This window comes from Sparus aurata, chromosome 6 (assembly GCF_900880675.1).
Source record: "Sparus aurata chromosome 6, fSpaAur1.1, whole genome shotgun sequence".
Taxonomy (NCBI): domain Eukaryota; kingdom Metazoa; phylum Chordata; class Actinopteri; order Spariformes; family Sparidae; genus Sparus; species Sparus aurata.
The window spans coordinates 33,372,402-33,660,759 of record NC_044192.1 but is presented as its reverse complement, the minus strand read 5'-3'; the positions used below and the strand labels follow the sequence as shown (position 1 = coordinate 33,660,759).

General features: G+C 40.7%; 5 protein-coding genes and 13 non-coding genes across 20 annotated transcripts; 9 read left to right on the top strand and 9 right to left on the bottom strand.

The window, feature by feature from the left end:
• Positions 1-43,811: 43,811 nt before the first annotated feature.
• Positions 43,812-64,142, top strand: nucks1a (nuclear casein kinase and cyclin-dependent kinase substrate 1a). Of its 2 annotated transcripts, none has more exons than XM_030420364.1 (8): positions 43,812-44,123; positions 52,566-52,615; positions 52,970-53,060; positions 56,943-56,989; positions 57,082-57,231; positions 59,994-60,143; positions 60,790-60,942; positions 61,216-64,142. In XM_030420364.1, exons 1-8 carry the CDS (start codon positions 44,107-44,109, stop codon positions 61,464-61,466), a joined length of 909 nt encoding a protein of 302 aa, XP_030276224.1. In that variant the 5' UTR covers positions 43,812-44,106; the 3' UTR covers positions 61,467-64,142. The 2 variants fall into 2 exon arrangements, with proteins under 2 accessions (XP_030276224.1, XP_030276223.1); XM_030420363.1 differs by having other exon boundaries at positions 43,813-44,123; positions 57,079-57,231.
• Positions 64,143-78,564: 14,422 nt separating this feature from the next.
• Positions 78,565-85,846, top strand: LOC115582544 (Krueppel-like factor 15). Its single transcript, XM_030418544.1, has 3 exons — positions 78,565-78,747; positions 81,058-82,226; positions 83,468-85,846. The coding sequence occupies exons 2-3, from the start codon at positions 81,124-81,126 to the stop codon at positions 83,634-83,636; spliced, it is 1,272 nt and encodes a 423-aa protein (XP_030274404.1). The 5' UTR covers positions 78,565-78,747; positions 81,058-81,123; the 3' UTR covers positions 83,637-85,846.
• Positions 85,847-92,893: 7,047 nt separating this feature from the next.
• On the top strand, positions 92,894-117,156 carry elk4 (ETS transcription factor ELK4). The gene is made up of 6 exons (XM_030420294.1): positions 92,894-93,104; positions 101,154-101,368; positions 106,749-107,513; positions 108,685-108,924; positions 113,811-113,930; positions 114,016-117,156. The coding sequence occupies exons 2-6, from the start codon at positions 101,162-101,164 to the stop codon at positions 114,112-114,114; spliced, it is 1,431 nt and encodes a 476-aa protein (XP_030276154.1). The 5' UTR covers positions 92,894-93,104; positions 101,154-101,161; the 3' UTR covers positions 114,115-117,156.
• A 1,335-nt stretch (positions 117,157-118,491) lies between these two features.
• mfsd4aa (major facilitator superfamily domain containing 4Aa) lies at positions 118,492-147,825 on the bottom strand. Its single transcript, XM_030420293.1, has 10 exons — positions 147,479-147,825; positions 144,056-144,254; positions 142,775-143,026; positions 140,132-140,261; positions 139,941-140,056; positions 139,666-139,839; positions 127,141-127,288; positions 126,826-126,896; positions 126,162-126,282; positions 118,492-119,221 (listed from the first exon to the last, which is right to left on the bottom strand). The coding sequence occupies exons 1-10, from the start codon at positions 147,709-147,711 to the stop codon at positions 119,169-119,171; spliced, it is 1,497 nt and encodes a 498-aa protein (XP_030276153.1). The 5' UTR covers positions 147,712-147,825; the 3' UTR covers positions 118,492-119,168.
• On the bottom strand, positions 127,575-127,647 carry trnaf-gaa (transfer RNA phenylalanine (anticodon GAA)). Its single transcript has one exon. It is a non-coding gene; the product is annotated as a tRNA-Phe (tRNA).
• Positions 128,730-128,801, top strand: trnag-ucc (transfer RNA glycine (anticodon UCC)). The gene has a single exon. It is a non-coding gene; the product is annotated as a tRNA-Gly (tRNA).
• On the bottom strand, positions 128,993-129,065 carry trnaf-gaa (transfer RNA phenylalanine (anticodon GAA)). Its single transcript has one exon. It is a non-coding gene; the product is annotated as a tRNA-Phe (tRNA).
• trnag-ucc (transfer RNA glycine (anticodon UCC)) lies at positions 130,148-130,219 on the top strand. Its single transcript has one exon. It is a non-coding gene; the product is annotated as a tRNA-Gly (tRNA).
• trnaf-gaa (transfer RNA phenylalanine (anticodon GAA)) lies at positions 130,411-130,483 on the bottom strand. Its single transcript has one exon. It is a non-coding gene; the product is annotated as a tRNA-Phe (tRNA).
• Positions 131,566-131,637, top strand: trnag-ucc (transfer RNA glycine (anticodon UCC)). Its single transcript has one exon. It is a non-coding gene; the product is annotated as a tRNA-Gly (tRNA).
• On the bottom strand, positions 131,829-131,901 carry trnaf-gaa (transfer RNA phenylalanine (anticodon GAA)). The gene has a single exon. It is a non-coding gene; the product is annotated as a tRNA-Phe (tRNA).
• On the top strand, positions 133,372-133,443 carry trnag-ucc (transfer RNA glycine (anticodon UCC)). The gene has a single exon. It is a non-coding gene; the product is annotated as a tRNA-Gly (tRNA).
• Positions 133,635-133,707, bottom strand: trnaf-gaa (transfer RNA phenylalanine (anticodon GAA)). Its single transcript has one exon. It is a non-coding gene; the product is annotated as a tRNA-Phe (tRNA).
• On the top strand, positions 134,790-134,861 carry trnag-ucc (transfer RNA glycine (anticodon UCC)). The gene has a single exon. It is a non-coding gene; the product is annotated as a tRNA-Gly (tRNA).
• Positions 135,053-135,125, bottom strand: trnaf-gaa (transfer RNA phenylalanine (anticodon GAA)). Its single transcript has one exon. It is a non-coding gene; the product is annotated as a tRNA-Phe (tRNA).
• Positions 136,209-136,280, top strand: trnag-ucc (transfer RNA glycine (anticodon UCC)). Its single transcript has one exon. It is a non-coding gene; the product is annotated as a tRNA-Gly (tRNA).
• trnaf-gaa (transfer RNA phenylalanine (anticodon GAA)) lies at positions 136,472-136,544 on the bottom strand. The gene has a single exon. It is a non-coding gene; the product is annotated as a tRNA-Phe (tRNA).
• A 3,207-nt stretch (positions 147,826-151,032) lies between the features above and the next one.
• On the bottom strand, positions 151,033-209,956 carry cdk18 (cyclin dependent kinase 18). 2 transcript variants are annotated; one of them, XM_030420619.1, is made up of 16 exons: positions 209,609-209,956; positions 187,317-187,452; positions 177,736-177,872; positions 173,743-173,874; positions 172,700-172,756; positions 171,311-171,425; positions 170,146-170,240; positions 169,971-170,033; positions 167,724-167,847; positions 167,120-167,240; positions 162,370-162,467; positions 162,131-162,236; positions 159,245-159,287; positions 159,059-159,149; positions 157,024-157,101; positions 151,033-156,374 (listed from the first exon to the last, which is right to left on the bottom strand). In XM_030420619.1, the coding sequence occupies exons 2-16, from the start codon at positions 187,432-187,434 to the stop codon at positions 156,340-156,342; spliced, it is 1,413 nt and encodes a 470-aa protein (XP_030276479.1). In that variant the 5' UTR covers positions 187,435-187,452; positions 209,609-209,956; the 3' UTR covers positions 151,033-156,339. The 2 variants fall into 2 exon arrangements, with proteins under 2 accessions (XP_030276479.1, XP_030276480.1); XM_030420620.1 differs by having other exon boundaries at positions 151,033-153,888.
• Between the last annotated feature and the right edge of the window lie 78,402 nt (positions 209,957-288,358).

Sequence of the window (288,358 nt, the reverse complement as noted above, 5' to 3'; positions counted from 1 at the left end):
CATTAAATGAGCAGACGTCACTTCTGCAACTGTTGTAAGCGTAGTCCTACTAATCGTGAATTTTCAGTCTTACATTGTCGTTTTTTGGCAAACTACGACTTCCTCAATTTGAAAAGATATTTTTTAATTGTGCCTTGAATTAAACATATGATGTTTGTTGATTTTAAATGGGTTAAAGAAATGATTTGTCCCTTACCATTCACTACCAGAAATATTTTTATCGTAGTAAGTTTCCATGATGGTCTGTTGGAAGGGGAGGGACTTTGCCTCGTCATAATGGAAGCAGAAGCACCTATTGTTATTTGTTACATTTACATTCACGACATTGAGCAGATGCTGAATGTCCAAAGCAACTTACAGTAATTCACAAGTGCATTCATACACTGATGGTGGTGGCTGCCATGCAAGGTGCTGACCAGCACATATTTGTTGCTTTAATGAACCTCATCCTTTTTTTTTTTTTTTTTCATTTTATTCAACTAGAAATTATTTTGGTCTCGTCTTATAGAGAATTGTTACAGTTTTGTGTAGTTGAAGTCATGAGTCATCGAAAGATTAGTTGACAGAAATTATTTTAAAGTCAAAATCAAGAATGACAATTTCAATCATGCTTCAGATTTCAAAGCTCACATTTTCTCTTTGCAGCATTAAATTTTTCCATTCCCACCATTTTCTCTCACAAACCCTGCTGTTAACATTGTGTACTCTCACCATCACTGTCTCACATTGGCTAGATTCAGCTTTCAGCACAGACAAAATGAAGATTAAGTGATACAATTGTTTGCTTGTCTCCTCTTCTTATTACTGTATAAACATAAGGACAACATTTTTTTTATTCACCTCTTCTGTCATGAATGATATATTCACAGTTTAATGAAATCAGCTTTGTCTAGTCAGAATTGTTTTTATCATGTAAAACAGGTTATTGACACATTTATTTAATCACAATGTTTCATGAACTAAAAGTTGCACCAATACACGAAGTATCTCTACAAGATTTCTGACATGTTGAGGATGCTCCAAAACACTTCAGTCGCTTTAGTGATCTAAAAATTTGACTTCACAAGCTCTACAAATCTCGTCCTCTCACTTCCTCCAGCCATTAGCGGTGCAGTCAACAGAATTTCATGCTCAGTGACTGGATGTCTCTTAGCACAATGCTCCCTAAGACTAGTAGTTGACCTCTCTCCTGTACACAGTCTTGTATTTTAGACATCCCATAAATTTTTTACAACATTGTTTGCCTCAGGCAGTAGAATTCATCCAAGCCTGAATTCCTCCTGCTTACAGTTCAGCTGAGGAGGATGCCATAAATGTTTCCAGTGTTCAATGTTAAGTTTCTGCCTGATTATATGGTCTAGTTCATTAAAAAAGAAGCCCACAGCAAGGTCTGTTGATGATCTCGAAAGCCCAGGTCAGGACTTCTGGTAAGAGACATTGCTGTTGAGCCTTTCCAATGTTTGTATTTTTTCTGTCTCTCTGAGCAAACCAGGCTGACTGCCATTTGGCTAAATCATAATTGAGAAATGTCTAAGAAAGCAGACATATTTACAGCCAGTGTAAATCTACACAATCTATTCCTCTTATTGATGCCACTGTTCACATTGATGGTAAGCCAGACACTTGAGGTCATGACGATCCCCTAAACTGCAGCAGGAGGGCATGAAGAGTGACTCTAGACTGATAAGCTATGGGCAAGTTACTTTCAAAATGTAATATATGACATATCACTAGTTACCTTCATTTCAAAGTAATATATTATGTTACAATATTACTGTCTGGGTAGAGTATTTTATTACTTATTACACTTCTTTTTAGTCACTTTCAATAAACTGTCCAAATAACCTATACAGAACAGTTAAATAGGCTAGATCTTTATACATAAAGCTGCCAGTCACCTTGGATTCAGGGATGAGCAGGCAGAGTTAATTGTAGGCTTAGTCATATGAAACACAATAGACCTATAACTTCTATGATGTAGCCTATAAAGACATGACACGATAAAAAATCTCTTCTTCTATGCTTTTTTTTATTTTAGTCCACAGAACAAGGACTGCATCGATGTATGTGATTCAAGAATGTAAATTAAAGTGCACTCAGAGGATTAGGCTTCATCATTAGGCTCATTCCAGTCACACTTAAGGGTTCGGCTGTACCAAACACACAGAGCCTATGTTGATATGGTCATGTTGGTGTGGATGGGTTCTTCAAAAAAAAAAAAAAACAATAAACCCTTCACTCTGGTCGTTGACACGGTTTGTAACGTGTTACGTGACATAGCTGTAGTAATAGATTACTGAAATATTGTTAGTAACGCGTTATATTACTCTGTTACAACTAAAATAAACATATTACTGTAACTGATGCTTTTGTAATGTGTTACCCCCAACACAGTAGCGGGCTATCATGTACGAGGCATGACTGGTAAGTTCATGGCATCAGGGGCATTGCCAGGCATTCAGGCTAAAAACAGCACTGATTCAAAACAATACAAGAGGTTGTGTTTGTGTGGGCGTGTTGCCTCAGGTACTGGTGCGATGAAATGCTATCCAAAGGTCTGCTTCACAAAAGCTTCTGTCACTATCACACATAGTTTGCAAGTGTTTGATTGGTGCATCATGTCAAATCCAGCTAAAGGAAAAGATCTTACGCTGCAGATCACTGTAAATTGCAAACGGGCCCCAGGAAGGACTTTTTTTTTTTGGCGGGGGGGAGTTGCAAGTGGTAGTAGTTATAATCCTAGCAGCATTAGGATTCATTTGTCTGTGTCGCCACAACCCAAGTTTTCTTCCAGAAAAGCATTTCTTGTTTGAAATCCTCTCTAAACACAACAGCACAGTTTCTCTGAGCTCCGTGGCTTTCACAAAAGTGAGCTCTATGCAATGATTGTTTCGCTTACTTCCACAGTAAGCACCCAACAGTGCAATGGCTGCTTTTGTACTGATCCGTCCTTCTGTCATGGATCAAATCAAAATAAAAGAGGACTGAACCCGAGGGACATCCCAGAGGCATTGTGCACTAAACAACATCTTATGTCTCCGTTGTCTTTTGTTTCTCTTTTTTATTTTATCGTTTTTACAGTTTTTCCTCTATTGTTGTTCTTCTTATTTCCCCACCCTCTTGACCTCTCCTAACCCTCCTTTCCACTACTCTCTCAACACATTTCTCTTTTCTCTCACCTCTTTCCTCTCAAAGGGAAAACTCCACAGAAACCAGATATTCTTTTTCACAGCCCCTGGCAAAGGTTTGGCACTTTCTAAGACTAACTATTGAAAATAGTTAACTATTACGATTAGCCTTGTTTTTTGTTGTTTTCTCTATTTTCTCTATTTTCCCTGCCCTTTTTGATGGTTTTTACTTTGAGGACAGATGGAATAAAATGTTATCACACATTTAATACCAACCAGATAAAGAACTGCACACTGCCTTGATCTACTTTCTGGATTAGTTGGCAGATTCTCTCTCATCACCTTTAGTCTCCTGTGCTGGGAGTAGTTTGACCAAATCACACACTGTAATGTTGTAATGCTTTAGATTTGCAGCAATGAAAACTCAGTCATGCACGAGTGTTCTCAGTGCCTGTTTACATCCACTGTGCTGTCTATCTCCAGTGAGGCTTGCCAGTTTGGCTCATTCAAGAGGGCGTTTCATGTGTACGTGCATGTGTTCATGTTGGCCAAGCACAAAAATCAAATGAAACCAACTGTGAAGAGATGACGAGGCATGCCAGGTAAGTGTGTTTGAGTTTGTGTGTGGTTGGATGGTGCTTTGACAAGATGCATGCTATCCTTAAGTGCAGCTGAGCAACTTTGTGTGTGTATGGCAAACTGTGTTTCTTGGTGCTGATTTGAGACAATCAGGTCTTGATAAGGTTGAACTGGCAGCTCTGCTGACACGCAGACCCACAAGGATTTCTATCATGATTTAAGACAGAAGTCACACGGGTTAGGCTTTTTAAAATCTATCTATTTGGCCACAGATGCTCTTTCCTTAAAGGGTAACTCCACCAATTTTACTACTACTTCTGGCCTTGGGGAGTACTTCTGCATGTTTGAAAAGAGCATTATAAAGCCTTTTGTGGCTCCAGAGGAAGCTGCATCTAATCTGATAAATATCCCACAGTGATGTCACTCAGTGGCTAAGTTGCATTGTGGTTAATGTAGGTGGCAGGTTTTGAATAGCCGTCCACTGGTCTTGCATTATACTCCTATAACACTGCTAGCCATATTAAGTCAAATCAAAAATATATACAGCAGAAACAGAGATAGCGCCTTTTATATTCCACACAATCTTCCTCCTTTTTAAAACCTGGTGCCTACATTGCCCGCAATGCAACATAGCCACTCTCTGACATCACTGGAGGAAATGTACCAGATTCCTCTGGTCCTACCATTGTCATGGCTAATAAACAATTTTAACATTGTCATACGGTGGCAGTTTGGTTATGTTTAGTCATCATACCTAATTGGTTAGGTTCAGGAGAAGGTCATGGCTTGGCTTTAAATAAGTTACCCATCTGACAACCCCAACCTCCACACACTTTCTCACTCTTTTTCTCACTCATCACCTGTATTTTCTCCCTCTATGACATTGGCATCTAAAAAGACACAGCAAGACACAAGCTTTATGCAGAAGACCTTTAATGACACGTGAAAAACAAAACAATGAGTTGTTATAACATACCAAATGACATCTGACATTGGCGTTTCATTCATACCGCATTAAGTGAGACCAGGCTGTCCTACTCCCTTGTTCCCTATAGTCTTTTTTACTTTCACTGCATCTACATTTCATTACTGGTTGGTCATTTTATTGGCGCTCGATTCATACAGTGAAATTAGTTAGTTGTATTCTGTATCGTCTAAAGTTTTTTTTTGTGTGTCAAAATGTATAATGGACTGGCATGAACTGTCAGCTCTCACTAACTGTGAATGTCTCGAGTTTACCTTCAAACTCCATACTGGTCACGTCCTTCAGCATTATGAAATCATCACATGATCCCACGTAAACATCGCATTATGAACTGTGTTAAAAGCACTGATGTATAAATGACTAAGAGGGTTTTATTTATTCAACATTTAAAAGAACACTGAGCTTTTGTGTTAATTAGAGCTCAGTGGGATCATGTACCAGAAAATGAACTCTCAGTGAGGCATTACTATTGAAAGATCTCGATCCCAAGCCAAGTTGTTTTGCATTGGCCTCCTTGGACGAAGCGAGTGGGGTTTCAGAGGAAGTCAAATCCAAACCAAACGGTGCAGCCAAAGACCCGATGAATGGCGAGCCAAGATAGATTTTGTTGGGATAAAAACAATTATCTGCGAGAAGATTAGAGGAGACAATTAGCGGTGAAATGGCGCTTTTATTCAACGACATTAGCAACAACAAAGAAGTCTTGTGGCTGTTTAGTTAGCATAATAAAGGCTGTGCAGAGTGAGCCAAATAATGTGGGCTGGCCAGACAAAGGCAGTCCATCAAAACTCATTAGAGCCAGGAATGAGACACATTAGGAATTTATAATGCCTGGTTATGATGTTGGGAGAGTAAGAATAAAGCCCTGGAAGCAAAGGACGTGTTTATTGTTGTCAAATTCAAATGTTTACTTTCAACAATATGGTGCACAAATAAAAGGTCCACTTTGTATTCTACTGGGAGAGGCATGGCAGCTGATCCCCGGCATTATTATTTATGGCTTTCACCTCAGCTAAGAATGGAAACAGTCTGCGTGGTGTTTTCTCAAAATGCCCCCCCCCCCCCCCCCCCACACACACACAAAAAAAAAGTAATGCCACCACCTGTAGTAGGTACAAGAGGTCAGGGGGCTAATGTCAGCCAGAGCTTGTATAGTTTGACACAGTAAATCTTGTCTCTCGGCGCACTGACAAGCCCTCTTTGTCTCTGAGAATGTGAAAGTCTCATGAAAACTTTATTATTTGTCTTCTCCTCCGCCGCTTGTGCCTAAAATGGAGAGCGGGAAAGATTGAGCAACACAGGAAAGAGAGAGGGTTAGGGCCAAACCGCTGCAATAAAAGTGATGTATGAGACGTCACTCAGTGATTGGCTCAATACATCACGCTGAAAGCACGAGCAGTGTGCACGCACGCAGACACTCGCTCGGAAGCGGGGAGAGGTACGTGGTGGAGTCCTGTCTGCCTGTAGGCTAATAGATGCGAGATAAAATAAGAACTTTGCAAATATAGGATGGAGCAATCCTTTATTGGACTGTATTAGCTTCACAAGAATATCCACACACATGCTCACATACACACACGAGCACAGAGGGGGGTTTTTTGTGTTAAATTGAACTTTTCTGAAGCTGGAAGCACGGGAGCATTAAGGTAAGGATAAGCAGGTGGTAACTAAGTGGGATAACAGAGATGGCAACTGCTCTGATTGATGTGTCAATTGGTGCTCACTGATGCTTGGTGCCTTCAGTGATGCTTATGAACCTCTCAGTGAACGCAGGTTTGAAATCTGGAGGTTTTGTGCGGCCTCACTGCTGTGGAATAATAGACGGATTCTTTATTCTTTTTCTGCCCTTTGTTCATGATGGAATCTCTCTTCAGATCAGAAATTCAAAAACAAAACAGCTGTCATTGCACGTGTTTGCAGATAAGCCACACGGCATTCTAAGTCTTTCTACTACCTGGTTATTTAAAGTGAAACTCTTGCCAAAAAGCAACCAAGGCTTTATTTGTGATTGAATATGAGTCAAACCTTCGTGTAAAAGCATAATTACGACAAAAGAGGCACTTTTAAGATTTACCGTAGTTTTGTTGAGAACACTGAAGCATTGAGAACATTGTTTGTGTACACAGAGTTTGATAAAAAGAAGGTTTTTGAACAGCTCATGTTAGTAGCTGTATCTCCGGCGCGCCGCTGTCATGGCAGACAAAAAGTGTCGATCCCCGAGTGCGACCTAACAGGAAGGCTTGAGGAGCGGTCCACCATTACTCTCCTGCCTGTTAGGTCACACTCAGGAATCAACACTTTTTGTCTGCCATGACGGCTATGTTCTCAATGCTCGTGTTCATGTGTAGAGACCCTGGTGATACTGCGAGTAAAGTTTCATGTTGTGTCGAGCCTTCTTAGTGTATTAAAAATAGTGTTTTTGATGCTAGCGTGCCAGTGCCCCATGCACTCCATTGAAAATTAGCTTGCACGAAAACGAAACTACGGTAAATCTTAAAAGTGCCTCTTTCGTCGTAATTATGCTTTTACATGAAGGTTTGACTCATATTCAATCACAAATAAAGCCTCGGTTGCTTTTTGGGGAGAGTTTCACTTCAAACGGAAGAGTAAACTTTTGTTCATCAGTTTGCTTTTAAGAAATGTGAAGTGACCTTGTCTTATAGGCTCTTCCCAGAGTGTGCTACGTGTTTTTTTGTGCAATAATCACATTCAACCTTTCAGATACAACTGATCAGATTTGCTCCGGCATTATAAGATCTCTCCGGGTCAGAAATGTGGCTGTGCAAATGTAAGGTCGCTTTCACTGAATTTGTGGATGCCTTCGGCGTGTATTCAGGGCTTGATTTAACTAGACAGTGTATTCAACTGTGGGATTTCTACGACATTACTAAAAGAAAAAAATATTTAAAAACATTTACTTTGGCCATGATGCAACTCCACTAAGAAGAACTGTAAAAATAAATGAATCGTTCTTTGAGGTTCTCATTTTGAACATATGTTATACAAGGCATTGAACACATTCATGGGAAACAAAAAGGAAAGGAAGTGATATACAGTAATAAGAAGACAGGCAGAGACATACTTCCAGCAGCTCAGAATGGAGCAGGTGGAGGTGCAGATGTTGATGTCAGAGGTGTAATTTTGTTTTAAACGACCAGGATTCACAGGTAGCTTTAAAATCAAAGCATACCACCGGCTATCCTTGGCTGTGTTACGCAGATAAGAATGAAGTGTAGCTCACTCTGGTGCAACAACATTCATTTCCTGTTGGAGATATTAAAGTGCAGCTTGAGTCAGAAGCTCTCTCTGCAGCATGGGCTATGCATTTGAACTCGCTCATCATGTACCTACTCCCCCTATTAGTGTCAGCCACTCTCTACTACGTCCTTTTGACAGCATAACTAAATACAGCAAATAATAATACACATTTCAATGCACGTGACTACTCATATGGTTGCTATAAACATTCCCTCAGTTCAGCATACCTCACACAGTTTACTCCCACACGTAGATCTGTAAAATATCAAACTTTGAGTAATCAGTTCACTCACTCACACACATAAAGTTACCCTTGGCTGTAGCTAGCAGGGTTGTCTTTATCGGAGCCTGTCATCCTGGTTACAGGTGTGAGCACACGTTTTCAACCACTGTAAAATTCCGTGTCTCATTATGTCACAGCTTCAAACTGAGGCTCTACTCAAATGTACTACTGTTGTGTATTAACAGGGATTTGTTTATGGTCAGCTTACCTGATTGAAAGTTCAGGTCGGATGCATTTCTGTAGCATACACACTTGATCCTCGCTCATAACATACCGATAACTACCTCTACTACTAAAGTCAGCCACTGATGCTCGGTCTAGTGGAATGTATAGAGAGCCCTCTGCTACATGATCAAGTAGTAATCTTATGATGATCAAGTAGTAAGTTTTGGCCTTCAAAAAGTTATTGAACTAGAAAATAAAAATAAGGGGGAGACTAAAATTTCTTAGTCCGGACCCAAAACGCAGCTGGTAGGGGTTGCCGGACAACGAATAACGTAACAAAACCGTACCAGAGCCGGAACGGAACCCACATGCATCAAGTGTAATCTAAGAGTTAGACACACATCCTCAAATACCCTCACATACCCTCTCTCCACCATGCTACCATTAGCTAATTAGCTAATTCGGCCATGAAGATAGTAGCCCTATGGGGCCACTGGCACTTTTGGCCACGCATTGTCAAACTGAGCCAAGCCAATTTGCTTCTCATTAGCAGTTTCACCAAGCCAAGTTGGGCCAAGTCGCGCACAGGATGGACCTTCTCTGAGGTAGATCTGAAAGTAAAAGTGAGTAAAACTTGACGTCCCCCCTAAACTTCTCTGCCTCAGTCATGTAGACAGATAGAGGTCAGCTCTTTCTTTACTGTTTTATCTAGAAATTTGGCTAACAAGCTGGCTTGCTTCTGGTCTGCCTGTTATTGAAAAGACATGCAAAATTTTCACTCTGCTGCTTTCTATGTGAACCAACACAAATTGGAAAACACATGTTGAATATTGCTCTTGCCATCCTTTTCCTCAAAAAGAAACGTTATGGCTAACTTAATCTAAATAATATAGATTGATCCAGTAAGAAACAGAATGGATCCAGCATGCTGAGAGCCAATGCTACTGTCTGCTGGGCGGACGAGGTGCTGAAGTGTGGGTGGGGTCTGCATGTGTGGTGGGGTGGGGTGGGGGGGGGGGGGGGGGGGGGGGGGTGGGGGGGGGGGGGGGGTGGAGTGGTGACTCAGGGAAGACACTTGAAGTCGCCCATCCTATTGGCCTTGCCCTTGACGCTGACAGTGCTGTTGCCCTTGCACTTGAAGATGTCAGATCGTTGTGTGTCGGTGTGTGTGCGTGAGCAGCATTGCTCGGATGGAGACACTGGAATGGCAGTCACCATGACAGGGTCAACAAGGAGGGAGAGCACTGACACTGACATCACTCGACCTCGGATGACCGCTCTATACACACACACACAAGCTCACACATGTCCGTGCGGCTTGTTCAAACACATTCAGACAAAGTAAAGCAGGAGCATCGTCAGCTGATTAGTGGAACAAAGTCTCTTTGGATGGATTTGAGATTTGGACACAAACATTTTAAAATCTCTGAATGACATCATAAGATGTAAATACAGCTACATGCGGAATGGGTTTGATATCAAATGGTAACTGATTCTTTTTCTCCTCCATGTTAACCTCGTGGAGTTGCAGCAACAAAGATGGGGCAAATAAAGTGGTACATTATGAAACTGCTTCATGCCCACATGAATAATAATGCTGTAACTATCTAAAGGTTTAAATCATTTCAACAGCTTTTCCCAGTTTTCATGTTTTGGTGATAAAAATCTAATAAAAAGGTGCAGTTTGGTCCCAGAACATATTTATTTGATGCATTTACAATAAAATATATTCAACTGGTTCAAGGTAAAGTTGAAGAGAAGAAAGATGCGGTTGGAAGAGTATATTTGAGGGCAAGTTACAACATGTAATGGGTCACATATTAGCTACTTTCAATTGAAAGTAATACGTTTCTTTACATTAGTATTGTCTATGTAGACTAATGCGTTATTGATACTTTTGCGTTACTTTCACCACCAAAACCTCAATACGAGGTACGACCAGGCATTATGAAGGCACAGAAACTGAAATGAATTCCAGTTCATCACATATCCAGTGGTGGGTGACAGTCTAATGAAGACTCTCCTCCGGAGAGCAGATATGCCCATTCAAGCATTAAGTTGCGTGTTTATCATTATTCAATAAAATTGCCCTCTTGTATTACAATAGTGTGATGATGTTTTGGAACAATTGAATAGTCTACATCCTTTTAAATAAAATAATAGCCTTGGACACAGGGATGAGCAGACAGACAATGTCTAATGTATTCTGCATACCTGACAACGTTTACTATTCCTTGCACTCGCATTGCATACAACTATAATGTTTCTGTGCATCTCTTCTATAAACTAAAGTAATGGGAGTATACCCATTTCATATCATGTCATATAGACTCCACAGCTATTTTAGCATTCCGACAATACAATTCTTCTTCGGGAGATATTTGTTGGCACCACGGTGGTGGAAGTGGTTTGTTGTGGGTAAATTACTATTATCATTTTTGTTTTTAAAACACTTAATTTTTGAAGGTAATCTTTTACCGAACATATTAACTATAATAACATGATCAAAATATCAGAAACATATTGAAAACCAAGTTCACATTACAGGATCTCAGCCTTGATCTTGCTATCACAGACAATGAGGCCCAGATCAAAGTGCAGATCAGCACACGCTCCCTTTAACGACGGTCAGTGTGTGTGAACTGTTCAAAAGGCAATGTTTCAATGTGAGTTATCAAAGCGCAGAAGCTCAAGTTTACTGCAGTTCATTACAAATCCAGTGATGGGTGATATCGTTTAACCTGGTAGCATGGTAAAATTCTCAGCAGAATAGAGTTACCTGTGGAGCACAATGCCGGTTTGTGTAGTGCATGACGGCTGCATTGCCGAACTGCTGCTGCTCGCTCTTTTGTGTACGTCCACACAGTTTGCTTTGCTGCTGCCGCGCGGCTACTGCCTGCCCTATCCCTTTACATGGAGTCTGCCTTTGATAATTATCAATAAAAAGGAGGACATGCTTTCTATTTACCCCCCTATGAATGAGTGAGAAAGTGGGAGGGAGACAGAGATGGAGAGAAAGAAAAAGAGTGCACAGATACAGACATCAAAACTCTAGTATGATGTCAATGGGAAAGCTTACATGGTCGTTTTAAGGTCTATTTCTTACCAGGAACCGGACGGACAGGAAAGATAGGCAAGAATCCAAATCTGTTGATGTCGTGCCACTGCAGCTCCTCATACCGGCATAGTGTCTGCTCCAACCTGTTTCCATGGAGGCTAAAATGAAAAGAAAGACATTCCGCCACGCACACGTACACCTGTAAGTGTCTAACTTGCAGCTTTCCAAAATGGCTTTAGTATGTTGTGTGTGACATATTTTAATGTGGTACATGGCATCATCAGTCCCAGCTGATGAGGTCAGACAGTAACACATTAGATGATATACGAAATGTAATAATATTGCCAAAACCCTAATAGTAACACACTATATTACTTTCTTACTGGTAAGATTAACATAATACTTGAACCCTTATCCTGAACACGGTGGCGATGACTGGGGGCTGGGACTGGATGGATGGGAGTAGACTTGGAGCAGCCAATTTAATAAAAAAAAAAGGGGGAGAAATGAATGTGAATGAGTTCATTTTAATCCATGTGAACTCAACTTTGAACTGGCTCGTGTGCATTGTGAACTGGTCAGTAGTTGATTTGCAAGAGGGTGGGTTTGGGTTAAGGGTCCGACTTACTTTACATAATTTAATTCCAGATATTTACATTCTATTAAAGGCTATTTGTTTTCAGCCTTCTGCTTGGTTGCACCTGAGACTCCTGGAGGCTAAAGAGGTTGTCGTGGGTCAGTGGGCTGCACCCAGTCGGCATACCTGAAAGGATGAAGGCAATTTAGAGACTTTTCTGCCACACTCGTCGGGATAGAGAGCCCAACAAAACCATGGATATAAACAGGGGAGGTAAGACATAATGAGGATTAATTTGATGTATGTAGGTTCATGTACAGCAAGTTATTTAACTCCTCTAAATTCTTTGACAGCAGGATTCATTTTTCTTCCGCAGACTGAATGGATGTGAGCACAGCAGCTGCAGGTTGCTTGCACAGGACCATCTTTTCAAAATAACATGGCCTGGAGTCAAGGTAAAAATTGTAGGCTGTGAAAATACTTTGCTTGCAAGAGGTTTCATTTCAACTGTCAGGGGACACACCTGGGATCAAACAGCAAATCACACAAACATGCTGTGGGCTGAAAGCATGTCTTTGACCGTTTCCTGCCTTATTTTATCATCAAGATGGAAAAACAGTATTCAAAATGATTGTATGAATGACAGGTATGCATCCTTGTAAAATACTGAACATTGAGATAATGGACAAATGACACATGTAGCGGGAACAACACATAATATAAATGTATATGTGAATATAAATATAAAAGAGCAGTGCTAATCAAATTCAGGTGATATTTTATTTTCAAAAAACCCAAAAGTCCCACTTTAATAACTTGACTTCAGAATCAGAATCAGAACTCCTTTATTAGTCTCACAAACAGGGAAATTTGTGTGTCACAGCAGCCAAAGGACGGTTCAATTTAACAATAAACAATAATAATAGTAACCAATAAACAATATAATATAAAGGTAAGAAATAGAAACAGACCAGTATATACATAACATATAATAACGATATAATGTGAACATTTTTGCTGAGTTGTGTACTTATGTATTTGTTTTTCAACTATGATCAAACCCAGAGAAATCCATAAGTTCACACAAAGTAACGGTGCTTTTCATTTGGTCACCGATTGCTACATCTGGAATAGGGAAATCGTCAGACGAGACTGAACTTAACATGAAAAAAAGGTTCAAATGCTACATCATCTGTAAACATTTGTGCTTGAGTGACCTCAGACAGGTTTGATCAGCACTCTTGGTTGTTTAATGGTTTATTTAGTACAAATATAGCGATCATTTGCATTTGTTTGGGTTACTTGCATGGTTTTTATCAGCTCCAAACAGACAGATTACTGTACATTAGCGGTAGGCTATGGTTAGCAAGCAACGGCAGAAAGCAATCCAGCACCACATGTCCAGACTCCAGTTCTCTCTCTTCGTTTTTTCCCTCTCCTCGAAGTACATTTCCTCTCCAGCTCCAGTCAACAGTTAACATTTCAGAACATAAATACCTGAAAGCAGAGTTCAACTCGATGGATTGCGTTGATAAACGAGCAACACCAAATCCACTTTTTAATCTCAAACGTTAAAATCTCTGAGCTCCTCTCTGATTGGTAAATTGCCCCAGAGAAGACTCCAGGGTGACTCTGGGTCAGGCTCTGCACCCAACACTCTTTTCAGCTCTCTTGAGCAGCTGAACAGTAATCATAATACTATTGTCGATAAATTCCATAAAAAAACTAAACCATCAGTAAGTTGGTCCGTCTCTCTTTCTGACTTCCCTGCCTGGTTTGCCCCAAGCACAAGGGTGAAAACCAGGAAGGCACTCCGCCTGGCAGGCAAAACAAAGTTACTGCGGATGCACACCGGACAATCTTGCAAAGTGTGGGTGGAAATTGGCTGGTATATATACTGTGAGACTAATTAGGGAGATGGGGAACAGGTGGGAAGGGAAGGTCAGGTGATGGAATGGGGGAGGGGAGGGTCACTTCGGAGCAGGAGGGAGTCGCTGGATGTGAGAGTCAGGTGACTGGGACAGCTGGAAAAGGGTGCTTTTCATTATGCAAACGTATGCTTCCTGGTGCCCTCTTTCCTCCCAAGACCCAGGAATTGGAGGGTGTTCCGATCTCTTAAATAAGACCTCCAGGACAAGAGGAGAGAGGACGTTTCTGGAGGAGCTTACTGTAAGGAAAGACGGGTGCCTCCTTTCATCCCTCACTCACTAACAAAAGGCCCTTTTCATTATGCTAAGGCCTGATCAACTGGTGGGCCGATAGAGAATGGCAATAAAGGGACCAAGGGAGGGAGGGACTGAGAGGCAGAATGGGAAAGAATAAACACAACCGGGGCAGACATTGTGACATTAATCTGTTATAATGATTACAGGCAGATAAAAACCAAGTATATAAAATGTGTAATATTAAATGTATCTGTAAGTTAGGAGAACATTTAAAAATACAGTATGTTTAGTTGAGTAGAGGCTAAAATAACGCAAGTCCATTGGTTCAAGTCTCAAGTCAAGTCACATGTTTTGTCAAGTCAAGTTCTTGGTTAAGACAAGACCCAGTAAAATAAATGTGATCAAACAATAAACAAATTGACAACTTGATGGAATCTTGTTTATGATCCAGATACAGTCAAATAGTGTAGTCAGGCAGGGTGGTCATCCAATCAAAACCAGGTAATATTACACAGACATTGAACAATTTTGATATCTTATATTTAATATTTAAACTGAAAACATAAAATGAGCAAAGACAAACATTCCGGTCACTGTGACTCAAGTCAAAGTCGATTCAAAAGTTTTTACCTTCCAAGTCCAAGGCTCAATCCCATTAAGAATTCTTACAGCGATCCCTCATTTCCGAGTGGTCCCTTGCCCCTCAGATCAGAGTTAGAAGGAGCAGTGGTTGAAATCTCCCCCTATCAAATGGAACAACCCTTCAAGACCCTCATACTTCATCAGTAGTCATTGGTGGCATTTACGGATAGGTAATTTCCCATATGCCATCTTCAGCTGTGGTGATTTCTCTTGCATTACTGTGACAGGTGGCCATTTATCTGATGGAGATAGAAAAGCGTGGATGCTCGGAATTACTCACAACTACACGCTATCAATCAAGTCGAGTAAAGAAGAACACTGCTTCATTACCTGCTACCAGCAACACTTTATAGGCTAACAGTAGAAACCTGTGCTCCTACCTTGCCAGTCTGCAGAAGGAGCGGTACCAAAGTGCAGCAATTTCACTGCAGGACCTGAGTTAAATTTCAGGCATTATGTGACATCAATGGGGGGAATGCAACATTGAAATATGTCAAAATGCAGGATTAGGATTGTTACAAAGAAAAGGACAAAGTTTAATTGAAACAGAGTTCTCATTGGTATGAAGTGCACCTCAAAAAAAGCCTATGTTTTGAGGGCCGTGAAGCCTTAACACTTCATGCTACCCCACTGCAGCAAGAGTCAGGTCACATTACCCAAGTGTGAATGTGCAAAATGAGGGGGTAGGGCTAACTGATTGGGGCAAGGTGTGTATTGGGATTGGGGCCCGAATTGAGTCTCAAGTCACTTTTTTTTTTAATCAATTTGTGACTTGAAGTCAATTCAAGTCCAAGTCACAATGAGTCAAATCCACATCTCTGGGCTGGTAGAGGATCTTTAATTACAGTACATGACCACCGTTGTGACCAAGGCATGTGGCAAAGGAAAGAAATGTTAGAGGTTAAAATTCCAGTGACATTGTCAGCACAGGAGAGAACACAGCCTGCACTTACAGCACCGGCAGTCATCGGAAAAATATTGTCACATGAGCGACACTGAGTTATTTGGTCAAATATATCATTATATTTGACTTTGTCAATATTGCCCAGCCTTAATGCTTCACATTTATTACAGTGTCCTTGCAGTCGCACTCTGACTGACTGAGCTCATGAAGAGCTTTTGAGTACACCCAGTGTAACATTAAGTCGAGGAATAAGAATTTAAAAGGTGATAGATTGCTCTCCGTAAGAAGTTTCACCCAACAGCCCTTGCTCGGGAGCAGGGACACACACCATTATGGGTTATAGAGTGAAGTTATCGCCGTGGTTATCATTCTAGATGTTAATGGGCATTATATGGAGAGGGAGACTGCAAAGACGCGCTAATGTCCTCCTCTTCATTTTTGACCTTGACCTACCTGTCGTGCTCCTGAGGTAACCACCTCCACAGTAATGAACACACACAGACACACAGACACACACAGACAGGGAGAGAGAGAGAGAGAGAGAGAGAGAGAGAGAGAGAGGGGAGATGAATTCTGCCGAGGAGGTCATTTATAATTAGTTACACAGCATGGCAGTTGTCCTGCTCCACCACGCACCATCAAAGACAACTCACAGCGTACAGCATCATCTGCATGTGCTATAGCAATCAGTGCTCAAGACAACCAAATAATCATATTTTTAATGTGCGTCTCCCACTGGGGCCGGTGTACAACAAATATCAGATGATGAGCGAAAAAACTGAAGAAAAAGCAGCCCGTATACTGCTGCACTGCACTTTTACCACCTTGTTTTTTCACCCGGCAGCAGCAGTGTGTGACTGTCAGAGAGTGTGACAGCTTTATACCTCGATGCCAGGAGTGAGACAGGTTGCCACAGACAGCCTGGAGAGAGCTGCAGGCTAATGCTCAACAGCAGTAGTCGACACTGGAGCTGTGGACATCTTTGGTCCTCTGAGAATGTCTTGGAAAACTTTGGTTACCCCCTCTGTGGATGAGTCTCAGCCCAGGTGTTCTGTTCCACCTCTGAATTTATCAGATTGACTTTATTGGATAAGTCTAGTGCTTTAAAGTGTTTTCTTTATCATATAAGCCTGTGTATTAGCTCTGTGGCAGACTGTCAGCCTGTTCATGGTGTTCTCTACTTCTGTGCATGCTAAGATGACCGCCAGCCAACTGGATAAGAAAAAAGGTCCTGAAAAGCTGGATGAGTGGTATTGGTAATGGATCACACATTATTTAGGAGGCACTGAATGTAGTATATACAGTATACATGCTAGGAGTGTAATACACCATGTGTATACACAGCTAATGAAAAAAACAACATAATAACCTGAAATCAGCAATAACAAAATATATAATAAACTGACAATGGGTTGTATAAAAGATAACCAAAGGGTGAAGCAATAATGACAAAAAAGGGGCAGTTCACCCCAAAATTATACAATACAAATTATAATAATAAATATTTTTCCTGTTCCCTGTACTGTCATTTATCTATCTAGATTGTTTTGGTGTGAGTTGTAGATATCAGCCATAGAGGTGTCTGCCTTCTTTCCAATGAAACAAGATGGCACTCAGTCGTGGTGATCAAAACAGCAACAAAAAAAAAATACATTTGACAAACTTAATTTCAAATTAGGAAGTAGTTACTCATGATAATCCACAGACCTTGTTGTGAGCCGATGAGCAACGGGCCATTAATCTCTAACCTATTGATTGACACCTTGTTTCATCAGATTTGAGATTCTATGCCGGCCCTGGACCCTACAACAGCCAATGAGTGATACGTTCCCTCCCTTCTCCCCTGAGCCACTGAACATCCCAGCCAGAGGATGCTTGATGCATCATGGTTTTATTAATTTAGCTCTTTGTTTAGGCTATTTTCCACCTCAGCACTTTGTCTATTTTACATGCATAAAGTTAGAGTAAATAAGGAAATAAGATAAACTATAATGAGTTTTTGCTACTGTTACTCCAAGCAGGGATATTTTAAGGTCACATAATGGCTTTTGACTCAGAAAAACATGGGTTAAGTGTAACCTTTCAAAAGAACCCCAAAACCATACTTGAACTCCAAATGGTTCAACAACACTTTGAATTTACTTTTGAATTGACTAAAACTGAGCTAGAATTTGTAGGATCATTTCACATTACTTTTGTTGTACTGTGGGAGGAGCCAAAGGGAAAGTTCCACTGAGGTGGACAATGAAGTGAATTTAATGTAATTTAATCTGATCTAAATTTCCATAAACGATAGCAGGTTCTGAGATATTGTACATTGGCATCTCTTAATTTTCTATACAGCTTTCATGGGCTGAAAAGGAGTGTAGGCTTAGCAGATCTGAACTAAACTTGAGATAAAACTATGCATCTGTTGAGTATTGCCTCAAACAAAGTGCTTGTTGGACTGTCTATCAGCAAGTGAAGCCCCTCCTTTCTCTTACGCTGGAAATGGGTGGGCGGTGTGTCACAATTTATGTGACTTTCCAACAAGCAACAATCCCATTACAAGCAGCAATTGGCAATGTGTAAAACACATGGTGAGCTTTTCTCTAAAGTTGATCGATCAGACAACTATTTCTGTCACTTTTTATGTGTAGAAACAAGTGCGGCAAAATGAACAGCTTTGAGGAGGGGCCATTCACAACAGCTATAAACACTTTTTACCTTAGGTGTGGTCAGACGACACATAGCTTAACAATTAAAGTGTCACTTGAGAGAAACACTAATAGAGGGACAACTCTTACCATGGGGTGAGACTGACTAACTTACTTATGCCTGAGACCCCTCCCAGGGTATAGGCCATCGACAAGGGACCGCCAGAGTTCTTGGTCATTTCATGGGGTTAGAGAACAATCAGACATGGCTGGAGTTTTTCTGTCGTCATGAGACTGGAAAAAAGTTTCAGGTAGTCAAATTTGGAGGAGACACAGCAAGTAATCCCTGAATGATGAGAGATTCAGGAAACATAATCTGCATTTGCTCTGTCCTGTCTGGTCATATTGACTTTAATGCAACCAGTGAAACATTTAGAGTGCCAAATTTAGCAATCACGGTTGAAAACCTCAGACACCATCAAGACAGGATTTTTAATATATAAGTGATCTAGGGCATGACCAGCACAAGTGTGTCAGACCTCCTGGGGCCAGAGAACATCCAAATGAAGAACTCACTGGTCTCTGGGTAAAATTGGGTCGATAAAGTTAGCAGAAGTGGACTTCCCGAACCCCTCCACAGCAGTTGTTCCTCATTTGTGGTCTTCTACTATGGGCATACTTCCCAGTGCGCCTTCCAAGGAGTTACTGTAGCCCCACTAACAAAACAAAGAATTTAATTTAAAAGTTAGTTAAAATTAGGAATGATTGGGTTCCTTGTTCATTATGTAGACAGCTTTACAATTCAGCAGCCACTGGTGGAAACATTTAGCAAGCCTGGAAATTAATCTTACCAGTCTGTACACAAAAATAACATTCAACACATGATATAAACAAACTAGAACTTTACAACACATGTGGATTACAGTGTGTCCAGACTTTTTAAAGCCCTTATAGCTGAGGGCACAAAACTCCTCCCAGGGCATGATTTTTTAGCAAATTGGTTGTGTTTCTGGAGCCAGAAAGTACGAGGGTGAAACATGGGTTGAGTGGCTGGTAGGGGTCATGTGCTATGGTCAGCACTCTGCAAGTGGTTGCAGTGTCAACGAGGGCTTGCAGGTTTGGAGTGGGAAGGCCAATTATTTTAGAAGATATTTAAGTGATTCTCTGGTAAAAAAAAAAAAAAAAAAAGCACCAGTAGAAAAAAAGGTTTATTGGTGACGATTAGCATAATGAAATAGCAGATATACATACAGACACACATGCATGCATACATACATACATACAGTACATACTTACTCACATACATATGTTTTCCATTTGCATGTATGTGAAGAAAGGGGAAAAAGGGAAGATATGTAAATATACATGCAAGTTATGCTGTTGATAATTATGGTTGTTATTTAATGTTTTAAACTTAAACTCTTACATATTGCGTCATGATTTTTGTTTTGTTTTGGCAGGCCAAATTGAGCAGAACGTGGCCCCACTTTAATGACTGAGAGGAGGAGGCGTGGTGTGCCATCAACATAGGTCTTGAGCTCTGTGCTGGATGCTCCCTCTGCACACTGAGTGTGAGACCATTAAATGTAGCTCTACTGCTCCCTCTGATTTACTGATAATGCACATACTCTGTCCAGATGCCTGCACAGCTCCTCCACAGGGAACAAAACTTTGAGTTTTTGAGGGGTCTCAAAGAACTAATAAGTAACCATTAACATTTACAGTATAATGCTGCAATAAATGATAGAAGAAGAAAAAACATGCTCTAACATTATTAAAATGTAATGTACTTACACCTGTCGTCTACCATAAATGTGGGTTCACGCGCTGGTGTCAGATCAGGGAGTCTCAGTGACTGGTCTGTGCACTGCTGGCCGCTGGAGCGCACCCCCTGCCAGTGCATTCTGATCGACAGCCGCCCTCTTATCGTTTCTGCCATGTATTAAAGCTGAGTATTCCCTCTGCCCAGTGGCATGTAGTAAAGATCTCACTGCCCTTCCCAATGATTTCCGAATTGAATTGACATCGTTAACACCCTCTAGTAGACATTTTTCCAGCCAATGATGAATTGATTTTTAACCAAAATTTTCACTCAGTGTTTATATATATATATGCACTTCTATATATTTATATTTGTAATATTTTCTGTTAACATCTCTTCGGTTTCTTCTGAAGCTGTCCATGGTTACGACATATCTCTTTTTACTGATGTATCGCCTCCTAACAGACAATGAAATATGATTACCTCTGATGTTTAAATGAATGCTGCTATACATGTTGTTGCTTTTGTTTGTATGTAGGCTATGCTTATATTTTTTTATATTGTTTTAGTTTCTGAGAAGAGAGAAAAAACATCTGTTTGCGTATTTCAGCCTGTTTTCATTTAAGGAAAGTCAGCTGAAGTTTTGTATTCCACATGCAAGAAAACATGCATGCAGAAAATGCAGTTTGAAAATATGTTATTTTACCTCTTTAAAGCTGAAATCTTCTCTGTAGCTGCTGATTGAAAAGTACTAGCGTGCACCCTGCTGAAGTGGCTGGACGTGCTTGACCACGTGTCATCGGTGTAAATTTACATCTCATCCCCTCAGCCTGATTGAACCTGACTCAAGTATTCGAGTAGTCTTTATTGTGAAACGAGTAAGAAAAAGCCACATTGCTGCACAAGCATTATCAAAAAATAAACTCAATCTTAGACCATAATTGTAACAAATCAATTCACGTTGATAACAGGCTGAAATATTCTTGCCGCAGGAGTCAGCGTTGAGACAAACACATCCTGAAATTTGTGGATGATTCTGTCATTGTGAGTTTACCCCAGGAGAGGGAGTGGAGCCCTGTTGTAAATGTCTTTGTTACATGGGGATAGTACTTGAAGCTGAATGTCACTCAAACAGAGAATATTAAATCCTTCCACGGGGAACACCACCAGAGGACAAAAAGTGGTGGTTGTACAAAGTTACCTGAGACAAATCATTGACGAGGACTTTAGTTTCCAAACAAATGCATAGAAAACAACTGCCCACACACTGTATGGTTTAGAAATTCATAAACAATAAATCTTATTTTACTTATCTTTTTCAGTTTGTTCAGTTGATAAAGGTAGCCAGTAGTCCTTGCTCTCACACATTTTTAGTAGAAGAGTTTGACAAAAGGAAGATATAACCACCACTGATAATGGCCACAACTTAAATAGTTGGCACTGCTTCCTTCAGGATGGAGATGTACATAGACTCCAGGATCAGCAGCTGTGTGTTCGAACATTTGTTATCTGCAATAAGATACAACAAGACAATAAGATACTTAATTTGCACTCAGGTAACTCATTTGTACCCTTAAGTCACCAAACTGTCTTATTCTTTTATTCTTTTATTTCTCAGTTTTGTCTGTTGTAATGTGTTTGTACGTATTGTTTCCTTTTATTAGTGTGTTACTCTTTTTAATCCGCGTTTATTTTTGTATTCTATTATTATTTGAATGAGTGTGGTGTGTTTGGCCTGCTGCCTTTCTTGACTGAAAACTAAACAGAACTGGACTATTTCATATTTTGAAAAACTAAGGACTAACATTTAGACATAAAGGACTTGATAATGGGGAGGCACTTTTCAATGAAAAAATGTGTTATATTTCAGATGGTGATCCTATTTTTTATTTAAAAACCTCCTCTGATATTGGACAAGCTACACTTTAATAATTTAAAATGTCAACATAAATGGGAAGAATACTGGAGTCCCTTGCTGCAACACTTCTATTTTGAGCTTAACCCTGTGTCCTTGATGATCTTTGCGTGTGTGTGTGTGTGTGTGAGTGAGTGAGGTGCAAGTGCATGTGAGTGTATGTTTAGGTTGGACTTTGGACATGTGCGGTTAATAAAAGTTAATTTTAAAATATGTCAAAAAATATGTTGTTTTTTTTATCTTATTTAGTAAAATAACTGGTAACTTCTGTTAAATCACTCAAACAAATGTAGTGTAGTAATGATCACATAATTCCCTCTTTCATGTACTGCAGGAGAAGTATAAAGTAAAACATAGAATAGAAATAAAAAGTTCTTGGCTCAAAAGACTCTTGGCTCTGCTCTGCAGCAGTTTGGACACAGACAAAAAAAATGATTTAACTTCAAACTTGAGTGGATTTGATTTTTTACGGCTTCATCCATGCATTTTACAGCAGAGCTACATGAATATTCCACTGCCTGAGACTATATTTTATAGTTATAGACTTGTCTGTTCCTAAAATGCTGTTATACAAATGTGTAATTAGCCGTTTATAATGCAGTAGGAGGTGATTTACTGGGTCACATATGTGAGATCCTGTCATTTACCTGTGTGTGGTCAGATCATCCAACGCTGTCACCTTGTGGCAGAAAGAGAAAGATGCACTCACTGTGCATGTTGGAACATAAAACAGTCATCATTACCGGCCTCCCCTATGTGTGTGTGCGTGTGTGTATGAGTTTGTGTGTGTGCGTGTGTCCGTGTGTATAATCCTAACACCTTCTGGAAGAACCCCAGTCCTGTTGATTTAACCTTTCTGACAGGGTCAGACTGGGTGGCAGAGGCTGTAATATATCATATTATTTCTTCATCGTTGTCATATATTGGTAACACTGTTCTCATTCCTGTCTGTATATGAGCAGCTGGGTTGCAGCAGCAGCTCAAACCTCAGCGCTTCGTATAGAAGCATATTTCGGCGGGGGTTTGTATGTATGTCACAGAGCCATCCTGTCCTCTCTTTCACCCCGAAAAACAGAAATACTCCCTCTTCATCCTGCTCTAACTCCCTCTCCCCCCTATCTCCCTCCGCCTCCACCCGGCTTTGATCCGCCCCTGCAGCCGCGCTGGAAAGATGACAGAGCGAGGAAAGAGTGAGTGGAGAGAGGAGAGAAAGAGATGACAGCCCCTCAACAAGTGTGGAGCATCAGGAAAGAGAGCGGGAGAAAAAGAGGAGAGTGCTATTCTGATGAGGAGCTTCTCACCATGGGAGGAGGAGGAGGAGGAGGAGGAGGAGGAGGAGGATGGGGGGGGGGAGATATGCAGCATGAAGAGGCGCTAGAGCTGGGTAAAACATGCACATGCTCACCGCTCTCTTTTTACACACATGCTCTGGGTTAACCGCCTCTGTTTACCCTCAATCTGGATCATCGCGAGTCTCTGTTGCCATCTGGCCTGGTTGACACAGATGCTGACTTGTAACACATCCAGTAATAATCAGTCATAAAGAGGCTGGTGCACGGAGGTTGTCAGCAGGCGTAGCCCTTACAATCACGCTCAACAATAGATCATAGATAGATAAGCAATGGATGGTCTAAAACCTTGGCAAAGTATTCATTTTTTTCCCATGAAAGGACTAAATCCACCTCTGAAGAGAATATATTCTACTAACGGGTGTTGTGTGTGTATCAAAGCCTGATGTATCCTCTTCCTCTGTGCCAAAGAGCTCCATTTTTGTCCAGAAACTATTAAAAACACATCAATGAGCCACGCTGTTGGAGTGGGTGTTCCTTTATTACCAAGAACAAACACACCGTGGTTTATTTCAAGTCAGTAAGACAGGCCTTCCACCGAGATGTGATCAAAAGTAGGTTTTTCGATGTGTAATGTGTACAGCATTCCTTGATTTCCAGTTTGTGGGGATAGTATCTGTGTGGTAAATGCGGAATAAGGAGTAATTTACTGGTTTCTTGTTTAAGTTGATGAATGAGATACGTCCTAAACTGCAGAGTGAGGAGGGCAGCCCAGCAGAAGTAGACAGCGATTTCTTTTCATAAAGTGTTTTTGGGTTTGCAGTGCAGGTCTGAAACATTCAGCGTGTCAGCAGTTTCTGAAGCGTGCTTGGCACCACTAACTACAGGACTTCATCGGTGTGGATGCTCACAATGTTATCATCATAGTTGATGTTATAGTGATCGTTCTTGGTTTGGATGGCTCTTAAGCCTTGTTCATGTTTTACTGTTAATGATATTGTTATGTCTGAAGGTCTATATATTCTATATATAAATATATTCATATTATTTTTTTAAAAAAGGGAAGTAATTGAATCTGATGCTGAGGTAGGGAAATTCATAATTATCGCCTTCCTGTTGGGAGAATGAGACCAAGGTGTTGTAATGGAAAATGTGCTTAAACTGTGTGCTGTCCATTTTGATCCGTGAGTGAGAGTTCTGTTTCTTTTGTCTTAATAGGAAAGACTGAGTTGGAAGACCAAATGGTAGTGTAGTTTGATGGTGTGATGAAGTGATTTTACTGAACTTCAAGCGAGCTGTCGGAGTAGTTGCTGTTGTTGATATTGTGAAGTGGTGTTTAATGGACTGGCTAAGAAATGATAGTTTGAAATATGAATCTCGTGACAATTTGTTTTTGCCATGTCCTTCCATGCGTTGTCTGATTTGGTTGTGATGGATCCAAATGGAAATGATGTGCCTGGAATTAATGGAGGAAGTGGGTTTCTTCAAAGCCTCCCTTTGTTTTTATAGGGTTCCCGATTTGAGCCTACAGCCAAAATTATTTTAGGGGTACTGTCATTTTAACAGCAATTATTCTGCCAATCACAGATGTTAGTTTATTCACCCAGCACTGGAGATCATCCTTTGTCTTGAGCAGTAGGGCAAAGTTGAGATTGACCAGCTCTGACAGCCTTGGGGAAATATGAGTCCCTATGTGATGTGACCAGTGCATTAGAGACGCTTTGGGTTGGTATACCTAATGTCAGTTTTGATGACCTGGGAATGAGACTCAATCAACTATGGTATTTTTCTCTAGAATCACAATCTAACCCTCATGGGACTGCTTATTGATGGGTTATAGATTGTGTAATCTGGCAAGTAACTCTCCCATGTGTACTGGTTTTGAGTTATCTGAGTGTTCTCAAGAATGCCAGAAAACAATGAAAGGCGCTTGGAGGTCAAAAATAGTTGTTTCGTTAACTTGTTTTCAATCATGACAAAGCTGAGCTTGAGATTTTTGTGCAGAATGTCACAGTGTTTTATTTTGTCTGGTGATTGATTCTGTTTGTTCTTGACTGAATTCCAGGCTGTCTGTAACGCCTGGAGTTCTCTGTACAGCACTTTGATCAGAGAAATTCTGGCAGTGAGTGAGGAAAATTACTTTTCAAAGGATATGAGGAAGTTACACCCATTGATGCAGTTATCCAGGTGGTCCATATTGCTCAGTTGAGATGGCCAAATTCAATTAAAATCACTTTTGCGGAAAAGTAAATGATGGTACACAATTAATACGCTATGATAGCTTCCTATATAATGGACTCTGCTGCTCTGTCCCCTCAAAGATTAGCGCTCTCCGCATGGTTTGCTGCTGGTCAACAGCGTAAGTCAAAGTTCACCAAAATGGACCTTAACACAAAGGGTTCCATGGACATAGGCCCAATCCAAATAAACCCCTTACCCTAACATTAGCCCTACCCCTCTGTTGTGCATGTTCGAGCTTCTGTGTCGTGTATCCCCAAGGGTTATCAGTACTGCTCCTTTAATATCAGTACAGACTGACAGGGTGGGAGCACAGATAACTGATGTAAAGCACTGCTAGTGGCCAGGTAATGAATCAGATTTTTTGTTTGTTTGTTTTTTCAAGTATGGGTAAGTCATGGGCATGGACCAAGTAAGGAAGTGAAGTCACTAGTAACGGCAATATCCCAGACTCCCTTACAAATCATGTGATTTTAAGAGCTGTTGCATCATGAAGAGCAACTTTAGAAACTTTGTAAAACCGCTAAGCCAAAGTTGAAATAATTGGGGCCTTCTTGTCAAATGAGCATTAAATACAAAACATTAAGATGTTTCTTTACTTGTAAAAATGGTCAGTTTGCCGCAGCAACGCTGTCAATCGTTTCAACTGATTTCAACATTAACACCAAATTCATAAAAGAGTATAACCTTTGATGGTAACCCTGAAATTTGACAAATCCAGTAGCTGATATTGGTTACTTACATTTTGAGACTTGTTGTTGTTAGGCGAACATTTATAAACGCTGTTTACAATAAATTCTTTGTATACAGCGTTTACATTTACATGTAGGCCCAGCACCAGGAAGTGAGGTCCGGTCACTCAAGACGCATTTATTGGGAGGTATAATTTGACGGGCTCGCTCTCTCCCTCTCTCTCAGACCACAGCTGTTTGGTTATTATCCCATTTGTTAATTTCCACCCTGATGTTAGTTAGGGGTAGGGTAAATTATTTGAGAGACCCGCACAAAGCTCAGGTTATAACTCGAACCCTGCTCATACATGAATACATATGAAGGTCCTGAAGTGTTGTCCCGTTTGACAGGTCGGAGTTTTCAACCATTACCTCGTGCAAATTTGTCCTGCGGTGCAAGGGGGCACTTGAAAATGAGGAGTGGGGGTAAAAACTTGAAATGGGATTGGGCCTTACTCACCTGCCATGAGCAAATCCACTGATTGTGGCAGGTCCACTGGAATTAATTCATTTTCCCACTGTATATTTAACCTTTCAAATGCTGATGTGATTGAGCTTTATCAAAATGTTCATTTTGGACTTTTCAAGAAATAAGTTGACCAATAGCAGCTTTTTCCTTTAACTGCCACATTTTGAGTGCTTCAGCTATCCCTATCCACAGCCCCATGTCCTCTACACCCCCCATGGAGTATAATCCCTGTATGTTAAATTGAATCTGCCCCAAATCAAAATAATACAGAACTGAGTGTATATTGGTCCCAAAAGGGCAATATGTACATGAATCTCGTCACAATTTTGAATAAGAGATATGGGTCCTAACTTTTTCGTTTGGTTAAGAATACATTTTTCATGAACTCCATAATGTTTTAGGAAACACTTCAAGCAATGTTTTATGAATTTTGCATTAGCATTTTGCTTCAGTTCTTACTTTTGTGAGTTTGATTTTAACTATTGCAAAAAATAAAACTCAGTCTTATATTGTATATTAATCCCTTTATTCTGAATGAGATATCCACCACCTAATGACATTCAGTGACTCAAAAAACTCATTATGCAAAGTTGCCCATAGGGAATCCTAATGCAGTATAAGCTCATTACTATACATCAGAGCACAGAAAAGTAAACACAGATTTTATATGGGGTAATTATTTTGAAGGGCAACTATATAGTTATACTTGTAGAGACTGAACGGACTTTGTAACTTTTGGATATATTATAATAATGTTAACTTAATTCAACCAAAAGTATTGTTAGATTTTTTCTGTACATGTGTTCCGGTGCCATAATGTGTTCACAATCGGGATTGATTCACAATACTTTTAAATGTATGTATGTATGTTCTTTGTTTAGACAAAACTTTTATACTTACATTTTTGAGATAGGTAACTTATATCTAAAAGGCAAGATTGATGTAATTTATTTGGTGTCCTGCGAGAAACACATGTAGCATTTTCATATTGGTGTGCCTGTACAGACTGATAGGCCTCGTGAATAAAGGATGAGGCAACATGCTGGAACCCTATTAACAGATAACAACAGTTAGAAACTGATACAGTACCAGGGTCTGATGGGTCTCTGCCAGCATGGAAGGCATTTTCTGGCACACAGTCAACATGACAAAAGACTATGGAAATTCAGAATCATCGTATTCAACAATGCATTTCTTAGGGGAGGGAAATATCTGATAACAGCTCTGACATTGCCCGAAGCCAAAATGTTGTCCGTGTGACTTGAATACTGCATTGGTCTATAATTAAGAATCACGTGTAATCTTAATAACACTGTTGGGACCCAAAGACGAAGTGGTGACAGACCCACCTCTGACCAGGTAGTCAAAACTCCAGCTCCTTTGTTCTCTCTTCTTCACCTCTGACTGCTCTCTTCACTCTCCAGAGCTCTTCTCCAGCCCTAGTCCTGCAGGGCCTTGCCCCTCAGCTCTTCTCCTGAGAGCTAGCAGTTCTATCCGGCACAAAGAACTTCTCCACACCTTGGCAACTCTAGTACTCTACTCTACTCTACTCAGTTAACACCAGCAGCTGCGACTCAAAGCTTGTCAGCTAACTCCACAATCTGAGGAACACAAAGAAAGTTAGCTATGAGCTGCTTACTTAGCAAGGAAAAAACAGGAGCGACCAGTTTCCTCCGTCCACTTTCTTCCATCGGACCTTACACAGCAAGAATAGCACTGTTCAACACTGGGATTACAACCTTCTCCTGCTGGGCCTATATAGCACACAGCATAGCATAGCACGGCTAAGCACAGGACTGTTTTAATCCGGTTGATGTAATGCACACATGTTCAATCAATGTGTTTCTTCACTGTTTGGGTGTTATCGTGATCTCAGGTCAGGTCTATACGTAGACTACGTAGGTAGTTTTCTTTGCTACACGGCTAATTCGACATTAGTTGAACAATGCTTTGCACAGACTCAGGGTCTTTGCATGCAACTAACCATTTTCTAACCTGTCATCATGGTTCAAATTACGGGGGAGCTAAGGGGAGCTTGGCTCCCCTGAAAAGGACCTGAGCTCCCCTGAAAGCCTACTTTGAGACATTTAGGGGGAGCTCTATACACTGTTCATTTTTGTGTCACATAGATTTTGATTTTCTGTACATAAGGTAAACCTATTGTTTTAAATGGCCGAACACACACCGAAAGCGTTATGACGCGAAGATAAAAGCCGTTAAAGTCCGGCGGGGAGGATCGGAGCCTCTGCCGCTCCTCAGCTGTTGATCCTCGGTGTGACTGCTGCTGCCGTCACCACCGTCACGGCCGGGCTCTGCTGCGCTCTGACCGACCGGGAGCTGCTCCGTGAGTCGATGTCCGACTCACGGAGCCTGCTATATAAACCTAACAACAGCGATTATTTAACATAGTGTAGAGTTATGATTAGCTGTGCTTTATGTGACTTTAACCCAGCTGGAAGAAAAAATAAAAGATGAAATGAGATGGCTGGTCCGCTGGGGCTTTACCGGTGTTCTACTGTGGAAAGTAACAGCACCCAACAAAATAAATGTATAGGCCAAGCAAATTAATGAGGGTATCTGTAATATCCAAAGATTTTGCATAAATAGCGACCTTTTTCTAAAATACTGCTTGTTCTGTGGTGTTGACACGTCAGATCTAATCACTGCAGGCATCAGATTTGCCTGCACTGAAAGCGATAATTGACTCGCATCTATTATCGCTTTCAGTGTGTTTGAGCCTGCTTTCTTTGCTTGGTTGTAAACAGAACTTTCAGCCCTAATTCAATTTACCCACCCATTGTACCAATCCACAGACAGAAAGGAAACGACAGTTCTGATCTCAGTTCTGAGTGAGAAATTGTGCTTCTGCATGTGTCCTGTTCGTGTTTTCCAAATACAACTGTTAAAGCTGCACTCATCCCTTTTTGATATCAGCAATTGAAATAATAATAATACACGCACAAGAAGTCTCTTTATTTCTAAAGTTTCTTAAGTTTGCTATACGATGTTTGGCAAATGTTCAGCTTTATTGTTTTACCACATGATTCTTGAAGGAGTGTGTATGAGAAGCAGAACAACTTTGACTGTGTCCCTGCTGATTTTGTGATTTTGTATTTATTTTTATTTTTTTTTGCTCTGATTATTAAATGTATTCTTTGATCTTGAAGCAGTAGCCTTATAATGTTGTTATTTAGCCTCTCTGAAATGCTATTAACAGTATTAAAGGAGAACTTCGGTCGATTTAAACATGCAGCTTCATTGCTCAAGCTACCCTCTACTTGCCAGTACCGAAGACGGGAACACATTTGGTCCAACCATTACAGAGCTCCGTGAACGGAGACTTAGCATTGACAGCTAACAGCATGGGGTCAGAACTTTGCACTGTGTTTTAAGCGTCTTAACATGCTCCACATCTCACACCGAATGTTATGCAACAACAGCAGATACCTTACAACACAGCACTGTAGCGTGTATGACTCAAAATGAATAAAAAAGTAGTTAAAACAGTGTGTTTGTGCAAGGAGCTACTTACCTGTTTGCTGACATCCATGTGTTCCGGTAGCTAGACCAAACTAGCATATCCATCGAGTGTGACACTTCCTCGGCATCGTTTCAAGAATATTTGCGTCCACACGGATCCACTGAAAACGACCGAAAACGCTGTAGTTCATATTCCAGGCCTATAGGTGGCACTTGACATTTACCAAAAACGGAGAAGAAGACACGGAGCATGCGCATTAAGCTTGCCCGCTGTAAACAAACTGACAGTAGACGGAGAAACCGAACACAACAAGAAGATGAAAATGGCTAGTGCAAGGAAAACAGAATTGTTTGTGTGGACCGTTAATGAGGTCGAACTGCTGCTGTGACACACACTCAACTACAAGGCATGTAAGTTGCAAGAAAGGCTCAATATCTTCTGCGGCACAAACACGAGCATGTAGTCTGCTATTGTTGTTGTTGTTGTTATGAGACGTCAAAAAAGTGCGTTTTCAGGCACTGCGTTTTCTCAAAAGAGTGTTGTCGTCTGGACGGGGCCTTTCTTTCTCTCTTATCAAAGAAACAAGTGGTGGTCCACCATCTTGGACCTGAGTCCAACCCTCATCCACCATTTTGTAGTCCCCTTTGATCAACCATTTTGTTTGTAGTCTTTCTTTGTCAATGCCATGCAGCATGGCACTTTGAACCTTTCTTGTCATTGTTGTATCATCCTGAAACGAATCAGAAACAAATCATCCTGCTTCTTTTCACATCTTTAGTACATATCATCACAGGACTGTCTCTATGTAATTTGACTGGATTACATTTAGTTAACTACAATCATCTCTGTCACACACATTTAGATTGGATCCCTGCTGAAAAAAACAGTATAGGCCAGCACCAAAACACAACAAATGCTGGTCTTGCTAGTGACTGGTCACCATCAAGACCAGCATATGTTGTGTTTTGGTGCTGGTTTCAGTGCTGGTCTATGCTGTTTTTTTCAGCAGGGATCTATTTTTACCGTACAAAAAATAATTGCTTCATGTCACTTCTTCTCAAAATATTGAAGTCTTTGAAAATTGACAGTCAGACAAAGGGACAGACTGTCTTCTGACTTCTTTTTACTTTATTTCATCAATCTTACATGTATGGCAGCACTTTATTGCCTATGCATACAAGTATGGAACTTTCAAGAGACACATTTTTACATCACTTTTTTTAAAGTTCAAGCAGAAATGTCTAAGATTTCCTGACTTTTAGTATTGATTGCATCATCAGGGTTGGATCTCATGCTTGACAAAGCTTTTCCAGTGGTGTGACGTTATGTTATGTAGCTGACATTATTGAAATACATAATGGAACTCAAAATTAATCAACCATTTCTTTTGGTTTCACACAGGTCAGAAACAGTAGTCTCCTGGGTGAAGTCTGGGTGTGTTTGGCCCATCCCAACTTTCTCAATATACAGACTTGGTTGCTCTTTGTAATACGTCACCTGACTTCTTACAGTGATCCTGTCACAATTAGGCTTATCACCATTAAACAAGGTAAATATGGGTTGTAATATGCCGCTTGCACAGTTCCACCAAAATGACCGTTTTCTAGGCGAAGATAGGCTAGTATCCACAGGCTGAGCTATAGTAGTGATCTTCTTTTTCATGACTACTAAACTGATTTTCTATTTGTATTTTCAGGACACAGTAATGCTGGTCTGGGGAAAGTATAATAGTGACCAATCACTACATGACCACTAACATCTGGTTGACCAAACCTACCACCAACACAGAGGGAAACATTTGACTTTGGTATCCTTCATTTGTTTCCTGACTATGCAAATCAACTGGATATCACAATATTAATTCAGAGCTAATAGATTTTTCTTTTTCTCTTTTTTATTCCATTGCATGCAAGCCTTTAAGTCCTATCAAAGATTCTCTGGCGCCACAGAAGAGTTTGGAGGTATGTTGGCCCTCTAAACTCTTCTGTGGCATCAGAGGAACTTTAGTAGGTCAGACAGGCCTTATGATGTCATCACTCATCAGGGTTATATTGGCTAAAAATGTACTTGCAAAAAAGGGATGTCGACATTCAGACAGGGAAGGTCTAAAGAAAACATGATGCCAAGTTGCAGTACAAGGAGCGTACTGTACATTTAAAACTCTATTTTAATAAAACTTGGGGTATTCTGGTAATCTGAATGTCTTTTGCACCCCTGCTCATACCACATCATCAAGATTTCCACACACCAACTGACCAAATCAGTGACATTGGCCAATAAAAGGTGCATTTCAAGCTGCTTGCACTGTAGATTAAATGTGTGTTTGGAAGTTTCCCTTAAGCCACACTTTTTAACCACAACACAAAATCTTCATGCATCCTTGAAAACTGAGCTCAAATGAGGTTGCATTGTAAAATGTATCAACATGTACTGGAAAACAAGTTAAGGCTCAATCAGGACAGAAACCTTTGCTGAGGTGTTAATGAATTGTTCGGTTTAAAGAATTCATAGAGCTGCCACACATCAGGTCTGGCCTTGAGTTTGAAAAAACCTCCTGCACCCCTCCTCCTCCTCCTCTTCCTCCTCGCTCCTCTTCAGTCCCTGCCAACTGGCATTAAAGGTGCCAGATTAACACACTGGCACACATACATTGGAAATGTTGGTGCTTATGAAGTATCTGCTTGGGTGTGTGTGTGTGTGTCAGGATAATTGCCTGGATTTATGGGTGGCAGGAGCAGTTTACTGTGTCATTTGGATTTTCAGGGACAAGGGTTCACTTACCGGTGAATGTGACAGACAAAGAGCCCGGAAAGACACAAACATATGAAAACACACACATACACACACACAAAGACACACACATGCAAGTTGACTTGGTTGCGTAGGAGTTTCACGGCTTAGTGTTTGCATGTCGCAGTGATAGCTTGTTTATTTAATTTTTTTTTTTATATATACTATTTATATATAAAAATGTGTAGGATGGAGGAGCGCTACATGTAAGGAGACAGATGCTGGAGCTTGCAGTGTTACACACACATACACACACACACACACACACACACACACACACAAACAAGCATGATGCCCAAAATCAGACAAATGCTGCAATGAAGCTGATGTGCTCAGCGCTACTGACTGACCTATGAATGAACTCCTGCTACTGAGATTCACACTAAACCGAGGGGAGTCTGATCAAATACTCCAATTCCCTACTGTTACCCCCCCTGCCTTAACACACACACATGCACAGACACGAAAACAGAGTATGGGATGACGCATGAATACTAATGTTGGACCTATTTACATTTCAAGCCGTATGACTGTCAGCACATCTCTGGTAGGGGAGAGAGTGGGGAATTGTCAAGAACACACAGTTCTCGTTGGCTCTTAGTTGTATTCCAACCTTTAAACCCACAACACAATGTTGGGATACTCCAATATCAAGGCTGATAATGAAACTTCAGTCAGACGGGGGGAGCCACTGTTTCATCTTTCATTTTGTTTACAAATCCCGTGTTTACAGTGCTTTTCCTCGGAGAAACCAGCACAAGGTTAGATGTGATGTGTCTGTCTTTTCATTCCATTTATGCTGCTTCTGCGTTGCTTCAGACTGACCCACTAAAAGTAGTCAGAGGCTGCCACATGAATGTGGCAGCTTTTTCAAAGTCTAGACCTATTCAGATATTGTCATTTGCCGTCCTTCGGACTGGAAGAAAGGCTCTGGGGCTGCTGAGGTTTAACTCAAGATGCCTCAAATGAAATCAAATCGGAAAGCATTTATTAGTGAACAGATGGCTGGCGGGAATCAGACCCAGCTCACAGGTGCCTATGAGACAGCGCACCATGACCAGACTCTTATTAAAAGTCTGATCCAGTGCATTGATGGGCTGGATTATTTATTAAAGGGTTGGTTCACCCCAATAACCAAAACATATTTTCTTTTCTTTTTTGTCACTACAATTTATTCAATAATTTGAATAGAGGAAAAGATGATAGCATTTTTTTATGGACACAATATAAGAAGGTACCTCACTTATTTTTTTAGATTATTCACTCACTCCAAACAAAACAACAACAACAAAAAACATCTAAAATGTTGTATTTTAAAATAATTTTTTAGTGTAAGTATTTCCATTGCATGTTAATTTTTCCATCTGTTATTACACAGGTTCATTGTAAAGGGTCATGTGTAATGTTAAGTCTTTATCATGTTGAGTTAATGTGAATAAACTACAAATGATGAAGTCTAGTTCAATTAAATGAATATAGACTTAAATAAACCTCATGTGTTAATTCAACCATTACATATAAAGTTAAGTGGAACTTCAAAATAAACACTTTTTCTAAGTGTTTTATTATTAAAATATCACAATATCTAATAATATATATGTAAAGCATTTGAACTTGGTTATATTGTCTCCTGTCATAAATCACACCAATAATTTAATTTATACACATTGACTCTACATGATGCTATGCATTAAATTTGACAATTTTTGTAATAAAATTAGGTATAGAATAACATAATTAAGATACTTACATTTTATTTACTTATTAATTGTTATTAGGGTTTTTTGTTTGGAGGGTTTTTTTTTGTGGAAGTGGGCCAGAATTTGCAGCAAAATGCTGGTCAGAGTACAGAGAGAACTACTGAGATCCTGTAAAGTACAATACTTCTCCCCTTATTATTATTATTACTATTATTATTATTATTATTATTATCATTATTATTATTATCATAATAATAATTATTATTATTATTGTTGTTATTATTATTATTATTATTATTATTATTATCATTATCATTATTATTATTATCATTATTATTATCATTATTATTATTTGTGTGTGTGTGTGTAGGTGTGTGTGTGTGTGTGTGTATGTGTGTGTAAAATGAAAATGATGTGTGAGTATCACCCTTGTCTAAATCAAGCATATATTCACTGGCTCATTTAGAAATGTTTAAGAGGTACTTGTACTTGAATATCTGAAGTAGAAAAATACAACTCTGGTGATCAATTTTCTTCTGATCTAGTCTGAGTCTGATCTCATTCTCTCCTTGGTTTATGACTTAAGGACTTAAGAACAGGAGGAAGAAAAAAGTACTTTTTCATGGTTGTTCTTTCATCCATGAAAAAAAGTGGCGAAAATAAGTTTTGCCAGATTTTGGATTGTATTTATTTATTCATTTATTTATTTCATTTTAAATTATTTCCTTTTTTTTGCTGGGATAATTTTCTCTAAATTATCATTTCTTTGGTTTTTTTTCATCTATGAAAACAGGTGAAATGAAGTTTTGGCAGGTGTTATTTTTTCCTTGTCAGGATCATGGTTCATCGTGTGTTGTTGAAATATTCATTTCAGCCACAAGAGGCTGAAGTGCAGCAGTCCCCTATGTTCTAAAGAGGATTTATGTTTTCTTTCAGGTGAGTAGTAATTTCTCCATGCGCTCTAAACACAAGGTACACATTTAGTTTGGCTTAGACAGAAATGTGATTTAGTATTGATGCACTTCAGCCTCTGGTAGCAGAAAGCTATATTACAACACTGTTGCTGTTTGTGTGTTTGTAAAAGACACAAACAAAAAAGATCATGACAAAAATAGAAATTATAATAATATTCTTCACATTTTTTTTACCCATTTTCATAGAGGAAAAAAAGTCTTACCAAAAATCATCATAAAACATGTTTATCTTGCCCATACTTTTAGAAAAAGATGAAAACAGGTGACAGGATTTTTGTATGTATATATATGTATGTATATATATATATATATATATATATATATATATATATATATATATATATATATATATATATATATATATATATATATATTTATTTATATATAATCTTCATGATGACAATACCTTTTTCTTTTCACCTGGCAGAACATGTTTTATCCCCACCTTTCACACATGGCAGAAAACAAAATAATATTTTTGTCACATGCTGCAGTCACTGTATAGTGCAGCTCCTAACCTCTAACCCAGGGAGGGATTTTGCCCCCTGTTTTTATGTTTATTCATTCTCGCTGTTTATGTGTCATGCTTCTTAGTTTATCCACAACAAATATCAATGAAAATAGATTATAGGTGTGTATACACAATATGTTATAAAAACTGTAATTTATCTCTATCAACACTAACTTAATCTATCTGCTCCGGATGGAGGTGAATAGAATTTTGTCTGTGTTGCTCGGTTATTTAGCAGCAGAAATGTCGAAGAAAAAAAACCCAGCTGATTTCATCACATATCAAACACTTCACATTTTTAGATTCACACAGGCAAAGTACAATATGTGGAAATGTGAAAATAAACAGTGTTGTGTTCAAAATCAGATGAGAAACATTTTCAAAAAAATAAATTCACATAAAGGCACATGTGGTCACAAACATGTACACCCAACTAGGATTGAATAAATATCTTTCACAATATTGGTGTTAATAATGCTGCAACTTGTAAATATTTTCATAAAAAAAAAAAATGCCCAACACAATTTCCTGCAGCCCAAGGGGTCTTATAAAATAGCTTGTTTTGTCAGCTATAGAGTTGTAAACTCAAAGATATGTCTTTCCCTGTGAAAAAAGAAGCAAATTCACACGACTGAGAAGACAGAGCACAACGATGGTGGCTTGGCATTTTTGCTTGTAAAATGACTGAAACAATGGATGTTCTGAAATATCTCAAAAAGTTCTGCATCAGGGTGCAACGATTGCTGGAGCGATGCCTCCACATACAGTGAGTGTTCCACCTGCACTCTTCCTGTGATGACAAGTCAAAATGTCTGCCGGCCGTAAAAAAAAAGGTCAGCTTTGGATTCACCAAAATTCTCACTCAGTTTTCTGAGGACAGGTTTCATTGTAACTTCTGTGCAACTACTAAGAAATAGGACCTATGAAAACAGCATGCTTGTGAATTAGACATGGTTGTTTGTTTTGTTTGTTGTAATTTGAGTGAATTTATAATTGAAGTCATGACAGAGACAAACTAATGTTAAGTTGGTAGACTATAGACCAGGCTTTTGGTTTGTTTGTTTGCATGTATGTATGCGGCACTATCTCCACACATGCACGTGTATACATAAATCACAGAGTTAAGAATTAAGTTAAGCAGCACAGCCCGCTCTCCATCCATCTTTCTCACACTCCCTGTATTTCTTGCTCCACTTATCGGTGGCGTTGCCTGCAGCTACTCATCTGAGAACAGAGCAGAGAAAATGAGGGAATCAACTCCAAAGTGGAGGAGGATGATGTGTAAGAACAATCATTGTGCCAGGAGGCATGATAAGCCTTTGAATAGGAGGTTCATTTATGGAAGTTCTTAACCCTGTTGCTTTTTTTTCTGTTTCTCTCTCAGAGCATCAGCGGGTTGTTTGCAGACTGTCAAACAATGAGTTTGCCGACGGAGGGTGTCACAGCCGGGTCAGGAGACATTTTAATCAAACGTTCACACACACGCAGACAGAGGTACTGAGTCAAACACTTGGCCAGCAGGCATCAACCACTAGTGGCTGACTAGAATTAGCAATGTGCTCTGTGCTGGCAAGCAGCGAGCCAGATCCACTCTGGGCTAAATGTGGTTCTGCATTGCCCTCTTCAGGGGGGACAGGAGAACTGGTTAACTACCATGGCTGGGATTTGTCGGTCCTAATCCATCTCGTCTGTTGTCTCAGACATAATAGTTCATAACGATCTAGTGAGTGAGTTAACAGTAATCACTTTAATAAGTCATTTTTATATGAGCAGAATTGTTTCATATTAACTGTATGTATGTTTATATATAGGGATATGATACAGAACCAGGGCAGGGCCAGATAAGCCTAGTGGACCCGAGCAAAATGTTGTTTTTACTCCACTACGTCTATCTGACAGTAGTAGGTACGTATTGTCTCACAAATTAAGATTTTACATAAAAATAGATATGATTAAAAAGCCACTCTAAACAAAAGGTTCATTTATTTTGTTCTAGCAAGTAGCATTTCAGTCATGTTTCTCTTTAGGGTTGAATAGAAACGTGTTTTAATGTTGATTTTAATATTCAGCCTCTGGTAGCTGAAGGGAGTATTACAACCCTGTCACTGTTTGTGTGTTTGTAAAAGACACAGACAAAAAGATCATGACACAAATAGTATATATTTATATATAAAAGGATATAAAATATATTTATATGTAAAAATCGTGATGACAATACCTTTTTCTTTTCACCTGATAAAAAAACGTGTTTTATCCCCACCTTTCACACATGGCTAAAAAAGAAAGAAGAAAACATTCAAAGAGCATGCAAAGACTATCCTGACAAACACCTTTTCACCTGCTCTTAAGTCACAAACACAGAAGAGAGAACAACTGAGACCAGACTAAGAAAAGTCAGACTACAACTTTTTGTCATGTAAAATGTAAATAATGATAATATTCTTCACATTCTTTTTTTTTTTTTTTTGACCCATTTTCACAGAGGAGAAAAATGTAATCAAAAATCATAATAGAAAATAGTAATATTATTAACTAATATTAATACACAAATTAAGATTTATTTATTTAGATAAATATATAAAAAGCCTTGGAAAGATTAAATCAGTGGCTCTTCACTTTCTGAGTGTCTGGTTGGGGCTCCTTGTTATGTTACAATTCTCTGTGAGTTGTAAGGATTTTCAGCAAAGACAAATCTCTCTAAACTTTTCAGATTGTGCATTGGAGACAGATATTTTGCCTGTGTTTATATGATTGTGGCATTTGATGGAGTTGTTAATTCAGACGGAGTAAATGTAGCAAACCAGCGCTATCACACATCTCCAGGCTGGCCGGTGGGAGCTACAGGGTCTGCTGGTGTAGCCAGGCAGTGTGCGTTCACGTGTGTTGGGGACCGGCTCCGGATGAAAACCTGAAGGGAGGGGGTTTGATTTTTTTGCTGCCGGATACTTTCAGGCATGCAGAGTCTAATAGTGTCAGCCACAGGGGACATTCTCCTGCAGAACCAGTACCTACTTTAAAACTTGAAGTACATTTTTGCTGGTAATACCTCTGTAGTTGTTATGGAGTATTTTTTTAAATCTTTTTCTGTTGATACTTTTGATCAAATTAAAGGAACAGTATTTCTTCTACCAAAACTCTGTCTAGCACGTCTCTCTAAAAACCTTCCATAGGTGTTCAGCAGTTGATTGTGAAGCTTATACTATAAATACACACACACACACACACACACACACACACACACACACACACACACACACACACAGGTTTTTCCTTTAAATTGACTCTTTACCCATAGGTAAAAAGATAAATGGATACACCTAGATACTAATTGTTCAGTCCAAAACAAGACAAGACCTTTGATTTTATTTGTTTTTATGATATTTTCATGTAGAATATAAATCCCAAAAGTAAATAGTAATCAAAGCTGTCAAATGATGTACTGGAGTAAAAAATACAATAAGAGGGTAGAAGTATGAGTTAGCATATAATGGAAATAGTAAAAAAAAAAAATAAAAAAAAAAAAAGTAGCTATTCAAGCGTGTATTGTATATAACAAAACAGGCTTGTACTGCAGGCGTTTCGCCTGGCTGCATTGCAGTTTAACATATGAGCCACAAGGTGGCAGTGCTACACAGGTAAGGAGATGAGGTGGCGCCCTGCCAATTGATCACACATGGCTGCAGCTCAACATTTGATGATAATCAATGTGAGTCCAAATCTTGGGAAAAAGATCATCTTTGAGTGTGATGCGTCAACACTGTAGAAGTCCAGTTCAGCTGGATACTGATGGTGCACATACTGATCAGGAGTTATCCAGACGTGTGAGATGAATATGTCTCTGAGGTTCAAGCACTTTTCTCTTGTTGCAGGCTGACGAATGCAGAGCTCGGACTGAAGAATGATCCAGAGGCAACTATGAAGCCACGAAGAGAAAGACGAGAGTCACTTCCCCGGTCGCCATGGCAACATACCTGCTCCTCACTACAGCATCATCCCTGAACACAGACACATAAGTCTGTCTGATATGAGAGAAACGAGAGAGAGACCAGCAGACACAGAGAGAGACAAGGCGTGCATTTCAACAGTTTCTCATCACATTACACACAACTCCCAATAATACTGAGATATATCTCACATTCTGATCAGGAGCCTCTTCCTCAATATTCAACTTAACATCATTCAGCACCAACACAATGAGACACATACACACACACAGGGAGAGAGAGAGACAGCCAGAGAGAAAGAGAGAGAGAGAGGGGGAGAGAGAGAGGGAGAGAGAGCACAGCCTTCAATTTGAGAGAACATATTTGAACTCACCACATGTGTGGGTGGACCTGAAATTCAATGAGACTAAAAAACAAAGGTTACTTCCACCCAGAGCCTCCAAAAATCAACAGCAATGTTCAAAGGAGGTTGTTGCAGTACAAGTAAATTTTTTAAAACAACTGCAATTGTATAACCCAGGGTGACTTATTATTGACCTTGAATGTTCAGCTTGTTTGGAGACCCAGACAAACAGTAAAAAGGTAAACAGTAAACGCCAATTGATTTTGTGGGACAGAAATGGCAAAAATAAAATGTATATATATAATATATAAATATGTATACATATATATATATCTATATATATATAGATATATATATAGATATATATATACATACATATATATATATATATATATATATATATATATATATATATATATATATATATATATATATATATACATATATATATATATATATATATATATATATATATATATATATATATACATACATATATATATATAGTCTGCACACTGATCATTTGATTTTGATCATACTGATCACACTGATCCTCCGTGGATAAGGTTTAATAACACTTTAACCACTTTGTACCGCCATGTTTCTACAGTAGCCCAGATCAACCAAATGCTGGCTCTAAAGAGGACCTTGCATTTTTTTTTTTTTTTTTTGCAGCAAACATAGGGGAGACTAAGGGTGGTTGAATCTGCAGTCTCTTAAAGCCATGAGGCTTATAAAAGGCAATTAATAAGAAATTAATTGAAATGAGCAACAGAAGTACCAGGGATCAATGTTTTGAAAATTATAGTTCATTGCATTATTACGTATTTTGAACTACAAACATACAAAGTCAACACAAAGACGTGAACAGATGTGAATCAGCGTGGCATGAATAACACAAATGAAGCAGCGCAAATGATGCAAACGCGCAAAATGTTTGAAAAAGGTCATCTTTGAGCTCTCCTACCATCAGTTTATAGCTGGAAATAAGAGAAGAATCTGATGTGATGGGTTATTCCTCCAGAAGGTCTGGCTCTACCCCAATTAATTTGCACCATGTCATTTGCACCACACCACTAGCGCCGCCCGGCCTCCACTGACTTTCTTTAGACCTTTCACATATGAATGCAAAAAATATTCAGAGATTAAGATCAGGATAATGTCCACATTTACATGTTCCCACATGCAGCACAGAGCAGTATTGTCTGCTGTCAACTGTCTGCTTCATTCACACATGTGGTTCACCCAGGTCTTAGGACTAGAGAGCTGGCAGGGTAAAGTCCGGGGAAATAATGCAGACATTTGTGTTCACACATACAGCTCCTTCAGGTAAACGGGTTTTACGTAATCTAGATGTGTAAAAAAAAATAGCTTTGCATTCTGTTGGAAACACAAGTATGAATAGTCTTTGCAGTGACGCAAATAGAGAAAGGAAGATTTTGGTTTGCAAAATAGTTGTGTCATGTTGCCAAGCAAGTTGGTTAAGATTTTAAGTCTACAGCCACGCTAATGGTCCTGCTGGACTATAACACTCATTAGTACACTAGACAACTTGCAACTTGCAAACATAAGGTTTGATGGTCTGATGGTGGAGGCAGAAGACAGGCCTTGTCCTCTAAATTAAAAGTGTTAACATGTATGGCTGCCATTTCAAGCAACTAATCAGGCTCAGCTCGTTATTGTTAAACTTAAATCAGTTCTCCACATATAATACATCAGTTGGTTAGTGTCAGGGTTAGAAGGTCTTGTAGCATGCAACTTCAGCACTTGCCAAATTGGCGTTGGATTAGCATCTCACTACCTTGATTAAGTCTTAACGCAGGCTGGGTTACACATGAACCAGAAACAGACTTGCTCCTAAAAATGGAAAATCGGGAATGCACATAGCCTTGTAAACTGCACAAGCCTGCTCCTGCTGGCATGTTGTATTTAGCATGCTTGATGCTAACAATAGCAAGTCGAAAAACCTTGTCATAAGAATTCTGTCAACGTAGTTTCTGACCAAAAACCTGTTGCATTAAAGAAGTCAACATTATATTAGCATGAGTCCCTAAAGCTACAAGACTGCAAGCTGTAGTACATTAAATGTCCTTACTTCTCAGCCTGTAATGTCCACATCGACACTGAATCTGCCCTAGACTGTGCAGCATAGTGACTACTCTGCATCACAAAAATCAATAAGTGGAAAAAAAACATCACTATGTGTAACTACATTTAAATGGTATATGGATGCAAGGCTATGTCATATTTTGAGCAGTCTGTACACCGATGGCTTTTTTGTTGCATGATTCTTTGTTCAGATGTATGATTTTCATAGACAGCTGTCGCAGAAGGAACACTTTGATAAATAATTTGTCATGTGGATGATGAAGTTGGTAGCCTAGTCATTAACCCTAAAAGTCATTCTGCTCTTGGGCTAGTTATAGAAATACTTTCATGCACAGTATAATAAACAAACCCTTTCTGCTCTCATAGCAAAAATCAGGTTGTCCAACCAGGATACTGTAAAGTGCCATCTATGAATCTAACAGTAATCATATTAACTTCTGTCTATCCATTCATCCCAACATGGAGCAACATCGCAACAGTGTTAAACACAAGCCAAGAACAGGGACATGTATATGTGTCAACTTATTTGGACCATATGAAAACACAGGGGTTATCCTGGGTCAGTGTAAAGGACTCAAAGTTATACAAGGGTAGGGGAGTGGCAAATTAGGTTGTTGTTTTTTTTATTTGACTTTGTGAAATTTGGTAATAGATTCTTATTATAGCTCTTAAAATGTAAAAGATGAAAGCCCAATTCTGTTAAATCTATCCCTGAAAGAAACTGTATAAACTAAAGACATTGCAGCAGTAATGCTATGGATGCTTGCAACCTGCATCTCATGCTGCAGCAGTCTGCCAGGTGAAACAGAAGAAGGTTAGTCTCAGGATCAGCCATTTAACAGTCAGTGTGAATCCTGAAATACATTAAATTCTATAATAACATATACATGATGTTTGTGCACGTTGTAACCTATAATTGCAATATTCCTTTATGGTCTTTTGGGACCCACACTGAATTCAATGTTTGCATCCGACCTGAGGGCCTCTTTTTGTTTTCTTAACAGTGCTAATTCAACCGAGCCTGCTTAAGAAGGCGGGGAGCTATTTGCTAAAAGTGTTCTGACGAGCAGCTAAAGTATCCAGTACAAAGGAAAGTCGTCGTTCAAATCAGCCAATGGGAGCAGCAGAGTGACGCGCTGCTCCTCTCAGGGCTTCGTAGGGGCGGTGCTTGTCGTTGAGATCCCACCCCTCAAGGCCGCGGGGTTTGGTTGCACACAGGCTGCAGTTTCAGTTTGTTTTATTCACCATTTTGAGTAGCTGAAGGTAAAAAAAATTAAGAATATTTGCGTGTGGAGGACAAGCCGCTGCCGTACTTTTATTTTCACGCGCTAGCTCGGACGGTGGAGTCGTGCGTCAACCTCGGTCCCCTCGGTGTTTTGCAGAGCGGGAATCTATATTTCTTTTTTTTCCCCTGTGCTTTTTCTTCTCCCCCCTTTCTTACATCCTTAACCTCTACAGTATTCCTGCAAAATGTCAAGACCAGTGAGGTAGGTGTGCTATATCCGTCCTCTGCTCTCCGTACGTTATTAACGACACCGTGCTGGCAGGGCATCGCAGATAACATGCACGTCTCGACCATGCTGTGTTTTATGAGCTGGAGATATGTTTATTTCATGAAAAAATAATGGGAGTGTGTGCGTGTGTTTCCTTCGCGTGTGTGCACCCTCGTTTTTTCTAACATGGATCCCAGCGGTGTGGACTGTTCGCCATGTCTTGTTGGAGATACGCGCAGCCCGCCGCCGTGTCGTGTCTAGCATGCTTTTAAACGGATCCATGATGTGCATTGTTGGCTGCTATGTAGGCCAGGCGGAAAATTAGGCGGTGTGATTTAACCAGCTACGTTTAACGGCTCACTTATGCCAGGTCTGATAACATTTTTCCCTCTGTGACTGAGAATGAGAATATGGCTACCCATTCATCCAGGGGAGGCTCTGAAACGCTAATACCCCCCCTCCCTCACCAAAGCTGAAAAAAGGAGGAGGTGGTGTTCGGCCTCGGGATTTGATCTTGTTACCGCGCAGACTAGGCATGTAGTCCCTTTTATATCGTGTTTCATGGCTCGGTCTTTATTTCTGTTGCTACTGAACGGAGACATGTGTGTGCAGTTCAACAAAAATGTCGTCGTTGGAAAAAAAAAAATAGGGAGAGCGGCTCTACATTCAGCGCTGGCAGTAAATTAACACTGCTGGCTGATGTCAGAGGAAGGCGGAGAACTACAAAAAGTCACCACACCCCCACAATGCAAGATCCTCAATGTGATTAGAACGCATGAGGTGACTCCGATCCCCTCTCATACAAAGTTAAACTTTCCTTATCTCAACTACAAGTCGTTTTTTTTTTGCCATCAAAACCAATATGGCTGAGTCTTGTCGTGAAATCTCGTGCTTTTCCAGCGTTTGAATGCACTATATGAGGCTTCTAAATGGATGTGTTTTACGCAGCCATCTGCTCTTTCTCGAGGGGAGAATTGAGGTTATATTATTTGGGATCAGACAAGTTTTTAGAGGCCGTATTCAAACTAATGAGGGTGGAATGAGATGTGAATAACAAATACGTGAAAATTCAGAAATGACTTATGAATATTTGAAGGATTACGAACATAAACCATAACCCTCTCCTCTGATATAAGATAATATTTATGACATTGTTTGTACACAGTGTATATAGTAATAATAATAGATATTACTGTTACAATCATTATTATGGCATTGAAGGCCTACTGTTCTACACACACAAAGAAACACAGATTTTAATTTGTATTATTACATGTTATTCCGGTTATTAAATTGTTGCCTATTAATTATATTGATAAATAGAGCCTATAATGCAAAGCAAAATTGTATTCGACTGAATAAGCACCACATCTACACACTCCAATACAGTAGGTGGCGGTATGCAACTTTTGCTCACAGAAGAAGAATAACAAGCATGGCTGGCTGTTGTCGTGCTCATCAAACTGCTTCACTTCGGCAGAGCCATGCAGTGTGGGCTAGAAAGCCAAACATGTCACCCTCTTTATTTCCAGTTTCAGAGGAAGACATGTTCAATTTGTTTGTAATAGTGATGTCACTTACTTGTGGTTTGATCTGAGCTTATACATCAATATTACATCATTTTAGCTCACTTACATCTTGGCCCCTCTTACCTTCAGGTGTGCTCAAACTACAGGTTTGGAACCTTTTGAAATACAAAAATGGAAAATTATAGGGAAGCTTATTAGTGTCAGCCATGAGACACTGGTAATTATTAAATAAAATAAAAAATCTGTCTTGTACATTTCTATTTTTTATTATAGGTAACCTATGGGTGCAGCATGCATCATCAGGAAAACAACTACGCCTTCAAAAACTGAAAATTACACTTCTGGTCGCGCACCAACAGTCTTAGAATCATGTTATTATTTGATTTGATTTATTACTTGTTTTGTAAATTTTTTGCCAGTGATATCGATAGGGTTTTTTGTATAGTGAGTCCCCGGGACCCACATGTTAAACAAATGAAAACACAATTCTGAAAACAAAACACTGGTACATCTAGGGCTTTCCCCTGAAAGTTGATGAACCAGTAAGTAGGAGACTGATCTTATCAGAGTATATAAAAAAACAGGATAAAACATAGACTGCAAAATGGATCAGGGATAACGTCTCAATGGGGAATTATATATAAAGGTAACCATAAATATATATTTATATTGGCCGTCAGATTAATTAAAAGAAAATCTAACTGACACCATGTGATGATGGTTAGCTGATTAGAGAAGCTGCAATTTAAAGACTCCAAACCCTAATCTGGCCCAGGCCACCAAAATGTGTAGAACCAGCCCTGCAGGCGCTGTCAGGAGCCCGGCAGGAGATACACTCAGTCTGTCTGTTTCATAACTTAACTATGAGCAGGACTCACACTTTCTCTGACTGCAGAAATCTGATATTTTCACATCACAGGTGAATGACAGGTGTTAAAACACAAGTCTGTGGCTGCAGGTAAAATATAGTGATGAAGCCTGATGGAGAAGTTAATTGTTGCGCTAAACTGAAAAAAAGCTGAACAGTTCAGTGCTTCGATTGAACAGCCTAATCCGTTTCGACTGATAAAATCCTGAGTCGGGTACAGCCCTGTCACATCATCCTGATACAATTGTCTATGTAATTTGAAATAAACTAAACAGTGGTTTATTTCTATGGTTTCAACACAGCCCAGTTCCTGAGGCATAGGGATAAGGCGTTTCCTTTTATATTTATTTCGATATGGATTTGTTGTTCACAATGTAGATTTATCTATATTGTGCCAAAATATATTGAGTGCCCTGGACGTATGGACCGTGAATTCACTGCATCCTTTCAAATTTTAATATGTGAGAGATGCAGGAAATGCACCTGTCAATATCACTAGATGCCTAGTCACAATAAAACAGGCAGATATGTTCCATATGCAGTCTCTCATTTGAAAAATGCTGTGAAGTAGAGTGAGTTGGTGTGGTTGTTTTACCTTCAAAACTTAACTGATCTCTCTGATGTCGCAAAATAAAGACACAACTTGTCTTTTATTCACTGATTGTGCAAACCTTGACTTTATTACAGTTTTAGTAAGTTTGTGGTAATTGGATCAGTAGTGATGTGCACAAGAAGAAGAGAATGACTGTTCTCCACAAACATAAAATGAGCTTTAAAAAGACACACAACCTGCTGCCTAAAAGGCCCAATTCTTCAAGGGTCAGCAGTTCGCCAGTCCACAGAGTTGATTTTAAAGTGGTTCTATAGAACAATTAGTTAATTTGCTATTTATTTTTGCCTATACGTGAGCAATTATAACGGGACATGAAAAATGAGACATTTCCCTTCTCTCTCGGTTGCCTGTACAGGCCAGTGGACAATTTATGATGTTGTAACAATGTGAGGGACATAGGTCAGACTTTCCGTGACAGTCCAGAAGGTATGGCTATATGCACCCCCTCGAGTGCCTCACATCTGCCTCCCTCCACTGCACTAAGAGAGCAACAGTAGCTAGCATTAGTTATAGTGGACTCCGCTAACATAAACTAGCACCTAGCCTCCAGCACAGCACAGTTTAACCTACACTGTTGTCACTAGTCAGCCCTCAGAGTCAGTACGAGAAAGCACTTTGACTGTTCAGCTTAGTGAATCAGTGCAGGAGAAGAGAAATAAAATAAGAAAGAAAGAGCCCCATGTGCCTGTCGCTGTAACCATGATTTCACCCAATTAGTGTGATTTGTCTTTATTTTTCACCTGCACCATTTCACCATTGCCATTTCGAACTTTTTTTATACATATTCCTGATTGGAAGTGATTATATTTATATGTGAGAGTGGTGTGAAGATACTGCTTTGTTATAACTAGTGCAGTGCCCGTAAGAAAAATGTATTCCTATAGAAAAGTGGGAGGTTAAGTAGCTTTTTCATGGATGGCCAAATGAGGCTGTGTTTGAAGGTGGGACGTCAGGGATATTTAGGTTTGTTGTGAAATTTGATATTCCAGGGTGTAATTGGCCGTTTTTGACTATTTTTGATTTTGCCATTATATTTCACCCTAAAAACTATTTACTTGGTGTCATTATTTTCAGCACAACCTCACATGTGTGACTGTACAGTTATTTTTTTATTTTGACATACTCAATGGACCTAAAATCACAAAAAAAAACATAAAATCCGAGTAGAAAAATTATTTTTACTGTGAAAACCACAAATATGTTTAACAAACCATTTTTTTTACTTATAATGCAAATATAAATTGTTGTTTGCTAAATATGTGCATACATTTAAAACATTTACAAAGTTATATGTAACTATTTACATTTAAATGCAGGCAATGGTCATTCAGCAGTCTTCTCATTGTTTTGACTGACTCCACTACACACTAAACACACTACACCAAACACTACATAACACACTAACTATACACTCCAAACACACTAAATGTCACAAATCTCTCAACTCTCAATATCGCTGTCTCTACACCGACCGTCGTTGCCTGTCATTCATCCACCTCCGTCCCTCCCACAACTTCCTGTTCCTCAACAACCAAACTTGCTGCTTGGACACTTTCGTGACAAAAGCCCGTTTTTACTGTTTCTTCCTGCACCAGACACAAAGCAAACGTGATGGCAATGTCCGCGAAAAAGTGTGGCGGACATTATTTACCCTAAGTCCGCTTTTGGACGTACCGGTGCGTCTGGTCCGTCGACTGGGAGGTGGGCCGTGTGGGTGGGCTAGCGGCTAGCTACACACGAACATCTACAGATTCCGATTCCACTTTGTTGTCCGCGTGTCTCCGGATCTCCTCAGACCCGAACAGACTCTGTCCAGACTCTTTTAGTCTCATTAATCCACAACGGTCAGTTTAGATGCACAGAACAGAATGGGACCGAACCGCCGGCAAAATCCCGGTCCAGCTCGCGCCGCCGCAGGTATAAATCCGCTTGTTTCTTAAGGTGGGGGTGGCGGTGGGCTCTGCAGTGATTGGCTCTGGTGTGCACGTGGCTACGGTATGCAGTGATTGGCTCTGGTGCTCACGTGACTGTGGTGGCTCCGGTGGACAATGCTCGCTGAATTTGTAAAGCATTTATGAAATAATTTATTAACGGTATCATTGCAGTCCAAACAAATCAGACGTCGCACACCCTTGAACCAAGCAGCAGCCATGTTGAAACTCTCAGGTCAGTCTGATCCTGATCCGCAGAGATATTTGAGGAACATACACATACACAGACAGACAGACAGACAGACAGAGATTCCTTGCTTTTATAGAGATAACGGTGTGTATATCCACAGTCCCTCCTCTTCTGGTTACTCTTTATGTATGATGTATACAGACAACTGCTACATGCGGTTGCCAGATTACTTTCCTACCTGACGGCTGTTCTTTTCTTATTGGGCAGCCATTTTTGACATGTGCTATTGTGTTTGGAACAGCTGTTTAAAGTTTTAAAATAGTCATGTGACTAGCTGAGATGATGATGATTATTGCCACATGTGCTGTTTAATACTCCACTCTACACAACCCTTTTCTGTATATAACATTGCACAACTTATTTGGGCAAGCTGAACTAAAATAGAAATATAATGAAAAACAGGGTCTCCCCTGTCATGTCTTATAATTCTGCTTATTCTACTCTCACCACGAGGAAATAATTACTCCCCACACTATCCATATAATTCATAAACAATCCATTTGGCTTTAATTTTAGAAAGACACTTGCAGATACAAGTTCCAAGACTGCTTAGTGGTGTTTTAGAAAATACTGTCCAAACTCTTTGTTAATCACTTTTTTATGTCAAATGGAAAGTTCAGCGTTCACAATAAATTGCTTTTATGATGAATTAAAAAGACCAATAGCTGGTAGCAAAAACAGGCAAATATCCATTACAAGTTAGCAAAGCCCAAAATCATGTTCCATATTGCTTATTGACTAAGAATTGACTGAGATTAAAGCAAACCAATTGTCACATCTGCTTAGTCAGTACTAGAACATGTTCACTGTTTTTATTTTATTTACTAGTAGATGATCTCCCAGCCCAAATATCATACATGTCATGTGTAGACAATATTCAGGATCAGGGATAGAGAGTTGGGTACCGAACACTGTACTGACAGAATTATGTTGGTAATACAGAGTACAGATTCACTTTGAATCAACAGATGCCATATTGTGATACTTGAGATAGCGTTTTAGAGTGATGTTTGAGGGAACAGGTGAGAGCAAGTCGCCACCCCGCAACAAGCCACAGTGCACAGAGCAACACAATACAATATTAACTGCAATATTTGTAATGCAAAATATAAAGTGGACCGGGACAACATGTCTAGCCTGAAGAAACACCCGATCAAACATCAAACATATCTAAAAGCTGTAGAGTGAACTGTGTTTAATGGTCTGATAGCCAGGTCCCTTATGCTATAACTATTCAGTACTGATAAAAATTAGAGGTCGGCCGATAAATTGGCGCAAATAGGACCTTTTACAAACAATTAATCGGCCATCGACTTTTTCCTTCCCCCAACAATCATTATTATATCCAGGGTTTGTACGGGTGCTTGAAATCCTTGAAAGTGCTTGAATTTCAATGTTGTGTTTTCAAGGTCTGAAAAGTACTTGGATTTTAGTTAAAGTGCTTGAAAGTGCTTTACATTATAACTCTGTGTCTTTCACAAAATTGGGATCAGACTGGATAATTAATTTCTGAAGTTTTTGCTATTATAAAATATAATTTTAGATGTTTACAGCATGATACAATGTACATAACTGTGATAAAAAGTGAAGAAAAAAAATCACAAGTATATATATTCCCTTAGATACGTATTTCACCCCAGCAATAAGGTGCTGGAAAATCTTAAAAATGACCCTTAAAAGTGCTTGAAAAGTGCTTGAATTTGACCTTGAAAAAAGTGTACGAACCCTGTATATCGGCCTTTAGAATCGGTCAACTTCTAATTCATGGTCTCCATCAGAGATCATGTTGCACAATGGCATCTGGTACTTTTCTCTACTTTGAATGTAATGAGTCATTGAGCTTCAGCAAATGTTTTTTTCATGATCAGTCAGTTATTTTATGGATAAAAGGGGAGAAGCCAGTAAGAAGAGCAGCATACGCAAATATCTTGCTGTCCAAACACATTTAAAATCCAGACGGTTAAAGCACTTCAAATTATTCTGTTTAAGATCACATATGACAAAGAAAAACATGAAATCCTCACGCTTGAGCAGCTTGAACCATATAAATGTTTGGGAATTTTTGTTTGAGAAATTATTAAAGCCATTCTTAAATTATCAAAATAGTAGTCCCTTCATCTATTTCAAGTATCCGATTGACAGTGATGGTTGGGAAGAGGGTGGTGCTCATTGAGAAATGAGAATGTGAACCATAGCCCTATATGAAAACTCTCCAAGGATCGCACACTTCCTAGAAAGCTACCATAACACACTTTACTATGCAGCTTGTTACTGAGACTACATCTGTCATATATCAGTCCCCCTACATCATGAATGGTGTCAGATTCTCACACCATTCTTTCCAAAGTTTGGTGACTCACTATCATGGCGCTGGTAGGAAAAATAGTATCTTGTTCTCTGATATCCCTGAGATGTGAATGATAATGTGTGGCAAGCTCGCCTGCATGTCACTAGCTGCTGTTGCACATGTCTAAGGCTTTTACTGTGGTGAGGGTCGGTTTGTAGTTGTAATCTAAGTACTTGTAAAAGTTTATGAGGCCGTTACCCTTCCCCCACCTACACACACACACACACGCACTCAACCACACTACTCCAGCTTGGTATTTAACCTGGTTAGGATCTGCAGATGCGTAGGTTCCAGGCAATGCTTGCAGATGAGTTGTGGTGCCACCAGTTGTTCAGAGTGATCACTGCATCAAATGCCTGTGTGTCAAATGTTTGACTCGGTACTTTGTGTTTAGACAGAAAAACATTTTTGGTGTCAAAATATATCTTTACTCCATTTTGATTTATTTTACCTTTTTTGTTTTCTTTTAAATCGATTAACGTGTCATACTTGGTGTGTAAAATAACTCGAATAATACATAACAGTGAATGACGCATTGTCTTTCTGTAGTTTTAACTGTACCAACACGCCTTCTAGAATCGTGTGTTACCTGAAGTATAGTTGGCTACTGTTACCTGAGGCTTCCCTCAAACACTTTGCCAAATTAGCCCTGGAAACTGTAGAAGGCAGAACAGTGTCCAGTTCAGTGCCCCAGCTGGAGGTTGATTATGGCTTCTCAAAACAACTAATACCATCCACACATTCACACACAGCTGACTTGTTGGGGCCTGTAGAATTGCTGGACACGCCATGCAATAGCTGTGTTGCCCTCCAGCACCCATAGCTGTGTCTAATGTCAGGTGATGTAACTTTGTCCTGTGTAAATGTAATCTGATGCAGTGTGTGTACTTCTTCACAGGAACAGGAAAGTGGTGAACTACTCACAATTCAATGAGTCGGATGATGCAGGTAAGAGAATTGATTGAGAGTTGATTTTGGTAATACATATGATGGTAACAGTGGATATCATAACGTATCATATTTTGTATGATATATTATGATATGCATGTATAAAAAAATTATGTATTATATTACACTTTCAGGAAAGTCAATTACTTGTTCATTTGTTTATTTGATTCTTTATTTGATTAACAATCAAATAAACAAACGGTAATGTCTGCTTTTGGCTAATCTGACAGATGAAGGTACCTCATTCACCTGGTGTAAAAGTTAAAAATACAATATAATCATATGTAATATGGACATGTCCTTGTTTGCTGATGCATGAGAGTGAATGACTAAAGTCTTGTCCCTTCTTTGCAGATGAGGAGTATGGTGACAGTAAGCCTAAGAAGGTGCGCACAGCCCCTCGTGAGCCCAAGCACAAGCGCTCAAAGAACTCACAGGATGACAGGTGAGCCCTCAGGAGGGACTGGAAGAAAATTTTAGCACTTTGAATTTTTAAATCTATATCAATTTTATGCTTCTCCCCTTGAATGCATGACACATTTAAATGTTCAATTTAACCACTTCAACACATTGATGCAAAGAGGAGCAGGATAATTGTCCTTAAGAGACACAGCAGCATCTGTTTGAACAGGTTGGAAAGTAGAGGGATAGGGAACCAATACCACTTTTTTTTCCTCACACCAACCACAGGTTCTTTGATTGATTTGGTTACTTGCTGATACAGAGTACTAATATGAATAATCAAGAATGCCATTACAGTTCTAATAGTAACTTTGAAACCAGTTTTACTGTCATCAGATCCTCCTCATTTCCTTATAGTAACAAATATTATACATGTTAAGGAGAGGAGACAGCCAGGTGTGCTATAGCCATGTGTCAGGCAGAGCAGGACTTGTGGGTCAGCTGGAAGAGTATAGAGAGAAAGAAACTCAGGTGGAGGAAACTGTGGGGGAGGCAGGAGAGCTGCATTCAATTTATCATGGATGATACTTGTGATGTACGACTGCTCCAAAATTCGTATAGGTTTTTCTATGGGTCTGAGTCGGCCTGCTTTAGTCGTGTTCCTGCTTAGAGCAGCTGAGCTGTGCTGGCCTCCTCCTTTTTGCTGTCCCCAGAGTGTCTATGCTGGAGACAAAATGTATTTGTGTTTATATAAGATGTCATTTATAGTCAAATACAATATAGAAAAATCCCAGAAAGCCTTTTGTTACTGTGGGGGATAGATCGACCGGTACTGTGGAAGGGTTAGGCTTTAGGGTAATTCTCAAAATGTCAGTTCTCTCATTGAGATAAGAGAGCGATGTATCCATGATACGTGCATTTTCTGTCATCCCCGGTTTAGAGAGCAACAAAGTTTGTTTCAAACCATGCAGCATGAAAGATAACAGCTTACCTAGCCAACAGCTGACAGAGCTAGTAGCCTACAGCAGAGCAAATATTAAGGACAAATATAGTATAGTAGAAGAAATAGTTTAAATATTCTGAAGTACTTAAGTGGAGGTCTAGGTCTGATCAACCAGATATACACATGGCAAACCTGAACACAACAACAGATGGACTAGTTTGTACAACTTGTCTAACCACGTTTGATACATAATTATTCATAAGCTTTTAAATGCACACACTGATGTGTGCTGAGACTTATTGTGTGGTGCAAATGGGGATAATGGAGCACATGTTTTGACAGTCTCTCCTCAAAGGCCGTAAAGGTGCTGTATACGAATTGTTGGTGGAGAATGAAAAGAGTGCTTGAAAGAGTAGCTCTGACCCCACCCACTTTCACCCTCTAATTAGGCCAATCACTTAGATGGTAAATGGTAAATGGTCTGCATTTTTATAGCGCTTTTCCAGTCTAACGACAGCTCAAAGCGCTGTACAACACATGCCACATTCACCCATTCACACACAAACATAATTTTAGATGTTTACAGCGTAATACAATGTACATAATTGTGATAAAAAGTGGAGAAAAAAAATCGCATATATATATATATATATATATATATATATATATATCTATATCTATATCTATATCTATATATATATATCTATATCTATATCTATATCTATATCTATATATGCTATATATATAATATATGCTATATATATATATATATAGCTATATATATATATATATGCTAATATTATATCTATTATATGCTATATATATATAGATATATATATATATATATATATATATATATATATATATGGCTATATATATATATATATATATATATATATGCTATATATATATGATATATATATAGATATATGCCGATATATTATAGATATATATTATATATATATGCTATAATATAATATATATATATATGTCTATATATATATATATATATGCTAGATATATAGTATATATATATATATATATATATATATGCTATATATATAGTATATGATATATAATGCTATATAGATATATTAATATATATGCTATATATATATATATATAGATGCTATATATATATAATTATATATATATATGCTATATATATATATATGTATATGTATATATGTATATGTATATATATATGTGTGTGTGTGTGTATGTCTATAAATGCTTTAAATCTGGATTTAATTGTTTTGAAACATTTGAAATGACAAGTTTTAATGGATGCTTTGAAACTATTTGAAGGAAGCTTACTTTGGCGAAAGTGACATTAGACAGCTACATTCCTTCAGTTTGCAATGTATTTGTTCCATCTCTCAAAAATGTATGACATTTGTGGCTTAGTGTGAGGGGAAATTACCCTTTTTATATTGTCTGTTTGTCCTCGCCATAATAACAAGCACCGGTGTGATGATTATCTCATTAGCGTGTTGGTATGTTATACCTGCCAGATAGATATCAGATTAAATAAACACAGGCATGTAAACAAATGTATGTGTCAAATCTGAATTTACCATGTAGAGTGCATAGCAACAACATGTTTGTTTATTTAATTTCTTGAGAAATGAGAGCAAAAACAGAACTGTTCCTTACATATTTGCTCGGGAGGTTGCGGAGCGACTTTTTGGTCAGTTCTCAGTACCAGTTCTGTTAGGGATGTCCCGATCCGATCTGTAGGATCGGCATCGGAGCCGATCTGGGCATTTTTCCGCTGATCGGAATCGGCAGTTTTGAACGTGGACCCAAGCCCGATTTTTTATTTTTTTTTTTTCCTTTTTTTTTTAAAGTCAGAGCACAATTTGTGGCGGAACACAGACGCGCGCGTGGTGTTACTCTGTGAAAACCTGTGAATAAAGTGTCTGCCGTGTGGAAATAACGTCAATTAGAAAGCGAAAGCAGTCCAACGGCGACATGTAACATCTGCTATATGGCCGTTTCGCGGAGCTGCATTTTACTACTCATTTGATACAGCATATACAAAACAAAAACTCAAAGAATACAACGTGTTCACTCGAGAGTACAGGCAAGGAGACCAAAGCAGCAAACAGTCGCGGATACTTTCAGTTAGGAGAAATATCCTCAGCGACATGTCCACAAATAATACAGAGAGGGTCATCAAATTAATCTCTCTGGAAAACCAGCTCATCTCCGTGGTAGAGGATCAGGGTTTTCTTCGTCACCTGGAGTTTTTGAATCCCCGGTATGCCCTACCATCTCTGCATTACATTTATTCCACTTTCGAGTTACAACATGCCGGTATATGCGCACTAGTTTCGTGGGTCTCATACAGCATGTAACGCAGGCAATCCAGGAGATGCTGAACGCGTTAATAGACAAGCAACGTGTCCACGTCATTTTATGTGACAACGTAAAGTACATGAAATAAGCAAAGGATTATATGGAGGTACCAAGCGTGAGCTGCGTCTCACACACACTTCAGCTGGCTGTACACGAGGGTCTGCTGTCACAGTGCAGCGTCACACACTCACCTGCTAACACAAGGAAGGTGGAGGCCAATGTTGTAATAGCATATGCAGAATAATTAAGAGCTATATTAAAGTATATACTTTGTTTCAACAAAATAATAAAAAACCTATTAAGGAACAGCTTGGATGCAGGTACTTTTTTCCTTAATACAGCTGTATTATCTAGGAAAATATCAGTTAAGGCCAAGTATCGGATCGGGACTCGGTATCGGCAGATACTAAATATTAAAGGACTCGGATCGGGATCGGGGTAAAAAAAACCTGATCGGGACATCCCTAAGTTCTGTATTACTTACCCTGCCAAGTTTGTTTGTTTCAGGTTTTTTTGTTGGTAAATGAAATGCAGATTAAAATCTGTTCCTTGTTCATGATGCCCCTGGGTACCCTTACTCTAGTTGCTAAGACTTTTGTTTTGTCCTGATCTCTGTTCTAGTGAGGAGTCTGATGAAAAGCTCACCAAATCCAAAAATGATTCAGCAGGTAAGTCATTCTGTTGTCTGATTTAGATGAGAAGGTTCGCTCAAACAGATTGTTCCACTCCTTGACTTCCCTCTGTGTTGCTGCTACAGAAGACTTTGGCAGCGATGAAGAAGACAATGACTTTGGAGAGGAGGAAGATGAAGATGGAGGAAGTGACTATGAAGAAAAAAGAGGGAAAAAGGCAAAGAAAGCCAAGCCTGAGAAGCCCGCTAAGAGGGGGCCAAAGAGAAAACGGGCTGCAGGTAACAGACTAGTTTCTTTCCTTATCACGTTTCGATTGTAGATAGATTGAAGTCAAAGCAGTTGTTTTTATAGTAGTGGCAAGATTATTTATGGAATAACATTGATTCACAGTATGTCGGTGTTGTCCTGTAGGCATACAGATGTTTATAAGAATCCCTCAAAAGCAAATAGATGAAGAAAAGTTCACACTAGGGCTGAATTACTTGATTGAAATATCTTATTACTGGACGGCATTGCAGGTTAAAATGTTCTATCATATATTTTTGAAAATTCAAATCTAGGATTATTCTTGTGATCTACAAACCGTAGTTTCAGATGTTAATATCAAGCATAATTACAAATGAATCTTCTTAAATAGTAGGATCAGCTCATATTGTGGTGTTGCTTCTTTTGAGGCTGAGGTTGTTTTCTTTTTTTAACCCATCCAGTCTAAAACGGTAACTTTTGATTAAACTTGGCTGATTTTGCCCCTTTTCTAGTAATAGTAATGTGGTTGGTACTGAAGACTGCCATCTTAGGAATTAAAAAAATCGATGCATACAAAACTGCATATTTGAAATGGTTTAAATGCTCATTTCTTGCAGCATTGATTCTCCAATTCCAACAGTTTTTTCTTTGCTCTGCTCAACTCGACACATGCTACGCTGTAGTGCTTACATAGTCCTGCCTCCTCCAGAAGTAAATGACCTTAGATACCGTTGTGCTTAACAAACAGTACACAACCCTTGTTATATTTTCCATCTAATAAAAATCTGAATTTTATGCCTTCAGTGTTGTGATATTTTTTTTCAAGGTATTGTGTCAAAGTTGAGAAATTCCATTATTATAAAAACTCTACACTGTAGCTCCTCGGCTGTTTTAGGCTAGAGGCTTCAGGCAACATCAGCCACTAGTAGCACAACACAACCAAAACTCCATACAAGCTGTTGGTTGCCAATATGTACTGCGGGGACTCACAATGCATGGAATACGAAAATATGTCTAGTTCTGCTGCATCATGAATCAAGCAAGACAAATCAGTGCAACAGTTATGTAAATGATGATATTGTGTGCTTGAGAGTTTAACTTGTTTATAATCATTATTGCAACACTTCACTGTTTTTCATATGCACTCTTTCACATTGTGATTATGATTTAAAGACGACGAGCTGCATTCAGTCCTCCTCACACCTATCAGAGGTGTTCAGGCTAAAGACATCACTTGTTTAAGGCACTACTAGTTGAGATTTACATATAAACACAAAACAACTTGCCTTTCTTGCATTGTTTTCCAGTTTGTTTGTTTTTTTATTTGTTTTGAGCTCATTGAAAACTGTGAAGACATACTGTACCTAAATTAAATATAACTGAAAACAAAAAAGGTCAGTTTTCAGCTGACTTTATGCTGTGCTCTCATATATACTCTAGCCGTGGGATCCAGGATGTTTTGGAAGTCCAGGCAGCGAGGCCATGGTGGCCCTATGCTACTATCTAAAATAATGAGAGGAATTGGTACTTTGATACTCATGTTTTGGCATGTGAATATCTAAAATGCTTGGGGGTTGACAGGCAGCACTGCTCTCCCAGACAAGTTTATTCCTCCCACACTTCCAGCTGATGGTGACTGACTGAGTCAGTTTGCCTCTATCATTCCCCAACACTCTGATGCTCTGCTTTGATGGATGACTGTAGGTCAGAAGTGTGATTGATGAGCCCGATTGATCGATCAATCACTGTCATCATTTATGGCCAGCCAGCTGATAGTCTTAACGACATCCTCACTAAATATGTCTGCCCTTTTTCCTTGATAGTTCATAAGTTTAAATGCTGATATAAAACAGGCTTCACAAAATAACTTTTTATATTTCTGCGTCATCACAGGTTTAAATGAAGGATTAATGTTTACAGGCACAATGTTTGTGCAATCAGTAATTTCAGTGGACCTGGCAGTGTGGGGCTTCATTTGTCCTTCACAGGAAAAACCGCTCCCCTGCATCGTGGCTTTTCATTACACATCGTGACAGTATATGTTCCATTTAAATGTATTGTAATCCAGAATTGCTTTGCTTTGTTGCCCAGAATACACCCCAGGTGAACTGGATGGTTATTGCTCCAACAGGATCATTTTGCCCAGCTATAAGAGCTAAAGGAAAACGTTGTTTTTCCAAATCTAGATTTATGCTATATATCATATATTGTGCAAAACATGCTGTTCAAAACTTCACTATAGGTCTGGCTTTACTGAGCAGAGAGCAGGATGTTTGCAGTGTTTCGCGTGTAGTTTGGATTACATGAAAGCAGTGAAAATCCCTTCTAGAAAGTTTGATTTGGGAGGTAGCAAAAACAGAAAATTGATCTGCAACCAGTTTGACTATCGATCTGTTTTTAAAGACATTTCTCAAACAAAATATACAATAACATCAGCCAAATATATTTGCTGGTTCCAGCTTTATGATTACTGATTTGCTATCATGCAAATTTAGTATAAGTTTGCAGGTGTTGGCTAATTTTAACAGATTGATTACCAAGGAAATAATCATTTCAGGGGGTGTATTAACTTTCTTTTGTTCTGAAACAGCCAGACAAGCACACCTGACCAACTCTCACAAGCTTGAACTGATCCAGAAAGAATCCAGCTAGTTATGAATTATAACATTTTTCACTTAAGGTGGTATAGGAGGCTCCAAAGAAAGAACGTTGAGATGTCTCACTCTGTGGTAATTAGTTTTTTTTACCTGTTATATTGTGAATCATTGTGTACCTGTGTTTGTCCTTTGCGTAGATGACAGTGATGATGACAGGGAAGTGAGTCGAAAGCGTACAGTGCGCCAGGCGGCCTCCAAGGCCGTGTCCAAACAGAGGGAGATCCTGCTGGGCGACGGGGGAAGCGAGGATGAAGAGCACGAAGACCAAGAGGAACCCTATATGGACCGTATGTACAATGGCACTGTAAAACATGCCTTCACCAAATGCTACACACAAGCCATTAACAAGCTGATGCCCTTCAGACTCGCAGGAAATATCTTATGTGTTTGTGTATGAACCATGACAACACTGTTTACTACATGGAGCTGATGTTTGCAGATTGCTAAAGAAAATGAACTAAAGGCCTTGAGTGCTTGTCAGTTTAGAAGATGCTTTAGAGTACTGCTTCACAATATTCAGTTGAGTCTATTTTTCTTGTAAAATACTGCATATTTGACCTCTTTAGGGCCCTGAAAATCCTTCAAAGTAAACAATCTGAGGGAAAAGGAGGTTATTATCATCACAGGTCTTGATAAAATGTTCTGGTGAGCTGTTAGAAAGTTCCTACAGCCACAGCTTTGTGACATTGCTATTTACATTCAATTGGAAATACAGCTCTGTTTGCCGTGCCCTACGACCCTACAAAAGATGGGTGGTTATGATGGATGGATGGAAAGATGGACTGAAAAAATTCCTGTTTTTATTTGAAACTGCTCTTCATTCGACGTGGAGCTGGAATTCCAGTCTTCCTGTTTGTAAACTGTGTACATTTAAGTTATACTCGCAGTGCTGCAGTTCTTAGAGATTCTTATGTGGCTCATTTCTGTGTGCAGCTGATGAGTCTGGCAGCGATGAGGACTTCATGGTGGAGGATGATGATGACAGTGACTATGGTCACTCCAAGAAAAGAGGCAAGAAGGTGATTCGACGGGGAAGGCCAGACAAGAAGGAGAAGAAGAGCCCCAAACCTCGACTAAAGGCCACAGGTGAGAGATTCTATTTCTTAACATAATAAAATGGATGAAAAGGTGGAAACGGACTGAAAAAAGCGTTATGTAATCATACAATTCTCTTAGATATGAATTTGAAGTTAGAAATTGCAGTAAAACTATAAAATTATGCAGTTAGTTGTTAGACGTTAGAGTGAAATGGTTTTCTGGATATATGCTGGTGACACTGGGAGCCCCAAAATATTATCCATTGCCCTCTGAGATTGTATCATCATCATCATCACCAACTGATGTGCTTTTTTCCTTCAGTGACCCCCAGCCCAATGAAAGGAAAGGGGAAGGGGCGCCCGAGCACCAAGGCTGTTGAGAAAAGTTCACCCAAAGAGGAGGAAGAGGAGGACCCCGAGAGTCCCCTAGAGGAAGAGGAGGAGGAGGCTGAGAAGAAAGAGTCCTCCCCTGCTCCCAAGACGACAAAGGAGGCCGCAGGAGGAGATGAGGAAGAGGAAGATGAAGAGGAGGAAGACGGCTCGGAAGAGGAGGCACCCTCTGGAGAAGACTAGAAGATGGTACCTGCTGAAGTCCATCCTCCACGTCTCTGTCTCTTCTCAACGTTTTTTGTTTTCTTTGTTGCTCTGCGTTTAGAGTTGTTTTGTTCCTGTTACTTTTTATTTTCCTCCTGGTGGCCTGGCTCAATGGTTTGGACTCTGTGTGCTTTTTCTTGTTTTGCTTCATCCCCCTCCAACCAAGACATTGTGCTCATGTGACCATTTGGTGTATATAAAGAGTTTTTAATTTTTAACACCAGAGTCACAACATTCAGCCTTACACACCCTCCCCTCTTTATCATTTACACTCTGCATTTTAGTGAAAATCCAAACAAGAGTGCAGTGCTAGTGAGCATCCGTCCTCAGTGTGAACAGACTAGTTCACTTGTGTTTTTCTTTTTTTTTTTTTTTCCTCCCCGGGGATTATCAGTGGTCATACATGACTGGTCAATTTTTTTTCCTGTTTATTTGACCTCATCTGTGATTACAGGGAAAATAGCTCAGAGCCTCTCAGTATCAGTAACTAAAGCGCTGTATTTACAAAGCGACGTTGAGTCAACACGCGCCATGCTGAAGCCTTCACCCTCTCTTTGGTACTTTGTGCTTTTAAAACAGGAGCATGTTTTAACAGGGCAACATTAGTCAGCTCATTGATTAAACACCTTTCAAATTGTTCTCTTAGTTGAAGCAGCTTCTTTTAATTTTATTTTTTAACATCACCCTGCTTGTTTCAGATTACACTAGTGCCCTGACCTCTTGTTGTGGGCCTGTGTGGAGATAAAATAAAGCTTGTTATTTTGAAAAGTATTCCACATGTAGCGGCTGCTTCATATACCAGTTCAAACAGTTAAAGGTGTGTTCTTTAGACGGCGGAGTGGTGAGCTACGGCAGAGTGTTTGCTACATGCCAGACCACCGCTAACACACATTTCAAGCCAGCGCGTGTGTGTGTGTGTGTGTGTGTTTATGTACTTGTTTAAATTTGTATGCTTGTGAGAGTACTTCCTGTACTACTTCCTGTAAGAGGGTCTGGCTTTTTTTTCTCTCAGCCCATCAGCTGCCTATGTGAAACGGTTTTTGTTGTGTGTTGGGCGTTCTAATGATGCACCGTGCTACGTGAAGCGACTCCACCCCTTCCAACACACGATCCCCACCTCCCCGCATGGCTACAGCATCTTCTCAACATTCAACCCCTTGTGCCAGGCACCCCTAAATCTTTTTTGTTTTTTATTTTTAAGAAATGCAAGAAGAGATGTTTCTTTTTTTTTCTTTTGAGAGTTAAAAAAAATGAATGTCGTTTTTCTCCTGTTGGTTCATTGTTCTAATTCTCTATTCAGATTTTTTTTGTAATGTTTGTTTTTTAAGAAAAGAAATAAAATGTATCTTGATTTTAAAGAAAAAAAGTTGACCCTATCCAATCTGTTCTGCCTGATGGTTGGACCAGCCATCTCTCCCCGATTTACTCCTGTCCTCTCATTCACTCTCTTCTCTCCCTCTCCCAGTCCCATCAGCTTAATGGTTACTGTGGGTATCCTTGTCCATTTGTTTCTCAGCTTTTTGTTCACCCATTAGTGTTTCACAAGCAAATACTTTGTTCAATTGAGAATTCTACATTACTGAGGCTCAGACAAGACCATCAGCTCAGTTTATATCAGGCATTCATTTGTCTTTATATGCCTTAATTTTCATTGAGTTCAGTTCAGTAGCGGCTCTGATTACGTCGTTGGAGGCCTGAGAATGTAACCTGTCCTCGTGTTTTAGGTCTTTGCTACAAGCGGCAAATTAGGCTGAGAACAAGTCAACAATTTGTATGATCAGCAGACCATCCAAAGCCATAAACGATCTCAAAACTAGTGACTGGGCGATCAGGTGCAGCACTTGTGAGATTGTCCTTTTTTGCGATAAACAGTGTTTTGATGTTGAAGCAAAAAAAAATAAAAATAAGAAAAAGTTGCTATTGTGATCTTGGGAACCTAAATTCATATTAGGAGAACTTCTAATTGGTCCCAAGGCTGCAATAGAAATGAGTCCTGGATGTGTACAGGACGGACTCGAACCAAGTCGTCGGTTCAGAAGCACATTCAATAGTTTTACAACTGTCCTTATTAGCAGGTTAGTGTGTTTTTCTACATTCAGGTCCTGAATTGGCACCCAATCCTTAATGTCATTTTAAGGCAATTGGATACAAATAAGAAAATAAATGGGGGGAAAAAAAAAGTTTGTTTCTACCAATGTAAAGCTCAGAGAGCTGTTTGCAGTAGGATCAGATTCTGTCTGTAGATCACAGCGTTGAGGCCTTGAATGAGGGGTCCTCTTCATCATCCCACAGGGGGCACATGGCAAAAGGCTGTGAATTTCTCCTTACCCATCCATTCTACGATTTCTTCTGTTGTACTGTTTTTGATGTTTTTTTTCTATCTCCTTCAGTTGTACTGGCAATGTAAATGTAAGCCAAGTTGTGATTCCTACGGGAGATGAAGTGGAGAAGCTTTTGTCACTGATGTGGAAAAGGAACGCTGAACTCTTGAATCTTTTGCATGTTGTGGAAAAAGTGCGAAGAGATGACGATGATGATGATGATGATGCTGGTGATGGCAATATTGTGGTCTTACAAAAAAGTATTAACAACGACGATGTTGATAATGTTTTGGTTTCCCAGCTTCTAATAAAGGCAACCTACTTTTTATACGGATTTAACTACTTGTTTTGTGACGTTGAGCTCTGTGATTTGTGCGGGTGCTGGATTTAGATGTTGATGCACAGCAGTACTCGAAGTCCGCCTCTCTGTGGGGCTGTGCTTTTTTTTTATGAATTCATCTGATCTGGTGAGCAGTCTCATTTTAGATCCGCTTAATAACAGCAATACTGAGACACTGCAGGACCTGATCACTCGGGTTCCATCCAAACTGTAATACTCCCACAGACCCCTCCTCATGTCCGGACCCATTATCATCTGTTTGTATCATGTAAAAGTGTCTGTCCAGAGGTCAGAAACAAAAGAATCATCTCATGTCTTGATCATCTCGGTGAAATTTATTTTGCAACTAACTATGGACCGACAAATCAGCATTATGACATGAAGCTGACGGCATGACGGACTGCAAGCAACAAAAATGAAGATTTAATAAAACATAGGACACATAAAGCTAAATAGAAAGAGACAAAATTAAACGTACATGATTTCAAATACGTTTTAATTGTCTGACTGATATTTGTTATCCAGTAGCGGTGTGAAGGCAGGAATGTGTCTGCCCTCTGCACCTCTTTTTCTCCTGCTTCAGTTTGCTCCTCAGTACTGTTTACTGCTGCCGTGTTAACACCTCAATCTGAGTGTTACACACACAGAGCTAAGCGATGTGTCCGGTCACCCTAGGACAGATAAACTGTCCTGAAACCAGCTGGTTGCAATCATCATCACACTTGAAACAGTGAAGAGAGTAAATCTGATTGTATTTACCTTTTGCTGTTCAGTCCCAGTCAACCATCAGTATTGTTTACAACACTGCTCGCTTGGTTGCAGTGTTTCTCACAGTAGGTTTTTATTTGCAGGACATGATTGTTGGGTTTATGATGCTGATGATAACAACATCTTGCATCATGGGTAAAGTGATCCGGTCATATGATGGGAATCTACAGTACAAGATATGAAGGAGGTGAGGACATTCTTTAATATGATCTCCGGGCTGTATTTTGTACACAGCAACTTTGTCCAATGGGGGGTTCATGTAGAAAACAAAGTGTTGTATGAAATGACACAGTGTGTGATATTTGAAGATTATAATCTCATGTGTTCAAGATTCACGATTCAATCGACAAATCTCCCTCGGGACAAATGAGTTCAGATCCAGTCACTGCCCTCCGTTCTCATAAAGATTTTTAAAACATGCTTCATATTTGTGACTGACACTTGTTTGTCTGCTGAGGGACACCAGCTTTTTACCTTAAGTTGTATAAGCTTTATTTTAATAAGTTTACTCACCTCCATTTGTACAGTCATACACACAATTCTGCGTTCTTTGGCGCAAATATCACATAGACAGTGCAAACTGCTGATTGCTGCCCATGTTTCTCCCGGTACGAGAATACATGACAGTTTCTCGGGGATCAAAAACAAAGTGTGTAAGGTGGAAACAATCTTTATGTGTGGTTTGTCGCACCTTTGTCCCGTTTTGATACTACTGTCATAGTTGATTCAGTTTTTATTCGACATGTAAGCTGTCAGACTGCTGTCACCAGCTGTTACTATTATGGAGTTTTTTTAAATTTCTATCGATATTGAGATTTATTAATTGAATTCAAACGCTGTAGCTCAGTGGGTAGAGCTGGTTGACTGGTGATCAGAAGATCACTGGTTCAAATCCCGGCTCCCCAGGGCGGGACTGAGCTACATGTCGAAGTATCCTTGAGCAAGATACTCAACCCCAAAGTTGCTCCTGATGTGCAGTTGGCACCTTGTGTGAAGGCAGCCACTGCCATCAGTAAGGGTCCTGCGATGAGCTGGCGACTCATTCAGGGTGAACCCTGGCCTACGCCCATAGAATGAAACTGGATTTGGCCCCAGTAAGCCCCGCAACCCCTTAGGGGGGAAAAGCGGCAACATCCCGCGACCCTCACGGATAAGCGGAAAAGAAAACGGAACGGAATGGAATTCAATTTACAACCTTATAACCAAACAGAGACTGATGTTTTCATACCACGTGTATAAAACTGACAGGAGGATTCTAACCTTTATGATGAGAATATGTTAAATCTATGGGACCTTAGTGTGCACTTGATATGTATAGTAACCTCTGCCATTTTGGGGAAATGTCTAGTGCACTGACTGATTCTCAACGGGGGGTCAAGAACACCCCGCTGAGTTTTTTCAGGGGGTCGCGACTCGAAAACCTATAAACTGGTCAAACAGAGCGGTAAGGGCATGTGCTGTGATAGGGAGAGAAATAAAAGCACACACATTGTGAGACAGGAGGCCCGCCCACAGGACCCACAGAGAGTCTGCTGAGGAACCCAGTGATTTACTCTCCAGCCTCTTAATCCCAGCGAGCCACAAGCTCCTCACCCATTGGCAGGGCTGCGCGTCCCGTCATCATGGTTATCTGACTGGGATTGTCTGAAACAGACCTTCATGCTGACACACACCGCTGAGCTTTAGACTGAAGGTCTGAGTACACTGGATGAGCTGCTGCTGGCATTTCCAGCCACTTTTGTTCCTTGAGGAGACATCGGAGAGCTTTTGTGAGGCGAGAGAAGCAACTCGGCGGTTTATCACTTACCAGCTTAATAGTGCATCTGAGAATGAATGTTTAACAGAAACAGGATGCTCCTGTTTAATGAGTAATTGAAGTAAACATCACAGAGGGTGTCAGCTGAAAGATTAGCAACTGATGAGAGAGTTGTGATAAACTCATTTTCAATATAAGCTTTTATCTTTTGAAATCTGTTAGGGATGGCATCGGTTGTATGAACTGTACCACAAACAAAAGTGATGAAGCAGTCTTGTTAATGTGCCAGCCAAACATGAACAGCAAAACATGAACTGTTCAGAGCGTGTAATGAATTCAGAGAGGGACCATCTCACTTGAGGATAAGAAGAGAAACCCAGATCTCAGTGAGTCATCTAAAGTGCCTACAGGTGACCCCGTTTATAGCTGCAATTAGCAGGTGTTGATATAACAGAGAAAGTGCATGTTGATTAAAGGTTGTGCAGGTAAACCAAGTTATAATTGGAATGTGGCCATAGAAAGTCAAGAGGCTGCTGACAACCAGTGGAGACTTCAGGAACTGTTCCAGGCCAAGACACATTCTGGTACATGACCCCTCGTCAAACCACAGTTGGTGGTTTTTTACTCTCAGATTTTAGTTTAGATTAAACAAAGGAGATACAATGTGTTAAACACTGAATCCAAACATCAAAAACACATATTTGTCCTCTTACCTGTAATGCTACTTAGTTTTATCCATCCATCTAAATTGATTTGGTGTTGAGTGGCAAAGTTTTGGAGATATCGGCTGTAGAGATGCCTGCCTCTTCTCATATCTAATTGTACTAGGTGGAACTCGGCTTGTGGTGCTCAAAGAGACAAAAAAGTGCAAAGACTCAACAGTAATCCAAAGACCGTGTAACACCCTGCAGAGGGAAGCTTTCAATCTCATAGATGAGATCACTCTTGTGACAGAGCGGGATGTAAGAGTCCTGCTCGGCTGAGTTTTACCATTAGCTGGCTTGGTTAGCTCAAGTGGTCTGCAAAGAAACCCAACACTGAACGGAACTGCCACATTTAGGTATGGTTGTTAAGCAATGCGGACAGTCGCTGTTTGAGAAAAAGGTGTGGCAAATTGTCGATTGGTCTTACATGGTAACCTAGGTTGCCACATATTCAGGGAGCCTGCCGATGCATTCCTGGCTCCAGTCTCTGTGAATAGGAATAAGAGGCTAGATGGACATGTGGTATACACGTATTCTTTGTTCTCATCTTTGTGCCCATGATTGGTTCAGCTAGCGATTCCGGGCGAGGCGGTTTTGGTCGTCAGCAGTCGTTTATCTTGATAGTGGGAGTTTTGCGAGGCCTGCAAAATCCTACCACCGGCCTGACACCCGGCTGTGCTGATGTCTCCACAGGACCCTCAGGCTGGAGCTGTGAGTCTGATAGCCTTCTGTGTGACAGGTGAGTAACTGTCTGGCCCCAAAGACCTGGTTTGCATTTACAAACCATGTAATGTAATGAGTTTTGTGATGTCAGAATTCCATTTATACTCATTCTCGGCACCATGGTTGACAAAAAAAAAAAGAACAGAACAAGTGAGCTTAAAGAACAGATACGGACACAGCTGAACAACAGTACTAAACTGTCAATAAATTCAGTTTATGAGACATTTGTTATCCATTGAACCAGGTGTTGTGTATTTAACAATATGATGCAATCCAGTACTGTTACACCCAATAAATATACAAGGTACACATATTTTATTCATGTGTCGGTTGTAATGAAGGGATGAAACCTTCATTTGGTATTCTGATTTGGATCACTATGTTTTCTCAAAAAAGGAGAATCACTGCTTTAAAATCATTAGAACTCTGAGTTATATAGACTCTTCACTGGAAACGTTTGCAGTCTTTAAATGATCTGTGTGTGATTCAGGGGAATCTATTGGCAGAAATGTAATATAATACTCATTATTGTTTCACGTAGAATCATATGAAACCAAAAATCATGTTGTGGTCAACATATAATGAGTTTCATTATCTACAGAGGGAGAAGGTCCTTGCCCCACAGACTCCGCCATGTTGCATCGCCAGTAGCCCAGAACGGACAAACCAGACAGTAGCTCTAGAGATCGTCTTTAGCATTGTTAGCAGCCATCACCGGGGAGGGTGCAGTCTGCAACCTCACCACTAGATGCCACTAAATCCTACACAGTGGCCCTTTAATGCAACAGCTAAATGTTATTATCAAAGTTGCTATCAGTTAAGCCTTGGCCTGCTGGTGTTCCCCATGGAGCAGGAGAACAGCAGGCCAGTCTTAGTTAATTCCCTGATGGCTGACCTGAGAGGATGTCTGGGGCATTGCACTTTTTAAGCTCTCTTTCTCTCCTGACTGGTTCTGTCTCTCGCTTGCTGTCTTTCACTTTTATGAACGCATGCTTTGATGCTAGACTATTGTGAAGTATACGCCCTTCACTGTTTGTCTTTCCTCTCGTCTGTTAGGTGATGAGCCTCAGGAATACTGTTGCATGTCTGTCTGACGTGGAATATATTTGGCTTTTGGCTTACGTTCTCTTTCTGTAAACACAAGAAGAACATTTATTTCTGTCAAATATTGACAACAACTTTGCTCAGATCTGTGCCAAACGCTTTCCTCCACCTGACAGGTGTGACGTATCAAGATGCTGATCAGACAGCATAGTCATTGCACGGGTGTGCCTCGGAGGGTTTTAGCACACAACACAATGCCACAGATGTCGCAAGTTTTAAGGAAGTGTGCAGTCGGCATTCTGACTGCAGGAATACCCACCCAAGTTGTTGTGAGTGCCAGCTGAGAGGAAGAATACTCTGCGTCCTTCAGGTCTCTGTCTCTCAAATAGACGAGTAAGTTAATCACCCAACTGCACACTTCAGCCTTATACAAAAGAAACGCTGTTGTTGAATTGTATAAAAATCAGAGTGTCTCCATATAATAAGAGTTTACTAAGCCATATAATGAAATAAATATATAAAGTAGTGTTTAAATTATGAAAGTCACGTCAGACCATGTCCTGAAAACATGATGCACTTCTGCCACTGATGGGACCGCCGCAAGAAAAGCACCTGATCCACTGAGAACCTTACATTTAGTTCACTGAGAACCTTACAATTTAATCAGATGCTATTTAATTGAAAATATTACATTAGACTCTGTTGAAATTGGTGTAGTCTATGTGTTGCTTTAAGTCCGCTCATGCAAGTGTCCCTCAGCAGCGTGCTTTACACTCTGCCAGTGTCTTCTTCTTTTGACACAGACATAGTGGACGTCACCTACCTGCTCTCACAAGTAATGTGGGAAGACACTAATCTTTTTTTAAACTTTTATTATTATCATTTTTCATGGGAAACGTCACACCGCAAAGCTGATTCCAATATGTGGACAAACCACCCTAAACCTAAACATTTCAAATCCATACAAATGCATCAATCAGCCAGAGTACATTATCGCACAAAATATATCAAATATTCATATTCCATTGGAGGAGGGATTTGCTTTTATTGATCCATACTGCTGAGTATTTGCGTCCACGGGCTTGAAAGTTCAGGAGACATCTAACATGACAATGGAAAAGCCCAGCAGCTCTCTCACTGTTTAGCAAGTCTAAAACAGTTTGTGCTGGGAAACGTCTTTGTGCATCTTGCAAATCATCAGATCCACGGCTGCCAAAACGGCTTAAGCAGCTATCATCTCTGAACTCTTGCTCCGTAACTGCGGAACGTTCTGCGGAAGATTTCTGCCTGTATGCCTGAAGGTTTCTTTTCAGTATGTGAGAGAGTGTGTCAGTCACCTCTGCCCCACAGCTCTTAAAAACACAGCGTGGGTGAAGGGCACTGACACACGGCTGTGAGTATGTAGCTGCAGCTCTAAATCTATGTGGAATTTAAGGAAGACAGAATAAAACCTGAGAATGTCTGGGCAAACTTCATGGCTCTGACCTACACCACCAACTGGCAGCAACATGGAATCTACTACATGAACAGCATCTTGTGTATCATCAGCTTTTTTCACCCTCACCACCATATGCCATGTAACAAATAACAAAAAAATCATAAAGGTATTCTTATGTACACAATTTGTGATTTCAAGCACTACAAAAGAATGGCACATGCTTTTAAAATAGACACTCTAAAACTCGACCACTGCTGATGCAATATCACACTAATTTTTGCTAATACAGGTTACATCAGCAACTTTTTGCCAAGCTAGAGGCAAGGCTTCAGGGACGGCAATGTTGGTCTGTCAGTCACTTGTTCCCTCCACTAATTTGGTCCACACTGATATATCTCGACAACTATTGGATGGATTCTGTGTAATATGACATTTTGTACGGACATTCATGGTCATGATTCAAGTCCAAAACTAGTAACATTCCCAGCCTTGGTTAGCATGCTCACTAAGCTAAGAGGGCAAACATGGTAATCATTGTACTTGTTAAACTCCAACATGCTAGCATCATTAGCTGCAAAGCGTATCAGCATGCTGATGTTAGCAAAGCACCACTGTGTCTACTACAGCCTTTCAGAGTCGCTAGCATGGCTGCAGCTCTGTATTGTGTGTGTGAATGAACAGTGTGAATGAGACCCATGCACCAATACAAGTTGTAAGTCAGCTTATTCGTTTCTTCAGTCATTTCAAAAATGTTAAATGTTCCTAGCAACAGCTAGCACAGCTTCCAACTGACATAAACTTACATCAGCAATACAGATACATTGCACCTGATTAGTTATGGCAAAACTCTATAAAAGATTTTTTTAAATACACTTCAGTGTCAGACTGGATAAATAAAACACGATTGCAATTGAGTGTGATTATTGAGTTAGTGAAATGTGCCTATTCACTACTTGCACATTGTAGGCTAGTATGTATCCATTTTACCAACTGCATTTCTGTGTGCTGTCCATGTCAACGCTAACGTAATGATTCATCCAGCTGTAGCAATCAATGTTTTTTTATGTGCTTAAGTAAGTTGCTTCACCTGTCAGCTTTGTACATATTGTTCTAAGTATTTACCATTTGATGTTTTTAAGTGTTCGCTGAGTTTTTGATAATCACCTAGCTTGGAAAGCAACTTCAGTTGAGGTAAGCACCTTCAAGTTTATGAGCAGTGAGGTACTGCTCGCTTCTGCAAGACAGTTTGTACGTCAGTTACTTTAATTTTTGCCAGCTCTTGGCCTACGAAATATAAAAAAAGAGCCGTAGCGACCTAAAGATAGCTAAATTGAGTGACTAGTTAATAACAGTTGTCTGAGACGCTCGGGTAATGATCCAAAACATTACAGAAACGAACGGTAGCCTACTAGTAACAAAATGTACAAAGCTACCGTTGATGAAAAGCACTCGGCTGAAGGGGAAGGTCGCGTTACTAAGAGTCTACTCTAAGTAGCCTAGCAGTTAACTTTGTTAATTCACTCTTCACAGTGAACCTGTTAGATCATTTATAAAGCCCAGTGAGAACTGAGAGACTAAATCCTCTTTTCCACTAACATGTACAAGTGCTGGTTCTGAGTTACTTCAGCCTGCAAGCCTTCTAAGAACCGGTTTACCTTTCCACAAGGAGAGTCTTTACAAGTGTTGCTCCTGGCTTTACAGCAACATTGACATCCAAACATGACTGGTCATTTGCATTTGTGTGCTTAGCCATAGCCCTTAGCTGGTATCAACCACACTGCAGTTAAAGAAATCTAATACTGGTTCAGCTCATGTGTCCGCTGTGAACCTGCTCATTTTTGTGATTAAATAGAATGATGTTATATTTTATGCATTCATATTATTTTAAGAAATTACAGCAAATAGCCATTTAAACACATAGAATGTATCCATGTAAATGCAATTGCGTATATCCTGCAGGAGTTGCCGGCAATGTGCCTCGGCTCAGTAGTGCAGCTGCCTGACAGCCTGCTGGTTTTCCTCTGCACTGGGGTTGTCTAGAGGCACGCTGACCTTCAACACTGACCATCTCTCCATCACGAACATCAGCAGAGAATGCAGTATAACCTTTGATGCCACAGTGACTGTGTTACTGAAAGTTTACAGAGGTTCAGGGACCTGTCATATATAAAGAAGCTGTGTTGTGTTCTGATTAAGCTCAAGCCACATGCTGCGCATCACACACAGCCTCAGTTCAAGGCGATGCATTCTCAATGCCTGTAATGAGATGTGGATGAATGTGTCTCTTTCATCACAAACATCACAGAGCATAGTATTGTGGGTAAAATCCAACTGTGCACAAACTATGTTCACGTATAAATGAGTTTGTTTTTTCTATCCAGGCAATGATAGGGAGCGATATCCTGCTGTGTACTGTTGCTAAGAAACCACACTGGAGTCTTGACACTCCTCGTGTGCTGCATTATGCTGCAGTCTTCCTGTCCATATGCTCTGTTTGGCTTTTATGGAGCATTGCTTACAGCCGGCATGTCATGACTGAATGCAGCTAATTACCCAATGAGAAACATCAACATTTAAATAAAGCTACCTCTCCCACCAGGCGTGCCTGTGGTTTAGAGCTGTACTGGTTATTCATGAGCTATGTCAATGAGTGATCATTTCAGAATGATCTCTACAGCTTGCACTACTATTGTTTCACCTCTGGTACAAGATTATTTAAAAATCTCAGGGATAATACTGGCTTTTTAAAGTGTGCAATCTCCGATTTTCCCATCTAGAGTGAGTCTACAGGCACCTACAATAAGACAAAGGACATTCAGATATTCCAGACATTCCATGTCAGTCAGTCTCGATAAGGTTATTTGGAACTGTGATATTTTATTTACAATATTCTGTTCAAACATCTGTTGCTGCTGTACATCTCCCCCTGGGGTCTGCTATGTGTGTATAAAGCAGACAATTTGAGACAAATGATATCAATCTGCCATTCTAGTTTTGAAAGGGTTAACCTGGATCAGCGGACGTAAAACTTTATTGATCCATAGGAAATTATTATTAAGTTATATTGTGTGACATAGATCAACATACAATGTATGTATGATATCTGCTGTCATGTAATGAGTCATGAGTAACCATAGTAACACATGTATAATACAGCCTTTAATACATTCTCATACCCCTTTTTGGAACCATAACTATATACTTGTTTATCATAGAAAGGTGATGCAAACCAAGTGCTTTAATGAGGTGCTGATGACTGAATGTGGACTAGTGTCTCTCATTGCCAATTGATGAAAAAATTTACTATTTGGAGTCTGACCTTTTTCTGTCTCTGCTGAACCACCAGATGGCGCCTTTGCACAGCAGACCAGCAGCACATCATCATCAAGTCAAGACTGATGCAGATCCAAAAGTCCAAAAGAATCCGATATGTCAGGATATGATGTGCTCAAGGCAGTTACATTAATGTCCCCACTGTTCCATGTGAAAATGATTTATTGCTGCTGTTTCACAAAAGTGGACTTACTATAAAGATTTTCTGTATGAATTTCTCTTTTAACCTCTGATTTTGGTCAACTCAGAGACTCAAACAGACAAGAGACTAGAAAACAACTGGGGGCAGTCCCAGTTTCTTTTGCTCCATTTTTTAACTGAACAACCGTTGTCTACATGATCTTTCCATCATTTCCATAAATGTCCCTGTACTTCTCGCAGGTGTCCTGGATTGTTCACGCAATAGAGATTCCTGCAGTACTGATACTTGACATATTGAAATGTAGCACTCCCCTCTTCCACTGGGATACATCTCTCTTGAATAATAATCCCTGTTTCTTGAAAAAAGTTATCGAGAAAGATGACTGCATTGCTTGTACCTCGGTGGCTGAGGGCACAAAGTTCCCGACATAATTTGCCCCAACAAGAATGACCAATTCGCTATTTTTTCCATTGTCATTGAAATGTTCCATGTCCATGTCAGTGGACCAATGACACAGGACTGAGGGGAATCTTATTTGGCAAACTTCCCATACCAAATAAAAAGAAATCATAAATAAAATTATGAAAAATCTTATAGAATAACACAGGACCTCGGAAATAGACCTGTTCAATGGAAATGAATGCCCATCTCCAACTTTTCTTCTCTATATATGGTGGAAGACAAAGCATTGTTGTGTATGTTGCAGAAGCTGTTGGGAAACCAGTGTTATTAGTTAAAGCAGCAGAATATCACTCTTAGCACATCTAGGCGGACTTGAACAACAAATTTTATGCACTATTTTCTCATCAATTACAACACTTACATAGATGGACTCAACAACAGATACACACTGACCCATGGCTTGGCTTAGAGAAGAAACTATGTACCCCCATTTCAATTAGAGACCTCCCCTTTCTACCACAGTCAATCAAAAACATGGATTTTTATCATAACATCACAATATCCACAACTCTGGCAGTCTGGTGGAAAGCCAACAAAATCACCAAAGCAACCCCAGCACCGTGTAGACTCACCCCCATCTTGCACAATCCTGATATCCAACTGCACAATGCACCTATTCACTTCCCCAAATGGCAGCAAAAGGGCATCACCCACCTTCATCACATCTTCGAAAACCATGAATTTATGTCATTTACCTCAATTATCCGGAAATTCGAGATCGGGAGAGACCAATTTCTTCATAACCAACAACACTTTACAACTTTCTAAAACCAGTGAACTGCTTTTGGACTTTGCTAACCACCCTAAAGAAAACTTATATCAAAGCTTTACAAACTCATCCCTTCATCTAACCCCACAATAACACCTCCAAAAGCAAAAAAAAACCATCTTTTTTATGACCACCAATTTACAACTCATACAATACAAAACCATCCACCAAACTCACATCACTCAGAGTAAAATGTTTATAAGGGGACTAACTGACACAGACACTTGCTCACAATGGGCCTCATTCATGAACCGTTCTTACGAACAAATTTGTTCTTAAGTCCCACTTACGAAGATTTTACAAAGATTGTGGCATTCATGAATTTTTTCTTATATAGGATTTTTTCTTAGGCAAGAACAAATCCTACGAACACTCAGGAGTGCTCTTACGCACATTTCAGTGCCGAAATGTTGGCATGGTTGTGTTTTCTTCTCTTGTGTAGTTCAATAAAATGCAATATTACAGTGATCATTCTGTCATATTTATTCATTTATTTATTTATTTCATATTTTTGGTAATTTACAAAGAATTTAAATTTAAAAAAAAATTAAATGTGCCAATGATTTAAGATAAATCAAGTAAATTGGAAACATGCCATCAATTAGTAACCCCCCCCCCCACCCTATTTATACGTGGCATTTCTCCATCCAAGGCCCACAAAACTATGGCATATATATTGCTCCTGCGGCTTTCATCAATGTAAGAACACAGCTGCGAACAATTCTAAGGCTTACGAACGAGTTGGTGAATCTGACGTAGGGTTTTCTTAAGGAACCTCTTAAGAACAACTTAAGAAAGAATCTAAGAAGATTCTTAAGAAGATATTGGTGAATGAGGCCCAATGCACTTTGGGGAGCACTGACACCTATTTTCATGCAACCTGGCCCTGTTCATTCTCTCTGGACCACAGTAACTGAGACACTATCCACAGTCCTGGACTGCAGAGTCCCACTGTCTCCCGCACTCTGCCTTTTAGGCAACACTTCAGATACTCCCTTTCCCCCAAAATACACAATTCCAGTCCTTGCCTCTCTAGCTATCGCTAAGAAAATAGTCTTGGAAATTGGAATTGGAATTGGAAACCTAGATCATCTTGCCATTTCATCCATTGGACCAACCTAATCTCAGAATACATATCAACAGAAGAAACTGCAGCAAACAAAAAGAGCAATATCTCATAACTTTTCTACAAATTATACAGTAAATAAAATCCACGCACATTCCCCTCACCCTATCTTCTCCCCTCCCTACCACTTATCTCCCTTTCCCCTCTACCCCCCAGTCCTCCCAAACAACTCCTTTTATTTACACACTGAAATTCAGATACACCAACACTCACAATCATAGCACTACACTTTCTCTCATGTTCACACACCCACACAATCCACATCACAATTCTAAATGCAGGTCCATTGCAAAGCTTCCAAAATTCAAAACATTTTCACTCTAGCCCAACAGCTGGCTAAGACTCTGATTTCAATTGTTCTAAAATGTCTTGAATCTTCATCTGTCTGTCATTATCTTACTCTTCATTTCCCCGTTTTCGCTATGCAATTGCTTTTTCTTGTCCTTGTCTGTCTGTCTGTCTGTCCAACCTAGTTTGTTAAACTTTTTTGTTGTTTTTCTTGTTTTGTTTTGTTTGTTTGATTGTGTTAGGGTGATTTGGTTTGGGAGCTGCTTAAACCTTTTGTGTGTGTGTGTGTGTGAGTATAAAGTTGTCCTCAGAAGAGGGGGGTGGTGGTGGGCCAGAAAAAAAAAAGCAGCTTCAGCATCCTCACCAAGCTTAAACTTTAATGGTGAAGTTCACAGTGGACGCGTGAGGTGAGCCAGTATTAGACTTCTTTAAAAGAACAATAATAAAAAAAATCTTTACATAATTAATCAAATAAAAACCTTAATAATAAAAACGCATGATGAAGGACTTTTTTATTATTAGCATGAGCAAGACATTTTACTTCAAGCTGCTAAAACTGCTGCATGTGGTTTACTTTGAGTCCGTCTACTTATCATTTATAAGCAATTAATAAATGATCAAACTATATTGTAATTGTAAGCATTAACTAAGTACTTATTTGAGTGTTTATTAATAACTATAACTCCTCGTGAGTGGAGGTTGCTGTTTTAACTGATAATACAGGACAGTGTAGTAAAACATGCTGTCATGGGTGAATTTATGATTGTTGACACTTTACATGATTGAATTCTTACAATGCGTTTCCAGCTGCATGTCGCTCCATTGCAGTGTGCTATAAGCCGTCTATTAAATGTTGGTATTCTACTCATTGTATTTACCAGCACATTTAGCTCTGCAGCTCAATAGCTTCTTTCTCATTTTAACATTTTTTTTTTAAAAGTGATATTATGCGTACATTAATTGCTTCACATTATTTGTAATATAAAAAGAAAAAAAATGAACTAATTTCTTTAGTAGTATTAATAAAATGATTCTTACCAGAGTGGCGTGTGGCTGCATGAGCTAACTGTGATTTATATTATCTGAATGAGTTGGTTGGTTTGTGGGTTCGGACGAGAGGAAGACGTAGCGCCTTGTTTTCTGTGTTGGAATTCCTGATAACAGAAAAACCAAGTTGACTCATGTTTCTTCTCTTATAATTGCACCTGAAATTTAAAACTCTGGCACAAATGGTCAATATTGATAGTGTTGAATTGTTATCCATATTTTATTTGGTCAATGTAGAAAACGAAGAATAAACACAAAGATACACACTCTGGACTCTCAGTCATGCATCATTCATAGTTTCTGTTCATCGTTGGACACCTCTTGAATGACTCAGTCAGAAAGTAGGTCAGCAGGGCCTCATCCAGGTCTTGCCTTTCAGAGACCACGAGTACAGGAGGAGTAGGCCTAACTGAACAAAACAACAAGGGCTGATGAGTCATCTTTGGAGCTTCACAAACATTTACGTCGGGAGGAGTCAACGTCCTTAAGTCTGATTATTTCTCAGCATAACTGTTTGATGGCAAACGTCAGATATGAGAGTGCTCCTGTTCTGTGAGGACAGCTGCAGGTTGACAGGATGCAGGATAAGCAACCCTGTAGCTGTCCTGGTGGAGGGTGTTTCCCTTATTTTGTCCAGCCCCTGTGTACACCACCACAAGGCCACATTGTGTTTTCTTGAGTCGTGCTTCGGCGATCCCTCCATCAACACATGGCAGTCAGAATTTATCGAGCGGCGGCCAATGAGGTCGCTCCTTTTAGGGCGAGCCTCCGCCGCGCTCGGCCAATTGGAGACGCGGAACGGGACCCGTGCCTCCGAGTTGTGCAGCGATGTAGTCACGTGACGCTGGGAAAGAGGAATGCCAACATGGACCCGTGGCAAGGACGGGATGTGAGCGTGCTACGACAATAACACGACGAAGGAGAGGAGAAAACGGGAAAATCATCGAAGCCATCGACGGCGCTGGCTCTCCACACCGAGCCTCCCCCGATCCACACACGGTAGGTCGAGCCAAATTTCCGGGATTCCTCTTCTCGGATCGACCCGTACAGGCGGAGGAGTATAAATAGAACAATTTTTTGACCCAGCCGAACTTGAGACTCGTGGATTCCTATACAGACGCAGTTGTATTCAGGTGGATTGCCATGTTGCGGGGCGCTCCTCCCGCATTAACGCGCTCTCAGGGGTGTTTTTTCCGCTTTGACGGGCCGATGGTTGGATCAGGGTTAGTTCTCCTGCTGTACGCTTATGGGCGCGTCAGTGCGGGCCGTGTTTACCAGCGCCTCGTTCGTGCCCTGTGTGAAGTATGAGGCCCTGCTGCAACATGTGCCCGACGGTCTGACAGCGGCAACAAACATCCTTTACATAAGCGAATGGAGAGTTTGTTACCTCTTTCAACAGAGACGACCCTTTTTTCACCCTGGTCGCAAACATGAGGTCCAGCCCTAACCCAAAAGGCCCCCTCCCCCCACTGCTATTTAAAATGTTAACTTTTAATATACTTGAGATTGTTCATCAAGATAATTTTTCATCATATGTATTTTCTCTATATAATTTTTCTTTTATTATATACATATAGTTGTTATGCAAGCACTTGGCAGAAATAGTAAAAGAGGAGTGCTGGAAGTTGTTCCACAGATGAAGATGGACTTTTTAAAAGGACAGGTTATCATAGGAGGCTCAGGGGATTATTAAATCAAGGCGACCCTTTATTTGAAAGCATATATCAGATATCAAATGTCAAAATTAACTAGCTGGCTGAAACACCAGGTAATGTTGGGTCAAAGCTGGATTACCAGCAGGCAGAATGGGCACCTGCCCCGGGCCCCCAGCTTCTAAGGGCCATAACAGCGTGTGGGATTGATTTTGTTAATCTAATTAATTGCAAATATTTTTAAAGGTGCACATGCAAACTGACGTAAAGGACGACAGAATTTCATACTGTTTAACTTTGTTTATATTTGACGGGCCCTGCCACCTTTCTAGCTTCAAACAGTGTTATGGGACCTTATTTTCTTCTGAGAACAGCTTGTTTATTCAGCCATGGAAGCTTTCTGAATTTGTATTATTACCAGGTTAATATTGTAAATATAAAAAAAATCCACAAAACGACACATTTTCCGTGTAAAGTGCTTAAAGTTCAATAACAACTAAAGGTAGTTAATAGGTCATAGTGTTTACAATTTTTTAGTATTATTGAGAGGCCTGTTTGAAAAGTATTTCATTGCCGGAGAGGTCTTCTGGCCATGAGCTGATCGGCCAGTCGTAGGGTTGACGGTTTGATCCCCAGCTCTTACTGTCTGCTGGATTCTGGCTCTCTCATGATGTGCGCGCAATATCTTATCAACACAATCATTTATGGACTTTGGGTAGAATTGTGTCAATATTGAATGGACATACTGTGTTATCATTAATAGAGTTGTTCCGACATGCTTCCTACCAACCGTAAGTCCTGGAATAGGTATTAGCGAGTATTCAAGTCTTTACTGATCCGAAACTACGTGATTTATTTGAGCTGAACTGAGCACTAATATATACATTTATTAACTCACTGGTAATTTACTAGGTTTTAGCCATTTAGCCAAGTATTGTAACCGGGAAGAAAAATTACCATCGGCACATCTCTAATTATTTGTCAAGATTTTATTCTCCAAAAATATAAGCAATCTTTCTACCAATTTTTTTTTTTAATTTGTCATCTTGTTTTAAATGTGTGAAGAGCAGATTATAACAGCGGTACTCATTGAATTGCATTAAATCCACAATATGTAAGAATTTTAGTTTAATGAATTGAAATCAACAGAATGTGAAGAAATAACAGTTTTGTTTATTCTGTTGCAGAGATATCTGCTGAAGTTAGCATGCTAAGTAGCTAGCCCTGAGCCTCAAAAGTTCCTCTGCTGGCAGTGTAAATGCCCACACTCCCTTAGTAGCCCAGCTAGCTGCATGGCTAACCAAGCTAACAGTTGCTACAGTCTTGGATGTATACCCATAATACAGTTAAAAGCAGTTAGCAGTTACTCTGGTGATAAACTGACCCTGTTTGTCAGCAGTATGAATTCAACAGGTGAACCAATTCTTACGTATTGCAGCTGGAAGCATCACATGATTAAATCTGGGCCTCTAACAATTTAGCAAACCAGTTGCTGATGGAATAGATTACTTCTTAAGCCTCTTTTTGTAGCCACATTTATCCTGTAGCATCCATCCTTTTAAAGTTTAAAATCCATATCTGAGGTAAATATGTCACTCTTCATGCACTTTCACCTTCCACTAGGTAATAAAATCCAATCTCAATGTTGCCCTTGCAGGTTTTGTGATCACACCTCTGGATAGTGTTTCCTCAACATCCTCTCCTCTGTGCTTGGCCTGGATCAATGGTGTCTCTCAGCAGCAGAACGCTGAGTTTGGACAATGACCTGTTCAGGGACAGCAGCAGCAGCAGCCTGTTCTCCCTCGACCTGGGAGACGGAGCCCGCAGCGAGGGAGGCAGCTCAGCCTCCTGCGACAGCCCCGAGGCCGAGGAGCTGGGGGCTCTGCACAGCTCCAGCCCTGAAGAGGAGGAAGATGAGGAGGAGGAGGAAGATGAAGACGAGGGGGCACGTCTGCATATTTTCCTTGGAGCAGAAGCAGAAGATGAGTCTGCGAGTCAGGAGCCGAAGCTGCCAGAATTCCCTTTCCACCCCTCTTCCCCGTTCTCCCCGACCCTGGAGGACATAGAGGAGTTCTTGAGGGAAAAGATGGAACTTGTCAAAGAGGGGCTACTGACCCCCAAAGAGGAGGCCTCCCCTCTGCCTTGCAGTGAATCTCCATCTTCCACTAGCCCCCCAGCAGCTTCCTCAGAGACTTGCAGTGACCCCGGGACTAGTGCCTCCCAGTGCACTTCAAGCCCAAGCACCCCTAAGAATGAGCAAATGAGCCCCAGCCCAGCTGATGCTTCCCCTTCTGCCCAACTTAACCCGTCACCATCCACTTTAACCCCGCCAGTGCTACTGGGCGGGCCGCTGGTGCTTCAGCTCCAGCCCTTACCCCTGGCCCAGCCTCAGACCCCAGCAGGCTCTCCTCCTGGGGCCCAGAGTGGCATCTGGCTCACTCATCTGGTCATGGGGCTCCAGGGTGGAGCAGGACAAAATGTTACTCTGCTGGCCCCGTCAGTGTCCTCTACCCCCACCACCTTGTTATCACTTAACAGTGGAGATCCTAAGTCTCCTGACCAGAAGTACGTGAAGATCGCCCCTTTGCCCATCACTATGCGGACGCTAGAGATCACGGGGGTGACTGGGGTCGGGGGCCAGGCCAGCGGCCTGCTGAAGGCCGTGGCCCCCCGGCTGACCAGGGTGCCGCCTACAGAGAGGGTCCATAAGTGCTCACACCCAGGCTGTGGGAAGATGTACACCAAAAGCAGCCATCTGAAAGCCCACTTTCGCCGACATACTGGAGAGAAACCCTACACGTGCAGCTGGCCTGAGTGTGGCTGGAGGTACGTGAAGTAATGTGTACTGATAAGTAAAGAAAAGTGTTTGGGAGATTTTCCCACTGGTTGAAGTAAGGCAGGTTGCTTTAAGTACTAATGAGAGAATGAAACTCAGTCAGGAAGTCAAGTCGATGTCGATTTTGTGTGAGCAGCAGTCCAAAACCCTAGTATGTTCAGTTTATACTTAAATTAATCAGACAAAGCAAAGAAAACTCTGTTAGAAGATCTAAACGTTATCCAAATAGTTGCTGATTTATTTTCTCTCTGTCAGCTTATTGATTTTCACAATATTAACATAAAAATAAAGATATATTCCAGTGTTTTGGAAGATTTTTGAAATGCTAACGCACTGATCTGCTAACTTCATCCAATGTGCAAGTGCTGAGCGGTAAGAAGACTCAACAGAAATGAAAACGTGTCCTTAAAGCATGATTCGTACATTTCAAAACAATACTTTTTTAACAAAGTGTAGCAAGTATATAACATGCACTGAGAGTCATATTCAGGGTGAATGTTCATACAATTCTCCTGAGTTATAACCAATATATGTTGCATCTGAAATCTCTCCATTATTCACCTATTCTCAAAACACACATTACTTACTACAGTATAGTGAGTTCAGGCACATCACGGGTGAACTCACTGAATTTACTCACCCATCAAGGCATGCGTTACATTGTGGGACTTCGAAAACTGCTATTTCTATTTCATTGTGGTAAATATAGTTATCACTGTAGTAGTCTGGGCATGGTTTCGGACATAGCCACAGTCATATAGTGAACGTTCGACTAGTAGAGTCATCACTAGGACTAGGGCTGCATCTAACAATTACTTTCATTGTTAATTTATTCTGTCCATCATTTCCTCTATTGATCGATTCATTGTTTGGTCTATCAAATGTCAGAAAATGACGGAAAAATGTCCATCAGCATTTGCAGAAGCCTCAAATTTCTTGTTTTGTCCACAACCCAAAGATGGTCAGTTTACTGTCATAGAGGAGTAAAATATTCACTATGAAGAAGCTGGAATGAGAGAACTCAAACCAATTAATCAGTCATCAAAATAGTTGGCGATAAATGTAGTAGTAGGCAACTATTCGACTAGTCGTTGCACTCCGTGGGCTTACTACTTCTAGCTACACCGTGGATAGTTTTGACAGCCTGTGATCTCATCACTTGATAGTAGAATGAGCCAGTGGTCAATGTAAAAAAAAAACTGATTGTTTCGGCCTCCTCATGTGTCTCCAGGTTCTCCCGATCAGACGAACTGTCCCGTCACCGCCGCTCTCACTCTGGCATCAAGCCGTACGAGTGCTCACTGTGCGAGAAGAAGTTCGCCCGCAGCGATCACTTATCCAAACACACGAAGGTCCACCGCAGCTCCAGGCCCAGCAGGATTATCAGAGCCAACGTGTGACACCTTCAGCTGGCCTACAACCTGCCCTGTACCCACCCACCCAGCCCGACCTGGCTTCGAACCAGTAGGCTGCGGGATTCCCTCAGGACTTTTGGTGCTTCGCAAGCAGAACTTTCATAAGAATCTCGAGAGCCGCCTGCTGTTGTACCCTCACAGTCTCCTTCCTCCCTCTCCTCCCTGTGGGTTATCTTCCACTGTTCCTTGTGAGCAGCTCGTCTTAGACTGAACAGACAGCCACCTCAGGAAAAAGTCAGCTGAAAGCTGATTTCCTGGCCTTCACACTCACACAAGACAAAACACATAACAGGAGACAGTGTTACAGATGCCCTTCTTGCAACCACTGCGTGCACTGCTGTTCCTGTTCCCCAGCTACCAGGTGCTGTTGGAAGCAGGGTGGTAACCAGCAACAGGAGTGTCTTCTGTCATTTCCTTTCTGCTTTTGTGATCGCCCTTCTTCCTCAAAGCCAAAGGGTCCACATGAATTCAGCTTCCCAACGTTTTAGTGACGATTTAGTCCATGGAGCGTCACATGTATGCCATGTGTTCTAATCACAAGGCTTCATGGAGGGTGAAATGGTGATTAAAGCAGCAGAATCTCCTCTAATTACTTAGATTTTCACGGTATTAGAAGTAAAGTCTGAGATATTCTTTTAAACTAAACTCGTGGCTCTTCTCGCAATTTAACCGAGCAGAGGAAAAACTTCCGATGTGTTTCACATCCAACCCTGGCCTTTATTGCATTCGTCCAATCCTGATCCACCCTGTTTTGACCTGTATGCCTTTTTCTCAGCCCCAAAATGCCCTAATCTCTATCGATGCCTTTGTGTATATCACAAAACCTCACTTGATCCCACTGCAATCATGTGACTGCTCTTATTTAACTGTGATTCTAAACTGGGGGTTGCCAAACCAGAAATCCCTGTTCTGGCCCTGCGAGAGCCAGAAAGCGACATCCTCGCTGCGTGACAGTTGATAAGCTCTTTGTTCTCTGAAATTCTCTTGGAAATAATTTTGCAGCCGAACTCATGTGGCCTAGAAAACAACTCGGCCTATATGCTATGTTTTGGCTCCATGGTGCAAAAGTGATGTGAAACACTGCTCTCTCTTTTTTTTTTTTTTTTTACAGTAGCAGATGCTGTAAAGCATTTCTCTGTTGGTTATATAGCAGCAAGAAAAGCTAAAAGGTTAAACAGCTGGAAAGGCAGCTAACATCTATTCAATGATCTGTATTAGCATACTCAATATAATATGTACTGAACGTGTACAGCTTGTAGCCTTTATATAGATGTTTTTTATCGAAGAGGACTTTCAATCAGTGCATTAAGCTATTCAGTCGTGATTCTGGAGAGGTTTGATTGTAAGCGTGATCAATCTGTGGAATGTCAGAGTGATTACGGTCTGGGATTTGGGAGTCCCACTCCACCCATTCACAAACCATTAAGCTGAGTCTGCTGGTCTCAAGTGCACTTGTGTGGTTAGTGGAAAGTAAGAAAAACAGTCATTGTGCTCTTATGGCAGTTCCATAAAATGTATTGGAACCATAAAATGCCAAAAAAAAACAAACATGGGTGGTTAAACTGCACGGAGCAGTGCAGTCACTATTGTCATTTCCCCTCTGATCTCAACACTTTGGTGCTTGTTAACCAACCAGTGCTTCTTCACGTGAGAAACTGTATAACGCTTTACATAACTGGATCGTCTCTGTTGAACCAGCAGACACTTGCTTCTGAAAACCGCAGGCTACTGGCAATCTTGAGTTAGCCCGAGCAACAGTGGTGCTTTTGAATGAACTCTGAAGTTTGAGCACTCCTGCATGTAGCAATGCACAGTCATTTTACACAGTAATCATGCTCGTCTGCGTCTCTCTGCATCATGGACACATTCTGTCCCGCTCTTAACAAACAACCACGCTTAATAATGTAAAAAACCCATTCAAAGCAGACAGACGGGCAGACGTATTTATCTGTCTGAACCAGCGCTGTCTTTGTGTCTGAGCCTCCCCAGGCTGCTTCTACTGACCTACATCCAGACCTGTATCCCCTAATCATCATCATCCAATTCTCTCTCCCTCTTCTCTGTGTCTCTCTCAGTCCTGCCTGCGTATCTGGTTGAACACAGGCTGTATTTTTTTTTTTGTTTTTTTTGAATACCAGAAATGCTATTTTCCTATTTGCAAAAATAAAAGCAAATAAAAAAATGAAAATGTTGAATTCGTTGCTCTGTTGTTTTCTGAGGGATGAACTGTAGCAGGAGTTATAGTTATTGTAATATACGAATTTGACAATTTAAGATATTGAGTTGAAAGGGTTATTTTTAATCCTCGCTACCATTTGACACAATGATATTATCTTGTATATTATAGTCCTTTTCAGACATATGCAAGCAAACGATTGGCCAAAGCTAATTATTCAGGAACACTTAAAGTCAAGTGAAGTTTGGTACGCCACAGAACATTTCTGGAGCTTTGCAGAAAAACACGCAGCGTACTCCTACACCACTCAATTCAAGAGAATTCATGTGTTTATTGTCATATGCACAGCAAGGAAACATGTTTCTCTGTACAATGAAATTCTTCCTTTGCTGTCCACAGAATGCCAACAATGTAAAATAAATATATACAACATGAATTTACAAAATAAAGCAATTTTACAAGGCAGCATGTGATAAATAAAGAAGAAAGAAACAACAACAATAAAAATGATAAAACAATGCAAGTCTGAGACGTGCAATTATGCATGTGCAAAAATGTAAACAGTCGGAGCAGTTATGAGTCAGCATTTTTTAACATGATTGTAAACTCCCATCTGCTGTTTAGGAGTCTGGTGGCCGTGGAAAAGAAAGAGTTCTTTCAGCCTGAGGGTAGAAGTGTGCTGGGGGTGGGTTGGGTCTTTTAGGATGGAGGCAGCTCTCCTGTGGACTCTGCAGTGGTGGTGTTCTCTGCAGAGAGGGCAGTGGAGTCCTGGTGATCTTCTCAGCAGTCTTTACCACTCTCTGCAGGCGTTTGCGGTCCATAGCAGAAGCGCTGCCATACCAGATGGTGATAGAGCCGGTCAACAATGCAGCTGTAGAAGCTGCTGAGGATCTCAGGCGACATGCCAAACTCAAGTAGATGGAGACTCGTATTAAGACATTAAAAATCAACCCTGAAAAATCCCGAATATAAAAATTGCTCATCCAGCGTAATCACACAGATGAACTGAGGCAGCTGATCTTCACTGAGGCAGCTAAGCTAAAAGCATCAGCACGCACATTGCCTTGTCACACTGTATGGAACTACTTTATGTCCTTTTTAATTTTTTTATATTTTGTTGGAGGCGAGGTAGTTGAGCTCAGACAGCCAACAGTGAAGAAGTGGGACTTGCAACCAAAACGAGTTAAAAGAGTCTGATGGAAACTACAGAGTCGGGTGATAATTCTTGAACACATCGTCTCCATTTGATCTTTTGTTAAATAATAATTTCACCCAAAAATGTATGCCAATTGAAAATCGGGTGAAGTTTTGTAGTCCACAAAACATTTCTGGAGACTCACAGCAAAAAAGCTTTGCAGCATTCTCCTAAACAGCTGACATAGATGGGGACAGCCCCCAAACAAACTCATCAACTCAACAAATGACTCCGTACAGCTCATCTGACATAATCCAATTCCCCAGAAGCCCAGAGATCCCTATGATTAATAAAGTTGTCACTAACACCCTTTCCAAAGCCAAAATCTTCATCGATCAGTTCAATTATGAACACTTGGATCATGCTGGACGAGCTGTATGGAGAAATTTTTATGTTTTTTTTTTTTTGTTGTTGTTGTTGTTTTTTTGCGTTTTACATCATGTCCCCCTCTAATTCAGTTGTTCAGGAGAATGCTGCAACACTGTTTTGCTGATAAGTTTCCAGATTTTTTGGTGGACTATGAATCTTTCCATCTGCGTGCTGAATAGACATAACATGAGTTTTCATTTTTGGGTGAACTGTTCTTTTAAATGAATTGTATCATCCACAAATAAAGAAATACAGAATGATAGAAGTAATAAATAGAATATTCTGTATTTTACCCAACATGCTTTAATGAAGCAGAAATGTACCTCTAAATTTTATTTAGCATTGCTGTCTTGGTAGAAAAATGTACCGGCCTGCTCTCCTTTCAGCGTGTCTATAATCACCTCCTCTCTGCTAATTTACCCAGTGATTGTCTCAGTGAGATGACACCAATCTGAATCTCCTGCAGCACAGAATCACAGCAGGGATTACAGCACAGTGTGGGTGGCACGATAACCACATCAAGGCCACTTCGGTGAGTCTGAGTAAAAAAAAAAATGCTGCAGGCAGGTTTCAATCCTGTAATCACTTTCCAATACTGATCTGACTGCTGCAGTGTGGCGCAATATCTGTTTGTGCAAAACTCGCACAAGCAGAGAGGAAGCTGCTGCTCTGGCTGCACGCATATCAGGGTGGAATTTCTGGCTGCTGGTGCTTTCCAGTTGTGCTTGGCTAGGAAGGAGCACCCGGAGGAAACTGGGACCAGCTTCAAAGCAAAAATCTATGTTTCCTCCTTCCCTGCTATGCTCTCTTACTCTGCGGGACGCTCTCACTAATCTGGGATGATGTAGTCATGAAAACATCTGATTCCTGTTGTGCTGCTTTGATTCATAAACTATAGCTGAAACAGGCGTCTGAAGAGAAAGTCTGCTGGAGCAGGAGGACAAGGGGGAGGAAGGAGGCTGCCTTTAAGAAATGGAATGTGCCCACAGGCTGTAATGTAATGAGAGGCGCTGACAACAGTTGTGACCAGAGATTATTGTACAATAGAGTACTGTAGTGTCTTTAAAAAGAAACAGTTCTGCCTTTAAAGAGCTACAGAATTCCTCTTATCACCTCCCTCTAAAAGCCGTAGAACAGGGAGGAACATTGTTGTTCGGTTTTAATGGGCAGTTTGAGGCTGTTCCTTTGTCAATTACAAAGAAACTTATTTTGATAATTTATGGGAAATGTTTTTCCTCCCTATATTCCTTCTTTTCCTCTTCCTTCTTCACTCTGGCCAAGATGGAAACTAAACTGGATACTTATAGGAATCAAAGAAAGCCACCCGAGGAAAGCTTAAATCTGGTGATAAATATTTCACTAATTCACAATGGATATAATGATTATGTTCAACCTAAAAGACACTGCTTGCATTGATGAACCCACAGAGAACTTAAACCCAACTCTGCAGTTTCCATCAGCTCGACACATAGGCGTAAATCCCAGGGAGCACGTGCTTGCTAGTGCTTTGCTAAAACCTCCATGGATCAGATATAGTCACCATTTACCTTGTACACAGTTTGAATATGCCCTACGTGGGCTGCAGGGAGACTTTTCGCTGCCGTGAGTGGTCGCTGGGCTAAATTGAAGCATGACTGAGCAGCGTCATAGCATCCTTGTCTATAATGCTTAGTTTTCCTTAGCAGGCATGGTGACAGTGTCTCAGCTGAGCGTTCACACCTCTTTTGGTGTCCCTCAGGAATTGCTCTTGAGAAAATTTCCTAAATTTGTCGCCTCCAAAGTTGACGCTCAATGAAGCGCTTTAGTATATTCCAGCTCGTTGTTCTGTTTTTGTGACCCACACCTTCACTGTATTGGTTCAGTGGCACTGCTCTCATCGACCTGGTATCTTTCAACAGGAAGCTGTTTTCAGTGGGTGTAAGTGCTGATAAATTCACTGTGTTCTCTGTTCCCAGCACCAAATGGCAGACAAACAAAGTTATCCGGTGACCCTTGTGAAGAATATAGCGGCTAAACACTCCATCCATCAACTTTGGAGGGAGCAGCTGCATGAAATTTTCTCAAGAGCACTTCACATGAAAAGTCGTGCTGTAACTCTGCTATGGTTCACTCTGTCAGCTAAGGAAAACTACATTGCTACATTTGCGACTGCAAACGTCAGCTATCCACTGGCTAACACCAAAAGTGAGCTGTGAATAAAATTTAAAAAGTCCAACACATTCATTGTTTAGACCGTATCAACCTCCAATGGCAGACTCAGATTGCCTTATGTAGTATAACTGCATCGTGTGCCATTGCTGAGGGCTATAGGGACACAAGTGCCCAAACAAACATAGCTAAAAGGTGAATATTTGACCTTCATCAGGAGGCCAGAGACACCACTCCAGAAAATGTTAATGTCATGTACACAGCTTCTCTTACTGCCCCCAAGTGACCAAAAAAATCAGTGAAGGATGCTTTAAGAAAGCTTTATAGCTACTTTTATGTCAGCTCTTGTGTCTAAAACAAAATCATTACAACTGTATTCCACAGTCACAACATTATATAGAAATAAGCAATTTGTACAATTTTGGCATGCATACAAATCCCAGGACTTTAAAAATATATCAGACATAATGTAGGCGCTTACTACAAACTAAACTCATTACATCATAACAATGTCGCGTAAGGAAAACTTGTATGTTGAAGTAAAGATGTATGTAACCCTGTGATCCTACCCTCTCACTGAAGTAACATAGTGCAGAAACAAGAGAAAGAGCGGGTTGGCTGAGACAGAGGGCAACATAATGCTTTGACTATCATGACAGAGACTGAAAGTTTTACTCATATAGGTCACAATGGATCCAGTCATTTTTGCACAAACCTTACAGTCTCTTTGATTAACAAGACCTTCCTGTATATCTTAAGTCTGCAGCTAAAACACCGCTGGATTTCCACAAAAGACAGATGTAGAAGAAGAAGATGTTAATAGGGGGAATCCAAATACTGTAGATTTCTCCCACGGCTCTGATGAGTCACTCAGCCAGCAAGTCAATCCAGCACCCCCACTCTATAAATAATCACCCTCTGGTGCTTGAATGCATCACATGAGGGGCTCAATAGTCGCAGTGTTTTTGGCTGATTGTCAGAATCCTAGGACTGATACTATGCTCTGATTGGCTGCCATTAAATGCAGCCAAATGTGTTATGCAGCAAGGAGACATGATGGTGTTTATTCAGTGATAATGTAATTTAGCGTAAGGCAGCTTTTTGTCTCCAGTGTGCCTGTGATTCCTGCTAATTTGTTACTTAAAGGTGTTAATATTTTTGTCTTGTTTATCTTGAATGGACACCACATATTTAAAATATAACATCTGAATTGTATAAATGAATCATTTTTAATTCAGTCTCTGTTATCAACACATGTTTGACCTGAGATCAGCTATATGTTATCTCTGCATTTACACCAGATAAGAGCAAATTAAATTGTGTACAATAAGTAACTAAAAATGAAGGCAGAGGGGCTGCTTGAGAGTAACGTGACACTGCTGGGATGTGCTGCCACTTGGTGGTTAATTCAAAAACAGACTCATAGTTCCATTGTTTCTAATGTACATTTCTATGGACAAGAGTGACAGTCTGCCTTAATAAAAAAATCACTACAATGACGGTTTTACTGTTATATAATTTTCATTAACAAGGACTGCAATGCAAAAGAAATGTAACATTCCAAATTGGAAAGAAAAAAGGGGGGAAACAAATAATCATTGGTTTGAACTCTAATTTGTTTCAGATGATTTTATTAATAATGCAAATTTCATCAAACAGTAAACTCAATGCATTTTGCATTAAAATGCATGTTCAAGGACCCAGTCACTCAAAGATATTAACATCCACCTCACACACACGTAAAGCACAGACCCTCTGAGAAATGTGTTTGAATGTGAACACAGTTGTGACAGATCTTAGGTCACCAGGCAATTTGTTACAGACAGGTGGGCAAAACTAGCTCAGGGCAACCTCAGCAGATTCTATAAACTATTCAGTCCTAACAACTATTCAGCGAACGACTTATAGTAGAATGTGTAAGTTGTTTCTGTGTTGGTGGGAGCCAGTTTATAGTAAGACGTGTCAGCGAGTGGGTGCTCTGCTGCTACACCTTAATGAGCTGGAGCATCTCTGCTGCTTTGTCTGGGCAAACCTGCAAACAGTGTAAACAATTGTCTTGTTTGGATGAAAAAAAAAAAAGTTTTGCAGAATCATTTTGTGATAATAATGACTTTATTTTTAGTGATTAAAGCCTGTCTGTTTAGTGTATTACAGTGACGTCATTTAAATCCCACGCTCTAGACCTTACTATAGAAAGAAAAAGGCCACTAGATGGGAACAAAAATTCACACCTTATTCCTGCGGCAGGCTCAAATGTTACAACTGAGTTAAACTGCAGAAGCCATTATTCACTTGGCCTGAAGGAGTGGACATTTAATGTATCGTGTACATCAACAAGTATAACCCTCTGCAGCTATCACTCTCCTCCAGATGGTGGCCATTGTAGAGATGTGTGTTCAGACTGCAGAATGGGGACCCATCTCCTGCTCAAATGCATGCTGGGATAGACTGACAGTCATATTAGAGTGAGGAAGAAATACATGTAGTGTGGGAATACTCTGCACAGGCATTAGGAATGCTTCTACCACCTCTTTGTTTTCATTCCTTTCTCATCAACAGGTGCCAACTACATTTCCCCACAGTGGCGCTGCCTTTCTCCTTTATTGGCACTAAATCGAATTATTTGACAGTGCATCCATTCATTCACATTACAACCTGGCATAGCTGCTAAATGTGTTTGGCTGAATCGTTTTTAATTAAATTGACGCTGCGCTCACGCTTTTTAAAATCGTGCAAGATTTTTGAAGAAAAAAAATCTAATTGTGATTGGCCGCACAGATTTGAGCAACGCTTTGTAAACCAAAAGCCTACGGTAGAGAAATAAACAGTAGGTCATGTATGTTAGAGACATCAATCACTACTATTTATATGACGGGACTTTGTAGCTGTGCTCTTAAGCGTCAACAAAATAATAAACCTCGCCAGAGACACAGAGAGGAAGTGATCTCAGCGAGAGTTTAATGGCACATTTGCGTGCTGTTGGAGGCATCGGAATTTTGACCGCCGTAAACATCAAGCTAACAGGTGGTCATTTTCTCTTACAGGAAGAGCTGAGATGTACACTTTATAGAAGACAATAAACCGCATCTGCGAGGGAAACGGTACATGTTCAATTTTCTTTGAGTTGTCACTGCCTTTTTTTTTTTTTTAGATTTTGTGATTATAAAAAAAAAAAACACTAATAAAAAAACCTTGGCATCGCAAGTCAACTTCAGTGCAATAAATAGTGGTATTTAGTGGTATTTATTGCACAATTTCAACATTACAAAACAACAGCTACCAACACAATCTACTTAGTCTCCAACCAAATCCATTCAGAGACGCCACAGTTCTTCGTCTTGAGGTGTACGAGGAACGCTGAACGCATCATTTTTTCAGTTCAGAGGATATAGCGTCAGTACAAGCCAAAGGCAGTTTAATGTATTTTATCTCCAGTTATTTCCTTGACATTCTTGCTGAAACTTATTTCCGGGACTATGGCACGATAGAAAGCTTTCCAGAAATGTTTTGGGAATATTTCGACGCGGCTCGACGACTCGGAAATTCAGCGGGCTTTACGAGCGAGGTAATGTTAGCAGAGAAGCTAACACGAAGCTAGCAAAAGCTAACTTACAGTTAGCAAACTAACATTAATGCTTTGATTTGTCTGTCTCCTCGGCTGTTTGCACTCAAGACGACGGTGGCACTTGAGCTCGCCAATGACACTTGTCGGGAAATAATTGGCGGTCTGTGTTGACGATAACGAAACTGAGGTTATTCATCAACAAGTGGTCTTTTATTATGCACAGTGTGGGTGCTTGTCTGACTATCGGACAGTAGATACCAGTCACTTTAGCCCAAGCGTTATTAGCGCATGAATAACCCATGTTACATGACTGATTCGACCTATCTAAGGTTATCTCACTGCTCGGTTGATAACGTTTGCCGCTAATGTCAGGCGTTACATAACGTTCATCGGTAATCTTTTTCCCTGGCAGCAGTTTTGACACTGTCCTATTTTTGCCCCGATATCACCGGTTTTAACATGACAGTTAGGGACAGATTGTGTGTGTGGGGGGTGTGTCTCCAACCCAGCAGGTCTGGATGAGTCAGGGCAGATTTACCCGTCCGCATAAGAAGCTTATACACACACACACACACACACACACACACACACACACACACACTTGTTGACAGACATTGACAGGCAGAGCCCAAGTCACATTCAGCCTGTAATATGTAGTGGACAAAATGGCAGGAATACCACATGAAAATCCAGCGACACATACCAGTCATTATTAGGATTACTGTCACACAGCAGCTTGTGTCAACATATTGCCAATAACTTCTTGCCTGGCTTGTCAAAGCAATATGAATAAGCTTCAATAGTTGAGGTGTGAATCACAGGAATACTGTACACCAAACCTGCTCGGGGAGATATCTTAAAATTGACGACTATGATAGAAATCCTTTTCTAGGAGAAACAGTGTGCCCCTCCTGACACTTTCTCTGCGTAGTTGCATAAACTTGTGTGCATCTCTATGCCCACACTTTAATAGGATGTGACATTTTATTAAGAAGGTCCAGTCATGACCAAGACAAGTGAAGTTGCGGTTTGCAGCATTGGTTATGTTGGAGGCTTGGGCCATAACAAGTAATATACAAGTTGCAGTAAGCATCACAGTGCAATTCTGGGTTGCAAGCACCATTGTGCCACACTCTTAACTACATAGGGTCATAACAGCTGACACCCACAAAAGATGCCTTCTCCTAAATGGTCAAAAGGCAGAGTGGAATGATTGCGGAGAAAGATATTTGATTGGTCAAACATGTTATGGATTGTTGTATTCGTTGTGGCTTGGACTGAGCCATCAACCCAAAGTGTTGATGACCTGGAAATGGTACTCAATAATTCATAGTGGTGTCACAATTTTCAAAAGCTATTATTTGATTTGACTTTCAATTTTAGGGTCGTGATTCAATACGATTTTCAATAAAAAAAAAAAAAAATAGAGAAAGATCTGCATGATTAATGCTATTGTTAGACACATATCTGTATTTTATAGAGATCAACAGATTATTGGTTTGATGCCCGAACAACTGTTAGGCTATTTACATTTTCAAATTTTTTTTTTATTTTAAAAGACAGATACATTTTACCACAGCTTGACTTATCCTGGTTGCTTTTTGCAGATCAGATAAGACAAGTTTAAGTAATAGAGATTCCAATGTTCAACAAAAAATACAACCCTTCTGTGATTCAATAATAAACAGTCAAAGGTTGTTCAGTTTTTTTTTTTTAAATCTGCACTGATTAAGCCATCTTCCCAAGCAAATCAACAATGTTGTCCGTTCAATTCAGTTGCTCCCCCACAAGGAAACCTCCAAAAAAATAAGCTTCAGTGATACTGGTCAGTTGACTGTATTCATGCACACAGGATAAGTGTCAACAATGACTGAGGAGTTTCTGTGGCTTTTTGAAGTAACATGGTATTGCCAATGCTGCTTTTAATTTTGATCAATTTACAGTTGGAATGGGGACACCCTAATAATCAACTATCTTTCTTTAGAATCACCCTCAACCCATCTTCATGGTTACCTGGTCTGATGCAGCAACGTACTTACCATAATGGACAAATAGAGCAAACATGACATCTATTGTTTTTTAATATAATATGTTTGTGTGGGAGTGCATGCATCTGGCTTACACTATGTGCAATAGTATAATGCTTTTATCACGGTTTACCACCCCTGCCAACCAGTTTCTTGCAGCATGTCAACACTATGTCTCTGCTTTGATTGTCAACTGCTTTACTGATCTGTACTCACCATCTTGGGTATATGTCTTACATTGTGAATGTGAAGTTTTTTTGATGGTTCTGCCAAAACTAAAAGTAGTCATGTTATATTAAGTTTGAGTTATGTTTTAAGGCTTCATGACAGTAAAGTGATGTCATTTTATGAAGTCAGACCATTCTACTTGTCCTAGTACTTGTCTTTCCACTTAGTTAGTTGTGTTGATATTTTGTGAACATACGAATAGTCATCCTTATGATAATGTTAAAAATTATATCTTATTAGGGCCTATTTGGTCAAAAATGCTTTGAGATTTGATTGATTGATTGATTGGGACTTTTATGAAGTGCTTTTGATAAGATTTTAAAAAAATACGATATTATTTTAGGGCCATGCCTCCCAACCGTAGTGTGAGTTGTTGTGAACTTTAAAACCCAACTGTTTTGTAAATATGCAAAAAAAACAGCAGAAACGGATAGAGACTAGCCCCATTCACACTGGCTTTTGGGTGCGGCTTTAGTACGCCAATTCCCTGCCTCCGTCTCAGTGTGAATCTCTTGGAGGCGGCGAGGGGTTAAATTTCACTCCGGCCCTGATACGCCTCTGGAGGTAGTATCAGGGCCCTATTATTGGAGAACGGAACCAGTGTGAACGGATAAGCCGGCTTCACATATCGGGGGCGTGTCTATCGGACCGTCGTTAACTACACAGGTCCTTCACTCAACTTAATACAGAGAAATTTACCACAAAGCACGTTACATGACCAAACAAAAGTCACATTGTGACTGTAACTGTCTTTGGCAACTTATACGAGGAAAAAATTACCGCATACGTGGAGAAGCGTCCGTCCTCCCACCCGTCCTACCGACTCTTCCTCTGCCCGAAAAAGAGCATGTGTCATTGGCAAAAAACTTTAATTCACCAAGTGTTTGTGATGACAATAAATCACAGCGACGGTCAGCCCTCCCGACTGAGACTTCAGTGAAGCATTTAGCAGCTTAAGAGTAATTTGCTCAGGACTTGGTGGCAACCAAAACAAAAAGGCAAAAATTAGTTTTTGTATTTTTGAATATTTTCACAATCCTTCAAATAAAAAAACATAAAAAAAATCCCTTACTATTTACCATGAATTAGATTGAAGGCAACACATTTTCTTAGTACTGCCCATACAGCATAGGTTAACATTTTATTATCCTATAATTTTAAATGGTAAATAGCTAGTTAATTAAATATTCTGTTTAAGGTATTAGACTGTTAACAATAATGAAATTCTTTATAAATAATGTATTAACCAGTTTTAAGGTCAAATCGTCAAGGTCAAATTAAGTATTAAAAACATCAGTTGGCAACTTTTAAAAAATTGCTTAATAAAAGATTTATAAAGCATTTCGCTGTTTATTAACTTGGAATTAACTATTAATTAATGCAGTGTTTTCCACAGGATTTCATGAGACTATGGTGAGTATGGCATGTTCCCCCCTGAAGAAAATTTTCGCACATTTTAAAGTTAAATGTATCAATCTGGTGCACGTTGAGAGAACAATTAAGAAGCTGTCTCATGAATAACATGACCATTGATGAGAAATTGTTGAGAATATGAAATGTAGAAAATAATCAAATATAACACTGAGCTTTGTCTCTGCTACCCTCTGATTAGTGCAGTCCTAACTATTTACTTGACTACACAGCTCTGGCTACACAATGTTAACACAAGCATGTAAACTGTAGTCACTAGTCGTATTAATCTATTGCTTTTAGTCTTGTAGCCTATTAGTCCTGATTTATAACGAAATGTTGCCCAAGAGACCAGATAATCTGTCTTTATTTAAAATGGTAAGTGGCCGTAAGTGCCATCTATATATTGTCTGGTTTGTATGGTTGAGGTTGTTCCAGGAGAATGCAACGGTCAGTTCATAAACACCGCTGCCCATTGGCATTTATCAAATGTAATAAATAAGGTGAGATGTGTCAACACATTTTCTAGGCACAGAGTCGCAGAACTGCGCTGGAAGTGGCTGGTAAACGAAATACCGAAAGAGAGATATAGGTTAAGCACTGGCCAGCTAGGTTGATAACACAGACTCACAGACTGGCAAGAGATTGATCAACTTAATGTCACTGTTATAGACCACAAGTTTACCTGACAGCTGTTCCTGTAAGTCTTATGTTTTTCCTTCTTTCCATGACCAGAAGATATAGCTTCTTCCGCCTCCCTGAAGTTGTTATATTGACACAGCTTTGATACAAGGGGGTTGGTGGTGTAATTTGCAGGGCTTCGTATGTGTTTGTTTGTGTGTGCTCAAAATGTCGGAGATGTTCAGTGATATTATGCCAAGTGAAAAACATTTGTTGATCTTTTTTGGATTATGGTGCAGCAACTTAGACCATGGCAGGCCGCCAGAGTCTCATTAATTAAATGCAAATGCAGACTAACGTTCAATTAGCTATAAATATGACATTTAAAGCGTTACCCAGCAGAGTGGTTGTCATGCAAATATGAGAGACCATTGATGTATGAGGTTACTTAGATATGGTGTGAGATTCCAAGGTACTGTTTCCTTACACAGGTTTCATTAAAGTAGTATATTGTCAAACTCATTGTTCTTGGTCTACCCAACCAGCAGATCTAAACACCACTGAACCTTCAAGTAGGTTTCCTCTTCTTTAATCTCTCAAACCATTGCAGGCTGTAAGGATGCAGAGAGCACTGACTCTGTGCACAAGACAATGTGTTATCTTACTATCTATGAGTCACTTAATAGTTATGTAGTGTTTGATGTTTCTATAATATCCACCCACACTATATGTATACTCTGTCTTAAATTTTGGGCTCCCACTCTTGTCGCTCACAGAATGAGTCCTCCCATCTATCTTCTGTTTTTATCTGCCGAAAGTCCTTCCTCTGGTGAGAAGAGGAACCTGTCACTTTTCTCTGGACAGCTTGTAATTATATGACACTTCAGTAGTGCACCTACTTTAGATGAGCGGTAGAAAGGATTGTAATTAGTCCTGAGGTTTGCGTTGACTTGTCTGAGACACTCAAGTAGGATGCACCAGTTACACATGTAACTGTAACTGTAACATGTAATTCAGCCTACTCCAGGTGCAGATGGGACTGGCCTGAACGATTTTTAAGATTAAATCAGGAAAAAATGTAGATTTTTTTGTCTTGAAATGTTTAGGTTTTCAGATAGGGAATGTGCATTTGTCTCAGGTTGTCGGCACTAGTCAGTAGACCTACTGGATTAAATTGGAGTATTTTATCAGCTAATGTGTAAATCAGATGTTTTATTCTGTCTGAGTAGACCTCTTTTCAGAATGAGGCTTGGTGCAACAATACTAGCAGTCTGTTCAGGTCATGTACCTAAATGAGTCAACTGGTGTCCCACTCTGACAGGAGCTGAAGACCATGTCAATCAAGCATGTTTTGTAACACTTCCATACAGCAATGAGAGGTGGTCTCATCAGCCAAAGTGAAAACACCTGTGTGGTGTACCAGTGGTGTTAATGGCATTTGACCTAGGCATAGAAATTCACGTTGAAAAACATGCTGCAACAAACCCACTCAAAAAATCAGCGAAAAGGCCCGATGGGGGTTGCACCTTAGTTGAAGATAAAAATTAATTTAACACAATAAATTCATGACCAACATATGCTTTTCTGCGCATTGATCTACCAAAATAATCACAATATCACTTTTTGTGATATCACAAAAAGTGATATTGTGATTATTTTGGTAGATCATTGCGATCATAATTAATGATCATTGTGGATGTTACAATTTTACATCACGATTTTTATTGTCATTGAAAAACTGATAAAATCACAATGATGTGGCACCTCTTTTGGAGAACAAGCTTTGCGAGAATAGAGAATAGAATCTCTGCAGCACTACAAAATTTAATTAAAACACAAACACATTTTACCGGCTTTATTGACAGTACTGCTGAAGCTATGACAGGAAACAGGATGAGAGAGAGACACACGGCATATGGCACCCAGGCCGGGACTTGAACCCAGGGCCGCCACAGCGAGGACAAAGCCTCTGCACATGTGACGCCCACTCTACCAACTGAGCTAAACGTCGCCCTGACATTTTACCTTTTTATAGGATAATTGCAGTTCTTGCGATTTGGATATTGCACTTAGTCATATTGCGAATAACTGTGGCTGCCAAAGACTGGATAATTATTGTCAACTGACAGAGCGACCGATACTGCTGCTGGTTGCAGCTAAAAAGGGATGAATATGGCAAAGATATACCAAACAAAGTAGGACAAACAGTAGGACTGCATTATGAAAAATGTAGGTTATTATCAAAATGTCCATATATGCTTTGGGTTGGTGGCTCAGTTCCATTGCTTACCAAAGCATTGGTATTTGAAGATTTGGGAATGAGACTCAATCCAGAAACATAATGTTGCTTAAATTCGATAATAAAAAACGTAACACATTGGCAGGTCTGCAGTATCTACCTAGTAAAATGAATGGCTGCAGTAGTTGAACATAGTCAAGTGCAAAAAAAAGGTCCTAACAATTAAAAAAAATATTTTTCTTAGCTATAGTGACAACAATACAGCATTGAAAAAATAGTAATTATTATTTTCACTATACTGTGGATACCATTGGCCTCATGTCAGGATTACTGTCCTTGCAGGGTGCATTGTGAATGGTTTTCCTCTACTCCTGTTGTTAGAATATCATTCATTACTTCCGTGGCCGTGAAAATGAAATGTCCCTCACAGTGAGGGGGCATTTCATTTTCACGGCTATGGTGTTTTGCTGCTCTTTGAAAGCCAGATGTGAACAAGATGTTTGGCCTTGATGAGAACTAGTCAGTTGCCACTTCACAGTGCCACATCTTATACACCATGTGTTCTTACAAGGCAAAGAAAAGACGGAGAGGGGGGGGATTGTTAAATAGATATAATTTGTTTTCATTATTTCAGATCCATGGGTTTACTGGGACATCACTAGATGCATACAATTATTTCAGTGTCATCAATCATCAACAGTGCCACTCTTTACTTTATAAGCAGCCACAGTCCTTGGAGAGATCATATAGAAAGCAATCTTTAATGTCAACTCGAGGTCACCAAGAAACGAAGAACCTGAAAGTCTACTTTACACTCTTGGCTCCAGAACATCACATTAAGTGAATGGCATGGAAGGTGTTTGACTTCATCCAGCTGTTAATGAGACCACTCTTGAATATATTCAGCAGGGTGTATGGTGGCATTATCAACCTGGAATGTGAGAACCGCATAAGGGAACAGCATTTGCAGCAGATGGTGCACCTGGTCCTGCTTAACAGCCTGTTATCCTTGGATGTTAAATAACCTTTTACAGCAATTATGCCACATTTCTGCCCATACGTTGGGGTATCCAACGGACTTTGTAGTTTGAGTGGTTTCTTTGGCTTTTTAAAGAAACAGGTGAGGATCACTTGGATCAGTAGTTTTTTTTTTGTTTTTTTTTTACCATTTTCCTAATGCTCCATCTGGTATCAGATTTTGTGCTCAAAAAGGTCAAATATAGCACTGTCTTTTTTTTCCATATCCTGGTGTTGTTAAGACGGACACATGTACTGCTGACATGTAAGACTGACACTGTGTGTATTAATTAATCAATTCATTCATTAATTAATTAAAGGACACAAGCCAGAGCGACAGTAGATACAATAAGAACTTTGTTACAGCGCTTCATCACAATGTAAATATCAGAATAAACTGAACCCATTGAACTCCGGTAGTGTACCCTATTGATATTTTCCAAGTTTTTGGAAGCACATCATTTTTCAAACTCTAACTTCTATTACTTGTTGTTTATGTTTTTTCAGTGAGAGACATGGACAACTCTGTCACTCTGTGGCAGTTCCTTCTTCAGCTCTTATTGGATCCCAGCAATGAGCAGCTGATCTGCTGGACCAATGAGGAAGGGGAGTTTAAACTGTTGCAGGCAGAGGAGGTGGCCAGGCTGTGGGGAGCACGCAAAAACAAGCCAAACATGAACTATGACAAACTCAGCAGGGCTCTCAGATATTACTATGACAAGGTAAATGCATCACATCACTGCCTTGTCTTTTATGTCTTTGCTCAGTCTGTAAACGCTTAGGTTTGACATATAACAACAACAATGCTATCACCATAAGCCGGCTGTGCGCCTGCGCCCTAAACATTGTGGTTATCCCACATGTCCCAGACTTGTCATTCCCATTGTGAAGCCTGATTTGATGTGCTACTCAACTATGTTGCATATACACCCCATAAGCATGTGTTGTCCTTCAACTTTGTCAAATATCTGACCAGTTACAGCCTTTACAGTTGTTTTTGATGTTGACCTCTGTAGACAAGGGATGTCAGAATATGGTTGGCCAAAATGTTCCCCTGACCGGTAGATTACTTAATTTAAGACGGGTGTTTCTACTTCTTGATATTTCCTCCATTGATTATTTGCCATCCAAAGCCATAGGCACAAATAGATTTAAATGATTCTAAGTATCCAGTATGACAACAATTTGATTAAGTCTTCAAGCATTTTTTTGACATTGTGACATTTTCATTCAGTCAAACTGAAAATTCTGAGAAATTATGTGGGTATGGTGTTATGCAGTAAGCTCACTATACTCCTTATTTTGTTTGCTGAGAAACATCTTCACATATGTATTAATGCTGGTGTCTGCAAGATACTTATCTGAATTGGTTCCTGAGTAAAATTAAAGTGTATTTTCGAAATCAGCAGGGGTGCACACCAGCAAAAGTTATATTGCCCTCTTCATAGGATTGAAGTGGCAGTCACAGTAGCATATTGCTTAAACAGTATCAATTTGATTAATTTCCTCAACCACAAGTTGGAAACACAGCAGAAAAAACGCAATACTTCGGCTACAGTACTGATCAATACAATGCATTTCAGTATAATCTGTAAATTTGTTTGGTAAGAGGTTGATTTACCAACTGGCTCTTCCTCTGGTAGCTGTCTCCTACTGTTAATCTGATTGGTTGAAGTTTGCCCCATGATTAATTGTGATAGACAGATGGTCAGATGGTTCATCCAATCACCTGCCAAGTCCTTTACCGAACAGTTTCTAAGGGCCACTTGCCTTCTGTGTAACAAACCATCTTGCACGTCTGATTAACTAGAAGCGACAATGCATAAAGAAGCCATAATATATTACATTTTGACTCAGAGCACACCAACGAAGAATGAAATGTAACATCACTACAACCTTCCTGTGCCTTATTGTACCCCATTTTAGATTTCATAAGCTGTACCATTTATTTTGTGAGTCAGCCAAACCAAAAATCAACTTTTGGCAGCAAACATCAAATACAAACCAGTGTCTGTACCCTCGGCCAAAGATGATTTGAGAGAAAACCCCACTCTGTACCAATTAGATTTTTAAGCGGTTTCAAGTATTCTCAGAATATCTGTCAACAATGAATAGTAAACAATCTTGTGTTAGCTTATTGCACATGTCATAATATATACAAAACATTAATGTATTAAGTGAGCAAAAAATTCATACACAAGCTGTTTGCATTGTAGTTGGATAGCAGTCGAGTACTGACCATGAGCTGATGTTAGCAAATAGTAAATGGTATCTCTAAGTTATACCAGAGACGTTCTACTATTGTAGAAGTTTGTCCCGTCAGTCTGTGAAACTGTAGCTTTAGCTCACCTTAGCTCAGCAGCAACAGTATAGACTGAAAGCTGTCAACAGGGTCAGGTTAGAATGATATCTAATACCTTCAGATTTAATTGTTAGGGGTACTTTACCAGATGTGTGTTATTATACTATCTACTACATATCCGTAAACACAAACACACTTTTAAATACAATAATTACATTATGAAGAGTAGGGCAACACAATGGGTTAAAAGACAAAATCATTCTTACAATTTTGATATGATTCACAATAAGTGTAAATTATCATTTACATCACAGACTTCATTTTTGCCAATGATTAAATGATTAAGATCTTAATGATGTGTAGGCCTGTCACGATAACAAATTTTGCTGGACGATAAATTGTCCCAGAAATTATTGGATAAACGATAATATTGTCGTTTTGAGGCCATTTTTCAACTAATATAATGATACTGGCATAATAATGCAAGTACACCCTTTCAAAGATCAATAAAATTTTATTAATAAAGAATAATTAACGTTGGAAGAAGACATTTTAGATATCCAAAATAAATAAACAAAACAACCAGAAACAATAAATAAAAAGGACTCTCAGTCTCTGTAACTAAAAATTGCACTTGCACATCTGGTAAAACACAACTAAAAACAATAAGCTTAACCCTTTAGTACGTCGTCTCTCACGCTGTACAGTTGTGGAATTGCCATTTGTGACAGGCAAATTGTACTGGCTGTCAAATGTTTGCAGCATTTGTTGAAATGTCGGCTTTTTGCCATTATTAAAGGGCTGCATCTCTTTAGCGATGTAGCGCACTACACTGTCTGTGAGTGTGCACCATTTTGCACTGTCCTGTTTGTATTTTGTTTGTCGTCTAAACGCCCCAGTGATTGTGGACTGTCGGGGAGACGGTAGCTTTAGTTGTTTTTTTTTCCCAGCTGGAAAAAATGCATCGGATGATTATGCTTAAAGGCCCCCACACACCGCCCAGACTCAAACCGACAGCCAACTGTCTTTATCCGACCACTCCGTTGACTCTTGTCTGACCCGTTCAGCAGACAAGTTGCATTGAACACACCGCTTCAACGTGCTGCCAACTCCACAGTAGCGTGTATGTTCTGCGCTAGCGCGAAATGCAATGCAGTGGGTGGCGCTAGTTTTGTGTATAAAATGAGAGTGAGAGCTTTATGCACGCAACTGTCTTTACTTTCGATCAAAACGAAACTTAACTATTTCAGACAAAAACAGCTGCATACTGAACTGATGCAGCAAGGCATTACGGAACAAACACAGATTAATTCGTCCTGAACGGACATAGTCTCGTGCCAGTACTCCAAAACATGAAAACAGGGAATGACGGAACAGAGTGCATAGAAAAACAAAGCGCACACAGTATTCCGCCCCTCCCACACACCGCGCTGATTCGCTAGCACACTGCCAATCACAATTGTCATACAGCTGGCATACAACCAATCAGAGAATCCAATGGCTCAGACGGCCGACAGCCAACCTCCTCAGACTTCGCATGTTGAATTGGACCAGACAACATGCTCTGAAAGCTTCAAACGCAGCTGAACACACCGAACAGATTTGTTCCCGACCTCGTCCGAGTCTCCCCAAACGCTTCAGACGTCCAACGGTTGGGGCGGTGTCTTCCTGCCTTTTGGTGCAGATGTTTGTTGTATTGCCGCTTTTAGTTGCTACTGTTTTACAACAAATGCGACATACCGGCTCGTTCAGGTTAAGTTGTCAAGACTTTTGTTACTTAAATTATTTTATTATTAATTGTGGGTCTAAATAATTTCTGCAAGGGTTTCTGTACCTGTTCATTTTATTTTGAAAAGGTCCATTTTATTTTGAAAAGATGTTTGTAAGTCTGTGTTACGGCCGGTTTTGGTTGATCACGGCAGTAGCTTACATCCAGGCTGTAGATAGGAGCACACAGCCCATTGGTTTATGACCTGTGGTCATTTGGATATAAAATAAAAAGAAGACAAAAGACAATGGTTCACCACGGTCATTCGGTTTGAATACGAAGTGCTCCCACAATGCAGCTGTCGCGTTCGGCTCACAAGAGGCTTCACGTGAGAGACACGAGCAAAACAAACAAGCATGCAAATGGAATTTATCGAGGCCGGCAAAATTATCGAGCTCCTTTTTATTTATCATACGATTAATTGATTTATTGATTATCGTGACAGGTCTAATGATGTGACATTTGTTCTGGTCTGGTTGTTTTGGTCTGTACCAAACAAACATGCTTTCTTAAATCTGAAAAACAAGATTTGTAAGTCAGGGCATCTGTGCAGTACAACAGTACTTCATTCTAATGCCGTTAGACCTTTCAGCAAAAGATTGCAGGTTGAGCGTTTTTATTATTACACTTGACCATAGTGCAGTTTTATTAATATTTAGATTGTTTTAAACTGCTGAAAAAGTCATTTTAATTGCCAATGTATTGAAGTTACTATGAAAGCCATAGTAAATTTGTCTGGTTTCCAGGATCCAGGTGGGTTATAAGTTTATCTGAAGTTGACTTTAAGCAAGATACAGATTTAAATATTTGTGGCACAGTTAACCCTTAGTGAACTTAAAGCTGCTGCAAGCACTGTTGTTGTTTTAGCAAATTTCCTGTCCTCCTCTTCACGTCACCACACTTGTACAACTCCTTTCTATTTCAGAGGCAGCTCTCGTTGCCTGTTTCTTCTTCATCAGGAGTGCTGGAATTGGTTACTTTCCCTGTTCCGCCATTGCCAGTGTAGGTACCAGAACAGATCCCCGAGCAGACAGGAACATATCTTTACAAAGTTCTCTGTCCTGATTTAATAAAGTGAGCAGGGATACCAGAACATGTTACTGCATGAGTAGGGAGGGGAGGAGAGACATGGGACCAAACACTATAACAATGATTAGTGTTTGAATATAGAGCTATTGAACAGTCATTTTGATAAGAAAAAAAACATTTACAGCTGCTTTAAGCTTTCACAGTAAATTAATGAAAGAATCATTATTAACATGTGCACTTTAGAAAAAGTGGACTTTTTCTCTCTTCCTGCTCTCTTTTCAACCATTAATGATGATCCAGAATCCCTATTGAAACTGAATGAATAAACTTTGCACAGATGTACAGCTCTAAGTGTGTTAAGTGGACTGAGCACCCTAATATTTTTACTCACTCCCCAGTTCCAAAATGAATATGACTTTGATGAGAATGGGTAATATGCATATGGGATCAGATGCTTGTCAGTCATAATTACACCAATTACATGATGCCCAAGTTGCATAACAGCACTTGTTTTGAAGCAGCAGCTGGAGACTCAGAGGAGACTGCTTCTTCCAGACAGCTGCACCAAGCAGTGCACCAGTAAATGGCAAAACACAAGTTAATTGCTCCTCAGAATTGTTTAAAGTCCATTGCTAAGTGACATGCGGAAGAGGGGGAGAGTGCTGTCTGTCTCCCACTCTGCTTGTGGTTTGGCAGGAGCACAGTCTGACCCTGTGGGCGTTCTGGGCAGGGCTGCTATGGTATGTTTGGCTGCAGCGTTAGTGGCTGCTAGTTTGGTACAGACAGGAAGGACAGAGCTGTCCCACGCAAAAGGCTTTACTGTGGTCTCACTTTTCTATTTTTTACTGCTCGTGCCTCTTTGGGAGACAAATACTACATTTTTCTGCTCTCACTGTGTACTTTCTGCCTAGATGATAATGATGTACTTTTATTTTTACTTTTTATTATATCCACCAAGTGTATGAACATGTATTGTTCTCCCATTGGTTTTTATGTCTTACAGAACATCATAAAGAAGGTGAATGGCCAGAAGTTTGTCTATCGCTTTGTGTCCTATCCTGACATCCTGAAAGGAGATGTTGCTACCCGAACAGAGGGCGGGGATGTGGGTGCAGGGGGCATCCTTCCCCTGTCAAAGAGGGGAGACGGCACCCTTCAGGAGGGTGAGTCTGGTGACAGCAGCAAAGTAGGAGGTAGTACAGCTGCTCTGGGCCCTAGCACCAAGCAATCAAACCGCAATGACTATATCCACTCCGGCCTGTACACCTCCTTTACCCTCAACTCGCTACAAAATGGACGCCAGCTCTTCAAGTCCATCAAAATAGAGAACCCTGCAGAGAAGATGGCTGATAAGAGAGCTCTCTCTACCACCGCCCAGAGCCAGGAGCAGTTGACTCAGCCACAGCAGCCAACTGGTTTGCCATCTGTAATCAAGTTTGGAAACACCCCTCCAAAGCCAGCACCACCTCCTCAGGCTGATATAGAGACAACACTGATCTCCAACCACCTGGATCCTCTACAAGCACCACCACAGAGGGCCGAAGACATCAGCACACACTCCTTCCTGCCGTCCCAGTCTGTCTACTCATTTGAACACATCCGCCCTTCGGAATCGACGTTCAGCCTACAAGACATGACCTCTGCAAGCCCGTCCCCAAACTTAGTGCCTGATTCCTCCCAGGAGTTGGTGATTGACAGTGACATGGAGTCTCGATCATCTCAACCTATATGTGCATCGGAGCTCCCAGATGCTCAGGCACAGGAGAAGGCAAGTATACTGTACATACAAACACATCGCACACAGTGCTAATTATTAAATAATTTAAGAAATACCAGGAAAATACACGTTTCAAGGCTCAGCTTTTAGCTCTCATCAGTCTAGCCAGTTTCCGATTTTCTTTCTAAGAACTAGGTCCGGTGCGACGTGTTGATTGCATAAATATGGTCCATGGACAGTGTGTGTGTGACATGTTGAGACCCCCACTGATCAGTTTGCTAAAGGTCAAAGGACAAAAGCTGCTGTTATGCTACTGGCTTGCTGGTCCTACTAGTGATTGTTTGTCCTCATCAACGGATTAAAATAAAAGTAAACAACCAGTATGAGGCAGATCATTGCCGTGTGTTACACTGGGGAAGACCAAACCGATTAATCCAAAAATAATTTATAGATTTATCAATTAATCCCAATCTCAAAATGGGAAAAAACACATAGTCATTTCACCTCCAGCAGACATGGGACCAAATTATCTTTCCTTTAAGTCGAGCATTTAATCTGTTATTGTTCTGTTTGTGTTCTCTACCAACTACTGACAGAAGCTGCCCTATTTTCACCAGTTAGATTCTGGTTGGCTCCTGTTCGTCGCTTAGCAAGTAGTGAACAACCGGGTTTTGGAGCATTTTTTCCCTAGAAAAAGAAAATGTCTGCCTGCTGCAACTGAAAACCAAAAAATGTGTATATATATATATATATAAACAGGGATATATATATGTATACATGTATACAAAACAACTAAATATACATGTATACACTTGCAATGTCATGTGTGATGGTAATTTTTAGGATGTGGTACTGCATGACTACTGTATAAATTACATTTATATTGATAGTATATATGATATATATATATATATATATATATATATATGTATATATGTATATATATATATATGTCAATATAAATGTAATTTATACAGTAGTCATGCAGTACCACATCCTAAAAATTACCATCACACATGACATTGCAAGTGGTTAATTGATATGTTTGTACAATGATGCAGATTCATATAAAAATCACTGTGGAGTTCCTGAAACATGCAAACACACACCTGTAGTGACTCAGATTTTGTAGAGTATAGCAAATGTAAAACAGAAGTAATAAAATCAGAAAATGGTATCATAAAACACATGTAGAAATTACCGTCTGTCTCTTGCTGACCAGGTGGACAGTGGCATTGGTTGTTCAGGAGATGAGACGTGCTTTGGGGAAGCTGAAACCAGTTCGTCCTCAGTGAGCAGCAGCACCACAGTCTGCACTCAGAGCTCAGGAAAGACACGCAAGCCACCGAAAGTCCTGCAGATCAGCCCGCCAACACTGCTGGTCACCACCTCTGACTTCTCCCCCATGAACCTGTGCAGCCCCTCCCTGCCTACGGCCTCTCTCACACCAGCAATGCTACAGGTGAGAGCGTGGATTTATCCTCATTTCGTACTGAAATCAGTTTTATTGAGGTAAAGACATATTTAAACAAAACCTTTATACAAATACACAACAATACAAATCAGAAGTTTCAAACAGCCTTTGATTTTTAAATAATAAGTGAGTGAAATATGTTGTTTTAGTATATAAACAATATGAACCACTTAAATATGCCAACTGCATTCTTTCAGTCTTAGCCTCATCTTCATATATTTTAAAGGAAATTAAATAAGGACATATGTAGAAAAGGGAAGTGTAATTAGGAGTGGGACATCATCTCTTGTTCTAGTATCATTTTGGGAGCATTTACTTATTACACACAAATTGCAAATTTAGCCTGTCACAAATAATGTATTGTTGCATTGACTTGTATTTCTCTTTATTAACTTCTACAAGGCTAGATAAAACCAGGAGGTCCCTTGAAACTGATCTGTTTGACATTCAGTGTGCCAAAGATTGATTCATGACCCATAAATTGTTAATAAAAAGAACAAGATTAATAAAACACATATCTATAATGAATTTATAATGAGGTTAATCTCCCACTGTTCTCGAAACCAATCTAGAAAATTTCCGAGTAGGCTGGCGATTTGATTATAATTAAAACATATAAAGTGGTTTACAATAACAGGTTTCTAAAGATTTTTCATCATGGGACTTTGGTGCTGCTTGTTGAAGTTATACATTTAGTTGCATCTTTATTTGTTCAAACAATTTATGTCTACAGTATTTTTGTAAACCTTTTAATATGCGTAAGAATGGCCCAAAATGTGTGAAAATGATGTACTAACGCAGTTTAAACTGAAACTTTACTGATTTTGAACTGACTTTGTATCACTACAGTCTTGGTAGTATATGAAATTGAACGATGTAAACTTGCAGCCAGAGCCCGATACTCTTTTGCTGGCAAAAGTCATCCAGTTGACACAAAAAAGGCATCTAGAGGATTCTGTTCTTGAATCAACTACAGATTGTTTTCCTGCGTGTATGATTGCGTCCACGGACACACAAAGGCTGTTCAGACAGCAGGCAAAATCCCATTTGTTTCTCAAATCATATTTGAAAGACTGAGTGTCCACGCTAGTATTTGTAAGTGATCAGATCAGGCTTTTTGGTCCAGACATCACCAACATACTGTATGGGGTTGCTATGGTGACAATGTAGTAACGTGTCAGTAACGCCATACGCTGGTGACGGGGAGATCAATCATCTCAATCTCCAAACAATCACACTGTCAAATCGCAATCAGAAAGTCTATTTCAGCAAGACTCCACAGACTGTGGTTCTCTGTGTTGTCTTCCAAACCCCTCTGCTAGAAATATTCTGGATTATGCTCAGCCCCTCGATGCACATCTGTCTCTCTGGATTTTAAGTCGCAGTTGTGTGTGTGGTGCAGTGAGTGACGTAAAAGGTGTTGTTGATGGTGAAATTCAATTTGAGTGACCAGAGCGTCCAAACTACTGTCCATACTTACTCGCCATCTCTCTTAGGGGTCAACTGATCCTAACCGCAAACATCAAATTACTCACTGGAAATCCATAATACTTCCACACCAGTGAAAGAGGAGGGGGTTCAAGTTCTGTCTATGGGTCTCCTGCATCTGCAGTTGCCATTGTTGTAAGAGTGGTGTAGCTCCTTCTAGGAATAGGGCGGTGCGTGAGGTGTGTGTGCGTAAGGTGCGTAAGGTGTAAGTGGGCGAGCGAGAGTGAGGGAGCGTGTATGCTTGCGGACAGTGAATGAATGGGAGAGGAAGGAGAAGCGAAAGGAGTAGCAGGAGTAGTGACGGCAACAAAGTGTACGATATAGTCTGCAGTTTAGCTGTGAATAAAGGCAACGGCTAGATACAGCAAAGCTCCCTGGTATTATTTCCCGACCAGTTTAACACGTGAAAGGGGTTCAACCCGAGGGTAAGCATAAACTTCGGCCCTGGAGGAAATAATCTCCCCTGTGCTTCCTGACCACGGTCCGGGAGCCGAACAGGAATGGTGTAACACCATGCTATCGTTTGGCTGGCTGTAGTCAACAGCTACTGGCTTAGCTAGTAGCTAAATTAGAGGAGGTTTACTCGCAGCACTTCAACATGTGTGTGTTTTTTTACGCTTGGCAAGCCGACCGGACATGACATGGGGGCGTGGCAGCACTGACAATTCCATCTTTTAATTCGAAGTTTGAGATTGTGACTTAATTTCGGTCGATTTCGTTTTAAAATCGAAATCGTGACACCCTTAATAACCAGTGATGGTATGGAACTAACTATAATCTACTCAAGTACTGTGCGTAAGTACAATTTTGAGGAACTTTACATCAGTATTTTCATTTTCTGCTCACTTTATACTTAAACTCCATTCTTATTTGATAACTTTAATTATTTTGCAGTAAATTATTATAATTTGTGGCTTGTTACCAATCAGATATTGTTGTGGGTGGGACATTGAGTGAGAAAAATGCTGAATATCGGCCAGGCAAATAATCAGTCTAACCCTTGTTCTCTCTCTCTCTAATAAACTATAAACCTAGATAGTGTTATTTAACACTGCCTATTTAAGTCTAAATTGCTTTCAGGGACATTTTTAAGTTACTGGTTAGCTGCATTAGAGCAAGATTGTGAACCAGAAGTGGCTGTCATGTTGTTCCTGTGATGAGCAAATGGAGGCAGAAAAAACTCTGATCAAACTGTAAAACAAGGCAGTGCTAATCAAATATGAGCCTTGATCCTGTTCATTGTCTGTTTCTTTTCTCAAATGTTTTCAAAACATACATAAGTATTCTGTTAAGATGTAATACAATATTGTTTGCGACCAGCTGGCTGCTTTACTGCTTCCTGTTTCAAAACCAAGCATGCCTAACTAACACAGTACATCGCCCATCAGCGTAAGTCTTTATCTGTCCAGTGCAGCTCAGTGTGTTCTGGTTGTTGTAAGTTTTTTACTCTATGAGCAGAAGAGAATACCACAACCCTTACAAAAATATGTTTCTTTCTACTAGATAAAAGGCCCAAGGGTCATCCTAGTGGAGAGTTGCCTCTTTAGGTAAAATGGCCACAATAGACTAGCATGGGTGTCTAACTGGACAGCACCAAGAATTGACATTGCACAGAGAACCTCCAGTACTCCAGCAGGTGGCAGCAGTGCAGCAGTAATCTGTAATGCCTGGCCTGTTTCGCCCTGTTTTTGTTGGTGTGATATTGCTCTCAGTGATGCTGTTTGCAGACCACATGACTGTGTGCGCCACTGATCAGAATTCAGGGGTCTATTAGATTTTCTGGTTAAGACAGTGCTGCTTTTATTCTGTTCCTCCTCAACAAATCAGGTCAAGTTTGATCATGAGATCCAGTGTCCGGCTGCCAGTCAGCTCACATGAATACGTTCCTCTTTCTGGTTTCTCTCTCTTCTTTCAGTGATTGATTTGAATGTTGCCTCTTCATTGTATATGAGGATTCAGTTTAGTTCTTGATGGTCAAAACAGATGCATGTGGATTAGTTTGTAAACTGCTCTCGTGTTCAGTATCTTTAAATTTGACCACACATGTGTTCAGAGGTGAGTCAGTTTTGTCATCCATCCCTGGGTTAGAAAGGGACACTTTGGTATATAAACACTTCAGCATGTCACCATTTATATTATATATTTTTAATTCATTTGACATATTGACATCAATTTAAACGATCTTATATCTAAAAGTAGTAAATCCTGATTACATTGACCTCCATCTCTGTTATAAAGGAAAATACAATACAGACTTAATTCAAGATATTAATGGAAATATGGCAAAGGAATGAGTAAGGACCAATAAACATCAGGGTTTTCCCTGCCATTATACGGCTTAGGCGCGGCGCCCAAGCATTTTTACCTCCCGCCTAACATTTATGCATGTATTAGTTTTTACAAGAATAAATGACTGAATGACAGCATGACTGAAGGGTTAAATTAGTCAACAAACTATTGCCAGCAGAGCCAAACCCAAATTGGAATTTTGTGGCTGATACTAATGTAAGTGTTAAAATTAAATTAAAATAAAATATACATATATATATATATATATATATATATATATATATATATATATATATATATATATATATATATATATACATATATATATATATATATATACATATATATATATATATATATATATATATATATATATATACATATATATATATATATATACACACACACACACATGCTGACAACGTGAAGCAATGGAATCGCACACATCACAAAACAATTCCCTTGGTATTTGCGTGCATTCTTGTTCAATGGCTGCTCTCAATTCAGTGATTGTTGCAGGTCTCATAGTGTAGACTTTGTCTTTTAGGTAGTCTAGTGGTGTGAGGTCTGGTGAACGTGGAGGTTATTCAACGAAACCCCTCCGTCCAATCCACCTGTTTGGCAAGATCTCCTAATTTGTCTTTGCACTTCAACTGCATTTTCATACTTCCAATAGCATTTTAGAATGAATTTCCTATCTTCAAAGTTTAGTCTGGCTGCCATCATTAATTCCAGTGGGTTTAATCTGCAAAGAAACAACAAACAATTGAGTTATCAGCTGCTAAAGTGTGTATAAATTTTTTTGGGACACCCTGTATATATATGTATATTATATATATATTTATTTTTATTATTTATTTATTTTAATTATTTTATTATTTGAACAATCATATCTGTTATCAGTTAACAGTTGAAGTGGACAAACTACTTGCATAAATGAGCCTCTGTTAATTATGTCAAACATACAGTAGCATTTCTCAGTACTTACCGTCTATTATTGAGTCCATATGCTGGTACATCATATCTTTAAAAATGTCAAATCAGCCATTATCAGTCGGGCTCTAATGAATAACTGTGTTGTTTGACTCCCTCTTCAGACTCCTACTCTGTTGCTGACTCCCAGCCCCCTGCTATCCAACATCCACTTCTGGAGCACGCTCAGTCCAGTTGCTCCCCTCAGCCCAGCCACACGACGCCAGGGAGGCCATCTCTTTCAGGTCAGTACATTAGAGTACACTGTATTTACTCTATGTGTCTATGATGCTCTAAAGTGTCCTAACACTCCATTTGGCTCTCTTCCAGTTTCCATCTGTCCTTACCCCTCAGTTCCAGATCCCTGTACACAGTATGGATGGGACCAACACACCTGGCCCCATTTCCCCAGACCCTCAGAAGACATAGGATTAACCTGTACTGCGTCACCATATTTTGATACAGACAGCTCCCCCCACCCCCTTGGCTCCATCTTCACCTCCCACACCGAGGACAATTATGTGGGAGCACAGTTGTTGCCATTACTCATCACTCCGGTGCTTTAAAGTTCACTGCCACACAATTCACACTACAATCAGATGTATGGAGGTAGGGTCTGAGAGATGTTGGCAGTCCACATTTGATGGATTAGGGTGACACATTCAGTTTTTCTTTGAGCACTTACATTCTCTGGATGCTCTCCTATACTCATACACACTGATTCAATTGTTGCTTATGCACTTATGGATTAATTGTGTCTGGCTTTTTGGGATCCTCAGTCACAACAATTCGAAGGAGGGAAGAGTTTCTATGGCAACAGTTGGTGCATGTGGATTGGACCCTAAGCAGTGACAATCTGCTTCATACTTGGACACAGACCAGTGTGGTTGGGGATAACAGAATCTTTCCTTTTTATAGATTTCCCTTCTTTTCTTGTGAGACAAGTTGCTGCCAAAAAAAAAACATCAGTTAGTTTCTAACCTGTCTACTTCTCTGCTGACAGTGATTCTGTTCCTTTTTGTGCTCTGTCCTTAACTTTTACTCTTGGTGAAGAGTAGTGCTTTAACCTGATAACCTGCATGTTTACCTGCAACTCTTTTATCTTTTACCCAGCTGTGAACCTCACCTCACCTGTCTGAGTTTGCACTGTTAGCTGCTCAAAAATGCTGGCTCACTCTAGCCATATCCAACAGGACTTTTACCTTGACTGTCTTATGGTGACATGTTGCCATAATCTGAGCTGAACCTGGAATCACGCCTCTACTAAACTGTTCAAATGTGTATATACAGTAGAATAACCCAGAAAGCCAATGTGGTCTGATCTGCTCCAGCTGGTAGGCTTTCAGGTGGAAATGAAATAAAGTGAAGCCATAGCCCTTTCTGTGCATCAACTTTGCAAGTAACAGCACATAAATTCTGTGTTGGTAACCACTCTGATGTTGCCAACATGTTAAGAATGCTTAGTTTTTATTGTTAGTGTCAAATAGAAGTTGTAGAAGTATTTATTTGAACAGTTCCAACAAAATGTTTCAATATTTTAGGAATTCTGTGTTTTGGGAAATGCACCTATTTGCATTCTTGCCAAGAATTCTGTAAGAAATCTAATACCACTCTCATGTCTGTGAAGTAAATAATAATAGACAGCAGCTGGTTAACTTAGCTTAGTATGAAGATTAAAAACAGTGAGACACAGCTAGCCTGGCTCTGACCAAAGTTAAAAACAAATCAAGCACCTCTCGTGTTCACTTATTGATTTGTTCTGTCTTGTATTTTTAATCAGCACTAAAATCAAAATCTGACTATTTCTTCATCCAGTCTCCCCTGGGTGACTGGCAACTGCTTCAGACCAAGATGGTTCAAGCACACCCGTAAAATCAGATCTAGATCTTTTTGCACTTTTACGAGATATTGCATGTTAATAAGTGAGCTTTAGAGGTTCTCTGACAAAGCAAGTCTTCCTTGGACTTCCCCTTATGCTTCAGTTGTTTAGGAGGAGCAAGCCAGTTTTGCTGTGAAGCTCCAGAAATATTTTGTAGACTACAAAACTTCACCTGACTACCCAGCAGCATGGTAGTGAGTAGACAATGACTGAATTTTCATTTTTGCATGAAGGTTTTCTTTTAGTTAACCAACTGCCTGTCCCAGCTACATATTTAGCATACAGACATGAAGCTGGTATCAATCATCTAGGGTTGTCACAAGAACCGATACTTCGATACCAATTCGATGCCGACACGAAAAAAATTAATTCGATACTTGCTTTTTTCTGGTAACGTCAGAACCGAATATACAACTTTTCACTCGGCGAGCCGTGTCGATTCTTGGCGGAACTGACGGGGGCAGTATACGCGTGTGAGCAGCACAGAGCAGTCAGCGGCGCTGAAGAAGAAAACCTGCTGTCTTAGAAAAAAATGGCTTCAGCAAGTGAGAGTGAAAGCACAACACGTCGGCTCGTCGACAAGACAGGTACTAAGAGTCGCGTGTGGAAATATTTTGCATTCGAAGCGGATAAATACAGAGCAATTCCAGACTCAAACAAGCCGACATGCAAACAGTGCCTCAGAAGTTTTCAAACGAAAGGAGGAAGCAGGTCAAACCTGGCCAAACACCTCAAAGACAGGCACCCCGGCTTGTTTAGAGAATTCAATTGGTGGTATCAAATTAGTATCGAGAATCGTGGAAATTCAAAGGTATTGGTATCGACTACTGAAATTCTGGTATCGTGACAACCCTACAATCATCTTATCTGACTTTTAGCAAGTTGGCATTTAAATAAGGAAGCGTTTTTCCCAAAATGTCGAATTATTTCTTGAAGTTAAATTAAAAACTGTTCATCATGAAGCTTAATCACATCAGGCCTTAACTCTGTGTAGATAGTTCACAGGTCAGCTCTGTTTTCTTTGTTCCAATTGACTGAACTTAGATCATTTTTGTGTGCAGCGTCATTGCAGCTATTTTATCTCCAACTCTTAGCGGCTAGACTTGTTACAGTCCAGCCTTAACCTTTGCCTAGCCTTAACCATCTGAAATAATCCAGAGGAGTGTAGAAAACCCTCTGGAGCATTGAAGCACCGTCCTTGCCCTGGAAAACTCCTTCTCTAGATCATCAGCCATGAAAGATTCAAACCTATTTTGTAAATGACTTAGAAGCCATAAGTCTGAAATACAGACTCGATAGGTAGATCCCACATCTATATGCTATTAAATGTGGAAATTGTACATCGCACTTGTTTACATGATACTTGGATAGAACACGCTTGAAGTGTTTCTTTATCAAAGTGTCCCTTTCTAACCCAGGGATGGATGACAAGCGAATCTCGCCGGGGGGAACTCATGCTCATTTTTGCTCAACTAACAGACATTTGCCCCCTGCAGTCCGTCACATTGATATATGGTGCCTTACCACAGCCAAGCCCAAGGTTATTACCCAAAAGTGGATGGAGCTCTATCATTAAAACGTTAGTGTCTATACTACCAGTATATGACAGCGTTCGTTTGTTTGTCTGCTATATCTTTGTGTAGACCAAACCAGAGCCCCAGAAGTTTGGAGTAAAACTTCACAGGGATATTTTGTGTGCGAGCACACTTGAGTTCATGTGGACTGCCACAGGATCTTAAATGTGCTGTAGTGTTGTCCGGGATGCATAACTGTACATACAGCCAGCAACATGGGTTAATATGCAGAGCGTGTAAATCTTATCAAGCCATGTTTTACGGTTTGCGGCCATGTCTCTTTCTAACCTGCCTATTAATGTTTGTGATAACAAATTAACTCAAACTATATATATATATATATATATATATATATATATATATATATATATATATATATATATATATATATATATATATATATATATATATATATATATATATATATATATATATATATACACACATATATATATACATATATATATATACATATATATATATGCATACATACATACACACACACACACACACACACACACACACACACACACACACATATATATATATATATATATATATATATATATATATATATATATATATATATATATATATATATATATATATATATATACGTACAATTCTGTTTATTTTTTGTGTATTCTGCTTTCATTTTCCTGTAACACCGATTTTAAGATTAATTTCTATTTTTGTAACTGCCACATGGTTAGAGATTTGGTTCTCTGATTTAATGTTCTCCTTGTGCATGTGTTTCTTTATGTTGTTTTTCCTCTTGCCTATTTGGGAGGCGGCTGCCCCATGGAGGTATTGGCTATTTTTTGGGAATCAAAGCCTTATGGGGAGAAATCTAAATCTATGTTTTATATGTAAAGTGTTTTGATATAGTGTTGATATCGTACAAGCAGATGTTGTGATGGAACGTTTGCACTTAAACTTTTGGGGTTCCTGTAGTATTGGATTCTGTCACTTTTCTATGACTCAGATTTCCTCTTTAATGAAATGTTGGTGACGTTTGCTTACTAAGAAATGTATATTTTCCCAAAGGGAGGATAAAATTATGCACTTCGTATTTTATACGATAAATCTAATATTTTACAATATATATCAAACAATTTACAATACTTTGTGATTAGGCACAACCATACAATATTTATTTATTTGAATTTATAACAGCCCAATAGAATTGGAAGTTTATATTGCATTTTTGCAGTAACTTTGATGAAAAAATGTAAAATAGCTGGATTATAACCCCAGAACCCATTTAAAAAGACTTTCCTCCATTAAGTCTTATAGGACTTATCATTTGCATATGTCTTCATTTTTATCTTCTGATGATGTTTTTCCTTCAACTTACCTTGAAATGTAAAATCTCATGTTAAAAAGAAATGACACGCAGTTCTTGCTTTGTTCTGTCCAGTTTTCTATTTGTTTGATGCTTTTTCAAATGTTTACAAGCTACTTGTCTTAAGTGGCGTATTGATGTGTGAGAGGTGTAGAGGATGTGTTTATAATGGAAGAGATAGGTGAGACCAATAATTAAAGATCTCTAACTAACAACGTCTGTATTCTGTCATTACATCATGTGTTATTACAGTAATGCCCATGCAGTCAGCAGAAAACCACAACAGTAGTGTATACACAGATTCATATGAGACATATTAACAGCAGCAACCAATTATGTTGCAGGTGTTACAGAGCAGACCTCACAAACCCACCACAGTCCATTCACTCACATAAAAAGGCAATATTTAATCATTAAATTCTCTTTCTAGTAACGCTATAATGTGCTGCAAGAGATGATTGTGCCAAACAGTAAATCAAGTCGCACACCATTCATCCATTGAGCTGCATGTTGATCATCAGGCTTGAGAATAGACTTCTCTTTATGTCCAGCAAAAAGTTCCGAAAGAAATCTCCAATTCAGACAATAAGGTACGAAGCTGTAGCCTTAGAAAGGGTTTTGACAGTGACTGCAGCAGATCCACTTGGTCATCTGTGTCTTCAGGTCGGCCTGTCACAGACTGAGATCAGGAGCTTCCTGTGCGGGGCTTCTCTTGCATTTCTGTGTTTTTAGATGAATCTGAAAAGTAAACAGTATTCATTAGGATGACTTACAATGCAGAGATGAACCTAGTGTGTTCAGCTAGTCTTTTTCTAACTAATTTAAAATACATTTCACAAGGCATGGATATATTCAAGTAACAACAAGTGAGGTGGAGTTGTTTAAAACAGTAATTTGCACTCCCCTCAACTCTCGAGTTTTCCTCCAAAAAGCTCTGCGCTCTAGCTGCCTCCTCCAGAGCTAGCCGGCTCCAGCTGCTGTCTGCTGGTTGACCTAACAGAGTTGCTGGTTCATCCAAAACACTGGCCTCTGTCGCCCCTCACTGGTCTTTTAGTCCAATTTACCGCACCGAAAGATATATGTGTCTGATATCTGAATTAACACTTATAATTTAAATGAGTGAGTTACATAAAAATGAATCCCCCTTGCAGTTGTCATGAAAGTATAAATGAACTAAATATACCCAAACTGTCTTCTGAACCAGGCTGTAAACAGTCATTTTTGCAGGGGCTCTTATCGGGATTGACTCACTTTTGGAGCCAACCTCTAGTGGCAATTCAAGGAATTGCAGTTTTTTGTACTTCCCCATTGGCCTCATCCCTCAGCCCTAGAGGCTGGCGCTTTGGTGGGACGATCAAATGTTGTTATCAAAAGGACAGTGGGGTACTACTGTGTTCCAGGATGCAAGTCATATGAAAGTATGTTATCTGACAAGTCATCATCATTTCACTTCTTCCCAATTGATCAGCAAATGTAAAGACATTTGTTAAAGAAAATCTGGAGGGATATCAAGTCATATTTCAAGATAGGACAACATATTTAGCAACCCATAAACTAATGTGAAAAAAAATATTAAAGCTACTTAAAGGTCCCATATTATGAAAAACATGTTTTCTCTGGTCCCTACATATATAAGCTGGTTCTCCCTGAGCCTGCCAATTCCCAGAATGAGGAAAGCAAACGATTCCGGCATGGTCTCTGCAGACCACCCACTGGTAAAACAGAGCTCCTACAGGCTGTTCAGATTCAGCTCCTGTCGTTATGTAACAAAAGGAGTCAGTAGCCCTTTTTACACAGCGTCTCTGCATTATATCCTGAGCGGTGGTTCGCCAATTCTCCGCCAATGGTGATTGACACAGAGTGAAACATCTCCGCCTTACCGCCGTGTAATTCACACAGAAAGAGACGTGACGGTACACGTCATGTTGATGACGTCGGTGTTTCCCAGGTGTTCCCCCTGTCAATCTAAACCCGCGGACAGTTTATAATCATATGGATGCTGTTATAATGCGAAGTGATTGAGATACTGACCCACCAAACATCCTGGAAAGTGACAAAGTTAAGTTTTTCGCACTAAATTACATAATTACATAATCACCATCAGTAAACAGGACGCTGTCTGTCTCCCTCACTGGCAGGGACAGAGGCCGTTTTCTGGGGGAAAGTTCTCTGAAGTCTCGGTCAGGAGGGCTGACATGGTCGCTGTGATTTATTTTTATCACAAACTCTCAGTGAGTTAAAGTTTTTGCTAGACGCTTCTCCACGTACAGCTGCGGTATTTTTTTTCCTCATATAAGTTGCCAAAGACAGTTACAGTTTCTACGTTACTGTTGTTTAGTCCTGTAACGTTGCTTTGTGGGGCATTTCTCTGTATTTAGTTGAGCGAAGGACCTGTGCAGTTATCAGACTGCACGACCGACATGCCCCCTCTCCGCGCCTCCGGATTATCAGTTCACACTGGGATGGCTCACCAATAATGCAGCCCTGATACTACCTCCAGAGGCGGATCAGCGCTGGAGTGAAATTTCCCCACTCTCCACAGAGGAGGGTGCAGAGAATTGGCGCAGGATCCTCGCATGCAAACGGCAGTGTGAATGGGGCTATTAACTCATGCCTCAAAACCAGTGTTGGGCAGTAACGTCGCTACAAGTAGCTACAAGTAGCGGCGTTACTAGTTTCACTACATTTCTCAGTCGCATTGTGGTAGCATTGCTGTTTTCTGAATCAAATAGCTTTTCAGTAGCTTAGCTCTTTATTGACCAAGTAGAAGCTCAGCGCAGCGGAGCTTTCTGCTGCAGTCTGAAATAAAAGGATCAGTCAGTGACGCCACCGCCATACATGGCCGTGTATGTGGAGCCGACAGAAGCACTTCCACATGACAGTGACATCACAACCAATCCTTGGGCTGATGACTACAACGTCTCTGCTGCAGGGGAATACAGACAGGTGAGCCTGAGTGAGTTACATTACTTGATGGAAAGATGGCAGAGGATGAGGAGGATGGAGACTAATTGATCCCGAGACAAACAGACAAACTTATATTAATTATAAACAAATACAGTAACGTTACATATAGGAGGTAAGAGGTGGGAAATTGAGGGAACAGAGAAACATTTGAAAAGTTTACATTAATCAGAATGATTACTGATTTTGATGATCCTGATCCTTGATGTGATTTTTAACCAGCAGAGGGTACAAAAAAAATGCAATTTCTACAAAATCAAGGTATGGTGGTTAGTCAAAATTATTAGCTTAAAATGTATTTAGATATAGTTACTAGAGTGGGCCTAATAAAAAATAACACTTTTGAAACTGCCAGTTATATGGGATACTACGGAGCCCCTTAAGGGACATGGAGGAAAAAAAAAAATGATGGGTGAAAAAAAAAAAAGATGTCATTTTTGCGGGATCTCGCAAAGGTTTTGTGAGATCTCGCAAACGTTTTGCGAGATCTCGCAAACGTTTTGCAGGATCTCGCAAAGATTTTTTGCAAGATCTCGCAAAACCTTTGCGAGATCTTGCAAAACCTTTGCGAGATCTTGCAAAACCTTTGCGAGATCTCGCAAAGACAATTCTCATCTTTAGCTGACAGGAACTCAAAATAATGACTATATTTCCAGCTAGAAAATGCGCATCTCTCTCCTCCCTTCATTGTTGTTTGTGTTTGTATCGCTGCGTGGTGTTACACGTGAGTTGTGCTCATGCTGAAAACGTGAATTGTGGCACACGTGACATCACTCCCCGAGTCAGGAAGAAAGCAGAACTATATATTTTTACTAAGGAAAATGACAGAAATAATGATAAGTAACTTTAATCTGATTTCTAGTTTGTAAATGTTGACGTGTTAGATTACTCGTTAATGAAAAAAGTGGTCAGATACCGGCATCACTGCGCAGAGAGTCTTTTTTTAAGGGGTCCGGGGAAATTTCGAAAATTTTGAAAACTGGGCTGTTTAATGATGCAATTTCAACATAGTTTGAGAAGGAAAGGAAGGCCAATCGTTGGGTCCTCATCGTCATATTTTAATCACAAATAAAGCTAATTTTCCCTCACTATAGGCCTATTGAGTATTTTTTATATATTACAGCCTATAATAAGACCTGTGCTGTGTGCATAGGCTATAAGAGCAGGTAGAACATTCCTTATTATAATTTCTTGGCTTCATTGACTATCTGCATCAGGCCTGCAGGAGGCTTTGTAGGTAATAAGAGACAAATATCGTCATTTAACATCGTCAATAAACCCACAAACGTAATAAAAATCTGCAGCATTTAATGTTATAAACCCACAAATGTAATACATTTTCCACAAACGTAAGAGCCGCCGCCTACTGTATATAGGCTATAGCGGATCCCCTGTGACCAAAGTGTCAGCTGGACTTCAGAAGGGCCAGAATTCAAAACTACTAGAGCGGCCGTAAGCTGTCATTTGGACCGCTAGATTTAAACTCTATAATCTGTCATGTAAATACCCAACTGAGTGATGAATGCATTCATGTGTCATGATATTTAAAAAAACAAAAAAACAAAAACGAAATAACTCCAAAATTAACACGTTAAGAAGTTTAATTATACATTTATCAATATTCACATCATCGCACATAGTAAACTGTAATCATTGCATATTTACACAAGATTTTAATAGAGAAACACATAGAAAATTAACAACTAAAAGTAACTTACTTGACTATGAAACATTTTATTTTAACACTTAATATATAATAAAACAATAATAGTAAAATAATTATCGAAAAAGCTGGAAACGAGCTGATCTAAAACAAACAAAGAGCCGTAGTGATCACTGGTCACATCTCCGCACATTACCTCCCCTCTCGTACAGTTACACACGGGCTTGTGGCATTTCAAGTGTCCGGTGTTTGGTTCCGTTTGCAGCGGACCGGCACTGCCTCCGTGTCCGTGTCAGCGAAGATGGCCAGTTGCGATCATCCTCCTCGACCTGGCTGGGATCAATGCCCGCATCTTGTTCAAGGAGTGCTCAAAGTGATCGAAACGGCTCTTTTTTTTTGTTTTTGTTTTAGATCAGCTCGTTTCCAGCTTTTTCGATTATCATTATTTATTTTATTATATATTAAGTGTTAAAATAAAATGCTTCATAATCAAATAATTACTTTTAATTGTTTTTTCTTGTTCTGGGTTTTCTCTATTAAAGCCTTGTGCAATAATTACGGTTTACTATGATATCGATTAATGTATAATTAAACTAGTTAAAATGTACACTTTGGTGTTATTTCGTTTTTTAAAAAAATATCATGACACAATGCATGCATTCATCACTCAGTTGGGTATTTATATGAGACATATAGGGTGTAAATCCAGCGGTCCAAATGACCGCTTACGGCCGTTCCCTGCGCACTCGCCCGGCTGCCGGCTGCGCATAGAGATCGGTGTTGTCCGTCGAGCTCGGAGGACGGCTTATTTTAGTACAAAATCGGGGTTTTGGTCCTTGTAGCTCATAGTCTATGCTATTATGGTGGGACAGAGGCATCATTTGTGTTTGAAAAACGTTTCACTTCAGATTTATTGATCATCCATTGAAGTTCGAATCTGTGAATATCTTTCCAACTTTACCGAACGACCAGCAGTGTTGCAGCTTTTGCGGGATCCCGATCCCGCAAAACTTTTTGCGAGATCTCGCAAAACCTTTGCGAGATCTCGCAAAACCTTTGCGAGATCCCGCAAAAATGACATCTTTTTTTTTTTTTTTCACCCATCATTTTTTTTTTCCCCCATGTCCCTTAAGGGGCTCCGTAGGATACTGGTAGATGGAGAGTACTTATTAATCCCAAAGGGAAATTAAAGTGTTAGAGCCACTTGACATTAATCAAATATAAAAACAATGAGGTAGGTAAAAGAAACAAATACAATTAAGGGCTGAATTATATACAATAACTAAATAGACTAACTCAAATACAAAATATAAAAATAAAAGCTGAAACTAGAACGCGGACTAGAGAACATAAAACTGTAACTATAATCTACCGAGTGTACACTGTTTAATTATGTTAATATGCTAAAGTTGTTCCAATATACATAATTTAAAAATAGCTTTGATGTAGTTAAACTACTTTTGCCATGTTGCTGTAGCTTAGTTTGCTACATGTCTCTGGGGGGTAGCTTCAGTGTAGTGAAGCTTAAATTAATGTAGGGTAACTGGTAACTTAGCTCACTACACTTTCCAAGTAGCTTGTCCAACACTGCTCAACACATCTCACTTGTCACTAATCTCTGTACATCAGTTCTAACACCTTTATTCAGTCTATAACATCTTGTGTTGCTGCTGTCAGCTTCTGCTCCACTGCAGCTTCCACCTGCTTAGGTTTTCACTCTTCCAAGTCGGATTAAGTCACATTGCATATGTTGCCATTAGGGATGGGCATTCGATTAAATTGTCTTAATCGATCGTCGGGGGAATTAACGATCGATTTTCGATTAATCATTAATATTTTTATACTAAAATTCACTATTTATAGGCTGTATTCAAAAGCCGCTAGCCGCTCATATTACCCGATATAGATACAGTGCAAATCTGTCATTTATGGCCAACTGGAGTGTGTGTGCAAAGCAGGCAACGGAAATCCAGTTCACTCTGATGGGACTGTTGGCAGCAACGATATTGGCTGCGTTGTCATGAACGCATGCAATAACGCGGTCTTCAAGTCCCCATTGCTCTACAGCTTCATTTATTTTCTCAGCGAGGTGGCCAGCCGTATGCCGGCCTGGTAGGCTTTCTGTGAGCAGGACCGCTGAGTTCATTTGCCAGTCATCACTGATGTAGTGGCAGGTGATGGTGATGTAGCTCTAAGTTGTTAAAGCGGTCCAGTAGTCTGTGGTAAGAGCAACTTTTTCAGCTGTGCTCCATTCTTTTAACAGCTCTGGCTTCCGTTCTTCGTAGTGAGTTTCTATCAGTCTGGTGATGGTACGTCGTGACGGAATGTGATATGCTGGTTCCAATAAGTTTATCAGTTTTCGAAAACCTTCGCCCTTGACAATAGTTAAGGACAGCATATCCATCTCAATGAACTTGCAGATCCCTTGGGTAATTTTCTCTGCTCGTTGTGCATCGCAGCTCCTCCGTGTCCATGCTAACACCAAGTTTATGCTAGGTTGAGACTGAGAGCAGGATGCACCACCACTAACCACGGTATGATGCGCGTTGTTCAAGTGGTACATGATTTGAGTCGTGGACGAGTTGTACTTATACACAGCCTCGCAATGTTGGCAGTGAACTAAGTCATTTTTTAAATCAAAATGGTCCCACGCCACACTTGACCTCTTCATGATTAACCTTACTTTTGAAATACACGGAAACTCGCAGGTAACTGAGTAGGCCTGTGGCATTTTTTTCAAACATTGCCCCGTCTGGTAAAATGTTGGATTGCTGCCACATAGTGACATTCATTGCATTCCTCAAGACTCACACTACGCAATTGAACCTGCATTAGTTTTATCGCTAAAAAATTTACGTCATCGACGAAATTCTTAATGATCAATTAATCAATCGTCGATTAATCATGCCCATCCCAAGTTGCCCTCTCCTCTTGTTGTGTGACATAGTGTTTCTGGCAGTACTATTTGTGCAATTTTTGATTCCCAAAGTCCAGAGTGTTATTGGAATTTCATCCACTCTCTCCATCTGTGTGTAGCTGATGTGTGTTTACCTGTATGGTGGTTCCTGTGGATGTGCTGGACATAGAGGAACAGCAGGAACATGCAGAAGCTGATGAATGATGCTATTGTACAGCACAACAGGAAAGCATAACTGCCCTCACTGTGGATCACCTGCAAGAATAGATGCACGCGCACACAAACACACACACACACACACACACACACACACACACACACACACAGGGTTTCTAATCTCAAACAATACTGCCATGCATTGCAAAGCTAGAAAGCGATGTAGCCTCAGAACCAGTTTATATTGACAGAGTTTTCTGTTCCATTCATTCAGACACAGTGGGCTGCAGCCATCACATTAATCCTTGTGGACAATAATGCCCTGCTGCAGGCAAGTTCCCAACAAACCTGAAACACTTTTAAACTGAGGCCGAAGTCAACATCCACAGCGGGGATCCCATCTATTTTTGTTTTATTGTTATGATAAACGCCTGTTCCACAATAATGAATAAACTGGAAACACAGTTCAGCGGAGCAAATATGTATGTAGCAAAAGCAATTTGCAATATGCACTATGCACTGCAATAACACAGCAAGGAATGACAAAAAAACTCAGAATTTGGTTTGCATTTAATTTTGTTTAAATGTCATATTCATTGCAACAAAAAAAAATGACATTCAAGATCAGAGGAAACTCCTTACAGATCCAACGAGCAGCTGCAGCACCATCTCGCCTGTGCTGGCACTCGTCACCAGGACAGTTGTGGCACAACCTTTAACACAAACGAGATAAACAAACTATCTACTGTTATGGAGGAAAAACAGTGGCTACTATATCAATTAATAAGAACTGTATAAAAACCGCAATCACAAGACAAATTAATGCACAGAGGAACTGATATACGCACCTAGTGTTAGGTTGGCGCAAATTAATACAGAAATAAAAACTTATTTTATACAATTCAGAATAATTGTGTGTGTGTGCGTGTGTGTGTGTGTATGTTTGTGTTGGTTTACCTTTGTATTCCAGTATGTCCTCTGTAAAGGCCAGCATAGAGGGGAACACACTACTGATGCACAGTCCCAACACGCAGGTACCAATGAAGAGAAACACACAGCTGGTGTAGAAGATCAGCAACAGACACTGCACCAGTATGACCCCAACCTGACAGACATACAGACAGACAGGGACAATGAGACAACTTTACAGATGTCTGTATCCACACAACACTTCAATGACACAAAACAGAGGGCAGACTTTCCACGTCTAACTTTGAATATTATGTATGGTCATCTGTATTGAGATGACTCACAGATTGGCTTAACCCGAATTCTCCAAGCATCCTATGTGCTTGCATTTCAGAGGAAAGGAACAAGATGTCCCTGGATGAGACGGCTGCGGCTCAGCGGTTCTACCCAGGCAATTCGTATGGAAAACACCAATCACCAGCTGCCGAAACCCGGGATCGAACCAGGGACCTTTAGATCTTCAGTCTAACGCTCTCCCAACTGAGCTATTTCGGCACAGGGCCTGGACATCTGGGGATATTTTGCTGAATATCAGGACACACAGTCGTACACAGCTAAACAATTTTTCAAGTGTACAAAGTCCAATGGCCGGATTTCCATCCTCAATGTGGATGTGTTGCAGGAAACCTGCGTGACCAGGTAGAAAGGGACAAAATCCCCAACAAACAGTGTTGTTTGATTCAGTGGCTCCAACATCAAGGCTATATGTTCCCCAAAACAAAGCTCAATAACATCCAAAACCAGGTGTTGAAGCGGGGGACCTTATGGCCTTTCTGTCGTAAGCTCTAAGACATGATGTATTTTGGAAGAAATGTTGAGCACACGGTGGCACGCAAGATAATATAATTGAAAATGATCAATAACAATAACAGTAGGACAACCAATATGAATAAAAACCCCCAATGAGCCTGTTAAAAGTCAGTGACTCTAACCATCCTTGAACGCGTTCCTAAAAGAAACCTTGGCAGGTGCCATGGCCGTCAGTGAGACCAAAGACCTTAGGATTTCATTACCCAACATGGCTGTCTTACAGGAACCCTGTACCCTCTTAAAAGTCAGTCCTGTGACACAGGATGAAATGGACAAAGAGCTCCGACAATAAGGACCCCATGGATCAGAAGCTTGAACATCAAAGGCAATGGGGCCTTAAAAACACAGCACACCAACTGCTAACACCTGGGATTGGACCAGGGACCTTGAGGTATTGACTTTACTACTTGTCATCCCTGCTGAGCTGGACTAACGCCAGTTTGCGTACCCAGCGAACAGGTTGACAGAGGATGCTGCCAGGGTAGAGAGCTTTAAGTTTCTTCCTGCAGCGGGTGGTGAGGGCAGTGGAGCTTGTCAACGGGACGACACTAACCCCTCTCAGAGACATTTACACCGGCCGGCTCCAAAAGAAGGCCAGCTGCATTGTTGAGAAGCCAACTAACCCCGGACATTACCTGTTCTCCCCCCTGCCCTCTGGCAAGAGATGCAGATCTATCAGATCCAGGACAAACAGACTGAAGAACAGTTTCTTCCCACAGGCAGTGAAATGCCCGCTTCGCCGACTCTCTTAAGGTTTTTACAGCATCGCGATGGTGGTATAGTGGTGAGCATAGCTGCCTTCCAAGCAGTTGACCCGGGTTCGATTCCCGGCCATCGCAACCTCTCTCAATAGCATTGAACAGCTGTTCTATTCTACACAAAGCCCGTAGTCTGTTATGGGTCAACATCTGCAAGCGTGTCCCCTATGTGCTTGCTTTTTAGAGGAAAGGAACAAGATGCCCCTGAATGAGACTGCCACGGCTGAGTGGTTCTACCCAGGCAATTCGTATGGAAAACACCAATCACCAGCTGCCGAAACCCGGGATCGAACCAGGGACCTTTAGATCTTCAGTCTAACGCTCTCCCAACTGAGCTATTTCGGCACAGGGCCTGGACATTTGGGGATATTTTGCTGAATATCAGGACACACAGTCGTACACAGCTAAACAATTTTTCAAGTGTACAAAGTCCAATGGCCGGATTTCCATCCTCAATGTGGATGTGTTGCAGGAAACCTGCGTGACCAGGTAGAAAGGGACAAAATCCCCAACAAACAGTGTTGTTTGATTCAGTGGCTCCAACATCAAGGCTATATGTTCCCCAAAACAAAGCTCAATAACATCCAAAACCAGGTGTTGAAGCGGGGGACCTTATGGTCTTTCTGTCGTAAGCTCTAAGACGTGATGTATTTTGGAAGAAATGTTGAGCACACGGTGGCACGCAAGATAATATAATTGAAAATGATCAATAACAATAACAGTAGGACAACCAATATGAATAAAAACCCCCAATGAGCCTGTTAAAAGTCAGTGACTCTAACCATCCTTGAACGCGTTCCTAAAAGAAACCTTGGCAGGTGCCATGGCCGTCAGTGAGACCAAAGACCTTAGGATTTCATTACCCAACATGGCTGTCTTACAGGAACCCTGTACCCTCTTAAAAGTCAGTCCTGTGACACAGGATGAAATGGACAAAGAGCTCCGACAATAAGGACCCCATGGATCAGAAGCTTGAACATCAAAGGCAATGGGGCCTTAAAAACACAGCACACCAACTGCTAACACCTGGGATTGGACCAGGGACCTTGAGGTATTGACTTTACTACTTGTCATCCCTGCTGAGCTGGACTAACGCCAGTTTGCGTACCCAGCAAACAGGTTGACAGAGGATGCTGCCAGGGTAGAGAGCTTTAAGTTTCTTCCTGCAGCGGGTGGTGAGGGCAGTGGAGCTTGTCAACGGGACGACACTAACCCCTCTCAGAGACATTTACACCGGCCGGCTCCAAAAGAAGGCCAGCTCCATTGTTGAGAAGCCAACTAACCCCGGACACTACCTGTTCTCCCCCCTGCCCTCTGGCAAGAGATGCAGATCTATCAGATCCAGGACAAACAGACTGAAGAACAGTTTCTTCCCACAGGCAGTGAAATGCCCCCTTCGCCGACTCTCTTAAGGTTATTACAACATAGCGATGGTGGTATAGTGGTGAGCATAGCTGCCTTCCAAGCAGTTGACCCGGGTTCGATTCCCGGCCATCGCAGCCTCTCTCAATAGCATTGAACAGCTGTTCTATTCTACACAAAGCCCGTAGTCTGTTATGGGTCAACATCTGCAAGCGTGTCCCCTATGTGCTTGCTTTTTAGAGGAAAGGAACAAGATGCCCCTGAATGAGACTGCCACGGCTGAGTGGTTCTACCCAGGCAATTCGTATGGAAAACACCAATCACCAGCTGCCGAAACCCGGGATCGAACCAGGGACCTTTAGATCTTCAGTCTAACGCTCTCCCAACTGAGCTATTTCGGCACAGGGCCTGGACATTTGGGGATATTTCGCTGAATATCAGGACACACAGTCGTACACAGCTAAACAATTTTTCAAGTGTACAAAGTCCAATGGCCGGATTTCCATCCTCAATGTGGATGTGTTGCAGGAAACCTGCGTGACCAGGTAGAAAGGGACAAAATCCCCAACAAACAGTGTTGTTTGATTCAGTGGCTCCAACATCAAGGCTATATGTTCCCCAAAACAAAGCTCAATAACATCCAAAACCAGGTGTTGAAGCGGGGGACCTTATGGTCTTTCTGTCGTAAGCTCTAAGACGTGATGTATTTTGGAAGAAATGTTGAGCACACGGTGGCACGCAAGATAATATAATTGAAAATGATCAATAACAATAACAGTAGGACAACCAATATGAATAAAAACCCCCAATGAGCCTGTTAAAAGTCAGTGACTCTAACCATCCTTGAACGCGTTCCTAAAAGAAACCTTGGCAGGTGCCATGGCCGTCAGTGAGACCAAAGACCTTAGGATTTCATTACCCAACATGGCTGTCTTACAGGAACCCTGTACCCTCTTAAAAGTCAGTCCTGTGACACAGGATGAAATGGACAAAGAGCTCCGACAATAAGGACCCCATGGATCAGAAGCTTGAACATCAAAGGCAATGGGGCCTTAAAAACACAGCACACCAACTGCTAACACCTGGGATTGGACCAGGGACCTTGAGGTATTGACTTTACTACTTGTCATCCCTGCTGAGCTGGACTAACGCCAGTTTGCGTACCCAGCGAACAGGTTGACAGAGGATGCTGCCAGGGTAGAGAGCTTTAAGTTTCTTCCTGCAGCGGGTGGTGAGGGCAGTGGAGCTTGTCAACGGGACGACACTAACCCCTCTCAGAGACATTTACACCGGCCGGCTCCAAAAGAAGGCCAGCTCCATTGTTGAGAAGCCAACTAACCCCGGACACTACCTGTTCTCCCCCCTGCCCTCTGGCAAGAGATGCAGATCTATCAGATCCAGGACAAACAGACTGAAGAACAGTTTCTTCCCACAGGCAGTGAAATGCCCGCTTCGCCGACTCTCTTAAGGTTTTTACAGCATCGCGATGGTGGTATAGTGGTGAGCATAGCTGCCTTCCAAGCAGTTGACCCGGGTTCGATTCCCGGCCATCGCAACCTCTCTCAATAGCATTGAACAGCTGTTCTATTCTACACAAAGCCCGTAGTCTGTTATGGGTCAACATCTGCAAGCGTGTCCCCTATGTGCTTGCATTTTAGAGGAAAGGAACAAGATGCCCCTGAATGAGACTGCCGCGGCTGAGTGGTTCTACCCAGGCAATTCGTATGGAAAACACCAATCACCAGCTGCCGAAACCCGGGATCGAACCAGGGACCTTTAGATCTTCAGTCTAACGCTCTCCCAACTGAGCTATTTCGGCACAGGGCCTGGACATTTGGGGATATTTTGCTGAATATCAGGACACACAGTCGTACACAGCTAAACAATTTTTCAAGTGTACAAAGTCCAATGGCCGGATTTCCATCCTCAATGTGGATGTGTTGCAGGAAACCTGCGTGACCAGGTAGAAAGGGACAAAATCCCCAACAAACAGTGTTGTTTGATTCAGTGGCTCCAACATCAAGGCTATATGTTCCCCAAAACAAAGCTCAATAACATCCAAAACCAGGTGTTGAAGCGGGGGACCTTATGGTCTTTCTGTCGTAAGCTCTAAGACGTGATGTATTTTGGAAGAAATGTTGAGCACACGGTGGCACGCAAGATAATATAATTGAAAATGATCAATAACAATAACAGTAGGACAACCAATATGAATAAAAACCCCCAATGAGCCTGTTAAAAGTCAGGGACTCTAACCATCCTTGAACGCGTTCCTATTTTCAAGTGTACAAAGTCCAATGGCCGGATTTCCATCCTCAATGTGGATGTGTTGCAGGAAACCTGCGTGACCAGGTAGAAAGGGACAAAATCCCCAACAAACAGTGTTGTTTGATTCAGTGGCTCCAACATCAAGGCTATATGTTCCCCAAAACAAAGCTCAATAACATCCAAAACCAGGTGTTGAAGCGGGGACCTTATGGCCTTTCTGTCGTAAGCTCTAAGACATGATGTATTTTGGAAGAAATGTTGAGCACACGGTGGCACGCAAGATAATATAATTGAAAATGATCAATAACAATAACAGTAGGACAACCAATATGAATAAAAACCCCCAATGAGCCTGTTAAAAGTCAGTGACTCTAACCATCCTTGAACGCGTTCCTAAAAGAAACCTTGGCAGGTGCCATGGCCGTCAGTGAGACCAAAGACCTTAGGATTTCATTACCCAACATGGCTGTCTTACAGGAACCCTGTACCCTCTTAAAAGTCAGTCCTGTGACACAGGATGAAATGGACAAAGAGCTCCGACAATAAGGACCCCATGGATCAGAAGCTTGAACATCAAAGGCAATGGGGCCTTAAAAACACAGCACACCAACTGCTAACACCTGGGATTGGACCAGGGACCTTGAGGTATTGACTTTACTACTTGTCATCCCTGCTGAGCTGGACTAACGCCAGTTTGCGTACCCAGCAAACAGGTTGACAGAGGATGCTGCCAGGGTAGAGAGCTTTAAGTTTCTTCCTGCAGCGGGTGGTGAGGGCAGTGGAGCTTGTCAACGGGACGACACTAACCCCTCTCAGAGACATTTACACCGGCCGGCTCCAAAAGAAGGCCAGCTCCATTGTTGAGAAGCCAACTAACCCCGGACACTACCTGTTCTCCCCCCTGCCCTCTGGCAAGAGATGCAGATCTATCAGATCCAGGACAAACAGACTGAAGAACAGTTTCTTCCCACAGGCAGTGAAATGCCCCCTTCGCCGACTCTCTTAAGGTTATTACAACATCGCGATGGTGGTATAGTGGTGAGCATAGCTGCCTTCCAAGCAGTTGACCCGGGTTCGATTCCCGGCCATCGCAGCCTCTCTCAATAGCATTGAACAGCTGTTCTATTCTACACAAAGCCCGTAGTCTGTTATGGGTCAACATCTGCAAGCGTGTCCCCTATGTGCTTGCTTTTTAGAGGAAAGGAACAAGATGCCCCTGAATGAGACTGCCACGGCTGAGTGGTTCTACCCAGGCAATTCGTATGGAAAACACCAATCACCAGCTGCCGAAACCCGGGATCGAACCAGGGACCTTTAGATCTTCAGTCTAACGCTCTCCCAACTGAGCTATTTCGGCACAGGGCCTGGACATTTGGGGATATTTTGCTGAATATCAGGACACACAGTCGTACACAGCTAAACAATTTTTCAAGTGTACAAAGTCCAATGGCCGGATTTCCATCCTCAATGTGGATGTGTTGCAGGAAACCTGCGTGACCAGGTAGAAAGGGACAAAATCCCCAACAAACAGTGTTGTTTGATTCAGTGGCTCCAACATCAAGGCTATATGTTCCCCAAAACAAAGCTCAATAACATCCAAAACCAGGTGTTGAAGCGGGGGACCTTATGGTCTTTCTGTCGTAAGCTCTAAGACGTGATGTATTTTGGAAGAAATGTTGAGCACACGGTGGCACGCAAGATAATATAATTGAAAATGATCAATAACAATAACAGTAGGACAACCAATATGAATAAAAACCCCCAATGAGCCTGTTAAAAGTCAGGGACTCTAACCATCCTTGAACGCGTTCCTAAAAGAAACCTTGGCAGGTGCCATGGCCGTCAGTGAGACCAAAGACCTTAGGATTTCATTACCCAACATGGCTGTCTTACAGGAACCCTGTACCCTCTTAAAAGTCAGTCCTGTGACACAGGATGAAATGGACAAAGAGCTCCGACAATAAGGACCCCATGGATCAGAAGCTTGAACATCAAAGGCAATGGGGCCTTAAAAACACAGCACACCAACTGCTAACACCTGGGATTGGACCAGGGACCTTGAGGTATTGACTTTACTACTTGTCATCCCTGCTGAGCTGGACTAACGCCAGTTTGCGTACCCAGCAAACAGGTTGACAGAGGATGCTGCCAGGGTAGAGAGCTTTAAGTTTCTTCCTGCAGCGGGTGGTGAGGGCAGTGGAGCTTGTCAACGGGACGACACTAACCCCTCTCAGAGACATTTACACCGGCCGGCTCCAAAAGAAGGCCAGCTCCATTGTTGAGAAGCCAACTAACCCCGGACACTACCTGTTCTCCCCCCTGCCCTCTGGCAAGAGATGCAGATCTATCAGATCCAGGACAAACAGACTGAAGAACAGTTTCTTCCCACAGGCAGTGAAATGCCCGCTTCGCCGACTCTCTTAAGGTTATTACAGCATCGCGATGGTGGTATAGTGGTGAGCATAGCTGCCTTCCAAGCAGTTGACCCGGGTTCGATTCCCGGCCATCGCAGCCTCTCTCAATAGCATTGAACAGCTGTTCTATTCTACACAAAGCCCGTAGTCTGTTATGGGTCAACATCTGCAAGCGTGTCCCCTATGTGCTTGCTTTTTAGAGGAAAGGAACAAGATGCCCCTGAATGAGACTGCCACGGCTGAGTGGTTCTACCCAGGCAATTCGTATGGAAAACACCAATCACCAGCTGCCGAAACCCGGGATCGAACCAGGGACCTTTAGATCTTCAGTCTAACGCTCTCCCAACTGAGCTATTTCGGCACAGGGCCTGGACATTTGGGGATATTTTGCTGAATATCAGGACACACAGTCGTACACAGCTAAACAATTTTTCAAGTGTACAAAGTCCAATGGCCGGATTTCCATCCTCAATGTGGATGTGTTGCAGGAAACCTGCGTGACCAGGTAGAAAGGGACAAAATCCCCAACAAACAGTGTTGTTTGATTCAGTGGCTCCAACATCAAGGCTATATGTTCCCCAAAACAAAGCTCAATAACATCCAAAACCAGGTGTTGAAGCGGGGGACCTTATGGTCTTTCTGTCGTAAGCTCTAAGACGTGATGTATTTTGGAAGAAATGTTGAGCACACGGTGGCACGCAAGATAATATAATTGAAAATGATCAATAACAATAACAGTAGGACAACCAATATGAATAAAAACCCCCAATGAGCCTGTTAAAAGTCAGGGACTCTAACCATCCTTGAACGCGTTCCTAAAAGAAACCTTGGCAGGTGCCATGGCCGTCAGTGAGACCAAAGACCTTAGGATTTCATTACCCAACATGGCTGTCTTACAGGAACCCTGTACCCTCTTAAAAGTCAGTCCTGTGACACAGGATGAAATGGACAAAGAGCTCCGACAATAAGGACCCCATGGATCAGAAGCTTGAACATCAAAGGCAATGGGGCCTTAAAAACACAGCACACCAACTGCTAACACCTGGGATTGGACCAGGGACCTTGAGGTATTGACTTTACTACTTGTCATCCCTGCTGAGCTGGACTAACGCCAGTTTGCGTACCCAGCGAACAGGTTGACAGAGGATGCTGCCAGGGTAGAGAGCTTTAAGTTTCTTCCTGCAGCGGGTGGTGAGGGCAGTGGAGCTTGTCAACGGGACGACACTAACCCCTCTCAGAGACATTTACACCGGCCGGCTCCAAAAGAAGGCCAGCTGCATTGTTGAGAAGCCAACTAACCCCGGACATTACCTGTTCTCCCCCCTGCCCTCTGGCAAGAGATGCAGATCTATCAGATCCAGGACAAACAGACTGAAGAACAGTTTCTTCCCACAGGCAGTGAAATGCCCCGCTTCGCCGACTCTCTTAAGGTTTTTACAGCATAGCGATGGTGGTATAGTGGTGAGCATAGCTGCCTTCCAAGCAGTTGACCCGGGTTCGATTCCCGGCCATCGCAACTTCTCTCAATAGCATTGAACAGCTGTTCTATTCTACACAAAGCCCGTAGTCTGTTATGGGTCAACATCTGCAAGCGTGTCCCCTATGTGCTTGCCTTTTAGAGGAAAGGAACAAGATGCCCCTGAATGAGACTGCCGCGGCTGAGTGGTTCTACCCAGGCAATTCGTATGGAAAACACCAATCACCAGCTGCCGAAACCCGGGATCGAACCAGGGACCTTTAGATCTTCAGTCTAACGCTCTCCCAACTGAGCTATTTCGGCACAGGGCCTGGACATCTGGGGATATTTTGCTGAATATCAGGACACACAGTCGTACACAGCTAAACAATTTTTCAAGTGTACAAAGTCCAATGGCCGGATTTCCATCCTCAATGTGGATGTGTTGCAGGAAACCTGCGTGACCAGGTAGAAAGGGACAAAATCCCCAACAAACAGTGTTGTTTGATTCAGTGGCTCCAACATCAAGGCTATATGTTCCCCAAAACAAAGCTCAATAACATCCAAAACCAGGTGTTGAAGCGGGGGACCTTATGGTCTTTCTGTCGTAAGCTCTAAGACGTGATGTATTTTGGAAGAAATGTTGAGCACACAGTGGCACGCAAGATAATATAATTGAAAATGATCAATAACAATAACAGTAGGACAACCAATATGAATAAAAACCCCCAATGAGCCTGTTAAAAGTCAGGGACTCTAACCATCCTTGAACGCGTTCCTAAAAGAAACCTTGGCAGGTGCCATGGCCGTCAGTGAGACCAAAGACCTTAGGATTTCATTACCCAACATGGCTGTCTTACAGGAACCCTGTACCCTCTTAAAAGTCAGTCCTGTGTCACAGGATGAAATGGACCTAAACAATTTTTCAAGTGTACAAAGTCCAATGGCCGGATTTCCATCCTCAATGTGGATGTGTTGCAGGAAACACGCGTGACCAGGTAGAAAGGGACAAAATCCCCAACAAACAGTGTTGTTTGATTCAGTGGCTCCAACATCAAAGCTATATGTTCCCCAAAACAAAGCTCAATAACATCCAAAACCAGGTGTTGAAGCGGGGACCTTACACAAGGCATACGTAGCAAGCTGAAAAAACTAAACAGACAGAGCAGGAGAGTCCAGTGGGTAGAAAAGGTCTGTTAGTATGTTGTATCTGCAGAGACCCTGAGGCCTTTGCCTTAGTATCTTTATAATGTGATCACGTACTACTCAGACTTCATCTCATCATCTCGACATAGTATGACTCCCTCTCCGTACGTATATGCACCCGTATGTTTTTATTGCCTGCACTTTAGTCATAGAACTAATAAAGATGTCCTTGATAAATAGCATCTACAAATCTCAGATGAGGGCTTGACAATTGTTTCAATTTGTTCTTTTATATTGGTTATATGTTGTGGTTTTTTTCTTGTGACAAATGTACTTATTGTAAGTTACTTTGGACAATGGTGTCTTATAAATGCCCTAAATGTAAATGTAAATGTAAAACGGTCTGACCACTCCTAGTGATTCTACCTTCAAGTAAATGGCAGTTAGAAATGTCCTCCAGTGGGGTTTAATTTTATACTTTGAGTACATCTCTTAGCCTGTACTTTCTTACTGTTACTTGAGTAAAGAATGTGTATTAATTTGCCACATCTGATTGGAATATGGTAGACCCTCCGATATGCTGATTATTCATTTTCATGCAAACAAAGCTTTGTTATACACATTAAAATCCTCCTAGCACAGCTGCATGCGTTCATTTCATAATACATGAGTACAAAGGGGCAATAGAAGGAGTTAGATCCTTAGAAAGAAATGGACAAAAGCACCTCTAGTAAGACTCATCAGTATAGAGTACTCCCAAATTAGCTATTTTAACTAAAAATAACCTTGTATAGTGGTAATTACTCTAACATCAGAACAGCATCAAGAAAAATTAAAACATTTTTTCACACACCATTAGGGGATTGTTTCTTTGTCATCATCACAAGTAATATTAAGTGTTCATCAAATCAGGAACATTTTTGTGGGTAAGAAGAGCTTAAAAAAACGATGAAAAGATAGATACAATAAAGTAAACATTTTAAGGTGAAATGCAAAAGGTGCTGCGAAATTTAAATCTTACATGTTCACCATCTTGGAAAAAGTTATTGATTGATCAAAGTATATGTGTTCCTTAAGTATATCCTTCATGTAAACAATCAAGTAAACAATCTGAATTAGTTGTGCACACAGAGCCATAATCTCTAAATGACAAGAATTTATTTGATTTCTGGGGGTCTAACCTTAACTTTCAGTGTTGTTCAACCATCAGACCACTAGAGGGCAAAGCTCTCCAACAGTCGGTGCTCTTATTGAGATGACTTTAATGCATTTTTTATTTTACCACTACATTTATCTGTGAATATTTTATTTAGCTTATAGAATGTAGTGTTTTGTATTACTATTGCAATCAAAGTATTATTTCCAATTCCAATATTGTGAAAGACGCACATACTGTAAAAGGGAAACTACAAAGATACCTAAATAACTGGACTTGGTCCATGCTTAATTTGGTTACCTATTTATTATGAAATATAACAATAAAACTGTCATCCACTCTCAAGTATTGCTCCCACAGAGGATTTAATTAGCTACTAGATGCTGAAATAACATTTTTCATGTTGACAGGATCCGAGATGTCTGATCTGAGGAAATTAAACATAATAGGGCTATGTTGCATTCTTAGGAAAGCTGGGCCTTATTCATGTTGGTTCATGCTCACTAAGATGATGACAGATGACCACAACCTTTATGATTTTTGAAGCGTAAATGTGAAGTCAAAAGCAAATGTAAATCATCAATCTAACATGTTGGACAGTTAGAAAAGCGTGCAACTAAAGTCAGCTTATAAAGACAGTAGTGAGTAGATGAGTTTCCATTTAACATCCTCCTAAACCTCTGCAGACTCATTTAGCCACTCGTTAGCAACCACCTTTTTTTGGCACAAAAATGCTTTTTAGTTCAAAGTGAGCTATTAAAAGGTGTATTTACCTTGTAGAACAAGTATAAAAATATCTTAAGCTTGTGTTAGACTATATTTCAGGTTTTCAAGCATTTAACCAAAAAAACATTCAAAAACCTCATGTGTTGATCTTAGATGTATCATGTTGTCTTTATCTAATCACCCTCTGAATGAAAAAAACACTTTATCCTGTCACATGCTTTCCTACCCAGTTCAAATATTTGTTTAAATTATAAAATGGCAGCTTGCATAGCCTTAATTGCCTTTGCTGGCAATGATTGCTCAGTGTGAAATCAATAAAAGCGCAGCCCCTGTGGTCACCTTATGAGCTCTGTGTTTACTGCAGTACAACAATTTTAATTTTCTGGGTGGATTTGTCCTTTAAGTGTGTGTTCATACCAGACTGAAGGATAGCAGCCTGGGTGCTGTGTATCTGTAGGACAGGTAGATGAAAGCCAGTCTTCCAACTGTGATGGAGGCCCAGAATATACTGTCCAGACAGCCGGCGGTCTTATGACCCATCAGAAGAGGTGGGGACACAGCGTAGGTGTATACAAAGCCGGCATAGGAACCCTGCAGGGCAAGAGACAGAGCAGGAGCTTAGCACAGAACAGGACGTTAGTGTCAAATGTCCGTGTTTATGAGTGGTATGTGGTATTAGCATGAAGTCTCACTATAATCCCATCAGTGAGGAAGAGGATAGCCCCACCCAGAGCATGGAGGATGAAGAATGTAGCGGGGCGGGCCCAGAGCTTGGCAGTGTTACAGCAGACAAACACACTCCCATGCCCTAGAGGGAGAGTGATGCTGAGACGTCTTTTCAATATAAACATAGCGACAACAAACACAAACATACACACAGTACCTTGACCACTGTCCTGCCTGGAGCTCGCGTTGGACGGAGAGTTTCCATCGAGCAAACGTGGACTGTTGTTGTAGCATGGCAGCAGTCTCTCATGGTACATCAATGTGAGCACTGCTGCTGGCACAGGGAGCTGCCAGGTCACACATAAACAGGCTATTGTTAACCAAGTTAATAGTTATCACATCCGTCAGCCGATTCAAATTGTGACCCTGACCTCATAAAAAGTACAACCCAGACTGTTATCTCGTCCTCTGCTTGAAACAGATCCAGTTCAAACACAAAAAGGCAGTGGTATTTCTGCTGAGGTGGCTTATCTCTTTATCTGAAAGGCAATATTGAGGCATCAGAAGAAGTGCAAATAATTCAGAAAAGAACAAAACTGAAAACAAGGACACAATTCTGAGTGGCTCTGAAAAGCACTAACAATGTTTATTTATCCATTTAGGCCATTTTCATTCAAAATTATACAGCATTGCATGGGATTCCAGCACAGGCGTTGACTCCTATCCTGGAAAGAATATGATTTATCATCCCCATTATGTCACTGTAAACACAGCTATGTAATTTCAGCGGTAATAATAACACACAGATCCGGCTACTGAGAGTTAAACCTCAGTGACAATATGCATGTATGTCATGAACCCTTGCTAAAGCTGACAAGCTATTCCCTGATGCAGAGTTGATTTAAAAGTGTGCAATAGATATGGCTGGCAAAGTTTTAAATCATGGTGAGAAAAAGAAGAAAACAGTTGTGGAGCTATTAAAGCAGGTGCGCTGTAGGCCAAGGCAACCAGAAGTGTAGAAGTGTATCAAAGCTATCAAGAGCCAGGACAGAAAAAGCTGCGCACTTTTTGGACAGTGCAACAGGATTGCCCAAACAGACCAGAGGCGCGACATCGGAAAGACTGCCTCATCCATTCGCTCTCGCTTTTCTCACTGATTGGTGGGTGACCTTCAATTTCTTTTAGCCCATTTGTATTTTATTGTGGTGAAATACAAATTACAACAATAATAAGTTTACTTTTAAAGTATTTTTCCTACTTAAAATATTACACAGCTCAATTAAAAGGAACAAAGAAATGAAATTGGACAACAGAAACAGTGGATAAGGCTGTGCTTCTGACAAGAGCCAACTAGTCAGTAGAAACTTTATATGAAAATAAAATAGCTAAAAACAATGATAGCTGCAGCAAGAACATCTGCACAAAACAACTTTTACTGGTCCAATGAAAAGAAGGATCCCCAGATGTTTTGGCCCTTGGAGAAAACTAACTGGGAAACCTTGATGTGTAGAATCATCAGTCAAATCTAAAGAAAAGAAATGGCCAAAATGTTTGGTGACTCTGCCTCAAAATAAGGTGAAAAGGCTTTTTCCCCACAAGTTATACTGCAAGCGCACGGTTTTGTGACACAAACGTCTTTTACGCCTAAATCAAGAGTGCTGCAACATGACGCCATCAGGTTATTCCACCAGAGCTCTTGAACAAGTTTAATGTCTTCTTCTTTGAATACCTAAACCTTTTAATTTTAATCTTGTACATCAGCGTGATATTCTTCTCTTTGCCACCTATAAGATGTCCATTCGCAACAGCACCAAATTGGTTGAGACTTTTGTGAATGTCAAACGTGCACTGGCAACAACATTGGCTGGTGTGTTTCCCGTTTTCGCTACTATAAAGTAAAATGCTATAAAGATGACTGGCTTTTTGAGGGAGGGGCAGAATAAGTCATCACTGGGAATTACAGCTGTGCTAGTTTTCTTTTCTTAAACCTTAAACCTTTGTTTATCCAGGGTTGGTCCACTGAGAGTGATGCTCTCAGTTCCAGAAACGCCCTGATCACATTGAAATAGTTACACACATGGAAGCTGTCCAGCACAACCACAGTCTGATCTGTTGGCCACAGAGTAGCTCCACTGGAGCGGTTTGGGTTAAAAGCCTTGCTCAAGGGTGGTAATAGGGAGGGAGAAGCATGTCTTGTACTTTCCCCACCCAGATTTCCTGCCAGTCTGAATTTGAACCAGCTTTAAGCTGTTTGTCTCCTCTCTTATCATGTCTCCAATATGTCAGACATTTATTTACTTCTCCCACTGAATACAATAAAACATATTCATAATCGTCACCAAGTCACTCTTTATGTTAGCTAGAAGTTAACTGACATTTATTAGTGTAGCACAGTATTTTTTATCAGTGCTAGCAATAGCAAATGTAGCGTTTATAATGTGTGTTTTTTTGTTTAGTGTTTTCTTGAGCAGGGTTACAGCACTACTTTGGTGTCCCCCTCAAGAATTGCTCTTGAAAAACGTTAAGGTTTTGAGAGTTTCTGTTTACATCACAGGATGGAAGATGATAAAGACAGGAATAACTGTCAATTGGTGTTAGTCCTATCCGTTTAAACAACTATCAGAAACCTCAGATCATTCAGTAGAAGAGACTTCAGGCTTTTTGTCATGATACTGACTATCTTAAGTCCCTACTCGTATTGAAATCCCACAGATACACCTGGTTGCTCATCTAGCCAGTCAGCTGGGAAACACACAAATCATTTACCCATTCACTGGACATTTTAGCCAAACAGATCACTCTATCAGCATCCAATGTACACATTTCTGTGTCATCTTTTGTAATATGGGTATGAACTCACATTGATTAAAGCCATGATCCAGAAAGCGTAGGACACCTTGGTGACGACTACACCATCGGTATACAGAGGATACTGGGAGATGTTGTGTAACGCTGCTCCATGCCCAGCCATGCTGCTGCGGAGGTGCTCCAGGTCTGATGAGGATGAGTTGGTGGTCCAGTTGGCACCAAGGACACAGCTGTCCTCTGACAGGAAAGGATCAGCTACCAGGGGACTGACCAGTGCTCCCAGGCCTATAAAAAAATGCAAGGCCTAGAGCGAGACATGAACAGAGATTCCCTGAAGATTATATTGGGAGCACAGAGTAGTCTAGTGGTTAACAGGCATATCATATAGTAGTATAAAATAACCATAGTTAGTATATAGTGACTAATTATAACTGAAAATAACTATTCGATGATAAAGTAAGTAGTGAAGGGTAATCAAGTGTGAAGGAGATGCTGAAATATACTACTCGGCAACAGCTGGCTGAAATGTGCATCTACTGATTAAAGCTACTATAGTGTGATGATGTGAAGTGTGAAAATGTAATCAAAAATATAAGAATTAAATCATATAACCAAATATGTGACACTTTTATTATGTTCAAAAATGCAGTGCAAAGAGTGATCAGATATAATGGGATATATCAAGAAGGGGACTGAGTTATCAAAAAACCTAAAAGCCTAAAGGCCAGAGTTTCTAAGAGCCATTGATATAGATAGAGGAAAGCAGCTGTTTAAAAAAAACAAAGCAAGGTGAAGAGCTACTAGTGTACATGCAATTATGCACGGAGTCGAAGATACTGGAGTCACGTGCGCCGAAGCTACGCACAGGTGCAGAAGGAAGAACAGGGATTTTCCACAGAAAAATAGCAGTGTCAGTAGAAATAAAGAAGAATAGGGATTTGTTGAGACCATTAGGCATGGGAAGACACTCCCAGTTGTTTATGTTTAAAAGAGGATGCTCAATGCTTTGAATCTCAGGTCAGTTAGATTTTTTTCGGATTTTGTCTGCATCTGATCTCGTGCTTTGTTTGCCGGCAAATAAACTTCTACTTCACTCAGCCTTAAGGACTCCTGGTGACTTATTTGATCTTTGAAATCCTTTGGACCAACCAAGAAAAGGGAAGCCGATTTACGACAATATATGTACAGCGTTCCTGGTTTGATTCTGGCCAGGCATTTAATGTCATGCCATCAACACTGGACACACACACACACACGCACACACACACACACACACACACACACACACACTGTCACAGCTGTCATTTCCCCTCCCCTCCATCTCCTCTCTGACCTGCAGGAAGATGGGGGAGTCCTTCTGGTACAGTTTCACCAGCTGCAGGTTGGCGATGGTGTCAATCACCCCCATGGCTTTGCCAGCAATTGCCATGGCAATGGACAACAGTACAATGTGGTGACATAGCGGTATGATGGCAAACACGAATGAGATGATGAGAGTGCAGGAGAGCAGGGCTATCAGGGAGGACAGGAGTCTGTAAAGGACACAGAACAGGAAGACAACATTATGCTGTTCATTTAGGTTGCTTATGACTTCATAAAACACTTTCAGTCACATTGACAGGTGTAAATGTTGTTTAATTTGAATGATTGCATATTAAACCATGTGATACTGCAGCTCAGGCCAAATAAAACCGGGGATTTCCAGCTTCTTCTTGCTGCAGTAAAGTCACCTTTATGGTCTGCTGCTCCACAAACTTTTATTTACTCTGTAGCTTTACCACAGCACTCCAGCAACAGTACACCTCCACATTATCTTCACCTTGTATGCTCCTTTCCTGCCAACTTTCCACTCTCCATTTAACCTTGTCTTAGAAACGTTGAGTTTGTTTAGGGAAGAATTGCACCCCGGGAAAGATAGCCACAATCAGTAATGACAGTGGCGGAGTATAAACTCCAACACACTGCAACCTGCATCCATTAAGAAGTTACTAGAAGTAAAAGCTGGGACTTTATGTCACAGATAACATATCAACCCTATTTTGAAATAAACAGGTTCTAAAGCCGTTATTTGGAGTAGTCTAGATGTATGAAGCTTCCCCAAGTATGAGATATTCCATCAATATCACATGCCTCAGAGAGCAGCAATCTAATCAGCCAGCAAAACTTCTGGGAAAATGACTGAATGAGTAGAGGAGCTATGCGTGCATGCCCCACAAGATGTTCAGCTACTATAACCTTCAGCTCCAAATATGTGTGGGTTATGATTTTTAGTATCAATGGCAGCATCTGTGTTGGTCTGTCGGTTGGACAGCCCACCACTGTGGTCTAGACTGGAATAGCTCAAAAACTACTTACTACCTACTGACTTTGGTGATCTTCCACCACATCTTCCAGACCCTACAGGGAGTTTGGTTTTAGGTTTTGAATGAAATATCTCAACAAATATTGGACAGACTGTCATGAAATGTGCAACACACAATCAGACCCTGCTCAAGATTAATGGTAATAACTATAGTGATTCCCTGAATTTTCATCTAGCACCATCATCTCGAGAAATGTGTCTAATATTTTACTTTGTGACTACATTCTGACAAAACTAATTACATTCCTAGCAGCCACATCTGTACTTTGTATTTATTGCTACGTAGCAAATGTTACCATGCTGACATGCTGAACTAAGATGTTGGACATGGTAGCTACTGAGGGCTATTCTAGATGCAGTTTTGTTATATCTGTGGAAAATCTATCTGGGGCTTACACAGGCCTCGAATAAGTGTGTTCAATTGTTTCATTAAGATTCAGATGACGGGACAGGCTACCTGTCTGTCTGCCTTCCACATGACTGGACTCTACCACAACGCTAGGTGGATGTAATGCTATTAGCGAGCTAGCAGCTCAAGAATGGCAGAGAAAGTGCAAGCAAAATTTCCCAATGCTAACATGCTAGCTTGACAGCGGCGACTACTGACAAATAGTCATGTTCATTGTTGTTTTCATTATATCATTCAGTGTTTTCCTACTGGTGAGTGTGAGTTGAGGAAGCTGAATACATTTAGCGATGACAAGGACGTCCTGCTCTCACTGCATGGTGTTCAGCAGCTAACTCAGTGGCACAAAGCACACAGCCCCTGATCCAAAGAACAGTACCCCTGTTCGTTCATGATGGCTCGTTCGCTTGTATTTATAAGATTATGGCATTTATAATTAGTTAATTTATGTATTTTGTTTTTTGAGGGCTTGTTTTAACGTGACAAATTAGCACACTAACACACATCTCCCACCTAGCCAGTGGAAATACGGGGCAGTTGACGACCAGTCACTGGTTAAGTCAAGCCGTACACATTCATGTGTTTTGGATGAGTGGCTCTAAAGGGAAGAGGTGTCATTTTTTCAGGTGAGTACTTTAAAAACTTAACTTGCTCTTGCTGGTTTCTACAATACCACCTCCAGGTTAAACATCAGCAGATTAGCATTGTCATTATTAGCCTGGTAGCAGGCTTGCATTAGCATTTAGCAGCAAACCACAGGCTCACATTAGCATGGATAGACTCTTGCCTTTAATTTTTTTTGAAGCCCAGAATAATGTAATGATAAGTCTTATTCTCTCACAGAGCTTGTAAATGGATGGATCAATGTCGGTGTGTCTATATGTAAAACAGGAGGGATATTTTCCCTCCTATTTATAAAACTCTGTATTATATGTGGAGGACGTCTCACACACTCACATTCACATTATAACTTTAGGTGACGGTTCACTGTCTGTAAAATGTTGGAGTTAAAGCACAGACCTGAAACAACCATCTGTCATTTGAATGTTGTAAATTTGCCAGTCAAATTAGGAACACAGTCTTAACTGTCAGAGATCAAAGTCTCAATATGATCACTGAAGTACGACTAAATCTTATTAATTATGCAGCTTCAGGGACAGGGCTGTCGTTTAGAAACACTGAGGTGTGAGTCCAAGTTACCCAGAGAGCCCCACCAACCTATGGAATGTTTGACCCGCTACCAACCAAACTCTAACTCAACCCATCCTCAGACTCTCTTGAAATGTTATCTATTGTCATTCAAAACATTTTCCTCACAGCCAGGTGTGTAATCCTGATGGAGAACAATATCTATTATTATGTTTTATTTCATTGCCTATAATATACTTAACAATTATCAATCGCAGCAATCACAACAACAATATTATGACCAAATCTATGAATGTAATATCAAATGATACTGCTCTTCAACTTTTTGTTTTGTTGGCTTTATTTCCTTATTGTCTTATAACACACAGACCCTACTCCTTCTGAGTTTGATTAAAACTCAATATGAAGGAAAGTACTGAGGCGGCAATGACCCCATTTGCAATGAACTGGGCTTGCACATTTGAAGGTGACAAAAAGTGTGGGCTGTGCATGAATGATATGATAAGCAAACATAGGCTTTTATTATGTTTGGAGTCAGTTAGGGAACACAGAGGTTGAACTCCTGGTTAATTCCTATCAACAAACTGTTATAAAACTCCAGTAAGAGCAATCCACATAGACTCATTTGGGATTAGTGTTAAAAGTACTTTCCACTTCAATCACACCCAGAGAGCATAGGGCACACTGTGTTTAACCTGCAGGGGTATATGAAAACCCAAACTCAAGTAATGTCTCTATCTGTATTGAAATTCCTGAAGATACAAGGAGATATAACAATGTGAGGTCAATTTAAAAGAGTCCCGGAGTCTCTAACACACGAGCAGTCTAACTATACTCACGTCTTCTTGAAGAGTCCTCCCATGCTGCTGCCCACCAACAGGAAGAACTGCTGGGAGAAGAAGACCCAGGTGATCTGCTGCAGGGTGGACTGGGTCTGGCACCTCAGGTCCAGGATGGTGGGTCCGAGGAAGGCGATGCAGAGACCGAAGCTGAAGAACACACTCCAGTAGGTCAGAGTCTGCTGCCAGTGGCGCTTGAACAGCGACCAGATCCGCTCGTCCAGCAGCTTCATGTCGGACCTTTTGAAGGAGCTCTGAGCGCTGCTGAGGACCGACAGCGAACACGACTCATTTACACTGGACTCACTCAGATACACACTGTGTTACCGGACAAAGTGGACAGCTTCAGCAGTCACCCAGCACGGGCACTGTGACAAGAGCTGCATATCCCACTGACGGACGAGATGCTGATTGGCTGATGTCCTGAGGTACAACCCACTTTCGGACTTGTTTCAGATCAGTTTCTGTCGCGCATGAACACTCGGGTCATGTAGCCAATGGTGGAGGAAGTACTCACATCATTCTCTTAACTGTAAGTAACAGTAAAGCACCGTGCAAATATTATAAAAAAACAAAACAAAACAGACAAACAAAAAAAACAGATGTGTTATCAGCTTCTGGAGTCTGTCTGAGCATGTTTAGGTAGAGGAACAGAACTTTACTGATGTGTCATAAAGAGACCAGCTGAGGAACCAGTTGAAAGTGCTGATGTGGGGCTTATACACAGCATATCATCGGCAGCATCACCGTTGCAAGCCTTGCCAAAAGTAAAGATATTGTGTTAAAACAATGTTTTGGTGAAAGTGAAAGTAATCCGTTCAAATAGCCTAGTACTTATGTAAGAGTTTTAAAGTATATGTTGTTATATATCTGTAAGTATCAAAAGTAAAGTAAAAGTAAATTGTACATAGACAATATTTACATGTTTGTATTTACCGTATACTAGGCATTGAACAAACAATCGGTCCGGCCATTTATGAGATCTGATGTTCAGCCAATTATCGGAATCATGGTTATTTTGATGTGATTGCCGATGAATGCAAATGAGTGGATGCAAATTTATTTAGGACGTGAAAAAAGCAAAACAAAAGGTTAAATTAGTCTGACAAATAAGCAAAATAAAATGAAAAGTATGTTACAAAGTACATTCCATTTACAAGCACTGACATAACTGAAAAGGAGTCTGAGGAAGTATACACTTATTTAATCCTACCCATTCTCCACAGCTCAGTAATTCAGTCAATTTCCTTCCATTCCTGAACCTGTGTACCTTCATACACTCCTATTTAACTATGATAGAATAAGATAAATACATAAAAAAAATCCACCTCTTTGGCTCTCATGCAGCATGCAATCTGCAAAGTAACTGGTAATTAAAGTTATCCAATAACTGTGGTGGAGTAAAAGGTATGATACTTTCCTGCAAACTGTAGTGGAGTGGAAGTATAAAGCAGCAGAAGAAATACTCATGTAAAGTACCACCACAAAACTGTATGAAAGTACATAGTAAATGTACTAAGCTACATTCCAACTTTGATAGCAGGATAACATTTTAATAAATTTTTCAGTAAATAATGCATGGATCTTGATGAAAAAAGTCAGGTGTATTTTGGGGGCTGGAGTCTATGAGTGAGTACAAAAGGGGGCTTTGGCGGAGGTATGTGCTCTACTGAAGTGTTATTCTAGTTTTTGAAAGAAATTAACAAATTTTAAACTGTGAATTATGAATAGTTTTAATGTTTTAACTGACCATATGAGACGAGTCACTTTACATATAAACAGGCTGTATTATGGTTGGAATCCGTATATTTTTCAGCTGCATTTGTGTGTATGACTAGTGAACTGTACAAGCCCAATATTTTGAGTGATTTTCAAAAAGGACTTGTAACTCTTTCAAAGGGGCCTTTGACTTTTTACTATTTTGGGTTCCTGGCATCTTTATACATTGTTAAAACGACAAAATGAGAAGTCAGGCGTATGGCTGAGTTTGTTCAAAGCAAAGAGTTCTATGCATGTGAGATAGTTTTATGATGCTAGACAAAGACTATACTATTGAATATACATATATATATATATGTTGAATATATAGAAAGTCTGCAAATATTAACCAAAACCTCAATCGACCTGTTACTTTAAGACTCTGATTGAGTATAACAAGTTGTCATTATGCAGAATATCTTTAGTAATATACATAGATTTTTTGATTATCATTACCAATGCTTGACCAAATAAGCACATCAGTCTACTTTAAAGTTGGAGCTGGTGGAGTTCAATCAGTGACAATGTGTCATATTTTCAATAAACTCTAAACTTCTTACTAAAGTAAAGAGATCTATGCAAAGCACCTTACCACAACTAAAACACACGTAAATACTTCTGCCACCGTGGGGAGGAGGAGGGGGAGGCTGGAAGTATAACATGGACAGAGACGAATCCCTCTAAAAGTCCCAGCAGGTTCGCCCTGAATTTCTCTCCTTATGGCCCTCACCTTTGTTTGCCCGAGCTGGGATTCAAACAGAGGGCTGGATGGATCACAACATTGGAAATCAGCTTTAACTTTTAGAGGTAGAAAAACTTTCATTTAACTTTTCACTGGCATTGATCTCACTCATACACAGACTTAAACCACCTCTGACCTGTACATAGACAACTTATGCTTGACCAAATAAGCACATCAGTCTACTTTAATGTTGGAGCTGGTGGAGTTCAATCAGTGACAATGTGTCATATTTTCAATAAACTCTAAACTTCTCACTAAAGTAAAGAGATCTATGCAAAGCACCTTACATTACCAGCACAGCGAATTAGAGGAGAACTAAAATATAGCATCTATGATAACGGACAAGACATGTCATGGCTACAGTTTCTTAAAATTTGTGAAGAATCAAAATGAACAAAGCACATTCTCTGTCTATTCTGACATCAAATGATACACAGTCAGATGATCCTCTGCACTAATGCAGACACACTGTTTGCACTACAGTATACCAGTGCCTCAATAAAAGTTTAAGTGTAAATGTAAGTAATTATCTATAATAAGTCATTGGAAGATTTGTTAGTGAGACAAACATTGTGATGGTAGTGTGACTGATCATTGTCAGTCAGTGATTTGTTGTCACTGCTAAATGTATTTCCCACTCTGTTCATTACCGAAGGCCTAAGTAAAGCTCAAGTAAATAACATTTAAACTAATAGGAAATGAACAAGTTTTTCTTGTATTTGCTGAAAACAGAATATACATACATAGACAGTCTGGTATATTTAAATTAAAACTCAGATCTGTCACTGTCTATACAAGATTAAGGAGCAATGGATTATTATATTATAACTACTGGTGCTGCTATACATTTTGTATTGCTGCCCCAGTCAACAGATGTGCAGTGCATCAGTTCCAACTTGACATCCTGTACAACATGCAGTAGAACAACAGCACCATCTTCTGTTCGCATATGTAACGACGCCTCTTCCTTTGTACTTTATAAACAACACCATACACACACTATGAAATTATTATGGTATCTGTGAGAATCCAAAGAAGACATAGAACAGGTGGGTGTGTTTCCAATAGTTTATTTATTCATTAATTAATCAATTATTTTATCAATTGCACGCCTGTTGGCAATCACAATACATTCAATTTCTCATTTTATAACAGTGTAGACAAATCACACAAAATATCACATCTCATACAAAATCTAAACTTATCTTTTATAAAACATTTAGACATCATCTGCAGGTATTTTTCTTCATTTTGTTTGAAATACAGTGCTCTACATCTTTTAACAGCATAAAACCCACTGAGAGAGATGAAAACATCTGTTAAAATACATATATATATTATTTCTTTTCATTACAGTATTTAAAATAGCTTCATTTACCACGACTAAAACACACGTAAATACTTCTGCCACCTTGGGGAGGAGGAGGGGGAGGCTGGAAGTATAACATGGACAGAGATGCATCCCTCTAAAAGTCCCAGCAGGTTCGCCCTGAATTTCTCTCCTTATGACCCTCACCTTTCTTTGCCCGAGCTGGGATTCGAACAGAGAGCTGGATGGATCACAACATTGGAAATCGGCTTTAACTTTTAGAGGTAGAAAAACTTTCATCTAACTTTTCACTGGCATTGATCTCACTCATACACAGACTTAAACCACCTCTGACCTGTACATAGACAACTCTTTCAAACAGTCTGGAGCTGGAGTGCTTTAGCGCTTCAGTGCCTGGCTATTGGGAGCTTGAACACACCATTCTTTTTAGGGTCGAAGCAATAAATCTTGGTTAGTTACTGGTTAGATCTTTACCTCTGTCTTCCCTGAAGAGTCTCAAGGCTTCAGTCACTGGCTTTTTCTTGATGACCTGTTCAGCTCTGTGGATCCAACCATCTAGAAGCATTAAATCAAAGGCTACTGCTGCAGACTTGTGTTCACACTGAGAGCCACTAGATTGACATGTGGAGAAAATGGCAGTCATGAGAGTCATTAAGCCCCCAGCATGGTCTGTGCTCCAACCGTGATCTGCTCAGTGGTTGTGCGCACACTGTCCACAACAATTAATGAGTGTATACTTGTGAGGGCTGCACTGCCATTGTTCTCTGACTGAGGGACCTGTGAACTTATCTGCAGCAGGACACTGGAAGGCTGCTGCAGTAAATAAACAGAACTTGATGGTTCTTAGGCCTCATTCAGGCCACACTGAGCGTTGCTGTTAAAGTAAAAAAAAAATCAACTTTTTGAGAAATGCAACCTGGTGTCACACTGCTGTGGCCAATTACGTTAGCTGGCAATCGAACCAGTTGGTCAACAGTACTGTTGTTCAAGCTGTTGAACTAAATTAAAACAATTACACCACACAACACTATTAATACATACGATTGAAATTATTGTGTTTTTTTAAAAGCACTGGTTGACATGTTTAGTGTCAGGGTGAAACAGATATTGCCATTTAGCCAAAAAAAGCAGCTGCATCAAAAAAACATGAACCACATTTCTGTTGTGGTGAACCACATCCTCTAGTGGCCATAGTAATTATAACAACAGCAAAGGAGAACGTAAAACGTGAACGTTTGAACCGCCGGTATGCTGCAATGGACATACCTCATACCTAAACGACAGATTCCATTGTTTTGGTATATCGATGATGTGTTGAAAAAAACAAACATTCTGACATCCGTCAGATTGGTCCAATGTTTCTTTTATGTTGCTTGGTCTCTGGTCTTTATTATCTGATTGCGAGTTTTAAAAGATGGCAGGAAATTAAGTGTTTCCTGCTATCTTTTTTTGATTGGGGCTACCAACGACATAACCAAGGAGCCACGTGCAGTCGCCACAAGCTCAGAGTGCGATGTCTCAAATTTGTTGCACAAGTACGGTCCTTAGAGTCATGGGTCAAGGTGTGAATGAGCCTTTAACTGCCTGGGAAATGATGCAGGATGGCGGATTTAAGATGGAGCAAATAATAGAGACTGTAGGGCGTGATATTGTTATTGTACAATTGGGGATAACCGTGTTCACTTCTGGACTGTCATTTGGATGCGGCATACATGCATGAAGTAGGGGATGAAGGACCCCATCAATTCTGATATTGTGAAGTGTGGGGGAAGGGGTTCCAAGTACGCTTTTTCTGAAGTGACTGACCACTTTAGAGTCACATGAGTGACGGTGTGATTCGGTCAAGGATTCACAGTAAGTGCATCCTTCACTACCCTTTCAAACTATCTCTCCACATCTGCTCATATTTGCAAATCATTGTCCTCAAAGCTTTTAGACTAAGGCAGACTGATGGGTTGCCCCTCAACAGGACCTTAGCAACTTTTTCAAATTGTGAATGTTAACATCCTGAGAAGAATGTATGACCTATGCAGCGACTAACCAGGTGTGCAAAACACGACAGAGCATGTAAGATCTGACCTTCTCTTCCAAGCTCTTTTTTCATTCGTCACACAACTACTTGGTCATTCTTTGTGTCCACAGACTAGTGGAGCACTGTGAATGCCTTCAAAGAAAGACTGTCCTCCATTATTCCCATTTGAGGGATTATCACATCTCACCCCTCTTTATGACTGCAGGCTCATCGCCCCACTTATGACAGTGGCTGCTCAGAGCAGCTTTTGCCTTCAGACGTGGTTAGACGACAGAACGTATGAACAAGTTTGTTTCAGCCTTACCTACAAGAAGGTAGTCACTATTTATTCCACGCTGACTTATCTCTTTCTTATTGCACTGTGAGTTTACCAGACAACATTGATCAAACATAAATGTGGCACCTACACCTCGTCCCAGCAGCACTGAGCAAAAGGTGGAGAGGATGGAGAGAGAGTCACGGAGTCAGAGAACGAAGAGCTAAGTCACTTTCTTGTCATTTCATCTTCATGAGCATAACCTCTGAGCTCAGTCCCAGTCACACAAGAACTGTGAGAGGCATGAGATAAGGAAGATTTATAAGTTTCACATCTGCAGACACATATCCTTTCTAAAGTTTTCACTGTATTTACTTTTATACACTGCTTATTATGGTCCTACAGCCAAAAGCAACTCCCTAGCAATAGCTGCAAAAGAGCTGTGCAAAACATAAGGGATAGTGGTGACTCCTACTGATAATATTTTGCTACTAGAAAGTACTTGTAGATCATACTTTCCCAGTTTACTGGTCTATAGTTAGGAGGTTTTGGTATGATACGGGTGGCACGTTTGGGAAGCGAGTTAAGTAAGACACAAAGGGAAGGGAGCAGGCTTCAGAGGACACTTCTGGTTTGTGCAAATAGGAGACTAAGAAATACATACACATACTCATAGTGAGTTACACACAAAGCAAATGCCTCCTAACACATTGGCTACACAAGATCAAATATAGATTCTTCACAAGTCAAAAATATCATGCACAGTTTACTAAGGCAACTTCAAAAACTGGAGTGAGAGTCAGCTGTAACACTGTATGGAACAAACCCCCACACTGAGCTGAAACACAGGGCTGCTGTAGCAAGGCAAGTCTGCCAACATGAATCCATTATACACTGGAGTTTTTTTTTATCCATGATGGAGTCAGATTGTATGGTTGCTTCATTATTTTTTTTCACGTGAGAAGAGGTACTGTTTATGAACACTTTGTTGCTACTATTTCAGTGTGTGGACTGACTGCCAGGTGACCTGTCACACCCATAGCTGCCATACTGGGGAGTCTTTTGACAGGGATGGAATCATTTAATCAGCCAGCTTATTAGCTAGCTGACAGATACAGACAGCTCACCATCATTAGCCACCATAACTAAAACAGAGACTTTATGGGCATTTTATAAGCTGATTCTGTATCTAGAATGTTGGCATGTAGATTTGACTACTTGCAGGGCACAATTTTAATAAATAAATAAAATCTTCTGTATTTTCTCTCGAATTTTACTGAGAATGCTTGAATGACCATTAGGACTTTAATGCTTCTAAATAAAATGTAAATAATCTTTGAGTTGAGGGGTGCATTTGTGGAATTTATGACCTTAGTATTTCTGAGATCCTTTCTTTGGCCCTGAAAACACCACAGATCTTGGAGTGTCACTGTTGAGCATAGAGGCATTGTTGTGACTCAGAGGCATCACTGCATGCTGTACCAAAATCAGAGGGACTCTTGAAAGGGATATAAAGTACGTAATTGTGCTCTTACTTGTGGAGCTACTTATCCATCTCTATTGTTTTAGCCTTCTCTCTAATATAATGAACCTAGATGGTAATCAGTCTATGTTGCTAAGAGCGGCAAAAAAATACATTAAAAAAACTTAACAGCAATCTCTCTCTCCAGAAATCATGTCCTGGTTACTCAATATACTCTACAGACCTTGTTGTGAACAGCATCATGTAGGAACTATTTTCTTTCTTAACCACACACACCAACCATGAGTAAATGCACGCCGACAGGGGAGAACGTATCTACACATGGATGAGAGGCTTGTGCTTATGATAATGTGGGATGTAAACATAATGGCATCCTTCTCAGCTGAGCTAACTTAGTCATCCATGAGTAGATTCGCGCTTCTTTCTGTGTCATGACATGGGAAGAGGCTGCTCACAAACAGACCTGTGGATTATCTTGGGTAACCAGGTCATGAATTCTGGGAAGAGACATTGCTGTTGAGGTTTGCAAATGTATTGTGTTCCATTATATTGGAGAGAAGGCTGACATCTCTATGGCTGATATTTACAAAACTCAGCAACTCTCACTAAACCAGATAGATAAATGGCACTACAGGTAAGAGAGAGAAAAAAAAGCCATTTTTGATTGTGGGGTGAACTATCCCTTAAAGCTATCTCGGTGTGGATACAAGCCTAAACACAAACGGCATTTATCAAAATTTGGAAATTTTGGGGGGGATTTGGTGTGATGGTTCAAGATGTGGTAGCCACCTTGGATGGTCAAAGCGGTGGTTGTGCTCTCATAGGCAGTTACACAAGCTTGCATACAAGAGTACACCACAAAGGAGGAGACCGGGGAAGTTTTACTTACAGCTGATATTTTCTTGGATTGATGTTTGTGTGTATGTGTGTCAGCAGGATACTCTGGTGTGTGCAACTAAGTAATGGCAGCATGTTGCTGATTGTGCAAATGTGTGCAAATATGTACCTGTATGTGTGTGGAGGGAGAGTGTATCTCAGCTCAGACATTTCACGTGCAGTACAAGTTTATTTCCAGAAACCCTGTGTGTGTCCACAGTCAGCTGCCATGGAAATGAGTGAATGCACATGATTTTGTTTGAACATGCAGACGTGTGCACGTAGGTAAGCATGCTTATGAATGTACTGAGCTGTGTCGGCCTTTGTTCTGCTGTCTGAAAAGGCAGCTCCTCTTTTGTGTTTGTCTCCGGTCCCCTGTGACCTCTAGAAGATGCTTTGTCGTCGGTTCTTTCCTCGGCCTGATCAGAGACAAATCAAGACTGAGCAGTTGTTTTAAATGGATGATTATTCATTGCTAACAAGTACCAATTAAAAACAGATGGTAGAAAAGCAGAGAATATGGAAGCTAACTTCAAGACCTAACTATTTTATTTTCATTGCAGTTCCTCTGAGACTCTTCTCTGTGGTGTTTTCATTTGTGTCAGAGTAAACAAAATTAGCATACTGGCCTCTCTCAGAGCTTTGCTTGTTAGCTAAGTACATCTGCAGACACATTTCAGATGTTGTGGTCAGAAGTGAGCTGCGTTAAATTCTGTTTCATTCAGACGGTAAGGAAACTTAAAGTGTTATAGTAACTCTCTTAATTCAAAACTTTTAATTAGTTTGTCTTATTATGTGTAATATAGAGCTATGAAGAACATAACAAAGAACAATTGTGAATGCACAGCAGACATACAGGATGTACTATACATCTTGTGCACCACGTTCTCATTAACAGGTTTGATGATGTACCCACATTATGTGCAGAACATGCACAAAATAATTATAGCAGCCCACCTTGTGGAGAATTGACTCGCTCTCAATAACTAAACTATCTTGACTAGGCTGAAGCTTGCAGTAAAGTCATACCCTGCTGGGAGAATGTGAGGTAGAGCGCTGGAACCTTACCTAAAGGCTGAAACACTGAGCTGCGGTGGCCTGGGTCCTTCTGGAGCTGGATCTCTCGGAGGGAAAACATTGATGCAGCTAAAATAAAAAGGGGAGAAAGAATGATTAGGGGTGCACAAAAGCTGCAATATGTTATAATTGTCAAATTCATAGTCCAAACTGAAAAAAATGCCACAACTACTGAAGCTGTATGATATCCCTAATGGAGAATCCTGTAAGGGAAATCCCTAAATGTGAGGAACATTTTGTATACCGTAGGTTAAAACCAATATCTGTTATTATGCAAACATCTTACTAAACAGACTTATCTGTAATGTGTACATCACTTAGCTTTTTTTATATATATATCCGGTCTTTTGGAAAATTACATTGGCTTAAATGTTTCTATTGCCTTGGCCTCGAGTACACAGTCAGGTTTAAGACAATTACATTGTAAAATATACAAGAAAAGCAACTGATAATATGAGCTGCCAGCACTGAACCTGATCCCCCTGCTGTTGCCTTCTTGTGTCAGTGTGTCTGTGATTTTGTCCTGCTTGCTTAGGTCGTCCATGTAATTCGTTCTTATGTGCTTTTTTTTTTGTTTTGTTTTGTTTTTGTTCGTTTATCACTGATAGACATGTTGTTGTTTTCTTTTTTGTTTTTGTCTTTATGCAGTGTTGCTGTATGTTGTCCTGTTGTGTGCATGTACTGTCTGCTCTGTTGGGCTACTGCCTGTATGTGATGCGCATGCCTCTCTGTATTCTCTATCTGTTTACCTTTATTTGAATTTGTCTGATACTGACTGTTGTTTGTCCTGCATGCTTTATGTATTTTATGCCGTGAACTATTGAATACTTACAGGATATGTGGTTATGATAAATGTTTTATCAGAAAGTGTTGTTCTTATCTTAGTTAATGTGTTGTTTTTTTAAACCCTTCTTGTTATTTGCCTTTTAGGGAGCCTATTGTTACATCTGACCAGGGACTGCAGATGAAAACTAGCCTTCTGGCTAAATCTGGTATATTTACAGAAATGTTTATTAATATGCACTGTCCCTGTCAAATAAAATATAAATAAATAAATAAAAAAAACAAATATGTGTGAGACAATAGGCACACATTCAGTGTTGATTGCCTTAGAATCATTGATTGCTGAATGACACAGATCTGCAGATCTTCAATAATAAGTAACAAAAAATATAATGGTTAAATGTTAGTCCATCATTACATCCAATTATTTAAGTTTCACTTATTTCATACAGCGGTTGTTCTCAAAGTGGGGTCCAGTGACCTCTCCCCAGGGGTCCCAGAGAGGGCTGCAGGTGGTCCACAACAAAAAGGGTAATAACACAATTCAAATTGAATTCAGTACAAAAGTAACACTGTACTATTTTGGCTGTGGATTTTTTGTTATTACATTATTACATTTTGTTCATAAAAGTAAGAGAGAAAGATTTAAAAAGGTATACTTTAGCCTGTTAAGACTGAACTGAGCCAGTGCTGAATATATTAACTAGGAATAAGCTAGTTGTTGCTCTCTGCCATAAAAGGGAAAGTGTGCTTTCCTTTGCCCCCTTCAAGATTTAGTCTTAGTATTTCAAGATTGATACTTTTCGGAGCGGTATTGTTTTCAATGGATGATGTCTAACAGGCTAAATGCTAATAGAGGGAGCATTTGCTAAAAAAATCAAATTGGGAAAATACTGAACTAAATTAAACTTTCAAAAATATTGCTCGTGCTGGCACAATGTTTAGTAAGAGCAGCATGTTTAATTCATTACAAATTCCTTTTTTATTTTTATTTTTATTTTTAGGTTTTTTTAGGTTTTGATAGACCTTTTTCTGACCTTTTGAGAACTAGCACTTTTTGTAACATTCTTGTTCAAAATCTGCGAAGTGACCCAAAACCCTTATTCAACTATTTGATTCAGAAAGTTCACAGTTAAGATGTCAAATTAGTGCAGCCTACTGTTAACAGTAACCCAGAGCTGCAGACCTCAAATACAACCAAGAGCCTTTAAAGGTGTGTTCGCAGTGAATGCGTGTGTCTTACTGTCTGCCACATTGTGTATATTTTCCCCCAGACTCAGGAAGTAGGGGTGTCTTAGAGCGGCTTCAGAGGTGATTCTGCTTCTTGTGTTGTACTGAAATTAGAATGCAAAAAACAGCTGATTAGATGGCCACTGAAATAACATCTCAGTACTGTCTCAGAGCTCAACTTTGTGCTTTCGTGTCGTACCTGCAGCAGAGCAGACAGCAGGTCGATCCCCTCTGTGTCCAACCTGATGGAGGCAAGGACAAAAAAAAAAATCTGTTTGTATTATGACTATTCACAGAAGAATGACACTCTGATGACTAAAATAAGTAAATGCAGAGGGGGTGAATATTCTTCCTGTGTTTTTTCATGTAGCTTTAATAAATGTGTCATTAGCTCATGGAAACATAAAGTATCCCAAGAACAAGAAATATATAACAAATATGGTGATGAAAATACCACTTAAATATAAAACACAGTTCACTGGTCAAAATAAAACATTTCAGCACTATGCTACTGAACAATGCATATTATTAAATATAATGTCTTGATGAAAGATTCGTGTAGTAGTTTGGTTTAAAATACCGATTGAGCAGTAATAATGATCAATAATAATGGTCAAAGTAGAAATATTTGTACATGCTAATATACAGAACCTCCCAGAGTCTCCATCGCGAAATAAAGGAGAATTGTCAAGGTGATAATTTAGTTTATATCTTATTCTGACAGTGAATAATTCATCTGAAGTTTCTGAAATACATTATATTGCCAAAAGTATTCACTCACCCATCCAAATATTTAAATCAGATGTTTCAATTACCTCCATGGCCACAGATGTATAAAAGCAAGCACCTAGGCATGCAGATTGTTTCTACAAACATTTGTGAAAGAATGGGTCACTCTCAGGAGCTCAGTGAATTCCAGTGTGGTACTGTGATAGGATGCCACCTGTGCAACAAGTCCAGATGTGAAATTTCCTCGCTCCTAAATATTCCACAGCCAACTGTCAGTAATATATTATTATAACAAAGTGGGAGCGATTGAGAACAACAGCAACTCAGCCACGAAGCGGTATTCCACGTAAAATGATGAAGCGGGGTCAGCGGATGCTGAGGCACATAGTGCGCAGAGGTCGCCAACTTTCTGCAGAGTCAATTGCTACAGACCTCCAAACTTCATGTAGCCTTCAGATTAGCTCAAGAACAGTGGGTAGAGAGCTTCATGGAATGGGTTTCCATGGCCGAGCATCTGCATCCAAGCCATACATCAGCAAGTGCAATGCAAAGCGTCAGATGCAGTGGTGTAAAGCACGCCACCACTGGACGCTAGATCAGTCACAGTGATGAATCGCGCTTCTCCATCTGGTAATCTGAAGGACGAGTCTGGGTTTGGCAGTTGCCAGGAGAACGATACTTGTCTGACTGCATTGTGCCAAGTGTAAAGTCTGGTTGAGGGGGGATTATGGTGTAGGGTTGTTTTTCAGGAGCTGGGCTTGGCCCCTTAGTTCCAGTAGAAAGGAACTCTGAATGCGTTAGCATACCGAGAGATGTTGGACAATTCCATGCTCCCAACTTTGTGGGAACAGTTTGGGGATGACCCCTTCCTGTTCCAACATGACTGTGCACCAGTGCACAAAGCAAGGTCCATAAAACATGGATAAAAGAGTTTGGTGTGGCTGCACAGAGTCCTGACTTCAACCTGAACACCTTTGGGATGAATTAGAGCGGAGACTGAGAGCCAGGCCTTCCCGTCCAACATCAGTGTGTGATCTCACAAATGTGCTTCTGTAAGAATGGTCAAAAATTCCCATAAACACACTCCTAAACCTTGTGAAAAGCCTTCCCAGAAGAGTTGAAGCTGTTATAGCTGCAAAGGGTGGAGTGACATCATATTAAACCCTATGGATTAAGAATGGGATGTCACTTAAATTCATATGCAATAAAGGCAGGTGAGCGAATACTTTTGGCAATATAGTGCCAACTACACTGGCAAGCAGTTGAGGTTACCAAACCATTACATACAGTTTAATGTCAAAATACTGTTAATCAAAATTTTATTTATATATATATATCTTCATAAGCCTGACTAACTTTAATTCGGTTGAGTATTCTTAAAAGATAAAGCCTGGTATTTTCAGAGAAGCTGCCCAGAACTCTACCAAAACAACTTTGAACACTTTCAACTAGTTGGCTGTCAAGTACAACAGTCTGTTATAAAATCACTGTTGGCACAAGCAATAATTTCTCAAGTCCTAATTAACATTAATCTCCAAACTTTTGCACCAAGCCTGAGCTTGTGTTTTTGGCCGAATACTCAACTTTACTTAAAGACTTTACTTTTCTAATGAAGGCCAACTAAGGGCCATTTCATCAGTGTACCTAGATCATTGTACAAAACCCCTGCTTTAAGCAGAAATTCATCCTGGTTTCTATGAATTATCTGTAGATTCACACAGATAAACTAAATACATTTTGGATTGTTAACAGCACATTGGTCTGTCGGTCAACAACTTTAGGTCTGCCTTAAACAACTAGACAACTTTTGGGTAGATTGTCATTAAATTTGAACAGAAGGATGAATCCTAATGACTTTGGTCAATTTTTGATACAAGGAGGAGTTTACTGACATTCTTGGTTACCATATGATGTATCCTACTGATTTGGGGATTTTGGTTATCTCCTTATTTTCCACAAGCACTACCATGAGCTTCACATTTGATGGTTTAAGTGAAACATCTTGACAAATATTGAAACCATTGTCTGCCATGGAATTTGGTTCACATACTTATGTGTCCCTCAGATTGAATTGCAATAACTTTGCGTCGTCAGTCAAAATTGAACTCGTCCCTCAGAATTAGCTTTACTTTGTATTTAGTCTGAATTAGCAATTGTTAGCATGCTAACAATCTGCACAAAGATGGTGATCATGGTCAAATTAAACCTCTTAAAAATCTGCATGTTAGCATCGACATTGTGAGCATGTGAAGATGGGGCATTTAGCTAAAAACCCCTGTGCAGCCCTCATAGTTCAACCTCATAGAGCCTCCAGACACCGCTCCACTGAACAGACAGTGAAATAAAGTAGTATTACCTTGGAACATGGTTGATGAGCGCTTGAGGTCTGTACTGAGGAAACAGGTAAGACCTAAACTCCTCATTGCTGCTGATACCAGGCCAAGTCTCTTCTGTTGGTGTGCCTAGGAGAAACAGAAACAAAAACACTTATCTTCGTCTGCTGTCCCAGGACACAATCACTTATATTACCTGTTCTTACGTCATATATTACTTGATTTTACCTTGCCCTGAGTTAATAATATGCTGCTTACTTACCCATGAGCCTAAAAATTAAGTGTAGCTCCTCCTTGACTGTGGCTCCAGGAAACATAGGACGACCTGTTGCCATCTCATACAAGATGCAGCCCACACCCCTACAGGAGGAGGGAGGAGCAGCAAACAACAAAGAGTCCTCCAGCATTATACAACTGTGGCTGAAGCCGTGTTCAACCAACACACACAGACACTTCAAAGAGTGCTAATCATAAGTGCAAACATGTATGGTGTGAGTGGGCACTGTGCAGCCTTTTGTTCCCTCCAGGGTGGTGTGTTGGAGAGGCGCCCCGTGGTGTGATAAGAGGATATGTAGCTAGGTGAGCTCATCAAAGGCCACTGTGTTGCTACAGAGCCACATTTAGTCCTCTGTGGTTTAACAGTGCTGTGAGGGTTTTCTCACCTTGACAAACTGCTAATGAGCAAAGAAAGCATAGGAAAAAGTGAATTACAGATGAGCCACAGAGCGTGTATGAATAGTGACTCATATCTCTGCTAATAACCTGGGAGATTTTAATAGATATGCATGATTCATGGGAATCCTGGACGATCCTCAAGCTGTTAGACAGTCATCTAATTTACCAACGAGCCAGTATTGCTCATTATCAGGGCTGATGTGAGCATTTAGAGGGCCCTGAGTGCCTTGCATCTTCAGGGTTCAGCCTGTGAGATCTGTTCAAATCCAATTTAGAAAGAAAAATGAGACAGTCTTAGTGAAAACAGGTATAGTCTATGTGCTGCCTACAACCAATTTGTTCTCACTTGCCCAGAGTCTGATAAATGGATTACTTCTATCAGTCATGAAAGTCAGAAATGTCAAACATAGACACAGACATGGATATGGATGTTCGTCTCACCTTTTAAACCAATATGCTTTTTGAAAAAAAAATGATATGACACAGGACATCCAGCAATATAAAACTATTATATATGACAACAATTAGCCCAGACCTAGGCCTGTCATAGTCCTGAGCAACCATCTCATGTTCCTTTACACTGAGCAGCTCATGAACTGTGTTACAGGAAGTGTTGAAAAATAAACTCAAGGGATGGCAAGCAATCCTCTTAGCCTCTTATAAGACTAATTAAAGTATACTTGCCAACCAAGAGAGTCTCCTTTTCATTAAAGTCATTATACACCTTGTGGCATCAAAGATCACAAGTTTCTTCCTCATCCCCGACTGCTGCTCGAGAGTTCGGTCATGTATAAAGCCGTTTTATTCTGTAGTGTATTATGTCTTCCACCAGAAACAGTGGTGAGCGCTCTGCTGAAGAGCCAGTGAGAAAGAAGGTGTATGCTGTATTACTTTGCACCTGCCTATAGAGTTGTTTTTCCTACCTTCTGAGTTGCTGAAAAAAATTATATATTTTCAAGGTTTTTTTTCTCACAACAAATATGACAAGGTAATCAGTGTTACAGACATGGCAACAGATGACTGTGATACTCTGCAAATCGCAGAGTAAGTCACAGTACGATCTGGTACACAGTACACTGCCCATGATAAGGATAGTATCACACTACAGCGATTCTGCGACAACCGATACATTGCATCACCTAACTGAAGAATACAAAATGCCCCCCAAAAGGGAAGTGCTGGAACTGTGTATTTATTCACTGCATTGTGGTGTCAGCTTCACAGAATTCGACATGAACTGAGATGAAATGATGTATAGTGCACTGAGTCTTACTAACTTGTCCATGTCCATGTGTGCCATCATTTCAAAGTAACAGCCATAAAGTGGCAAAAAGGCTGAACTGCCAGAAAGAACAACAGTTGTGGAGGTAAAATGTTTTAAAAAAGAAAGGAAGGATACATCTATGACTCACTGAATTGTTTTCAGTTTGTGTAAATTAAGTTCACACATCATGTTATAATAAAAATATTGATATTTTGTTCCGGTGTACCAATAATCATATTGTCTAAGCAAATTCTATGTACTGCTACACCAATATTTCATTCCCATCACTGTTTAATAAAAGGCATGACAGTCCTGTGGCCTCATGGCCTATTAAAACAGACTTTCGATCAGTTTTGGTCTTAAGTTTGAGTTCAGCAGAAAATCACCCTTAGGTATTAACTTATAAAACCTTTGACTTGGAAATGATCTCATCTCTAAGCAAAGTCTTTCAGACCCAAACGATCTAGCGATTATTTTTTCGATTAGTCGACTAATCTAATGATTAATTTAACGTTACATGACCAAACAAAAGTAACGTAGTAACTGTAACTGTCGTTAACTTATATGAGGTAAATTTTCTTCTAAACACATTAAAAAGGGCATAAATGTATTTCCTTAAAACATGTAAAAAGCCATTCAACCATTTAGAATTTAATTTTGGAGCTAGGCTCACAAACTGTGTTTCAAAATTTCTGTGTTCAGGATTTAATGGGCGGGTCAGAAATCATGGCCGCGTGATTTGCATAAACCCAGCCCTGCTGCGTAAGCGGTATAAATACATTCAGTGCATTAGCTAGGAGTCATACCCCCCTTTACATCGCTCGTGCATCTTTCCTGGATGCCACAGTGTGCAGGGTAACGCCGCTGTTAGCTTATTTAAGTTTCCAACGGACGACAACGTAAGGAAACGGTGGATCGATTTTGTCAAGGGGAGCTAGAGTTTAAAATCACCACCATCACCCGTCTCTGCAGTGTCCACTTTACTCCCAATAGTTACAGCAACTGTCACCAGGTAAAGTCTGGATATCTGCAGAGTCCGTTGACACTGGTCAGTGGGGCCGAACCGTCCCTCTCCGCCCCCGGCTTGCATCCTCCCGTCCCGCCGACAGCGCATGCTCTCATCTCCGCCGCCAGCATTATGTGCGAGCCTGCGACCGTCCTGCCGACAACAGGTGCTCTCATCTGGCATTACGTGCCCGCCACAGAGTGTGAGTAGAGTTTAGATTCTCTGCCCGAGCCCGACCCTGACCTGACCGGGACCACGGGCCGGGTCAGGCCGATATTTCCCGTCAATATCCTCGGGCCAGGTCGTGCCGGCCCTTGATCAAGCATTTGTGTGTGTGTGTGTGTGTGTGTGTGTTTTTTTTAATAACTCAAAGTAATGACTGTATTTCCAGCTACAAAAGGCGCATCTCTCTCCTCCCTCCATGTTGTTTGTGCTGCTGCGTGGTTTTACACGTGAGTGTCCTCGTACTGAAAACGTGACTTCTCGCGCACATGACGTCACTCCCCGAGACGCAAGAAGAAAGCAAAAATATATATTTTTACTAAGGAAAATGACAAAAATAATAGTAAGGCACAGTGATTTGAATAAGTAACTTTAATCTGATTAGTGGTTTGGAAATATTACCGCGTGAGATTACTCCTCACTGAAAAGAGTGGTCAGATTAGAGTAACGCTACAGGCATCCCTGCACGGGCTCGGGTCGGGTCGGGTCGGGTCGGGCTTGTTTTTTTTGGGCCAGATCTAAGCTCTAAGTGTAAGTGTGTGCATATGTATGTTATAAATACTGTACATTTGGGCAATTAAATGCGTTTTGCTGAAGGTGCAAATCCTGAAAGTGATTTTACATCGTGCATCCTGTCATGCCCATGTAATGTTAGCAAATGTTATCGCATTTAATCATCACATGATTACTGAGCACTATCAGTGTCTGACTCAGAGTCAGTTTCTGGCTCTGATGGGTCAAACAGGTCGGGCTGGGTCCTCCGATGATGCTGCTAGCTTCCATTGTTACTGTAGGTTACGTCCTTGTACAGTACACGGAGGAGGCTCCCCTCTCGCGCGTGGGCATGGTTCCAGCGCCTCTAACTGACACGCCCCCAGTGTTTCACAGCAGAGAGAAGTGCTTGTTTTTCCATGATTTTGAGACCTAATTTTATATACTTGGCAATTTTTTTAATCTTTCAAATTTGGCTCAGTGGTCAGTGACGCATGTTTCTGTGGCGTGACAAACTCATAACACAAATTTATTTCTGCTTTACACGGTCTTTAACTCACTCAAGTGAATGTGTTGATAGAAATCACCGCGATGGTCAGCCCCCCCCACCAAGACTTCAGTGAACTTTCCCCCAGAAAACAGCATCCGTCCCGCAAGTGACAGAGTCACGCAGCGATCTGTTTACTGCTGGCGATTATGTAATAATGTAATTTAGCGCGAAAAACGTAACTCTTTCACCTTCCAGGATGTTTAGGGGGCTGGATTCTCAATCACTATACATTATAAACGGTCCGCGGGTTTGATAGAGATTGACAGGGGGGACACCTGGGAAACACCCCGATGTCATCATCATGACGTGTACCGTCAAGTCTCTTTAGGAGCGGCAGCGCAGCTTTCTGTGTGAATTACATGGCGGTTTGTCTTTATTTCAGCCGTGCTTTGCACAGTTTGAATGACCAATGGCGGAGAATTGACGAACCGCCGCTGCAGCATTAATGCAGCGTCTCTGTGTGAGAGGGGCTATTCTCAGCCTCTGCAGGTACCACTTCCTGTTTAGGAGGACGCGTCGTCCCAGCCCTAAAGTCTATACTGTTCAGTCTATAGTTTACTGGCTTCAGTCTCCTTTACTATTGCTGTGATCTCATCTTCCAAAAAAATAAACCCTCATTAGGATCACAAAGCATGTGCAAGTAAACTGGCTGCATGTTATTTACTACTTCCATCAAGGTTTTAAGCCTCTGCATAGGATGATGGATAATGAACAGTTGGGACAGATTGCAGTGTCCAATCTACCAAACTGATCAAACGTTCACTAGAGGACTGATAATCAAATATCCATAATGTAATACTTACCACATGTCGATAGGTGTGGAGTATTCTGTAGAGCCCAGCAGCACGTCAGGGGGCCGATACCACAGAGTTACCACCTCATTGGAGTAGGTCTTAGTGGGGACAGACTTAGCCCTCGCCAGTCCTGGAAGCACAACATGGGCGGGGTTTACTGATGTCAGACCTTATGAGGCTGTTACAGCAGGCCTGCTTTCTGTGCAAATGTTCAACCTCTTCTCTTTTTTTTCTGCTACCTTGAAATAAAACTCCCTTGAAGTCACAAGTCTCTTGTGTTTCCACAGGTGTAGAATGAAACAGTATAAAGCAATAACTCTCAAATAGTTGGAAAGTCTCCAATTAGCACAGTTTTTTGGGTAAAACTGTTGAAAAACAGTCAAGGTTTACTGGTGGGTTTATCTAACCACTTCCAGCAAAAAACTGAGAAAACTCGGAGAGCGAGCACAGTTGCTAGGAAACAGGAAGTAAGGTCTCCGAGTTGCAATAAAATATAATTGGAAAGCGATTGTGGCAGGAAACTTGCTATTCTATCCCCAAGTGTATTTGCCTTTACGACCACATTTGCATTCGTTGATGTCCGTACATGCAAGTGTTTCTCTGTTATTCCTACCGAAGTCAGCCAGTTTTAGCTCGCCCTTGTCGTTGATGAGCAGGTTCTGAGGCTTTAGGTCTCTGTGGAGGATTTTCCTCTTGTGGCAGTAGGACAGACCACGCAGCAGCTGGAACATGAAGATCTATAGAAGAGAAATGAAAATGATGAAGATCAAACATAAGACATCTTAAAATAATATATGGATTTTAAACTTACTGTACGGAGATAAGTTGGGAATAAACCTCAAACCTATGACCAAATTGACCAAATTGACCTCCTCCTATGTAAGTCTTTCCTCAATGCTCTACACTGTAAAATCTAACGAAGTGACTCTTAAGAAATAAAGTAGACTAATAATTTTAGGTTGTTAAAACCTTTTAGCTTTAGAATCTTCAATTCTACAGTTTACTGTATTGGTAATTCTGAGGCAATCTTTTTTTCTTACTTTTTGATGCTTAATGGAGACAATTCGGTACACCTTATTTGTAATGAGGTGCTGGCAGTGTTGAAGGATTATAATTTACGGTGGCATTTTGACGCCAAACACGGATCCAAGTATGCCAACATTAGCCACCAAGAAATGAAAGGCAGCCTACGTTCTCAAAAGTTTGTAAAAGTTACCCAATAAAATGAACAGTGAAAGTCATTTTTATTGTGGCTAAAGAACTTGCCCAGTTGTGTATCCTGACCAGAAACACGCTTTTTACATTGACAGCTTGTGAAGAAAATCAAATATAGAGGCAATTATATAATATGACAACAAGTAGATGCATTTATAGAGTCTTACATTTACAACCAGCCCTTTGTAAGGCCAGCTCTAATGTTTATGTGGCCTGGAATTAAATTGTGAAAAAACCCCTCTTGTTCCCTGAAAGTCTCGAGCTAAAACAATGAAATAATTAACATTCTCAAGAACAGAGATGTCAATTATCCAACACAATTAGAGAATGAAAAGATTCATGTATCGCTTAGTCCCATTTTGTGCCTCTTGCTACACCTCAGATATGGAGCTAAGCATTCAATTTAGCTAAAAATGTATGCATGTCTAAAACAGGATGTTATTAAAGAGTTACTGCTGTTTTGAAGGTATTTCCAGAATCCTCAATTAATATTCTAACTATGTGGATGAATAAAAGCCAGTATGCTACATAATTCCAAAAAAAAGTTCAACCTACTTCCAAACCAGCGAATCGGTTTCCCAACTCAAACAAAGATAGAAATGTCCGAAATGACATACAGTAGGTTCAAAAGGTCTGAGACCACGTGTCTTCTATTTTGCATTTTGACCGACCTCCTCCACAGTAGTAGTTAACCGGTGGTGGATTTTTAAAGGTCGATATAATAACGATAGTTGAGCCCATTTTTTCTAACCCTATCACCAAAGTAATACGTGGAGGCTATTTCATGGAGTGGATAATTACTGTATGACAAAAATATCTCTGATGTAACTTTAGTCTCTCTAAGTCTAAACTGAAAAACGTGACATTAATTGGGCTGTAGTGCACGTATGCCTGCTGCATAAATAACATTAATGTACAGCAGTTACCTGCCTGTGTCAGTTAGTTTACTTTAGATTCAGAGGGAGAGGGAGATTAAGGGGATTTAGATATTTTCAGCAGAAGTGGCTCTCAAATGATTGACTAAGAGTATCCTCCAACTATCGGAGCTAAGTTCAGCCAATAACAATAGTTTGTAAAAGGTCCTATCAGCACCTCTACTCCACAGTCACCCATGATTGTTCTTTCACTAGTGGTCTCACACCTTTTGACCCTTCTGTATGTCCTTGGTCAATTTGTGTGACTTGAGCCTTTGCTTTCCAGTACTGCAAATGGAAATACAAAGTTAGAAACAATTTACGATGACATAATATTTTCGTTGCAGCAGACAACATTTTGTCATCTTGATGTTTAGAACAATGTTTTGTAATGATAATGCACGAGAGGCACAAACTGGGACTTACCTTTTAATTCTATGATTCTGTTAGATTAGTGCCCTGTTTCCCCAGGTAATACCTGTGTTTTGTTGTTCCATTTTCAGGCCTGCATAGCTAGCATGCAAATCTAATTCTGCTTGATAATTAGCTTTTGGGCTTGAGACAAGCAGCTGAATTAAAAACTCCCCTAAATGACAGAATGAATCTGAATTTGAATGAAATCGAACATGGTACGTGTTATGATTCATGTCTTTGCTAAGGTGTTCCTCTTCCTTTCCCTCATATACAGTCAGTAGTAACAACGCTGAGTCATTTTCATCCTGGAGGCTCACCTTAACATTATGCATGCTCATGAGATTCCCGCAGTTGTCCAAGTACTGTTTAAGGTCGCTGTCCTGGAAGAGACAACAGCCACAGTGTTCACACTTTAATATATCCATTCCACGTGTGTGTAATTGAGGTTAAGACCTTCAAAACTCCTTCAAGCTGAACGGTCAGTGTACTCACAAGATACTCAAAAACCAGAGTGAGGCAGCGTTCAGTGTGGATGATGTCGTGCAGTGTGACGATGTTGGCGTGTTTGAGGTTCTTCAGTAGAGACACTGGGTACACAGAAGAAGGACGGGTGAATAGAGACAATAGACAAAATGACTTTCTTACACCTTGGAGCTATGCTTTTAGACTTACAATGGGTTTAAACTTGTTTTGTCTGTTTAACTGAAATGGACTGCAGACATGTGCTATGTCCCAGTTACATACCCCAGTACATACTAGTCATATACAGTAGATACTCATAATTTTTCATAAGAGATAATAATTCCTTCATTTTCCGCCTTCAGTAATTCCTCCATTTCTTTTGTCCATTGCACTGGGTGACACCGCAATCCATCTATTGCACACTTTTTGGCTATTTTACGCATAATTTTAGTTCTTTAGCTCTTTATCGGTGTACCCTTCATACCCAAAACCTGCTTAGAAGTAGTATGTGGTATGAATCTGGAACTTTATGCAGCAGAGGTTTATGGTAGGTTAATAATGGTCAGAACGAGGGCAGATTAATATAACTATGACGGAATTATTTTTTCCAAAAGGTACATTTTTTTCACTATGATCCCACACTGTGAATACTACCACATAGTCCATACAGTAAAAATATACATATTATATTAGACACATTATTATAAAGAGTGATAAAACAACTGTTTATAACTGCACCTAATTGATATTCCATCTGCATTTATTCATTTCTGATGCCACACAGAGAATTATTGATTATTTTGCAAACCGTCAACCCTGTGTTATGAATGCAGCAGCACATGAAGTTGAACGCGAGGTCAGTCCATCCACCTGTGAACCGCTCCGTCACATACTGCCCACAGATTTAATGCAAGTCATTATATAGAGTGAAAGTACACAGCTACTATGCGGTGTCTTTGAACTGACTAAGTGGCGTGGACTTTACGAGACAATTGCAAAAAGCTCTGCGTTTGGTTTAGATGCTATATTTCAGCAATAGTTGACAGTTAAAATGCACTTCAGTCATTTCCTTATTGTATGACTTGCCCCCCAAAATAAATAAATAATTATCTACCTGGGGGCAGCAGCCCTTGAGTGGAAAATCTTTATTTGTGTATGTGTGTGTGTGTGTTTGTGTGTGTTGATGTGCGTTCACCTTCTCTGATAGCAGTGCAAGGTGCTCCCTCCTCGTGCTCCAGCCGGATCTCCTTCAACGCCACCAGGTTCTCTGTTAGCTTGCTTCGCCCTTTGAACACCGTGGCATACGTCCCCTTTGACCACACACACAAACACACACACACACATAAGACTCTAGGTAACATTCTGAAAATACTTGAGAACTGTTGCGGATGACTGCACTTCTGTCTTTTTTCTCCGTGTGTAAGTGAATTTAATTGAATTCTGTTTACTTTCACTGTCTGTTTACTTTCTCATCAACATCATCGTTAGCACATAAACAGAAATCAGGATGGATAATTAACTCCAACCCAACTGATTAAGGTTAGAGGTTTTAACCGCTATCATCCATAAGTAGCATCAAAACATTACATCAATGTTATGCAAGTGTCTCGAGCAGGCATTGATTTAATCTGTTAATCAAGTGCTTATTCACTTCCTTGCGAAATGATCATTGGGATTTCTCATGACTGACTATCACAGCTCCCTAATGATTGTTCTTTATAAATCCTGGCTTTGCAATGCTGACAATTCTTCCATTCATATATAGCTGACTGTTGGTGATGCAATAACTGTCCATCAGATCATCTACCGCAGGCTGAAAATAGAGCAAATCCTTTCGGATACTGAGAGCAGGAACAATAGTAAATGGCTACTGTTCAAATCACTGTTTTCCGCTGCATATAATCTAAACCATGCCTTTGTGAACAGCAGGTTATGAGAATTGACAACAAAAGCCGCTTTTTTCCGTCCCTCAGCAACACTGTTATTTGCTGCCAAGCCTTGTGACTCAGACTAATGCAGACAGCGTCTGTCACTAATCATTCCTTGCTCCTTAAGGCAACAACTGTTCTCAGATAAATGTTGAGGGATTTTGGCAGAGTTTTGCAGTATTAAAGCCCTCTTCATCTTCAGCACGGCCGTGCTTTGTGAACGCACAAAGTGGGATGTATTCACACATGTTGGAGCACATGGTGTGAATACAGAGTTAAGGCTTGTAGCTGTTATTCTTGTGAAGCTGTGCCAGCCAAACCTGACTAGGGCAAGAAAACGGACACATGGGTTTACTGTACACTTTGTCTTATAGAAAATAAGTGTTGTACCCAGGCTTGACTCACAGCAAACCTGATGAGTATAATGAAGACTTTCAGACAACCTGTCGTCAGCATGGTCCATTATTTTTGAGAATGTTCCATCTAGAGAACGGGATGTTCCATCTAGGTTCAAGTTATCGCTCACTGGCTGCACTGGGAGCAGTAGTAGGAGTATTGAAAGTTGTAGGCTCATCTCTCAACTGACCTCTTCACTTTCCACCGACCTTCTGAAACATGTTACAAAGTGAATGTCTGAATAATTGGTGTTGACGTACTTCACCCAGTTTGCCGAGCTTCACGTACGTCTCCAGTTTCCCAAAGCCTATGTCAGACTAGAGACAGAGAGAAAAAGAGAGAGTCATTTAATTTAGGGTGTTTACTCTTATAATTTTCTCCTCTGATTATACTTTAGAGCAGTCATATAAAATCACATTTGCATGGATTAGATAAAGAAGACATGCCAAGTTTCAGGTTTGTAAGTTTCATTTGGGTTACTACTAGACTAGGTTGACATGCTTTATTGCCAAAAAAACATCTCAGTCCCACATGCCTGACCCAGCACCGTGAACAGCAACAGAGCATTATTGAAATGTATGACATGGTGATGTAGAAAAAAAAAATTGAAGGCCACACTAATGCTGAGGCAGACAGGAGCTTCTGGTGACCTTTTAACTTTACATGCACAGTAACATATATGAAACTCTGAAGTTTGAAATATCTCATAATAGGTTTTTTTCAGTAAAGTAAGCACAAATCCATGTTTACTCTGTCAACCTGGCACGATACAATTGCCTTTTAATGGAGAACTGTGATAAATATTAAAGAAAATAATGTACTCATTATAACAATATTCATCAGATAAGATACTTAACTATCTTAAGACAAGAGGATTCTGCATGCTGCTTGTGCTCAGCATAGCAATTCATTCATGCTAATGTAGTTTCGGTTCCCCTGCACCATTCTTAGAGTATTTCTCTTATTATAATAATAAAAGTAACATAATAATAATAATAACAGTGAGGCAAGATTAAAGGACAAGTCATTTGCAGAGAGGAAAATACTGTTTACATCATGAGCTGCCTTCACTGGCTCAAGACTAATGTAACAAATGGATTGTAAAACAAAAAAGAGGCAAATATGGTCGCCAAAATGAGTTTCACATCAGATGAAATATTGACCACAATAGACGGACGGACGGACGGACGGACAGACAGATAGATTCCTTATTAATGTCAAGTCTTGGGAGAACATGGGGGGGCATCCTAATAGATGGATAGATACATAGACCTGTTGTTGTAGTATACAGTAGAGTACTAACCAGTGAAGCACGTCGAGACATGCGGCTGAGAGGTTTGCAGAGCGGTGAGTTGTCACTCTCCAGCTGCAGTTTCTTGAGGAACTCTGGAGGCAGACGGATGTCCATGGGCAGAGACATGCGCTTACTGACGTCCTGCAGCGAGTCAAAACAAGTTCATGTTACAAAATACACCTCTTCCTTATTATTTCTGTTGTGGATGGAAAGTTTAGCTTGCCATTTAGACTATAAATCTTTAGTACAAAGTTCAACATCATTCATGCTTCATCTGAAATGATAATAAAACATCTATATGGTCACTACGACATGTGACTCCAACAGCCTCCAGTCTGCTCATTTTGTTAAACTGCTCTGTTCTTATATCATGTTGGTTACCAACACTGACCAGTATTACTGTTGTTGCTAAACACGATACCACATTATAATGAGGCATTCTTTATTAAAAGTGGCTTAATTATCATTAATGAATCATTTGGGAATAAGAAAAAAACTGCTTCAAACATGTCACTTATAAGTTAAGAAGAAAACAGGGCAACTGTTGAATTCAGAAAAGGGAAGTAAGTAGTTTACTCAAGTGCACAAATACAGTCATCCATTTCAAATGCATCCGACAGAACAACTACGCTTATATTTTAATCAATTACACTGTCTACATCGGCAATGTAACAGCACCTGCAATACCTCTGTAAATGTTCCTCTCATTTCATTTTTACAAGTTTCCTTTTTTTATTTGTTTTGTTACAGAATGTGTTTTGGGTTCTGAGCATTGCCAAAACGCAGCCGACCTACACTGCGGACTGTACCTTAATGCATCCTGTGTAGATTCTTGTGAACACAGATATGGCATAGAAGCTGCTCCTTTTCTGCTAATGTGTGCTGCGTTGACATTTGTATTAAATGCCAGCTCAAATTACATTGAGTCCTTTTCATACATAATACTACTTTTTATTGTATCTTACAAGCTCTTGCCTGCTGCTTCTATTAATCACTGAAAGAAAGAAATAATTACTTCAGAAAATATCAGGAATGTTCATCTCAGCACTCTGGAGGAGCGCATTACTGTCTGTGTTTGATTGACAACAGCTGCCAGGCTGTCACAATGCTGGTGTTACTCCCTGGGGAAGGACACACAACTCTGAAACAAACTCGTGCTGTAGCCTACATGTAATGGGCAGACATGAAGAATAAGGACCACACCACCACCAAACCAGACCGAAGTGAAATTCAGAGTTGTGTTTACGTGCTGTTAAACCAACGTAGTAGTTAATTTAGCCCTGGTAAATGTTTGTTTCGTGGTCTGTTCAACAAGCTAACTTTTAGGTGCAGGACATTGTGCTACCGTATACCGTAACATATTCCATTGAATTATTTGCAAAACTACAGGCATCATTGAAACTACAAAATATAAAATTTTAGTAGTTTTGTCCCCAACTGTTTGTGATTTTTTCCCCTGAGGAGAACAAAGGAGACATTCACACAGCATTATGTATGCTGTAGCAGACAAAAAAGCTATTTAATATCAGTTGCATTTTAAGGGCACAAGGAACACAGATTGCTTTGACTGGCAGCTACCCTGGATTGGATAATCCAGGGTAGCTGCCAGTGAAGCATTATGTGCTAGGCCATAATCATGTATGAGTGCTTTATAAATTAACTGTAATGACAATTTTTGATCTCCCAGGTTTTTGACAAATACGTTTGACTTGTGTATCCCCTTGCCTAACTTACATAGCTTTTTAGTTAGTCCAGAAGACAGCCTTGGTAAAATAGCTGCAGAGCCAGACCAAAATTCATTTATTCAAACATTTTAGGAAGTAAGTTGACTTGCCGTCTTACAAGGAGTTGATGCTAAATGTGAAGTTGTGCTAACTTGGCATAAAGACTGGGAGACAGGGGGACGCTAGCTGGAGAAAAAAACAGACTTTTAACATACACCCACATGTTTTATCATAATAATTACAATAAAAATAAGAAGAAAGAAGAAAACGAGTCAGGATAGCCTGCCATGTGAAGCTGATTGCATCCAGCTTAGCAGATGAGTTAGTTAATCTCCTTCACAAGAGGAAAATACATGGGTTCCAACAGCTATGTACTTACATGTTGTATGATATCTACCTGTCCATCAAAAACAGACCAGAAGCCAGCAGCTTCAGTATGAGGGCTGTGGGCAGTCACTGGGCACAGCTGTTGATGACTATTAATCAGCTCTGATGTGTAACATTAAGCTAGCTCAATAAATCACAACGTGTCATGTTGTGCTTCAGCAAATTGATTATAAAAGATTAATGTCCCCACCCATAGATAATGAAGTGAATTAAGCCAGTTATATGCTTTACGCTTTTTAAAATTAATATTAAGGAGTGATTCATAAAATCCCGGCAGCAATTTGCTCAAGCTACAAGATAATCACACAAACTGCAGACATGATGGCTTATGAGGAAGTGAGTGGATCAGTAGTGTTAAGACTTTCTCCCTTGATTAGAAATTATTTGGATCTTTACTTTGTTTAAAGTTCGGTGGACCTACCATGAGAATGAGTCATCTTCATATATCTGTTCAGCACAGTCCTGCGATGAGGCCGATCAGTCAAAAGTGAAATCACCTGTGTAGGTGGAGGCTAACGAGGTTGTGCAGGGCCTTCAAAAGTCATGAATCTGCTGCGATAATAAGTCAATTCTTGGCTTGTAAATGTTTATGCTCTCAAGTTCTGTAAATCTAGCCAAAAAAACAACATTACAAACAAGCCAAATAGATTATTCACTTCCTGTCAACCATGTTTTTTTTCTTTCATTTGCCTACTGATGGATTAGGGTTGGCCCAATGGATGATTAATGGCTGACTACTGAACCCTGCACCATCGTGATTTAAAAGCCGCCCCACCAGAGAGCCCAATAAAGTAGTGTATTCCATCAGTGATGATGTAAGGGAGGACTTGTTGCCATTTTCGAAATGTGAAAGAGTAGAATCAGAATCAGAATCAGAAAAACTTTATGTAAAGTGAAGAGTTTACTGCTGCTCAATGCACTAATGCTTCATCTACATGCCATTTGTGGCAGCGGTGCTTCATGTCTGTCGGCTGCTGTGACTGCTGATTCTCTCAGTTGTGCTGTTGATATATGCGTGTTCTTAGCTATGTATAGCTAACCTCTAAGTCACAAACATGTGGTGAGGAGACAAACACGTGTAAACCCAGTATGAGTATGTATGTTGTGATGGGAAACTGTGGAGGTTGTCATCAGAGTGACAGTGGGGAAACAGCAGTGACAACGGTGGTGTGCTAAAAACCAACTCCTGCCATTCAGAAACATATAGCAACATTGTTGGACATTGCATATCCAATTTGTTAGACATTGCCCAACTCCATGGTTGATAAAGCATTAATTAACCACACATCCAGTAGTTACATTTTGTTGAATGAAGCTATCCTGATTGCCTCAGATCCCAGCCCTCGCTCTCTGTCACACTATCTATAACTATTTCTGTCTTGACAGCAAGTCCCTCCGGTGCAGTCACTTCCCTCTGGCATACAGCTTCACCTGACTGTCTGGTACGAGTAATGTGGAGTATGAGAAAGACTCGAAGTGAATCATACTCACTCCACAGGGACATTTTCTGAGAAGGTGGAACTGTGAACTCTCATATATTTCCAATAAAAACGCCTGGTGCTCTGGGGATAGTTAAAAGCATCTACGGTGACTCATTTCACTGAGCTGGCAGAGGTGGAAATGGAGAAATGAGTCAGGAGAACAAACAACTGAGGCCACTGTTGATATTTATGTCAGAGTGACTTTTTAATGCTTTTAATGGCAACCTGAACCTAGACAGTTTCCTATCATTACTTTATCAGCAACACTTAAATTACCGTGGGAGAAAAGCATGGCAGCGTATGACTACAGCATGACTGGAAACTAAAGTTAACACACTGCCAGTCACCCTTTATCTGTCGTATAAACCTTTGTGTGCCTACAGCCATTCTTTTAGCCCTTTGCTACTTACCTCCATGGAGAAACGTCTGTGCTGGGCCTTGCTGTGATAGTGGAGGTGGGATGGAGACTGAGCTCCCGGTGTTGTTGGTTCAGGTGTCACCGGACTGGCATCTTGAGATGGAGGACCCAGCCTGTCTGGAGTCAGGCCTGACAGAGGAGAAACATGATCACTTAACGATTGTAGACCATTTTAACGAACAACTTCAATGATCAGTGACATAGATTCTGATGAAGCTCAACATGTCATTCCAAAACCGGTGTGCAATAGTCATATGATTTATATTATACTTCATAATCATTAAACATTCAGTGACACCTTCTTGTGCCCCTATTGGAAAAATCTGAATCCATTTTGTTTCTTCTTTAGGGTTTTTAAAGTTTTTTAATCAGAACAATAGATGACATTTAAACATCCACTGCAAACATCCATCTGTGGCCTGTGCAAACATTTGCCACCTACAAAGCTGTATCTCACCCAAATTTCTTATCTTTTATATTTTCAGTAATTCAGCTCTACCTTTTATGGAGGTTTCTATCATTTCACACTTCAGTTGCTGGTGAAGACCTTTGCACAAAGCCAGGCTGTTTCCCCCTGTTTCCAGTCCTTGTGAAGCTGAGCTAACTGGCTGCTGGCTACAGTTATATTTACCATACCAGGCACTAGACTGGTAACGATCATATCTTACTCTTGGCTAGAAAGCAAACATAATTCCAAAAATGCTGCACTGTCTGCAGTGTAAAAGGGGTCACTATTGAATTTACAGAAAATTGTTACCAAACTCTGTAGCCCCTTTGCTGTGCGGAGGCTTTCAGCATTGTTTTGGTTTTATAGCAATTAACTTTACTGATTTAATTCAGTCGCTCTACTCTAAGAAATGCGCTGTATAATAGAAACCTTGATTTGACAACATCCACCAATCGGATTAACAGTAGGACACTGCTACCACCAGTGAGGCCTGTGGGTAAATCAAACTTTAATTGTATTCAGTCACAAGAAGAGTGAAAACATGTTTACCATCACAAAAAGCCTTCAGATAGTCTTCTTTCAATGAAATATACTCTTCAGGTTTGATATAACAGCATCTTTATGCTAACCCATTGAAGTGCTGCCAACAGTTGCTTCCCTCACTGGTTGTCTTCTAAACCCCACTCGTAGCTGCCAGTAGTGCCTCAAAGGAGACTGACTGGTTAAAAAAACTGTCCATAGCTTGAAGCCTGGCAAGCTGGTTTTGCAAGATCGGAAATCCATCTGCCTTGCCATCTGGATTGTAAATAGACTGTTCCCCAGCACATTTATAAGATGTCAGATGTTTGTGTGATTAGCTTGTTGTAGATTAATGCTGCATTAAAGAATTGTGATCATGATACCAGAGAGGCTTTTTACAGTTGAAATATCAACTTGTCATTGTTCTCTGATAGGCAAACTGTATAATGATGTCACCATTTCTGAGTTACCTCAGACTGAAGCAGGATATATGGTTCTGCGTTAAGGAGCTAAAGGGTAGTAATTCTGTCACAGTCATTGGAACATGATACATTTCAACACTGATTTGCTTCGACTGCTCGTGTCTCTCACGCAGGTTTCTGACTTTTTGTTTGAAATCAACGGTAGTGAAGACACCATTAACAAAACTTAAGAGACAATTTAAAATATATCAAAACAAGGAAACGCTCAAATGTCTGCAGACACCCTCAAAATGACTCTTATCGTTATGTTTTCTGAGACGACGCTCACATAACAACAGATGATGTCAGAGTCAAAGCAGCCGAATCGAATTTGTCAGACAGTTCCACTGTGAGCACACCAGCATTTCAGCGTGACAGCTATCCAGCTAGTGCGGTGGGAAGAATGGACTTTGATCTGCATACAGCATTGCATGTGATGTGTGTTTGATGGCTGGTCGGTGTATTTTAATGCTACCTGCTGTGAGGTTTCAGCGACAGTTTGATCTCCCGCGAGTGAGGCTTCCTCACCGGTATGGCGAGCGTGGTGTGTGGGCATTTGTCTCCATTTTATAGGCACCCACCAGTCGAGTGTGTGTTATAGCTGTTCCCTCCTGTGGTGAAGCACGAAGCACTTTAACTCCTTGTTTCAATGGGGCCAATGGCTAACAAGGGAAGCAGGTCTCGATGTTAAGAAGGAGGGCTTGTTTATCTCTTTTAAAGCCTACCCCTTAACTCTCTCTCTCTCTCTCTCGCTCTAAAACACACACACACACACACACACACACACACACACACAAATTAATAGTTACCGCATGACCTGTGGCCTCTCTTGCACTACAGGAAATTATTAACAGTATGAATTCAGCAAACACGCACCTCATAAAACAAAGTGCTGGTGTGAAACATGTAAGATATATCAGATAAATAAGGCAGATAGTTAAGGCTAAGGCATCTCAGATTTTAAAATGTCTGGATGAGTTTTACTGGGAATGTTTAACAGCACTATAGAGAGGTCTCTAACTGGCCATTTTGTGTCTGATAGATTGACAGTCTACTTTAAAGGGGCTGCGGGTATGAAATGACAACCTGATTGCTAGTCATTTGAACATCACAGCAACAGTGCTCCTTTGATCCCCCAATGCTAATTATGGTCAGTGAAGGTGATACAGATATATGCACACACGCACAGGCACGCACACATGTACACACGCACACACGCACACACACACACACACACACACACACACACACAGGGCCTGATTGCTGTGAGATATGGATGGGTGCCCGCTAGACATCTTTGAAAAAGGACAATCCAATATGGTGCACCACATGATGTTTTCGTAGCAGTTCCATCTGAAACTATGGTTACAGTGAGAAGGAGAAATAGGAGGAGGAGTTAGGAGAGACATTACGATGGTAAGTTGGGTAGTAAGCTTTACAGGTTGTGGCAGAATGAATCCTATGCTATGTTTGAGTACATTTCACACAACACGAGTAGCACACATTCAAGCACAAAATTTGGTCAAGCAGCTTAAGACGGCAGTACAACAGATGCTCATTTTTCACTTTCAACTCAAAACTTTCAGATTTTGAAGAGCCACACGATTAAATAATTCTTTCCTCGTTCATGATGGCTTGGCGCTAAACCGGAAGTTAGCCGACTTTGTCAGTAAAAGTCTCGAATGCCCTACAATGCGGAACTATTGCGGAAGACAAGCGAGTTATTTTGCTTTACGCAGCAGCTGAAATAGAAATGAATGGGACTTTGCTCTCATGTCTGACAATTGTAACATCCTTGGATTAAGCAGCTTCCCACTAGTAGCACATGAGCAAGCAGATCTGTCACCTTGTACAGCTAGGTATGACAACACCACTAGAACAAACCATATGCAGCACTGTAGTTTGTAATGTTTGATATGGTTATGGTCCTGAATGTTCATACCAAGTTTCACTGCAACCCATCCAATAATTGGTGAGATATTTCAGTCTGGACCAAAGTGCTGGACTGGCTGTCTAACAACCCTCCTGATATTGCCAACCACTTAGCCCCATAATACCCACTAGTATGGCTGTTTTTGTGACTAAATATTTGCAATCAGTAATAATAATTGTGGTTCTCAGTCTTGGTTAAAACTGTGAAAAGAACACGTAGGTTTTTCAAGATACATTGGGGAGTTTTTGATTGACATTTCTTCTGATGGTTTCATGTTTTTACTCTTATCAACAGTTGATCAACAGTAGAATGTTTTATATTGTTTATTGACAGTCTGGTTTTGACACCTGTTATTTAATTTATGTAATTTAGTGTTTTGGTATGAACGTGACATGAACTTGAATTAGACAGCTTTAAGTAACTGATGTGAGAGTTTTATGTAGATGTGTCAAAAATAAACAAGCACTGGCCTGAGCAAGTCCTTTCTCATCAATCCATAGATGTTTTATTTACTATACAGTGCTTCCTAACCTGTGTATCCTTTGCGGCTGGTCCAGATTTCCCCTAGGTCTTGTGCCAGTAACACTTGCCAAGCACAAAATATCAGAGAAAGTTGGTGAATAGCGAGTGACTGAAGAAATTGATATTTTTTCATGAGACAGTGGAAATTAAAAAAAGAGTTCAAATGTGGGTGAGGATTTGACATAAAGTGCATTCATCAGGATACAGTGCTGGTCTGAAACATGACTCCAAATGAATGAAAATGTTGCTCCTTGTCTGCTGGATGTGTAATATTTCGGCAGCTGTTTGCCATCACCATGACCATAACAGCTTAATATGGTGCTAGCATGTCAATGTTAGGCTTAATGCAGAGTTTGCTTTGTTCACAGGAACTTTTTTTTTTGCTTTTCCTGTAAAAGAAAATGGCACTCTCCCTTGGGCGACAAGTAGTCAACATAATTATGATAAGAATCTCACCTGCTTCGTAATACACTCTCTGCAACTCTGCATGTGTGTGCCAGAGGGTTTTATAATTTGAAGGCTCAACCAACTCACCGTCACACAGAACCAATTTAATTCAACCAACTTGAATCATTTGTTTGTTATTCATCAGGATTCATTTCTTGCAGCAGTTTTGGTTTTCAGCTGTGATCAAGAAGAAACGCTCATGTGTCACAGTGGCTTATGTGATTAATCTCATCTTAACATTGGCACGTTCGTTCATATGGGAGCTCAGCAAAACACCTTTAAATGGACTAATATATGGAAAGTGAACAAGGGGATTCTGTCTAATGTGAAGTATTAGTCATTAGTCAGGCAAAAAAGTCCTGGCCACGACACTGACTGAAACACACACACACGTACACATATTTGTATGTACGTGCAACCTCAGGGGATGCTAATGAGTTCACCGTGCTCATTGATCTGAGACTGATTGACTTTTCTTTGTGTTTGTCAGTTTGATCCAGCTCTTATTTTTAAATGCAAGAAACAACATCAAAGAATCCAATAATCTGATAAGACTGAAGAAGTTCAACTCTTCTGTATATTCAATATGTTTTGTATGCATAGTTATGCATATGTACACAGTCTCCTCAATTTGTCATGATATCTCGAGTTACTTGATAGGTACATCGATTATCATAAGATGGTCATGGTATTTATGCCATGCATATATACCTTACATATACTTACATATACTATATATATATAGAGTGCTTTTGATGCTTTGGAATACAATCATGGTGTTCAGTGTGAACAGGAGGGAGCTGAGCATACAGCTCTGGGGGGCTCTGGTGTTAAGCATTAACGTGAAGGTGTGTGAGTGCCAAGCCTGTCTTCGAGTCTGTTTTTGAGTCCAATATCCAACTGCAGTGTGGTGGACTACTATACCGAATGATACCAATAATTTGATCCAACCTTTTCAAATCGCCCCCCCAGAAAAATCAAGTTTGAATTCATGACCAACTCTCTGCAGTCAAGCTAATAAGCACATATCCAAAATGCCAAATCATTCCTTTAACATGCACCACACTGGCCTTAATATTCACTGGATCCATTAATGAAATATATATGGACCATTATATGAAAAATATTCTTGCTACAGAAATGCTCCGGGCATGTGATGATAACATCTTTGCAAAAATGTCAGAAGATGTTTTCAGTCTAAACAGCAGCATATGCTGTGGGTTACGCTGTGGGAGCATGATATAATCCCTCACATAGGAGAGAGGAAAGCAAGATGGAAGAGACATGAATGGTAAAAGATTAAAGAGGACTGTAAACATCAGTCAGCTGCTGGGTTTGGGTCAAACACTAGGGCTTTCTTTGTGTGTCCTTTCGTCTGGGCTCAGTTGTTTATCTCCATTTTCCCTGTCCTCATCCTCTCTCTCTGTCTGGTTACCTCTTTCCTGACCTTCAGGAGCAGACAGTGATGCAGACGGATGTCCTCTGGAGGGTTAAACTACATATCCAGCTGCTTCTCTCTATCAGGCAGTTGAATAACATCATCACTTTACTGAGCTCTGTGTTCACTGAGGAGGCAGAAGCTTCCGTTGTCTGATTGTGTTTAGTTGACTTAAATGTTATACAAGGAGGTCTGATTACTGTCCATTGCGTTTACATTGTACTGCAATGGCTGTGCACTTGATTTGGCAGATCATTTTATTACACCCAGGGTGACCTCGTATCCCACTTGATCCACTTGTCACCTCCTATTTACTTTGCACAATTCAGTTACTTCTGTGCATTAAATGTAAGTATGAAGCATCAAATCTAAGCTGTATCTCCCGTAGAGCAAATTGCTATAAACATCATTGCACAGTGATGACATTATGTAGGATGAAAGTGTTAACCATCCCGGTAGCTCTGTGATCGCTATGCATTCACCCAATTCATTGTTATTCCATCTCTTTGTGCTATCTTCACAGTCAAACTCTACATAATCAGACAGAGGCACTTGAAAACCTATTCTGAATGCATTCAGTTCCCTTGCATTATCTACCCATACTTATCCCTACCATAACCCTCATTTCCCTTTGAAGCCTGCTGATCCTCAGTGGCTCAGCGCCGATGGTGGTACCAGTCGTAGCCGGAAAAACCCTAGTTAATCTGTGAGGGTCCGCTACAGACACGGAAGGAAGGAAGGCTTTTGTATTTGGTATTAAAACCCAGAACAAGATTGCAGTTTGTGCTCTATTATTAGACATTAGCTGTTCATTCACACAGGGACCGAAAGACACAAGGAAGTATGGAGCTCAGGGTTCAGGGCTTCGAACTTGCTTAATTAACCAGTGGGTAGGAGTGGAGTGACTAAAGATATCTCTAACCGGCAGCCTAGGATAAAAATACCTGGGAAAGGTGACAGCGGAGAGATAGGGCTGGCTACAACACATCCTCATACATAAATAACTAAATAGGTCGATTGCCAGTGACTCCCAAAACGACATACTGTATATCACTGGTCCAAAAACAACATGACCGCTGCAGTGTACCAGTGATTGTTCTCTTGGACATTAGTCGTATGCTCGCAGTTTGGTTGGGTTTGGGCAACAAAACTACTTGGTAAGGTTAAGGTGACTTCATTAACTTGTGTTCATATGCACAGATGTTACATATGTTAGTTTGTTTACATTATGTTTGTGCTGTGAGGTAAATATGCTACTAAGTTAAAATAACTTGCTGTCAACTTTTGGTTTGGACATGAACACAGATATCCTGGCTGAATGTTTAACCCAATTATCCTTTCAGTTTTTCCCTTATGCGGACTTTGGGCTCTATCTTAACGTTCTGAAACATAAGTATAAAACGCAAAACGCAAGTAGCTTTGTGGGCGGATCTCAGGCGCTGTTGCTATTATGCCGGCGGGATAAATGACTCTTGCGCCCAACACAAATCTAAAATGGGTTGGTCTGAAGTAGCTACATTATTCATAGGTGTGGTTTGGGCGTAAGGTGCAATAAACCAATCAGAGCGTCATCTCACATTCCCTTTCAAAGCAGGCGTGCTTGTTCCATGGCGGTTTGCTATTATAATGGCGAATATGCCAGGCGCACGCCAGGAGCGGTTCACAGCCGAGGAGACCGATGTTCTCGTCAGGGCCGTAAGACCGAGAAGTGGCCTTGTATGGTGATGGGAGAAACCCATCCAAATTAGCTTTGGTTAAACGGGCTTGGGAGAAAATTGTTTCTACAGCTGGCATCCCCAGGACATCGCACCGGGATGGGTTAACCCTAACCCTAACCCGGGAGCAGTGCGCACGGGCCGAGCAGTGCGCAACGGGCAGCTGATGATGGAGCAGGGTAAACACCAAGGTGCAGAGGATCCAGACCCACTACACGCCGTGGCAGCATTGTCAGACCGGGCTGCACTGTCCGGGATGCGGCAAGGTATAATGCCTGTCTTGACCGGGTGGCGATGTTGCTGCGGCCTCTCAGGCGCATCACCTCAAGTCTCCAAACGCACCACCTGCTCCTGTTGTGCCCCTTCCTCCTCCTCCCCCAACTCCATCTCCGTCCACCCGCTCCACTAGGAGCACATCGCGCATTGCCACTCCTGGAGGGAAAAATAATTAGTTCTTCTGTTTAAATCTTTTCAACTTTTTTTTGTATCGTTTGCAAAAATGGGAACTGCTTCCTTGTAGATGAGAGAAGCAAAGTGTATGCACGTTGAGCAGACGCTACACATTATGGACAAGCATGCGCCCCATATATAGCATCTGAATAAGCGCCACTGTATTTAGACTAGGTTTTTCCTGGTCTGTTGCGGAATTGTTTTCTGAAACAGCAAAATGGCACCAGTGAACGTTTGCGCCAGAACACGCCTCCTCTTTTCGCTGAACCGCCCCCAGAGCGAAAATTAATTCCCTAATTTAACTTATATGACTGAATTTCTGATGAGGACGGTCTGCGGATTTTGTTGTAGCAGCCCATAGTTCCTGTATCAATGGGAATTATGTATTGTGACGATACCGAAGTGCAAAATTTTAATTCAGTGTCAGCGCTTAATGAAAATGCAACTGCAATGGCACTTTTTAGCTAGAGGGAAAATACAGGTGAGGAAGTAAGGTTTTTGGTGGTTATGTACACGTGTGTCAGACTTTAGTGCTGGAGGCTGAACTTGTCATTCATCTCAAGCCATTTCCAACATAAAAAAAGCTAGGAAGACTTATGACCAAAAGAAAAAATGGCATAAATGATCCAGGTCCAGGCACTCAAGGTGGTTTGAAAAATGTAAAAGGCCTTTATTTCATTGGAAACATAAAGAGTATACCAACACGTATCAGCTTGTGCCTTTTTTAAGGTATAGTGACACATAGAAATGAAAAGAGTTTCACTGTTTTCACATCACTATGATCTTTTCCTTGCATTCAGCAGGATAACACAGAACAGAAGAGCAGCATTAGCATTTTTGGGACCCAAGTTTCTGGCCACCTGATGAATTATGTCCAACAGGCTATTCTCCTTCATTTTAGCGCTGTTTTGGTCTCACTCAACTCCTGAGAAATGTATCAGATTTTTTGGCTACTACTATGTTCACCAGCAAGTTGCACACTTTGTCTATTTGCCAGTTGGTGCTGGGCAGGAAGTGTGTAGTGGGGTGACCAGAGGTTTTTCTCTGAAAACAGCTGCCTGGAAACACAGTTTGAGAGGACAGTGAGAGTAAGCCAAAACAGTAAAGTTATGGGCCATAAAACCAAAACAATGAAGTGAAAGATGCTAAAAGGTTTAAAGCTTAGATGGACTTAAGGGTGTGCGTCACTGCTGAAAAGATAGCACTTGCCTAACACTGGGCTGTCTATGCAGTTGAAATACATAGCCATTTTACAATTGGTGCTACCTGACCTAAGAGACACAGAGAAAATAAACTGTGTTATTTCTTTCTTGTTATTTTGTTATTTCTTATTATTATGTTATTCCAGATATACTGATCAGTTGGTAATCTAAAAACTTTGATTGGTGCAGTTTTTACTTCAACCAGACCTTGTAGCTTACTTGTCATACAAGGATTTTGGATTATGGGTTATATTTGTATTTTTAAAACACTGGGATTGTCAGTTTAAAAATGTTATTGTACTAATGCAATTATCTTTGGTTTGGAAACACCATGATTTAATTTAAAAATAATTTTTCAGACCCAAACAAAATTAGCGAGTGGAGCTTTAAGTGTGTGAATCGGATCCTTGTGGCTGAAAGGGAAATGAGGGTTCTTACCCTGTGTGTGCTGAATGTTGAGCTGGTTGATCTGTTCGGTGAACTCATTCTCCTCGATGGTCTCAGTGCGAGGAACAGAAAGAGAGAAACGCCTTTTGAAGTTCTTCATCTTGTTCATCGTGTTGAGGAGCAGACTCTGGGGGAAGAAAGAGACGAAGAGAGATTGATATACAACAATAAACATACAGATAATCCTACATGCATAGTTTGGGGACACTACAACATGCAGACCAGTGGAATGGAACCAGTGGCCTTCTGATAACAAGACGCTGGCTCTACCCCTGAGCCCAGCATCATCATATTCTGATGCTTTTCTTGAAGAAAAAAAACATTACAGCTGCAATACTTAGTTTAGACATGTACTATAATGCAATCTACAGACAGAAATGCATAGCACTGTTTGTACTGTATGTACTGAACAAATTGGCTGCTACACCATAAATCAAAGAGAGCGAAGGGTGATGCCTACATGACACAAGCTGCGGTCAAACTGCACACCGGCTGTGTGCAGTTTAACCAAAGACTTCTTCTGTGTCATCTAATAATGAGGCGGAAAGCAGCAGGAAGGCATCTGATCAGTATACCCTCTCCCTCAGTAGGTTGCATAACTACATCCGGCCCTGCTAGTTAGTTTTCACTCTGCTTCACATAACTTTTTTGTTCTCCTCTTTTCCTCTTGTCTGTTCGCTGCAGAAACGGGTGTCATGGGGTCTACACGTTCCCTTTACTAGCGCTGGTTTGTCCGTGCGTGTGCATTTCTGCTCATTATTGTGAGAGGCTAAGAGATGTGTACGGTGAGTTAAATTGCAGCAAGACTCCACTTTACCTACTGTTATTTTTAAACCCCAATAACCCATCAGGATATTACTGTCTCTGTGCTATCAGTGTATTGTCAGACTACTCTGACTGCTGCGGTATCTGCACAGTGCAGGTCAGAATGCTGCCTGAAACCAATCAGGAACATGCCATGTACACATATGCTCAACAAATGCATAGAAATGCACAATAACAGTGGTGAGGTTCATCTGATAGGCGCCTTCTTTCCATCACAAAGTAAATGTGAGGTTTTTCGTGGCCCTGGTAGTCTGCTGGACAACAAGAGGGAGGGAGATCAGCGGGCTCGTGACCACAGCTGAGTGCCTGTCTTACAAATCGTGTCGCAGTATTGCACTGATCAAGAGGTGGTAGATGACTTCAAGCATACATGGATATAAACTTTGCTGGAGTTTTAAATACTCTGCAAATGTTTTATGAGGAAGGAAATCTACTTGACACACAGACCTCCAGGAAAATAGGAGTTTGCATAAATTGATAAAGGCGCTGTCAAACCAGTGAAGTGTGGGTGAGAGCTAGAACTTGAATAGCCGGAGAAGAAGACGCAGCTCAAAAGGCAACTGTGGAAGCAAATTATCCCCAGATCAGTGCAGAAAAAAGGAGGATTTCTAATGTGGAAAAGGGAGGAAAGGCCATTAGAAATCAATGAAATTGAACTCATGTGACTCTTCCACGGAGAGGGAAACACCATCTTGTCAGCAGGAAAGAGCAACGAGATTGCCACAGCAATGCTCAAAGCAGGAATGCCAACCTTTTTTTTATGTAATTCATAGCACCGTTCACATCCAGTGAGAAGCTGAAGCAGCAACAAAAGACCTTTGCTTCAGAGCTGGAAAAATGCTTTTAGCTCTGTAGCATACCATTTCATCCATGACAACTGTAAAGGTGCAGTCAACATCTATACAGATGTGTCACTAGTTTTCATTTCCCACAGCCTGGCAGGAGTTCTCTTCCAGCTCACTGCAGATATTCTGATGGTGACATTACACGGTTAAATTATCTGGAATGAAAGGAAGAATCTGAAAATCACTCTGCATTTATCCGTCAGACAAAATACACAATATCAGAGAGAAAACTTGAATAATAAAAAGCAATCAGATATAAAGCAGATTAAAGGGTTAAGAATGGAAAGGAAAGAGGCTTACTCTGCAGAGAGAAATCAATACCACTAGGCTGGCTTAAGTTCTGGTGTGTTTGTGGTTGTTGCTGATGTTTTGCTCTTTTAGAACTCGTAACGCAGCCTCTGTGAAGGCAGACTTCCCCAGAGCCTCAGCAAGGTAACTTTATAGTAAGGGAGGACCTCAATACGTACAGGAGTTCAACTGAAACACACTGTAGTTGACACTGAGCTCTAAAACAGACGTGTAATGTTGAAAAATGGCAGAACAAAGAGCTCTTTATGTTACGAGCTGAGTAACAGTGCTGGGTCCTTGTACGCGCTTGGTTTGTTGTGATGTTTGCGTGGAGGAGGACAGTGTTTATTGTAATGATGTGGATGAAAAATGACCTTTACTCTTCTGCTCCAGCAGCTTTTCTCTGATGCCAACATGTATTCTCTACTGAGTGCTCTCAGTCAGATAAGTGGTATTGTTTGCGCTTATTGTAGACACTTGTGGCTGTTTTTGCAAATCCATGCAATCAACACTGTTTGTGACTTGATTGTTCTTATTCTAGAAGAAAATTAATATATACAGCGGATTATCTTTCATTTCACGCAGGTCCTTCACTGTTTCCACTAACTCATGAGTTTAACATCCTCCTACTCTTTCTCCGTGGATAAAGTTTATGAAGCCATTGATGATGAAGTCCAGAGGATACAGGGGTATGGTAAACCTTGAATTGGATTTTAGTTGAATTCTGTTTGACTGGAATATAAAGCATTCACAATGTTTTCTTGTTTTGTAATGGTTTAGTATTTGTTATTTGCCTTACTTGTGGCTGTCAGTGTTTGTATGACAGGCTCACTGGAAGTTACCCCGTCCACAGGATTCCTAATCTGCCTTGGTGTATCACATTTAGTAAGTAATCATACCATTTTAAAAAAAAAGGTTTTAACATTTTTTAATTTTTTATTAGCTATTCTTGTGAGGTATCTCAGTCAAAAGTGGCTAATGATCAAAATTTGGGGGGAAGTAGGAACGCTGGTGGCTTCTGTGGTGGCCCTGATGACATTAGGGACATTAGGGTCACTGGTAGTGATGGGTAAAAGCCAACCATGGCTGAACTGAAATGGGCCCTAGAAACCTAAGAGAACATCTTAACTCTCTGTTTGCGTGTTATTGAGCATGACTGTATATGTGAAAAAAGATGTATAAAGCCGCCTGCTCTAGGCTACATTAGCAGCTGCTAGCAAAACACATCTGAATGCCTGGTCCAGTTGTATTGTGGGAATTGTAAAGACCAAGTTTAGACTAAAAGAAGAATGTTTGAAATGACACAGACATCCTTGCCACTTTTTTTTCCAAAGGATTACAATGGAGTTTAATATTTGCACCTAATGTAAGGGCAATCCAGTCAATATTTGCTTCAGTCTGAACCAAAGTGATGTTCGGATCAAGCAACTGTCTGACAAACCAACACTGCCATCCCCAGAGCCATCCAAGTAGGGTGGATAAAAGTCTGTACTAAAGCAGACCCGAAGATACACTCTCTTTCTCCATATCGTAACAAACACCCATTTCACATAGACTTATAAAACTAATAGAGACGGTCCCAGAACTCCCCCTGGGAGATAATGTGTGTGAGTGGCTAGTTATACTGCGTTAAATGCTCTGTTAAATGCCGCAGTCATACAAACAAAAGCAAAAATAGCTGCTGTGACCATAACTCAGCCTGAAAAGGTTATCTAGCCTGGCAGTGTCTGCTCACTGATGTGCATATGTGCTATATGCTAAGGTCAATTGGTTAGCGGCTGAACGGCAGTCTGTCACTGCGGTTCACTTGTTTTTTGACTGAGGGACAAATTTGGTTGCACATTCTCTGCCATTATTGTTTGACTAGCTATCTTATAGCTTTAACACTATATCAGTGCTGAGCTTTGTGGATGGTTCTGGTCATGTACAATGAGTGCCGCGGGACGAGTGCACAGAGGCAGGCGTGTACGTGGGTTGACAAGCATGTAGGCCGCCCAGTCATTTAATTTGATCCAAATGAAAATAGACAATAATATAGACCTAAGACAGCCACAGGCACAAGATTTTTTTTCTTATCAACTCTGGCTTTAATATGGGAAGATAACCAATGAAGCTTTCAGCCTTGGGTGAGTGCAGTAAAACTCCAGGGTCTATATGCGTGGAAAATAACTAGCAACTTTTGGTAGGCTACTAGCATTCCTTCCCGTTTACAATCTAGAGGAGGACATAGCCAGGAGTATATCTATATAATCCTACTGAAACCTTATTTTCCACTATAGATCATTCCATCTATACTCAGGAACCTGTGAATCGTGACTAAAAATCACTAACGTGCACAGATTTTCAAATACACCATAGTGTTTGCATTCAGTCACAAATGGGGATGTAACTTCTTTGGCACCGTCACCCAGGGGAGACTGCACTGAGAAATCTCTTTTTACATCGAGATCCATTTCTCTTGTCCTCGCTTGCCTTCTCTTCTCTGCTCCCCTCTCATCTGGTGTTTGAAATAGAATCCAAAGTGTTTCTTTTCTGAACAGGAGGCAGAGAAATGCACCAGCCCCCACTCTGATTGTGAGCCCCTCTTTATTCACTCTGCTCCCTCATTTGCCCTCTCGAACAACTTAATTACATGGGATGTGAGTGAGAAAATTCCCGATTGAGATGAACAGTGTGTATGTGTGTGCAGAACTGGCGGTGAGCTTCATTTATCTCATGAACAACAGTCTCCTCTGTCTGAAGAAGGGTAAAATTTAAGGGTCTGAATGCCTGCAGCCAGGCAGGAGCATGTGGCATTGCTCTCACAGCTACCTTATCAGAGGGACATACACACCCAGTGTCACAAGTGCATCTGCTCCATCCGAGGTGCTAACATATCAACAGTCTGCCAGTAGCTCTGATTCACCCTGGACACAAACATGTTACATGTTAGTGCATTAGCCTCTCTACTCTTATTTTAAACCCAGTTCCTCTTTGGTCTCTGTTCATCTCTCTCAGCTCTCCGTCTCCTGTCATGCATCTCCATGAGGGTTTACATCTTTTATGTTTGTAGTTTCATACATTTCGATGCAACTTTCATTTCTATTCTCGTACATTTCAGATGGCACCCTCCAAAATACAGTCATGCGACATTAGGCCAGTCAGTGTCTATAATATTAAGATGGGAACAAGAAGTCATTGATGTGTTTACTGAAATGAAACAGACTCTGAGCACTGAATGATAAAACTGTGGAAATAGTTACTTATTGCAACCTGTCTGTAGTCAAGATTACCAGATTGTCAAGAGTAGAAATATGCCATTTTAACGGTGACACCTTTTGGACCTGCCTCCTAGCTAGCTTACCTTAACCCTTATTTTCTGCGGCATCGATACAGCCAGGCCTGCATTGATACATTCACTCAAAGTGCTTGCATCTTCTTGTCAATCGTCTCTGGTTTTGATTGACCAAGAAAACTGCAGAAGTGCTGTTTGGAAATTCATATTATTTGAGGCATATGGCCAGGCAAACGATATGCATCCAGGTATTTCATCAAACTTAGAAATTCCAGTATTGTGAAAACACTAGTACGGATGATAATAGCCACAGAGCTAACCACTGTCAGCAAGCCAAAAACATGGCAGCACTAGTCGGTCATAATAGCTATCCAAACTTCTGTTTTCTCTGTACTGCACTCTTTACAATGTCTTGTACTCAAGATAGTATTTCATTATTACTCAGTGTGATACTAAAGACAGAACAATAAGCTCTCTGATGTAACTAGCTTAATCGTCACAAGTTCAAAAGCCACATTTGTACCATCAATTTCTGTCTGATAACTGTTTTTATTTTATTGTGCAATCTAATAAGCAGGGTTCCTCCATGTTGGACTCTCCTACTCTACATGCAAAGGTCAACACTGTCACGACAGTTTTCCTATTGGTCAAAGGTGTGAATAGGCCCATATATATCAAGTGGAACTTGACATAAAAGTTACAAAACAATTGCTTACACTTTTCAAGGCTTTGGTTTGTTTGACTTTGTTGGACTGAATCTAATTATTTTTTCACAACATTATTTTCCTGTCTGAAGTCTTCCAGATGCAAATGTCGGCTATAAAATGTTGATGTGAACCTGGTGAGCACGTCCAAGAAGCTGAGGAAATGAGGTGCCTCTTATCCCCTACATGGATATAACCATGTTTCTTATTTGCGACACTGGAGAAATCATATTTTTGTAGAAAGCTGACAGTAATCCATTCAGGCCTACATCAATACATGTAACACTGATTTACTTGTGGAGCTACAGTGGGAGACAGGGGTAAAAACACAAGATGCCTAGTGCAAACAAAATGTTCCCCTTTTGGCCAGTGACCAAACCTATTGTGGCAGTTCAGTGGTTGTTGCCTCTGGGGGGACAATTGTGTTTGATTCAGAAAAAAGCCATATGTCAGTTGTGCAGTGACCCATGTCAGCTCCTGTTAAATGAACATACACAGCTCCCCTCATGTGTACTCATTTAGAATGGTGCCAGCTGATGGAATAGATGTGGGGCATGGGCTGCATGGTTTTATACAGGTCAGTGGGCATAGTCATCAGAAAATATGACACACATTCAACAGTCTCAAAAATCAAAATACAAGACAGGCATGGAAATATAAAACTGTTACTCATGCTGGTGATTAGCTCACACATACACAGACTCTAAATCAAACCTTCAGGCAAAAGTTCTCAGCTCTTTGTCTTTTTTTGCGTCCACCCAGTTTGTTGGATTTGAATGAATGAATAACTCTGAGAAGCCCTTAAAAAAGGAACTCTGGCACAGTGTCAGGGCAGACCATTAGCGCACTAACAGCTTCAGCTGACCGCTGTGTTTGTCCACTGAAACCTTGCATGGCCACTTCCTGTTCCTGACAGCCAAACGGGCTGCCAACACAAGCTGTGATCTCTGAGACGGTCAAGATGGAGGGGGCAACAACAGAGATGCAGAAAACTGAGTGAAATAGAAATAATGTGTTAAGGTTGGGGTTATTGGTGGACCTAGAATGCAGAGGCTGGAGGCAGGCAAACAGTTCAAAAGGTATTTATTAACAAAAAACTAAGTGCGAGAGAGGAGGGCAGGCAGGCAGGTTGAGTGGTCTGGAAGTGATGAGGTGAAAACACAGGTGAGCTGGTGGAGCTGCAGGCTGAGCAGAGAGATGCTAAGTGTTCTGCATACGAAGGAGGAAAAAATGGCCTTGGAGAATCTGTTGACAATGGTGAGTAGTTTCTGGGTGTAGACAGTTGGACACCAAAACCGCCGTCGGGTGAGGTAGAGAGTTCTTTGGAAACCCGAACGCCAAACCACCTTTTGAGGCGTGTCGCCACTGGACACTAGGGATTTGGCTGAATCTGGGACATAGGGTTAGGTGGACAATTACTTGGGGAAAGTTGAGAGTGCTGCGCCACCTTGATTGAGCGCTCAATCTCCCACCTAGCTGCTGTGACCACCCACTTTAGGAAGATGATGGCAGGGCTGTACGTTAACTTTTTCAGCACATAGCACTAGTGCTACAGAGGCTGACAGTTTTTTAGCACAGGACCAGAGAGTTGAAGCACACCCTAAAAATGCCCGTCACCTCTACAGAGGTAAAGTAGGATGGTGTAATGTTTGCTCCATTCTTTTTACAAAGAATAATCAAAGGCCTAAATTTTGTAAAAGCCAGCTCTTCTTTCGCCACACAGTAGGCCACATTCATTTTCATTTTTATCAGAAAAAAAAAAAGAATTTAAAAAAATGAATGAATGAATGAATGTTACATCTTTGTATGAATGGATCACACAGACAGACAGACAGAGACACACAGACAGACAGAATATAGCTGCCTATAATACGTTTAACATACTTCTTCAAGGGCTGCTTTGTCTGCCTGGGCGACATCGGGGGCGATGGAGTGGCGAACAGTACCGGGCCGCTCCGGGTTTTGCTGAGCGAGATAGGCATCTCGAGCCAGGATGTGACGGTGGGATACGTTGTGTTTTTGCACGTTGTCTTTCTTTAGTATGTGGTTTCCATTAACATAGGGATTATCCTTTCTTATTTTAAGCGGTGCTGTCTGAAAAAGGGAGCAATACATTACTTGCTTTGTGGCATCGAACTTGAGACGGGCGAACTCCTGCTCCCACTCGGTGTTGTAGCTGTATGTTTTAGCTTTCACTTTTGTCGTTGGCGCGTTTTCGGTCGGTGTTGGTCAGTCCTCGTTAACTTCATTTACGTTATTGTCTGTGTTGTCCGGGGTGCCTGGGGTCTCTTTAGTTCGTTTCGTGATCTCAATGCGGACAGGTTGGAAAAATCTCTTCACGTTGTTGACTCGTGGGAGTAACGTTAGCGTTAGCCACTGTGTGCCATCCCAGCCGCATGGGACAGAGCGTGAGTAAAAGCTGCGACTGTGAGGAATTGGGGGAATTGAATATACAAGACATAACATTAATCATTGACCACAGTTGACTACAACTACCAGGAAGGATAGTCGTAGTACCATCGTTCTACTTTGGTTCTACACAGAAGGATTTTTTTTTTTCAAACAAGATTCCGAAAAAAGATTTTTTTTTTTTGTGGCTAAATCTGCCCTGTAGCACCCATGCTACAGGACAGATTAATTCTTAGCACAGGCATGTTTTGATGTAGCACGTGCGACATATATGTCGCACTGTACAGCCCTGATGATGGGCTCTTCAGAAGTTTCCCCTTTGGAGAGGGTGAGCTGACAAGAAAGCGCATTAGATTAGTGTTCCTGGAGCTGGGGCGGTAGGTGAGGGTGTAGTGGAAGCTGAGAAACAAAGCAAAGCGAGCCTGGCGGGAGTTCAGCCGCTTGGCCACAAGATAGGTGTGGTTTTTAATGGTCAGTCCACACAAGGAAAGGGTGGGCAGCTCCCTCCGGCCAATATCTCCATTCCTAAAGGGCGAGGACGTTTTCCAAGAGACTTGGAAGTACTTATTAGACATGTTGAACGACTCCTCCTGACTCCGGGAGAAGATTAGTATGTCATCCAAATAGACAAACACAAACCGGTTTAGTATGTCACAGAGAATGTCGTTGACAGATGCTGACGGTTCTGCACACAAGGAAGGACGAAACACGACATGAAACTTAAATCAAACAGGGAAAAACACTGGAGCAAAGGAACCCAAAACTGTAGCAAAACTAGAAAAACACTGATGTCGAGAAAACTAGAAGAAAGCATGGGCACATTCACCATATGGAACAATCTTGGTCTGAGTGGTGAAGGGACCGGTTTGATATACCAGGAGTTGATGAAATGATGACATGCAGGTGTATCTGTCCACTGCAGCAGTCACACCCATGGACACAAACACACACTAGGTAAGAGCAGACAACCAAAAACTGCCACGGCCAAACCGTGACAGAATGAAAAGTGATTCGGAGAGTGTGTGCATGTCTCGATCGATCTTTCAAGGAAGAGCAACAGATGCAGATGCAACAACGTTTTATTTGTGTAATAAAGAAATGGTTTCTTGTCTTCTGTTGCTGCTAAAGTCACATTAATAACCTTAAGCCACTTATGTTGGTGATAAAAAAAGAATTTCAGCAACACTTTAGAACATTTCATTTGTCTTTGTGGTAAAGGGGACAATCAGCATTCAGTCCTTAGTCAAATGACTCATTCATGGGTATTTATCAGCTCCAGCGCCTACCAGAAGTGATTAGAAACATGACACCTGGCCTGGTAGACATTCTATCCACATCAGTTAGAGATACCATTCTTTTTTTTCCATTAAGATCCATGCACTACTCCCTGAGAAAATAATGAAAATGTCAAAAAAACCGCCCTTGCCCTATGTCCCTTTATCTGAATGCTCACTAAAAGCTAAAGGAGTCTAACCTGGGCCAAGTCTTATCAGTAGTTCTTGTGTAAGCTTGTTGACAAACCAACCAACAAACCCACAAACGAACAAACAAATGGACATGGGCGACAACATAGCCTCGGGGGAGGTGAAAAGTAACCAGTGTAACATTTGAACAGGCTTCCATGCAACTGTTTTCCTGTTCCCTTTTTTCTGGCGCCGCTGACATCATATGTCACACAAGCAAAAAATTGAAAGGCAAACTTGTCCACTGGCAATGAGAGAGAATTATCTATTTTTATTTTTACTCAAACAAATGCATAGCACTACTACGATATGTGAAGAAATCCTTGCACTTTTTTCTTTAGTCTTTCATTTCTTTCCTACACTGTTTGACAGAGAGCATGCATGCATGCGTGTGTATGTGTGTGTGTGTGTGTGTGTGTGTGTGAGCACACAGTTGTGTAAGCAAAGCTGTATTTTCAGCCCATATGAACTACTGGAGCACACAGTAATGTAACCTCAGGCTCAAGGTCAGTTTTAGTGCATATGACCCAGCACACACATACACAGATGTTCTCCCTATCTTTCTGTCTTTCATTTGCTCTCTCTATTTTGCAAACACACACACACACACACACACGTGTGCGCACACACATTTTCCCTAAAGGAGAAGAATGGTGGTGCTTCACAGGAACCAGAGTGGTTGGGGAGAATCACTGTTTAACAGCTGGTGTTTTTAGTCTGTACTGCAGCTAATCCAATTTTAGCTGCCATTATCCTTCCACGTCCCAACAAAAATACACATATAATAGAGACAATACACGTCTTTGTATCAGTGAACTGTTTGGTTGTGTCCATTGCCAAACTGAAACTTAGGGTAACATGACCTGAGTTCATACAGTATGTTAATGTTATGCCAGCAGGTGAGTTGTTTAGCAAGCTGTGCTGTGTAAATATGTACTGGAATAAAAGAGGACTTTGGGTTCGCCCTGGTTCTTACAATAATTCTAACTTTGTAATAGAAACACAGTACATTTAGATCTAAAAGATTGATTTTAAAATCAAATTGTTTGATCTTGTGTTAATGGCCTTAGAAAAATGTACAATTGTCCTTTTCCTTTTTTCACATGTAAAGGTTTCACAGCTTTGAGACAGGGTTTAAGCGAATACTTACACCAGTTCGGAAATATGCTTATTGAATTTTTTTGTTGAGAGTTAGATTTTACGCTAAATATGAAGCTAGCTAAGTTAGAAAACGTATTATGAAGACAACAAGCAGGAGCAAACAGTTAGGCTGTCAGTTCTTGTTCGTATAAGGGCAGACCTGACCGACCTCAAAGACCTAGCAGCCACAAAGTTTGACTGTTGCGTTTAACTGCACTTGAACACTCCTCAAAGACAACAGGCAATTTCAAATAGTTCATATGTTTTGTGTGTGTGAGAGAGGTAATAACTCCTCATACCACCAGGTGGCATTAGTCTGTGTTCGTCATTCATAAAAGAAAACAAGAGACTGGATGGCAGTTGTATAAAACCACTGTTATGATAAAGAAGTGTTTTTGACACCCATCTCACTAATGTAGTCACTTTTAATGTGGAATATGTTAGATAAAAGTTTGTAATTGGCCCTGCTGAAGACGGTGAGGTGGAAAATGGGGAGACACCAAAACGAAGTCATGGGTGCTTCAGCAACAGGTTCAAGATCCTCTCTCTATCTTTATTGATTTTTTTTCTTCTAGGGCAGTAATGGCTTAGCTGAAAAGCCAATCACATTGTTTTCTCTCACCAATGGGCTCCACTGCAATTCACTGTTCTCAATTGGCCAAAAAGCTGCGGACAAAGGCTGACTAGTTGAGGTAAACTACAGGGTTGGATGAGCTTGTCAGTAAAAGCAACAACATTCACATCACACATAATCATTTGTAACTTATCTACCCCAGTCACCTGGAAGTGATCGTTTTCTTCATTAGACAGAATTTGCAAACCAAAACCAAAGAACTATAAAAGTTAGGAATCAGCAAAGTTTTTGGATGATTACATCTGTATTAAGTCTATAAATTAACGGAGCTTCATGTAGCCTGGTCAGATCACACATTATATTCTCAGGCTCAAACAAAGCTTGAAGCGAGACTCTTCACTACCCAGTCTGGTTGTTGCTTTAAACAACATTGCCCAGTTAGCTGAAGACAGTTTTGAGGTGCCCCACTTTTACGACCTACAGGCTGATAGCAGCTTTACACTGAATAGTGTTCTTTAAGACACTTGGCTCAAGCCCTGAGTATGATTGGTTCAGGAGATAGAAGAAAGGGTTTTATCCACCTTGTCCCACAGTGGTAATCAATTATGCCAGACATCTCTCTGTGCAGTGTTCGAGAGATAAATCAATGAATTATGACAAATATTTATGATGTAGTCAGAAATATGATATCACATTGTCCTCTTATTCTTCTTGTGTCTAGGCTGATGCCATACTAAAAATGACCTTTTTCTTTCGTCCCATCCCATCTTTCTTGGAATTAGGCCCCACTAGACAACAATCCCTACCTTGTTTGCTGGTTATATGTCGATACATCACAGTCCTTGTTCCTCTGCCTGACATAACGATGTTTATTCTTACTTGTTTATCTCTCACTGTCTTTGACTCCTCATCTAACTCACTTCTCCTCAGGACTTTGCTCAGAATAGTTTAAGAGAAGTGCAAAAAACAGAGGTATCACTTGCAGAAAAATTGACAACAGTGTTGACAGCAACAATAAATCCCTCTGTCTGTCTGTGTCTGTCTACATGTCACCCCCTGCCCCCATGTGAACAGTAGGCCTACTGTGTCCAGTGGCTGAGTGAATAACAACAGTGTTGGGGGTCAACATCAGACTGGCCTATTGTATCGCAGGCCACCATGGTTTGTGCAATAGGCAACACACATCAAGTTTGTCGTTTTGTTTGGAGATTCACAGGCATTCATACTGTACCAATATTTTTGCAAAGAATCGAAAACCTTTTACTTGATTCATAAGAATAAATTATAATTCTGTTCCTGCTACTTATGCGGTTTGGAGGCTAGCATCAAATTAAGTGGGCATTCAGACCTTGGTGTTTTACCAGTGGGATAATGAAAACGTTTGAGTAATAGATGTACTGTATGTCGACCCAATTTGTGTCCTTCACCCGTGACTAGCAAACTGAGCTTTGATTTGTGGTTAGGGTCAGGGGTTAATCCTGACAAACCTCACTCAAATAGAGCATCAATGAGTCAGGCAGAATACACTAACATGTTTAACCAAACAACCCTATGCCTTGCACTGGCTCTGCTACTGCAAAATGGAGAGGGGGGGTGACAAGTTAAAAAGTGGTATCAGTGATGCATTTTGGTCATTTTCTTAACAAGCTGAATGACTTCCCCCCTCATATCTCCTATTGACTGTACGAGTTTAAAGGCTTTACAGAGGCTAAACACTACTCATATGATATCATGATGAAGAAGCTGAATGCTCTGAAAGTTTTCATAATTTTGGCAATCATCTTATCTTTTGTCACAACGATCTTGAGATATACCATTGAAATATAGTTTCCACATAGCAAAGTCATCTACCAGGAATGCGAGCCACACCTATGTGTTTGGTCATTGCAGTGCAATGTTGGACAGCTGTGTCTCAGCTGGTAGAGCCAGCTTTGTTATCGGAAGGTCGATTGTGGAAGTGTCCTTGGGCATGATACTGAACCCCAAATACTCCTGATGTGCTGGTCGGCACCTTGCATGGCAGCCACCGCCATAACTGTATGAATGGATGTATGAATTACTGTAATTTGCTTTGGACAAAAGCATCTGATGTAAGCCCTAAAATGTAAATGTAAATGTTGGATGATGTCTCATTAGTTGCAGCAAAAGTCAATCACAACTTTTTTGTCAGATGACCCTGCAATTTCTTGTCCACATCCCACTGCATTGGCACCCCGATGTGTAAAGGCAGGCCCAGATAGCAACATTTTTGTGGCCCAGATCTGGCCCTTAGCAGATACATTCATCTAGCCCACATACCACGTGGAATGATGACATTTGGGTCGTCCACTCCTGTTTGCCAGATCTAAGCCACAAGCAGGCCCTAGTATGGCCAAATGTCAGTCAAGTTCAAACCGGATAACCAGAACTTTGTTCTATTCCGGTGGGCTGGATATGGCCCAGAGTTGGTTTATTCTGTGCTATTCCGGCGCTGATCTAGCAAATAAGAGTGTATCGCCCAAGTACCATCATTCCATGCAGGATGTGGGCTAGATGAAGGTGTCTGGTGTAGTTGTTTTGCCTCAAATGAATGATTGGGCTGCTTTTTCAAGCAGAACTTTTATCTGTCTACATCAGGCCTTAGCTCGGATCCCTGTTAACTGTAACAGACCATAACAGTGTCCACATGACTGCTGAGGCACCAGCTGACCCCCCGCTTTATCTTGCTCCCAGAAGTGAACAGTACCCTTGCAGCCCTGACTCAATCCCAACACCAAAGCAGCTGCTGCCAACAGTTCCCTTAAATTCAATCAAGCCTAATCCAATATCAAGCTTGATGGCCCCGTATCCCTCTACATCATAGACCACTAATGACTGCATAACCACAATTTAAGTTCAACAGATCTAGAATGAAAATGTCTTGAAAAATGCCCTATCCCGCCATGTTAAAGAAAGTGAGACAGAATTCCTGGATCCATCCCTTTATTTGTGTCGTCACCAAAAGTTATTGGGGTCTTTATTTGGCTGAGGCACATCTTCCTTAGAAATGGAAATCTGTTTAGTAGTTTTTTTTAGTTGATACCGTACATGGATTAAAGGGAAAGACAGCACATCAAATTTGAGCAAACCTGTCTCAGCCTTAGCCTTTGGGTTTTCTGGTGACATATGAAGCTGTCTTTAAGACAGAAGAGCTTCTGAAAAGGTTAACTGTCTGCTTACCCACACCCCCACCCGTGATCACATCACTCCTGTCCTCCAGAACCTCCACTGGCTCCCAATTCCACAGCGTATTCAGTTTAAAATCCTCCTTCTCACACACAAAGCTCTTCATAACCAGGCCCCTTCCTACCTCACTGACTTGCTCCATCACCACAATCCATCCCGCAGCCTCCGCTCATCTGATGCAAACCTCCTGACTCCACCTCCCAGGACCAAGCATCGAACCTGGGGAGACAGAGCCTTCTCTGTAGCTGCCCCCACCCTCTAGAACTCACTCCCCAAACACATCCGTGACTGTTCCGATCCTCCAACATTCAAATTTAGGACAAAAACACACCTTTTTAAAGTGGCTTTTAAAGTTTAGCTCAGTCTATTGTGTTTTCAGTGTATTCTTTTATATTGTTTTGCTGGTTTGATGTTCGTTTTCTGTACAGTGTCTTTGAGTATTTAGAAAAGCGTTTTTAAATAAAATGTATTATTATTATTATTATTATTATAACTGCAGTCACATGTCAAAAGGATAGGTTGTCTAACCTGATTTACAAATAACATGCGGTGTCTGTGACTGATGAGGGTATAGTTTACTCATTCCTACAATGTCGATTCTCTTTTAACTCTTGCGCGCAACTTACCAAAAAGTGCACATGCACACTGATCGTTGATGTCAGAGTGACATCAGAGGTGAGTCATGATGCAGAAGGTGAGATATGTTACCACGTGATGTGAGGCACGACTCAATTTAAATGTGTATATGGTTTACCCCACCACCTGCACCAATCACAGAGAAAGAGGAACAGATCAGGAGATAAAAACAGAGAGTGGGAGGGATTACTTTGGAAGAGCAGCGACACAGACAGATATCTTCCTCAGACAGGCTCAGTCTAATGTACGTCTGTTTCTTGTGACTAAAAGCATGAAATTACTCAAACAAGGCTAGGAAGGAACCTCCTGCTGACAGGAGGAAACAAAGTTAAGCCAAAACTGTCTGAATTGCAACTTGCAAGAATCTGCGAGTGCCCATTAATTTATTCAAGCCTTGTTTTCACTTTCCATCTGAATGCTAGAAGCTTCTGAGCAGCCAAACCATGTGTGCACAAATCTTAATGCTATCACTCCCTGCTAACATACTCCTCCCCTGATATGTATTGCAGCAAACACCTTAGATCTTTGGTAGCATTCAGTTGTATTCAGAGTCTACCTTTCCCTTTTTGGTTAATGTCTACACACATACATTTTGAATTTTCAACAGAGCGAGTCACATATAAATAAAACAGTTCGAGGCTTTCGTTATTGCTTTAATTAGCTAGAGTTTAGGCTTAAAGTAGTGTCAGCTTCTTTTTGCTTTAAATTAAAATTCTGAAGCAAAAACTGATTGCACAGTGTAATGGCGGTTTGGTAAACATATAGTAATTTGAATATTTGGTTTGATGTCTCTTGGCTATTTTCACCTCAGTTAAGTGCTTTTGATAACCATCCAAAAACTTCTGGAAGTCCTATGGCTGAATCTTTAACCACTCCTCTTGACAGAATCCATGTATTTCAACTGAATCTGTTGGCTTCCTGGCACAAACTTGTTTCTTAAGCACAGTCCACATGTTCTCAATGGGGTTCAAGTCAGGACTTTAAGAAGGCCATTCCAAGGTTTTCCTAAGGAATTTGAAGATAATCCTCCTTCTTCATTATTCATTTTACTTTCTTTAGAGCAGAGAATCCACTGGCAGCAAAACAGACCCACAGCATAATTGTGGCCAAACAACAACATTTTTGTTCCATCTGACCAAAGAGTTAACCTCCGGCAGGCTTTTCCTCATGGCAGTAACTGTGCCATGATCTTTATATTTACAATCAATTGTTTGCAAAGTTGATCTTGGGACCTGTAACCTAACCCTAACCCTGCTTTAAATGGCTCCAAGTGATTGACTTGTTCCTGACTTGTTCAAATCAATCAATATTAGATCAATGCTGAGCTTTTTAGACTTTCCCATTGTAGTGTTTGTCTAGTGGGTATATCATCTCATTCCATCACAGAAATATGAGAGCTGTAGAAATCATTGGAACTTAAGACTGCCATAATATACATGTCCTTTAAAAGTGTATATCAACTTTCGACCACGACCGTGTGGCTGCCAATGAACACACATGTTATTTAATGTTAATTGTGTCAATTAAGATGAATCGTTTAATCTGCTGGGATGCTAACTTCCGTTACCACGTAAATGGGAATTCCCATTATGTATTCTCATCAAGCCAAGGGGCAAAGCGCTTGTTGCTGTAAAATAGATTCAGAAATCAAAGAACTGATTCAAGAATCAATCAATTTAGGTACCGTGAATAAAAGAATGAAGGCAGCCTCCTTAAGTGAATAGTTTTTTATTCACCCCTTGTACAGTGGGTCATATCTTTGCAAACAGATAGGCCTACAGCACACCTGGACAAGGTATTATCGCATGAAGCTAATCCCTGCATTATTTACTTTAAATAATAAAGGTACAGAATTTGCCTACTTAATAATTGACAAAGCAGACAAACTATGACTATTAAATTAGTTACATAAGACTCAAGATTGCAGATAAAAGTCAATTCACCTTAATGTCAGAAACATGCATGAGTGTTTCAGACCTTTATGTCTGTCAGGCCTCTTCACATCACATTATGTGTGTGATTATTCTGATATGCTGGTTGTTAGGACTTTCCCCTGGGGTTTTGGCTTATGGTCCTGCTTCTGACAAGAGCAGCTCTGTGACTCACAGTTTACCTCAGACTACTTGCACAAATCACATTATACAATTTCCCAAGGTGGCTTCTGCTTGTGTCTGTGTGTGGGAGCCAACCTCTAATAAGCCATCACCACTGCAGCACTGGACAAGTAACTTGGGAGAAAAAAGGCCTGCAATTATGCAAAGCCCCTAAACACACTGCAGATCACCACAATTAAAAGTGAACACACTGACTGCCCTCCTGCCCAGAGAATAAAATCCAACACTTCAGGGTGCCTAGCAATCATGGAACACCTTCATTCCACCAGACAGTGCATATCATAACATTTGTGTTTCTCCAGTGTTTGTAGAGAACAACATAATTCTATATAAAGCATTGGCAGCCTCACATAGGGTGTATGATTTTAAATGAGCTAGATAGCTCGGCTTTAAATGCACCGCCCGCCCACCTGTGAAGAGCTTTTGAAGCATACTGGGCGTGAATGAGGGAAACAAGCCAAGCAACACTTCAAGTCCTTTAGGTCTTTTTTTAGTAATTTAGATGTGACCCTGGCAGCAGCAGTGGCACATGTTGCTGCTGCTCATGCCCACAAAATCGTATCGAACGACATCCTGGTGCTGATGCTGAAGCTTCACTATGCCAGAAAAGATTTTACATATGCCAATGGTGATTCTTTATGAGCTATTAGCTAGGAAACATGCGTGTTACCAAGGCACCATTAAATATTGGCTTTGCCAATGTTCAATGAGACGGGAAGTGCATTCACACACTGAGTTGTGGTGATCAACAGCGAATGTAAATGTACTCTGGCATTTAAACAAAGTATTAAAATTCCACATTGTGTTCTGTAAGACAAAGAATTGTGTGGCAGTGTGCTGTTGTGTGAATCTTCACTGGCAGCTGCAGTTACATAATGATAAAGTAATAATAAAGAACGACAAATGAATTATGAATAATCAGTGTGTGTGTGGTACTAGTTGCTGCTTGAATTATGTGTGATTTTTTTTCTCCAGTTTATTCAACTGTGTACTGACCAGTTGAGAAGTGCTGTCCAACAGGAAACGAGCAATAATGTGATGTTGCTAGTGTGCATTTTTCCAAATAAACAATAGAGAGTGAAACAAGAACAGACTGGGAACACAACATTCCATGGTACAACTGGCAATTTTGCATTTTGGCATCTCAAAATGGCAAAGAGGACAAATGTTTCACTGAGAAATTCTGTAACATTAGTAACATGAAAATAGAACACTCATGTGTGCCAACACAGCTAGTCTATAATGTCTACACACAAAAAACACAAAAGCAGTGACTGAGCCAACTGATCTGATGTTGGCTCTCCAGTGGCTCCACCATTAAAGCCATCATATTATAACTTAGACACATAGTAAGGACCCATGGAGTCTCAGGTGGAAGAGATGATGGACTTCTTTTCACATAAGATGCTTGCTTGATGATGCTTGCTTGATGAAGCATTTAACCATTCACTACAGCAGCCAGTGGGCTCGGTGTTGTGTGAAAGGTAAACTGCCTTCCATTTGGTGTGTCTGACCAAATGTTTGCATGTGTTTGTTCATCTGTGGTGTTTAGTGCTGGTGCCAGGGCTATTGTTTAGTATGCAGGGGTCTATCTTCACATTATCATGGCTGAGTGGGCCTGGGGGCTGTGTGATGAATCAGGGACTCAATAATAAACTCCTTATGTAAACATTGTTATTGTGCCTCAGCTGCAGCATGCTATGGATTCAAAAATTACAGTAGCAACCTATCTCTGTTTATTTAACATCTGACCAAAATAAAGAATACAATATCTGGTAACATTATGTCAGGCATATTACTATAGCTTTGTATTAATCCTAAATATGGGGGCTGAAATTAACCCCAAACTTCTATTTGTCTAATTTCATTAGCCTGGTTATCCCCAAATTTTGCTTCAGCACATTTAACTAATTCTACATCCGGCCCCTTGGCCATGTTCCCGTCATTGGGCCCTATTTGGATGGTATACGGTGCATTTAGGGTGTGTCCAAGTCAATTTTGCTGATTTAACAGCACAAAGTGCAGTGAATGGCACAAAGAGCTGGTATTTATACTCTGAATTGGTCATGGGTGTGTTTTGGCTGGAACATAGATTAAACCAATCTGAGTGTCATCTCCCGTTCTATTCAAGAGCCAGGTGAGCCAGGGCCCGGCACATATCAGATAGTAGCACTTGTCTTCAGGGGAGGGACATGTATGTGGTCCTCAGCTGCTGGACCCTCTGCCCCCACAATCATCTGTCCCATCAACAACTCTGTTTGACTGCAAATATAAAGATACACTGATATTAAATTGAGGAGGAAGAGGAGCGCTGCTGTGTGCCTCTGTGTGTGCACGATTCTCAGTCCATGGATCATGCTGATCAATAATGAGTGGAATGGATGGGGAGAATTATGTCCTAAATTATGAAAATATTGATCAGTTATTGATTAACTGCAGCGGTCTACCAGCAGCAGAAACCATACGGCTATCTCTAAATTAGCATGCACATTTGTGCATGAGGAACAGCTGACGACCTTAATGATTGTTTAAAACTCCTGATTAGTCGACAGGATCGGTTAGTATTTCATGTTCTGTGTTCTTCTACACATCGAAAGGTCAGACACACAATACAGAGTCATACAGTAAGAATATGAAGCAGCTGTCCGGATAAATCTTAAGGTCCTGACATTTAGAAGCTTTAAATGTGTTTTCTCCAGAGAGTTTCCTCTCCAGATCCTTTGTTGATTAAATGTGCCACGATATTTGTAACAGGGACGTTGCTGAGTTCATAGAAATGTTTGAAATGACTGAAAGCAGCCTCTCAAATCATAAAATCAGACTTTATGCACGGTGTGCCACCTGTGTAGGCGCGTCTAATGCCTCCTTTAAATAGTAGGAAACAGACTGCGATTTTTACTTCAGACCAGCTTTTTGCTAGTCAGTGGCTCTGTTGCTTTCTGCTGCCCCAAGACAACAATGCTCCTTCAGTACTTGAACACATCTAACTTTAAGAACAACACGCCCAGGGGTGTACATGTGGGTGCAAGTACATTTACTATTTGCACAACAGTGGAAAATGCTTTGCACTAAGCGTAAGATAGAGCCCATTGTCGCTAACACTGCTAAGCATGTTAGCACTGCACATTTACAAATTACAGTGATTGCGAAGGCAGATTATGACTAAAACTTTACTTTAAATCATTTTTTTGAATCATTTCTGCCACCTGTCAACTGTCGCTGGCAGAGTTAACAGATGGCTAGCTGTGAGTAGGAAGTAGGCTATACTTTGTCTCATTCTAACTTGTTTTAAAGGACACTGCTGTTACTGTATGAGCAAAATAGCTAAACTTTCCAAGATCCAATAAACAGCAGGACAGAGCTGCTAACACAAAATCTGATGAAGTGTTGTTTTTGAATGGGAATCTCTGATGTCACCTGTTGTCACACAAAATAATAATAAGGTAATGATATAGTACTCTGTGGCTTTGGATATAACACTAGATTACTACTGTCAGCAAGCTGGCTAGCAACTAATTTTTGTCCTGTGTTTTAAATATGGAATGGTGAAACATTGTACATATCACTGTGAACACACTGGATACTTATAAGATGTCACTCCTATAAAACCCCTTTGACACTGTGTCAGCATGTTGACACAGTGTCAAATGGGATAATAACAGTTGCTGTGAAATGATTGGACAATTGCTGTTTATCCAGAAGTCAACTTAGGAATCTGCTGATAGATTTATCAAATGTCAGAGCAACATCAAAATGAGCGTGTGTGCCTACAGTGTTTGTTTTGTGTGTGCATTTGTGTGTGAAGCCTGTATACCTGTAACAAAGGCTGGATAAATGCACCCAAAACATAATTACAATAAATTAAAACATAATTTCAGACATCTAGATACTATACTTAGTTACTGCAGTAATGTCACTACAGCAAAACTGCAGTCACTGCATGACTCAACAACGCATTTCAATGATATGGAACAGGGTCACAAGTTGTGCATGTAAACACACACACACCCCAGGCAGCCAATTACTCCTCCCGCAGGCCCTGTACTGTAGGTAAACAGTGCTGTTTGTTCAGTGGTTATGGATAGACTTCAGTATATTGGAGTGGCCCTTTTCCTTTGTTACTACTGTGTCAGTGTCAGTTGACACGTGAGTACTTAATGCATGAGGCTCATCAGAGATGAGAGAGGTGGTTGGGTGAGTGTGTGGGTTGGTGCGTGGTTGAGGGGGTTTCAGATGTCCTATGATGTTCTTACTTCTGTAGTGTTCACGAACAGGAGGAACAGTTAATAATTTCAGACTTTTACAAATCAATTATTGCAGCCTCATCTATCTATATGACACTGTTGAAGATAAAGTGTTAAACCACAGCATGACCTTGTGATCACCACTGCGCACAGAACTATCAGTATCCGACTGTGTTATGCGGAACAGTATGTGCGGTTCAAGTGTAACATCAGTTTGGTATTTTGTACAGCGATGTAACTTCTGGATTTCATGACATACAGGGTAATATAACAGTCCAATCTCAAGATAGAAATTAAGGCCAACAAGAGAGAAAAGTAACCACTAATGTAGCCAATTAGTAGACTCACTGGAGCGTAGGAACACCCCCTGAGATGTCTGGTGAGATGATGAGGGATCCAGATAAAAATTCATGAACAAAAGTAATCCTCAAAGCACACGTTCAGCCTCAAATCAGCAACATGTACCTCTGTCTCTGCCATCCTCTGACCCCTGACCCTCGCTGTAAGGTCAACATGTTTTAATGAAGAGTGTGAGTGGATGTGGCTGCAGCAGAGCTACTTACAGAGGAGCACAGGTCATCCACACGCACAGGAGGGACGGAGCAGCCTCCGGCCTCTCTGCTCAGGTCTCCCTCGCTTTCCCAGGTGTCACTCACACAGAGATAAATCCACAAGATGCAAGCAGCCCTATAACAGTGATTGACATACAGCTCGGCAGGAAGGCTGGGTAAATGCGACCTGTCCACGAGTCCCTCTGACAGCTCACCCTTCCACCCTCCCTCGGTCCTCCACACAGAGCACTGCGAGCTGACTAACTGGCCAGATAACAGTAAAGGCTAAATAAAGAGACAGAGATACAGTGGAGACAGCTCTGGAGAGGAGAAACTGCTGCTCAGACTGTTTTATAATCAGCCTGCAGCTCCTCCTCCACCAATCTCTGACTTTGGCCCTCCCTTGTTGGCATGGCGACGGCCAATCACCACTTGGCATAACACAAGCCTCCTCCTCTCCGTCCTCCTTCTTCTCCTCCTCCTCCTCTTCGGCTGGCCTCTGGTGGTGACAGGATTGTCACACCAGTGAGAGCATGTCTGTATGTTTGTGTGTATATAAGAATGTAGATAAATGTGTTTATTATTGTGTGTGTGTTAGTCTGCATGTGTATTGGTATGGTGGTATTGATGTATGCAACTGTATGTGTGCAGTATGATTATACAGTGTGTGTGTGTGTGTGTGCACACTGGTGTGTGAAATCTGTACACATGCAACGAAGAGTGGATAAATGCGCATATATTTGTGCGTCTGTATGCTAACACGTGTGTAAAAATGTGCATGCACCTTTGCTGTACTGCACCAGTGTATGTGAGTGTGAATATTTGTTTCCTTCCTTTCTGCAGCAGCTGTGTATTTATACCTGATGTGATGTGAGTGTCCCTGTTTGTAATTCCATTTGCACGAAATTAAGTGCAAGAGTGTGACAGTTACAAAACAAACAAAGCAGCTGCTGATAGCATGAGATAAGTTGGAGCAGCAACGTTAGATAGACATGCAGCCAATTTATGGCCCACTGAACATTCAAAGGCACTTAGTGGTCTTTTGTCACATATATTTAGAAGCATGAGTATATCATACTGAACCTTTCTTTGCAACTCCCACTTCTCATGCCGGAGGTCAACATTACATTTCCAGATAGAAACTCTTTGTGAGCTCCACCTCTGCTGTCAACGGCGCAGAGGTTGAAGTACTGAACTCGGAAAACAATTCACCCTTTTCGTTTTCTTTGTTAGTGAGGCAATTCGAGCAACTTTTCTCTGTTGGGATGAGTTGACAAAAGTTTGGGTTTCATGACAGACATGTTTTAATTGAAAGCAAATGCATGGGTCATTTCACTAAACAGAGTACTGATGAACTAATGATGAAGTTCTGTTTTATAAAACAAGGCTGTCAGCTGTGAAAACCTTACTTAGGTAAATCATGAGGTGAAGCTCTGTTTCATATAGCAGGTTTGGTTTTATTCACTGACACAACATATTTGAAAAAGCACAATACTATTTTCTAATGAGGGTTAACAAGTTGTAACTAATGACTTAAATTATTAAAATAATAATCATTGTTGTTATAATTTTTTCAAATAATTTTCGATCAATTGTAACTTTATAAACATGTTTAACTGCATTCATGGCTTATTATCCTTAATTTATGACTTATTAACATTCGTCACTGAAAACCTCATGGTCTACTTTAAGGTTTCCTCATCATTGTTATTGAAAATCTCTTCCTAACATGTATGAAGGCAAACAAAAAAATATTTAACGTGTGTCACACAGGTCACAGTCTGTCCTCACAGGGCAGTATGAGGACAACGTTGAAGCACGGAAGACTGCAGTTCCTTGAGGACAGCTCCAAAAGAGAGTAAATCCCCATAACCCTGCACGTTATAGCTACCTTGCTCATGACAACTGTACAAAGGTGAATCTGTACCTCACTTGTATACTTGTTTAAGGCATTGAGCTATACATAAATAGAGCATGGTCACTGTCAGTGACAGCTAGCTGTGAGTTGTCTGCTAAGCTACACCTCAGCTAATTCACTGATGTTCGCCTCTCTGCCTTGTTTGTGGTGTTGATGCCTTTTGGAGACTTTTTAATACAAATACTGGCCATATATAATATGACGTGCTTAAAGTCAATTGGACTAACAGAGTTGTTTTGGATGAATAGGCTACCATGTAAGGGTTAACCAGCAGACAGCTGCTGGGGCCAGTGAGCTGTGGATGAGACAGCCGTGGGCAGAGCTCGGAGCTTCTGGAGGAATACCCCGGGGTGTCGAGGAGAGTACAGTTGTTTCAATCTACTGGAATCAAAAATTGAATCAATCTTCATTCTTGCTGCTTAAGCTGTCCGCAACAACGGAGGTGCCGAAAGAGGTGCCGAAATCCACCGTAATTAACTGCCATTCTTTTTTATCTGACTGAGAGAGATGGGGGAAAAATATACACTGCAGGATAACAGAAAGAAGTAACTGGTGACTTTGTTCAGACAAAACTGAAAACAGATGCACACAACACACACAATCAGTTGTTATTCGCTGTCTTGTGGCTAATATACTGTATAAGGTATTCGGGCTATTTGGGATAATAAAAAAAAAAAAACCTCTGGTTAAACTGAGCAGTGAAATATGCTAGTTTGTGTGAACACGGATAGCTTGTGAGCCTTAGCTAGCTTGGTAGGTGGGTCTGTTCAACCAACCAGGCTTGCTTCAGCTCCACACATGCTCCACCTTTTTACACATTTTTGATGTGGCAGTAAAGCAGCCGGCGTCACCCTACTTGAGCTTCTTTTTGGCCCTTCAGTAATCAATGGGCGGCAGCACGATGGCTCTGTCCACTAGTTTTACTGTCAATACTGCAGGCTTCAAGTCACAGAGTGTTGAAATGGTGCTGCTTTGATACATTTTGATCCCTGAGCTGGTCTTTTCTTTCTGTAATACCCATAATTAACAAGGTCAACTAGTCCAGCCCTAGTAAGCCATTTCTAAAATAGGGCAATTTCTCTTGAATGCAGCTGCACTGAATTATTTTTTTTCGCCTCCCATACTGGGCTCAGTGGGAGTCTAACGACCAACGTTATCATTGCCCAGCTCTCTTTTTAGAATTTTGTCAACAAGACAGACATACAGTTTATTCATTTCAGGTAACAGTGAAAATTCCTTCTGGCGCTGTGGACTCAGCAGCTATCACAGTCCATTTGCAGGCTTTTCACATAGATTGCACTAGATATAGAGGAGTAGTGGCAGGTCACTCGGTGTGTGTTTGGTAAAGTGATGATTAATGGCAGCAGTACCATGCAGAGCATGATCCACTGCACGGGGATAGAGAGTTAGCCCCTCTCAAAGTTTCATACACCACACAAACACCAACATGCAAGTGTGATTTTAAGTGGCCACAGTTTACATGCGTAAGGGTTGTGAGGGGGTTCATACGTGCTTTGCAAGCCCTGAGGCAAACAACCCTTCTCTGACATTGTTTATTGCAAAACAGACTCATTAAGTAATCAAGATGCTATCCTGAACCTCCTGGACTTTAACTACATGACTGAGTGCTCCCTACAGGATGCAGTCACTGTACTGTACGTTTCTACTTTTTCTGAGTAAATGTCACAGTTACCAATATTACATGCTACCAAGATCTGGAAGCAGGTCTATGTTCTCCTCGACACCACATTTGAGTTGGTTGTACTTGTTATATTGTACATATTGTTTTACATAATTTAAAACTAGACAGAACCAGTAAGGACAGGCACTGAAAACCAGATTAGGCTTGAATGAAAGGATTGTAGGATGTGGCATCGATGGACCAATGCCACATATGCTATATGCAGCCAACCCAATATATGACATGAATAGAATGCCTTGAACACGTTGTAAAAATCTACCTTGTACATTACTTAAGTACAATTGCACTTGTTCATCACACATGATATTTTTAATCATGCTGATTTATACTTTATACTACTAGATCATGGGTGGCAGGTGCCAGAGGTTATACTTCCTTCAATGAGAAAAAATAAAATAAAATACTGACACCCTGAATTCTCCTCAGAAGATTAATTGGTTTGGTCCAGAATGAAGAGAAATCCCTATGGAGAACTTGGCTGTTGCGACACGTTTTCTTCTGTCTTCTTTTCGTCTTTACCATCATGACATTATGGCAAGATTTCATGGTCATCCAGATTGCTTAGGGGTGTATATGTCTGTTTGCTGTAAATTCACATAGGTGCTTTGCTTATGTTAACTATCCAAAACGAACAGGGAAACAAGAGGAAGAAGATGAATCAAAAGTACATTCTCATTGTTTCTAGCTTCTCTTTGAAGGTTTTGATCTGTTTGTCAGATCCATAACAACTGTGTTGTTGAGAAAACTGAAAATATGGTCATGTAAACTCATCTTATCTCATCATAATTTGCTGTAAAGCAGATTGAAGGGATGTTTATGTGTTGTCAACACACGTAACGATGTTGAGATGTGATGATTTTGTTTGTAGTTAGCACCTACATTATGTCTGACAAGTGTTGCAGTCCTGGGATTTGTATGTACGACAGTTGTGTCGCACTCAGAGAATGCGGGGGGGCGCCAGATTGCTTAAAAATGCAAACTTCTAAATGTTGCCTGAACCTGATGCAGTTCAATCCAACAGTCTTGCAAGAATTCCTACCTTTATGGAGGTTATGATGTTCTGCTTTTGTCCTCGAGCCAAACCAAGCACCAACACAACATTTTTGGATCTGAGGGCAAGTAACAGGTAGTTTAAGGCTAAACTCGCCAACCAGGTAAAGCAGGTAAACAGTCATTTATTTAATTGTAAATCTGTGCCACCAGAGCACAACATACAGTAGGACTTTGAACATTTGAGATTTAGAACATTAATATAGCAACAAACAACAATTTGCTGTGTGCTGGAAATGACATCACACTGTGTGTATGTTGTTCTCGTAAGAGCTTCTCAAAAAACATTTCATAGCTAAACTGTATACTAAAACATGCCTCTAGAACATTTGAAGCAAGAAATAGACTACGCAGTAGCAGAATCCTAATTTATATTTTATCAGCACCACCTCATTTTTAACAATTTGATCTGAGCTTTGTAAGCAGTGCCCAAATGCCGCTTTCTTTTTTCTTTGGAACTGAAGGTTGGGTCTGAGCCAAAACATCAGTATGTGTCCATGACGTTTATTCAAGATTGTGCTCACATGGTGTACATTCCTTGATGAGACTCACAGACAACCTGGGATAGGTAGCGCTCCAGCGTGGTATTGATTCTAGCCCTCCGTGTTCATTACTCACAGGCAAAATGGGATAGGTAAAGCAAAGATTATTTTGTCAGTAAAAAGGACAGTAATAGGTAACAGGTAAGACAGGCAGGCAGCCATAAACACAGCCGGCAGGACAGGTAGGTGAGGAGCTGATGAGCAGCAGGGTGCTGAGAAGGTGGAAATACCACGAGGACCGCTGCAGGACAATGAGAGAATTGTCTGGAGAGCTATGTGACAGGCAGACCGGCAACAGAGCTAACAAAGAGGAAAAAAAGCTTGTCACCATGACACAGGAAGCACAAAGGGTGAGTGGCAAGATGTTAGGTGAATGGGGGAGGGGTAAACAGGTGCTCAACAACCAATTCCACCTCAGGACACCCAAACAGGTGGCCATTGTTTACACTGATTTATTACAAACCATTCATTAGTCATAAACAAGATTAATTGGACTGTGGTGGTGATCAAATAGACTCCATCAGTGATAAAACAGTAATGACAACCCTGCAGCATGCTGCACTGTCTGACTGCTCCACAGTAAACCTCAGTGGACCTTTCCAGGAGGTCCTGGGAGAGTGAGCTCACTGACTGATTAGCTTATGAGATTCACAGAGTATGACTGTATCATTTAACTTTATAGTAAAATATTTCACTTTGCAGAATACAGTAGTATTGGAAATACTGTAATGTTATGCATTATATTTTGTGAATAGGAGATTGCCCTTAATGACTCGTCAAGCAAAATAAAGATTAGATTTCCATTGAAATGCACAAGAAAGGGAGAAATTACAAATAAAAAACGTTTTTCTCTCAGCTTATTTGAACTGGAGAGGAGAAGGATGTAAAACATCACTTCAAACACAACAATGAACAGGGTACAGCCAACAGCCTGGCCTAGAACATTCTTCACTGTGATTAGATTGCCCTTGTCCTTCAGTACAGGACAAGTTTCTCCCTCCCTCTCTCTCTCTCTCTCTCTCTCTCAATACACACACACACACACACTCTCTCACACTGACACAGGACAAAGTGTACAAGCACACAGCATTACAGAAAATTAAAATCTATCCTGGGGAGCTGCTGGCACCAAGGAAGCTGTTTCATATTTGGTCAGCAAACATGGAGCTCTCTCTCTCTCTCTCTCTCTCTCTCTCTCTCTGTCTCCTTCTCTAATTCCCTTTCCCTCCGTCAAACGCTGGTTGAACCCTCACAGTTAGGCATGGAGGTAGTAAACACCACATCACCTGTGCTGTGTTATGACCCTGTGTCATTATTGTGTTTACATTTGCTGCTGATCTGTCCCTCCTCCCTGCTGTGTGTGTGAGCAGCCTCTCTGAGTGTGTGTGTTTGTGACTGAGAGCAGGTTGGACCTGCTGATTGGCTTGATTAGCCTAATTGCTGACACAGGATTGGTCAGAGGGAGGAAAGGAGCCCTTTTTGAACCGCCAGCTTTTGAATCTCCCTCTCCACCAATTCTTCCACCACCAACATGGACCAGTGTCCAGTCTAACTAGGGTATTGTTGTGACGTACACCTGTTGTGCATAACTCCGCTGAAGTACAATCTAGTACTTTGTACATTTGTAAATAGAGAGTAGTATCATAATAGGAGGGAGAAGCCTTTTTCTTTGATAACCCTTTTGGGTTCCCCTAGACCAGATGCGTAACATCTGTTTTTACCAAAGACGTTTGACTATGTCTTCAAACTGCAATGCTTTGACTGTATGATGACTCCAAACAGCTTCACTTGAAATAACCAAACGTCAGTGTCCCATGGAAACTGAAAACCTCTGAAATCATGTCATAAAAGGGTCCATAATTGTGCTCTGTCTGAAACTGTTCTTCTCTACAACCGATCTCATGAATTAGTGTTAGCAGTGATGACAAAATAAAACATAAGACCTGAGGACATATTCAAAGAGACACAGCAGGTGACTAACATCCTAATATTGGAGAGCATATGTTAATGATTCTGTGCTGCAGGCAGAAAAGTGTGCTCCTCCTTTACCGTATGTCTAAAAACAAAAAAATACTTATAAATCTGATCAAATCTGTGTGCTTTCCACAGGGACAATCTGTGGGTGCAGAAGCAAACACATTTGTATTTCCTCATACACATTTAATAGCTAGAATTAGTTGTGTATCGTTTTACAAATGTATGCAATATATCACAGGCAACTTCTAATTCATAAATAACTAGATTATAGAATGGCTTTGGTCAACATTCTTATTAAAATAACTAGATTATAGAATGGCTTTGGTCAACATTCTTATTATAACAAAGGGCCACATGACTACCTGCACAGTATGTGAAAAAGGTTGCATCCACAGAGTGGATCCAAAGAATTGTCATCACCTTAATCTTTTTCTCAGCTCTAGTGAGGGATATCAACAGTTAACCTGTAATTGGTTATATAATTTTTGACTGGTTATGTATGTTGGTCTATAGGTTAATTTACCTACAGGACACACTGTCTGCTAACAGCAACCCTCTCTTCAGAAAGGCAACAAAGTCAAATGTAAGTAAAAATGTGTGATGCAACTCAAATGTTTAACAGTACTACTAGCCATATGTACCACAAGAACTGGGAAAGCTAGTGACTGGATAGCTAGTGACTGCTGGACAGCTCTCACAAATGACAGCTACCTCCACACAGCCTGTGACCTCATCAGTGTTGACTGAAAGATGCAGTCCACTGTGCTCTTTTCTCTGACACAGTGACAAAACGAGGTGAGGAAACAGCTGTTCTCAGAGGAGCTGACACTGTGTGCCAGAGCTCACTGAGTGAATGCTGCACCAGACTAAAGCAAAGTCCCTCTTATATTTTTATAGTTTCACAGGTTAATGGGTGTCAAGCTATAAAAAGCTAAATTCACCAAACTGACATTACTACTTCTAGAGATTATAGCATCTTTCAGCTCATTGTTACGCATTTTTTGGCACGCAATTTCAGTCTTTTCATGGGATTATCACCAGCCGTATCCTTTAATGGCATACTATGAAGGATTTGTTATTACTGTTGGTAAAATCATTACTGAAAGTTGGCCCATCCTCCTTGCTAAACGGCTGTGAGAGTGAGAATAAGCAGCTTGTGGTCGGGCGAACTAGAGAGTAAATGAAGATAGGAAGTGGTGTTAGTGAGAACAAAGCAGTGTAACATTTAGTTTAAAGAACTAAAATATTATTTTTGGATTGTTTTTATGTGGTTACGTTCTACAACAAATGAACACACCACATCCCTGCGCAATACTCAAAAAGCTGAGAAAATATAGAAGATATTGAAAATAAAAAAATACATTCTCGTTCTCTGTGTTGTTTGTTAGAACGGACCTTAAAAGAACTGTCAACAATAACTTCAGCAGAAAATTGCTCAGGTTAGAACCGATGTTGTGATGTCTATCAATAATTTACAGCATAGAACAGGGTATTAACACTGCCATGCTACTGAATAGACACAGTATGTGTCTTTTATGTACATTTTGTCGTTTTAAGTGCAGCCTATTACACAACCGTCTCTACGAGACTACAGAGAGAGCACTCACACAGGCAGACATGCACATTCTACCAACCATCGCATGAACCTCACAGTCTGCCAGGATCACTGAGGTCATCGCATTCAGCCAAATGAGATTCTCCCTGCAGGGAAACAGATGGGGGAGTTTCCCCCTAGGATTGAACAGCACAGTGAGAGAAGAAGCACTGCAGAATAGCTCAGCTCTCAGCAGGAGGATAAATACACCTTCTCCTGCCTCCCAGCCCTGCTGAGACCCCTATTCTCTCTCAACAGCTGCACCACCTCAGATAGAGACAGCAGGGATATTTTCAGCAACAACAGCTCTCCTCTGCATCTCTGGTGTTTGCTTTGGCTCAGGGTGAAATTAAAGTGGCTAAGGTGTAGGTTACTTTTTGAACAGCTGTGTATTCATCTCCAGTATTTACTACTGCCATTCAAAAGCCTTTTGTCTAACTGTCACCAGTGAGCGGTCAGGGTATAGAATCATCTGTGTGATAGATTTTTGAGCTCCTGTTTATATCAATGACTGTGATCAGATGGTCATTTCAAATTTTCCGTGTGAAAAACATCCATCCATCCTTTAGCTATGTCCACTTGTCCTTTGGAGGGTCTGGATGGGGGTTAGAGCTTATCCCAGTCTGACAGGTTGCCAGACAATCACAGGGTAGAAACAAACAGGTGGACAACCATTCACGCTCAATTCATACCCACAGGCAGTGTACAATAGCTAATTCACCGAACCTGCACATCGATCCTTGGACTGTGGGAGGAAGCAGGAGAAAAAAACGGGCAAACTGGGAACATACAAACTCAACAGAGACGGGTCCCAGTCAGCTGGTAGGTCTGAACCCAGATCTTTCTTGCTGTGTGGCTGTAAACACAAGGTTGACGAATTGTCCACTTTGAGAAATTGGTGTGGGGAATGTGTTGCACAATTACACATCCAGCAGACTGTGTGCTCCAGTCATTTGGCGTCATGTTTCTGTCCACCTGATGAATGTAAATAATGTACAGGAAAATAATGTGTGGCAGACCTTACACTTGAAACCTTGAATCCACGGACGTAATTTTGGGGGGGGGGGGGGGACACAGGGGACATGTCCCCTGCAGTTTTTTAAAAGGCTGTTTTGGTCCCCTGCACTTTTTACCGTCCAAAAACCATGTTACGCTGTAGTAAACAGAGACACGTCAAGCACTAGGACCAAGCGGAAAACAGCCACTCAAGCTGAAGCCTGTTTCCCTTTCCCTGAGTTTAGACCCGCCCACCAGCTCCTCGATTGGCTCTGCCGTTTCTTGTCTGATTGGCCATCCCCCCTGTCACTCCATCTTGCTTGCACACCAGTCTGCTAGTTGCCCAGAAGTCCTTATTAATCTGCCACTGTAAATTGGGTGTTTGTTCTGCCTGGGTCATGTCCGCTAGAAGGATTCCATGTGGGTGTCCATGTGCGTATGTGCGTGCGTGATTGCGTGTGTATGTGTGTTTGGTAATTAGGCGCAGCCAGGATGTAAACTACCAAATAATAGCCGGGGCGTTTATTTGTTTCAATCACAGACCAGGCGTTTATTTGGGACAGGCGTTTAATTCAACAGGTGTGCGTCTTCTGCAAGTGTCCTCCTCAGATAGACGCTGAAGCTCAGTTTGATTTTGTTCGCCAGTCTCTCACTCTCTTGGGGTCGACAGAGAAATCTCTAGCGGCTGCTTCTCCCGAGTTTTTCTCGGCATATTTTACGACAGAAATTTCAAATTTCAAGTCGTACTTTTTATTTTTTTGCTGCACCGGAGCCATGGCGATCATCAATGTGATATTGACTGACAGAAAGCAGCACAATACATGAACAAGGCAAAGAAGAAAAACGTGCAGTGTCAGTGGTCACATCTTCTTCCTTGATTAAAAAAAATAAATAAATTAGACCCGGCATTTATTTGGAACCGGCGGTTATGTATCAAAATATACACCTGCGACCGGCGTTTAAAGGGGACCCTGGTTAATTGAAACAAGGCTATTATTTGGTAATTTATGGTACTCAAAGAAATGCGTTACAGCCATCCTGCAGCACATTCACTGGCTCCCAATAAAGCAGCATATCCACTTCAAGATCCTCCTCATTAATTACAAAGCTCTCAATAATCTTGTAAAGTGTCTTTGAGTTTTATTGAAACTGCTGATAAATAAAATGTAATAAAAATATTCTTATCATTATTATTATTATTATTATTATAACTGTAGAGCCTCAACAATGCAAAGATTGAAAAAAAAGCTTATATTTAATGCCAAAGAGATACACTTATTTTCATGTATTATTTTTATGTTGAAAGGCTTTAACTGTTTAAAAAAAACACCAACAATGAAAGATTAAGGGAAAAATACAGTAAAACCTCGGATTACAAACGTGGTTTTATACATCCAAACTCATGATAATTGTGAAACTAAGTTTTTTCCTCTATAGAATGAGGTCTGTTTACCATATATTCCAAAAATAAGTGTAAAATTGGTGGTACTGAGTTGGAGTGAAGTAGACTAACAAGGTGAAACACAGAATTGGGTGATAATGTTTTGCTACATGCTTCACAACCAGTCAAACCAAAAAAGGGAAAAGTAAACTTAAAAGTAGCAATAGAAAACTAGAAGAACTACTAGAAAACACAGTGAACTGAAAGAGTTGGAGTTTTATTAAAAATACTTGTGTCCCCCCCCCCACCTCTGATTCCTTGCTTGAATCTGTGAGTCCTTGACATCAGATATGGGTCTTTTTGAGTGCCGCTCTATCACCACCACCACTGGCTGTTTGTAATACAAACCAGCCACTACAAAAAAATAGACACGAGCAGAGAATATCTGAGTCTGATCAGATTTTTCGACTGTGAGATAACAACCAATAACGGCACAGTGCTTACGCCGTCCCTTCGGCCCATCCATTCTCGCATCAACTTTTGCTCATGTTCATAGATTCCCAAAAAAATTTGCACTGAGCTTGTTCTGTGTTCGTATCCCTTATGTTGACCTTCTTTTGGTAAATGAATCCCTATCACTTCATCCTCGTGCCAGGTCTGACCTATTGGCACATGGGATAATTTCAACATCATGTCCTGTGTTTTTGATTCTTGGATCACAAGCATAGCATTGTCACAAGATAAAAGTGAAAATTGAAGGTAAGCTGAAATACATGTAATGTGATTGTAAATATATGGTGAATATTTCAAAATGGCATGTATGACAAAATGTGCCAGGAAAGGAAACCGCCAACCTTTTTTTCTGGCAACTGGGCTGCGCTGTGACTCTTATCGTTGAAAAGTGTTGTAATCTGTGACAGTTTGGTGAATACGTCGCTCTGTAGCAGGCTGCTGGTCACAATGTCTCCATCCTCACATTTCCAATTTTGCCCTTGTTCCTTCAACTAAAAAGGAACCGCAATCACATTGTAATTATGTGTGTATGTGTGTGTGTGTGTGTGTGTGTGTGTGTTTGTGTGAAAGCCCACATCATTGATACCAAGTCAATTTTCATAATGAATAATGCAATCCCCGCTTTTGAGACACAGAGATGAAAGAAGAATGAGTGGTGAGTGTGGAGGCTCAGACAGATGGCTGCAAAGGGAGACAGAACAAAGAGCGCTTAATAAAAAGCTAAAAGATGGCCAGCGGCACAGATTCACTGTTGAATGAGAAGTTAACAGTTCCTCTATGTTGGGTTTGTGAGCAGACGATACTGAACAAGCTGCTTGATTGCAGGGCTGTCCGGCCCAGTGCGTTCCAGACAGACAGACAGACTGACAGATAAGCAGAAAGAGAAAGGCAGATAGACAGCCGACATGGAACACGAAAATGAGCTTTCTACTACCATGTGCTCGTTTTTTGTAATCGTTCAATAACAAAGAGTAATGCAATAATAGTAATTACAAAGTAAAATGCTGCTATATGGAAAAATAAAATGCCACTTAAAATTTGAGGAGTTTTAATCTGTTAGCAGTGAGGTCGTCATTCAGCTCCATGAGGTGTGAAAATCAGACACACATTTTCATGGGAAGCCAGCCAGAAAGTCTGACAGACGGACAGCCAGACAGACGAGCAGGAGGGTCCTGGCACAGTGGTTAACCAGAGAGACAGTGAGTGAGACGGGGTGAGTTTTCTCTTGCAGTTCAACTTTTTTAATTTTAAATGTGAGTGAACTGAGTTTATTATTGAGCTTCTCCCTTCTCACTGGCAGACAGCACACAGAGTAGAAGGGCTTCATTTATAAAATCAGGGCACAGGATCGGAACTGTATGTTTGCCGGAAGCCGAAATCACAGCCTCACATCACGCCCTCTACACGCCCACGTTCAACTATAAGAACGTTCTAAGAATGTCGCTCCAGTTTGACATAGATCCACTATGTCCTCTTTCAAACCGTCTGTCTTCTCTGGTCAGGATGTTCACATTGTTGTCCTCAAAGGAATGATTTTTCTCCTTCAGATGTAAGTGGACAGCAGGGACTACACAGCTTAGGCACAGGCTGGATAGATAAATGCTGAGGGCGCCGTCATCCAAGGGGGCGCCGCAAACGGGGGGGAGGGAATAATACAAAAATAATAATAAAAGCATAAAAAACTGTTTTTTACCAGTGCTATTGCTACTATTATTTCGAAATGTTATATAAGCCCACGGCAACATGACTTCCCAAAGACTGAAACCCTCCAGTGCCCAGTGAAAGAAAAGAAGGAAAGAAGAGGAAGAAAAACATGAAGAAGACAGAGGTACAGTGACATCAATGTGATGAAGTGAGTGATGAGAGTTTTGGTGCAGAGTGTTAACTTGCTAGCTTACTTCGGACGATAGTAGCATTGTATAATAATCATTACATAGCTCGAGTCGATGTAAGTTAATGTCACTCCAGGGACATTTGGAAAGTTAACGTTAGGCCTGTTCAGGTGTTATTTAAACCTGTTGGGTGTGTTTTCCTGCTTGTATTTCAGTTAAAATGCCATTAGTTTTCCATCCTCTTTATAAGTAATAGGGTCGTTGTAAGCCTTTGGTTTATTGTGTTACAGTTTATGTTTGTTTAAGTTTACATCAATGTTACAATGCAGTTAAAGCGTATTACTGTTAATACTCTGCACCTTAGCTTTCCCTCATTCATATGTGAAATACATATATACACTGCACTTGCACTCTGGTTAGACTGAATTGCTTTGCAATGACAATAAAGTTGAATGAATCTCATCACATTTTCATTATAAGTCTATATTAGTCTTATGTATACCACACATCAATCATCTTTGTTTTTTATTAAAATGTAACATGCAGTGGTCACATATACTTCTTTTCTCTCTTCAGATGCATTTTTAACATATTTCACCACCAGCCCAGTGACACAGCATCAGGTGCTCCTGTCCCTCTACCTCAGCACAGCAGAGTGACACAGCATCAGGATTAAAGGCACCAACAGACCTGCTGACTGGACATCTCTTCTTACTGACAAAGTGAGATGAGAGCTAGTTCACAGAGGACCATTTCAAATAAAAAAGCAGTTACACATTTTGCCCAAAACAAAGATGGGAGAGTGTCAACATGACTTTTGTATCAGAGTCTTAGTCAGTGGGGAAAAAATCAAAAGAAGCTGGCTGATGTACTCAAACAGAAATGATAGCTTGCACTGCTTCTGCTGTTAAATGTTTTTTCCAAAAGAATACAGACTTATAAGGAAGGACTAAAGGACTGGAATGCAAGCCACTTGCTGAAGGTTCATTAGGACAGCCAGGAGCACAATACCCACATGGCAACATGGAAGGAGTTGGCATTTTGCAAAGCGGCTGACAATAGATAAGCGAGAGATGGCACTCTGAGGCTGAGAGATAATATGTGTGCGCAATGCCTTCTTTATATTGTATTTTTTATCACTTGTTTCTTTCTTTAGTTTTTATTTGGTGTGATATTTTTGACTTAAAAGAAATACACTTTTAATACATACATGCAGTTGTACAAGTGCAAGTATATGAAAATTGATTGTGAAATTGACTGCGATGCAAGAGGACTCCAGCTTAAAGCTTGCCTAGGGCACCAAATTGCTCAGGGCTGGCAATGCCATTCGTTTATGGAGAGGTTGTTTTGTCTCCCCAGTGTACAAATCTGTGCAGTCCTGGCTGCATTGAACAACACAAACTACATTACTCTGCTTATGCCTGAGTGTTCTGTCCTTAGGATGGACAAGTTTCTGCGTCAGTGTGTTGGTAGATTTAAAGTGAACCGGGAATTGATGTTTGTTAAAGATCCTTGTAAACTGTTGTACATTAAGTTCTATCTTTCCGAGCTGGGAAGTGAGATCTGTTCACAACTCCTTTGAGATGTTTGTTCAGACACACTCTAATGCCAGGCGTGATCACACAAGACACGTGTTAATGCCAGGTATAGACAGCATCAAAATGTCAGGCCTGCAGAATAATATACTGCTCCTGCAGTCCAAGTCTGCGGGAAAGTTCAAAAGAAATTTTGCAACATCAATATTACTTTGCCCCTTCCATCTGGGCTCTGGAGATAACGTGAGCTGGAGGTTTTGTATTTTGTCAGTTGTGTGTTTTCCTTTAAAGATGCCCTCTCACTGCAAACATAAGCTGGCGATGTGTCGCTGTTATATAACAATTTTCAACAAGTTCACAAGACTGCTGTTGATAATGATTTGCACCATTTTCTTTAGTTACAGCAAGATATTTATTAACGGCAGCTTGTTACAGAAGGCTCAAAGTGTTTGTGTGCTGGCAGATCCAGCATTAACTGGCTGTGTGGTTTCCTCCGGGCTGTACGTCGTCCAAGAGATTTGACATTAATTAGACTAGCTGACACTAATTACTAACATCCACTGTCAGGGTAGGGGAGTTCTTTGGACGTCTGGCGGCTGCTTTGGACTCACACATTTCAGGGACAGGTGCCTGCTGTGGTTGTGGGAGTGGACACTGGGGAGAAGGCATGATTGCTTAAGAGTGAAGCAGTTACAGAGGGGGATGAAGGAGGGAAGTTGTGTGGGAGGAAGGGAACGATGGAGTTAGTTGGGAGAAAATTATGACAGAATTGTTGTCTTGACAAGAATGCTCTAGAAATGGTGAGAAATGGCCAATACGCTCACCACCCCACCAGAGACTACAAAGAAGAAATATAGTTTTCTCAACTCGGCTCTTGGGGGCATCAGTATGAATGATTCATTCGTTCTGCCTATTAAATCTAAAGAGCAGACTCCCAAGTATCGCCTCAAGCTTTGGAACATTTTGGCTTAAAGAATTAATACACACATTGAAGCCACTGATTCTACCGTCACCTTGCAGTAAAAATCTTAAATCTGCCTAGTTTTCCACCTCAACAGTAACAGAGCATGTGCTGCATGTACTCACAAACATTTCCACATCTTCTTCTTACACTTCCAAGGTCAAGAGCGATCTTTAATGCTCAATCAGATTACTGTAAACTCCACATACAGGCTCTTATACAAATAATACTCTATTCTCAAATAACACACGGCCTGCACGGACAAATAAAGGTCGGGTGCTAATATTGTAAACAAAGGGTATGTATGGGGAGAGTTTTGGGCTACATGAGAAAAAAACCTGTCTTTCTATTTCCCAAAAGCGCTCATTTCTCAAAGCATCTTAAAGGTCCATCTATCTATCTATTTATCTATCTATCTATCTATCTACCTGTTGCGCTAGCTTGTAAACGTTAACATTGTTAACACTAGCCAACGTTAATGTTGCGTGGGTTTCCTCTGGGTATTCCCATTTCCTCTACCATAAAAATGCACACTGCTCCCATTGGATGGGTTAAATTCGCACCAGTTTCACTATGTTGTGCGATATGTGATAAAAAAAAAAAAATCTTATTCTTCTTTTTCCTAACTTTGCTAATACTTGCTAATGTAACAGGTTGAAAAGGTAAAATACCATATATCTCTTGTGATTATTTCTCCCCCATTTTCAAGGGTGTAACACTAACGTCAGCTAACGTTAAAGCTGGCTAACATTTGCGGTATGCTGGGCGCACACTGAACCCAGCCAATTCTTTCACCACCAACTGGCAACTACGAAGACTCTTGCCAGCCAACCAACCGTTACTCAGAGATTAATAAAACATGTATAAAGCCAAGAGCGCCTTAAAAAGTGTAATAGTAACTGCCAGCCACATCCTTCATTTCCACTTTTGCGTTTTTTTTGGGAATTTCATTTGTTCAAATTCACTCCAATACATGAGCAATATTTTTGGGAGATCAGACAATTGTGAGTTAAGAGTAATAACATTTAGAGGTGTGTACAAAGCACTCAAGAAATGATTATGCCTAAAACGCGGTCTTAAAGTATTTAAATTATATGTACATCTAAGTTAACTACATGAGTACAGACCATGCCGGAAGTCCAGACTTCTACAAAATGTATTTAAAGTGGTAATAAATCATACATCTAGTTATTTAATGTATCCAGAATATGGTACATGTATAAATCTGCCTGGAGCAAGCTGTCATCACAAGCTGAGTGACCTTGCAAGAAGGAGACTAGTTAGGGAGGCCACCAAGACACCTATGGCTACTCTAAGATTGGAGAGACGCTGCATACAGCTACTTTTGCCGAGGTTCTTTACCAGTCAAAGCTTTATGGGAGAGTGGACAAGAGAAACCTGTTGAAGAAAGCTCATTAAATCTCGACGAGAGTCCAGCCAAAGGCATGTGGCAGGCTCCAAGGTCAACTGGAAGAAGGGATCCGACTAGATGCTATGTTTGGTGGACACCAATCACTGCACATCACCACAAACACACCATCCCCACCGTGAAGCATGGTGACGGCAGCATCATGCTGTGGGCATGCTTCTCGGCAGCAGGTTCTGGAAGGCTTGTAAAGGTTGAGGGTAAAATTGATGCAGCAAAATGTAGGGAAATCCTGGAGGACAACCTGATTCAGTCTGCAAGAGTACTACAACTTGGGAGAGGATTATTCTTCCAGCAAGACAATGACCTGAAGTGTACAGTGAAAGCTCCACAGAAATGGTTTAAAGACAACAAGGTGATTGTTGTGGAGTGGCCGAGTCAAAGCCCAGACCTCAATCCAATACAGAATTTGTGGCTGGACTTGAAAAAGGGCTGTTCACGCCTGATCTTTTTTTTTTTTTTTTTTTTTTTTTTGTCAAAAAGCAGAATAATATTGGCCACATGTTTCACTTATAATAAAAGCAATAAAAGGAGAAAACATCCGAGGGGTTGAATACTTTTTCATTGGCAGTATATATTAAAGGAGAACTTCGGTCGATTTAAACATGCAGCTTCATTGCTCAAGCTACCCTTGACTTGCCAGTACCGAAGACGCGAACAAATTTGGTCCAGCCATTACAGAGCTCCGTGAACGGAGATGTAGCATTGACAGCTAACAGCATGGGGTCAGAACTTTACACTGTGTTTTAAGCGTCTTAACATGCTCCACATCTCACACCAAAAGTTATGCAACATCAGCAGACACCTTAGCACACAGCACTGTAGCGTGTATGACTCAAAATGAATAAAAAGGTAGTTAAAACAGTGTGTTTGTGCAAGGAGCTACTTACCTGTTTGTTGACATCCGTGTGTTCCGGTAGCTAGACCAAACTAGCATATCCATCGAGTGTGCACTTAACAGGCTTAACAGGCTATTGTAAGGCTCATGGCTCATGACAGGCTGTAACATGGACATGTACATTATGAACAGAAACACGAAAATGCTGGAATACGTTTCCGTTTCCGCCAGTGAGGGAGTAAATGCACGCTCAACGGATTGACTAGTTTGGTCTAGCTACCGGAAGACACCGATGTCAACAAACAGGCAAGTAGCTGCTTGCACAAACACACTGTTTTAACTACTTTTTTATTCATTTTGAGTCACACACACTACAGTGCTGTGTGCTAAGGTGTCTGCTGATGTTGCATAACTTTTGGTGTGAGATGTGGAGCATGTTAAGACGCTTAAAACACAGTGTAAAGTTCTGACCCCCTGCTGTTAGCTTTCAATGCTAAGTCTCCGTTCACGGAGCTCTGTAATGGCTGGACCAAATTTGTTCACGTCTTCGGTGCTGGCAAGTCAAGGGTAGCTTGAGCAATGAAGCTGCATGTTTAAACTGTCCGAAGTTCTCCTTTAATAGAACAAAAAGGAAATGTACATGGAGTCAGTTGATTTAGTTTGTTTAATCAGTATTTTATGTTTTTCAGGGAGTTAGGTGCTCTTAATAGTTCTTGGCAAACAACAGCTGGGGGCAGTGACTTCCTGGAGTCTCGTTATTGGCATTAGGTTACCAGGCAACGTGTGAAGACTCTGCATGAAGTGCTGGGCTAGTGACAACACATTCACTTGATTTACATTTCAGTTTCAGTCAGGTGTGATGGAATGTAGATTATTATTCCATGATTATTTCTTTTTTACTTCGGACAGTCAGCTGTTTGTCACATTCTCACAGGCCCAGCTATAAACTCTATATGCACAGAAAAGAAGCAGGTGTATTACCCAAAATGTCAGACTTCAACATTTATTTGTAATGATCAAAGAAAGATTCCAATCTAAAATCTGCTTTCTCTGAAAGTCGACTCACAACACTTACAGCTGCACTGAATCAGAATTCCTCTAGTAGTGAAACGGGGACATTTGTGCATCACAGCAGCTAAAGGACAGTTCAATATACCAATAAACAATAATAGTAGAAAAAAAATAAAGAATATAATAAAAAGGTAAAACATAGAAATAGGCCTGATGTAAACTGTGAAATTACTAACAGTGTGGCAGTGTATTGTTATAAATAAATGGGAAATATGGCTATGAAAATTGCCCAGTAAGTGCAAAGCCAAATGAGAAATGTATAGAGTTTGTATTGCACAGTGCACAATGAGGTCTACTGGGAGCAGTGCTGGTTGTACAGTCTGACAGCAGGAAGGAAGGACCTGCCATACCTCTCCTTCACACACTTGGGGTGTATCAGTCTATTGCTGAAGGAGCTGCCCAGCGCTGTGATAGTGTCCTGCAGGGGGTGGGACCCATCTGTGCCAAATTGTGAAACTTTATACGTTTCTTTTTTATTTCTCTCTGGCATGATAATACTTGTTTCTCTGCCAGCATACAGAACTCTGATGGTTGATTGCTTTTTTGAACAGGCAGATAGAGGCATTAATGAGGTTGCCTGTGCTCCTAAAGATAGTTGACAGTGAGTCTCATTAAATTCTGACGTTTCGGGTTGATGTGCAGCCCGACCTACCAACCCAGAGTGCCAACACTGAAGTTGGGAATGAGACTCAGCAATCTATCTTAGAAATTGGGGCTTTAAGATTTTTATCTTACTATTACAAGCTTACTTTTTCAGATACACATACATTTCACATACATTTGGATATCTGGAGTGACTACCTACCCTCAAACTGTGATATAAGACGACCCTGTCAGTTTCTTGAAGGCTGCCTTGGTCAGAAAAAATTTGATTCAGCAGGCTAATTAGATTTTGGATTGCGTAGCCATGGCTCAGGGGCCAGACTGGTCATCCACCAACTGGAGGGCCGGTAATTTGATACCCGGCCCCTGCAGTCTACATATTGAAGTGTCCTTGGGCGAGGGTTAGATGAGTGGTTTTTGCTACAGACTCCATTATCAATGAGTCCCACTAACTGGCCGAAGTGAAGAATATGTCATTTCCAGCAGTCCCTGGCTGTGAGTTTTGCCATGTTTTTATGTTGCATTGGGTATATTTTGCAAGCCAGCCTGTTGAATCAGACGTTAGCATGTTGCTCAGCCGTTGTGCTTACACCCAGTCTGGGTCAATGCTGAACTAATGTGGTAATACTGAGAAACAGTCAGAAAAATATGTATGAACATAAAGCTTCATTTAAAGAAAACCAAATAATGAGCAGTAGGTTTGCTGGGACCGGCATTTCTATGCTTCTTTTTGTGTGTTTATAGGTTACTGAAATATTAGCTCAGCAACTGACCAGTCAAAGCTGACTGGGCTCAAATAAAGACTTTGTGAATAAAATGCTGCAGCACTGGACAGTATGAGAAACCTGTCGTGTTTTTTGAGCATTAGAGCATGTTTACCTTTTTTGGTACTAACCCACAATGTAAGAATTGACCTGAAAATTAGCATGTCTCCTTTAAACAAAAAAAAAATAGGTTTATTAAGGGGTACTATATTAAAATGTATCTGTCAGGTTGCAGGTTAATGCACGTTGTCAGATCCTGAGTGAGAGGGTTTTGGTCTATAAGAGAAGAGACCTTAATGAGGTTTATGGAATCAATCTTTCACTTCCTGTACCTGTATCGATCCTCCAGTTCATATCTCTGCCAGAGTCATCGATACACAGATGTACCACCAGTCTGACAGCTGTTAGAAAGGCAATCTCTAGGTGTAATCAAGCTTTCTGGAATATTGTAATAAATGGCAATTACAAAACAGGAGATCTAATACAGTACAGGAAATGGAGACAAATTAAAGGTTTGTTACTCTCTACTCACTACTGCAGTGTATGCATCTGTCAGTGCATGATGTGTCCGTCACTGCGAAAAGCCAATTTTGCATTGGCTTCAAACTCCCACATCCCTTCATCCACGGTGTGGTTAACCTCCACCCACAGTACCTTTTGAGGTCCTTTTTTTCACTCCTTTTTGCACTTCCAGCTCCCGCCGGCTCTCTACTCATCTGCACTTGTCTGCACTTGTTCCTTTGAAAGGTAAATGGGTGGAGGGATCAAAAACAGATGGTGCTGAAAAACTAAGAGTGATGCCAATTACTGCACAAAAAAACAAATCTTAAGTTCACACTGCACTGCGGGAAAGTTCTTTTTGTTGTCGTAAGATTTCAATAAAGTTGCTCACACAACGACACATTTTACTTCTTATTCATTCAGTCAGACTCCATACAACGACCTCATGGCCTGCTGCATATCTTGTGTGGTGTAACGTACGGCACTGTTTTCCAAACCTGAACAAAGAGCTTATTTCAAACCGAACCACGAACTTTCCCCTCTGCCTGCAGAGTAGTTTCCTTGCCTAAACCAGACCAAACTTTAACCACAGTCTTGTCACATCGCATCGTTTTCTTTTGCAAAAAGCAGTTGAAAGGTTTTCACATGGTTGGAGAATTTCTAACAATGGTGTACATGCCACAGGTGTCCAGCAGAGGTCAGTGTTTACAGCAGACAGTCATCAGCAGCGGTGAATTCAGTGTCATGGTGAAACACACTGTAGGTGAATTCCTCCAACAGCTGTACACATGATGCGCTTTCAAAATGCTGTTATTCAGAGAGTTCATGTTGCCCAGCTGGACTGTATAATTAATATTTTTCCCTTTTGTCTTGTTTTTTTTCTCTATTTCATTTTTTCTCTCTCAAGATTTTAAATTGCTTTGTGGAAACTGACAAAAACTTGAATGCCTTACCGCAATGACATTGCAGTCTTAAACCATAGAGTATGCAAGGCTGTGTTGCAGCTCAACCACAAAAGCCCACATAAAGTGTACGTGTTGTATGTCTGCCGCAGGAGCTCTGGAACCTGGGAGATGCCAGAGTGCCAAAGTAAAGTTTATTAAAACTGCAGCTCTGCTCCCACTCAAATTTAAGCAAACAGCATTTATGATGGCTTCTCTTGCTACATCATTAAAGAAAGGGACTTCCCTATAAAAAGAGCAATTCTACTGCATGTACTGTAGCTGTATGTGTTTGTAGAAACAAAAGCCCAACAGCAGGGGCGGTTCTAGGGGGGGGGGGCCAACAGGGGCCAGTGCCCCCATAACTCTGAGTCTGGACCCCCCTGTGGCCCCCCTGACAGGGAGTTTGCATCAATAATACAATGACAGATTTCTTGCAATGATAATGTTTTGAAGGGAAAGACAGAAATAAATGTCTCAGCAGTTTACTACCCAGTCAAAATTGCTGAAATTGTAAACACTGTTTTGTCTGAATGAGGGATTTATCTTTTTTTCCGGGTTGTTTGTGCCCCCTAACAAAAAAGCTGGCCCCGACCTGGCCCCCCTATTAAAACTGGTCTAGAACCACCACTGCCCAACAGTCCCCTTTATCAAAAATGCTATCATACATATTTACAAGTCACATTAAGATCCATACATTATCAATTGAGAAATTTGTGAAAAAAAGAAAAAAGAAAAAAACATATCTTGCAATATTAAGGAATGGTAGAAAAAAGTCCTGGATCCATCCCTTTATCTGGATCTGCACCATGTTAATGTTGTCAGCTCTGGGCCAAGACTCCTCCACCTAAGTTTTGTGGAAACCCCCTCAATAGTTTTCATGAAAATCTGTTGACAGACCAACCAAACAACAAATGGGCAAGAGAGAAAATGTAGCGTCCTTGGTGGAGGGAATGAGAAACACACACAATTTCTACCAGCAATGAAATAAGAAAATGTGTTTTAAGGTTACACACTGGATCTTTGAACAGCTACAGTTTGAAAGAATGCTTTCTATACTAATAAAAGGCACTAGCATGGTGTGGAGTGACACTAATAACAGTGATTTGCAACTTCCTCAGTAGGAACGATAAAAATACTGAGAATCAGGCGGTGCATTCATAAAAAACGTATAAAATAAAAGATTAATAAAGCCAGTATTAGAGCTCTCCTGGTTGCTCTGGATTATCATGTCAACATGTGTATGGAAATGATCAAATATATGTTAGTTAATTAATATTTGCATTTCAGTTCAAAGCGGATGATTAAGTTGACCTTTTACTGTAATTCCAGGTGCATATGAGATGGTGATGACTCACAAGCAGCATGGACACCATCCAGCTGATGAAATATGAGAAGAGCAGCAATGATATCTTAAAGCTGATGCTTATAACCTAATATCACTTACTGACATTGCACTGCTGCTACTGAGGGATTGCTTGATTTGACTTTCTATTATTGACCACATAATGTTACATTATATATTATATTATATTATATTATATCTTATTATATTATATTATATTATATTATATTATATTATATTATATTATATTATATTATATTTATTACATATTCTGGACATTGTGATCTAAAAATGTTGATAATGAATGCACATTTTTGTGTGAAAAAAGAGAAAAAAAGAGTTTGGGAACCATCTCAAAATTACAATGTGAGCTCAGTGTTAGATGATACAGTAACACAATTTGTCCTCTGAAGAGCAGTACCGCTACAGAGAGAACAACCACAAAAGAAAGTAAAGAGACTTTTGGTGCCAACAGTTTAACTATTCAAACATCTTCCTATTACAGGTGACAGAAAAATTCTCTTCTATGTGCCGTACTGTTGCATGCTGCTGAGCACGAAATTACCGAAACAATATTTTGAGTTAATAAACTAATTAACTTTACAGGTAGGCTTTAATTGATTAAAACGTAATTTCAACACATGTATACATTGCATTTATGCATTCTTATTGTACCCAATTGTTGTGATCAGTGATGTGCACAGTGCACCTTGAACCTCACAGACAACACAGAAGGTGTAACTTGTTAGAGTCTTGTTTACTCTGTTAGACTTTGGCTCTAGGATCCGAGGGTGAACTGCATACAGGTTTAAAGACAAATAGGATAGATCCAGATGCACCTCTTTAGCAGGTGACATGATGTATCACATGATTATTTGAACAGAAGCATAACTGAACAAACACAGATCAGCCACCTAAAATACATATCCATTTGAGTGTACAATGTATTTGTCACAATTTAGGCTGGATGGCTGGTAGCACGTGTGTCATTTACCTGTAGGGGAGATGGCACCAGGATGCACCATGGGAAAAAGGACAGAGGATCCTTTTTGGCCCTTTATGTTGCTGTTAAACAGCCTTTTCCTTTGGCAGTACATTCCATCAACTGTGCAACATCTGTATTCCTACGGACAGGCGAAATGTGGCGCCAGAGGAAAAGGCTGCCTAATGGCAAAGCAAAGCGCCTGAAATGTTCCTCCATTAGCTTGCCTTCTTGCACTGCCTCTCTCACATGCCCTTCTTAGCAGCTTTCAGGAGTGGACAGGTGTCTGCACTGGCACCCTGACTGGTCCATGGCTATGCAGCCCCATCCTCAGCAAACCGCGATTCACTGTGTTTTCTGACAACTTTCTGTCAGAACCAGCATTAACTTTTTCAGCAGTGTTTTGCTACAGTGGTTCTTCTGTGGGTTCGGACATCTTGGGCTGGCCTCTCCCCTCCATGCGCATCACTGAGCCTTGGGCGCCCATGACCCTGATGCTGGTTGACTGCTCAGCAGCACTTTACTAGCAGCACTTTACTATGGATACTATTTCAATGGTTTGATACTTTTACTTTTATTTTTTCGTTGATTGTTTGCTGTAATTGTGATTAATGTCCCATGTCCTCTTTATGTTGTCTTTGTGCTTTTTTGGTCCTCTACTGTAAATCAAATTTCCCCTCAAGGGACAATGAAGACCTGAACTGAACTGAACTGAAAATGTTACAAGATAATCAATGTTATACCCTTCAGCTGTCAGTGGTTATAATGTTATGACTAAGCGGTGTAAGATCTGTTTTTTCCATTGGTAGTATGATTGGTGGCTACCCATGGCCTTTAACCATGAACCCATTTATTTAACAGGGAGTGAAACTAAGTGGTGATGTGTCTGCAGTGACCCAGCCTGGTGTTTTTTGTAACTACAAGTCAAGGCAGCATGTCAGTGTTGTCACATAATTTGTGACAACACAATTCTTGCTTTGATGGAAGGTGTAGCCATGGAGTTAAGTGACTGATAAACTCTGGTGCAGGTGCGCTATCTGTGGCCAATCAACTGGAATCCAGATTAAATTATATCTTGTTGCTTTCTTTAGTATTTGTTCTATTCTAAATTAAACCATTCATCAGTGTTCAGTGTGAAAAATAGCCGAATGGACTCAGCAGAGTCAGTAGAATGCAGCAGGGCAGCTTTGCTTTAAATGTAATTCAGCTCCAGTGCGTACAGCTGCCCAGGGACAAAGAGGACAAGATCCAGAGAGGCCTGCTCACCTCTAGATACTTTTGATGGGGATACAGAGTACAGTAGAGAACCCATTGTTCAAGGCTGGCGTTTCTCATCTTTCAAGCAACTTACTGACCACTATGAAACAACTTAACCCAGGTTGACTGACTGTTTGTTCCTCAAGATGATGCTACTGTTGTCCTTTAACAAAGCATCTACCGTATGTTTGTAGATGACTGGTTTGGATCTCAACTGAATGTGCGCACAAAAATGTCCACAGGAGTTCTGCATCACAAGCTGAAATTGTCCTTTAACAGCTTTGGGGTACATTTAAAACTCTGTTCTGCTCATTAGAGTGTAGCTCCCAGCCGTGTCCATAAACCAGTTTGGCAAACTCGTTAATCTGAGTTAAAGTCTAAATCTAAACAAAGCCAGTAATGGTTGGAAGAGTTGTGACAGGTGGTGCCACGGGGCCATTTTAATGGAACAGGGCTGTTTATCTGTGGATGCAGGGTCAGCTGTGATGTGCTCCACTGCTCCAGTGTTCCATCTCTTTGATGGAGGTCAATTGGTAGCCTGTGAGTCTTTTAGCGGCACAAATTACACACTTCATGCCTTCATAACATGAGCAGACAAAGCTAATCCAAACTGGGACTGGGAAAAACTGAAGTGATGGATCTGTGGATATACTGTAGGGTGCTGCACATGTTGGTCTGTCTTGTTTATTGCGGATTTCCCACCAGATATGTATATACAGCAGAACGCATCTGTCATTCAATATAAGGCCATACAACCCTGCATAGGAATACCAAAAGTTAAAAGTATACACCACTAAATTTGTCGACCTAATGATAAGGAGAGTGGGAGCTAGGCCATTTTGTCATTAGGAACCTTGTGGCTGTGGCTCAGGGGTAGGGCCAGTTTTTCTTGTTATTGGAAGGTCACTGGTTCGATTCCCTTGGTCTGCAAGTGTCCTGAACCCCAAACTGCTCCTGATGTGCTGGTTGGCACCTTGCATTACAGCCACCACCATCAGCGTATGAATGGATGTATGTATTGCTTTGGAAACGCGTCCGCTAAATGCCCCAAATGCTATTTCAATAAGTGGATTGAATGCAGGTGTTGAATTATTCTCTTATAAAGTGGAAAGTGGAATAGCATTTACATCAGCGAAGTCAAATAAAGCAATTTTAGACTTGTCTTAATAATTCCTTAGTCCTGATTGTGAATAACATTCTGTATTTTGCACTGTGTTGTAGAAACTGTGATCTTCCCTTAATAAACAAACTAAAAATAATAGTTTAACCATAATATATATTATTCCTGCCAACATGCCATGACATTCAGTCAGTGTTATATCAGTTTAACTGCCCGAGAGTATTGTGAGATGGAAAGTAGTTCTATGTCCTCACAGCTTTTATACCCAAGACAGCTAAGAAACATGTGATTCTCCACTGCAGCCACTGGGTGGCAGCCAGGATCCACATATCCCATGTGATATTTGCTCCTGCTGAGAACATTACATTACATTATTCAGATTTTATCCTAAGCAAACACATCAACTACATTGAATATGCTGTACTGCTTCAAGTGTGTATAATTGAGAGAGAGTTTTTTTTCTCCTTAACTGATTTTTTATGGAGCTCCAACACATCTGCAGGCATTTCTGGAGTTCCTGTGAAACAGTTTGAAGACAGAAGCGTGAGACGAAAACAGATTGTGAAAACCTCATGTTGGCACCTCGCTGTCTGTTGGTTGAGAAGAGGAGGTCTGAGGATTTCTTGGCATTCTGTGTCTCTCCAAAGCCAGTCAGTGTTTTGGAAGCAGACAAACAGCCAGTATAACAGAAATGGGAGAGAAGCTGTTCAGTGGCACCAGCAGAGGACTGTGGGTGGACTGGACAGCCCTAATGTACATGCACATAGGATTTATTGGCGGGCCGATAGTATTGGGTCACCATGCATGCAAAAATGCGCTAGGTTAGCTACTGCAAAACACAAGCTAAGTGACCTGGTTAGCGGCTACAATTGATATCAAGAAAAGAAGGGATATAAAAAATGGGTTGATTTGTCAAACTACCACCTTTCTGAGAAAGGTGAGGGAACTTAAATCACAGTTAATCGGAAAAAAAGTTGTTTTTCACACAGGGGAATTCACAAGCAAAGGCCGCCACCGAGGCATCGTTACAGGTGAGTCACTCCATCATAAAGCATAAGAAGTCCTTCCAAGATGGAGAGATGATAAAAGAGGCCTTTGTTGAGGCAGCTGACTCCTTGTTTCGGGATTTTAAAAACAAACTAGAAATATTATCATCAGTCAAAGCTCTTCAGCTATCAAGAAGTACACAGCGCCGTGAAGTAATGACAGAGGATTTGACACAGCAGCTTCGGAGAAACATTGCAGACTGCGAGTGTTTCTCACTGCAATTAGACGAGTCTACAGACACCAGCTATACAGCCCAGTTGTTCATTTTTATTCGGATGGTGTTTACAGATATGACTGGAAAAGAGGAGCTACTAACATTACTGCCCATGAAAGAACACATGTGGGGAGAGTTCATTTTTCAGGCGCTCAAAACCTTTATGGAGAAAACCACCAGCTCCCAGTGTGTAAACTGTGTGCAGTATTGATGGCTGTCTGTCACCTATGTGCATTACTGCTGTCAATTTTTATGTGCAATAGCAAGGGTTACATAACTCTCTCAATATCAGTTATGCATTGTGTTATAAAGTATACTCAGTGTATGTATAAATAAATAGATGTTTGTATTTGTTATGTAGGTAGATCATTTTGACCTGGTCATTTTGAAAGTAGCTCGCAAGTTGAAAAAGTGTGGGCAGCCCTGCTCTACAACGTCCCTGTTGGCAACACTCGTGCTTAGAACGCCACAAACCCTATAATATATTTTGATGTTTCTCTGTTCTGTTGTGACAATTAAACAAACAAGTTTATTTTTGAACTGCATTATCATACTATTTCAGTGAGGACTCATAAATAACTACAAATAACTAATGTTACGGAAATCTGTTTATGTTTTATTACATGTTTCTGGATTTAAAAAAATAATGTATATATATATATATATATGTATATATATATATATATATATATATATATATATATATATATATATATATATATCGGCCGATATATCGGATTTTTAAATCACCAAATATTTGTATCGGTATCGGCCTTAAAAATCCTTTATCGGTCAAGCTCTAATTGTTAGTAATGAAAGAACTGCTGAAACAGAGCATTAAGTGCATAAGATTTAAATCCACTCAGATGAGGAAAAGGTTAGACTGTAATTAGAACTGTCATCATTCATTACATTGAGACGACTGCGGCCAACAGAGAGAGCTCCTTTACTGTAACACAAGGAAACATTATCTTGCAGGATGCTGCGTTAGATGATAAGTTTGTAATTTGAACAGGGTATATCCACCATTTATCATGAAGTTGTCGATGCAGAACATTAAAAGACTCACTCTCATACCTTTGTAGACTTCTGACATCTGTACTTGCTCTAACTTTGTATTGGGTTTTGGTGCATGATAAGCTGTCAGACTCATGAAGCTATCACTCAGACTTGGCTTCCTGGATTGTATGTTGTGGTTCCACCTGTAACTGAAGCAATTTGGCCCATGATGTTTCCAAAGCAGTGATCATAAATTGGTGGCCCTCTGGCCACATCCGTCCTGCAAAGGCTTCCCATCCTAGAATATTATTAATAATTTTGCTTTATTTCACCTTTGTTTTAGTCCAATTGACATCAAGATCTCTTTTCCAAGTCAGACCTAGCCACTATAACAGCCGTAGAAAATCACAATGTATTAAAATGCTCCATATACAAAAATGCACAATAAAACAGCCAGTCAAACACAGTAGCACTCAAGCAAATCACCCACATGCCTCCTTCATCATATTCCATTGATTCCCTAAAAAAATCGATCACTAAATATGTAGTTAGTTTTTTTTTATTAACAGAAGATATTTTTTGTCTGTAACAGTTGTAAAAATGCAAGTGACACACACCTTTTATCAGAAGGATTTGTCTAACAGCTCTACATGAGGGTAATAAGAATCTCTGGGCACAGGAAGTCCACAAAGCTGGTACCCTGTACCTCCGTCCTGATGGCAGCAACACATTCTCCATAGAGAGGGTGTGATACATCGTCTTCTTCTGCCACTCAGGTTTCTCAAAGCAGCGTCAGTCTGGGTTTCTTTGTTCACCGACACTCACACCACAATCTGACTGAGTTTGTTCTTGTTAACTACAGGAAAAAAAATCCAGGCGATGAAGCAGAAAGATAAAATTGACTTTTATATTCACTCACAACTTGAATGCAGTTATCCATGACGAACACCAGTCAATTTTTCAGATTTCTTTGTAAGTTTTTCCATTACCAAGCTGCATATGTTTTGTCCAAATCCCTGAAAACCCAGGGTACATTAAAAAGCAACCACTTTTGGAGGAGCATAGCAGTTAACTTGCAGAGCTTAGACAGAGTAGGGTACAGAGGTAAGTGAGGAGTTTAAGCAGTATTGCTTTATGGATACATTTTTTTTTTTTTACCAATGTCTCCACAGCCTGGCAACATCCCTCCCCCTCCATCATATGGATATGATGCAGCTTTAAATCCATAATTCAAATCCATACCAGTGAATTGGCCTGTGAGTGGTCAAATATGTCCAACACACTAAATCATAAAGAATGCAATGGTGAGTGCGAGACGTTGCATTTTTAGTGAAACGTAAAGGTACATGGCACACTGAGTCAAAGCTCCACAAAATGGAGGTAGCAGCATGTTTCTGCAATATGTCACTGTGGTCAATCACAGGCAGAAATGTAATGACTTTAGGAAATGTGTTCATCTATCATTACTCAACGGTGGGCCAGTCCATCCTGACTACCTGACTACCTATCTGACTACCACCATAATGGATTTCCCTTCTTTTTAGGAATTTGTTCACACTGATATAGAATAATATAGATATAAATTTGAACCTATGCCTCAATGTTATCATGTCCATCTCCAGAACACCAGCAACCTGATGTTAATGCCATGAATAGGCCTGAACATATCTTATCAAATGCTCAAACAGCTGCCAATGCCTTCTGTTGAAAAACTGAACAACCAAATCACGAGAATGAATGAATGTTGTCAGTGTATGTTTCTGAAAACCACGGATATACATTGCAACTTTACATTTCTTTAGGTTAAATTTTTCTATTTCATGTTGTGACAATGCTGTGCTCCTGGTCTGGTTAGGATTAAGCAGAACAAGAACAAAAAAAACACTCTTGGTTAGGGTAAGAAAAATATGTTATAGTGGCTCAAAATATCTAGTAGTGTCACAACCAGTATACAGGATATAACAGCTGTGTAACCTGTGTTGTTTTCCAGTTAAGAGTATTTATCTGTGATGTGAAAATGTGTACAACAACCATATTGCCAAACATGAATGTCAATTTTGTACAATTCCATAAAACCCTGAATTTCCGGACATCATTCTTCTGCATTGTATGCTTCAGAACGTTTCATATCCCCGTGTTCTACAATGGTGCACATGTCTGCAACTGTGATATGGTTATGGTCAGATGATAGGTTTGAGAAATAAAATTTGGTTATTGTGGGGTGTAACAGTTTGGTACATGCCTTGGTTCAGTATGAGTTGAATATACAAAAGAAAAAGCACCAAAAGATCTCATATTTGTAAGGCTAGGTTTCTTTTTATTTATTTTTAACAGATAGTAGAGCAGATTTCTTTAACCTAAAGTTCCACCTGAGGTACTTGGCAGAGCTTTTAGTGAATAAAGTAGTAAACAGTGAGCATACACTCTCAGATAGGTGATATTTTTAAGCAAGTCTGATAAAAACCAAATTAAATGCTTCGAATGCTTAATGATAATTGGAAAATGACTGCCACTTACTGGATTGAAGTATGGATCAAAAGGGTTGTCCCCTCCACCATGGACCACTCTTGAACTGCATCTAACCGTGACATCCGCACCGTGACATGTCGGGGCGAATACATGTAGTGCTAATGGTTAAAGTTTTGCACTAGAACTCTTTGTTGGGGAAAGATGATCACAGTTCAGAACAAGTGTTATGACGCTACATGAACTCCCTCATAGCATCAAAGTCAGACTCACTACACGCCCGACCTCAACGCCTTTGCTTTCTGCCCCATTACATTAAGGACACACTACTTCCGTCATTGGCCCTGAAAGTCGGCACTGGACATAAATTGTGAGGTTTGACATGTTTCATCTGGAGGCCCGTGGTGGCTGCAGAGCCCTGAGCAGCCTCTCAGTTCACTGAAGCCCCGGGCCAGCTCTGAGACACAGTTAGGAAGGATCAAAGGATGATGGGACCAGTGGAAGTCAAATGTCAGCAGCCCTTCTGATTCAATCATACATTCCAGTGAGTCTGTATTTCGTATCTCATCTATTAGATGATGTCATGATGTGATAGGGGGAAACAGGGAGGGCCTTTTCATGAATTTTGAAGGGATCCTTGAGCACAGAAGCACTTGGCACTTCACAGAGAGGTAGAGCTTTTAAATGAAGGGGTTCTTCTGATACTTCTAATGATCATGTGCTTATTTTTATTTTACTGATACCAAAGACATAGAGTAACATTGTGTCAGTAAAATGCTTGATTTCTAAGCGAGCAGATAAAAGGTGATGTTGTTGTCTCAGTTGTGAGGAGGAATTCTTATCAGCCCTTCCTCATTCAGGCAGACACCTCCATTCAGAGCGCTCTGTGGTTTTCTGAAGAATAAAGCAACCGTTGAGCTGGTAAATGCCTTATAAAATATTCCATCAAGAACATCAAATACTGATTCTTGTATGCCGTGCACATGAGGGAATCCGTTTCTTCAAAATCCCCTACGTCCTTCTCTAACCTCCGAGTCTCGCCCTCACATCTTCCTCTTAAGCTTTATCTAAGACAAACAACAAAGAGAAGAACTGTACTGCCTGGTTAACTCTGCTCTCTGCTCCTGTTGTAGCCTCTACATCATTCACATTCATTCCGGGTCTAACATTGAAATAGACAATTTCTGGCTCTTCGATCTGCGGTGAAGACTTTGATCTCATCTACACTCACAGTCAGAGATCGGTCTGGATTGGGTCAGCTAAATTCTGGAAATGCAAGTTAAAGGGAAGCGTGGTGGGTTGACCACATCAATGACAAGGGAGAATGACATCGCTGTCTAGCTAGTCTTGTTGATAAACAACGTCAAATTATATTTATTGTTTATCAGTCCTACACGATGTTGTTGACTTTAAATCTTTCTGGCATAATGTTAACTTTCTGGCTAATAACTGAGCCAACGGGTTCTATGAGCTGAGTGGACTGCAAGTGTCTGTTTTTGCATGCTGTTACTGGAGTAGTGAATAAACTTCCCATCAGTGGTGAAGGGGTACATTTGTAGGGTACGGTTACATCCCTGTAAAACTACTGGTTTGTAATTAGATAGCCGTATTGGCTACGAAAATGCAGATGAAAGGTTTAGATATGAATTCAAATTGTAATCAGTGATCAAGTACGATTTCAAAAGCAAAGGAGTAGATTACACGGTGTGATGCATAAGTACATTTACAGATTTGAAAAATACACATAAAAGTACCCACAAAAATGACTTAGTTACAATAAGTTGAATGATAAGTCAAAGGAGCACTCTGTAGTTTGGGGATTACATTTTAATCAGAACAGAAAGATCGTCACTGACTGATTTTATTCATTTTAAACAAACTAAACTTGTTTGCATGACTGAATAAACAAACTTACCTTAAGGATGACACAATTTCATACTTTTGAACCTTGTTGATATTTGGTGGACCCTGCCACCAGCATCAGACAATGTCCTGTGACCTTCTTTACCTCTGAGAATATCTTGTTTTTTCGTTCACAGAGAAATATATCTAATTTTCTCATTAATGTTGTAAAATTCTGAGTTTTAATCACTTCTTCAAAACTACAAAATGCCCCATTAAATCCACCCCTGGTTTCCATTCCATAAGGACCTTATGGGGTTGTAATGATCGTTCATGCTTTCGGTCAAAATTACCATATATGTTCCAAGTATATATGTGCCAGAACATAATTTCACTTGTAAAGTGCTTGAAAATATAAATTAAGGGTTTTACGTGTCCATTATCAGGATATAATGGACTCTGGCCAACATGTTGTCCATTCATTCATGCTAATGGACACTTCATTGGCCATTATCCCTTACAAATGCAGCGAATATGCTTTTAGTTACCTTTAGCTAAACTGAGATGGAAAACCTGGTTATAATTACGAATGGATGTTGACTTGAGAATATACACAGTAATATAAAGATGCAAACATTAAATCCAGCATGCGCGGAGTTCTAATCAAGCAACATAATTGTGGAGCATGGATGTGTAGGACCTCTGGGAGTCTGCAGTGAATCACCAGCCTAACTTTCCAACATGTTCATGCTGAAAGCCACTTTAACCCTCATGTAGAGAGTATCACTGTGAGGTCTTGAGTTGCCACTCTCTTGTCAGGTACAGGGTATGCTGTTCTTGTACTCTCCTAAGCTCCTGAAGGTTGCAGAGTTGCAGGGCGTGTGATTCAAAGAAAGATTCATTTTCTAATAAAACACTCCATGGTGTTTATTACAGATATTCTGTCTAGCAGGCTTACTTTTGAGTTACAGCAGGTGTTTGAAGAAAGAAGTAATGCTCAACAGCAAAATTAACAGCATTGTGGTCATCGATTCAATCCCTGCTGCACAGCTATGGAGAATAACACAACATGTAGACTTATTTCCATGTAAATGGAGCAGATTGTTACTTTCACTTCTTTTTACTGTTCTGAGGCCTTGGGAACTAAAAAACTTTGATTTTATAACCCGCCCCCTCACCTCACAGTCTCTGACAAACAGGCACACACACTAATACACACATACACAGAGCCCAGAGGGAAACAACAGGATGCTGGAGAACACTGCATTTGCAACTGGAGCAGACACAGTTCACCCGACAGGATTTTCTCCAAATCCTTCAATTGAATTTCTGCCTCCCGCGAGGGGAAGATGCTGCTCCCATTCCAGCCCAATATCCCAGGGCAAACACTTGCATCAGCTGTTTGTGTTTGCCAGTACATTATGACTATGAATATTTTAAAGGTAAAATGGAGTTTGCTTTCTGCAAAACTCGTCACTGTGAGGTGGAGCCGGTGTTCAGAATGAATTCTTCATTTTGCATCACATGATCATTCTGTTTGTTGAAGTGAGGCTCAACCGTCCAATTATTCACTGTTAAATAAGCAGGTGAGTTATTGATCCGTAAATCGCTCTCTTTCTGTTCCTTTTTGTCCTCTTAAAGGAGGTTATGAAATATAAACATGAACAAGCCACAGAGGTAAGAAACAATGGTTGATCAAAGGTATACTATGCAGGATTTTTACCTATGAAAGCTGCTCAGTGGCACACGAAGCCAAAAGAAATTCGACTTCCTAGGTGCAATCTCTCAAATGTTCCACATCATGGGGCCCATAGAACATACGCACTGACTGTGGCTGGCTGGCTGAGCCGGATGACTTCTGGTTTAGCCCCTGGCCAACTAAAATGGTTATACAATTATGTAACTCTTGTAGTTCTTGGACCAATTTAATTCAGTTGGACCAAATTGATCAAATTCTGATAGTAAAAAGAGTAATTAAAAAAAAAAAAAAAATCCACCATGTATATTACAGCCATATCTTCCACACTGTATGTTGATGAAGGTTCTCAGTCATCCAGTTCATGGTAAATCTAGGTGCTCTATCGTAGGCAACTGGACAGTTTTTTCAGTTTCTTGAAGACGTTTCACCTCTCATCCAAGAGGCTTCTTCAGTTCTAACTAACTGGAACAGGGTTTGCTGGCTTTTAAACTCTGTGTGGGTGTGTTCGCACAGCGTCGTTTACAACGCATGTGAGCTCTGAGTTTCAGACTTAATGTAAGCTTGTGTGGAAAAAAGTCTTTCTGTACCCCAGTGCATCACTGGCACATGGCACTCTTCCTGGGTGTTTTGTCTGGTTAGGTTTAGGCACAAAAAACATGTGGTAAGTGTGAGGAAAAATAATGTTTCGTCTTAAAATACTTGGTTTTGTCGTTACGAACATCGCTGGAGATGACCAATTGTGTATTTTTTAAATTGCCTGGATACTGTCCTGAGTTCTCCTTAACAATATCCACAGTTAAGAAATTGTAGATAATTGTTGAGTCTCTGTCTCAGGTCATTTTGGGTTGGTTGTGACCAACCCATGGCCTGGGAATGAGACTCACCAATCAATTATCTTACACTTTTGAAACCATGTGTTTACAAATAGCAACTGATAAATCCTACATAGTGCATAGTGCCTTTACTGGAATAATACATTTATCCATCTTCATGACAGTGACTTATTGACTATTTATACTCATGCTGATTGCCTGAACGTCTGGGTAAAACAAATTTCAAAGTAATTCTGAATTCCAGAGACTCAGACATGTTTTTTTTCCCCTCTGTGTATCACATGACAGTCCTCCTGGTTAGTGGGTTGAAATGATAGAGTCCCTGCAGCAGGGTTCACTTACAGGACCGCTGCTGCTGCGAGTGGAAGTGATAGTAAACATAATGGTCTGTTTTGAATTGCCTCAGCACTGCTCAGGAGAATGAAGCATACTGTTATCTACGATTCAACAGTAATGCTTATTTTCTGTGCCCTTTCATTGTACTTGATGTCTATCAGCTGTGTTAGCGTCGCAGCTGTTTAGACTGGCGTGAGGCGGCACATCCCCTCCATTCCATTCAGCCGTGTTGACTTGACCTGATATAAATTGAGTGAATGCAATTGATTTTGGGCATCTTCCTTTCAGCGGAGGGGGACGTTGGTGAAAAGAGGAAGAGACAGCAGCACCTCTGTGCAGCAGAGAGGAGGAGAAAGAAAATGTGTGTGAGAGCGATACAGACAGACAGATGGTGTTGCTGCACAGGAGCCTGCCCTAATGTAGTTTAGTTCAGCCCTTATCACCGCTGGCAGCATTTTGGCACAATTTAAACAGATAGAGGGAATAGTAAACACAGCTAAGCTTTTAAAGATGTGTTAAACATTTCACAACACATTAGCGGCATCAACTTTGCCAGACAAATGGTACCAAATTGCATATTTTCTCGAGATTTTATCAGTTTTTTAGCAATGGCAAATTAATCTGGATAGGACTGCAGTGCAAAATTCATTTTAAATTCTTAGTTTTTAAGCCCTGCTAGTGGTGTGGCTTTAGGGATGGCAATTCCGGCTGGACTGCTGGTCCACCACTTTGTTCTAGACGGAAATATTTCTGTAATTATTGGAGTGGCCATGGAATTTTGTACAGACATTTATGCTCCCTACAGGACGAATTCCTACAACTTTGTGTGTGTGTGTCAAGACACCACTGTTTGACTGCTCCGGGATGTCTGCCATCTGCCTGGGCAAGACACAATCACACCTGCTATTAGTTCAAATGTTCCTGAGTGAGCTACATTAACATTACCTTGCACAAAGTGAACTAAATTTCACTTTGTTTGGCCCAGGAGCAGCATCGACCAACTGTTGTTGTTTTCTGTGTGTTTTATTTACACAATTCCACACCTGCAGCATGTCGACGTCTGGAAACTCTCCACAAAAAGCGGCAATATTATCAGTTTTGCTTCCCAGATGGGCACGTCATTGACTGTACCTGTGCTGCTTCTATCTGTCTGGTGCATCCAATGACTGCAACTGCTGTTTTTTCTGTTGTTTTTTTTCATTTTCAGGTATCATTATGAAGTAAAATTTGATTGCACAATACAACAGCTATAGAATAATGCCAGCATCAGCATTGGTTTCCCATAAACTTTGCTTTCACTATACTTTTTTTTTTGTCTGCCACCAGGCACAAAGGCTGGCAGCCTGACATCATTTCTACCTGGTTTCACATCTCCATTAGAGATCAAATGAAAGAATTTACTCACATTTTGTCCGGTGATTGTCGCAATTGTTACTCTGAGGAAAATGGAAATAATCTAGTCGTCTTTGCTACAGCCATGCCAATGATAATACCACTTGCGAATACCAGTGGGGACTGAAGTTTCCTGTGTCTACTTTAAACATTGTGAGGTGTGAGATAAAAGTTTTGCTGTGCTTGGGGCACTTTTTACTTTTATACTTTGAGTACATTTCAGAATCTGTACTTATTTTTACTTGAGTAAGCTAGTCTCTAACCATGTCTGTCTGCTGCCTGGTGCGGAGCAAGTAGCATTCAGTGGTTCTTTAAAAACAATGCAATGAAAGTGGTGAGAGTGAACCAGAATGTCAAAGTTAGAACAGCCTATAAATGGTAAATGGACTTGTACTTATATATAACGCCTTCTAGTCAAAACAACACTTCCTAACCAAAGTTCCCACTGATATTTCTATGCACAGCCTCTCATACATCCACTCAACACAGATGGAACGACCATCAGGGGCAGGGGTACAATATCTTGCCCAAGGACACTTTGACCTGCTCTACCTCCTGAGCCACAGCCGCCCCTAGCTAGCCCGTATCCGCAAAGTGTACGCTTGTGATGTCAGCCCTCTGTTACCGTAGTGTCAGCAGCTGTCAATCAAAACCAACGAGCAGCGTTTTTTCTCCCAGTGCACCGCAAGTGCTTTTCTGCCTGCAAAAGAAAAAACGCTAAGTGGACATTAACCGTAAAGCTGAGCTAAACTGCAGATTCAAGGGGTTTTTCTCTGTAGGTTCATCACTACAAGTGCCGCCTTAAGGTTGTTGTCACATTGTCATTTGATAATTTATTATTACTAACATAGAAATGATTGATTTGACTCACTTAAAAAGCTTTAACATGTTTAGCACCGTGCACATTCATGTGCAATGTACCACAAAAACAAACAACAAGAAGTCGATACATAAGTCAGCAGGTCAGTCCAATGGCAGAAAATACTGTTTGTAAAATATAGCTACTGAATGGTTAATAGTATAAGCCTACCAGTGCTGTTTCAGAAGAGCAGAAAGATACTATAGCACATGATAACATCAAGTCACGCTATTACCTCGTCCTTCTCCCACAGATAACCTTTCCTGGCTGTATTTCCCCTCAGTCTGATTTATACACACTCAGCACGTCAATTCAGCCGACGATACAAAATGTCAAAACATATTGAACAGAATTCTGATGAAGCGAGGTCATCCCTTATCACCCACATTAAAAGAGATCATTTCCTGCAGGAAAAACAGGTGCTGCTGCCACGCCTGTACAGATTACTCCTGTATGTTTCTTGAAGCACAGTTTGCTATCAGCAGCAGATATTTATAGCTGTCCACCAACTCAATTTCCTCGCCTTCGATTACAGAAGGTGCTAATCTTGTAGAAAACTTATTGCTACGTCCTTAGTTTGTAAAATGTTCGAGTCAAAGGAAAATTCATCACAGCATGACACAAAGTCATCAGTAACATGACCGCATCCATCTATCCCTTTCACTCCATAAGGAGGATCCCTGCAGTCCACAAAATGACTTCAACAAATTTGCATTTTTTTCCTTTACACTAAATACGCTCCAAGTCATCCAATATTCACATAACGTGCTGTTCCTCTAAATGGCGACACACTTTTCTAATCATTATGGGCTTTATTGACTGTAAATTGCTACATGTACCAGTGTCACCTTACAGGGCTTTAGGAGTAATACCATCTGATTCAATTTCTAACACAGCATATGAAAACATTATAACTGCAGCACTAATTATCAGATCACAGCTTCGTAGTTTTAGTCATAATAAGTTAGGTGTAGTTTGGTTGCTAACTTTCAACCCTGGCACACCAGCTATTGTATAAATGTTCCTGTGATGTTAAGAGCTATTAAGTTGTGTTGAAAAAATTAAATTAAAAAAACCTCAAACACAGAAACCGACATGACAGAAACCGCAGGAAGTCTACATTATATTGACAGTTAAATCAATATGATTACTGGGCTCAGTGTGAAGCAATACAGAGCAACATATGAATCCCAACACATCCTCACATCCGTACAACTGAATAGGTTGATTATGGTTGACAGTGACTCCCCAAACAACATGTATCATTGTTCCTAATGTAACATCATTGATGCAGCGTGCCGAACCTTCATTGCAACTCGTACTTTGATCAGCTTTAGGCAAGAAAAGTACTTGGTGAGGTTTAGGAAAATACCGCAGTTTGGGTTACAAAAAGTGCAGCATTTCCAGCAATTCCCTGTGTCATCACTGTTGGCAGTGCCATCACAACAGACAACATTAGCAACATGGCTACTGCTAGCGGTACTGTCCAAAGCTAAGCAGAAAAAAAAACAGTATGAATCACCATTTTACCATTTTACCAGGAAACCCCAGTCTAAGTGCTTTGTAAGGGCAGAGTAACAGCCAGTTGTATCAACAAGTAGGCAGGTTTTTCTAGAAGAAAGAATGCTTACCTGGTGGTAACTGAGACACATATCAGCGGGGGAACAGACTGTGACACAGCACTCGCCATTGAGTGAATGCTCGGCCGTTCACTCTAGTTTTACCTCGGTTTCTGTCACTCTCCACCTTCTATACCTCCTCGTTCTTTTTCTTTAGCAGTTTATAGTTTTCACAGTTATTCCAGTTGTTCCAATGTTACCTTTTACCTTTAGTGACCAGTAAATACAATGTGTCTCCGTTTTTTCCTGCCATAATTCAACCTTTGTTTATGCAGAAAAATATCAAATGTGGACTGAATAGCACAGTAGAGAACCAATTTATATGAAGTGTAACATGTAGTATTTACTTCAGAATGATAAGTTAAAGCAAGTTTGCAAGTTTAGCACGAGACAAGGAAGCGGCTAAGAGCAAGCTAGACACTAAACACCTTAAGTGGCTTCAGATTCTGCTCTGATCCAGGACTGTTTACTGATGGGAGGGACTTAGTTTCAAACTCTTGGAATTAAAAAGTGGATTCATCTTCACTCCTGACTGCAGCAGTGATCTGTGGAGCTGAACTCCATCTCCAGATGTTTATCTTCTGTTATGTTGACTGCTGAGTTGAGCTGGAGGGGAAATGTAGAGACCAGGGGCAATTGTAACATCTGGAACTGCGAAAAACAGAAACAACACAGAGCTATGAAAGCATTATGAATGTGGTCTGTGATGATGTCTCTTTGCCAGCCGACAAACAGACTAATGTCTCTCACCTATCAAAGTCTTTCTACCAGTTTTCTACTAAGACTTTTAACTTTGGACTTATAATGGAATACATTTTTAATGGATATTACATTGTTTTAACAACATCTATATATTTGGGAGTTTATTGTGGTTCTTGGTGTTTAAAGTATATGTAGGAGTTACACTTGCCGTTACAATCGCCCCTGCATATGGGGGCAGATTTGACTTCTGGGGCTTCAATCAATATTGTGAGTCTAACATTGATTAAAACAGCATTTGATGGCAAAAACAAATCGAACACAGATAGGAGTTTCCTACATAGAAAATTTCACCAACTAGTTGAAGAGGTTTCTGAGTAATGACATCAAAACCAAACATTGTTACAATAGCCCCCGGTCTCTACTACTTTACCTCACAAATAACATAACAGAGAAAAAACAGGGAAATAAAAGAGAGAAGCAGAGTCTATGGTAAGAAAGCTACTAAATTCACAGAGAGTTGTCTGAATTTAACCACATGAATGCCGTAAGTGTGCTTGGTAACGTCAGCTCATGGTTAGTCTTCAGCAAAGTAAAGCTGGCTGTTTGGGGCGGATAAACACTGCATGAGTAAAGCAAATACACAGAAATTATCCTGCTGTCAAACTCATTTCAATTGTTCACAGATGTGGTATTTTAAAGTTTTTTTTTTTTACCTTAGATTAAGTCTCAATTGCCAACCTCCCTACATCGGAATTAGCAGCAGCAACCAAATGAAACGTAAATGAAACATCATGTATGTGACAACTGAAATACATTAGTTTAAATTACTCAGCGTTGACTTTTGTTTTCACACTGGACATGAACAGCTCTCCTGGGTGAAAGTCCTGTGCTTGTTCATCCTTCCAATGTGTACTATATCCCTCTTTATACTAATTCACCTGATACTTTCTCCTATGCTGCCTTAGTAATCATAATAGCCACCAAAGAATATGTGTCTTAAAAGGTAATTGCAAAGTTGACATATATGGTCATTTTTCTGGTTAAGGATGGGGCGATCAATGCAGACAAAACAGGAGTTTCAGTAACTGAGATGGTATCTGAGGTAAGCATTCATTGTGACTTGTTGTGGTTGACATAATCATAACCGTTCACACAATCCGCCAATTTTAGCAAAGCAAAGGAACAAAGTCATGATAACCACAGTTATGTATTTGATAGAAGTTGTCGATCACTTAAAAAGCCCTTTTACAATATCTGTTTGAAACTAACAATTGAGATAATGAGTAGTTACTGCCTGGAAAGCCCCTCAGTTACCATGAGGGCAATGAGTAAAGGACACTGAACCAGAACCGTAGTTGGTAAGGGGGCTGTAACCTGCAAACCAAAACAATGAGCTGAAGGACACTAAAAATGCTCTGTAGAGCTGAGGGGAATTGCAGCGTTAGTTGATAATAATCATTGGGTTTTTCACTCGCTGACAAATTTGACATTAGATTTAATTTGAGCCAATGCTAATATAAAAACACTGATTAGTGCATTTTTGACATTGCTCATTACACACTTTTTTCTCCTACCACTGAAAAGGGCACAAATGTGTGAAAAGTGGGAATTTCGGCTTTAAAAACAGAGGTAGTAAATAAAAATGTCAGTTTAGGTGCATGGTTAGATTCCATCGACAGCTCCTTACAGCAACAACAACAACAACATGCTTGTTTTTCTGCGTCTCCTCTGACAGCTCGGCAGATTTCCCAGCTCCTGCTGTCTCTCTGAGGGGTGCAAGGGACAGAAATGATTATTTCTCATGGCACTGAGTAATTGGTTATATTCAGTGTAAATGTGTATTTTATTTCTGATTATGCAATGCAATACTGTGTGACACCTGACACAGTTTTGATTATTTATTAGTTTTACATGTCTTGTTTGACGGGAGTTGATTTTGTGACTACATGTCAGTGCACCCAGACAGCGCAATTTGGCTGCAGGGAATAAATCTTGATGATAAGTCTGTAACGTCAATAAGCAATTATTTCATTAAAAAAAGACTTTGGAAGACTTTGGACTCATGAGATGAGACTGTTCTTCCAAGAAAAGCGACACCATCAATTGTTTCACCAAATGCCTGTAACGAGGTGTGTTTATCCTCAAGTGACAAGAGCCCTCATGTCTCTTGTTAGCTGGGAGAAAAGGAAACGCTGGCACTGGTGTAGAGCCAAAGTCTGCAGATGAATGGATGGGTCAACAAAACATCAATCCCAGATATGAGAAACCAATGTTCGTTTCCACTCTCCAGCTCGTAACCATCTTCCCTAACCATAACCAAAGCAGTTATTATTCTAATGATGGCAATAAAGGTACCCTTACTATTAGGGCTGTCAGAAATAAAATTTTTTGGGTTTGTTCTCTATCACCAGACCAAAGGGAGATTTCAGTGCCATGACCTCATGTATCGTTTTCTCCAGTAATGATACATTCATTCCTCTGCAGTATTTGGGTTTCCGTGTGTTCTGGTGTCTTCTGCAATGATATGGGTTTCATCACATGTAAATCTTTCTTTTAGCATTGCCAGGTCCGCTGTGCGTGTGTACAGGGTGTTTTATATTATATTAAAAATTGACCAGTTACTCTATGTCGTTATGCTGTCTGACTTCCTGTCTGGATCGATCTGTTCTGTGCAACCTGACATGGCTACTGTCCGCTAGCTACATGTACACCAAATGCTACCACAGAGCGGGTTTCTCATGCTTTTTGTATTATTTTGTTTGTTAAATTCCAATAATTTTGAGAGAGGTGAGAGTTTTATAAAGGTCAGAGATTTGTGGCGTGAATATGAAGATGTGTCTAGTTTTCACATTGCTGGGTAAAGCCTTGTAAATAACAGATATAAAAGATTTATTGACCTTCTCATAAAACTCTTCCAAAAGATCACAGTATTCCTTTTATCCAAACCATGATCCTAATCCTAACCAAATCAGTTTTGTGCCCAATCCTAACCTGAATTTCAACCATAATGCTGTCAGAAAGGTTTTCATTTTTGCAACCGTGATTTATAATGGTTTTGGAAGGCACAGACATCTTGTCAATAGGTGCATCAGATTAAAGTATATTGAAGGGCCATTCCATTTCCATTTTTTTTTCATTTGGAGGACCCATTTACAATATATATGTTGGATGAGTAATTTATTTTCTATTGTAAGATAGAGATAAAATAAAACGATAAACTGAGTATCTGAGGGTGACCACATTATTACCTCAGCAGAATGTAAAAATGAGTGCACATCAGCTATTATTAGCTATTATTCTGCTTCTCCTATCATTTGCGTCCAAGCCGATTACTTTGAACCGAAGTCTCATCTCCTGGGTACAATAGTTTGAGTTGCCTCATAAGGCTGATGAGTTGGCCGGGTGCACTGGTCTCCAGCAGAATCCATTAGGGTAACTGTGCCATCTCGTAAAGCACCTAAAATAACAACACAATGCCCACACTGCAGTGGCCTTGAGATGATATGTTTTTTAATACCAGGCGGACAGATGAGATGCTAAATGGTTGGGAATTGTTGTCAATGAACTGCAAAACCGAATTTACATGTGTATTAGACTAGCTGCAGGCAATTAACATGTGGGTGATTCACACAAATGGGCGCCATTCAGGCCTTATCATTTCAGAGGAGAAAACAAGTTGGTAATTCCATTTCAAAGCAGTGCATCTGATAGAGCATGTGTTTACTGTGGGAAGTAAACACAATTCAAACACACATCTCCTCTCACCTGAGGCAAAAAAAACTGCCATCATTATCACTGCTCTCTGACAAGGACACTGTTTGAGTTCAACCCTGTCATGGACAACATGGAGCCTGTCTGATTATGATTAGGAAAGTAATCAGAGGTAATTGCCGTTCTGTCAAACAATTCCTGCTGCACATCTCTCTTGGTCATGACTCTCAGGTAGAAAATTAATCTGAAAACCAAAACCATTTATCCTCCTGAGCCTGTCATGACATTCTGACTCAGTTGTCTTATTATTACAAGAGGCATTAATGACAGAATCATGACAGGAATTCATATTTTCTTTAATCCAACCGATTTATCAGGCTAAATATTTCTGAAGTTTTTGTTAGGTATGTCACGGAGATCTTTGATTGACATTTTGGCAGGCAGGCGCTCACAGAACTGCTTCGTTGTATCAGACATCAGGGATTGCAAAACAGTTCCTGTAGAAGTTATCTCAGTATTGCTGAATGATTGAGGTGGCTGCATGTAAACCCATTTGCACACAGTTGAATAAAAGTAATTTTACAGATATACCATTATTAGATAAGACATGAACTCAGATATCTTCTAAGTTATGACAACACTGAAATCTGTGGACTAAAAATGCAAAATGAATAAAATGCTTTCTATCGTCATCTTTCTCTGTTTCTCTACTGTATATCTCCAACGTATTTAAACATTGGACCTGGTTACCAGCTGCCACAGCATCGGTTGATGTTTTCACATTGTGAGTCTGTGTGTGTGTGTGTGTGTGAGTGAGTGCTTTCAATCATGACACGATTTGGTCCTGGAGACACCTTTTGTAGGTGGAACTACACAGAAGCAGGTTTGAGTATTTTGCCATGTCTGACTGTCTGTCAGAGGACAGATTTTGTCAATGTGATAGCGTCAAGATGGGCAAGATAAAATTACAAAACAATATGGATGTGTAGTTGAGATCAAAATGGAGGCCTTTTTTGAAGATGGGTGTGGCTGGACCAATGAGCTCTGATTACTCGCGGAATACAGTAGTAAATACCAGAGAGTGGACACTGGTCGTGAACGTGAGCATGTTTACAGGCATTGCGACTGGTGTGGTTCATCTGCAAGATGTCTCTAGTGCTGATCTTGTTCTATTTACTGTCATGTATTGTAAGTGCGCAATTGTATATGCTATGTGAGTTGATTTGTTTAAGTAAAGATAATGTTAAGTAAAAGAATAACTTACAGATAAGCTAATTGATGATATGATGTGGATGTTTACTGATACAGTGTGATATCTGGCTATTCGACGGTCATACATGCATTTAATTCATTTTATTCTTTATTATTTATTATTCTCTCTGTAAACCAGTTCTCAAGTGTTGGTGTGGAATAGGAATAAACAATGTTTTTTTTTATTTTTATTGTGAACTCGTGCTGGAGAGATTACTGGAGAGTGCCACAGTTGTGTTTTAAGCCTTTTGCGTTGGCCCCAAGTTGCCAAAAAATCCATTAGTGCTGCTTTAGTTGCAGATCCAGGTTAGTTTGGCAACTTAATACCAGTTTTGCAAATTCAACTACTGTAATGCATATTGTTGCTGTCAAGTAAAATCCTGCAGTTTAAGGGATTTCAATTATTAGTGAAAGTATTACAGGCTAAGGAAATTTTACTATAATTCTTTATTTATAGATTTTATAAAGACACAATTACCAACATGCATATTGATGAAATAAAAATAAAAAAAGTGTTGACATTTTGGACAATAGATTAAAATCAAAATGCATGCACTGATACTGACTGTAAAACAGGAAAGGGACCCCAGTCACTAATGCGAGCCTGCAGTTTAAAATAGGACATCTCTGCCTTCTGATGGCACTGATGTACATTTTCGTTTTATTCTCCAACAAAAAACAAGCTGACACATCTTTAGAATTCCATATGTTGTAGCAGATGGAGAGTTCATGTCATGTGACCTTTTCTGGGCACATGGATTAATCACTGTCTATTTAGAGATGTTTTTATTGGTTACATAGTGACAATGTCAAGTGTTTACCATAGGAAGACACTTAATCTGAATTACCATGGATAATTGCCTCTAAACAAGAAAACATACATTTATTTCCTCTGTTCTACAGCTTGATATAAAATAACAGAGATCTGGCGTCTAGCTGCTGCAAGTATGACAGTGATGAGATTTTTCTGACAGAAACCAAAGTGGCGTATTCCCAGTTCCCAGAATTTGAAGGAAAGGTAAGTAATCCATAATGGACAATAACAATACAATGAAAATGTTCTTATTTATAAAATAATCAATCCATGTGGATATCCACTGTCACTGGCACATACCTACATATGGTCAGTGCCACACACTCAAACTACAGATTTCAGCCATGTTAGCAGCTCTATGAGGCTGTATTTAGCAACAGTTTTGCTTTGGGCTAACATCAGCATGGTAACATGTTCACAATGGCATTGCTGACATAGTAATAGGCAGGTATAATGAAGTGTATAGATTTACTGTATATTTTAATATTATTTAGAGCTTACCAAGTTCTCTGTCTAACCTTAACTTGTCTTGGTATGCTAGACGATAAACACAAAGTAGAGCTGAGGTTATTGGAAATGTCATTAGTTTCCTGCTAGGCAGCAGTGAGGAGGAGTAGTATAAAAAGCCAAAAGGATGTAAAGGGAGGAGATGGTTGGTTTAAACAAGCACAGGATTTTCAGTCAGGAAGAACTGCTTGTGCCCAGTACGAAACCAGCACCAAACAGTGAGTTTTTCTTTACTTTTGCAACTGAAGAAATAGAAATACTGTCTTTATTTGAACCCAGACCCTTATGTATTTATAATCTTAACCATGTACTTCTCTGGCCTAAACCTAACCAAACTGGAACCGTGCTACGAAGGTCCGGTATACTTTATGCTTTATGCTCAAGGGTCATGTTGTTTTTGGAATGGTGATATATGTATGTTTGGGGGTCACTGATAACTGCCCTATTCAGTCATTTTGGTGTAAGGATGTGTTGTCATTAGTGTTGCAGGTATTTTAAAATATAACATAAAGTATTGGACAACATTTTTACCTGATGATGGCACTAGAGGAAAAATTAGGCCAATTCATCCTAAGGAAAACAGGAATGTTTGGACTGTCTTGAAAGATTTCATGCAACACCACGAATGTCAACCTCATCATGGCACTAGAGGGTATATGAATGGATCACCAAAGTAATTTGTTTCTGTTCTCTGGGGACCATGTGTGACTGTATGGCTAAATTTCATGGCAATCCATCCAATAGATTTTTCAGTCAGGACCAAAGTCTTGAACATATTTTGCAGAAGAGAGCCATGCAGCAAGAAAAGACATTTCACAGTACCATTTAATATATTTTTATCCCTTTTTCCTGGTAGGGTAGTTTTTCCATCTTAGAAAGTCAATGTTTGAGTATCTTTATCATCTCCTCAGTAAACATTATTTTTGTAGGTCTCCCGTTCCTCCCGTGCATGAGAATGGCACCAGCATCAATATTTCAAACTTGCTGAATTTGTCACTGTTATTCAAAATGATTGCCCCACTGAGTTAAATGTCCTTGTCAAATAAAGCTGCATGATTAAATACTTATTAAATACTTTCTATTACTTTTTCATGCAGAAGATGGTCATAGAAGTGTAGTAAGTGAGTTCTCTTGGTCAAAAGACTGACAACCGGCACAACTTTAAGCTTGATGCCAAATCTCATGGGTCCACCCTGTACATGCCAAACACATGTATTTTCATTATTAAGCCAGTCAGTCTTTTTAATTGGCCAGGAGTCCGGCTCACTCAGGCCTGCTAACACTCAGTGGATACCTTTAATGTTATTCATTCATCCTGTTCTCTATTATTGATGTTGAAAGCCTGTGAACAACCACTGACACCCAGAGGGGACTGAAGGTCATCAGGGATTATGTTAAACACCTAAAGACATCACAACTGCCTCTCTACAAAGTGACTGTGGCTGTCGCACACATGCCTCATTAAGGCCCTCAGGAGGCTTCGCTGAAACAGTGAATTGACTTTGTGTATTGATTCAACAGAAACCAGTTTTTCACATGTCAGAGAATTTTGCGGGTACATTAAAGACCAAGACAGGACCACAGGATTGGCGCCAGAGTGGACAGACATAACTTTACACATTTCTTTCACCTTGCTGTATGCTTTTATTAAGTGCATTATGATTAACATTAACTTGTGTACACTAAAACACTTTGGACTGTATATATAGAGATGAAGGACTTGACAGTTCACCATAAGGAGGCCAAAACTTATCGATGGTGGCTGCAGTATAGTCGTAAACGCTGCCCACTCCATGTTATATATGAAATTATTATATAAATTAACCTTAAATAAATTGGCCGCTATAATGATTTCTGTGAATTTGAGGTCTTCCTTATCATGCTGATCTTCAAATGTTCATTTTTCTGTTTGATTTGGTTTAAATTAGTTTTCTGATGCAATAAAAAGAGGGGGGAGATGTAATGATTGACAGCTGAGCTGGCGGGTGTGGGCAGGAATACTCCACCGCCCGATCACTACCTCACAGTCTCTGACTCCAAATGACGTCAACAGTGCGTCATGGCAGCGTACAAATCTGGGATATTTTGGCATCAACTTCGTTGGTCATCTTTGAATATATCCATGCACTACACCCACACAACCATATACATGAATGATGCATCGGAGGAAATCAGTATACCACCCTCAGTGTGTACAGAACAGGAGAGACATGTTGAGGCAGTTTTATTTGTGAAATCACAGGTATGTTATCAAGTCAGTTTTGTCAGGCTTCAAGATTTACATTTGTGGCCATTATGTTTGTGACCAATCAGGTTCTTTAGAGGAAATAGAGGCGGCAGCCACTTACGTGGGTTAGATCTGACGACAGCCAGAAGCGACTGCCAGCTCTTAAACAATGGCAGCCCCCAAGAAGTTAGCATGGATGCTGCTACAGCAGTTTAATCAGAAGTGGACAACATTTCTTCATTAAAAGAGGAAGGAAGAAGGGCACTGAAGTTGAAAAAGATGCTGGTTAAACTTTCCTATTGTTTGTGCGATTGGTTGAAGTCAGCCTGTGAGGGATAGTTACAGTGGGATGGTTCATCCAGTTTTTTTAAAACGCCTACAGATTTTTTCTCTCTAAGGGATCTAGCTAAAAGATATCAAAAGCTAGCTGCACAAGCTGATTGCATGTCTGCGGTCAGTTCAAATGTTCCTAGATTCTCAACGTAGGGTCCTTCTCAAGAACCACAAACGATGTCAATGCACAGAAACCATGTGTGTACACATGTAGACTTGTATTTCTGAAGGAAGAACGTGCAGTGAGAACACGAGTACGTCAAGCATACTGCAGACCATGTATTCACGTTTTTCTATGAGACACCTTTGGGTGAGATGTCAGAGTAAGATGTTGCACCCTTAAAGCAGACAGGACTCCGTATTCAGTTTGGCAGCTTATTCTCCACGGCGCTGCACTTTTTTGCGGTTTCTTTTTTTCTTTTCATTGCATCCTGAATTGCAAAGCACTTTTATGATTTTGATATTAGCAGGTATATGTTCGGGCACAGTGCTTTAAATAGCCACAGCGCATGTAATGACAGCCGTTGACGCGCTGATGAAACACATTCGGTTGAACCGCATTGCACTTCTCATTTTTTCTTCTAGGTTTTCTGACGGATGGAGCATGCTCAAGTATCGATATACAAACAGCTGTTTAAGGGTGTTAGCACCTGTTTCCACAATGACTCTTATTTATAAAACAGAATCATGCTTTCACGCAGCTTTATATATATCTGATGAAAAGATTGTGTATGCATATTTCTGTCTTTGTGCGTATACACGGCTTTAGTTGGCAATCTACAGAGAAAATACATTGATAACTGAGCTAATGTCAGATTAATATTTTCAGTGGCTGTCAGTGACACATATGACCAATACGATGCTTTTCCAAACCACTTCCTTACGTCCAGATTTATTTAACCAGGGCTATGTTGTGCATGCCACGTTCACAGTCTGAGTTAACCTCCTTCACTGCCAAGGAAAAGTCCAACTGCAACATCAAACTTGTAATATAAGTAATTGGTTGGTTGATTTCTTTTGGCAGTGCATGAATTTAACAGAGAAGTCACAGTGACCCGTTTGGATGAGCCTGGTCCATAATGCCAACGCTGCAGGACCAGCTCAGGGCAAGAGTTATGATGGACCTCCATTGTGTTGTCTTGGACTGTCTGGTCTCCACTTAATACATTAGAATATCACTGCATTAGAGTATCACTTGTGTCTTTGGTCTTCAAACAGCATGAAATATGACAGAAAGTAGCCAAAGCCCACGATGAGCCTGTCTAATAATAATTTGTGAAAGATTTATTTATTTTTTTGCTTCAGTGTTGGTGATAAAAAGGATTTCCAACATTTAAAAGGTTCACTCAGTTGGAAGGAAAAAAAAAAAAGGAACAAACAGAACAGATGCAAAGGCCCAACAGAGCATCAGTTGGCACAAGAAATCAACAACTTCCTCCTCAGCAGATTCATTTTAGCACGTTACATCATTCAGGGAAACGTTTCAGTCATTTTGAAGAACAGCAGGGCCTTTAATTAAATACTGTAAGTGAGCAATCAAAACCAAATGTCTCATGGAGAACAATAGGGAAGAAAACATAGAATCTGAATGGCTTATTTGTGTAAAATCATACAATATGTATCAGGAATCAGAAAGGCTACATAGGCCTACATGCTTCAGAAAGATATGAAGATGGAATGAAAGGGAGGAGGTGTATTTGTGTGTGGGTGCACTTGTTTAAAGGCTCCTGGTCGGCCAGTGACGTACTGGCTGGGTAGAGTCGGCCTCCTAGCAGCAGCCTGCCAACATGCCTCAGTGGCAAGAAAACAGCAGCAATAGAAACAAACAGGCCCTTGTGGATGATAAACAGTCTGGCGAGTAAGCACTCTGCAGTTTAACAGTCAAATCGGCTAGATCTGAAGATTGACAGAGTTAGCAGTGTTACTTTATTTTGTGAAACTCAAAAAAGACGTTCCTTAGTGATGAATTTGTTTGTTTGGAGTTTTGAAGGTTTTTTTTTTTTTTTTTTTTTTTAAGTAAGGGTACATCGCTGCATCCTGGGCTTTGTGCCGCTCCAAGACTGTGAGTGGTTTATAGAAATTGAAAAAAAGCCAGAGCATTTTTCCTGCTATAGCGGAATGATAATGTGTGTCCTCTTTCCAATGTTAACACAACGCTGTGGACCAGTTACCACCACTTATCGACTACCATTCCCATCAGCCTCACTAGGTTGAGTTCAGTGACTAACATGTGAAACTTGGATAGAAACAGTGGTAAACATGACCTGCTTAACATCGACATTCAAACAGTGTTATTGTGTGTGTAGCCATTCCAACATTTGTGTAGTGCTTCATGCAACATTAACAGGGAGTTTGGGGTTAAATTTGATATAATAAAACATACAATAAAGAATAATTATCCCTGATATCATTCATTATCAGGGCTAATTATTATGATGATAAATTACAAGATCTAATTTATACTAGATCATCTCGGGGCACCACCCTTGCAGAAGATAGAAGCTAGCCAATACACCAAATCAGTCTCAGAATAAGGTACTAAACTGTCACTTTGCCAGTTTGTGGAGTTAGCTGGAAAGCTTTGCGTTAGCTGCTGGTGCTAACTGATCTGGAATACTAGCAGGACTTTGTGTCACTGCAGTGAAGACAAGTTCTATGAACCTGCTGGAAATGTAGCTCAGCAGCTTTTAGGCTCAATAGAATCCAGGAGAAAGGTGAGGTGAGGAGAGAGGTTGAGAAGAGAGAGAACAAAGAGTTGGAGTTTTGACTATCTGGACAGAGGGGGGTCTGTCACCCTGACCAATAGTAGCTCAAAGCTGAATTTGCACCTAGGTGTGAAGACTGAGGAATTTTAGGAAACAGAGTTCAGTTCATAGTCCGTTTTGATTCCACAATGAACTTCATCTGTAGGTCCCCACATTAGCATTTAGCTAAAAGCACTGCTGAGCGTAAATGCAGCCTCACAGTCTCTACAGTTAATAATTACAGTAGTTTGCTTGTTAATCCTGCACAAGAAAGTCAACAGCAGCAACAACACATTACTGTAGTTAGGTTTTATTTTTCTGTCTCCTGCTCCCCTGCTCACTGAGAGAATCCCCTTTCAATCCTCTTTTGGCGCTCCCAGATATTTGGTGGCTTTGCTCCAGAACAGACATACTGTACACTTGTTTAACTGTTTCAAACAACCCAGTGGCACTTGTTAGGGGTGGGAATCCCTAGGAACCTTGGAATTAGATTCACATTCAGAGGGCTGGGATGGGATCATAAAATGACTAGCAATGCATCAAATCTCTCTATTCATTATTTTTTTTTTAATAGCTGAGTGACTGCTTGCTATGTTTTGAACATAGCATGGCTTATTTGTAATGATCAACACATTCTTACTGCACATTCATCAAACACGGCAGCTTGGCTTCCTGCCTCCACTCAAGTTAGCAATAATGCCTGTGCAACATCTGAAAAGACTTTCAAAATTAAGCTTTCTGAACAATTGTGATATGACTTTCACTTTTGGCATGTTATGAACCGTCAATAATGGAACAGTGATTGGTTGGGGTTTGGCACGAGGTATCACCGAATGGTTAGTCGCCACCCGCAAGGGGACATGGGATAACAATGGCAGCGTCAAAAAAAACGAGCAGAACATGCTGCTGCATGCGACTTGCCTGAAGTCCCCCCGCTGCGTAAAGCCACTTTTGACGGTTGGAGATACAAACATTACTTTGAATTTGTTGAACGTAAGGAAAATAACTTGACTGTAAGGTGCACACTTTACCCGTGTTGGAAACTTCTCTCCACCGCTGCTAACACTACCTCAAACTTAACAAAGCACCTACAGAGACAGCATGCACACACCAAGCTTGTTGCTAAGGAACCGTGGAGCAACATGAATGTAATGAGTATTGTAACGAGTAATGTAACTAGTAATGTAACTAATTACTTTCTTCAGGGAGTAATCATGTAATGTAAGGCATTACTATTTTTGATAGAAATGTGTAATGTGTAATATATTACTTTTTTGAGTAACAAGCCCCAACACTGCTCGTGAAGATATCTTTAATTTTACAGCTAATGGTGACACTTCCCTTCTGGGTTCTTCTCCTTTTGATGCGCTCCATCTCAGTGCACTTAAAACAATCATTATTCTTGCCACACCGCACCGGGCCACTTTCAGTAACATAATCCGGTCAGCAAAATATTTTTGTTGTTGGAAAGACTTCATCTATGCCTTCATATGCAAGTGAAATAAAAACAGAATTTTAATTCAATAAAAAAAAATTCCAGGTGACTTTTATTTGCAAGTAGACTAGTCACAGGAAATGCAACGTCTTCAATTAGCACAGCTGATGTTCATCAAACATGCATCTACAGAGCAAAACCTTCGTTATTTTTTGACATTAGTAGACAGCATATCCATTTGAAATATGCCGAGGAGTAGTTTTATTCAGTCTGTGGGATTATTGAACGAAAGAGACCATCAGCAGGGAACAGGCTGTACACCTCCAACTTATCAGAGAGGTAACAACTTTTTTCCCTTCATTAACGTTGTCATGTTACCTGTTTTAAGGTGAAATCCTACCAGTGGCGGCTGGTGACTGAAAAAATTGGGGAGGACAGGAGGAAAACCAGTCCACGGTGTCATGTTATTTTATACAAGGCAACTACTTATCCCTACTTTCTTATATTCAATGAAAATTAAGCAATAAAACAATGACTTACAAGACTTGTTTAAAAAACATTTTATTAAATGGCAAAAGGCTGTTGTTGTTGGCTGTTGGTGTGTGAACTACACGTAAGGGATAATGCCCGACGAGGTGTCCATAAACAGGAGTTAATGGATGACGCGGAGGCCTTTAACTGCTGTTTATGGACACCTCGAAGGGCATTATCCCGCTTATACCATGGTCACTTGCCAAAGAAAAGAAATTCGGACCATTAATTTACATTTTCATGCGTTTTACAATCGAAATATAAAGTTTTTCACAAGCCATAACTACGTTTCCCTGGTAACGCCTGAGGGTTTGACTAAAACCTGGAACAGTCATTACTCTCCCGTCAGATTCTTATGCAACGGAGACGTTGTTCACTCCTCCAGTAAATAGGACGGATCATAGATACGACTTGGCAACGGGAGATATTCTAGTCCGCTCAGCCATGAGCCAGAAAGCTAATGTTATGCTAGCAAGATACAAAGTCAATAACATTGCATACGTTTGACAGACAGTAAATATAATTTGACAGTATGCTAGCTAATACGATTAGCTAACTATCCAGTCATGTCATTGTCCCCAAATGAATAGCAAGATTTTCACGAACAAATGACCGGCCGTGTGTAACGTTACTGTGGCCGCAGCCTGAAGTAGAGAGCTGAACAGCGAACGGGACGTGAGATTATTCGCGTATCAGTAAATTTAGAGGGGAAATGAACTTTCTGCAGCTTGTGTGTTACAGTCGCCACCCTGTGGTGTTCAGAGGATAAGACACTGAAGGACTGACGGACTGAACTCAGTGCTGGAAATAAAATATTCAGATTTGATACGCCAGCTAGCGCATTGATTTACAGCGGTGAACAGTCAATTTGACTGGAACTACTTAGTAGGTGTCCATATATCAGGGGTTAATGGACACCCTGCAGCCAATCAGAATCGAGTATTCCCCCAGACCATGGTATAAAATCGGTTAACATGGGCCGGTGTGTCCCCGGCCAGCTAATAATGTACAGTGGGCTAATATACAAGACAAAAAAAGTACCAATGTGTACCCCTTCCGGGATTCAATTCCCAGTCACCTGTGTGGCAGGCAACTGCTCTACCCACTGTGCTACCACAGCAGCCAACGTACATACTTCACGACAGCACAGGACATCACACTCATCACTCATCACAATCGCCCAAAACAACTGTGTTGCTGCTCTGTATTGTGTCCTGGTCGTGCCGCTAACGTTATGTCCTCCAGCAGGACGAACGGAACGAAAACTATGAATTACCTTTCTGACTGCTTCTCTCTGATTTCTCCGAACAGTTTTTTTTTCTTTCAGAAATGTGCTTATATTTCCTTTGAAACCGATTCCAATGTCGCTGAAAACTCCATATTTCTTGTCCGAGCATGGCTGGCAGTGAAAGCTGTAAAATACATAGAAGTATTTTTTTTTTACGGTTGTATAAATGTGAGAATGAAATTTGGGAACTGTTATTGGACCAACCAGCTGTCAATCTTGTATTCTGGTTGCTGATTGGTAAGGGAGGACGTCCTCCCTTAGCGCGTCATTTTACGTGTCTTAGCCAAACATAGATCAGCATGAAAAAATCCTAAATGCATTGAGTGAATGGAAGGAGATCCCTCCCACAGAGGACAGAAGCCCTCCATCCTCCTCTAGCCCCCACCTTCCTGCTCCCTGCTCCTCTCACAAACTGTTCTGTCTCCTCCGTTTGCAGCTGTTGCTGTTGAACCATTTAAAGTGGATTTTCTTCCAAAGAAGAAACTTTTTTTTATGATATAATATATATATATAATATTTTATAAATGATACTGAGATTTGGTAATGATTTATTTCAACCAGTTACTCTTTCTTAAAAAAAGAAATTGATCTTCCTCTTGCCTCTCAAAATTAGAGGAGGACCAACCTCCTCTGCCTTTATGGATGAGCCTCCTCTGAATCCTACATATTGCCAAACAGGAGTGATTGCTTTTCGCTTTGACGACTCTCCACCATGGTCTTGTCAGTATGCTCTCTCCACGCTAAAAGTTAAAAGTGACTCCTGCTGAGCCAAACTATTGATTTATTAAAAAGCAAAATAACAGGGGTGAACAATGGTCAGGTGGGTGTGAGCACCACCACAGTGTAACACCAGGATTACTGACTACAATGGAGGGTCTAGTGCAAGGTTATTTATTAGGAAAAACTATTATTTGCACTGTTAAAAGCTAATGTGCATTCAGATGTTTTCGTCTGTTTGCATTTTTCTTGTTAAATATGAAGAAAAAATGAGCAGAGGAGCTGCCGGGTTTCTGGCAATAAATGGTAAGTACGTATTCAATTGAATTTGTTATTTCAGTGTTCCAAGGTTTCAATATGTTATTTGAGAAGAGGGAAAAAAAAGTTTTGCACTTAATGTAAAAAACTAATCATATAAAAGTGTACACTCACCGCTGTTTGCATTTTTGTATGATTATGTTGATAATGGAAATAAAAAGTGCATTTAAAACGAAATATTGTGCACACACTGTAGCGGCCCTCTAAAGAGATGAGTCGGCTAATTTGAGTTTCAGAGATCATACGGTCAGGTAAAAGCTACTCAGCCACTCAGCTAAATACTACTGCACCTAGAGGGGTGCTTGAGGATATTTGACACTTTGGGAGTGAGGGTGGGCTGTAATGAGCCATACTTAAAACAAAGAAATGTGTTTTATCTTTGCCCACACTCACCAAAACTCAAGCAGTAGCCTAGCTTAATACACGATGCACATGCTTTACGTCTGTTAAATCGCTCCACCATAAATAAAGGTTTTATGACACACACTTATTCACTCGATTCGGACAAAACATTTTAGCTCCATTATTTACGCCGACATGAATGTGTGCTCATAGAAACATCATTCATCATTGGTACAATCATTAAGACGGATGCTTCGGACCATATATGTGTTTAAGAGCTGAAGCATCTTTATGTCAGCATAGTGCACATGTGTCTGTGGGATGATGAGTGATGATGAGCACGATGATAAAAGTAGTAATCACCCCCTGCCAGGGAACTGATGGCACTGTGGTTGCTGTTTTTTTTAAAAAAATGGCACGTTTTTGTGTGGGGGGGGTTCGCAAACAGATGACATTTGTGTGTGCTTCTCATCAACACCCCCTCGCCCAACTGTCTATCCGTCAAGATGTTCTGTGGCACAAGTGTGGCTCTATGTGTGTGTGGCCTTTGGGCCGCGGCGTGTTGCCTGTTACTACAGCGGAGTGAGTGTGTGAGAGGATGGCGTACATGAGCCACCAAGCATGTGTGACATCTTAAATTAGACAACATTCCTGGCCGCAAAACCACTGAACCCTGCCAAACACAACGCAGACAGCGCTATTCATGTGTGGCAGACTGTGATGACAACACACACACATACACACACACACACACTCACGCAGACATGGTGACTCATACATCTTAATTAGAAGCTAAGCAGCAGCGTGTTAGCATTAGTGAGGAGAGGCAAGCCTGTCACTGCAGGCAAATGAGAGGGGGCAAGGATAGGTGCGCGTGCACACACATTCATGCATATAAAGTAAATGCATGGCCTAAAGTCCAATTAACTCAATACCTGAAGAAAGTTCAGACGTGTGTGTGTGGGTTTGTGTGTGTTTGTGAGTGAGCGCGCATGTACTGTATGCGTGGCCAGGACAGCGCACATGCTGTACTAAACTCTCGCCAGTTTAAACTTTTGGATAAGGCAAAACAGGAGTACAAAAGAAGAGTGCAGAGAGAACATGGGCACTGTTAGTAGGTGTGTGTTCATGTGCGTCTATAAGTGTGTGTGTGTGTGTGTGTGTGTGTGTGGCCTCAGTGCTGTAAAGCGAACACTCCTAACGCGATCTGAAAACCCTACCAAGACCCTGTTGTTTGGTTTCATGGTGTCACTGGTCAGTGGCATTTGTCGAAGTTCAGGGAACACACACACACACACACAGAGACACACACGCACACACACACAGATGGTGGCATTTGGTCAGAGTCGTGTGGGGGTTTTGGGGAGGGATGTTCACTGACGTTCCTGTTGCTACGGGGACAAGGTGACCTTAAACAGCCGTAGTGTGGGAGGTATGAGGGAGTTTCCGGTGACTGATCAGCTCACCTTAACGTCAAATGTCCACACACACAGACACACACACCATTCTTAAGTGAGGTATTTCTCCTTCCCACCAACACTCCTCCATCCCTCCTTTAGTCTTATCATCCTTCCCTTCATCCTCTTCCTAAATCCTTTTTCTGTTTTTTCTTATTTTCCATTTCTCTATTCTACAACCCCCATCCACCTGTTCCTCAGTCTCCATCCATAGCTTGCTCCGACCCTCCGCCTGTCCTCCATCTGTCTTCATGTCTCTGTTATCCTGTCGACCCCTGTAGCCCCCTTCAGGTTCTTCTCCTCTGTCCACACATCTCTATTTGATCCTCCAGCATCCTTTTCCATCACTCAGTCCACCCGTACCTTTCCATTTTAAAATCTCTTTCCATTCAGTGCATCTCTGTGCTCAGTCTAATCCCATTTACAGCATATTCTGCCACTTATCCTCAAATCTTCATTCTGATATTCATTTCCATACTTTGGTCCTAGCAGACATGTAGTGTCAAACACCTCCTCAGCTGTCTGGAGGAAACAAACTGATTGATTAATTCAGGTGACTTTATCGGCGACAACATGTGTGATGCCATGTTTCCAGATGAGCTACAGATGTTCTGTGCTTGCTTAAGAATATTATTTAACAAATAGTCAGCTGTAAAGTCTTCTCTAACATCAGAGGACCGGGAACTGTCTGTATCCACAGTGGCTGTGAGAAAAATCGGGCTGATGGTATATATAAGTAAAGCTGCTGGGCCCGATCTCATCCCTACCCATGCACTAAAAACATCAGTTATTTGACGTTATTACTGACATTTCTAACATGTCATTCTCACAGGAGGATTTCCACCAGCTTCAAAACGGCTGCCATCGTTTCTGTACCTAAAAAGTGTGCCGTCTCTAGTGCTTCGAGAAAACTGGTTCTCCAGCATATCAAAGGCATCATCCCAGCCAGCATGGAACTACCAGCATGCATTAAAAATAGGGCTGTCAAAGTTAACGCGTTAATAACGCGTTAACGCAACATCCTCTTAACGCCGTTAATTTTTTTAACGCGCGATTAACGCTCGGTATAAATTAAAAAAAACGCGCATTGAAAGATTTACGGCCGTCAGTGGCACCTGTAGTCTTGATCCAGAGGGTGGCAGAAAGGGAATCAGAAGAAGATGCAGCAGGGTTGGCGGTTCGGGAAAAACACGGTGGACTGAAAAGTGAGGAAATTGAGAAAGGACTTACCGTAAAATACCAAATAATAGCCGGGGGGTTTAGTTGTTTCAATCACTTAACAGACCAAAAGGCAATTTGGGACAGGCGTTTAATTCCTTCCTCACAATAATCCTGGATGAAAATGTCACAAACTTCTCCAGCTTCTCGGTGAATTCTCTGGCATCCTCCTGTAAGTGAAGTTGTTGCGGCGGAGGAAACGATTCAGCCAACCAGCACTCGCTGCAAACTCCTCATCTCTGCTGTCACTCACGGTGGCGGACATTTGTTTCTCCATCGTCCTGATCATTCTGCGGGACACTCTCTCGTAGCGTGCCCGTTTGCTGATAACTCATCCCCGCATGTTTATCTCAGGCTCCTCGCTAGCCTTCTTCCTCCCTCCAGCAGGCAGCCTGGCCCTGTTGATGTCCTCCTCGGACAGACGCTCAAGCTCCGTTTCTCTCACTCTCTTCTGGTCGACAGAGAAACATCTAGCGGCTGCTTCTCCCGAGTTTTCCTCTGCATATTTTAACAGAAAGTTTGAATTTCAAGTGGTACTTTTTATTGTTTTGCTGCACCGGAGCCATGGCGATCATCAGTGTGATACTGACTGACAGAAAGCAGCACACTGCGTGAAAAAGGCGAAGAAGAAAAACGTGCAGTGTCAGTGGACACCTCTTCTTCCTTAATTTTTTAGAAAATAAAAAATTAGAACCGACATTTATTTGGAACCGGCGGTTATTTACCAAAATATACATCTGCACCGGCGTTTAAAGGGACCCTGTGGATAATTGAAACCCGTATATTATTTGGTCATTTACGGTATGAACGGCAAACTACTTTCGAAACACTGCCAGATGGTTCGGTCGATAGGACAAAAGTTATCTGCATGTACTATCGACATGAAATGACTTACCATCGAAGTACATTGAGTCTCAAATATCACTTGCAAGCCAAACACAGGGCAGATGCAGAGAGCCCCCACCCCCCCGCCAAAAATGTTCATAATGCAAGCATATTTGCCCTTTCTTATGTTGTTAAAAGTATTAAGAACATTAAAAAATACATCAAGGTACGTTTAGAACAGAAAAAAATGTGCCAAAAAAATTGCGATTAATTTGCGATTAATCGCGAGTTAACTATGGACAAAATGCGATTAATCGCGATTAAAAAAATTAATCGTTTGACAGCCCTAATTAAAAACCAACAGATCCACAGAAGATGTCATATCCACCTCCGCTCACAGTGGTCTTCACAAACCTTGAAAATAAAAACTAATCAGAAATATTTTTGTTGATTTCAGCTCAGCACTCAACACAATCTCACTCTCTCAATTGGCTATTGGACTTCCTCACAAACAGACCCCAAGACTGTTTGGATTGGCAGTCACACCTCTTCTGTGTTGTGTGCTCAGCACCCTCCTGTTCAACCTGTACACCCGTGAGTGCAATCAAAAAATCAAGAGAAATCTATTGAAGTATACCCACAACACAACCATCATCGACCGCATTACAAACAACAATAAGAGTTTATATCTGGAGGAAATCAACAAACTTGTAGAGTGGTGCAAAGAACAATCTACTGCTCGATGTCAGCAAAACAAAGAGCTGAGGCCAAGACACACACCCCTGTCTACATAAGTGGAGCTGAGGTGGAACAAGTCAAGTTTTTCAGGTTCCTGGGAATCGATTTCGCAGAGAACCTGTCATGGTCTTCACAGATCACCACCCTGGTTGAAAAAAAAAGAAAATAAATAAAAAAAAAGAAAAGAAAAACTCTACTTCTTAAGGAAACTTAATAAGGCCAAATTCTGCTGCCAACTTTTACAGAGGAGTAATAGAAAGCATCCTGACTAAAATATTATTGCAAACTGGAATGGTTCGTGCATTGCCCAGGACAGATATTATAGACTGGTCTTTGTAAATAGTTTTCTTATTGTTTGTACCATGTTCATAAAGTCCAACTTTACTTGGCCTCTGTCCATGAGATATGACTTGCATGCAGTACAACTCAATGATCTCCTCTGAATCATTTTCCCACTAAAGTCTCCTGTTCTATTTCCAGTATGGCTTTCCATCTGGACCATGAGCAGTTACAAGGCTTCTGTTTAGAGTGAGTTTAGATTAATTATTCTCCTTTATCAACATTTATATATGATAAGTGACACCTTCTGGTGTAGATCAAAGTGCTTGTTCTAAAATAAACATATACTGATACCAATAAAGATAGCATTGTATTACACAGCCTTCTAGTTACACTGCTGAAATATTAATCCTTCATAAGACATAGAACTGCCCGAGATACACAGGGAGTGTTCTCCTGCTTGTTTTAAAAACACACTATTAACTGGAAGCCTTTTGCTAGTTCATACAAGGTTATCTTTCAGTCTTTATGCATCCATCTCCACTTACCACCCCACCCCCCCTCCTGCTTTAACCCCCTATCTATCAACCATCCCTTTATCATTCCTTCTCCATCTTTTCCCTTCACTCTCTTCACCCTTATCCTCTATCTCCTCTCCCTTATTCCCTCTGAACTGTAATTTCTTTTTATGGTGTTGATTCCTCTTACTTCCCCCCATTCATGTAGTCCTGTGATCCCTTACTAGTCTATCTCACCTCCACTCCTTTCTTGCCCTTCATCCATCCTTCCTCGTCCTTCTTGATCCATCTTGTCTTGTCTTTCACTCCCTCCTTCCTCATGAACTTTAACATTCTCCTCTTTCACTCCCTACATTGGCTCTTCTTCCAACACCCTTGTTATTTCTCCATCCCCCATTCCTCCTCCAACTCACCATCTCTCCATCCCCTTTACCCCACTGATGAGCTGAGATGCAGCGCCACTCATCAGATTGCCTGTCTCTCCTCCCTGCTTTCTTTAACACTTGTAGAAATGACCTGACACATCCAATCCCAGGTTATTACACAGATGTGCCAACTCTCTCTCGTTCGCTAACAGACACACACACACAGGCCGAAACATTTAGACCAAGAAAAAGCACATTCCCAGTGACCGCGACACACACACACACACACACACACACACCCTATTACAGGAGGCCAAATGAAAATGAATTATGCATTCTGTCACACCACTCGTAACAAGTATATGATACATCCCCTGTTTCCACACAATTGGGCACACAGGAACACATGCAAAATGGGAAAAGTGGTTGTGCGTGAAGACACATGCACACACAGACACACACAACTAAAACACACACAAAGTGTTGGAAAACAAAGGCATGAATGTGTTATTGATGCTAATCTCAAACAAGCCCAAGCTCATCGTTCACAAACATATTGCATCATTTTGGGCAGATGAAACTCTTCAGCATCGAATATCTGATGACAGCAATACTGATTTCTCTCAAATGAGCGCGCGCACACACACACACACACACACACACATAAACCACACAAGGCCATCATTGTTTTCAGCGCTCATGTTTACCGCAATTTTGAATGATGTGCCACCCACAACCAACTCCTCCTCCACCTCCTCCTCTTCCTCCTCCTCCTCTGAGTCCATACCAAGGTCATTGGCCTCCCTCCTGGCTTTAGCATTCCCCTCGTATCCCCCATAATCCTCACTGTTTAAGCCTGAGGTACAAATACATTCTATTCAACCAGCACCAAGGGGTCGGCTAATACCCAACAGAGTGTGTGTTTGTGTACATGTGTGCGTGCCGTTGTGCCGCTGAGTAATGTGTGCTTATATACACCTCTGTGTGTGTGTATGTGTGTGTGTGTTTGTGTGTATGCACACCGGCGTCTGTTGAGGGCTTTGTGTTTAACACCCATCGGTGCTTAGTATTCTCTCCGCCACGCGTCCTTGCATCCCCATGCTTATTCTTTCGCGCTCTGTTCTCCTCTTTCAGACGAGAATACCAACGGCTGATGGAGAGAGGAGAGAAAGAGGGTTAGAAAAAAGGGGTGAGACAGAAGGAGGCGAGGGAGCGAACAACAAAATGCAGGTGGGTAAAGTTTATACAGCATAACTGATGTAACCTTGGTGCTGTAGTGTGAATTCTTTAATAGACAATTAAAGTGGATGCAGCTGTTTGAGTGCTGAATGGGATATTGTTAAGTTGTCCAATGGATGTGGATACACAGTAAAGGCTGTATTATTCTTGCATATCTTGACATAGAAATGAGTCAGAGGGAGGTAGTAGATTGTGAGCCCACTCTTTCTCACTTTATCCACCGTTAACAGCCATTAATGTTCATATGAAGTCTGGTTCTTGCCCCTGTAAACTGACACACTAAGTTATACAATGCACAGTTGTGTCACAATGCTTGTGCCTTTAGCCTACAGTATGCTTTGTAATCACAGGTGATTAGTGTTATCCCAACAGTGGGAAAATGGCAGCTTGTAGCGGCACAAACAGCAGTTCACTCAAAAATAAATCTAATTTGGTGTGTTCTCAGGCTGTTGCTGAAATGTGTCCCTGCCAGATGGTGAGGCTTGCAAGTCATGGTGGGAGCAGACATGCCTTACAACGTCCTCGAAGCATAAAGTACAGACGAGTTTGAACAAACTCAGTCAGAGTAAATCCAAAATATACAACCTACAATCATTATCATGACATCGTTGACAGTTGCTGGTGAATTCTATACGCTAGGATCTATTAGAAGTGAGATCTATCTATTAGAAAGACTGCTAGCTGCATGGCTAACTGCTAGTTCTTACTTTGGCAATAAAGCTACCTTTATCTGTTCATCGGGAAACTCCATAAATTATCTTATTACTTTAACTGGCCTTCATCGGCCTTGGAGGATGAGTACAGATCAGCGTATAGGTCCATTAAGAGACTGCTGGTTAGCAGTAGTTAACAGTTATTTTTTCATCAAGGAAAGTTATCTCAGTTGAAGCAGAAGGAGAACCAAATCATTTTTGTATCCTTAAAGTATGATCCAATTTCACCAAACAGATTTCAAACAATGAATTAAGTAATAATGTTGTTGTGTTATGACCTACCGTGACATCACATATGTATGTGTGGGTTACCATGTTGTCTAGAATTACATATGTTACATATTATATGTTATTTCTTTTTTAGAGCCAGAAGTGACCACTTCGACGAGAGAGTGGAGCTGGGGAGCATGTGCATTGCAACACCTCTATCCTGATTGACAATCACCGTGGTAGCGATTAGTAAATCAAAAGGTAGCAGTGGCCTGACGCATCTTTCGTCTATTTTACTCTAAATAGGCCCATCATTTACAAAATGAACATTAAACATTCTGTGTTAATGAAAATTTGAAACAAGAGATTGAGTCCATGACCTCATTAAGAAACTGTTTACTGAGGTGCAAAGTAGGGTTATTTTCGCATAAGCTTACATGCAATTCAGAAGGTTAACCTGGTAACATGTTGGAGTTGTTCTGTTTCTCTTTGTACTTTGTGTCAAATATAATTAGAAACAAGATATCGATATTGGCACCCTTTTAACTAATGAAAAACAGATTGGAATTTCCATACATAATTTCCTATACAGTACCTGGTCGAGGTGGTCAGAACATGGACTAATGAATGTTCAACAAAGATTGTTGAATTGACTGCACGTATCACCATTGTCAATGACTGAATCAGACTACATAATAAGCTTCGGCGCTATTAACCATATGTGCAGTGCATGTAGAGGCTGAACGTGACAGCTTGGAACAAACTGACCGTACAACTGAACTGAAGAAGCAGTCAACGCTGCACGTCAAGCAGTGAGAGCTGAACACAGGGCCTATGCTAACTGTAGTATCTAGTATGTCACTTGGCTCAAGGAACACAGAAGAATTTCTGAATCATGAATTCATGAAAATGGTGTTGGATAGCAGAAGTGACAGAAAAGATTCCAGCTTTAAACTTTTGATAAAGCTTTATTATGAGGTTCAGAGGTTTAATGGGGCAAGTATTCAAGATTGCAAATTTTTTTGCGTGAACTCCCCCAATTACATCTTATCAGGGGCATAGACAGATAATAGCAGAGGTGAAGTGGACAAGTGCCGAGGTCCCTGCAATCAAGAGGGAATTGGCCTTAAGGATAGTTAAAGTGGATAGAAAAAAACACAAGGTAAAATGACTCAATTTACCCAACACTTAAAATACATCAAATGTAATTATGTGTTGTACGAGTGTTTTGTTATTACATCTAATGCTGTGCTGAAATGAAGTAATGCTAATGTCAAGTGTCAGTGGCAATTTCAGTATGGAACTACAGGCTTCTGAACATGAACATGCTATCACTTGTGAATGTAAACTTATCCAGCAGCTGGAGTTTGATGATCTGATCAATGACTTCACTGAAGGTCAGAAGCGGCTGGTGGTCTTGGTCGAAAATTTGTCACTGCAATTGTGTGCTGTGTTGAGCTGTGCGGTCGTAGCTGTGGCTCTGCACTACATTTTAATGGTCAATTATGTATTCTTCTGCAATGAGTGGTGTAAAATATTACTTATTATTCCCATATGGTTGACAGAAAAATAATTCATTCTGTGCAATTTGTGCAGAGCAAAAACAGAACATAAAAATAGTTTTTAAAAAAAAAGGCTAAATCAACAACATAAAGGAAAGCACAACACGTGGTGTGTGTAGGTTGCAGCATTAATCCTACTGTATGGTTGCAAGCTCCTTTTGCATACAGTATGTGTGTGTGAGGGCCCTTAGTGAATTTGTGCCCAGAGTCCATGTCATAGTAATCCAACTGTGATTAAAAGTACTCCGCTATTTTAAAGCTGCATGGTGAGCTCAGTTTTAATGACACACATGTCGGTAGTTCAGTTGAGCAGACAAGAAAAAAAGTTTCATAATAAGGGAAGTTTCAACAACAGGAACATCTAATTACCATTTGAGTGTAGATTCTTGTTTGTTAGTTATATAATCAAAGTGGTTTTCTTTTTAGAACTATTGAATCTAAAAGTGGTTGAAGAAAATCCCAAAACAACAATGTGAGCCCTGTTTTAACCACACAAATACAAAGACTGGTGCAGAGTGGTTGGTACTGGATGCACTGATAGTAGTGGCATCTCTAGGAGACTAAGACATTTGCAGAGTGGGGAGATGCTTCTGCTCAGCTCCTCAGAGCTGGATAGAGTGCTAAGACTGACCTGACAAATATACAGTTGGACAGGGTTCTGCTTTGACATGGAGCCGTTTATTGATGGGAGGAGTGCCCAGAGCTTACTTTTTACTTTTTACAATTTAGAACTAAAACCAGGATTTATCTCACTCCTATCACTCCTATTTATCATCCTGACTGCAGCAGAAATCCGTGGAGTTGTTGTTGGTGTTTGTCAAGTTTCTGTAATGTTGACTGCCAACTGGAGCTGGATTGGAAATGCACTTTATTTCATGGCAACACTACAGAGAGGACAGTGCAAAAGAAGAGACAGAGCCACAGTCTTTTTTGCCCGCAACAATCACAAAAAAAATCTGTGTTTTTCTGGAAGGACTGCTTAAACATCCACCAGTTTACATCCACCAAGTTTTATTCACCTTCATTCAATCTACCCTCATTCACCAACTTCCCTACCTCAAAAGTAGTGACTGCAACCTAATGAAATGCACCATTACCTTGGTTCAACTTGTAGATTTTGTCTGGGTTTGGACATTTTTAGAAACATTTTAATTTCAACTGTGAACTTGTAAGTGCGTGATATAATGTACAAAATAAACTCACAAATGTCAAGAAAGCAAATATTTTTACACCTAATTTCCCTACTGCACAGAATAATAGACCCCTACACTGTCTGAATTAAAGCTTTTCTCCTTTACTGAACAAAGATGAGCTTAATTTTCTTGTTAACTCGTCATGACACATACTTCATTCTAACTCAACATAAACTTAATAAACTTTTTTTTTTGGTTCATCTTCCCACAGTCAATTGACAATTTATTTTGACGAAACCAGAGTTGGTTTCGTCAAAATAAGTTGTCAATTTATGGAGCCAGATGTGAAATCACTCCTGCTCAACACAATGTTTTCGCCCATGGCTGATGCTCGAATCTCTTTATCCCTCTTGTGCCGCTTTACACCATTCCTGTCCCTATCTACGGTGTCTTCTCATCCCTAGCGTCATAGTCCTGGTCAGCGCCTCTGTAAATCACCTCCATACTTTGTCCCCTGTCTTCACACTGAACCTCTTGGAGGCTGTAGTCCTAGTCCTAGTCTGGCGTCAAGCTGTCTCTACTTGGAAGCTGCTTAGCCCAGTTGAGTTGAGCCACAATGCCAGCAGAGACTACCCCATGATCCATCTATATTTTTGGAGCTACATTCGACAGGTCATATCTGACAAATTAGATATGATCCTCTTTTACCCGTGTCACTGTTTCTGACATGCGGTGTGAGGTTCAGTTGCAGTCTATACTATTATTAATGCCCAACAAGTCTTCATGTGAAGACAAAAAAAGGAAAAACACACATAGCGCAGCGTGACCTGCTTTCAGTCACTTCATTTGAGTTTTCCACGTGGGTTAATCTACAGTGATGTTGCAGGAGGACATCAAAAAAACGTTTATACTCTTGGCATAAAATAAACCAAAAGAGGTGTCAAGGGTGCCTTGACACCTCATTCGTTTGATGTGTGATTGACCTCTTTGGGGGTTCTGACCCTCGGGTTGATTAACCACTCATCTAGATGGTCCACAGTGGATTGAGGTGATTACACCACACAGCCTCCAAATAACCCACAATTATGATCCTCCTCCACAACTGCACACAGACACAACTTCAGAAATACAACCATGTGAGCTTTGACTAAAAAACTGCCCCGTTCACTTATACAGTAGCCAGCTATCTACAGAATTGACATGTAGTAATCATCTTATTACATACTGAAAGGCCACTGAATGTCAGAGTACAGAGTGAGCTGTGCTAACATGGACCAGACGTTTGGTGACCAATGTACTAAACCACTGAAAAGTCTATCACAGCCTTTAATGCATTTGTTTATACATATTGCATTGGTTGGTTTGTAATGATCCCTGCTGCTGTATTTACCACAATATCAGATCAGAATGTTGGTGTAGTGAACATGTGTGTGTGTGTGTCTCTCAAGGTGGTTACAGCCTTTATGAAGCATGTTATGAGCCACGTAAGTGGTTGGACGGTTGGCTCGGAGCTGATTGATGCTGGCTGGAGCGTCTCTAATGCTGTCTGGCTTGTAGCATACAGAATGTGACATTGGTTTGGTATGAAGAATATTGATCTAGAATGGTTCTTGCCGAGCGTAGATATGGAGGGCTGTATTGATGTTCGCCATGGTTCTCATTTCAAGCTCATCTCACCCCGCCTCTGTGTTTGTGTGTGTGCATGTGGGAGAGCGTGTGTGCGTGTGTGTGTAGGGCGGCAGCAGTGCCGGAGGCTACTCAAGTGTGAAATCGTGTGACGGTTTCTCCATTGCGCTTCATTTAGCCACACATCGCCCATCTCTCATTCCTGACAAGTTGCTTAACTGCTCCAAAATGCGAGCGCCTCGGGGTGGGGTGGCGATGTAGCCCTGTCAGTGTACAATGAGGTGTGTGCACGAGTGTGTGTGTGTGTTTGTGGGGGCTAAAGTGAGAGTCTAATAAAGCCAGCAGCTGCCATGGAAACCAGGGCAGAGGCTAACTCATCCTCTGTGTCTAGGGACCCATCAGGGCCTCGGCCATGGTTCAAACGCATGCGTACACACACACACACACACACACACACAATCGTGTATGGAAGGCATGGCAAATGACTCTTAGAGGGAGGCCTCTCATACACACTCACACACAAACAGCAGATGAAGGGCCGTGAAATAATCTGTGGCACCACAAGAAATAGGGAAGCAAGCTGCCTGTTCAATAGCCACTGTGACACTGTTTCCTCACTCACTCACACACTCACACTCACTCACTCACTCACACACACACACACTGTGCTCTACTCCGACAGCATGACATGGGAGTCAGGATGGCTTAAGATGCTCAATATCCAGCTGTAATCCTCTCCCCTTCCTTATAAGATGTGTGTGTTTGTGTGTGTGTGTGTGTGTGTGTGTGTTTGTGTGTGTACATTTGAGCATGTGTGTGTCTCTGTGTGTAAAATAGGTAGATAAGAATGACAGTGTGCTCAGGTTGACACATGACAGCAGCATTCACCATGTGACAGGTTTATTGCATTTCTAATCTCTGTTTACATAAACCCTCAACGTACACACACACACACACACACACACATACACACACACCCATCTATATATATCTATATATGCAAACACACAAACATCCACTAACACACACACCTCATCATCCCTTCCCTTCCTGTTGCTCAGACAATGAAAAGGGCAGAGGAAGCCAATCAAAATGATCTCTATTAAGAATATTACCCATCAGGCTGTGGGGTGGGGGCGGCTGGGTTAGACAGCTTGCCAAGCTTCGTCTGACATTTATAAAATGAATTGCAGGCCGCACACCGAGGAAATAGCGTGTGTCTACGCGTTATGTGATTCCGGTTCTCCCCCGGTCTCGCACTTGACAAATCTCATACCGGCGCTCCGGACCAACATGCCAGCAGAAAATTAGGAGACTGCAATTGAAAGCGTGATTGAAAGGGAGATGGTGGCGAAGGTGACGCTGATCCCCACACTGGGTGTCACAAGATGAGGAAAGATGACAACAGTGAGGGTGGGTGACTAACTTGTTTCCTCGGCTGGACTGCAGATTCAGTTAGGCCAGACGAGATGAGACTTAAATGACCTCCTGTGGGGTTATCGACTCGACACCGCAGCAGAGTGCACAGAAGATAAGAATAAGACAAATGGTGAAAAGAGAGGAAGATGAAAAATGCAGCTTAAAGCGCTCTCAGCGCTTAACGAGACATGCTGCTACTTGTTCTCTCGTTTAAGATTTTTGCAAAATACATAACACAATAAACACATTCATTTTATTTATTTTTTTTACGTGCCTTTAACTCCACCATTGTCTGTACCCAGGAACTGAAGGCTTTAGTCATGTTTGCGCTGGAAGAAGTGAAGCATATTCGTATAGCTCTTACTAACTGGTGGAAGCTCAGGGGGCTTTGTAACGCCTACATGATGAAACAGTAAATGAAAATGGCACCCCACAGCCTTAAACCCACAATGAGAACAAGAGAAACCACCCACCAAAGCCCTATTAAGAAGAGAAGAAGAAGAAACTTCAGGGCAGGATTTCACTGGGAGTCTGCAATCACAACAGTACAAAGAGTAAAAGTGCAGAGAGTGGGCAAACAGAGATTAGTAGAAATATGAAACTATCACAGAATATTTCAGCTTTATCTTGGACATCTATTATTTTCTTTCTCAGCAATATAAAATGAACTGTGCCTTCAAGAAAAAAAAAGACTTCTCTCACAGTCTGAAAAGTATATAATCATTTTCCCATTGGCAGTGTTTTCTCAGTGTTATTGGCTGATCGCCAAATGACTTCTGACTTAAAGTCTCGCAAGTTCTCCTTTTAACAGTTGACTGACATTTTTGTTTATGAAACCTGCCCCACAAATGATGTAGAGCCTGCAGCCTTATATTAGCAATTTGGCAGCACGGGTAATGCTCATGAAACAAGTCTTATACACACCTTCTCATGAACAAGTAACATTCATGAGGTTAAATCCAAATCGTCATGAGCTCCTGGGCTGATCTATTAGAATGTTTTGCATCTGCACCAGTTGAGGGCTTTTAAAGTCCCACATTATGGCAATTTTGATTTCGGTGTCTTTTATGAATATACATTTCAGGTCTGTTATGGTATCAAAATGCTCAATCTATAGAGAAATGCAAAAGTCCATATTCAGAAATTGCCCTCGAAAGAGCTGTCAGAACTTCCGTATGGTTGTGATGTCAGAACTATACAATCACCACCCTCAGCCCCAGCCCCGGCAAGGTACCAGTGGGCGGTGCCTGCTTATGCATGTAAGAGCTGACCAATCGTAGCAGACTAGCCTTTCTAAAGGATCTAAACAGAGTGTGGATAGATGGACAGTATGAGAAAATTACAGGACGCAAACATTTTCTAGTAGATATCTAAAGAGGAATTAATGGGTTCTTAGTAGTTTCAACACAACAGCAGTTGACTTGGCACAAGCCCTCCATGAAAGGAAAGAAAGAAAGAAAGAAAGAAAGAAAGAAAGGAAAAGGAAAGAAAAAAGACAGACAGACAGACAGACAGAAAGAAATAAAGACTCCCCTACAAACCATCAGCTCAGAAATGGAAAATGATGGAAACCTCAGGAGATCCCACCTCAAACCAGTAAGGCTACTTGAAAATCCATCCAAAGAAAATGTAGGTCCAAAACTTATGTAAAGATTAATCCAACATAATAATCAAATAACTCAAGTCATATGCAATGACACTGGTTATATACAGGAAGCTCTTGTAAATCAATACCTGATGCGTCTTATCCCTCCATGTCAGGTCGGTGAGGTAGGGGTTAGGGGCAAGAATGTGGATGTGTAGTGTTGCGGATAGTTCAGGATGGGCAGCTCGGTGGAACAGGAAGCAGAGTGGATAGAAAAAATGAAAAGGGCCTGGCTTTTTCTAAACGAGGTCTACCGGCTCAGGGATCACAGGGCATAGAGGACCCAACCCATGTGACAGGATGAGCCATGCGGGCACATGACCGACAGCAGACAGTTGACTTTTAGAGCCCTGACACATGTGACAGGAGAGGTGATCTCTTAGCACTCATCACTGTGCTGGTTTTATCCAGCACCTCTCTGAGATTACTTGGCAAACATACAGTGTAGACAGGACTGTGATGTTGTTTTTCTTGGGTTGTCTGCTGATGACCTTTGAGTTTCTGTAAATATTGGGTACTCTAGCTCACTACACAACCCTTTAATTCATTATAGGCACAGCTGCCACTCCTATATGTCAGGGTGCTTTTTCGAGATTTGACACTCCAGCTACTGCCATCAGTGTTGGTTTGCCAGCCAATTCTTTGCAGTTGCACCTGCATGTTTTTTGTGACTCCAAACAATCCTGCTTGCATTGTGTTGCTTGGAGTGGCACAGCTGTGGCTGTACTTATGCGCATCAGATGATGCATTGCATTTTTGGTACTTTTGATATTTTACCTCTTATCACAAATACTAGTCCAAAAAGCACTTTCTGTATTTTCAGTTGGCTGAGACATGGACAAAGACCTCACACTTGATGAAGTTGATAAGGTTTAAAACATCAACAAACTGTAAGTAGTTAAATCCTGAGTTCAGATGATTTGTGACTTTGCTCAGTTATGATTTGGACTGGATCCCTCCCACTTTGAGGACTTAATCATAATTTGAACATCATCTGATTAGTCAATAATAAACCACACCTGAACAATAAAACTATTCTCATGTAACATATTATATCTATATGTATCTATAGTAGATTGTGTACATGATAATTTGTTGTTTTCACTTGAAAAATAAAGCAACTGTTAAAGCTTTAATGACTTAGCCTCAAGAACTTAAAAACTGCAACTTGAGCTTAACGGCTCATTACTGAGGACTTGGAGACTTGAAGTACTTTAAAATGAACTCATTTTCATTTAATTCATTACATTTGTTTATACTAGATAAGACCTCAATGATTCCTGTGGGCAAAAGGGATTATTACAGCAGCAGGGAATATGGTGTCATAAGTATGAGCAACAGAATAACTAAACCCTAACTATCAAAACAAATATCTACAAAGATTGTAGCCTAAGTTTATCACCAAACTATGAATTCTAACACAGCAGTTAATAACACAACAGTCCAACAATAATGAAACAAAGGCAAAACTAGTCGAATGACCTTTCGATGGTATGCCAGCTGTTGCATTATTTAACTGCTGTGGAGCTGTTATCACACCACACAGCAGCCACCAGTTTGTAGAAAGTTGGATTTGTTGTTCTACTTCTAAATCAGAGTGTTATTGAAAGTACAATGTCCAAGTGGTAATTCTAAATATGTTGTCACAACAACACCAGAGGCATGCATACACTTGCAGGACACAGCAAGCCACTGGGAGTCCAGTGGAAATAGGGAAGCTTTAGGTTCAGTGTGGACAATCAGTAAGCTTTGTCAAGAAAAGGTGAACAGCTGAAGGTAATCTTAACCATTAACAGCTTAGCCTTTCCTACAGCCATTAACAGGTGCTTAACACATGCACATTTTGCCACCAGAATTGATTAATCCCACCTAATTGGTGCTTGCCTGCCAGCTATGTAATCTCATTAAAGTGAACTCATACAGAAAAATGACATGATTTGATTGTTCACAGCATTGTGACGGCATCTGTAGACATAAATGGAGTCAAAACATTGTTGTATCAATGACAGTTCTGTCTTGTGAGAAGATCGTGCAAGAACAATACTCTTTGTCCCATTGAGTGTTAAAGCAGTTTCGTGGCATGAAAGTTACCCTGAGACTTGTTCTAACCTTTAATGATGTCATTTTGAAGTTGACGAACACATTCATTATGAAACCCGTATTTGGGTCCAGTTTTGCTTCTTGTCACGATGAGTTACGTATAAATGCATGTTGTATTTGACACTGTGGTTGAGATCTTGAGAAATAAATGCTGCTTTCTTACTGAAAGTTACATCAATCAAAATTAATAACACTGTAATGTCTGTATGCTTAAGATATCAGTAGTAGCCAATGAGAATCTTGTAGAATAAAGACTATAAATGATAATTGATACTTGGTGATTGGGCGAAACCATCTGTCTGTCACCATCTGTCACAGGCTAACTTCAACCAACCAGATAAACAGTAGGAGAGTGCTAACCAGCCAGTTGGTAAATCAAACTCTTACCAAAGCCAGTAAAGAGAAGAGCAAAACATTTTTGTTCTTCCATTGCGAAAAGACATCAGTGCTGTTTTTGCTCATCTTTTAATAAACCTATAACCCTAGCCCATATCTCTAACCATGGGTTCTGGCTCCTTTTGCGGCGCAGCACTGATTTCCAATGAACAGTCTCACTGGTCTTCATGACCAAAGAATGATGATCAGTTCAACTACTGTGTTCAATATTTAAAACCTGGCAAGATGGATCCCTGAGATCTAGGGCTGTAATGATACACCAAACTCACGATTCGGTTTGTATCACAATTTTTGACCCACGGTTCAATACAAACCTCAATTATAATTTTTTTTTTAAATTAAACATTTTATTTATTTATTTATTTATTTATTTTTTAAATTAAACATTTTATTTATGGGGGCGGCTGTAGCTCTGTGGGTTGAGCTGGTGGACCAGTGATCAGAAGATCGCTGGTTCGAATCCCCGGCTCCCCTGGGGTGGGACTGAGCTACATGCCGAAGTATCCTTGAGCAAGATACTGAACCCCAGAATTGCTCCTGATGTGCAGTTGGCACCCTGTAGGGCAGCCACTGCCATCAGTAATGAGCTGGCGACTCGTTCAGGGTGTACCCTGGCCTTCGCCCATAAGTCAAACTGGATTTGGCCCCAGTAAGCCCCGCAACCCCCCACGGGGGGATAAAAAGCGGCAACATCCCGCAACCCTGAAGGAAAAGCGGAAAAGAAAACGAATTTTATTTATGTAACATTTCAATAACTTCTGCATATGATACTTGTCTGATAGTATCAGAGGCACAGTATTGACAAATTGAACCAGTGTGCATGGATGAACCAGCTGTGCGTATGGAGGGCGTGTTGATCAGATGGTCTGTTAACTGCACAGGTCCCTCGCTCAACTAAATAAAGATAAATGTCCCACAAAGCAACGTTACAGAACCAAACTAAGGTAACGTAGTAACTGTATCTGTCTTTGGCAACAAGGAAAAAAATACCGCAGCTGTACGTGGAGAAGTGTCTGTCCTCCTGTCTGTCCTCCCGTCCGTCCTACCGACTCCTCACCACATTTCTGCCCGATAAACAACGTCCGTCACAGGTAAAAAACTTTTACTCACCGAGTGTTTGTGATGAAAATAAATCTCCGCGAAGGTCAGCCCTCCGGACCGACACTTCAGTGAACTTTCCCCCAGAAAACAGCCTTCGTCCTCATGAGAGAGAATCAGACGAAAGTGACTTTGTCACTTTCCAGGATGTTTGGTGGGTCAGGGTCTCAATCACTACACATTATAACAGCATCCATATGATTAGAAACTATCCGCGGGTTTAGATTGACAGGGGAAACACCTTGAAAACACACACACGCCATCATCATACTGTACCGTCACGCCAGCTTTCTGTGTGAATTACACAGCGGTGCTTCAATCTGTGTGAACGACCAATGGCAGAGAATTGGCGAACCACCGCTGTGATGTTAATGCGACTTCTCCTGTTTGAAAGGGGCTACTTATTATTACTCATAGGGCTGGATCTGGACTGGAAGTTGTGTCATGATTCTGCCTTCTCACACCACGAGACAGGTTTGTGGATCTGAGTGTCACGATTTCAGTTTCAATACGTGTATCGTTACAGCCCTACTGAGATCACATGATCACTTGATCTCACAGATCCAGCCACCTCACATGATAAGAAAATAGTTAGCTTGCAAAAAAAAAGCCTTATCAGCACCATCCATGCATCCTGTTTGTTAAATTTGTTCAAACAGATTTTTCCTTTGCAACGCCTGTGTTCTAATGGATACCTCAGTGAAGTCACTGCACTTTTTGAACTTGCACTTTTTTGCACGTTATGTAAAAAAATTTCCAAACAAAAGTTTACACAGGTTTTTGCACTTTTTTTCTGGTGTGCCACGATTGACGCCACAAACACCTGAAAAGAGTAAATAGTAGAAAGCAGGATGGAGGCACTCGAGCATTGTTCAGTTGGCATTGCATTTGCAGTTGAGGCTAAAGACAAACATGCTTAATAGTACACCAGCACCGTCACTGACCTTCACGCTATATTTTATTTCCTGTCTTCCAACATGTTCCCTGATGTCCAGACCAGAAAAACAAACAGAAAGGCAAACTCATCTACAAGCAATGGGAAAGGAGTCAGTTGCTTATTTTAGCGGGTATACCAGCTATCAACACCGATCAACATTAAAACCACCTACACAATACTGTGCATGTTCCCCTTCTGCAGCCAAATCAGATATGACCCTTCGAGGCATGGTCACAAGACTTCTGGGGGAGTCCTTTGGGTCTCGTATTGACGTTTTTCCATTACATCTGCCAACCTGGCTCTACCTGGTTTGATTTTGCATTTCCACTACAGCTTGGCTACCTGCTTAAAGGTCTTAAACCAATGAATCGCTTGTCTCTATCCCTGCAGGACTATTGAAAAATCACCACCAACAAAGTGGCTCCGCTAATACAGTTACAAACATGTTTAATCTACCATAACTTCTTCACAATAAAAGCCCACAGTTATTTAGTCATTTAAAAGCTTTTATTATGAAGCAGCATTACAGGAAATGTTGTGTTTTCACCAGCAGTAACGAAGCACAGCTCCCGAAACAGCTGAAAGCTAACATGACGAAACAGCAGATGTTTTAAAGTACAAACAGAATGAAACTAAAGAGATTCAGTTAGAAGCCACAAAAGTACCGAGAGCTGAACACACAGACTTAAAACCCAGCGTAGACATGAGTATCGATTTTAGGGGGAGACAGGTGCTTGTCATGGGTTGGTCACTGTTGTGTGTTGTCACTGCGGCCTGCTTGGAGGCGGGGCGGGCCTGGCTTTGGCTCTACTCCGGAGCAGGTCCATTGCCGGCGCGGCTTGGCTCAACACAGCGCAGTAAAACTGTTGATGAAAAAGCAAATGAGCATGGCTCGGCTTGACTGGGGAATTTAGGGCCAGGTTGAAACCTTGAGCTCTTTGTCACATCCCTTGAGAAGTTGCTGAACAGTTTTTGTGTTGTGGCAGGGTGCATTGTCCTGCTGGGGGGCCACTGCCATTGAGGAGTGCCATCGCCATGAGGGGGTGTACTTGGTCCACAATGGTGTTTGGATGGGTGGTGCATGTCAAGAGTGGTGTCCACATGAATGCCAGGACCCAGGGTTTTCTCCAACAAAACCTTTAATTGTAACAAGAAGGTGAATTCACAGCACTTGTCAGAGGTTTGAATGTTGTGGCTGATCGGTGTATTACAGTGTACATCTTTGGTGTATAATGGTATTGCTGTTAATGTATTTGCCCACATGCCAATTGTACCCTTTCCTGCTGAAGACAAAAGCCAGATATAAGGGGTTTTTTGTGCCTGAGTAAAAAAACAGGGATTTTTTTCAAACACAGGGCAGGCTAGCTATATCCCCTTGCTTTCAACCTTTATGCCAAGCTAGGCTACTCTGCACACGGACAAAAATGAGGTCTGGTCTGACTCTAGAATTCCACTAGATGCATGTCCGTTGTGGAATGGCTCCCCTACGGTTGTGCTCCGTCGTCCGTAACCCCCACCGGCTGCATTTTGAGTCCGGCACGGCGCAGCAATGCCGGACAGCTTAAGTTGCTTGAGTGAGGAGTTCCCGTGATCATTACATAATCACGGCGCAAGCTTATTTAAAGGTATGCGTTATAAACACAACAACACAAAGTGTTCCCAGCTGAAGGATTACAAGAAAAGTGCCTGTATTTGTCCCTTTTGGGGGGTGTTTTGTTCTGGCGTCAACACAGAGTGTTTTATTTTGAAAATGTACCAGATGTTATGTTGTTGTTTCAGTGTGTGACTTCCTGTCTGCTCTGTGTTGAATTTGGCTTAATTGCTGCACCTTGCCCCGGCATCTAGCAGAAATAGAAGTCCTGCATATCTGCTGCTGTGGCGGAGCGGAGCAGGACCTGACACGGACTTGGTGGGATTTAGCCGCGAGACATCCGCGGGCCGTTGGCACCACATACTTTACGCAGGAATGAATGTTATCATTATCAGTCCATCTTCTATCTAAATGGATCAAATTGTGTTAATGCAAAGAGTCATTTGGGGGCGTTTGTCGTGATCATACACATTCGAACTGTTTCCCAGCTGCTCCTTTTTCAGTGACTGTCTAAAGGAAACAGGACAGATTTGCGCAGTCTGTCACATGACTTACATGACGAGCTACATTCTGTTCCAGACAACTTCTCAACTTCCAAAGAGAGGAAAACTCGGGGAA

Coding starts and splice junctions, on each gene's coding strand:
- nucks1a (XM_030420363.1), top strand. Junction 53,061..56,942: donor AAGAACTCACAGGATGACAG/GTGAGCCCTCAG, acceptor TCTCTGTTCTAG/TGAGGAGTCTGATGAAAAGC. Junction 60,144..60,789: donor AGAGGAACCCTATATGGACC/GTATGTACAATG, acceptor TTCTGTGTGCAG/CTGATGAGTCTGGCAGCGAT.
- LOC115582544 (XM_030418544.1), top strand. CDS start 81,124: ATGGTGTCTCTCAGCAGCAGAACGCTGAGTTTGGACAATGACCTGTTC. Junction 82,227..83,467: donor TGGCCTGAGTGTGGCTGGAG/GTACGTGAAGTA, acceptor ATGTGTCTCCAG/GTTCTCCCGATCAGACGAAC.
- elk4 (XM_030420294.1), top strand. CDS start 101,162: ATGGACAACTCTGTCACTCTGTGGCAGTTCCTTCTTCAGCTCTTATTG. Junction 101,369..106,748: donor TCAGATATTACTATGACAAG/GTAAATGCATCA, acceptor TATGTCTTACAG/AACATCATAAAGAAGGTGAA. Junction 107,514..108,684: donor ATGCTCAGGCACAGGAGAAG/GCAAGTATACTG, acceptor CTTGCTGACCAG/GTGGACAGTGGCATTGGTTG.
- mfsd4aa (XM_030420293.1), bottom strand. CDS start 147,711: ATGAAGCTGCTGGACGAGCGGATCTGGTCGCTGTTCAAGCGCCACTGG. Junction 140,262..142,774: donor GGATCATGGCTTTAATCAAT/GTGAGTTCATAC, acceptor GTGACCTGGCAG/CTCCCTGTGCCAGCAGCAGT. Junction 119,222..126,161: donor CCACAGGAACCACCATACAG/GTAAACACACAT, acceptor TTTACTTTTCAG/ATTCATCTAAAAACACAGAA.
- cdk18 (XM_030420619.1), bottom strand. CDS start 187,434: ATGAACAAGATGAAGAACTTCAAAAGGCGTTTCTCTCTTTCTGTTCCT. Junction 170,241..171,310: donor TTGCACTGCTATCAGAGAAG/GTGAACGCACAT, acceptor CTGTGTACCCAG/TGTCTCTACTGAAGAACCTC. Junction 162,468..167,119: donor TCCACACCTATCGACATGTG/GTAAGTATTACA, acceptor CTCCTCCTGTAG/GGGTGTGGGCTGCATCTTGT.